At 38.6% G+C, this 288,358-nt stretch overlaps 1 protein-coding gene and 2 long non-coding RNA genes across 13 annotated transcripts in view; 2 read left to right on the plus strand and 1 right to left on the minus strand.

Moving 5' to 3' along the window:
• The first annotated feature begins 78,537 nt into the window (after positions 1-78,537).
• Positions 78,538-214,551, plus strand: CABCOCO1 (ciliary associated calcium binding coiled-coil 1). 11 transcript variants are annotated; one of them, XR_004476934.2, is made up of 9 exons: positions 78,538-78,854; positions 88,991-89,094; positions 95,274-95,443; positions 111,664-111,808; positions 116,403-116,475; positions 198,708-198,830; positions 199,243-199,383; positions 206,344-206,469; positions 212,770-214,551. XR_004476934.2 is itself a non-coding variant. In XM_004279980.3 (8 exons), exons 1-8 carry the CDS (start codon positions 78,774-78,776, stop codon positions 204,605-204,607), a joined length of 912 nt encoding a protein of 303 aa, XP_004280028.1. In that variant the 5' UTR covers positions 78,538-78,773; the 3' UTR covers positions 204,608-206,306. The 11 variants fall into 11 exon arrangements, 6 of the variants coding, with proteins under 6 accessions (XP_004280028.1, XP_049553158.1, XP_033261947.1 ...); XR_007471393.1 differs by lacking the exons at positions 206,344-206,469; positions 212,770-214,551 and adding an exon at positions 193,700-193,760 and having other exon boundaries at positions 197,828-198,830; positions 199,243-199,268; XM_004279980.3 differs by lacking the exons at positions 206,344-206,469; positions 212,770-214,551 and adding an exon at positions 204,533-206,306.
• Positions 214,552-257,336: 42,785 nt separating this feature from the next.
• LOC125961078 (uncharacterized) lies at positions 257,337-259,376 on the minus strand. The gene is made up of 3 exons (XR_007471405.1): positions 259,335-259,376; positions 258,180-258,259; positions 257,337-257,390 (listed from the first exon to the last, which is right to left on the minus strand). It is a non-coding gene; the product is annotated as an uncharacterized LOC125961078 (long non-coding RNA).
• A 26,083-nt stretch (positions 259,377-285,459) lies between these two features.
• The window catches only part of LOC125961074 (uncharacterized), a 10,449-nt gene continuing 7,550 nt past the window's right edge, over positions 285,460-288,358 (plus strand). Inside the window, exon 1 of the long non-coding RNA XR_007471401.1 lies at positions 285,460-285,620. This is a non-coding gene — a long non-coding RNA (uncharacterized LOC125961074). The remainder of the gene's footprint in view (positions 285,621-288,358) is intronic.

The raw sequence follows: 288,358 nt of genomic DNA on the forward strand, positions 1-288,358 counted from the left end.
ATTGAAATATATCTTCATAATCAAATTCCTTTGATTTTCCTTTGTACTGTTTCAACTTTATACATATAAATTAAGACCTAAAGCTTATAGGTAATTTAATAAACACTTAACGCAGAATGCTTGTCCTTAGAAGAAATGTTTGTCATTATATACCCAGCTCCTGTGTTAAGAACAGTAGCCAGAAATATTGTTTTCACTTCCTCAAATGTTGAAGTCAGAGCAGTCTGTGCATATAAGTAATGCTTAGTCTAGTTCAGCCGAAATATAGAAAGAACGAAGTAGAAAAGGAAGACAGCAAGGAAGGGAGGATGGAAAGGAGAGAAGAAAAAGATTACCCACATTGGATTCCAGTTCTAATCAGCATTTTGGTTTACATTATTTTAAAATCCCCCACTGAGGGGTTTAGCTGAGGATAATTGCAATATTTGAGTCACTAAATCAATTTAAGTCACATTAATGATCCGTAAACTTTAAAACTGTTAGTTTTAGCATTTATGTAGCATTCTTGATTTCAGTGAACACATTTGTAATCATGAGAACCACTGCCTTGATGCAGAGGCAAAGGGAGCTAGAGATCAGCAGTGGTCACACTACATTATTATCCAATTGTGCTTAATGGAGAGTTCATAGTGAATGGGAATGATAAGAATTCTTGTTTCAGCCTAAATCAATGTTTTGCTTTGCTTAAAAAGTTACTGTAATATTGAGTAAATGTTCCCCTTTAGTAGGAATTATGGAATATAATTATAATCTACTAAGTCAGTGAAGAGAAATCAGCTTGAAACAATTACATAACAGTGTTCTTAACTTTTGTTTAATGCTTAGAGATTTTTTTCAGTAATAAAAAGTATGTTTAACTTTAATAGTTAATAAACTGTCATGATTTCATCTGCCCCTCAAATTCTTCTTTCCCTTTTTTCCTTTTTTCAATTAGTGGCATGACCCGCTATCAATATGTAAACAGTCTCTGGAGACATTGACTATAATTAGTTCATAAATGTATGAATGAAAAATTATAAAAATTATGAGTAACAATATACATCCATAGGCCATGCTCTGCATTAAGTACCAAGGATTCCTCCATGAATAAGATGTGGCAACTCCCTGGTGGAGCTGAGAGTTTAGAATCCCCATTAAAGACATTCCCATTTCTACCAGTGTTCTCATTAGAGCAAGAGGATGGCAGCTCTTAATTCCTCATACAGCTATTCTGAAAGGATATTTCCCAGGTCCAGCAAACAACTAAATCAGTCTGTGGTCTCTAGTCTCCAGTAAAATGGCCACTGAATTCTGTAGCTTGGAAAGGATGGCTGCCGTGTTAATAGTGGCCAGGTCACTTTCCAGGTGTCTTGCTCTTTATCAACATCTTAAATCTTAGCCATCCAAAGTGATACTTAGAAAGAACAAGGGATATTCCTTTAATTTTCCCAATTTTATGACCATTGGAAAAAAGTCAAAGATGGGGTTTAGCTGCAGTCAACTTTTAAAAATACATTTTGGGTTGAAGTATAGAAATATGCCATACTTCCAGACATAGCTGAGGAAGAGGTAGAGTTTATGATAAGATGCTTTAGAATGATGGCCAGGTCAAGGACCCAAGAAGTCTCCACAAAAAAACTATTAGAACTAATAAATGAATTCAGCAAGGTAGCAGGATACAAGTTTAATATAGAGAAATCTGCTAGATTTCTATATGCTTATAATGAAATATAGAAAGAGAAAAGTTTAAAAAAACACACAAAAAACCTGGGAATAACTTAACCAAAGAGGTGAAAGATCTATATGCTGAAAACTCTAAAACATTAATAAAGGAAATTGAAGATGGATCCCCCAAAATGGAAAGATATCCCCTGCTCTTGGACTGGAATAAGTAATACTGTTAAAATGGCCATACTACCCAAAGCAATCTACAGACTTAATGCAATCCCTATCAAAATACCCATGACATTTTTCACAGAACTAGAACAAATAAATCCCCCAAATTATATGGAACTAAAGATATTAAAAAAATTTTTTTAATAAAATTTTCATACATCCCCCCCCAAAAAATTATATAGAACCACAAAGACCCAGAATTGCCAAAGCAATTCTGAGAAAAAAGAACAATGCTGGAGGTACAACCCTCCCAGACTTCAGACTATACTATAAAGCAACAGTAATCAAAACAGAATGGTACTGGCTCAAAAACAGACACAGAGATCTATGGAACAGAATAGAGAGCCCAGAAATAAACCCATGCACCTACAGCCAATTAATCTTCAAAATGAGGCAAGAATACACAATGGAGAAGAGATAGTCTCTTCGACAAATGGTGCTGGGAAAGCTGGACAGCTACATGTAAAACAATGAAATTAGAACATCTGCTCACTGTATACAAAAATAAACTCAAAATGGTTTAAAGATCTAGATGTGAGACATGACACCATAAAACTCCTAGAAGAGAACATAGGCAAAATGTTCTGACATAAATTATAGAAATATTTTCTTAGATCAGTATCCCAGGCAAAAGAAATAAATGCAAAAATAAACAAATGGGACCTAATCAAACTTAAAACTTTTGCACAGCAAAAGAAGTGATCAATAAAATGAAAAGACAACCTATGGAATGGGAGAAAATATTCGCAAAAGATGTGACCAACAAGGGGTTAATATCCAAATTATGTAAATAGCTCATACAGCTCAAAATCAAGAAACAAACAACCCAATCAAAACATGAGAAGACCTGAATATACATTTTTCCGAAGAAGACATGCAGTAGCTAACAGGCACATGAAAAGATGCTCATTATTGCTAATAATTAGAGAAATGCAAATCAAAACCACAATGAGATATCACCTCACACCAGTCAGAATGGCCATTTTCAAAAATCTACAAATAATAAATGCTAGAGAGGATGTGGAAAAAAGGGAAGCCTCATACACTGTTGATGGGAATGTAAATTGGTGCAACCACTATGGAAAATAGTATGGAGTTTCCTTAGAAAACTAAAAATAGAACTACGATCTGATCCAGCAATCCTACTCCTGGTATATATATATCCAGAAAATGAAAGCTCTAATTCAAAACGATACTTGCACCCCAATGTTCACAGCAGCACTATTTACAATAGCTAAGACATGGAAGAAACCCAAGTGCCGATCAACAGCTGATTGCCTTAAGAAGTTGTTTTTCCTAGAGGGGTGGGATAGGGAGGGTGGGAGGGAGGGAGATGCAAGAGGGAAGAGATATGGGGACATATGTATATGTATAACTGATTCACTTTGTTATAAAGCAGAAACTGACACACCATTGTAAAGCACTTATACTCTAATAAAGATGTTTAAAAATTAATTTAAAAAACAAACTTAATCTCAAAAAAAGAAAAAAAAGAAGCTGTGTTTTATATATACACTGGAATATTACTAAGCCATAAAACAGAATGAAATATTGCCATTTACAGCAACATGGATAGACCTAGAGAATACTATACTATATGGTATCACTTAGATGTGCAATCTAAAAAATAATACAAATAAAGCTATATATAAAACAGGAACAGACTCACAGACATAGAAAACAAACTTATGGTTACCAAAGGGGGAGAGGACAAATTAGGAATATTGGATCAACAGATACAAACTACCATACATAAAATAGATAAGCAACAAGATTTACTGCATAACACAGGGAATTATACTCAATACCCCGTAATAACCTATAATAGAATATAATCTGCAAAACAAACAAACAAATCACCATTCTGTACACCTGAAACAAACACAATATTGTAAATCAACTATAGTTCAATTTACAAACAAGAGTGATGGCCACATAGAATAAGCAATGGCCCCAAGTATGACACAAACCCAAGATTAGACCCAGATATAGAGGCAGTTTCAGTTCCGGCTCTCTTCTGTAATTCCCCATCTTTCCTCTCCTACTCCAGTAAAAGTACTGCAATGCAAGTGAAGGTAATGGCATTTATAGAGATGCCATAGGATCTGCTTTAGTTTGTAGCTAAAAGAAAATCCTGTCCACTTCAGTACAATAAATTCTTCTCATTAGCAGATTGTTTGTGATATATTTCACAGGACACATCAGAGTGTGGTGGCACCAAGGTTTCAAACCCTTTGAGTCATACTGCCCAGTGGACATCTGGGTCATCAGTGGCTTTAGGCTGTGTTCAACTTGTAGTAAGCAGCCTGGGTGCCTCACGCAGAAGGCTCTCATTAGAAATGCACCCTAGAGCATATAGCTCTGGTGACCAGAGGGGAGTGTGCTGCTGGGTCGGATAGGATGTCTCCTACAAAAGGCCAATTCCCCAAGTTGGGAAACGTAACCAACCTACCAAATACATAGAAATAAATATAGCAAATAAGGCAAAATGAGGAGACAGAGGAATATGTTCCAAAGAAAGGAACAAGATAAATTCCCCAGAAGAAGAACTAAGTACAATAGAGACAAGCAATCTACCTGATAACGAGTTCAAGGCAATGGTCATAAAGATGCTCAGAGAACTTGGGAGAAGAGTGGATGAACAGAGTGAGAAGTTGGAAGTATCTAACAGAGAGTCACAGAATACAGAGAAGAGCCAAACAGAGATGCAGAATAACTGAAATAAAAACAAATACGCCAGAAGGGATGAACAGTAGATTACATGATACAGAGGAGCTAGGGAGTATAGTCAGTATTGATGGTGTATAGTTTCTCCCATATGGTTTTACATTCAACAGATAATTCTTTGACCCTCCCATTTGATTTTATCTAAATAAACAATTTCCTTTATGAGAAAAAAAAAAAGAAATGTCTGGAAGGCGATGGGGGCAAAAGCACCCTGTTAGGAACATGTTACTCTTCTACAGCATGAGTGCTAATAAGCTCTTCTCTTCCCTCTTCATGGTTTAAAGCTGTGTTTTCCCTACGTGATCTCTTCTACTAAATTTACAAGTTTTGCTCTGTCTTTGTATGCACCAACACACAAATACCCCGGTTCACAGTATGTACATCCTCAGCAATAATATCCGTGAATCAAGGTTTGATACACCTGCTGTATACTTTCTACTACATGCTAACATGTGTTCTTATTAAAATCTAAAATGCCCACTGGTGCACCTCCCTAAAACAATGCATCCATCTTACCCCAGAAATGTGAGGATCATTCCTAGAAAAGCAGCTTTAGAGCAATATGGTATCTGTTCCAGTCGAGAAAATGGCATTATAAAAAATTTTGTGATATTTTTAAAACGCAGGTGTAACTGATTTTTTTTCACACATGGAAAAACAATCTGTAAAGTGCTAACATGACTCAGTTTGAGTGTCCCAAGAGATTATGGAAAAGCAGCATTTGTCAGATACTTTGCTCAAACTATGATGTCAGGAACATTCTGTCTGAAAAAACTGGCCTTAAGAATTCTCACAATAAGTAAACAATCATTAACTTGTGACAACTTTCTTATGAATTTATTATGAGAAGCCTGTGCTTTCTTATACTCTATTAACACTATGCTAAGTAATATTTTCAAGTAAATTCTTTGGGGGGCAGGGCTCTCTCTCAAGAAGGATCTTCTCCTACTTCCTCAATCCCAGCAAACCCACATGTGGAGATGTGGCACATCGCGCACTATCACATGTCCAGCATCATGCTTGCTTTTAGGAAGAGGCCTTCATGGGAGATGCGGTCTTTGGTCTCTCAAGCAACCTTTTAGTCTAGCTGATGAGATGAAGGCTAACATATGTCGGACAAGAGAGAGACAGAAATAGAAGACGGTCTATAACCACGGGCTAAATCATGAGTCAGTGTCAATCAGCACTAAAGGAAAGGGAGATAAAAGGGACCAGAATCCTTCAGAAAGACTTCATGGAACAAATGGAACTCAGGCTGACCCTACGATTGGTCAGAGTCAGAGAAACAAAAAGAAGGAAAGGCACGCCAGAAAAGATAAAACATGAACAAGGATACAGATGCCAGTGGGAGTGAGCTGGTGTTTCCCATCCCCACGTGGGGCAACGCAGAGACTGGACTAATTGTTGCTGGGACTGCCAGCAGCCCTGTGTTTGTTAAAATACATCATTGCCTAGATAAAAGCAAAAGAGAGTTAGCTTTCACAAAATAAAAACTTCCAGAAAAACTGAATGCATTCCCTTAGGGTAAGACAAAGCGTGGAGAATTTCAACTCCAAAAGCAGAATTTTTCCGAGTTGGAGATAATAGGGGAAACAGAATTGGAAGCCAGTCTGTAGCCCTAGGAAGGAGCTTGCCACTAAGTGCGGCAGCTACACATTTTTCCTTTTCTTTGTATTAAGCTACATCTGCAGCCACATTTATTTCCTTGGGGATGAGGATCTGTTTCTCATTAGAACCCCCTACTTTATCTTCCTTTTTGGTATCATTTCTCAATTATTAAATTTTATGCCAATTAATCTTATTAATAAAAGACCCCAGATTCAAATAACATCTTTTTCTTGGGTTTGGGATAGTTCAAGCCGACTTAGAGTGAAATCAATTGCTCCCATGGGTATTAGTGAAGAAATCAGGAAAGGGTGTTGTTGCCTGGGAACGCGGTTCATGTTACAGAGACCCTGAGACTGGGATTTTCCACAGACTTTTTTCAGATGGGCTTTTGTCCTTCAATCTCTGTTGCTGATGAACTGGCTTGCTACAGAATTTTTAACCTCACAGCCAGATACACTGCCCTGTTCACAAGATACCAAAGATCCGGTTGAGAGGAGAAAATATCAACCCCAAATGGACATTTCCAAACAATCAGGTAAAGTTTAGATACATGTAGAGAAAACATGTAGGATTTGGGGACCATGTTTATTCAAATGACAATCTTCACTGTTAAATTTGAATGGCCCTAGGAAAATGTGTATTCCTATTATTTGTCTATAATTTATCATTACTTTAGAATTACTACCTTGAAGAATGGGAGTTTAGGCTTCAAATTAATGTTAACATTGTACCACAATCCAAATTTTAAAAAGCTTTTCTCGAACAGGTTACCTAATTAGCCTTCTCCCCGCTGAGTGCAAGAGCTACTTTAATATCATTCATACATAAATAGTTCCTCATCCTGGGGGCAAAGCCCATGAACAGGCTTCACTGCCCAAGCATATACATAGGGGACACTATATTAACGCTTTCAATTCTGCTAACGTTGGCAGACATCTTGATATCGACTTGAGACACACCCTCTCTCTCCATTAAAAACAGATGCACCCCGACCACTTCAACTTCAAAATAAAAGTGCAGAATCCCTCAGTGAGCTTGTGTGAGTAATATAGTTCAAGGGGAAAAGCTCTATTTATGAAGACTTTGGACTAAACTGAGCATAGGCTTCTGGACTCAAACCAACAAGTAAGGCAAAGGAAATAAGGAAAACAGGCCCATTTATTATCACTACGTTTTAGAAAATACCCAACACTCTTTGCTTCAAGATATAAGAACACATTCGATGAGTGATCTTGTTTCATGATGCTGGCAAGGAGCGGGTCCAGCATCCCGACAGGGATTTCAGCAATAGTCTAGGGAACTGTCTTCCTCTTTGGGAAGCCATAAATCTTTTTTTTTTTTTTTTTTACATCTTTATTGGAGTATAATTGCTTTACAATGGTGTGTTAGTTTCTGCTCTATAACAAAGTAAATCAGCTATACAAATACATATATCCCCATATCTCTTCCCTCTTGTGTCTCCCTCCCTCCCACCCTCCCTATCCCACCCCCCGAGGTGGTCACAAAGCACCGAGCTGATCTCCCTGTGCTATGCGGCTGCTTCCCACTAGCTATCTATTTTACGTTTGGTAGTGTATATATGTCCATGCCACCCTCTCACTTCGTCCCAGCTTACCCTTCCCCCTCCCCGTGTCCTCAAGTCCATTCTCTAGTAGGTCTGTGTCTTTATTCCCGTCTTACCCCTAGGTTCTTCATGACATTTTTTTTCTTAGATTCCATATATATGTGTTAGCGTACGGTATTTGTCTTTCTCTTTCTGACTTACTGCACTCTGTATGACAGACTCTAGGTCCATCCACCTCATTACAAATAGCTCAATGTCGTTTCTTTTTATGGCTGAGTAATATTCCATTGTATACATGTGCCACATCTTCTTTATCCATTCATCCAATGATGGACACTTAGGTTGTTTCCATCTCCTGGCTATTGTAAATAGAGCTGCAATGAACATTTTGGTACATGACTCTTTTAGAATTATGGTTTTCTCAGGGTATATGCCCAGTAGTGGGATTGCTGGGTCGTATGGTAGTTCTATTTGTAGTTTTTTAAGGAACCTCCATACTGTTCTCCATAGTGGCTGTACCAATTCACATTCCTACCAGCAGTGCAGACGGAGGTCCTGTTAGGTCACGATAAACAGTCGCAAGATTTATGGGAAGCCATAAATCTTGCGACTGTTTATCGTGACCTAACAGGACCTCCGTCTGAAGGAATGACAGGCGCATGGTGACTCGAATCTCTGACAGCAGCCTGGGCCGGCTGGTAACGTGTGTTTACACACAGCTGTCCCAGAGCTGTGGCATGCGATGAGTGTCACGGCCCTGCCGTCCTGTCCTTGGGCAGCCTAATTGCCTCTGGCTACCTGATACAGGAGGGAAGGGGCCCCTCGCCAGGCCGGGGAAACCCAGGAGGAGGACGGGAAGGGCTTCTAAGGCGAAGTCTGAAACCAAAAGAATGCAAACAATAATTCAACCGATTTCCAATGCTTATCATCCATAAACTAGACAAAATCACAAAGCTGTAGATTCTGTTCCGGGAAGATCTTAAAGAAATAAGATGACAACAGGAGGTAGCTACGCTGACAATGACTAACAGATTGAAATAAAAACTGCATGCGGCCTGGGATGCGGGCTGCGCGAGAAGCTGTGAGGAATCAGACCAGAAGAGCTTTCCCCTCGGATGAAGAGCACCCAGCAGACAGGAAGAGAGAAGGGGCTGGGAGGTGGATGAAAGCTTCCGGAACAAACCATAAAAGTGCGTAACTGGGTCTGCCAACGGCGGCATTAAGGAAAGTAGCTGGAAAATCAATATGGAAAGCAGAAAACATTTTTAAAGAAGTCTTGAGAAAAATGAAAAACAGCCTCATTAAAACATTTGGAAGTGATTATAAAAACCACCTTGAAATAATCAGTGTTAAACACAGCTTCAGAAAAATGTACTGAGATTTAACTCAATTAACTCTTCCTGTCCTACACCTATGTCAGTTTTCACAGACACAACATTATGCTAAGTATAACCTCCTTCCCACTGTACCAGTTTTAAATAGGAACCATTAATGCAAAGGGGAAGTGACTCAAACTTGGGAGAGATATGAATTAAAGAATCCATGCAAATTAACTCTGATTTTTTCTTGAAATCTTGGTTTAGAAACCAAAAGAGAAGCCCAAACAACTCCATCATGGTTTTACATAAAGGGAGCTGCTTAAAATAAATGTTTGTAATGAGCTGATGAAGAAAGCATTATTGGATCAGGCTCCTCTGATTTATTTGTTAAATGACCCCATTTCCTTGGCCAGAAAACAGATCACAATGGAAGTGAGGCTTGAGAAAACCAGCAACAGGACATGTGGACTTTCTGGCCCTTCCTCTAGCTCCACAGTCCCCTGACCAGGGGTCACTAATGCCCCAGGTCAGACTTCAGGGAGCCCTTGAACCTCAGGAATCCTGGACTAAATTCTGTATGTACTTACTTATACACATTTTTTTCCTGGGCAAAAGGTCTGTTAACCTTTCATCAGCATCTCAAAAGGAGTTTGTGACTCAAAGGTTACGATAAAGTTCTACAATGAATAAGTGACTGCTTTCACAATGTGACACAGGAGGGCAGTTAGCCCAAGGACCACAACCTAAAAATTCTGCTACCTCTTCCATTAATGCTAAAGAGTACAAAATTAGAATTTTATTCCTGTTAGCTTACTACTAAGTCTTATTAAAATAAAAATAATATACATACACACATACATATACATATATGCATACTCATGTATGTATACAATGTGTGTGGGTAATATTATATATGTGTAATATGTACATAATATAGTATTATGTATATTATATATAGTTTTATATATATATGTAATTTCAAGCATGCCTAGCACCCGGATCTTGGTTCTTAATACCATTCTCCAATAAAAGGAATCGGGGCTCTTTGTAGAAATAGCTGATTCTAGGACTGGGGCATGATGAGCCCAGAGCATTTCGTTGTACCAGGAAATAAAGAAGTGCTTAAATAAATACACAAATGTTGGAAGTATGTCAAACTGAAAAGAGCCAGCTGAAAGAGCTCCCAATGACCAAAGCTGGAACAATCTGAGCAAAAAACTAAGAGTATCGGGCTATAACTCACAGTATAAAATAAATATCCATGAATCCATACTGACATAAATCAATGATTGAATAATTAGTTAATTAGGGAGAAGAGATGAATCTCCCGTGCAGAACTCCCATCTTCAAAAGGGGGAGCATAATTCCCCACTCCTTAAGTGTGAGCTGTGCATTAGTGACTTTTTTTCCTAAAAAGTAGAGTATGAAAAGAGGAATAAGAAGAGGAACTTTCCAGTAGAGTTCCAGTAGACAAATCTGACAAACACTTCCTCATCCAGGTGATTAAGGTCAATTTCAATAGTGATAAATCATGTATATATTACGTACCCTTGATATGATGTAAAGAAAATGGCACTTTGCCTCTGTGGTCTTCCTCCCCAAAACCTATAACCCCAGTCTAATCATGAGACAATAACAGACAAATTCCGGTAGAGGGGTAGTCTACAAGATACCTTACCCAATACTTATAACTGTCAAGGGCATCAATAACAAGGAAAGTATGATAATGTCACAGCCAAGAGGAGCCTAAGGAGACATAACTACTAAATGTAATGTGGTAGCCTGGATGGGGTCCTGCGACAGAACAAAGTACATTAGGTAAAAACAAAAGAAATAAAGTGTGGATTTGTTTTCAGGTGAACTAGAAGGATAAACACCAATATTATGAAACAGGTTGGGGAGGACAGAGTTGGACACAGAAACGGAGAAAGAGGAGAATGAGCCTGTGTGGTATTTTAAAGGAATTCTAACTGAATGTGAAATGCTTTATTTCTTTAAAATAATACTAGGCCCACATGTGATGTGTGATGTGAGGTAGGTATACTACTATTGCCATACTATTCATTTTTCTGTAAGTTTGAAATGTATCAGGAAAAATAAGTAAACTTTTTTGTCAAAAGCAGGAAGCAGGTAACCGTTTGAGTTGTGAGCTGTCATCTTTGTAGTATGGTTTTCAAGCTGAGATTTGCAGTCCTGTATTTTTCAGCATTGCCTCAAGAACCACAGCAAAGGTGTAGAAAGCTGAGCGTACAGAACTCTAGAAAACCACCTATGCTTCAAACAGAGCTATGGGCTCCTATCTGCTTTATAAAATGGGGTGACTCTGTAATAAGTTAGGGTGTTTCCCTTAGAATGGGCACTACTGGTTTTGACAGCATCCCTCAATTTTAGCAGGACATGTGACCACCTGGAATACAAGTCACATTTCCCATGTCCCCTTGCAGATAGGTGAGGTCTTTTGGCCATCTAAGTTCCAGACAGGGGGATATAAAGAAAGTAACCTTAAAAGGAGAGTCATTATTATCTTTCTTTCCTTTTGCCTTCCCTCTTGGCTGGAATATGAATTTGATGATTACAGCTTCCAGGTTTAGTGAACACCTCGGTCTACGAGTTGTCTTTGGGAAGGTAGGAACCACATGATACAGCAACAAGATAGAACATGAGAAAGAAAGAAATTTGTGTCTGGTTCATGCCATTACTATTTGGTGTTTTTGGTTGTTGTTCCTTGCAACCTAATCTAATTCTAACACCTCTAAAGATATATCACTTATTTGGATACACCAAATGAGATAGACTTTGGGACCAAGAGAGGACTTTCTCCAGTATCATGGGCTAGGATGCTAATGTTATAAGAGAAGCTGGTTCAGGATGTGAGCTGTTTCTGAGATAGGAAAACCTTCATCCACCAGCTCCCCAGACACTGGGGGAGGGTCAGCCTCGGGAAAATGGCAATTTCTTGGTAAAGCCGTAAGAACAGGAGCATGGGAGAGCATAGCTCTGCCTAACACTGTGTGAGAGGGGTTTCCGTTTACTCCTCACATCCAGAGCCCACCACCAGCCAAAGATGTTGGTGTGTGTATGTAGGTGTCTTCCCTGCTTCCTGCAGTGGACGCACACTGCTCCCGTCTCCAGCAGTGACATCTCGCGGCAACGACAGCAATGACAGCAGCGGAGATCTTAGCTCCTGGTAAACACGTTACACTATTTTGGACTTTTTCCCATTTTCCATGTTATGTCACGGACTGAATACACACTACTACTGTTCTTGGGCTTGTAATGGGAAGGAGGGTCCAAGCAGGAAAGAAAGACATTTCTATGAGAGCAAGACAGAGCTAGGAATAATTTAATTTGAATATTAAAAGAGAGATGACCTTGTTTTGAACCCCTGGATGGTGAAGTGGGACATATCGGTTACATGGGTAAGATTTCATTTAACATAAGGTTTTGCTGCTAAAGTGAGTTTGAAAAATCACTGCCTTATTGTGAATGAAAGCTGAGGATTTTATAGTACACTGCTGAAAACCCGACTTCAAGTTAGACACACAGGGTTTGAATCCCAGCTCTCCACTTTTATGTGCATGGACAACTCATTTAATTTTTCTAAATCTCTACTTTCTTCTCCAAAGAGGATAACTGCATCTAGCTTTCCTAGTTATGTGTCAGGATGACATTGTGCACAATGGGTACCTGTGTGTAAAATAGTGAAGATGAGTTAGCGATCAAATGACTAAAAGTGATTGGCTATGAGTCATGGGTAGAATACAGATTCCTCAGAGGGACTTCCCTGGTGGTCCAGTGGCTGGGACTCCGTAAGCCCAATGCAGGGGGCCCGGGTTCAGTCTTTGGTCAGGGAACTGGATCCCATATGCCACAACTAAGAGTTCACATGCTGCAACTAAAAGACCCCGCATGCCACAGCTGGGACCCGATGCAGCTAAATAAATATTTTTTTTAAAAAAAAAGATTTCCCCAGAGATATCCACATCTTAATCCTAGGAACCTGTGAATATTTCACCTTATGTGGCGAACCGGACTTTATAGATGTGATTAAATTAAGAACCTTGAGAAGGAAAGATTATCTTGGATTATCTAGGCGGGCTCACTCTAATCACAAGGATCTTTATAGGAGTGCCGGAGTCAGAGAGAAATTTGAAGACATCCCATTGCTGGCTTTGAAGATGGAAGAAGGGGTCACAAGCCAAGGAATACAGGGGACCTCAGGTAGCAAGAAAAGACAAGGAAATGGATTCTCCCCTGGAGCCTCCAGAAGGAAAGCAGCCCTGACAATACTTTGATTTTAGGACTTCTGACCTCCAGAACTCAAAGAAAATGCATTCTTTTTGTTTTAACCCACTATGTGTGTGGTCGTTCGTTATGGCAGCAACAGGAAACTATTACAGTAGTTACATATGAAGTAGAATTTTATGGGACTATTTTGTCCGTTTTCTCCTCATTTTAAAGGAAACACTTTCCTATTTTATGAGACAGGAAACTCGAATGGGATTACCAGCTCACTACCAGTACTGAGGAGACTGCATAGATTATGCATCCAGGCAGGTTCAAGACCATAACTAGACACAAATTATTTTGTGAAGCCATCTCCCAGAAGAACGTTCCTCATGCCCTTGAAAGAGAAACTCACACTTCCTGAAGACATAGGTGTATCTCTGGATACACACGGCTTTAGCCCAGTCTGTGTCCAAGGAATAGTGTACCAAGCTTCATACCTATTCAATGGCTGGCAGATGACTTTCATCTTGAGTCTCAATTCAAATATTTTTGCTGCCACCCTTGGAGAATTATGTTGAAGAAGATCTTGACGGAGCCTCATTTCAGTGGGAAAATGCCCTGAGTCCCAGGGGTGAACAACACGGGTACCTGTGTGGAAAGGGAGTCAGGGGGTCCAGTACCTGCCATGTATTTAGCATTCTTGTTCCAGACGCAGTCAATCATTTGCATGGAAATGCACGTATCTTGTAAAATCAGAAGAATACAAGAAAGAAACCAGAAAATTGGCCACGTAAAGCAGACATTTCCCAAAGAGGAAATTCAGGTAAAAGTGAAGACTCTGGCAACAGAAGCTCAAACATGGAATTTAACCACTCATTTACACAGATTCTAAAAGGAAGTATGTAAATATATATTTGTGTGTGTGTTATCTAAATGAACATGGCTGATAGCTAAATGAGTATACATAGTTGAATGCCACCTATAAATATGCAAATCCATAAACCATGTTGATTAACTTCATATCAACTCTCACCCACCTCTATCTTAGAAATTCCTTGATGGTCACCATTTTGGGGCACGTAAGCGGGGAAGGACTAGGAAACCTCGAAAAGAGTGTATCACAATTTTTCTCAAGTTCATTTTAACTATCAAGCTCACATGCGACTTCCCATGGGATTAAAAGTTAAGGCGTGGAAGGTATTTCCAAGAACAAAAATGGGGTTTGGTTCTCTTCTTCCGACATTGCTCCTCTGTGGCCGTCCCCGCAGACTGTAGTACATGAACGCGATTATGAGGTAGAGCAAGAAACACGGTGATTTGGGGATCGCGTGAAAACTGCAAGTTTAATTGCACTTCTAGTTCAAACCCGCTTCGTGATCTGCACCAGAACAAACTAAGACAGTTCAGAAACATTCTATACTGCTTTATATATCTTTGATGAGCTGGTGAGACCAAACTACAGAATCTCTGCAGTATCACTCAAGTTGTTCCTCTGCCCCAGGTGTCTTTCTAGTTTCCATTTGCCTGCAATGTCATACCCACCCTTACGAAGAAAAACAGAAAGCCTAAGGAACCTTCAGATGTCATCAGTCAGATTAATCTCTTCTTCCATATTCCTGGAGTTCTTTAGAATCACACCTATCACTAGATAGAGATTAAATATATATACTATATATTATTTACATATACGTTATATATACACATATGTGTGTGTGTCTGTATGTATGTGTATGTATGTATGTGTGTGTGTATATATATATATATATATATATATATATATCTCCCTCAGGAGAGTTAGAAACTCTTAGAAGTCTTTCTATACACCCAGTAAGATTCAGCGCTTAGCACACAGTATACACTCATATCCCTGAAGATGTGTTCAGCCACAGTGATAGAAGCAATCCCCCCAGAATAGCTTAAACAAACCAGGAGCTCTATGTTCTTTACTGAATGAGAAGCCTGGAGGCAAGGAATCCACGGCTGCTGTGACGTCTCACAATGTCACTTGGAACCGAGGCTCGATCCAGCTCTCCACGCCGCCATACTTAGGATGTAATATTCACAGAACTACCTTGTGCACTCAACGTGGATGTCCTACATCCAGCACTGCATCCACATCTCAGAAAAGGAGAAAGATGAAAAGCAAAGCGCATGCGCCATTCGGGTCAGCCTCTTCCTGAACTTTAGTGAGCTTTACGGGAGCCAGTCCTGTGACTTATCTTTCTATCTCATTGGACACGATTACGTCACATGGCTGGCTACCTCTGGTACAAGAGAAACTGCTAAATGTAATCTCTCAAAGCCATGTACACTGCCAATCCAAGTGAAACTGGAGATCATTTATTTAAAAAAGTGGTGGGGGAGTGGGCAAATAGATGACATACGTGACTAGCAGTGTTGCAGTTTCTAGAATGTTATTCAGTAGTTACATATGATCTTAGCCAATCATTCTACCTGCTCTGTTTTAATTAGTATGTGGTTTGAGGACAGTGTTAGCATAGTCCAAAAAAAAAAAGCTATATATAACACATATTTCCTTACACATAATCATTGGAATTATTTCTTTCCCACAGCCTTCACCATTAGAGTCAAATGCCAAGAATTCTTTTTTTTAATCTGAGAATTATCTCAAAGAAAACAAGAGAGAATTATTCACTGCTGTATGAGTCAACTCTTAATAGATTTGTTTAAACCATGATAAAGAGTTTAAAGATCAGAAATCCTCAATATAGGAGAATTAAGTGGTTAAATAAAAACAGGCTACCAACTGTAATTATTCTCCAAATCACTCTTTTGTCATTTAATTAAATGTGCCCTCAATCACAATTGTCTTCTCTTCAACAGCACTATAAGCTCTCCTGAGGACCCCAACCCAACTCTGTGGTTTGAGGACCAAGAGTACCTTGCACTCAGTTGGTGTTTAAGGATTGCTTGAGGATTCTGGAAAGTATTTCCCCAAATTACTGTTCTAAGCACTGAACAAATAGGTTGTTAACACACATTAAACTAAAAAGCATTCAGATTTTTGTAAGGGACTAAAGCCCAATGGGAAACCATATAAATGAGGTTACTCTTAGCTGAGAGAAGTGTTGCTATCAGGATCCCCCCAAAATGATCAGTCTATATCATTTTATCAACTCTTCCCATGCTTCAAAGATGCTGACAGTGCTGTCTATGCTTTAAAGGAGCTTGCTAGAACACAAAGGGACTTAAGCAATAACTTAATCCAAACCATTTGTTTACAGATGAAGAAACTAAGACTTGGAGAAATCAAGGGGCTTGAAGCCATTTAGCTCTTCAGCAGAACAGGTCTCCTGGCTTCTGGGGCTCTTGGTAAAATCAGTGCAGTGAACTGAATATTCCATCTTTACTCAAATGTTTGCTTTGTTCCACATGGCCTAATTGTTTTACGTCAACATGTTTCATCCGCAAGTGAGAAATGCCTTTCATAAACGCAGCACTGAGGTCTGTAGAACCATGTGCCTTTGCTAACCCTTGTCAGTGCCACTCCCCCAGCTTTGAGGAAGCACACTTCTGGGCTCAGTTACCATAATAAAGGAGCCAGATCTGCCTACAGAGGGATAAGGCTTTCAGAACCACTGTGGTGGTGAAAAGATCCTGAGCTACTATATATTATCAGCACTTATGGTTGGAATAATGACGCCACTATAATGTGTGGCAATGGCTCAGATCACTCAAAAGGGCAGAGGCACGTGCTGTACACACCAAAATTAAATTCAAAGAAAGAGACTCAAGGGCAGTGACAACTACTTGACACATAAGTGCTCCTAAGAGGAAACCAGGAGACATAATGGCATGAAAAGAAAGGAAATACCTTTTCTAAATCAACCAGTACCACTGTGACTCTTGGCATGACAAACTCTGTGTCTGACCTGTAGTCTCAACCTCTTTGAAATGGAGTTGAACAAGGCATGTGGCTCTAAGGTCCCCACCAGGTCTAACTTTAAAGTCCATAAGAGGTAAGAACTCCCTTTTACTGCCAAAGGGCTCACTCTATTAACATTTCTTTCTTTATGTGTAAACATGTAAAAAGGCTTATAATCAAGTCACTTTCCTCTTGATGGGCTTTTTTATGTGTTTTCTTACTTTCCAAGAAAAGTGCTGTATTTTACCAATCTTACAGTTGTAATTCCAAACACGAGCCATGACTGTCTAGATCCATTTGGCCTATTGGACTACTCCCTAAGGTATCGTAAAAAAAAAAAAAATCCTTGGTTCTTATTCTCGTCTGTTCTTTCATCCAACATTTTTTCTCCTCCAGCATTTTGTTTGCTACAGCCAAGCCAGTTGGGCAGAAACTGATTCACAAACCCTCTCATCTGTGAGGCATTGAGGTTTCTGACCAACATACCAAAAACATGGGACTCTGGGTTGTGTTGAAATGAAAACAAGGTAATTCCCCAAGCCTGTTTAAACTGCTGAAATGATATCCCCATCGCAAAAACCAAATATTTAAATTCTCAAATATTGAGAGATAATAGAGTCATTATTATTAAAGTGAAATTTTTAAGCCTCCTCTTCTTTTGTTTGTTGATTCATTCTTTCTAGTCCATCACTCAGCCTGTGAATCAGACCTCCCAGAATAACCTGATTGGGGCAAATTCAACACATTTTAGTTTAATTTTCTCCAATTCAAACACAACTTGCACAATGAGGTGAGTGTCTAACCATTCAAAGGGGCAAACCATTAAATTAAAATTCCTAACTTGATTGTTTGAATCACACTGAGCTAAATTTACATCCTCCATAACACTGTGGGAATTCACTCTGTGGGAGATTTTTCTAGCTACATTTTTTTAAGCAAACCTTTTGTTTTCTTTTTTAAGGGTGAATTACTTGTCTCTGTACCTTTAACGATAAGAAGAAGGAAATAAAACTGGGCTCTAGGAGAAAACAATGAGGCAATAATTTTGAAATTAAAATACAGCACATGATATATCAATATAATTGTCTTGCGTATGTGAAGATAACTCTGCTTTGATGATGTTATTTCCCGAGCGCGCAAAACCTAATAAAATCCAGAGGGCTGAAGTGATGAGAAATTCAGCGTTAGAGATTATGAAAAACACACATTAAAATAGCCAAACAAAATTACTGAAAAACAATTTTAGTGGCAAATTATTTATCTAAGTAATGTAGGAAGATTTATAGAGATCTCCCAACATTAAAATAAATTAGTTACTTAAAACACTGAACTTCTTTGACAAAGGAAAATGTGTTTATATAACTATCTGTTTGACCTTGAGCAAAGTCAGTCCATATATCTGTGCCTCAGGTTTCTCCATTCTTTATTATTCATCCTAAAGGAAACTCTTTCTAAAATTTCTATAATTATATTTTTGTGTGACAAGTTTTTTCCTTCTCCTTGATTTATCTCATTTCTTCAAAATGGAGTCATTAACTATAAAATAGAAAAGAAAGGTTTGGTAGTGACCAGCTCACTAGCTGATGTTATAAATACCGAATTGCAACAGAATCAACCACGGAAGCATCTAGAATGATGCGTCAAAGCCTCCCAGCAAGCATGAAGCATCTAAGGAACAAAATCCTTATGGTGCTAGCTTTCACTACACAAATAACAGTTTGACCACATATAGGCTTGATTTGACCTTAAGCATGTCACGTAACTGTTCTGTGTCTGTTTCCTTTTCTTCAGCTCTAAAAATGGAGATATGTAATAACAGACTCTGTGGCAGAACTGCTGAGAGACTTATATGAGATAATGCTTACATAAAGCCAACTGCCTGCCATACAATAAAAGCTCAAGAAATATTTCCCATTGTTACCATCATCATCATAATTATTACAGATAAGCTATCACCTATGGTCACCATTTGGGGAATCAATTTGAATGAACAGCATATTCGCTTCAACATAAACATTATAATTTAACATTAGTAAAAAGACATTTGATAGGAGAAATTCTTCAGCTCTTTCCTTATAAATAGTAAAATGGTCACCCAAATCAGAACTAACTGTCTTAGAAGAAAGCAATGCACCTTGATTGCATAGTCATAAAAAGGGAATTTGCAAGCTATGGCTCTGTTATGAAGAAAAAGATGAAGGTGAAGGAGGAAGCATTTTCTTTCCACCTCTTGCCATCTGTCCCTAGGTTTTGAATTATTTTCCCAGCAAGTGAGTTCCTTCTACGTATAAACCCAAAAATCACACTTTATAAAAACTCCAAAGGTTTTTTTTTAATTTTTTTTTTTTTTTTTTTACAATTTTTGTAACTTCTCTTTCCACTCACCCTCATACACACATACTAGGTTTTATCAGCTCACCTGGGAGTCAGGAAGGTACGGGTCTTCTTGCTGCTTCTGTCAGATCTTGATGTGTTAGACCAAAGAATTCCCCTAGCCTCAATATGCACTGCTGATGCCTAACCCCAAATTATTTTAGTAGATCAGATTTATTTACCTGACATTAATAAGAGAGATAGTTCCTAGGTGGTTCTAAGTAGTAAATAAAATAACTTTTCGGCAGATAGTTTAGACAAGGAAAGTGCTCAGGGTGGAGGGGAGAGAAGAAACCTAGCAAGATGGAGGTTTGTAGGCCATGGCAGAAGGAGGAACAACGGCCAACAAGAACAGCTGAGAGACTTTTAATGGACCACAGATGCTGTATGTCCATATAAAGACATTTATCATGCAAAAATGCAAATGTAAAATGCTCCCTGCGTTATGTACTGGCTCCATTCTGTACCCACACCCAATTTTTGTACAAATCTTTTACATACTGCATTTTGTGTCATTAGTCCTCTGATGAGAAGCCAAAGTGGAATCTAGTGTAGGGGGGTGACAAATCAGTAACAAAAAACTCAGATTTATTTTAATCAATGGAAGGAAATGATCAGAGTCAGAGAAACCTAGGCCCCCAACACCAAGAACTTTTGGAGAAGTTAAGAAGGGTTCTTGAGTTTCACCCCCATACATGGAATGAGAAGTCAAGTGAATTTTAGGTGGCAAGTACTTACTCAGAATGCTTAAGTGCTCAGTATCAGCTATACTATTAGTGATGGTTTTCTTTGCTCTGATTTCAGGTGATTTTAGTAATAATGACAACAATGAAGTCAGTCATAGACTAAGCATGTCACATGCCACTGCCTAAAAGTTGCTGACCTTTTTCATATCCCAAGCATGAAAGGATGAGACAATGCTCTGGTTATCTGCTCTAATATTTGCACTCTATCTTTTCCCCTCATACCACTTCCTAAAATTTGTAACCATGTATTTAATTTCACAGCCTAATTGATTGTTTTTCTTTAATCTGGTTAGATTTTGTAGAATAAATATGCCAAACGTCACACATTGCCACATACACAGTAACAAGCCTGTCTGTACTACTCAATTTTCCTCTTTGCCAGATACAAAAAAGACAACGTTTACCCACAATTGAATTAATCTACAGCTTTCTTTACCTTGTCATTTCTCCTGACTATACTCCGGTCACCTCAGGTAGATTCCAAAAATGCTCTAGTCCTAGAAAAGACAATCACAGGCTTGTACCCAAAAGGGAAACTTCAGCAAATGCTGATAGAGTGGCATGAGACAACTATATTTGATGGAGGGATAAAGGAAAGATTTCATAATCATAAATCTGCATCAACCTCTAAGTAACTGAGTTGGTTTCTGAGTTTTAGGCTTCTTTACTTGCAAGCAACAGAAACCGACTCTGGCTAACTCAGTCACGCACTAAAAAGAAAATGGGACAGGGAAATTATAATTTGCTGGTACATAAAACTGAAAGTTCGGAGTAATGTCTTTCTACTGTTTGATCTAGAGGCTTACATGTTATCATTAGTGTCTGGTTTCTCTCCACCTTCTTGTTCTGCCCTGTTCCATGGTGGTTTCGGTATCTGCTCCAAATAGCGACAAGAAGATTACCAGGAACTCTATCTATAGGGCTACATCAACTCAGGTTCAGTTCTAATAGAAAAGAGAACGTGAATCTCAAAAGCCCTAGAAAGGACTTTGATTGAACTTGATTGACTTGCTTTTGTCCTAACTTGACCAGTCACCATGACTAAGAAAAATGAACTATGCTATTATATTAAGCTTAAGTCACAAGTGCACATGAAGGCCAAAACTTAGCCTGAGAATGGAGAGGTTGTTCCCTAAAGAAAAGTTAAGAATCTGATACCTGGAAAATAGTGCCTAATGGTAACAACAATAATAATAATAAAGTTAACATTTTAATGGTCTATTTTATTGGTCCAAAGTAATTCCTATGTGCCAAGAATTATTCTATATACTTTATGTACACTAACCCATTTAATCTTCACATTACAGTGTATACGGCTATGTCTTATATCACAGATGAAGACATTTGGCTCATAGCAGTTAAAAGTAACTTGCCCAGAAATAACCAGATAGTACATGACAGATTTGAGATTTAAATGAAGGCAACGTGAAGCCAGAGTGTCTTCACAACGACTCTAATACACCAACTGTGCTATGTCTAGGTGGAAAAAAAAGTCAGTTATAATTGTAAATTTTCATAGATTCTAGCTATGTACTTCTGCTCATTGATTTACCCCCAGTCACTAAGGATAATATTTGGCATTAAGAAGCATTTGTTAAATAAACATGTTAATAAGTGAGCAAAAGAATGAATGAATGGTATATGAATCCTGTTGCAATATATCTGAGCAAACTCTAAACTTCAACTAAGTAATAAACTCTTGAGGACAGTCATGTCTTATGAGCTTTCTGTGTCCTATCCAAAGGTAAGCACAAGAGTTAAAAACATAAGAAGTTCTTAAAGATAATAATTTCTAATTATTGAAAGCCTACTTTGCACCGTATATTCTACAGATTAGTTAAGTCTTTACAACAGGTGTCCCATTTTACAGATGATAAAAACTGATGCTAAAAAAGTGTTAAGCCATTCTCAAGGTCATATAGCTAGTAATGAAAGAGCTGGTATTAAAACTCTTGTCTGTCTTACCATCATTGATGTTTTTCACAACGTCATTCTCCAATATACTTCTTCCCGAAGAGCTCCAACTTACAAGAGGTCATCTAGAGCAACCAAGCATTTCTGTATTTACAAGCTCTCATGTAGGTGGAGCTGTCTGTGCATGTATGAAAGTCAAAAAAATTCATATTCAATATTTAAATTTTTAGAACCATACACTGGTGGGAGGAAGGTGTGTTTTCTTTCATTATAGTGATAGAAAAAGAAAAGAGGAATTTTTAAACAGAGAAGAAATAGTCAAACTAATGTGATACTGTGTTGGGAAGGTGAACAAAAGGCTTTGTCAAGTGAGGAGATTCAAAGACAAGCACCCTTTATTGAGAGTGATTTGACCGGCCTTAAGTCTCCTAAATTCAAATCTGGAATCTGCCAAGGGTACTCAAATGTATTCAGCCAGTCAACTGCAATAAAGACAATGAATGGGTTCCAGAACCTTCTGTTACTTAACTCATTGTGAAAAATTTTAGAGTTTTGTTTCTGTATTAGATTACTTGTCAGCTGAATCAAAAGTTCAGAACTAACAGTAAGGAATAAATCAGTAGAGAATGAATGCCTTTCTCCTCAAAAACTCCAATAATATAAAATTACTAGAGCTAGCTAAGTTGGAATATACTGAACATACTGTATATATTTATACATTACAGATGGTGTGGAATGCTGCCAGTGATACCTTGGGGATAACTTAAACTCTGGTTTTCCTAGGGGCAGAGAGATAAAATAGCCAAAACAGAATCCCTTCAAACTTGAATCAAAGAGACGGAATGAAAATGTAAACTCATTAAAAAAACTCGAAGGACTTATCTACCCTAATACAAACCAAGGGAATAACTCAATACCTTTGGAAAAAAAATATTGTTTCTTATCAAATAATCAGAGTAAAAGGTCTTTGGAAAAATAAATAGGCCCACAATGCCACCATACAGATGAAAAATCTGAAACTGTGTGTTCAAAGGCAAAGTGGAAAGGAGAAGAGATGAATCAATTTTTTGTATAATTCACATAAACTATTCTCCATTTTAAAGGGGCTGGAGGCCCAGAATTAACCAGACTGGCAATGTTGATTTAACTCACAGAGCAATTTAGAATTTTATTTTTATTAGAACCAAAAGGAGACTTTAAAAATCTAGTCCAACCAATTCATTGTATAGCTCACACACGATCCAGGTTCAAAGGGATTAAACTGCCTGCCCAAGGTCACACCACTAGTCTAACTGTAGAAGAAGAATAAATATCTAGGATGATTAACTCCTAGTCAACTGGTTTTTTTCCAACACACTATACTTGACTTGATTTCTGTGTCTTGATTTCTGTGTCTATTTTATTTTCTCTGGGCAGCCACATTTATGAAGATATATCTAAATATAATCAGAAAACAGAATTTTAGGGAGTTGAATTTAGTTGCAAAAGAAAATGCTAAATCTGAATTTCCCTAAAATGTATTAAGGCAATATTTTATCATCATTTTCATCAAGATATCTACTGGACATCTGTGACGTTCATGGCATACTTAAATACTTTACCTTGTTTTCATTCAGGAGTAACTTGGAACTAATGTTTCCTTAATATTAATCTTACTTATCTATATAATAATATAACAAATTAATTCATTTAATAGGGCAGAAAATTCCCAAAGTGTATGAATATATATATATATATATCTCCTCTTTGCTGAGATCATGTTTATCCTGACTTTTCCATTTATGACCTCATTGTTATTACAGGGTTTCTTGACATGTTTGGAGTGTAATCATTATACATGTTTAATTTCACAAAGATTATGCTCCGGTAAGAAATGTATTTTATTCTTCTTTTCATTGGTATAAAGCTTAAATATTCTTTTCATAAGTCTGACTCCTTGTCATCAGATAATCTATTTTAAATGAATTTTCCTTCTCTTGGTTCCAAAATGCAAATTGAGGCAGGCACTCAAGAAAGATTATTCCCTTGTTTTTAGACTGCCTTTTTCAAAGAAGATGTAGATTTGTCTTGCCACCCATAAGGGCCCTTGAGAACACTAGGTCACTTGTCCCATTAATATTCTGACTAAATGCTGATACTCTGGTTAAGGGAAAGTACCCTATGGTTTGAAACAGAAAGGATAGTCTTCATTTCCTGCTCTAATTTGTAGTTACATGTTCTCTCAGGACAGTGTTGTGTATCACAGAACCCCTGTGACTGGGTCAACAGCTTCATCCAGAAGCTGGACACCCTGGGCACAATTGTTACTAGTCAAAGGTAAAGGGATTAAGGTTCAGATGCATTTTCAGTGTCAATGTGAAAAGTCTAGTTGATCCCCTAAGATGACCAGTGTTAATCTTTTAATATTATCTATTGATATATTCTACTGCCTTTAATGGTATCACATTTTGGTTTTTAGGGCTAAAAATTCCTTTCCTCCTAATGAGTCAAGAGACCAGAATTAATAAAACATGGAGTTACACAAATAACAGTCTCCAAGGAACTGCCAACCCCAGAATCTGACTCTATTCTGGGCTTCTCCAAATAACAGCTCATTAGATCACAAAATACTTTTCACTTGTAAGGGTTTATCTCTCTAAGAAGGTTAATGGAAAGTGGATGGATGGACCCAAGCTGTTTCTGGCATGCCAAACGCATCTTTTTGTGTGAATTTAAATGATCTCCAGCATTTCCTCAGATACAGAGCCACACAACTGCATCCTTAAAAGTAATTCTAAAAGCTATCATTTAAATTTTCTAATTTAGGCACTTCCACATTAGTGATGGCCTACAAGGATAGGGGACTTCCGGACGTGTTGAGTCTCATATGGGACATACAGTCTTCTCCCTACATTTATGCCTCTTACTGAACAGTTAGGGTGCTAGTGGGGTCTTCAAAGGAGCAATCAATGGAATAATCACTGTTTGGCCAAAGTCTCAAAAACTTGAGTAAAATAAGAGAAGCAGCTATTTGTTAACTTCATTCATTCATTCATTCATTCAAATATTGATCTGTGCCTGGCCTTTTAAAGTTTCTGGTCAGGTAAGAACACATGAGGGGAAAAAAACCATTATGTTCAAAGAACTTCACTGGCTCTTCTTGTCAAACTCTCAAATCACTGGTTTGTAACCTCTTAGAGGGGAAGGGTTGCAGACTTCTCAGTGAAATTGTTGAAACTATGAACCTTCAAAAACATAAAAACCTAAGTTCAGGCAAACACAAATTCTTTACATGCTACTTCAAAGGTTTCAGGTGTTCCTAAAATTTACCTAAGGACACATGCTTAAGAACCACTGCTCTAGACCAAAATCCTCCTAATTAATTAGCTGCTGACACTTCATGCCCAGTCAGTGCCATACTTCTCCCATCCTCAGCATTCACTTTAACACCGTACACATCCGTGATGTAAAATTGTGGGATGAAAACATTAATTTGAGTAACACAGATACACATCAAAACATTTGCTAAATTCGCTACAAGTTCATTGCTCTATTCCTGGACAAAATACACTCTCAAAAACCATAGCCATTCAATAGAATGAGTAGAAGAGCAGTTTCTCTCTTCATATAGGTTAAACACAAATTTCTAGGTGCCCAAGTAATTTTAAAGGCCTTTAAAAATCATTTTAAAGACAAAGTTACAATTTCAATGACAAATAGTACAATTTTTCTCCAAGGAAGTAAGAAAGAAAAAACATCAACATAAGTTGATAAAATCAATGAGTTCTAGATATTTTGCCTAAGACAGCAGATTGTATCCTATTTGGAACCTTTGTTTTCACTCATTTCCCCGATCCAAGCCAGTGGTACAGCTTCTACCCTCATGGCTATGGCCTCGGCCCAGACTATACCCTATGACCCGGAAGTATGGAAAGGATCCCTTGCTGGCAGGTCACTGTTTCTACAGCAGATCAACATCACCTTGCTCCAATCTACGGAGTCGTGGCACAACTTGTCCCTGTCAGATCTCAGCATGCTGACCTCACTGAGCTCTATGCTCATGACCTCTCAATCTGGTGAAGGGCCTTTGGGGGATCCAGGAATAACAAATGGAGGCAGATTCTGCATGTGAATGATAGCTCTCACCATGCAAAGTCTTCATGTTGAACAATTTCAAAGAAAGAGAAGCATTTTCCTCTAACATATTAAATGTTCCTATATAAAAATCAATTGGCTTTGACAATTTCAATATCCACTAAGTAAATCAAATCTAATATAGGAAGACAAACATCTTGGTGAACATTAAGACATCAGTGAATCATATATCTGATGCAATTAAGGAATTGTGGGGTTTTTATTGTTAATTTTTTAGGTGTGGTAATGGTGATTTTTTTTTTTTAAAGGAGCGCTTACCATTTACAAACATATACTGAAATACTCACGGATGAAATGATGTCTTGGATTTGTTTCAAGTAACCTAGAGGGCAAGGGAATGCTGAACTATGGATGAAAAACTAGATGGGTCAGAAGTTGATAAACTATGAGATTCTACTTGGGGGTTCATTGTACTATTCTCTAGATTTTTTTACAAAAAAGAAACCACCCAAATGAATAATATGTGGTCTATCCATACAGTGGAATGTTATTTGGCCGTAAAAACAGTTAGGTACCAATACATGTACAACATGGATGAAACATGAAAATATTAGGCTGAGTGAAAGAAACCAGGACAAAGGACTACACATTGCACGATGCTGCGTGTATGAAATGTCCAAAAACATTGTCCAGAAACAGAATTAGTGGTTGCCTAAAGCTGCAGAGGATGTGGAGATTTGGGGGTGATGGCTAAGGAGAGCAGGATTTCTTTAGGGGGTGATAAAAATGTTCTAAAATTGATTGCGGTGAATGGATGCACAACTCTATGGATAGACGAAAAGCTATTAAAGTGTACACTTAATAAAGGAGACGTGGGGAACAATTTAGAAAATCTGAATATCAATTATGTGTAAAGAAGTAGCGTTCATTTTGTTCGAGGGGATAATGGCATGATAGATATGTAAAAAAATGTCTTATTTGTTTATAATAGCATACTGAAATATAGAAGGATAAAACATTATGTGGTCTTGGATTTGCTTTAAATCACCCCTCCCCCCAAATAATATGGCAAAATCTACATAGTTGTTGTATCAAAGCAATAGGTATATGGGATTCATTATTTTGCAGAAAAAAAGTAGAAAAAAAAGAACTTAATGAGATATGGGGAAAGTAGATATTTTGTACCAGAATGATTATTCCCATATGAACCTTGCTGTTTTCCACAGAATACTAGTTCCATGTTAATGGTTACTGAAAATGGTATTATATGGTCAAATAAGCTTGAGAAACACTGTGAAGAAAGACTGTAAAACTTTTCAGCATCCTTACTGTGTGAAGGTACACGGTGAGTCTCCCAAATTGAGGATACACTATGTATCCCAGAAGTATTTTCCCGTGTACACGCTATTTACTAGATAATAAAAATGGCGAGACGGCAAGATCATTCTGTAAAATATAGCCTATCACGGTTGATAACTGACCTGTCTTTTTGCAAGCATCCTGATCTCACACTAGTAACCAGTCCTTCAATCCAGAGGCAGGAAACTAATAACAGACTAGCTCAATTTTTTCAAATTTCTCAAGTTTCCATTTATTTGAAAAATTTTTTGTATGGCCTGGAACAAGCTATAGTTCAGACCAGCGGTGCCCGGTCTGGATCATATATTGGATATTGCAGAATTTTAACCCCACCCAGTTCCTAAAGTTCTCACTCCATGTGTTCAATAGGAGGACCTGTGATGTTGGAGCACGTGGTTTTGGTTGACCAAGCCAGGGATCCAGGCTTCACAACTCCTGTGCTCCAAGCCACTCCAGTCCTTCAGAGTATAAAGCACATCCATGGCGCAAACAGGTGGACAAATTCAACGTCCATAACCCCCTAGAAATGACATCATCGCCTCACGCTAGAAACTATGCTGTCAATCATGGGGTGAGGACCTTGAAGTACTATTCTAGGAACCACACCTTTGCCTTCAGCTTCCCTGATCTTTTGGTGACCCCCTTAGCATTCAAGGCTTTTCTGAAGAAGCAGCACAGAACCTGAATTGGAAATGAGTTGTCACAGTTTTAGATGCTGCAGTTCACTCAGCTGTAATAAAATACACCTAAAACATACTGAATCTTAGGTACGTTCAAATTTGCTTCAAGGTGATTCCAAGAACAGATATAAATAATTCAACTTTCACATTAAAACCGAGAATCAACTAAACTGATCCTTCACGGGAAATAACTGTGGAGGCCCTCTAGACACACCATTGTGTTACAGGGTTAAAAGTGCTGGGTCTAAAATCAGATGGCATTCAAAGCTCAACTTCACCGTGTGTTACCTACAGGACCTGGAACACCTTAATTAACCTTCTGAATCCTCAATGACCCTCCTGAAAAAGGGACTCTAATAGTACCTACCTCTAGAGCTTTTGTGAGGACTAGATGAAACAATAGGGAATGAATAATAGTATGAAGTGTTTAGTACACTATTTGCACATGGTATGTCTCAATGTTAGCTGTCACTGTTTGTTTTTATATAGATTCCCACATTTATATTATTCAAAAATTAGTGTTCTACTAAACACACTTGAGGATAACATTTATTTAAATAAAATCAACTTCTGTCCTCAGTGTCAAGCACAGTACCCCTTATATGGTAGGTGCTCAAAAGTTTATTACTGAAGATGATAATGAATGATTAAAACAGTCTTCTAAGCCTATAGAAAAGTCTTGTAGGAGTTTTTGAGCTGTTGGCAGACAGGAAGTCTCTTCTCATCCCACTGAGGATTGGAAGTGCATCCCTCTAAACAGAATTCGAACACATTTATCTAAATAAAGGTTAGTATGGGGAACTCCCTGGCGGTGCAGTGGTTAGGACTCAGCACTTTTCACTACCCTGGGCCCGGGGTCGATCCCTGGTCAGGGAACTAAGATCCTGCAAGCCTCGCGGTGGCACGGCCAAAAAAAAAAAAAAAGGGGGGGGGGGGTTAGTATGTTACTGAAAAGAACATCATGACCAAATTCCATACTATACTGGCATCAGAATTTCTTTGAATCTGATTATTATATTAAGCCACATTCCAATGAGCCCAGAGTGTCTTAAGGGGAAAATAATTACTCAATTACTAGTAGTTGGCAGATATCCCATTAAAAAAAAAAAACTTTAAACTTGCCTTTGCGTTCCTCATTTCAATACCAGTTAAATCAAAAGTGGATTGTGATTAAAATGGAGGCATTTTATGCACTAGCATTTACAGTATCCATTTTCTAAATTACATTCTGTTTGGTCTTGTTTAACAGAAGGTTTAGTTGTTCTTGGTTTTTCCTTTCCAGATGAATTACATTTTAAACCTTTCTTTTTCCAGTGAGAAAAGTATTAAAGTTCTACACATGCCCCTAAATGACATATGATCTATGGATGACTTCACTTCTCCTCATTTACAGACTTTACATTCGGAAACTACTTAAATGGAAAAGACTGCTTAAAAACTGACCTCTTTGCTTAAAATGTTCAAAGAACACAAGTTCAAGAAGTACAAGTTTGTTTCAAATTCAGAAGCACACAAATAATGATTTGATTTAAATGTTATGTATTTCAAGAAAAGTCACAATAAAACAGCTTTAATTTGAAGTCATTCTTAGAATTTTGGAACATCTTTCTGGGTTGGACTTAGACTATAGTGTATAAAGAAGAGAGATGGTTTTTTAATAAGTTCAAAAATATTTTAGTGGTCAGCCATGTAGTATTCAAGCTTGCAGTGGCCTGGGGGAATGAGATCCATGGTTTCTTCCTAGATTTGCCAAATACTGGCTGTATTACTAGCATTGGTCACAAAGTCTCCCCAGGGTTCAGTTTCCTCATCTCTAACACAGGGGATTGGACTAAATGACCTCTGAAGTCCCCTTCAGTGCTATAACCCTGTGTTGGAACCAAATAGATTATGGGAAAATTAAATCACTGTGATCTGAAAGGAATGTGAAAGAAGTTTTGATAGTAAAATACTCTGAAATGCCCAAACCTTATTGGATGAGAATTAGGCTATAATACAAACAACATCTGGATGTGATTGTTAAAAATCAAATGCAAAAGGGGAATCCAAATTATGTTAGATGTTACCCTGACTAACATCAGAACCTTGGGAAAAGAAACAATTTAAAAGACAAAACAAGACAGAAATGGCCCATAAGAAGAGTGGTTACTATAAACTAGGGTATATTCAAAATAGGGGAAATGACACTGAATTCAAGGGAACTGACAAAGCCAGGAAGGTCCAATACTCCAGCAACATAACCCTTCATGTTGGGCCTGATTGACTTCATAATGTTTTATCCTAAATATAATACAAATTTATATCTCCATGAAAGTCTCAATGATAGGCATCACCCAGACAAGAGTTCTGTCTTAAAAATGTTAAATTAGATTTACTGCATTTGTCAGCCGGTTAAGCATTTTTATCTACCCTTTCCAGTAAAAACAGTTTTAGTGGTTATGGCTATTAAATGTTCCCAAATTAGATGGGAACATATTCACTGATGGGGTTTAAATATTTGCTGAAATTTTCTTTGTTCTAAATTGACAAAAATTGAAAAACTCCCTGGGGCCATTTTTATCCATGCATCACTCAAAGTTCCCCAAAGGCAGAATCTTTTGAGGCATACAGCAAGTCAGAACCTCAGAGCTGTGGAAAACAAAGGTAATGATAAAAATAGTGAAAACAAGGGCTTCCCTGGTGGCGCAGTGGTTGAGAGTCCGCCGGCCGATGCAGGGGACGTGGGTTCGTGCCCCGGTCCGGGAAGATCCCACATGCCGCACAGCGGCTAGGCCCATGAGCCATGGCCGCTGAGCCTGCGCGTCCGGAGCCTGTGCTCCGCAACAGGAGAGGCCACAACAGTGAGAGGCCCGCGTACCGCAAAAAAAAAAAAAAAAAATAGTGAAAACAACTACTACTCCTACCATTTATTGGGGACCTAATGTATAAGCCCACCACATACCAAGATGTATTAGGCGGGTGTTATCTCTGTATTAGAGTCGAAGAAACTTAACTGAAGTTCAAAGATGTTAAGTAACTTACCTAAACTCATGGCCCTGGTAAGTAGCAGGGCTAGAACTTTAACCCGAGTCGACCAGTCCATGCTCACTCCACTATGCTGTGTGGGCACTGACAGCGGCAGACAGGACATGAAGTCATATACGCATGTAAAATGTGTGTGTTTGTGTGTGTGCGCGCGCACGCCCATGGGCACAGGCCCGTTTCTCGGCAATGAGAGCCCACTGCTTGAATCAACTTCTTGTAAAGTCCCATGACCCCCAAAGAATTAATTACTCCAGCAGTGAATCCAGCAGCAGATCCTGGCTGGATACTTCACTTGGGGAAAAAAAAAAGAACTACATTAGAAGTTCCCGTCTAAATTACTTCATATATGTTACCATGTGCAAACTTCATATGTGCACAGTACTTGAAAATGTACACAGCTCTTTTCTCATCCTCAGAGCCTTTCCAGAATCTCCGTGTTTTCACGGGCAAGGCGTGCAGGCTCTCAGAGCCTCTGCTCTCTCCCTTGGTGGGGTCTCCCAAGTTCCCTTTAACGCTAACCTCCTGAATTACTGAGGTCCCTGCCAAATGCTCTAGAAAATATTATAGAATTCAAGCAAGAGTTTCCCAACCCTTTCTGCTGCCCACCAAGGAAAGAAAGAACTTGAAGTTCCATTGAAATAATATTTTAATGGGTGGGTTTTAAAAAAATAAAAGTAAATTCAATCCCTTTCTCCCTGATTAGAAACAGAGTGATTCTAAAGTAATTGCAAACTACTGTCCCCACCCCAAAAAATATGATTTCCCTTTCCAGGCCACTAAAGGATCCAACTATTCAAGAAAACACTCTTGTTCCAACAACTGTCCACCAAAACGGAATTGCAATATTGGCAGATGCCTAATTTATGAATCTGCTTAGTCGCACGTTTCTCTGACCCTTTCCAAGGTATTTGTTAGATATCTATATATCCTTCAGGCCCTGTTCAATTTCCAAAAATAGTCAAATATTTCACTACAAAGCTTAAACATGCCAAAGATACACAAATCTTATCACAGTTGCTAGCCCAAAAAGAGGGGGAGGGAGGCAAGGGGGAGGAATGGAAGGGAGCATACAGAACGTATACTGTAGGATTACGGAGTCCTCCTAAGTCTTCTGGAGGGAGAGAGTGAGAAAAAGAAAGAGAGAAAAGAAGAGACAGAGAGGGAAAATTATCTTGGATAACCTGGAATAGCTGGAGACCACAGCTAACAAGGAAGTAAAGCAGGCAAATGATTCCGTTGGAAAGATCTCCTTGGAGTTATTCTAGTGCCTTTCCTCCACCTGTCCTATGGTGCAGCGTGGTGGTACATGCCTTAGGGCAAACGTTCAGGTTTGTGGCCCTACAAAAGCTATGACCACCTGCCTACTTTCCTATTTGTTCTATAGCCAAATTAAACAATTAAATCTCTACACCCTACTTGTCCCTTGCACATCCCAATAAATCAAACTCCTCCAAAAGCCATTCTAGATTTCCATCTTGGGAAGACAGAGATCAGCTCTTAAGTGGCCTGTGTCAGGGCTTCCTTGCTTCTCAGCATGTCAGAAACATGAGGAGCATCTTTCGGCATAGCATCTACCAATGACCACTGAACATTTTCAATGGGAGGATTTTGACTCTCATGCCTTTTACAGGCCCTTAATTGACTCTCTTTAAGTGAAAAGCAAAGCAGACTAATTTAGATCTTAAACAAATTCTAATTATTATCTCTTAACAGCAGGACCCTCCTTTTAGGCTCTCCCTTGAGGTGATACCTCTAATCTAAGTCATGGTCCCTGCTTCAGCCCCTCACTCAAATACGTCATTCATTTTCCTATATAAACTTCCCTAGATGCTGTCGTCTCATGTTTCTGGGCTGTTTATAAAAACAGATAAAGGAAATGACTCCTCACTTTGTTCTTTTACCCATATGGCATAGATGTGTCTAAGAATGGAAGTCACAGGTCCCATGGGCAGAGAACAGAGGAAGGGAGAGAGACTGATTTATGATGGTCAAAGTGTGGGATTGTGCGGGAAGATAAGCGAATAAAGCAATCTCTTGCATGCGCCTTGTTCTCAAGGATGATTAAAAATAAACAGCTAATCTTTTCTTCTGCTTGAGTGAAAGACTTGTACTGACACGTGGGTGGAGAGGGAGGCCATTTCTTCTCATAAGCACCCTTGAAATCAAATTAGTCAAAACAAACGTTCATTGAATATTTACTGTGGACAAGACTATTATTAATTTCACCTTCTGGACTTGAACTAGTTCAGATTTACCTAATGTTTTCCTAATTTGTGTCTCTCTTCTTATCACTTCTGGATTTTCTAACCTAGAATCTTGCTCAGCTCCTATTTTCCCACGTAATTGTGTGATAATTGTAAGATTAAACATTTGCCGTAAGTCATCAAAGCTGTTTCCCCCCATATGTTCATTGGGTAGTCGCCGCAGCACATATTTACCAAGCTACACACCATGGTTCCCTGCACACCCCTTTTAACTAGCAAGCTGATCTACTGTGTGAGTCCAGAGCTCTGTGCAAGCCTCAAGGGACATGGGACTCGTCTGCTCAAAAGTTTTCTCTCAATGCCCAGGCCTCCACAACTTTAATAACTGTCATCTTAATGGTGAGCCTGGGTCTTGAATTTCACTTCTGTTCTTCACAAGCACAGGGATATTAATAAACCAGCAACCCAGTAGATGTATATTAAATAGACTTGATTCATTCCTCTTCTAGATGTTTTTCTTTCTCAGAAGCTGAGTTCATTTTCTCCCTTTTTTAGCTGGTATATAAAATTGACTTTCGTCTAGCTTCATGGCTGTTATTATCTGAGATTTGTCCAACAAGAATAGCCCAGCTTCACAAGAGAAAGGATAAATCCCTCGGGTTACGTGTGTGTGTGAGTGATATTATTATTAGATAAAAATAAACATATATAATAAACAAGCAAACAATCAAGAATAAATAAATAACAGTTCTGTGGTGGACCTGGCGAAGAAAACACATTTAAATGGCAGGCAGTGGAGCTGCAGGATGGAGAATGAAAAGAGCCAGCCACCTCCCTCTGAGCCTAATGTGAGCAGAGAGTCACGGTGAGGGTTAAATGAGATAATAAGTGTAAAGTGTTTGGAAGGGTGCCTAACCCACAGCAAGTGCTCAGTCAAGGTTAGCATTACTGTTGGATTTTGTGTGCTCACTATGTGTCTGGCACTATGGGAGATGCTGGGGTGGATGGGGAATCAGGCCTCATGGAGTTCACAGGGTAATGAGCAAAAGAAATGTGGAACAAAATGTATGTAAATGAAAAATTTCAAAATCGGACAGGTCACGTGACAGGATCAACAGAATGCGGAGAGAAAAAAGAGTGTGCAGGTACTCCTTTCCATAGAGCGGGGAAAGGAGGTCTGAGGAGGAGACACTTACACTGGTTTGCGGACCTTAGCTAGGAAAGTGCCTTCACCATGACCTCTTGTGTTCCTTGTCCGAGAAAAGAAAAATGCTGTCTTCCCCTCTCCTTTAATTATACCATCCAAGTTACACATGAGCTCTATTTCCTTAGTTACAATTCCATATAAACCAAGCACAGTCCTCAGTTATCCCTCTATTTTTTCCTAACTAGTGATTAAGTACTATGGGTTTTGGCATCAGACAGATCTGAGTTGAAATCCCACTTACGAGCTGTGTGCCTTTGGCCATTTTCTTCATCTGTAAAGATGTGGAAAATAAAATCGCCTACTTCACAAAGATGGAGTTAGATAAGTGAAATAATTTGCGTAATGCCATTATCACAGTTACTGACAGAGCAAGTGCTCAATAAATAGGGAGTATTTATAATAAAAATCAGACATTTTCGATTATTCAGAAACTTTAAGTGGGTTTATTATTGAACAACCTTGGTGATACCGCCTTTTGTGTTATTCCTGATTATACTTATTTCACCTTCATCAATCCAAGCTCCTTCAAAAAAAAAAAGAAAGCAAGCAAGCTCGAAACTCATATGCGTATATATTCTTCAAGCTGCTTAACTAGGAACCTAATTTGTGGACACCTTGAGGAGCTACATAGATCTCAATTGGTTGTTTTCTTTATGTGGCTGTCAATCTCCCCAGTATCACCAAGGAGTTGCTGATCACTAGAAAAATCCATGCCATTGTCCACATAAATGCTAACCGTTTCCAAAAACAAAGATTGCAAAAAGCAAGGGAAAGGGATCATTCTCTCTGCCAACTCGTTTCATGGGAGGACAGCTCAACTTCTTCCGGTTTCGTTAGGATGACAACATACTACTTCTTCTACATCTTTTCTTAAAAAACATGGATAACTGTTTGCATAAGAAAGTGGCAGTTCTCACTGTGAGGCATGTGGATTCAAAGCCAACATCCACTCTTGCCATATTTCCTCACGGTGTGCCCGAGGGTCTTCACTCCGCTTTTACAGCGCATACAGATTCACCCTCCAACAGTTCCAGACTGTTCTACAATGACTCTAATGAACAATATGAACTGTTGACAATACTGTCCTGTGCTATTTTATACTTAGAATCCTACTTTGCTGCATCCGCTCACCAAGCCCATGTATACACGTAGGGAGTGTGTATCATTACCTGACCCCAAACAATTTAAACAGTACCCTTACCAACAAGAGTTGTTTAGCCCTCTGAACTTACCAAGGCTTTTGGGTATCTACTTGTTTATTTACCTTTTCAGTTCCATGGAGTATGGCAGCTGTCACAGTCCCACTTCACAGTTGGAGAGAGACCAAATTCTAGAGAGTTTACAGAACTTCCGAAAGCCACTACTGATAATATTTATTATTTGCACCTCGCTCATTAACAAGCCATCTGAAAGAATTTAGACTAGAAAGGTCTCCTCGTTTTGATGAAATATAAAGCAAGTATTCTCAAGAAATGTTCAGTTGGAATATGTGCAAGCAAAGCAAAAAAAAAAATCTCATAGCACAACAGTTTAGTCCTCAGAACCACTGATTTTTGTCTGGTGTGGACACCCCTTTAGATTAAAATAGGGAGGTAAAGAAGCTTCGATCACAGGTGTGACCTTCTCCCAGGTGAGTTATATTCTCCAAGGACCAAATCTGTTTCCCTTCTGCAAATTCTCACCCCTGGAGCCCAGTGGGCTGTCCACGTTTCTGATCACAGGAACAACTAGGTGAGACAGTGTGAACACTTCAAAGCAAACTCATAACTTCTGGAAGTCTCTTCTAAGTATGTGCCCTTTTGCCTCTTGGCAGTAAGAAGGGGCAGAACTTTTTAAATACACCGGAAGAGAGAAAATAAAGTTTTTGTTCACAGAAGCCTTCCCTTAAAAATAGTAACTTGTAGTTCTTTTACATCACCATGAAGGAGAGGATATTTTTAAAAAATACAATAGAACAGCAAACCACAGCCTGCCATCTGTTTTCTGTAAATAAAGTTTTGTTGGAACCCAACCATGCCCACTGATTTATGGTTTGTCTATGACTTTCATGCTGTAATGGCAGAGACTGTATGGCCCACAAAGCCTAAAATATTTACTATCTGGCCTTTTACAGAAAAAGTTTGCTGACCTCTGGTATATAATGTGGTCCCAAAGTTTGAGGCCAAACAACATCCTGGTTTAAAGCACAGGCTCTGAAGTCAATATTCTGTGTTTAAAGCCTGGTTCTGCTGTTGAGTAACTGAAACCTTGTGCAAAATAATTTAACTTCTCTGGGCCTCAATGTCCTCATCTGTAAAACAGGAAGATTAATAGCATCAACCTCAGAGAAGTGTGGAAAAGATTAATTGAGATAATACATCTAAAAGGCTTTGAATATTGTCTGGCATAAAACATCATTGTTAGTATCACATTGGGAACAGCTGTATAAACTGAACTCAAACAGAAAAGCTTCAGCTGAGTTTCAAATGGCACTTAAACATGCTTGTAATAATTTCTAAGATTCATTGCTCTGTTATACAAAGGGGATCCTCAGCTTATTTCCAGTGACAAGCAATAGGCTGACATAAATGACAGCTTAAGAACACAGCCATTTTATATCCTTCCCTCACTCTATCCCCAAACCGTTGCTTTTGATTTCAATAGCTTGTGTCTACATATGTCATATGTTAGTCAGTTCCCAGACATTCAGACTTTAAATGATTTGATCTTCAGACTTGTCATTCTTCATGTTTTTCTTCCTCATCTCATCTCCCTTGGATGTCTTCTACTCCCAGCACTCACTCCTTAATACTGATTTCACAGCACCCACAAATTCTAGAGGCTATGGAAGATGCTGGAGAAGGGAACCCTCACACTTCCACTTAAACCAACAATACTCGAAAGATAATGAGCTAAAATCCTAGTGAGATTATTGAAAATGCAGGACCAACCCCTACAGAGTCTTCTTTCCCAGGACTGGGATGATTCTAGAAAACTGCTTTCATAGGAAACAAAACAGCTGATTCTTACATAGGATCATATTTTGAAATACACTGGCCTGCTCCTCTCTTTCCCCTTCTTCATCGAGAGAGCAGCTTTTTGAAGTCAATATACGCATCACCATGTCCTCTTTCTCTCCGAAAAACTGGCTTATGTGTTTGAGGGGTTGGAAAGGGTGGAAGTGGGGTTAATATTTTTATGGGCCTACATTGGTCCCAAATGGATAGCATGAATGGACTTACTGAAAAGAAAACAGATTTTTATGTCTGCGCGTAGGAACAGTATAGATTTTCTGAGATGCATAATGATGTGTGCCCTGTACCAGAGGGTAAAATTAAGCTCGTAAGACTTTTCAGCTGTATTTGATACTTCGGAACATGAGGCTCCTTATAGATCAATTTAAACTATCTGGTTGAACTCTCTGCTTTAGAAATCAGAAGACTTTTTTCTGACTTAGCCAGTTTCGATTTGTAACTCCAAGTTTGGGAAAAACCATCTCAAGTTCAAGGCTGGTTTTTAAAATCATTCTGTTTACCAGTACCCCTCCCCTCTCCCCCTTCTCAGCAGTGGAATGAATTACTAGTAATATGCTGAGGGCATACAGCTCTGCCACGATTTACTTCCTGTTTCTACTTGGGCTGGTTTCGTGTTATTTTCCAATGTTCTGAAATTGCATGTCAGAATTTATTTGAAAACATGATGATTTGGAAATGGATATCTTGCTAATTGGAGCATCTGCCTCAAGCTACAGCTCTTTTCTTCTCTTTGTAACATCCAGATTTATAACGATCATCTCACCTTTGCAGGTACTGCAGTATTTAGAAACAATGTTCAACCCCGTTCTGTCTCTGGAATAACATAAAGTCCTCTTGGGTTATGCTATTATTCTACTACCTAAGAATTATCTCTGTGCTTCCTTCCCTCTCGGGTTGGTTTGTTGCCAAAATGATGATTTATGTTTGCTTGCTTCTAGACTGTATTATGCAATGCTTTCATATACAGACTGATTAGACTCAGCACAGAAAGAAAGGAACACACTTCAGTTAATCAAGTATGTTACACATCATTCCCTGTTTTCTTAGGCTTCCTCGTGGCTTCCTTTCCTGAGGTGGGATACGGAATCCACATCACCAATGTCAAAACCCTGACAACTCCAGGGTTGTGGTTTTTAAGCCTCCAGAGCTTCTGTTTCTAGAATTAAAATACACCTTCTATCTGGCATAGCAAAAGAGCTGCTGATATTTTGATAATTGGAAATTTTAACCAAACAGCTGTACAAACCACAAATGATTTTGTTTCTACTCTTAGCTTTTATTCAGATGTCACTTAAGTTTCTGCATGATGTGTGCATACAACATTATCCATATAGAGTTGGGCCCTTCGGATTGCGTGGAATAAGGGAAATATGCAGAAGGAAGGGGCTTCTCACATAGTCTAACATTTCTCCCCATGCAGCCAACCCTTCTCTAGCATCCCTGACCGATAGCCATTCGGTGTCCCCTTGGTCACCTTCAATGATGGGGGGTTCAGTACTGGAAACATAACTGATCCCACTGTTGAATATTTCTAGTTGCTGATTCCTTCTTCCTTTTCAATAGGCTTCCAAGCTTCCTGTGTGGTAATCTCCACCCTGTAGCCTAGTTTTCTTTTTCTTTTATTCTAGAGCACTTGCTATCAACTGGATGTTTGTGTCCCTCAAAATTCACATGTTGAAACTTTAATCCCCAGTGTGATGCTATTTGGAGGTGGGGTCTTTGGGAGGTAATTAGGTCATGAGGGTGGAGCCTTCATGATGAAATTAGTGCCCTTATAAGAAGAGACAGGGGCAATCTTGCTTCCTTTCTCTCTACCAGATGAGGATACAAGGAGGTGGTCTTCTGTGAACCAGGAAGAGGGCCTTCACCAAGAACCCCACCATGCTTGCACTCTGGTCTCCGAATCCCAGATTCCAGAACTGTGAGAAATAAATGTCTGTTGTTTAAGCCGCACAGTCTCTGGTATTTGTTACAGCAGCCCAAACCAAGACAGCACTCATGAAGCATTTGATATGGCAACCATTCAAATAAAAAGACAGATACCAAATTTCTCTTAAGTCTTTTCTCCAACTAAGTTTCTTTTGCTATCCTTCACATCCATAGTTTTCAAATATTTCACCTTTGTGTTGAAATTTTTAGCAATCACTTCTCTTTGTCAGTTTCTCTTTCTGCCACTAAGCAGCCCATGTAATTCTGATAATATTACTTAATCATTTCCTAACTTGTGTTGTAACAAACAGGCATACCTTCCTACTCAAAAATGCTAGATTATAATAAATCCACAGAAGAAACCCACTGCAGAAAAATACTTATCAAACAAAGCGCTCTGTACAACTCTGTGGGAGAAAAAATTAAACATATATATTTACTTCCTAAAAGAATGAACGTACTATTATTTTTTAAAGTTTGAATAGAATCCAAATGATAATAATTATTCTGGCATGAAAATATTATAGATACATTTTGTTGCTTTTGCTTATTTGAAACTTCTGATTTTTTTCTACAAGGAGCCAGCATTATTTAGGCAACTCTTTTTAAGACAGTCATAAGAAAGACCCTATATTCTTCAAACAATTTGTCAGTTAATAATTATGGCATAGACAACTTCCAAGTGTTTAAACTCTGGGCATTTAAAACCTGGAAATTACATTTCAAAACCATTTAGTGTAAAACAATTACAGTTTTATAATTGATGCAGAATCGTGAGAAATTATCCATGATCCGAAAGTAAAGCCATGGATTCTGAACAAAGAATTCATTGGAAACATTTGAGCAAAAGCACTGCCTCTGGGTACATTGTTTTAAATCCATTTCTTTGAGAACCTTAATGGGGAAGATACACATACAGTGATGTTAGCCTACGGTAACACACAACAGAAAATGTATTGTTGAACTTGGAATACTTATAAGCATCCTTAGACAAGACTGCCCAAAGGAGCTGCCTAAATTGAGACACCTGGAAAATGAAGGCATTATGTGTTGACCTAGGATAATTTGCTACGATGCTGGTGATTTTCTATTCATTTTCTTCAGTACTTTTCAGAAGACTATTGTATTTAAAAACCAAATTGCTGGCACCATGCAATTTGAAAAAAGAAATACATCAAGCACACAAATTACTGAAGAAAAATGCTGCCTGTAGTTTCAAGCCAAGCTAGATCCACAGAAAATGTCATGTCAAAATCCTGCAAGGTCATCCTTTAGACATTTGTGGATGAATTTACTACCTTATTACCCAGACCATCCCCACATTACAAAGCAAAGCTGCCTGTGTAATGGAAGCTTATGCAAACATTGATTTCTTGTGGTTAACTTCCAAACGTCTTCAGATTATCCTTGTGCCCTTTGAGAGTTTATCTCTTCCCCCAGCAGCAGACAAGCAAGTTAATATAGAATGCTTGTATGTCCATTTCTGTTGATACGATGCCGAGACTACCAGTCACCATTAATTCCAAGAGAGCAGGGGCAGGGCAGAGGCCAGGCAAAGCGGAATCCCAATGAAACAGGAAAAAGGATAAGCACCGTCGGATCTCTTTTTGTCAAATAGTTCAGGGGGGCACCACTGATCCTTTAAAATCTGTGTTTGCACTACCTTCAATTACTTGCTGAAAGGAGCACAGATTGGCTCGTACGTGTCATTGTTTGTATAGCACAGAAACATGAATTAAATCTGTCAGTCTTTTGATCTGCACGCCAAGTCAACAGTGTAGTCATTGTAAGTACTTATCAAACAAAACCCAAAAAACTCCTATATTCTGCCATGAAGGAGAGAGGGAACAATTTTTGCCCTTTTGCCTAATTTTATCACTCTCCCTGTTACATTCCTTTTAAAAGTGACATTTATTTGTCAGTTAAAAAAAAAAACCCTCTTGTCAGATACAGTCTTAATTATAGATTTTGAGGTCTGTGAAGGGTTGTGTTACCTCTTTCCATTCCGTACATAACCACACGAGTAATAGAGAGAGAAAGGTAAATAGTAACACAAGGAAAATACTGTTTTGCACTGGCCTTGGTAGGACGCTGTGCAATTTCTTCCCTTAGAACTTTTTATAAAATCAAATACTGTGGTAGCAGACAGAATATAAAACAATCTTTTAGGAGGAAAATGGAGGGGATACTAAGTTCCATGCAAGCTGAAGTTCAACATTAAAAAAAAAAAATCATCTACTGGAAAAAATTAAGCTGGTATTCTCCATTTTGTTTAATCACCATATATATATATATATTCTTATTATGTAAAATGCTTCAAGATAAAGGAAGTTTCTCTCCAAATTATGTCTTTGAAAACTCAAAATTTGAAGACAAAGATTAGAAGCTCCCTAATTTTTTACTTAGCTTGTATTATGGTAATATTAATAGAAAGGAAACTGAGCAAAAATTTACATTTTAGTAGCCACAAATAATTAGGAGATGGATATCAACAGTTGAACAATCTCTAAACCTCATTAACTGTTCCTTAGATAACTAATAAGTAGAGGATTCATGTCATCCAGCCATTTGTTGTAGAAAGGGATGAGGAAAGCTACAAGGAAGACAAGAAAGGGTAGACCAAAGGATCTCAATAATAATTTATATAATGAAACACTGAATACAGAATAGGTACTTTATGATTGAAAATCATTTTGAATTCCTAACTAATCCTTATCCCCACAAAACAACTTGGAAGTAAACCAATCCGTGTTCAGTGTAGAACGTGAAGTCATTTATCTCTGGAGCTTTGGGGTTACCACCTTTAATGAAAGCTACATTTATTTTATTTGATGAGCTTGAAAGAACTCCTCCATCTGACCAACAATTAATATTCAAACCAATGATGTGTTGAAAAATCACTATGACCATAATTGGAAGTCACTGAAAGTTACCTCTTTTAGACTGAGCTGAGAACAAAGATGCTACTGAATGTGTTGTCTTGGGTCTTTTTGTCTGGCTGACCTCACTGTAGATGAAAAATCGGTGACAGCTGTAGCTGTGCATGACACAGAGATCGCTCTCAGTATTCTGTGTAACACACACACTTCAGCTCTCTTTGCTTTGTTTCCAGAGGCGTTTTATTCTCAAGTTTCAAAGCTGAGAGGCAAAAAAAGTGCCAATTGGAAGTCAAAAACAAAAGAGCGAGGAGATATACTTTAATAGATTCATCTGCATTGCTTTGTTAGCAATCTGTGATTCAGATATTTTTCTCCATTACTTGAATGAAGTACATCTGAGTCACATAGAGACGTAGTCTCTGAATAGCAAATTGTCATAGAAGGGTGAATAATTTGGGGGCCCCTCATTTTCAACAAATAAAGTTTCCAAGTAGCCACGGAAGAATTGCCGATTTTGTTTGGACTGGTTCTACTGCCAGCTTCCAGGGTTTAATTATCTATTTAAACCAAATATTTCATCCTTCAAAAGTAGGGCAGAAATGTGTGTGTGTGTGCGTGTGTGTGTAGTTGTTTCCTTTCACAAATAGCTCTGGCCAGAACTTAAAGCAATGTGAATCTGAAAAATAGTCTTTTGTGCTTTTGTCAATCAGCAATGCCTCAGTTTGAACTTACTTGCTGAACACCATGTATCTGACTTCCCTCATATAACAACAATAAGTATTAAAAATATTCAATCTGACAGATTTGGGCAATGTAAAACTTCAGGGTTCATAACATATGGACAGTTTTTTTTTTTACTGAATTAATACCAATGCGTTAAAGGTGTACTTTTACAAAAGGTACTAGTCAGCAGAAAAACAGGGAACTTTGAGTTTGAAAATAAAGGTGATCCTATTTTCTCTGCCTTGGTGGAAGGCCTAACACATAACAGATCCTTCTACATAAGTAACACAGAAAATCTGGCCATTAATGAAGACAGCAGCCGCCATATTTGTGAGACTGTTCTCTAAGCTTCTCCGTCAGCATTACAGTGGTTGATTTAGTAACCAGTCAAGATTCTGGGGAATCCTGCTGCAACATCCCATACTCAAATGTGAGATAGATTGAGGCCCCACAGCTGAGTAGTTATAAATTTGGAATGTGGAGCCAGACCTACCTGAGTTAAAGTTCCAATTCTGTCACTTACTAGCTGTGTGGCCTTAGGCAAATGACTTTATTCTCTGAACCTGTGTACTCAACCATTAGAAGTGGAAAATAAAAGAGCTTTCCAAGTTTGTACAAGAGAGCTTGCTGGAAGGATTAAGAGAGAGAACTCCTATAAAGCACTGGCAGGTAGTGTGTGCTCAGCAGAGGGCAATATTGCATTAAAGGTTGTCAGGTGACACCCTGGGGAATGTGGTTCATTGACTGATCACAGATTAGTCCTTCACACACACTGAGTGAAACTTCCAGGAGTTCCTAGAGGAAGAAACACAAGCAAGAGGAGGGAGGCAGAGAGAAGAGCCAGGAAGGAAGGAAGTGAGGGTGGAAGAGAACACTCCACTAATCAACTAATGTGATGTTGACTCAACCTTTCCACCAAAGTGATAAAATGAAGCTTCAGCTTTTGAATTCTCAACTGTGAAAAGAAGCTATAAAAGTCTCCAGGACATTTTCCCACTTGCCACTCCAGAGATCCTGAGGAAGACTACCAGAATGCTCGTTGTTTTAGAAACACAAAACAGTAATGAGGGAACCACAGCTGGGCAAAGCCTTAGCTCCACAAGGACCATACACAGTGTAGGGTGGCGCAAGAGGCAACTTCGAGACCGGCTCTGTCTTTGAATGTCACTCATGCCAGCAGGACTTGGCAGCCTCAAGAACACATTACACACGCACACACATTCACACACACAGGCACAAATGCCATTCTGATTTCAGAAATGATTCCAGCACAACCATTTAATTACCTAATAGACAGTTAAGACGTAAAGCCAAGAACTTGACCCCAAACTAGCACTTAGTACACAAACACTTTAATATCAGTAGTCACCCCAGAAACCCTTTATGCTATAACACCTAACACCTCACCAAATGGCTTCTCAGAAAAAATATTATAATTGTAACTAAATATCAGTAAATGTCAAACCAGCAAGTAACACCTAGCTGTTGAAGCCAAAAAACGATTTCTCTGTCCCGTGCCACATCCAAACTGTTGGCAGTTCTGTTTTCTCTGCTACAAAATAGATCCCACATCTGACCATGTTTCATCATCTCTAATTCCTACCATCCTAGTCCAAGCACCACTATGTCTCACCTTGTGTCCCTGTAGCTTCTCTTGCCCCTTGAGAATCCAGACTTTACACATAAGTCAGAGAAATTGTTTTAAATGTGAATCAGAACGCTTCATCCCGCACTTCATTTCCTCCACACTTTTCCCATAGGGAAGACACGTTGCCCTGCCGTTGAGCTTTCCAAGGTCACATCTTAATCATCTCCCCCAGCCTTTGGGTCCTCCGACGGAACTCCTCTTCCACTTTGGGTCCTTTGCGCATTCTGTCCTCTGTGCCTGGAACACTTGACTCCAAACCTTCCCAGGGCTATTTCCTTGACATTATCTAGGTGCCATTAAATTTTTTTATTATTATTTTTTAAGTACTTATTAATTTATTCATTTGGTTGTGCTGGGTCTTAGTTGCAGTAGGTGGGCTCCTTAGTTGTGGCCCACCAGCTCCTTAGTTGTGGGACGTGGGCTTAGTTGTGGCAGGCGGGCTCCTTAGTTGTGGCATGCTAACACTTAGTTGCGGCAATGCTAACTCTTAGTTGTGGCATGCATGTGGGATCTAGTTCCCTGACCAGGGATCGAACCCGGGCCCCCTGCATTGGGAGCATAGAATCTTAACCACTGCACCAAAGGGAAGTCCCTAGGTGTCATTTTGTTTTTTTGGTTTTTTTTGTGGTATGCGGGTCTCTCACTGCTGTGGCCTCTCCCGTTGCGGAGCACAGGCTCCAGACGCGCAGGCTCAGCGGCCATGGCTCACGGGCCCAGCCGCTCCGCGGCATGTGGGCTCTTCCCGGACCGGGGCACGAACCCGTGTCCCCTGCATCGGCAGGCAGACTCTCAGCCACTGCGCCACCAGGGAAGCCCTCCTAGGTGTCATTTTAAACAACATTTCCTCACAGCATTCTTTGTTGACCACTCAGGGAAAGGGTCACCCTTCTCAAGTCATCATCACCTAGAAGAACACTGTCTGGCACATATTTTTTTGGATAAGCGTGCGTTGAGTGCTTACTCTGGACAAGTACAATGGTAAGCTCTTTGTACAGATTATCTTATTGGAGGTGGGTACAACTAGTATCTCTACTTTCACAGAAGGAACATGAGACTGAGATCAGTTAAGTAACTTGCCCAATCAGACAGCAGGTAGATGATGGTACCTGTATTTTAAAAAGTCAAATCTATTGAGACATACTTTATCTATAGTAAAATGTTCCCCTTTTAAGTGTAGAGAGTGAGTTTTGATAAATGCATGTACCTTGTAACCAGCCCCACAATTAAGACAGAACACTGCCATCACCTCCAAGGTTCCCTTGTGCCTTTTCCAAGCTAACCCCCAACTAAGCCTGGCCCCCAGCAATCAATGATCTGCTTTCTGTCCTGATAGATTAGATACAACCTGCACTCCCTGTGACATTTATATTTAAACCCTCATTAAAAGCCATACTCGGCTCCTTTTTTGGCCCTAAAGCCATTTCTGAAATTAACATCTTCTTTGATGCATGACCAGGTGACATTCAGTAGTTTAGATCAAATTACTATGTATTCCAAAAATTCTATAACAAAAGCTAATTGTGCAAACATGAATATAGATGAGTAACAATGACTAAAAATAAATGAATAGCCATCATTTTTTAAGGTAAAAAAATACTCAAAGACTCACAAACTAGGTTTTGTCTCTTATTACTTTGGTGACTATAAATTAGTTTCTCACATAGCAAGTCTTAGTTTCCTGATGTACATGTAAAAATAGAGATAATTATACCCACATTGCATTAACAGTGAAAAGATTATGAGAGCATGTAATTAACACAAAGCACAAGTGCCTTCACCCAGTAGGGCACTGATAGCCACAGTGCTCAATACTATTTCTATTCCAGAAGCTAGGCCACACTGTCTTAAATTCTTAGTAGTGTTTGTCTTTTCAAAGTACCACAGTTGCCTTCTGAGACGCAGGCATCTCTGGGAAATAGGTAGCGGAAGAAAAGTATTACTCAGATTGTTCAGATGGAGAAACCAAAGCAAAGAACTGTCAAAGTGACTTGCACAGGCTGCAAATAGTGCTGTTGGCAGAGTCGGGTCAAGAACCCAGGTTTTTCCAAAGACTCTCAGAGTAATTCACGTGCATTATTCATCGCCATTATATTTTTGCTAAGCTGGTAGGAGGAAACTGCCTTCATTGCATTCGGTAAGTGAGGAATGGAAAGCATGAGTGTGCTAAGTGACTTAACACAAATTGTAAATGTTAAATAATGACAGAGCAAGGACAAAAACGTCAGCCTGCGGATTTGCCATTTTCTTAGTTCTGAGCTTGCCTATCCCACCAACTTTAAAAGTGGAGCTTTACAAAAACGAATTACCACTAGTCAGCACATGCAAGAAAAATGGAGAATAAAGAGACAGAAGGGAAATGGGGAAAAAAAAAAAAAACTCTGAAGAAATTTGATGGAATAAAGATAAACACTGAAAATGGTTAGAAGTTGTGAATATGGCCCATATGTTCCTTTGGAGCCAGAAATTACCCAGACAAATAGGTGGGAATATATGCCTGCTAGACAGACAATGTACCAGAAATACCCATTTAGGGATATAGTAATCACTGTGTTATCAAGAAATGTGTCTTTGGGATCATGGAGAATATGCTATTTCCAGTCATGTCTCCGAAATTTCATAATTCTTGGTCTGTGGCTGCATAAAATGAGTTATTGGCTTGAACCAGAGCAGAAGAGACAGACTTGCAATGAAGAAAAAACTTTACTCCCGTTTAGCCAGCTCCTTGCAAAAGAATGTTGTGATAGTGAAGAAGCACTTTCTAAAATGCGATTATCTGTTTTGGGTATGGAACAATTCTTAATACTCCAATGTTTTAAAGCCGTAGTTTCCAGCAGTGTTTAAAAATTAATAGGATATGCTATTCCAGAATTCTTGTGCCCCTTTTCTGAAAACACAGAGCGGGGAGGAGGGATTTGCTGATGTAAGTCCTGAGCAAAGTAAGCTACCTCTTGAATACTTGCTGGCACGGAACTAACTTCGCTCCTTACATGCTAACCTACTTTTCTTACCCTTTCAGATAGAGCAGAGTGAAGGCTATACCTTCACCTTTTTGATGGAGATACAGAACTCCGTTCTTTCAGAGATACTTTCTGAGTATTTTAAAGGAGATCTTATTTCCAGGAGAGCTTAATGAATACCACAGGTGTTCATATGACAAGAACACTTTAAGAACAGTCCTGCCTAGAGGCAGAACGACAAATCTTAGTGGGAGGTGTTTGAATTATGCTGGAATTCAGAACATGCATTGATGCACTGTAATATTTTACTTTAGTTCAATCCCATGCCCAACTCTCAAGTAATAAAAAGAGCAAAACAGTACTCCATGTTTCAGATGTGTGGAGTGTATGTGTGTATGCGGTTAGGATTGGAGAGAGAATGTCTTCACCACTTATTGGAGCAACCTCTCAGTGTTGGAGCTCCACAGTTCAATTTTAACAATTGATCTAAGAGAGAATAAATAGCTGGGAAAAGACAGACACTCAGCAAAACTTAGAAATCAGCAAGAGTTATCATCAATGGCTTTTTAGGGGACCACAGCCACCCTTCTTCTCCAATGTGTGACTGTGGTTCTCTGGATGCTCAGTTTCCCCATCCTAAGCATCACACCCTGCCACCGCATCCGCCACCGCACCCGCCACCGCACCCACACAGTGTTGTGTTCCACCCAACAGCCATATGCCTGAACTTTCCTGAGCTCTTGTCAAAATACTGAGCGAGACCCTTTCTCCTTCAAGGCAAAATGACATGTGACTGCAAATGCATCTATTGTGACTTGTATAGCGTCTTTTCAGATGTGATTTCATGCCAATCATTAAAAATAGTGTTCACATACAAACCTGAATTTTGCGGTTTTCTAGAAGAACTGGAAGATTTAAAAATACTGGGCTCACCATCCTGCAACACAACAGTCTGCAAAGCAGCTGCCCCCCTTTTAAGAGGGTGGGCACACTGCCCTTCCCCAAGCTCCCGGGGGTACCCTCCACTTTTTTTTTTTAAACTATTTACTGTGTAGGGGGGTTCAGGGAAACAGAATGGGTTGTTTCCCATCCAGAAGCACAGAGGGAGCTGAGAGGCCTTGGGGAGGGACCTGTGTGACCAGAAGATGTGTCATTGTTGGCTGTACACATATAGGTACAGCTAAGTCCATGCAGATTCAGGGAAATCCTTTTTTCATTATTTTACCTTAAAGCAAAAACTAAAAGAGCAAAAGGAAGGAATTCTAGACCAAAACTACCCACAGCCCCATCAACTAAACAAATCGGTGTTGTCTTTGAACGTGTGACCTGATGACCTTGTCCATGGACACATTCACTGATCCCATATTTTCGATGTTATAGAATGAACTGTGTTACTACCCGTGTTCCCTTCACGTTATACTAGGAATGACTTGATGTTCTGCCCTTTTTTTTTTTTTAATCTCCCTCCAGTACCCAAGGTACCTATACAAACATGTAACATCTATAAACATAGATATAAGAGCATCTTGTTAGGGAAAATTTGGGATTATGCTATGAACATTACTCTGCAATGTGCTTCTCTCATTTAACAATATACCATAGATGTAGGGAAGGTTTATGCCGCTTAAAAACCTGTGACAGTTTCAGAGCGTCCTAGGTAGCCTTTTGCCTCTACATAGAAATTCTGTCTCCTCCTAAAGGGCCTCTCCTAGCGATAAGCAGGTTCCCACTCAGAGAACACACCCCCAGGACTAGAATAAACCTCGAGCATGGCTCACTGGGAAAGCTACATTATCAAAAGCCTGGGCATTGGCGTCAGACATACCTAAATTTGAATCTGTTCTCTGCCACTTACTGGCTCTGTCACCTTGGACACAGTGCTGACCATATATTGCTAATTAAGGCACAGCAGAACAAGAGCCACTCAAATGTGGTACAAGTCCACCTTCAAGTAACTTACCCAAGATTTAGCCATAAGAAAATCTGAAGATAATCTACCTTAACTCTAGCATATATGTGAATATTGTGTGATGTTTTATTTTACTTTGAATTATATCTAGGAAGGGATGCCATAATCTTTTTGTTTAGTTGTTCTTCAGAGCTTAATCATGTCTCATGTATGTGTGTGTGTGTTATTATCTTTTCTAAATGAAGCTGATCGCATTTGGGCTCACAGAGGTAACATGAAGCTTGCAGGAGACAAATCTATGGAAAGTTTTCAGTTCCATTCAGGCACACGATAGGTGTTGTAACAGTTTTCCCTCATGCAGCCTCTATTCCTTTCCATTCTGCCCATTTTCCCTATCCCAGCCCTCAGGGTCTGCCCCCCGACAGCCTCGCTGCATTAACTTTTCTAATCTCCCTCTTTCCTTCCTCATCTCCCTTCTGTTCTCAGTCATTTTCTGCCTTTTTCGTTACCTTATATTCACTGCCAGTTGGAAAGCTCCGTGAAGGCAGGAACTGAGTCACTCCATCCCCAACACCTAACTTCTACTCACTAACTGAAATACAGCAAAGCGGAGGGTGAGCAAAGAGAGAGACCTTCCAAGTGTAAATGCTGAACGTGGCTGCCATCTTCAGCTGTTGCTGCTCTGGTTCCCACTCCCTCTTTTTTCACCTTGGCTACCTCTGGCTACTTTCTCTTTTAGTCTCCTATATTTTTTAGCTCAGGGGTTGGAGTCCAAGTGTTAAATGCCCCATGAGCACCTTTCTTCTAGTGATTTGGAAGAGTAGATGTCCTCAAGTGTCTCTTAAGGTGACCGAGGGGCCTGGCTGTGGCAATGGGGCAGGAACCCGCCTGCTGGGCTCTGAAGTGTATGGAGAAAACAAAGAGTGTTGCCACTTTTGTTTCTGTCCTAGCTCTTCCAACAGCTATCACCTGGGGCTTTTCCCAGTTACCAGTTGTACCATCTGGCGTTTTGGTTTTTGGCTTTTTTTTTTAAGGGGCCAATGTGTATTCTCTATGCAGTGTTGAAAAGAATATATGGCCTTAAACACTCAACAGGGCATCTCTATAACTTTGTGGTTGCTCAAAATAAAATTAGGTAGCTGTGCAATGATAAAAGGGATTTTAATATATAAAAAGACCCATTGTTATAATCTGCCTCCTAAATAGTAACAAATGATGAGCTCTAGCTTCTTTTATCTGAAGTTCTGGCTGTCTTCATTTATTCCATGACACAGGGCCCAAGACCTACATTATTGCATTAAGTTCACAAAGCTCTCAAGATGCCCTTGAGTAAGATTCATCATCTTGTCCTACATTCTCCACACGCTCCACTAAAAGCCTAGTGGCAGACTGAAGGGATTGTCAGAAAGCATAAAAGGCAAAATAAAAATTTTATGCTCTTTTAGGCAAGTGAAGATTTGCCCTCTAGCAATTTCTGATATTAATTCATTAATCCTCACAACCTATCTAGAGGATGATTTCGGGAATGAACAGCTCTTGTCACCTCAATCGCCTTCAAAACTTGCACCAAACAGAGCGCTGGCTATTTTCCTGGGGGTCTGAGCATCGCCTCAGAACCCAGGAAGAGCTGGGACTCGGACAGACAGGATTCAGAAGAATCTCTACAACTCCCTTCTTGTCCCATCACCAGGGCTAGCAGCTGCACAGGACCCCGTGCTTGGTTTAATGCACTGCTGTTGCCATCTTGATTGTTTTTTTTTTTTTTTTCAAATGAATATTGGTCAAGAAGTCCTGCATTTTCCTTCTGCACTGGGTCCCACCAATTATATAGCCAGTCTAGCCTGTCACACATGCTAGCAGAAAAGGCATCAGTAGTATAACATTTAGGCCAGGACACGTTTCCTTCATCTCCATACTGATGCCCATAATGAAGGAGTAAAGTCCACATTCTCTGTTTCCCCATCAGTACTCTAGTTTTGCTGTGCTTGGTCAAAATTAAATTGGACCATGTGCTTAGAATTTTACCTAAAACTTAAGACTAGATATTTTCCTTCTCAATTGTATTTATGCCACATTTACTTTATGCTTTCTCGATTTGAAATCCTGTTTAATTTACTTTATAGCGTTTTTAATTATTGCCATATAATACCATACCTTCTTTGCATGTGACATCTCAACAATGTGCAACTTCTAATAGTCAGCATGAAATCATAACTTAGAGAAACATTGCTGAGCTAATTACAGGGACTATCAAAATACATCCACATCTTTTCTGGGCCACAGTCCATATCTGAATCATAATAAGTGTGAAAATGTATATAAATCATTACAAGTTTTCCACATAGTTTTGCTCAGTGTTAGGACCAATCGTGTTTTTTCAGTGATTTGAGTCGACATGCTGGATCATCTCCAGTGAGAATGCTGATTTTAGAAAACAGCTTATTAGAGATTATAAAAATCAAAAGACAGAATTAAACAGCCCTGAAAACGCAAAATGTAAAGAACATTCTTCATGGAACGACTGGAATACACCCATCAACACAATATTATTTTGAAAAACATTTCACTGAAGTTAGAAAGGCAAGAAATGGAAGGAAAGTAGCCAGGTACTTTATTTTGTCTATATTAATGAATACACAAGTTTTTAAAAATCCTACTTAGAAGCCTAAAAATTAGATAGTAAGGAAGTAATTTATGACAAAATAAAGGAGAATTATTTTAATAAGTATTCACCTAATATTACCTTTATGACATTGGAATTGAGCCGCTACATCAGCAGAATTCTAAGACTGATTTTTCATTACTTTACACAAGATTCATTGTACCTACTATGTGCAGGGCATTGGAAGAATCCATTCATCCTCCAAATTTCTTACTCCTTCACACGTTCTTAGGCCTTAATGACTGAGCTCCTAGAAATATATTTTGAAGAATAGTGAACCCAGTTCTTTCAAATCTCTAAAGCTATGCCTCTATGAAACTAGATATTAAATTTTGAAATTCAAGGAAGTAGGGTTTAGTTTTTGTATTCTTTTAAAAATGGTGTATATATATGCTTGAGTCTAAAAATGAGCTTTAGATATAACTGATTCACTTTGCTGTATACCTGAAACTAACACAACATTGTAAATCAACTATATGTCAATAAAAAATTTTTTTAATAAAAAACTAAAAATGAGCTTTAGGGAGTCCATGAACCCCCAAAATTATACATGAAATTTTGGATGGAGGACCATTTTTCTGGTGTGAGCATTTGTAGTTTTCATCTGATTCTCAAAGAATTCATGATTCCAAGCCCTCACAGACTTCCCATAGTACTGCCTTCTTCTAAGCTACTCAGTCACTATCCTGAGACCTTGGTGCACTTAAAAACCATGAAGTTCAAAATAAGTCAAATTCCTTATTCTGAAAGTTCTCTGAGATTATCTGGTTGTAGCATTTTGTTGTACTTGGCATCATTTGGTTCTATGATTATTTTTCCTATGAGTGAGCTGTATATTCTCCATGAGGATGCAAATGACTTTGGAGCCATAATTATTTTTAGTCTCCTGCAGCTTAGATACATGGTGTATCCTCAGACACTCCTGCAGTGTGATCCACAGTGTTTAGAGGATGTCAGAAGTGAGAGCATAAAATTCCTTGATACAGAAAAGAACTTAAACCGAATTTTTTCTATAGAAGAAATTCAGTTACATTTCAGTACAAAATAATGCAAATTATTTGTCTTTGGCTTCAAAGTTTCAAACACCACCCTCCAGAGATTCTGCAATGTGCTATATTTAATATAATTAACGTAGACCTCCTGTCCAACCAGAGATAGTAAACTCTTCCATAGGTCACTGCTTTGGGAGGAGATTGAGAAAATTTGAACAGAAATAAGTGTAATTCTTTAAATATCTCCAAGCTGACGTGCTTATATCTGTAACTATTATTTATCTGTACAAAAGCAAAGAACTTGATGATATATAAAGAACTGTGGTTACATCTAACAGTCTATCTCAAACTTGGGACATACCACTACCTTGGGGAGATGTAGTAAACATGTTGGCCTTCTTCCCATTATCCACTGTCTTCTTCTCTTAGTAACTAGACTCTAATTTCCTTTCGAATATTCTCCTCTCCTCAGCCCAGCAACATTTTCTGATAAGAAGCTGACTCATCCCCAACACCAGACATGGTGCTGACTGGCTGAAACCACTCAGCATGTCTAATCTCTGACATAATAACCGGAGCCCAGCAAGTGTCAATGAAACACAAGTCTTTGCTGAGAATTTCTGAAGAATTAAATTTCCGCCCTCTTCTTTGAGAACTACCAGGGAGACCTCTCTTTTATTGCTTAATGTGAATTAGGAAGCTTTTGGTTCCCCAAAGCTGAGCCTTTCTTGGTTGAAGCAGACACTTTGGCAGGCAGAGAGGACAGTCAGAAAGAAAACGGAATCTTTGATAACACTGTTTAATTTCTGAATCAAACGTCGCTTGAACTCTAACCTACTTTTGACTCACTAGCAAGTCAGTAAGATACCTTTTGAATTGTTTTTTCCTCCATGATACAGATGAGGTCATGAAGTCTATAAACCTAGAAAGCTACAAACAAGCAACATTAGTTGAACAGGTTCACAAATTTTGTCTCTAAATACTATTGGTATCACTTTTTCAATAATATAGAGTAAGAAATATTTTTAGAGGTAGTAATATAGCCTCAGATATCTTTCCTAGATTCAACTGACCAAGAAGCATTTATTGAATGATAAATAATGGGATCAATATTTACTGACACCTCAATATGTTCAATAAATAAACAAAAGCTGTTTTTCTTATGAGGAAACAGGCTTAGGTTAAGGTACTAGTCAAATGTCACCAAGTCAGTGGCAGAGTCAGGACTTGAACACATGTCTGCTAGACAGCAAAGCTCATGCTCTGAATCCATCATGTATCCAAACTTCAGTAGCCTTCAGTAATTAACAGAATTACTGCTTACAAGTATTGGGTGGGCCAAAAAGTGCCTTAGGTTTAAGTAAAAATAAAAGACATAGTTTTCATTTTCACCAAGAACATTATTGAACAATATATTCACCCTTTTGTTCCACTATCTTCTGCCATTTTTCAGGCAACTTCATAATTCCATCTTCCCAAAACTTTTTAACTTTTTGAGCAAAAAACTGTTCCAGGTGCCTTTCACAGTCTTCCAGGGAACTGAAATTTTTTCCACTAAGAGAATTTTGTAAAGACTGAAATAAATAGAAATCCGAAGGTGCAATGTCTGGTGAATACGGAAGATAAATCAGAACTTCCCAGCTAAGCTGTAACAGTTTTTGCCTCATTATCAAAGAAACATGCGGTCTTACGTTATCCCGATGGAAGATTATACATTTTCTGTTGACTAATTCTGGACACTTCATTGAGTGCTGCTTTCAGTTGGTCTAATTGGGAGAAGTATTTGTTGGAATTGTTTTGTTTTCTGGAAGGAGCTCATAATAGAGGACTCCCTTCCAATCCCACCATATACACAACAACACTTTCTTTGGACGAAGACTGGCCCTTGGTGTGGTTGGTGGTGGTTCATTTTGCTTGCCCCATGATCTCTTCCATTCCACATTGTTGTACAGTATCCACTTTTCATCACCTGTCACAATTTGTTTTAAAAACGGAACGTTTTTCATTACATTTCAGTAGAGAATCGCACGCGGAAATACGATCAAGAAGTTTTTTTTCGCTTAACTTACACGGAACCCAAACATCAAAGCAATTAACATAACCAAGCTGGTGCAAATGATTTTCAGCGCTTGATTTGGATATTTTAAGTACGTCAGCTACCTCCTTTGTGGTATAACGTTGATTGTTCTCAATTATTGTTTCGATTTGATTGCTATCAACTTCAACTGGTCTACCCAACCGTGGAGCATCGTCCAGTGAGAAATCTCCAACACGAAACTACACAAACCACTTTTGACATGTTCGATCAGTCACAGCACCTTCTCCGTACACTGCACAAATCTTTTTTTGTGTTTCAGTTGTGTTTTTACCTTTCTTGAAATAATAAACCATGATATGCCGAAATGTTGCTTTCTTTCTTCCATCTCCAATATTAAAATGGCTACACAAAAATTCACCAACTTTGATGTCTTTTTTTAAATGCATACTGATATGACAGCTGTCACGTACAATCTAACAAAATGGTTTCGAATGAAGTTAAAGACACCTAAGTGCTACTAGAGCCATGTTACAGAAAAAACCAAATGAAACTTTTGACCCACCCAATAGTTTGCATCCCTATTAGAAATATATGCCTCACTCACAAGAAGAAAAAAAAATCAAAGAATCAAATGATACCCTAGCACAATAATGGACCTGTAGAATCTCAGAGAATTTTCAGAATCCCATACCCTGAAACAAGTGGCAGTGTGGTTCCAAGAAGAGGTACGGCCTAGTTGTAAGAAGCTGAGTAATTCAATTACCTCTGGGTTTCAGATTCCTCAACTTGCAAATGGCCTGGTAAACTGAAAAATTCTTAAATTCCCTTCCAGCTCATAAAATCTGGTAAGCCTCATCAGAGGAAGATTTCAGAGAAACTGCATTTTTACTCTTTAAATATGGAAGTAAACTCATCTATTTTGAGTTATAATTAAGTAGATATTCCTCGTATAACTTCATTATAAGGACTCTGCACCATGGTTAAACAATTTCAATCCCCAGAAAATTAGTCCATGTTATAATAGAATCAAGAAAAATAAGACGGGCTTCCATGTATATAACACTGTTTGGTCTAGCTCTGATTTTTCTTATCAACTGCTGGCTCATTCCGTTATATTACATTATGTAGATCTTTAAAATATGTTACTTATAACACTGGGCATTTTCCTGCCAATAACTTCATGATTTTGAGTTTCCAATAGGAAAATCAGGAAGAAGATGAGTATTCTATGTTAAGTCTCATTATTTTTGTCTTAATACACTGTTTTCCAAATTGGCTCAAGAGCTCTAGGTCAAATTCAGATGTTAAATGGAAATTCTACCCTGACTGACTGCTTTCAAAGGATCAGAGTTGGATAAATATGTCACAGTGTCCCTTTGATGATGATGTTTTGGATGAAACGCTAATATCAAGTCACTAAATTAAGACCTGGTCTAAGGTTTTCAATAATAAGACTCCATCTTCCTCAGACACCTACCAGTGTGCATTAAACCAGCAAACCTGTCTACATCTTCCACCCCCAGAGCTGTAGCCCCCTCCTCCATCAACTCTCAAAATTACTAATGGATGGGTATTACACAGAAGCTCTTTAGAGGAACACAGGCTTTCAGAAGGTAAAAAAAAAAATCAGGAATATTTTGCAGCATTACACAGAGTGACCCAAACTGACAAACTGACATATAGTATATCAATAAAATATTGCCATAGAGCAATAAATAAGCACAGGAAGTCAGTGGATGACTAGAAGCCACATGAACAATTTCAAGTCTCTTGGGTCCTATCTAGTGCACAGAAGAAGTCATTTATTAAATGAACCTCCAGCCATGTAAAATCTGATATGTAGCTTTGAAGAGTAAGTTACATCCTGGGAAAGTTAGGCTAATTGAACCCATTTATGGCTCTATTTTTATCAATTTAATGAACTTGGCAGAATTTGAAAATGATGCGGGACCTGTGAGACTTCTCTTGTAATTTATAAATTTGGTGTAATTCCTCCCTAAATTTGCCCCCACGGAGTACCACATAACACAGATATTTATTGAAATAGTCCATAGTAAAAATTGGGTTCACATGAATAGCATTCAAATATCAAAATAACATTCAAGAGACCCAGAATTCTGCACCGAATGTAGCACTGCATGTTCACTATTAGTACATTGAGTGGCAACTGCCAGTTAATTACTTACATAGCCACTGACAGATCATCTAAAGCCCAAAAGAATGAAGGCAATGGCCTCGTTCACACTAAGGTCAGACTGGAACTACGAGAACTTGGTCCTCCAGCATTCATGCATTGATGAGAGAGCCACCTGTCATTACTTCTAAAAGAACTAGCTACATTAGTCCTTCTTTCCTCCCACTTTCCAGGAACATATTTACTGAAGAAAGTGCACATTAACATTCTTGCATTGACTTGCACCACTCTCCCACAAGAATTTTCTTTCCTGGACAGATTGTTCATCTCTGTCTACCAAACGTATTTGATCTTTTCCCATCACTAACCATATTTACGTAGCATTTCCTCACCTGGAGCTGAATCTCCTCAACCTTCCCACGTTTGACCCACCCCTTAGAGCCAGCTCTGATCTTGCCATTACCTCCCCTCCTAACCAAGGGCTCTCCCTTTCATTCTGTTACCTTTCTACGTGTGTGGTCCTCTCCACAACTAGTTCATAAGCAGCTTGGGGAAAGAAACCACCCGTTGCATCTGTTGGCATCCCCACAGTATGTAAGACTATTTCTTACAACCTGTGCTCACAATTTAGATCCTGGGAGGCTGACTTTGATGGACAGCATCTTCTTTTTCTGATTAACACTTGATGTGCAATTGGTCCCAGATTTGCTGGACACGCCACTCTGTATTTGTTCTGGCACACCACTTGCTGCTTTTCAAATTATATAGGGAGTTGGGAGATGACATCAAGTAGATGCCTTTTTAAAGAAGTTTGGCTATGAAGGAAAGAATCAAACTAAGTCAACTGCTTAAAGAGGCGCTTAGATCAAGGAAAGTATTATGTTTTATGGACAGGATTTGGAGGGGACTTTAGAGTGTTTACAGATTGCAGAAAAGAGGACGGTGGGCAAGAGAGACCGAAGTGACACCTAATGGAGCAAAGTCTAGGAAACAGTGAGAGACGATGAGATGAAGGGAAAGAGTTTTATGCCCTTTTTTAAGGATACACATTTGTGCGTTGGAAAAAAAGAAAGGAGGGGCACAGCTAAGTTTTCAAAAACAGCCATTTAGGTGGATGCCCATTTGAAACTTCATGTGTGATGTGAACATGGTCAATAGCCAGCATCATCGCTGGATACTTAGCATGTGCAAAGTTCTCATCATCTACCAGGCACTGTACCAAAGCACTCACGTACATCATGCCATTCAATTACCACCCTGGCACCTTAGCATGATAACACCATGAAGATATTAAATGCAGCATAAACAACTTCCACTAGGAAAGCTTATCCGAAGGGTCATGGTTTTTAACTGAATTGTAACAGGAATGTCTTGGTGCCACTTACAGGAATTGAAGGGAGGTGTTCACAACACGTCTGCCTCCAGAATACTCCCTCTGACAAAGTTCCCACGAGGCAGTTACTGGAGTAACTGGCAGTACTTTTCTGGAGTCGTAATAAAGCAAATGATTCAGTCAGCTGATTCTTTCCACTGTGTGATTAACGGAGGCACAGAACATTACACAGATCACCAAATTGCAGCGTGATTAGGGCAAAGCCCAGAAACCTTAGCCTGAGAGTCTAGAGGACCGTATATATACCACTGTCCTGAGAAAAACCAGCCTTGCCAGTAAAAATACTTCATTAGAACAGAGTCTAGAAACGGGGTTGTTTTTTTTTATTGTTACTGTTTTGTTTTATTTATTATTTTTCCTTTATTGCACAGGTACACCAAGCATCATTTTAAGTCTTTTTTTTTTAAACAAGGTATACATTACTCAGGTAACCCTTTTATATTTTTAAACAATATTATTGAGAAATACTTGTCACAAAGATATCAGTTACCTGGATATCTGTCACTGATGAGTCTCAGTCATATTAAGTATTTATGTTCTGAGATCATAAATTTAAAAAATATTCCTAATCATTGGGTTAATATACAGAAATGCAGCAAAGCAGAAAGGGTTAACAATAATAATCATAGCACCAAAAATAATAAAAGCTATGGAAGCTATGGAATATTTCATAATATACAGAAAGAAGTAGAAACAAATTAAATGAAATTTTAAAAGCCTAAAACCAAGAAAGTATGTCTAAGAAGCATGGCATCTCATCAAGATCACTTTACTCAGAACAACAGTGTCCATTCAAACTGCCCTATATTATCCCAAAATGCCAGAGTTTTAAAAAACAAACCCTAAACTCAAGAGGTTAGTCTCACCTCACACCTCAGACACAACTTCACTTATCAGTGCACAGGGAATCTTAAAACAAAATCTAAACAGAGAGGGACTTCCCTGGTGGCGCAGTGGTTAAGAATCCGCCTGCCAATGCAGGGGACACGGGTTCAAGCCCTCATCTGGGAAGATCCCACATGCATCGGAGCAACCAAGCCCGTGCGCCACAACTACTGAGTCCACGCACCTGGAGCCCATGCGCCGCAACAAGAGAAGCCACCGCAATGAGAAGCCTGTGCACCACAACAAAGAGTAGCCCCTGCTCGCTGCAACTACAGAAAGCCTGCACACAGCAGCAAAGATCCAATGCAGCCAAAAAAAAAAAATCTAATGTAAACAGAGACTGAGACATGAAAACACAGAGAATGAAATGAGTCCTGACAATAACTATAGCATTCCAAAAGAAACAAAGCTAAATTGTGATGAAATTGACTATATATATATTTGTTGCTTTAACTCGTACAGTAGAAAGATTATATTACAGCCAGATTTTATTATTCTATTGAATTCGCATAGATTGAGGTATTCTATCTACCTCGTATCAATAAATAACATCAAATGAAGTAGGACTGATTCACAGTTGGCATAAATTTTCTCTGTATTACTATCAATACTTTCCATGGACATTGCTGTCTGATACCAACACACACCACAATCATAACCGTAAACTAAACGACTACATATTCGGAATAGGTGGCTGTTAGAAAATACTCACACTAATTGATAATGACATCATGCTGGTATGCACATTACAATGTAAATGAGGCTTCCAGACTCATTTATGGCTCTTTTATTCAAAGTTTAGTACTTATTACTTTTTTTCATGCTGTAGAAGTTTCTTCTTAAGGCTGTGGGATTACTTATTCCTGCTGATTTTGCCCCTTGGAATCGGACCAAGAGTACCAATTTTTAACTGTATTTTAAAACAGATGCTTACCAGCAATGAAACAGAATTGAAATGTCTAATGGAAACCACATTACTAAAAGAAAACAAGCAAAGAGAAAAACTGATTAACAGATTTACCCAGGCAGCCATTTGGCTTTATTAAAAATCTGAATGACTCTTTGCATCAAAATAGAAGAACAGTTTCCATGCTTTTTTCTGAGTATGTGTGAAGAGAAACCACCCAAATGAACCCTTTTCTTTAATGATGTATGTTGAAAGGTGGCTTAAAATCCATCTCAAACAAGTCTGTAAACTTAAGTGACTTCTCGGGGTCATATGAAAGATCTAGGAATAAGATGCAGAACTCTGAACTTCCCCTGAAGTGTTTGTAAAACTTAGCCAGATTTAGCAAAACCTGGAAAGAAAACAATGCTTGATATAATGCCCAACTTTTCTTTGGCTCCTACTAGAGATGATTCACAGCAAGACCACATGGTTTCCTAATGTCTCAACTCCTTTTTCTAAAAGCTCATGTTTCTAGAGCCTCCGTTATTCTCCATTCTTTCTCACTAGAAAGTATAGAGGAAAATTAAAGAAATAGAGTTGGGGCCCTGATGGAGATGTAGAAAAATTTTTCTTTTTCTTTAAGTTACAGAAAGCTGATCAATCATAATATATGGCAGTAAATTTTTAAGTGCAAGAAGGCTTACTTTTGCTGAGTTTTACCCATAAGAACATTCCTCTATGTTTAAAATAATCGCACATTACATATATAACTCATAGCATGTAATTCACTGCCTAAATATTGTTTACCTATTACACTGTTCCTGACGAAGGTGGGAGAAGACTTCATGTGTTTTCAATTTCAAAGAGCTGAATAGGTTTTTTTTAATTAATAGACCATCTACCAACAATTAATATAATGAAGGAGGAGAAAACACTTTACTAGCACAAATAATTTACTGAGATGTAAAATCGGGATCAGGAATGATGGAAACATTAAGAGAAGCAGGCTGTGATGATCTCACCAACTGATATCACTGTAGGCATTTTTCAGTGTACTGGTAATTTGGCAGAGGGATGGTCTGACAGTAGCTCTACATGTTACTTAGCTGAGAGCTTCCCTTGTAGCATCATACATCACGGAACTGAAAGCATTCAGCTTTGTTTTACAATTCACAATTCAGCCCAGGTGGGCCACTATTACACAATAACTGTGCAGCTGTTAGTATCATTGCCTAAATTGCCCTTCCTTTTTAAAATTTACAGTATAATCTGCTCAACCAATAGATACGAATGTCCAAAAACTCAGCTCTTATTTACCATTTACTCCCTATAAAGGTCCAAAATAACTAACAAATCATTCTCAAAGGAACTCCAATTATTCTGCTTGTTCCCTTAAAGAGTAGAAAGGAGTAGAATGTCAGCATTGTAAGAAATACAGTACTCACAACACCTGCTAACAATACATACCGTATAAAGCACTTAGCCTGTAATGCGTTTCTGGAAATCATTTCAGAAATTTACAAACATAATTTTTGGCCTATCTTCCCACCATTGTAGAGACTCTGCCAAATGCCACAATTTTTATCTGAATTGCACGACTCTCTGTTCCTGATGTTAACGGGGGGGGGGGGGGGGGGAGTGTCCTACAGACACATAGGTTATGTCAAATACATAGATTTTTGTCAGTTAATGCTCATAAAAATTAATAGCTTCTGCTGAAACTTTCTGAGCCCAATGAAATTGTTCATTTATTTAACTGATCATGTTTGTCTCCATCCAGGAGCTGTTGAGCACATCCAAAGAACTTTGTTCAGTCTGACAAAATGATAAGTAGAACATGTGTTTACTCATTTGTTTTTAAGGCTTTTAAAACATTTTTTTCTTTTTTGGATGTTCTAAGTGCCTTCAGAGAGGACAATAAATTAAACAAATTAGTGAGTGAGAACTGAAAGGTCAGACTCAAGTGTAGCCTATGACTTGTTAATAGATAGTAGCTAAAATAACAGACTACTATTCTGTATATTATACAGGTGAGACTGACTACAAGCTAAAGAAGCTGTTACAGAACCAAAACCTGGGTCCGCTCACCTGCGTGCAGTAAAGTCAAACTATTGACCCCAGGCTGTGGTGAAGGAAAGTGCAGAGTATTGCAGGGCCCCAGACTAGGAGTCCAGGACAGCTAATGCTCAAAAAGCCCGAACTCCTGATGGGGTTTCAGCAAAGCATTTTTAAAGGCAAGTTGAGGGAGGAGAGTCCCAGAGTATGTGATCAGCTCATGCACAATTCTCTGATTGGTTGATGGTGAGGTAACAGGGTGTTGTCACAGGGGTTAACAATATCAATCCTTAGATTCTAGTAGGTCTAGGGGTTACAGTCATCAAGTAGTTAATTCCTTCCATTTGGTGGGGGTTTTAGCAACTGTAAAACAACTCAGGAAAGGTACATCAGGTACTATTATCTAAGTACTTCAGAGAGAAGCTAAAGCAGAGGATATGGGGGAGGGGTCTGTCCCCGGAAGGCGCCATAGGGACCGGCTCCGGACGCGCAGGTTCAGCGGCCATGGCTCACAGGCCCAGCCGCTCAGCGGCATGTGGAATCTTCCCGGACCGGGGCACGATCCCGTGTCCCCTGCATCGGCAGGCGGACTCTCAACCACTGCGCCACCAGGGAAGCCCTTTGCTACTTCTTAATCCTGAGGGAAGAGAGGAAACGATCTCTCTAGATCCTTCCTACTGAACTGGGGCAAAGTCAATTTTTCAGGATTACAGGAGTGAAAATCATTGACTTTCATTCCAAAGAATTCTTGAGTCCCAAGCGTAGCATCAATATTTTGTATTATGAAAATATTACCTGTTTTTGATGTCTTTGTCATAGCACCCAGACAGACATTTGAGAATTAGTAGACATATGACAGTTAGGATAATGATCAAAATGCACCCTTGCAGTACTTGCCAAAGGAATCTTTCTATTCCAGATGGCAACCAGGACAATAAGTTATGATGCAGGTCTTCTCTACAAATATCTTATAACCAAGTAGCCTTTTGAATTATTCTATTTATTTGGTTTTCAATTTCTCCAGGGGTATTAGCATATATCTAAAGAATCTAGTGCCTTCTGCTGGGAGACTATAGCTTGAGCTGTCTTGTTTATCACTATTATTCCTAAAGTAAGAGAAAGGTTTCATGATTACAAAAGGAGACCTTCAGACAATAAGGTTGCAGTTGGCAGCTGCCAGCATATATTGTTTTGCGAACAGCTAGTGATGTCCTTTAATCTGATACAGTTTGGAAAATTCAAGTTCTCAGCAATACACGAATGTGTCTGAAATCGGGTGCACAATGGCCACCTAGTTTTATCTTGGATGTCTGAACCATAGTTACTTCATTTTGACTTTTAAATCCATTCCCCTCCTCAATGGCCAAAGCAGATGTACAAGGTGTATTTAATAAGCAACCAGTTTGTCGGAAATATCAAAAATATTCAAAACACTTGGTCAAATATCATAAAGTACTGAATATTTATTCATTTAACCAAAATGACAAAAGATTTCAAAAGCAAATATAGATCACTTCAAAAGTTCACCTAATCTGTTATCAAAAGCAGCATTCTAAGAACATTTCTTTTAACAGAGAGGAACCAAATCTAATCCTACACCAGCCTACTTCTAATAACAAAATCCATTTACCTCATTAAATTTAATCTAATCCCAGCCCGACCATGCACAAAACTCCTTTTTCAGGGCTCTGTTTCTACAAACCTTCCATAACTTCCTGTATCCATATTAGTTGGTCCCTTATTTTTTTATCCAGAAACAAACAACTGTAGCATAAAATTACCTTTTTTTTCCCTTTGACAAAAATGTGTTTTCACACCTGGCATACTGAAATGTTTCCCTTATTATTTTAGCTGCTTTAATTATATATAATTTTAACCCCCAAAAACCTTAATCTCTAGCAAATACCAAGAAGCAAGCAATTGTGAACTCATACCTGTACTTTCCAGTGGGAATGTATGAACATATTTCATAACCTCTATTTGAAATGACCTAGATGTTCAATAAATTTTCATCATTTAACTTAGTAAAACAGAAGTTGCCAAAAATCTAGAGAAAGTATTTTAGACAGACATACCCAAAACATAATTATTTCTAAGAGTTCACCTGCAAACTCTTATTTACCTTTATTTTATACCTTATGAAAATCATACTTTTCTTTTTTCTTCTGCTGACAAACTCTGTAAAAGACACACTATGAACTTAATGACTTTCAGTAAACCTAGGTACAATAAAAATAAGACATATCTGAGATAGATTTGATACTACACGTACAAAGTCCTAAAGATGCCACCAGAAAACTACTAGAACTCATCAATGAATTCAGTAGTTGTAGGATACAAAATTAACATACAGAAATTTGTTGCATTTCTATACATTAACAACAAAGTATAAGAAAGAGAAATTAAGGAAAAAAATCCCATTTACCACTGCCTCAGAAAGAACAAAATACCTAGGAAATAAACTTACCTTAAGAGGCAAAAGACCTGTACTCTGAAAACTATAAGACACTGGTAAAATTAAAGACACAAACAGATGGGAACATATACTGTGTTTTTGGATTACAAGAATCAATGTTGAAATGACCATACTACCCAAGGCAATCTGTAGATTCAATGCAATCCCTATCAAAATATCAATGGCATTTTCCACAGAACTAGAATAATATTAAAATTTGTATGGAAACACAAAAGACCCTGAATAGCCAAAAGAATCTTAAGAACAGAGCTGAAAGAATCACACTCCCTGACTTCAGACTATACTACAAAGCTGCAGTCATCAAAAAACAGACACACATACCAATGGAACAAGATACAGAACCCAGAAATAAACCCATACACACACTTATGGTCAATTAATCTATGAAAAGGAGGCAAGACTATACAGTGGAGGAAAGATAGTCTCTTCAATAAATGGTGCTGGGAAAACTGGACAGCTACATATAAAAAAAATGAAATTAGAACATTCTGTAACACCACATACAAAATAAATTCCAAATAGATTAAAGACTAAATGTAAGACTGGATACTATAAAACTCCTAGAGGAAAACATAGGCAGAACACTCTTTGACATAAATCACAGCAGTATTTTTTGGGTCCATTTCCTAAAAGAAATAAAAGCAAAATAGACAAATAGGACCTAATTAAACTTAAAAGCTTTTGCACAGCAAAGGAAACCACTGACAAAATGAAAAGACAACCTACTGAATGGGAGAAAATATTTGCTAATGATATGACCAATAAGGGATTCATATCCAACATATATAAATAGCTCATACAAGTCAACATCAAAAGAAACTAACCACCTGATTAAAAAATGGGCAGAAGAACTGAATAGACATTTTTCCAAAGAGAAAATGCAGATGGGCAACAGGCACATGAAAAGATGCTGAGCATCACTAATCATCAGGGAAATGCAAATTAAAACCACAATGAGGTATCACCTCACACCTGTCAGAGTGGCCATCACTAACAAGTCTACAAACAATAAATGCTGGAGAAGGTGTGGAGAAAAGGGAACCCTCCTACACTGTTGGTGGGAATGTAAATTGGTGCAATCACTGTGGAGAACAGTATGGAGATTTCTCAAAAACTAAAAATAGAACTACCAGATGACCCAGCAGTATGTATCCAAAAAAACCAAAAACATTAATTCGAAAAGATACATGCACCTATATTCACAGCAGTATTTACAATAGCCAAGATATGGAAGCAATCTAAGCGTCCATCAACAGATGAATGGATAAAGATGTGGTGTATATATATATACAATGGAGTATTAGCCATAAAAAAATGAAATTTTGCCATTTGCAGCAACATAGATGGACTTGGAGGGCATTATGCTAGGTGAAATGTCAGACAGAGAAAGACAAATACTATATCACTTATATGTGGAATCTGAAAAATACAACAAACTAGTGAATATAACAAAAAAGAAGCAGACTCACAGATATAGAGAACAAACTAGTGGTTACCAGTGTAGGGGAGGGGGGAGGTACAACCAATGCTCCGGCAGTCGGAGATGCAGCCGTGTGACCATGCTTTATCTAAAAGGGAGAACCCCAACTAATGTCCCATCGGAGATGAAGCCAAAATGACTGTCCAAAAGGGAAAATCCCAACCAATGCTCTGCCGTCGGCGAGGGCAATGCAATAGGGAAGGATACCGTGGTGTCATCACACGCGAGAACCATTACTCACCAAAGACGTCTCAAGCGTCCAATGCGAGTGCCTTGTTTTCTTCACCACAGAAGCTCTGTGGGCCAAGGACGCCAATGTGGCAGCAAGAGCTGGGGACCATTCCTGAGGAAAAGATGCTTAGATAGCTGCTGGACAGGTCCTGGGAGCCACCACTAGTCAGGGTCAATGTGCCAAGGGGAGACATCCACTCGGGACCGTGGCCCACTTTGGGTACCAAAATTATTACCAAACCAAACTTGGGTCCGCTCGCCTGTGCGCAGTAAAACCAATCTACTGTCCCCGGGTTGTACTGAAGCAAAGTGCAGCGCTTCTTGCAGGACTAAGAGCCCGAGACAGCTAATGCTCGAAAAGCCCGAATTCTTCCAGCAAGTCACTTTTAAAGGCAAGCTGGGGGCGGAACGAGCCAGGGTTACGTGATCAGCTCGTGCGCAACTCTCTGATTGGTTGATGGAGAGGTAACAGGGCGGTGTCACAGGTGTTAACGTTATCAGTCCTCGGGATCCCAGTAGATCTGGGGCTATGGAGCTGGTGGTCATTAAGTAGTTAATTCCCTCCATTTGGTAGGGGTTTTAGTACCTGTAAAACAACTCAGGAGATGTGCATCAGATACTATTATCTAGGTACTTCAGAGAGGAGCTAAAGCAGAGGATATGGGGGAGGGATCTACCCCAGGAAAGTCCCATAGGGTCCTGCTCAGTTACAAAGACTTCAGCCAATATATTCTCTCTTAACTAGTCTTTTTTGGCAACTTTTGTGGGATTTATCAGAAGGGGCACATGTTTCTCATGAAATTTCTGCAATATCATGTTTAAAATCAGTTCAGAAACAGATTTACTCAGCCTTGTGCCTTATATGCATCTTCCTTTATTGCTCACACTGGCCAGGTGGGCTCAATATCTTGTTTTCTTACTGAAGTAATGTTTCCCTCTGATATAAGTATTTCTACTCTAAAGTATTTTACTAAAAAGCCTATGAACATACCTGACACAGTTTGTGACTATAATCTCAATGAGCAGTCTCTCAGTTTGTGTTATTAAAAAGTTATCTGATCCTGATTCTGTTGTTTTCTGCTTCTCCAAAACAACTTTTCTTCATTAATTATTTATTTTATATATATGAAATGTGTTCACTGCCCAAGGACTTCTGGGCTTGTGCATAAAATTTAAACTAATTCAGCAGCTAAAATCCCTCAAACTAAAATGAAATTACCAAGTTAATGGAGCAGTGTAATCAACCCAGAGTTAATAAATATGGTGTGGCCTTAATAGATGCCATAAGAACAAATGTCAATACATATTGACAATTTGCCACGTGAAAGCATGACATTTATTATGTTTATATTCATGTTGTCACACATTTATTATTTTTATGGTCCAGCTCTACTGAGTGCATTGGAAGCATAGTATTGGGCCTTATGGAAATAAAAGAAATAAACAATTTTCCACTTTCCAAAAGTAAGTTATCTAGGATTTAAAAAATAGCACACATTGAAAGTTCATCAGAGGGGTTAGACCATCAAAATGCACACACTCCCACTAACATACAGTGTGAAAATGTGCCTTTAAAGCTGATACAAAAACAGGAGTCTGGAAGAGAGGTTTTTAGCTATAAACATACTAGATGGTGTTTTTTGCACCTCTTTGGGTCGTTCATTCTTCAGTGGGGAAAATATTTAAACTCGTGGGAATCTGTTTTTTGCATGGAAGCACATAATCCTTTGGAGCAGACATGGCTGGCTCTTAACTTCTCCTAAAATCTGCTTATCAACATCTGCTTGCACAGCACGTTCTGTATTTCAGATTCTGAATTCAAGAATGAAAGTGCTCCCCAAAACTGATCGCAGAGTGTATGGACCCTTTAACTTAAATATGCTTTACCAAATTCTGCCTAATCCCTAAACTAAATGAAGAAAGAGATGCAAGGACCTCACACAACCAGCCACGTCGCCTTTTGGATCTCATTTTTCATAAGCTTCTTGTTTATATATTCAGAGAAACAGTGATAAACTGCCAGAAAGAGAGATTTGGCTTTTACTTGGGTAAAAAAATTAAAAATCACATTATCGATTATTTTCATTAACAACACTGAAATGCTTTGAGCTTTCTCTAACAAAGATTTTTGGTGACAAAGCCAATGTTTTAGAAACAGGGTTTGGGCAGTGGAAACAAAATATTTTTCGAGGGAAGATATGAGAAATCCTCCATGAAGAATCACAGTAAGTAGCTCCAGGAGCTTTGGGTACAATGGTTTGTGGGTAATTGAACTTCAAAAAAAAATTTTTTTTTTAAACTTTGGTTGATAGTTGTTGAAATGGAGTTATAGATACACGGAGGTTCATTATACTGTACTCTGTATTGTTGTGTAAGTCTGAAATTTTCCATTAAAAAGTAAAAAATAATGCTGCCTGTTTATTATGGAAAATTTGCAAAGTACAAATAAGCAAAAAAAAGACAAATCACACAAAGACACCACATATTTTAGTGAACATTCCTCCAGTTATTTACTAAATATGTATATAATACATACTATATGTATTATACATATATATTAGTATATGTATACAGACAGATACATAAATGAGTATCATGCTGTGTATATCTTTGTGCTGTGCTTTTTATCAATCATGAACAATTTCTCAAACATGATACTTCATAACCATATAGAATTTCATTTTATGGATCTAACAATTTAGCTTTGCCCCATTATTTGACATTATTTTATTTCTCTCCCCAACCCCACGCTTATAAACAATGTTATACCAAAAATTACAGATGAGTTTTTCAGATATTTATGATTATGTCCATAGGACACATTTCTAAAAATGTAATTTCCAGGTCAAGGAGTATGCGAATCTTTATGCATATTGTCATATGAACTTCCAGAAACTCTATTAATTCACAGGCCCACAAGAAGTACCTGAGAATTTTGATTGGCAAGAGATACTATGATTGTTTTAACTTGCATTTCTTTTCTCTTTATTGAGGTTGAACCTTTTTCATGCGTTTCTTTTCATTAATGTCTCTTCTTTTAAGATGTGCCAGTACACACCCTTGTCTATTTTTCTAGTTGGGGCATTTTTGTTTTTCTTATTACCTCAATCCATTTCAATAATTCCACTAATTCAATACAAATTTTGGGTTAATATTTTTTCTCAGTCTTTCCACATGAAGACATGGCTTCCATATAAAGGTAGCTAGTTTCAACATATTAATCAACCACTGAAGATAATTTTCTCTAGTGGCTAAAGTAATACTCATGGAAATAAATATTATGAATGCCCACCTCTCATATTCCTCGCAGAAAACAACTTACATTCTGCCTTCATAAGAAGGTGAACTTTAGGTGTAAGTCCCCAAGTGAGTTGAGGGGTAAGGGGTAAAGTTTGGAGACCTGTAGGCACAGCAGTGGCAATCTCAAACTCAAGTGAATTGTCCCTTTACCACCAACACCCCAGCAATCACCTCCTTCCAAGTTCAGTCACCTAAAGCCAACGACTGAGTAATGAAATCATGAAGGTTTTTATACTATTCTGTTTCCTTGATGTCACGATTATATAGATTAAAATAAATGAGAGAAAACACATTGTTTATTGGACTATTTATATTTAAAAATGGAGCAGTATTTCCTAGTTTCATTTAGGGCAACTACGGGCACAGTCTACGTTATTTCCTAATTCCCTAGGTAATTGTCATTATAGAAACTACTTCCATGTTTATATCAATAGATTTCAACCTATACCCCCTCCTACTGAATTTTTAAAAATTAAGCTTCAATATGTAAATAGATGAAAGTATTATATTATTTATATAAATGTATGGTATATAGTCTATTTTAACATGCATTTATTATAACTATAAACATACTTAGTATAACATATATTTGTTTCTAACTATAAAAACTAACATAATGAGACTATTCCAGCCATGTCAGTCTCAATATTGAATTTATTCCAATATTCTGACTTGACTTCATAATATTAATTTAAAAACTTGACCTACATTAAGTAATTGCAGATGGTAGATTAAAATAAAGAAAAAGCTTCCCTGTAGTCTCAGGATATTCTTTGATTAAGTAATTCAGAGCTTAAAATAAAAGCAATTATATATATATCTCAATTATAAGTCAGGCAAAAAAGCATCTGAACCTAACCAATGGTGCTAGAATTACCATTCATATGACATTATATAAACATGTTATTTGTTCTTTTTTTCAATGAGTTGTCAATGATTCCACTATGATAAGAGCACACAATCAGCAGACATTCCCGATCCTACCTTGTGCTACACGAACTGTTGTACAATTTTATGTTGAACAGGCCTGCTAACACCTGAATTTTCTTAGTCATGCAAAATTTAAACATTCCTAGACAATGAAACATTTGTACAATCTTCAAATATATGCACAGAAGTGGGAAAACATTTGCACATGTGCAAAAAGTACCTAACCCTTCATTTAATAGGTTGAGACCCTCCAATATGTCAACATGTGAATTATTATATATTTGAGTACATGGTTTTAAACCCAGTTTTAAAGATATGGCTAACAATAGATGCTTTGAAAAACTAATGTGAAATCAAATGTCACTGCAACCTCCAAATATAGTTAGGAAACCACTGCTTTGAGACACAGTACAGGATGTACAACGTGGCCCTTGATCAGATAGTCCTGAATTTAAATTCCATAGCCTCCACTAAATAGCACGTTACACGGGGTAAATAATTAACTTCTTGAAGCTTCAGTGACTATATCTGTTATGAAAGTTAAATAAGAAATGCACAGAAAGCAGTTAGCCAGAATGCTAGATATGATAATGGTGATGATAAGCTTGCTCAGTTGTCATCTCTTTCCAAGGCCTATCCTGACCATTCTACTTGAAATTTCAATATGCACAGATTCTCCCAACCCCACACTTTTGATCCCCCTTCAGGCTGCTCTGTTCTTCCCCATAGCACTTATCACTTTCTAATAAACTATTAACCATCAACCAGTAGGATATGATTTCCAGTCAAAGAAACATCACATATGATATCAGGCTCTTTGCAGATCTTAAGTTCCCAAATTTGCATAGACAAAAAGCCTTCCAATATACTAATTAGTGGGTTCTTATGTCTTGAAATGGAATCTAGGTTTAGTACCTCATTAAAATGGAATTTTTGAGCAGACAGAGAGTTTTTGTCTTTTTGTTTTTTCTGTTTAGTCTTCTTGATATCCTGTAACTTGAAAACTGTGATGTAAAATTAATAATACATAAATACTGTGATATAAAGTCAATACACCTTATATTACATTAGGGAATAAGAGAGGAAAGAAAACACACACACACACACAAACACATTCATAATAAAGTAAGTAGAAAATACTCACGACAATTATAATCTTTGTTTCTGTTAACTCATCAGTGGTGGTAGTATTTATAACTACCTTCTTCCACCACCTGTTACATATTCTTTTTGCCTTCAGCAAGCACTTCAGCTGGTCATGGTTTCTTATCTGGTGGGGTGACCTAAACCTTCATTCCTGAAGGGTCTGGGCCATTAGTAGTCCTGCCTGGATTGGGTTTTGGTAGTTTTCTATTGACCTTAATCACAGGGCCTGGTAATACTAACAGAGGCCCTAAGGGGTCTCCTATATACGAGATATACTCTTCTTTACCTCCGTGGTGGAGTAGTAGCCCAATTTCCCCTTGGTAGTCAGGGCCAATCACTCCAGCCAACACTGTAAGTCCCATCTTTGCCTGTTGATTCAGAAGTATGGGGTTCAAAGTGGCTCGGTGGCCGTCTTAACATCCAGTTCAATGGAATCATTGTTGTGTCTCCTCCTAGACGCATTCCTCCCTCTGGAACTAAGACCTCTAGGCTAACAGAGCATAAGGACATGGGAACAGGAAGCAAAATTTTGCCAGTGGGTCATTAAGGTAATAGTTGTGCCACTCCCATTTCCACTCCTTGATTCCTGGACCCATGAATCCTGACTGTGGGAGAAACAATACTATATATTGGATGCTGATTCAGAGCATGTACAACCATCTGGATAACCTTGCCCCAGGCCTGTAAAGTAACTGAGTCTTCAAAAGGCCATTCCACTGTTCCTCGATCAAAAGCAATGCTATGTGGAATACCATGACAGTGGATTCTGATGATTAAATGAGATAATGAATGTTATTTTCCTTCCCTAGAACCATAAACACGCATATACATCAGAAATGTTTAATAACAGTAATACTGTGTGTTTGCCAAAGTGATCATTTCAGCCTATGAATGCTTTGGGAAATTATATTGTACTAGAATTTTCAGAGATGAAGTTTCCTTAGAGATTACCTAATGGCTTTCAAACTTTTTAAAGCTCAAAATCCTAAATTCACAAGAAAGCTATTATGTAAAACAGGTAAAATTAGACTTGCTATATTTAAAAGTAGAGTGGGGCGGGAGGCAGCGCAGAGAAGGGGGCAATACTTGCTCAGCCAAGGCCCTTCCCAGAACCCCCAGGATAAATTTTCGCAAAAATATCTTCAAAGTGCAATGGAGCCCCTGCCATTAATTAAATGGCACCCGGTCACTTTTAGGCAGTCTTAGGAGGAAAAAAAAATCAGTGAAACTGTCTTGATCATACATATTTCACAAATGTAAAACGTTGGATAAATTTTGAGTTTCACAAAAATTGTTTATGACTAACTCAAATCATGTGTTTAAAGATTCTGCTTGCACTTCAGGAATTTGCATCCGTTTGCCTGGATGAACGTTCTGGAAACGGTGCAGTTTTTTTCAGGGGAAGCATTTTCACTTAAGGTGTGTATCGTTGCTTAGGTTTGTTAACTTGTTTTGCGTTAAACTACTAGTCCATAAATATGGATCAAGGACTCAAAAGTAGTTCCCTGAGGTGTAAAAGGAGTGGTAAAAATACTAATGTAAATGCTACAATAAAGAACAATTTTTAAATGAAAATAATTAATGTGCAAATTATAAATCTACACATGCAGGGAGAAGTGAATCTGTGAATGACATGCATTGTCACAAGCATGCTCCCCTGCCAGGCATGTCCCTCCCGGTTTCCAGGTGAATTCCCCAACACCACAGGGCACAGGGGAGGTTTTACTGGGAAAGGTCAAACCTTGAAGGATCAACAAGAAGCGAAGAGGAAGGCACGGCTCCTCCCCCACACTCCCTCATCATCCATGGAGAGGGATGGCGGGGCCCAGGTGATCTGTTATTTTGCCTTTTTTTATAGGGCAAGTTTTAAAGAAGTCTTGTCAAGCCTGGGACAGACAGCTGTCCAGGACATGGATAGCACAGGACCCATGGGGAGTTCTAATCCCCCCTGTTGGCTGTGAGTCCTGAGGCAAACCATCAGTTCCTCCACATGCAGAATGGATGGCAGTGAGATACAGTCTTACCTGGGTAATTGCTCAAGGTCACTTACAGACAGTACTGCTCATTGCACAACAACTAAGTGGAGGACAGCAATGGTGTTGATCAAGCCAGGCTTAGTCTTCCACATTAAATGTTTTGGAGTTAATTTTTGCTGATGTCAGGCAAGGTACCAACAGGAAACAGATGGCACAAAGGTGGGAACTGAGGGAATTTTGGTAACGGAGCTATGTATAAACACGACGGCAGACATCAGGGAAACCAACAAGGGATGGGGAAGCAGGCCGGGGCTCAGCAGCAGGGGGCAGCCATCACTACCCCTAGGCCTGAAGAGGGGATGGAGGGGCTGAGGGGCCAGCAGCAGCCGTCAAGTCCTTTGGTGTAGGAACCCGGCCACTCCCAACTTGTAATCCTGCAGGAAGGAAACAGGGTGAATAAATGACCCTGACCTCACTTTCCTACCATTAATCTGATGGTGTTCCCACTGGCCAAACCCAATCACAAGTCTGAGGGTGAGGAACTTGGCAAATCCAGCTGATGGGTCAGCCTTCCAGGGTACAAGGTCAAGTGGAGAAGGCAGGAAGTGGACATTAGGGACAAACAGAGAATGTCCACACAGCAGGGAAGACAGGACCCAGGGGCAGCCCTTGAGACGAGAGCTTTAGGAGAGCAAAGGAGGTGAGAGACCAATTGCAGGGCATGGAGTGGTTAAGGAGAGGTGATGAGTAAGAGACCCTTTCTTTTTCTTTTAAAGATTACCAGGAAGAAAAGGAACAAGTTACAAAAGTGACTTAAAGAGGGCTCTGGGGGGCTTCCCTGGTGGCGCAGTGGCTGGGGATCCGCCTGCCGATGCAGGGGACGCGGGTTCGTGCCCCGGTCCGGGAGGGTCCCGCGTGCCGCGTGCCGCGGGTCGGCTGGGCCCGTGAGCCATGGCCGCTGAGCCTGCGTGTCCGGAGCCTGTGCTCTGCGGCGGGAGAGGCCACAGCGGTGAGAGGCCCGCATACCGCCAAAAAAAAAAAAAAAAAAGAGGGCTCTGGGTTAGGAAAAGAGTATTTTCTGATTTGGGAAAAAGACAGAATTTTCATCTGAAGGGCTTAAGGATCCACTGTAAAGGGAATAACTGGAGAGAGAAAGAATAACAGATATGCCCACCATGGGAGAGTATAGAGTTTTGAAGACAGGACACAGTATTACATGAACAAGGTCAAAATCATACCAACTGTTAATTGAAAATCATTACACTCCCCTCCCCGCCACCAGTAATAGTCAGTCATAGAATGCATTCTACTGCAGTAGGTTTACTATGCCATCTCCTAAAAGTGCTTTATTAAGCTGAGACTTTAAAATGTTCTCAAATATATCTTAAACAGATTAAGGCACTTGATTGAAATGAGAAGACCAGATTTGAGAATTATGTAAAGGTTAAGAAAATGAAATATATTTCAAAATTGATTAGCAATTGGAATACTTTCTTGGCTAAAAATTAAATATGTAACAAAGAGTGAAGGCGATTATTCACAAATTAAAATGCTTCTTATAGTTTTTCTTTCTACAACTAACAAATGTATCTGAAGGCTTGAATACAGAGTGTTATCTAAATTCCACCTCCACAGTTTTGTGGTCTCTCAGTACTATTTCAAATTGGAATTTTTCCAGCCTGATCCTCTTAGACTATCACGGGTGTCACCTAATAGATTGAAGACCTCAGGAATCACAGTGTTAGAACTACTACTATGTCATTAATCTCATTAGTGACATTATTTCATTTATCGTTAAAGAACTTCACTTATACTTAAAATGAGCCAGTAACACATAAATCATGAGTGAAGTAGAAACGTTTCCCTACCCTAAGAAGACAGCTGAAATCTCACCATCGGTTTTCATTGTCTTATGTTGCCACACCAGACCATCAATACCCATTATAAAATTATCTAGCCCTTTCCTAAATGTTTCTCTGGTATGGTTTATTTTAAACATCCAATACCTCAATTGGTAAAATTATGAAAATATCCCTCTTCAAGAAAATCTGATTCCATTTGTAAAATCTGCTACTCATAGGTTTATAGGTGTGTAGATTGGAGTACTTTCATTAGAACAAGGGCCAATCCAATTGAGCAAATAATCGTATCAAGCTACCCCATATTTCACTGTGATGTGCTGAAAGTCAGAGGTCTTTTAAAAGAAAATAATTGTAAACTACCAGACCCATATGTTTCCTTTTCTCTGCTAGCCTTAAAACAATAAACCAAGATAAGGAATGGAATTTTCAGGCTTCGGTGAGAAGCCTTTATCTTCAAAAGAGACTTGAGAAGGAAGACTTAGCTGACCTTTCCATGTAAGAAAGCATATCACCTACTGAGATGTGTCTTTCTTGTTGGCACCTCCGTACAAAAGAAGTGAGAAGCTAAAATCAGCTTCAACTTGTGCAAATTAAAAGTAACCTTAAGGCTAATGGGTTTTCAACACCACTCCTTACTGGGCAAAAAAATTGTGCCCCGTAAAATTAAATTACCTCCTCAAAACTGACTTCTCCAATAAATTATGATATTAAATACAGTAAAATTGAAATTCCAACAAAACAATTCCCCCCTCCCTGGGGTAACCCTCCTGTCACTGTTAGAATTGATTCCATCTTTAATGGAGTCCTCCATCTAGCTCCAGGGTCCAAAACCAAAAAGGGGTGAAGAAAACATAAAAACTGTCAAAGAAATGGCAGAACAATTAAAAGCCAGGAAAATAAATCAGACACTCGAGAAAACTAGAACTACAGTTTAGAGCAATAAATGCTTTAGCAATGTACCAAAGGCTAAATTTAAAGAATGTGAAGGGTTCTTACTTAGCAGAAGATGACCCATTGTTTTCCATTTCTTTGAAGTAGTGATCAGAAGGAAAAAAATCAAATAATTAAGCATTGTAATGAGTTTGTAAGGTGGTAGCACTTAAGTATTAACTCTGGCAATCACTAAAAATTGACTATATTTTCACTAACTGAGGAAGTCTAACATAGTCCTTTTTAAACAGTGTTAGAAATCATAAACTCATTGCTGAGTGAATATTCTGTACTAGGAGCTAAACCAGTTTCTTTACGCATGAAAATATCAAGGGAAGGAGGACTCCACAGTCCACTTAAAAGACTAATCAAACATATACAAAAGTAGAGACAATTCATAAACACCAGTTAGTACAAATTGTGTGCAAAATCTTAACAGTAAGACAAGGAAAGGCACAATTATCATGAGCTTATATAAAGCTAAAGTGTTCAATTTGGTTTGAAAGGCAGTGGGCAAATGTAAGAAGTCTATGATGGAAATATTATTTTGGCAGGTGTTGTACAGGATGGACTAAAGTCAAGAGAAACGTACAAACTAATCCTAATCCTAATAATATCTGACTACAGGTACCAGATACTATTCTAAACATTCCCATATATTAATATGTTAAATCCTCACAATGCAATGAGGCGGACACTGTCATTATCTCATTTTACAGAAGGCGAAAGTGAAGCATTTAAATAATGTCTGATTTTTTGCAGTAAGCTTCCTGCGTAGCAACTCCCACACAGGTTAATATAAGCAAAGCACATTTCATTATCAAAGAAGGTACTATCATCCAGAGAAGACTACTGATACTATTACTAAATGTATTGTTTTTCAATGTTTTTATTACGGAAAAATTCAAATATACGTAAAGTAGAAATAATAGTATAATGACCACACCCCCTCCATGTACCCAGTATTGATTCTTCCACTATACCTCCACTCATTATCCACCTACCCCTCATGATTTTGCAGTAAATCGCTGGCATTTTACCATTTCATCATCACTAAATCTTTCAGCATGTTGCCTCTAGAAGATAAAGACGGTTTTTCCTTGTAAACATGACAATAACCTCCTAACACTTTAAAATAACAATTCCTTAATATCAAATATCAATCAAGTGTCAATTCCAATAATATATCTCACTTTAATACTTATTGAGAACTTCCTATGTGTTCGCAGTGGTCACTTCCACGTACACTAGTTCGTTTAAATTGCCTTCTTTTTTTTTTCTTTTTTTTCTCTCTTACTAAAAGGAACGAGTCTGTCTCTACTCGGTGATTCAAGGCACCGCCGCGGGCCTTCCCGGCAGAGCGCCCCGCAGCGGCCGGACCCGTGTCTCCCGCTCCCAACGCCACCGGGTCCCAGCCCTCTCCCAGCTGGGGACGCGGTTCCGGACCGGAAACCGCTGTGCGTGGTGCTCACTTCCCCAGCCCAGCGACCCCGGCCCCGCCCTGGTTGCCCCGGCGACGAGGGGCCGCCGTGCGGCGGCTGGATCATGGCGGCGTCTGTGGGGACGACTCCCGGGGGGACGACCCCCGCGGGGATGACTCCGGCGGGAACCACGCCCGAGTCGGAGGTACGCCGTCCCTGCCCGGTACCCGCGACCCCCGAGCGCCCGCCCCCTGCCCGCGGCCGAGGCTGGTCCCGGGGAGGCGCCTCCCGCCGGGGGTTGGGTGCGCGGACCCGAGTGTCGGAGGGTTTGGGAGCGGGTCCCGGGCGGCGCGGGCTCCGGGGGAGTGAGAGGGGGTCCCGGAGCCACCGCCCCGCGCTCCCCGAGCCCTGCCGCTCGACGCGCCTCGTGCTCTCGAGTGTAAACTAGAAATCCTTCCGTTGGACGGTTCATTCGTTGCCCCAAAGGCCTCACAAGTACGCCCTTTTCCCCGGATTCTCAGCACTTGAAAGGGAATTCTGGCAATCTTGAATGGGCCCGACTCTTTTGGAAATTACTACTAATTCACTTCAGATGATCATAGTTCCTGTTGCTCAAAAGCTGTCGTGGAATAATTACTCTTCATTGGTAGTGGATAGATTAATATTTGAAGGGCAGTGTTTCCCTTATTATTTTTCTGTTTCTCTAAATAATAAATACATGATAGGAGATGGGACAAAGGAGGAACGCCTGGAAAATCGACCTTCCGGTTATGGCTTAGTTGCTCATCAGCCCCTTGTTTTTAGGAAAAGTATTTAACGTCCTTGGGCCTCCAGTGGTTTCCTGTGTAAGATAAAGATTTTTCCTCAGGCCCCTCCGAACACCAGTTCTCAGTAATAAATGGGTTCTAGGTAACTTGAGTTACTCACAAGCTTTGTATCCTGAGATTTTAATTAAGAATATATGCCAGATATTACTAAAAAATGTTTAAATCTTCACATACTTGAGTGAGTCATGTTGTCCTAAGAAGTTTTTTCTTCTGTTTTTTTAAAACTCTGAAGGTGAATAATGTTATAATTAACATTGCTAGCCTCAACTTCCTTATTTGTGTAAATAACATTTTTTTTGTACAGAAGGTATGTATTAGCTGCAGTTTTATAAATGAGGAAACGCAGAGCCAGTGAATTCAGTGCCTTGCCCAGAGATGTGCAAGTCATTCCCAAGCCATTCTTCCCAATACTGTGTGCAGACCACTAAAGCATGCGGATTCTCCTATGGGCCTTTTGAAATTAGCATACATTAAAAATACATTTTAATGGGATAAACTGGTTACTAACCCAGTTACTCCCTTGTGATCTCTAATGTAAGTAATATAGTTTCAAAAGTGGCATAGGAAATTTCCTAATTAAATTGTGTTATTTAAATATATACAAAAACTTACTTATGAGAATGTACAGTTGTCAGTGTACACCCACATATATAGTTTCTCATGTAGATAATGTCCTTTGTAAGAAAGACTGATAATTTGGGGTTAGCCTGCACTTCGAAAAAAATACCCCATAAGTTTTCTTTTATTAAAAAATGCGAAGGAGTGCCATGTTCCAGGAAAAAAATAATCACTTTTTATAATGGACGAGTCAAACGAATACATATAGACGTTAGGTGATTATCTGCCATCTTAACCCTGTCAGTGGGCACTTTTGTAAACTTCTTGGAGAAGCAAGTATTCCCCATGACAATCAATAGTCTTTTAGTAACAAACCGAACAAATCAAGTTGGAATTTGGACTCACTTAACTGTGCTCATTTACTAAGATTAACACACTGCATGGTCAAAACTCCATTTTCCATTCTAATGAAAGCAGAGTTCCTGTAATTCATGGAGTAGACAGTTGATCCCTAGTGTTATGTCATTCATTAGAATAAGTCCTGCCTGCCACCCATTTGTGCCCGCTGTGGGTTTCAGGGGTTAGATAGAAAAGACAGCAAAAATCTCTCTCGGTGTGTCTGTTCCCAAGGCTACATCTTTTCAGTTAGGTACTGAAAGGTTCTTCTCAGGTCAGATTGTTTACTGAATTGATCCCCCAAGACCTAGTCCCTTATAGTATTATTTCTTAATAATTCTTTATCCAAATTGACTTAACCAGTGCACCATCCAGTCATCGGAGCCAAGCAGTAGTGAAATATTTCTTTTCTTGCCAAGTCTATTGGAAATAAAGCATAAGCTTCCAATAGTCTGAGGTTTCCTGTTTGTTGTTTGTTCTCAGTATCTAAAATAAAAACAGCAAATTATCCCAGTCATATAGTAGGCACTCAGTAAAAATATAGCTTAACTAATTGAAATTATAGAGGGTCTGACATATGCCAGGAATGTAGTTATCATAGCTCAAAATCTGTTCTATAAGATACCTTGAACAAGCAGACATGAGATGCAGGTCCAGGAAAATATTTCTTATGTAATATTGCTTAAACTTTTTTTTGCCAACTATCTGAATTCAACAATCCAGTTTCTTTAGTAACATGGGAGTAAATGCCTCCTTCTAAAAGGTAAGACTAAACATTTGGGAGATATCTATTTAAATGCACAAGACCAGAGAAATGACGACAGTCTGAAAATAAGTATTTCCTACGTATATATCTGTAACTGAAAGGAGTTTATAAATTCTCCGAAGTTAATTTATAAGTGAGTTTGTAAATGAATACTTAGAATTCAATCATCAGTCTTTTATCGATAGTTTGTTCATAAGCTGACTTTCTTAATATCTTCAAAAATACTATTTGGGACATGTAATCATTTAAGTATTATATGTAAAAGGACTATACTTCAACTCATATCAGAGACCTAAAAGAAAATGTAAATGATTATTTCCCAATTGCTTCTTTTGAATAATTTCCCTTAGTGTTAACAAATCCCCTAACAGATGACATTTATTCAATGCCTTTGGGACTTCCTCAGGACAAGGGGACACTTACATAATCCTGAGTGGAAAGATGATATCACCTGTGGTAAAAGCCTCAGTGTGTTTGGGGGAGGCCATAGACAATTCTCTCGACATTAGGCGGTCCCTACGGACCTTGAAAATAGCCCCCGCCCCGTCATTGGCAGGTTAGAGAGAAACACTTGGGGCTCAACTTGGGCACCAAGATGACCAGTTTCCTGCAGTTGCAATGTCATTCATGAGGTATTTATTGAAGCCATTTACAGCACATGGTGTAGATCAACCTGTGCAGGGCTATGGGAGGTTGCCAAAAAGTTGCTCAAAATATTGTTGAAAAAACAGTGCTAATATTCCTTAAAATGTGAATATACAGTATCATTATTTATCAGACACTTAGAACCTCTGGAAATATTGGCCTTGGGCGTGGAGGTATTGACAGACATTTGGGTTTGTCTTTCATCTTACCATTAGTCTTTGGGTTTCCTATCTTATTCTTATTTCCTGCTTCTTCTCCCCACTCCATCCTCCCTTTCAGGTTGCACAAATCATCTTCAATTTTTTTCTAATATTTAAAGTTTTATTTTACTAAAGTTAGGTCTTTAACACAGCTAAAATTAATTTTTGATGGATGTACTGTGTATTTGAAATGAGGATCTAATTTTGTTTTCTTCTAGACATGAACCATCAATTATGCCAGTTTCATTTACTATAAATAAGCCATACTCTCTTCCCATGGAGAATGGACTGACTGCCGCTATCACATTACATATGTACATGAATGGGCACAAGAATGGCTGAAGAGTCAGTGGAATAGAATAGCGAATCCAACATTTATATATGTATATGTATAAATTTATACATGTAGGTATATTTTTGAATTTCCATTCTCTATTTTTTTACACTGACTAGTTTGTCCATTCTTGTGTTACTGCCAAACTACTTTATATTTAACTTTAATGTCTGATTTGGAAAGGTCCCTCTCACTATTTTTCTTTTTCAAAATGTATGTATTCTTCCATAAGAACTTGAAAAAATGATTTCGATAGTTACAAAATGATACAGAATGATACAGTTGAGATTTGAGATTGTCATTGCATTATACTCGTAATGTGGGAAGGATTTAATTTTTTTAAATTTTATTTATTTTATTGTTGGCTACATTGGGTCTTCGTTGCTGTGCGCAGGCTTCTCATTGTGGTGGCTTCTCTTGTTGCGGAGCACCGGCTCTAGGCGCACGGGCTTCAGTAATTGTGGCTCGCGGGCTCTAGAGCGCAGGCTCAATAATTGTGGCGCACGGGCTTAGTTGCTCTGTGGCATGTGGGATATTCCTGGACCAGGGCTCGAACCCGTGTTCCTTGCATTGGCAGGTGGATTCCTAACCACTGCGCCCCCAGGGAGGCATAATTTTTTTTAATTTGAAGGTTTCTAATAAATCTCTTTTATCAAATCTTGTTATTAAACTTTGATAAAGTTTATAATTTCTTTAGGTACTATACCTTTCTTATTATATTTTTAATCCAGTTTAATCAATTTTAATGCCATTTACATTTATAATTAGTTTCTAATACAGAGGAGAGCAGTTAGCCTTTGTATGTTTATGTTATATGTAACCATCTTAGAAGTTTCTTATTAGCTCAAACCATGTTAGTACAATGTCATGTTTCTTAGGTGTGCAGCCATGTAATCTTCACGTAAAGATTTTTTAATGTCCTCATTTCTAATATTTAAGCCACATATTTCATTTTCTTATTATATTATTAGACCCGCTATAGTGAGTTTAATTACAATAATGTTACTAGCCAGAATCCCTTTTTCGTTCCTGGTTTTCATAAGAATACATCAGTGTTTCTTCATTCAATATAATGTTTTGGCGTATAATCTTTTTTATGTTTAGCTATTCTTTTTTTTTTAATATTATTTTTATTTTTTGGCTGTGTCGGGTCTTAGTTGTGGGCACGGGATCTTTTGTTGTGGCACGCGGGCTTAGTTGCCCCGTGGCATGTGGGATCTTAGTTCCCCAACTAGAGATTGAACCAGCATCCCCTGCCTTGTAAAGAGGATTATTTTCTTTTTTTTTCTTTTTTTTTTTTTTCTTGCGGTACGCGGGCCTCTCACTGCTGTGGCCTCTCCCGTTGCGGAGCACAGGCTCCGGACGCGCAGGCTCAGCAGCCATGGCTCACGGGCCCAGCCGCTCCGCGGCATGTGGGATCTTCCCGGACCCGGGCACAAACCCGTGTCCCCTGCATCGGCAGGCGGACTCTTAACCACTGCGCCACCAGGGAAGCCCTAAAGAGGATTCTTAACCACTGGACCACCAGGAAAGTCCCTAACTTTTCTTTTTTTAATTCATATTTTACTGAGAGTTTTGCTGCTGAATTCTTACAAATGCCTGTTTATTATTTATTTTTATAATCATATTATTTTATCATTTAATTTGTCTTAAGTATATGAGACTTATTAATGATAATCTGTCTTGCATTTCTGAAATTAACCTTATTTGCTCATAATGATAGCTTATTATTCTTTTAGTACAATGCTGGATTCAGTGTTCTAAGGTATTATTTTAACTAGAATTTTTGCATCTGAATTCATTAATGATTTTGACTTATAATTTCCTTTCTGTGCTAATTCAGGTTTTTGTGTATAGCCTGTGCTGGCTTCTAAAAAATGAACTATCTATGGTCTATAATTATTAGACTAACAGAATTTATGTGTTCGTGATTGTTCAGTAGAACTTCAAGTGTAAACTATCTGGACATGGTGACCTTTTAAAAAGTAGACTTCCAGTTTAGTTCATGTTTGGTCAGGTCCATTTCTTCCCTTACCCTTGGTCAAATTTGATAACGTATATATTCCTAGGAAATCACCCATTTCCTTGTAATTTTCAAATATATTTCCATTTAATGTGGCATGTATTTATTTTTTCTTTAATCGCATTTGCCCAAGGTTTGCCAGTTTTATTCATTATTTTAAAGAACTAGCTCTTGCTTTTATTTATCCTTCTTTCATCTACTTTTTGTCTTAAATTGGCTCCTTATGGTGTCCAGGACTATAGTGAGGTGAGTGAGGGGTGCCAAAAACTTCAGTAGTCAAGAGAAACTATATTTTAATGCAATATTTTAAAAACCAAAATTAATGCAAAAAATCCATAATAGATCTAAATTTTAAATAAAGACAGCATCACTATTACTGATTTTTCCTTTTTGCCTCAGGCTCCAACATGGCTCAACACAGCGCTGCTTCTTAGTTCATTTATTTTCAGGCTTGAAGAAAGCCTTTCAAAGTGTGGAAATTGTAGACCATTCTCTGTTCTCTATGACTGTGAAACACCTCTTAGGCATCTGTGCTATCTTTTTTTAGTGGACATTTATTAAGAGTCTTGTAAGACATACCACTGATGGATACAAAGGTGCCCCCAAAGGCTTAAATTCTAGAAGAAAGACATATGTACAAATGTGGAAAGTTGAGGTGACATTAGAGAAAAAAATTCAGAGAAGAAGTTATCTGAAAATATCAGGCTTACAATTTTAATGCTTCTGGAATAACAGCTAAAATCCAGCAGGTGGTGGAATAAAATGAGTTACAGTGCAGTTTAGCTTACGTATTTTCCTAGTCAGAGATGTAATTTTACAGAGAAAGTGATAATTACATATTTACATTTTTATTAACCTATTCATGAATTTTCCATTGTATCTTTAATTTTTACAAATCAGAATGTATGTATCAAAAGATTAAAGATTTTTAACCACCTTATATCCTTTCTAGGTACATGGCAGTATATAAACAAACAAAAGAAAAGCTCTCGTTTAAAATAGGTCCAGGAATTCAATTTAAGACAAAAGAAAACAAAAAGCCAGAGGCAAACCCTCCTACAAGATGATTATCTTAAGCTATCAAGTTTTAGTAAAAAATGAGGCACTAATATTAGGCACCTTAGCTAGAATTATTATTGTACAAAAGATTAAGATTATTGTATTCTCTTTCAGTGCTTGTGTGACCTATTTTCTCCTGTTCAGAAAATTTTCAAATCTAATACAATTGATCTGAATGTCTGTATAATGTACCTTTCATATATATCTTTATTCATTATGAATAATGATAGCAATCTTGTATGTAGTAAAACATATCAGAATGATTTTTTAACATGAATCCAAATTTAGGTTCAAATGCCTTGCTGTAAGTCACAGAATTCATCAATATTCAAACCATCATGAGATCTCCAAATCCAGGTCCTGCTTTTTATCATGCTCTGTCATCTAACAGTGTCATCACAGGATGGAGATGAATTCAGACAGTTGATAAACAACCTATGTTGACCTAACTAGGACCTGCAGAATTCTAAAAAGAAGTAAAAGATTGAATGACTGTCCCTGAGGAATTTACAATCTAATGGGATTAACAGTAGTAATAATTATACTTTACTGCTAATAATTAAAAAAAAATACATGTAACTAACAAATATTTAAACAAATATATAGCCATACATTATGGACTAAAATACTATTCTGTCTAAAAACTGAGTGCATTTAATTTGATTTACAAGTGTCTGAGTGCCTACTAGGTGCGAGGTATTATATTAGATACTCAAATATTTTTTCATACTAAATTTATAATCTAATAGTATGACCTACTTTAGGTTAATTTGCCAACTCTAAGATTATGAAAAGATAGCTAATAAAATAGCATACGTTATTTCTAAGTTGGATTTTTAAAAATAACCTAATATTAAATTACAAACGTTAAACTGATTTTCATTACCAATGAGTATTAGCTTTGGGATTTTTCAGTTCTTGAAATAAGGCAAGTTTGGGATGTGATCTTGTTAACTATAGCAAAATGTTTCCTACTCTTACTTATTGGAGCTTATTCACATGGAAAACTAAATAACTGTTGAATTAAAAACATTTGCCCCGTCTCTCCCCCAAATCTCACAATCCTTTTTAAAATGTATTTATTTATTTATTTAAATTTTGTTGAAGTATAGTTGATTTACAATGTTGTGTTAATTCTGTACAGAAAAGTGACTCAGTTATACATATATATATTCTTTTTCATATTCTTTTCCATTATGGTTTGTCACAAGATATTGAATATAGTTCCCTGTGCTATACAATAGGACCTTGCTGTTTATCCATCCTGTGTATAATAGTTTGCCTCTACTAATCCCAAACTCCCAGTTCTTTTCTCCCTACCCCTCTTCCCCCTTGGCAACCACAAGTCTGTTCTGTATATCTGTGAGTCTCTTTTTGTTTCATAGATATGTTGATTTGTGTCATATTTTAGATTCCACATATAAGTGTTATCATATGGTATTTGTCTTTCTCTTTCTGACTTTACTTAGTATGATAATCTTTAGGTCTATCCATGTTGCTGCAAATGGTATTATTTCATTCTTTTTTATGGCTGAGTAATAGTCAGCACGCGTGCGCGCGCGCGCACACACACACACACACACACACACACACACACACACCCCACATCTTCTTTATCCATTCATCTGTCAATGGACATTAGGTTGTTTCCATGTCTTGGCTATTGTGAATAGTGCTGCTGTGAACATAGGGGTGTATGTATCTTTTTGAATTATATTTTTTTCTGAGTATATGCCCAGGAGTGGGGTTGCTGGGTCATATGGCAACTCTGTTTTTAGTTTTTTGAGGACCCTCCATACTGTTTTCCATAGTGGCTGCACCAATTTACATTCCCACCAACAGTGGAGGAGGTTTCCCTTTTCTCCACACCCTCTCCAGCACTTGTTATTTGTAGACTTTTTAATCATGGCCATTCTGGCTGGCGTAAATCTCACAATCCTTTATTTTCATGGAGCTACTGGTGTCTTATCTCTTTTTCAGTCTTCTTTTCCATCCCCCATTCACAGCTCTTCTCTTCACGCTCTAGCTTTGGGCAGTTTGATCCATTCTCATACTTGTAGTGACTCCTAAACCAACATCCGTAAACTTGACCTTTCTTGACTCTAGCATTTCTAATTAACCTCTAAACATTTCTTTCTTCTATGTATATTCCACCTAAAATTCAACCACTGAAACCAAATTCATCATCTTGCCTTCTTAAAACTAGCATCATCTTCCAAAACTCTTATTTGTGTTGGTGTGATACGAGTGTCACATATGCTTTTACAGATTGTACTCTGAACAAAAGGACTCAGCTGAGGGTTGAGCAGGAGCTGAAACTACACTCTGTTCACAAGTGGTGCACTTGGGTGCAGGGCTGCATCAGCCTTAAGCCTTTAGTACTTCCTCCACCCAGAGAGGATGCCTTCATCTAGTTCACACAAAGGTGGCATATGTGATGTTGGAGGCCCTGAGTATCAACACCTTTTTCTTCTAGTCACCTATTTCAGAAACTCAGACTCTCCATTCATTCTTCCCTCCTTTAGTCCCCCAAATGTAATATGTTGTATTTATCCCTTTCTGTTCTGCACACTGCTGGGAGCCCAGTGCAGCCCAATGCCTCATTCCTGAACTGTTCTAACAACCTTTTCATTTAACTCTTCCTTTTTGTCCTTCACCCTGCTACAGAGTACCCTTCATTAAAGCATAGTTTTGTCATTTCATTGCTCAAAAACTTCACGGTCCCTTATTGCCTGTAAAGAACAAACTCTTCAGCCTGTCATTCTTCAACCAGCCATGGTCTAAAATATGTATGGTGCCTTGTGCAGTATCTTGTGTATTGTAATCACTCAGTAAATCTTTATTAAATTATTTAAGATCTCCTGTGATATATTTCCAATGCCCACCTTCCACTTAGGTCCAACTAGTCCCCTGTGTGTGCCCTAGGCACCACTGTGAACTACTTTATATTTACAGAACCGGTACCCAACTGTCCTGTCTTTATCACCTTGGTGTTGCTGAGTTGTTCACCTGGGACATTATCCATGCTCAGTCTCGCAAAGGCTATTTCTCTCTGTAGACTTTCCTTGTCCTGTTGCTGTCCTTGTTGTCCCTTCCTTCCTTTAGACTGAATGACATCTTTATTATGGCTCACTTATTCTGTTTTCTTGTTTTAAAGTCACTTTTAGTTTGTTCCTTCCACAAGATGTTAAGCTTCTTGAGGATAACAAGTCTTTCTTACTTGTCTTTGCCTCCTCTTGTGCCCCAAGTTCAATGAGGAATATATAGATATTCAAAAATGTTTGTTGATTGAAAACCATCACCTCACCCAGTTTTAAATATGCACAAAAGACAGGTTGACTAACGATTCAGCTTTTCAGAAGAGAGGTACCATTGCTTAAAGACAGAAAGGAAAAGAGATTATCTAGGAGACTGTTGTTTTTAAATTTTTTCCTGATAGCAGTGAGACAAAAGTAAGAACAAATTTTGATATCATTGGGATTAATATGTGAAACGTGATTGAAATAACTTATTCCACATTTTTTTTTTCGTAGAAAGATACTGAATTCCAGGAGCAGGAAAGGATTCTGTGTCCAGATTTTCTTTCAGTTGCCCAGATCACTGAAATGCTAGCAGAGGATGTAGATGGAGTTCAACAGTAAGTACTTCAGTATTACAACCAAATATGGAACAGTTCTAGTTCTGCATCTATAAATGGTCATGATATGTTATTACACATTTTAAACCTATTTCCAAAATATTTGTTATTATATTTTGCACAGATATATATATCCGGACTGTGGAACACAAAAATTCTAAAACAACTGACTTGTTTCCACTGCTCAGCAGTCTTCTTTATGGGAGAAATGGATTTCAACCAACTTGCTAATCTTAACAGAGAATAGGGATTTATTGTTAAAAGCAGCCATTAGCATATGCCATCTTCTTTTCTCTTTCATTTGTAAAACTGTCAGTATGCACAAGAACCTTTAGGTCTTCTGTCTCATCATGACAAGAGTAAGATGTATTTTCTGTAATATTAATAGTGAATACATTTTATAATTTTGGAAATCCTGAATATTAGCCATCCACCTGTGATTTTTATTGGATATGAAGCTATGCTAAGTATTCTAATCTCATACGTTTTGCTTAAATATGTGAATATAACTGAATTTATAGGTATCAGTTCTAATATACGTACATCCTATTCTTAAGGCCACTGATTTCTACAGTAGATCATTTACTTAGAACTCTAATATATACTCAGATATATCCACCACACAAATTCTGAAAAGATGTTTTTAGTAATCATTCATTTTAAAAATTATCTCACTCTAATAATGGAAGCCTGATCGGTTATAATGTGTGGAGTGTGGGGACAATGTGATGATGTTCTGGACTGTAATGTTCCAGGGTAAGATTTCTGTAGTCCAGTCATCTGGATGTAAGCCGGGCATTGTCGACCATAATGGGCAAATGGAAAATGACTTTGTCAGTGGTTATCATTTGCAAATCTTACAAATATTATGGAATAGAGGTGATTTACTGCTGAGAAGGAAATATATGACAGATGTACTTGCTGGAAGAGAGATTTGAGAAGGGAAGGCATATTAAGAGCAGGCAAATGACACTGACAGGCCTTTTCCTGAAATGCTCTTCACCTCCACTGCCTTCAAATCCTGCTAGAAATCCTGGTGATCTGTGATTTGGTCATACTACATACTATCTGCATTTTTAGAAGTATTACTCAATTAAAAATTTCACAGGTTTAAGAATTTTATGGTCATGTTACCATATTTATAGAAATGAATGCTCATTGGGAATTCTTATTTTTTAGTGTCAGAATTGATTAGAAAAATGCATTTATTGTATTAATATCACTGATTAAGCTTCAAGTAACTATTATCTTCGATTTCTAGGTAACCCCAAATGTTTGTCATTGAAATGCAAAAAATAGGTATTTAAAACTAGGCAGGGGGCTTCCCTGGTGGCGCAGCGTTTGATAGTCCGTCTGTCGATGCAGGGGACACGGGTTCGTGCCCCGGTCTGGGAAGATCCCACATGCCGCGGAGCAGTTGGGCCCGTGAGCCATGGCCGCTGAGCCTGCGCGTCCGGAGCCTGTGCTCCGCAACGGGAGAGGCCACAACAGTGAGAGGCCCACGTACTGCAAAAAAAAACAAAACAAAAACAAACTAGGCAGATAGTAAATTAATACAATGTAAATGACATATATTTAATATATTAAATATAATTTATTTGTATTAAATAATAAATACAAGATGTTATATTAAATGCAGTTAATATTAAATAAAATTTATTGCAAACACTTTTTAGACTTGTGTATTTCTCATCACATCTTAAGTTGTACTGTGTATGACCATCTTTTGTGACAATCTTTTTCTCTTTTTCAATTACTGGCTCTCTTTTTTGTTAAATATCTAAATTCTAAAAGTATTTTTAATCTGTAAGAGGTGAGGTCTAGAAGAAAGTAAATGATACAGAGGGTAATACAGAAGTTAGCTGCTGTATAGAAACAACCAGGTTTAACAGCAGGTTGACCTAAAAGGTCATTCTTTTAGGATGTGCCTATGACCATCTCATTAATAGAATTCATCTGAAGTAATCTCAATTTTAGGGCATCGATTTTGGATAAATGACAACAGTTTTATGTCAGGAGCCATTTCTTTGAAAAGTAATTTTCTTGAGGTTTTTTACATGATTTTTGTAACAGTAATCCTGAATTATTTGTAGCCAGTCATTCATTTTCCATATAAAATAGCATTATTATAAATGGGGATTATACACCTTTCAAAATGACAGAAATATAATTGAGGTATCACGTCACCAAGTGGCAAAAGTATGCCAAAATCATACAGTCTACGAAGTTATAAACCTACTAAAATAAATTATGGGACATTAGCACATTTCCCTACCTTTAAAAATTTTGTTGCATAAAAGCAACCAACCAAATGAAACATTAAAGTATCATTAAAATATATTTCTGGAATACACTTCAAGCAAAGTTAAATGTCTGGGTACATTTCTCATCATTTCCTAACTACTATCTATGATTCATGTTTTAATGTAACCCTGATTTTATTTACAGATCCACCCAAATCCCTTTTGAAAAAAGGATAGGGACTAAATTGAAAATAACTATTTAAACACAGAAGTAAGGTGGAGAGATCTTTTAATAACCTCTCTATAATTGGTTTCCATGAGCTGTTCAGCTCTTGCCTTAAGGCTTATTTCTGCATGTCATATTTAAAAAATAAAAGGCACTCCAATTTCAAGAGCAGGCAAGAATAATGTAATATTTTTACTGAAATTCTTGGTGAGACAAAGTAGGTAGTTACATCACCTATCACTATAGCAAAACTTCCTAAATCACTATTAAGCATCTTTCTCTTTCCTTACATTCTCTCATGCTACATCTGTGGCCATCTCTCCCCTCTCCCCTTTTCCATCTCCCTTTATTCCCAGAGGAAAAGCTTACAGATTTACCAGTAAAATGCATGGAAACTTTGCATTCAAACCACAGCAGTGTCTTGCTCCTAATGCCTCCCTGCTTAGTTTCCTTTGGAGTGAAATAACTGAATGAAGAACAGAAATGTTAAATATTTAGCCTGCAGTTCAGGTTGAAGGTTAAGATTCAAATGGTACTATGGAAAGTGATGGAGGGGACATTAGGGAAAGAGAGCGAAGGTGGAGGAAACTTAAAGAGACTTCACCATATTATTCTTAGGCAATTGTCTATTAGTATATAGTTAAACACTGAAAAAATAAAAATGTAAAGCAAAGAACACATGCCACTATTCAGGTCAGATATTTAATTAAAACAATAACATGCAGATGAAGAATACACTTAGAAGGAAGACTAACTTCTGTAAACAGAAGAAAATGTTAGGCAAAAGCTGATGATTAAAGAGGGCATTGATTTCATAAAACGAGATAGAAGAGATTATAAAATATGTAAATTAAGAAGCTTTTAACACTAAGGCAAGAAACTAAGGTAAAGAATAAATCCAATATAGAACTTATCTTGCTGAAAATCAAGGCAGTAATGGAAAACAAATTTAAGAAAACATTCAAAATGCATATTAAAGCAATTGGAAGATGCTAGAATATACATCTAACTTAGTGTATAAGAAAAAAATACTTTAAACTTCATAAAATAAAAGTTTGATAGAAGATAAAATAAGAAAAGTTGCTGTTCAAAACTATGTATGAAACAAATATACACTTATTGTAAATTGCCCCAAAAAAGCTTTGATTTAAATATTTTAATAGAATAAAACTTCATGTATTACCTCATCTCTGGGATAAAGAAAGTCACCTAGAGAGGAAAATTATCAGGCAGGCCTCAGACTTTTCCTTAGCAACATTAGGTAGCAGAAATCAGTAGAGTGAAAAGTAAGTAAATTTAGGGAGTCAAAAGAATGTAATTCAGAATAAAATACTAATGGGGTTGTTTTAGTTAATCCATGTATTGGGTGAGGTAGTATTTTATTTTCTATGTGGATAGTCAATGCTGCCAGCATCATTTTTGAAGAATTCATACTTCCCTCACTGATTTGAAATACTACCTCTGTCATATACCAATTCCCATATATATTGGGTCTGTTTCTGGGCTTTCTGTTCCATTGGCCTATTTGTTGATTCCATTAAAATATCACAAGTTTTTATTACTATAGACATTTTCCTACTGACTTTTACTTAAGAATAAATGGTATTATACATTAAACATTGGAAAATAAATCTTGCTGACTGATATCCAGTGCAAATGGAAGATGCCTGGCTAGTGAGGTAACCTTCTTCCCCAGATTGCCTCCCCATTCATTTCTGCATCAACCATTTGATTTGTGTGCTTGACAAAATGTATCAGTTGGGATGCTTTTAATTGCATGTAACATAAAAAACTGATCATATTGACCTAAAAATAAAGTATACACACATTTACACACACACACGTGTATGTAAAATATCACATAACGGGACATTCAGAGATAGATTGGCTCCAGGGTTGGTTGACTCAAGTCCTCAATAGTATCAAGAAGTAAGGCTTAGTCTTAGGACTGATTTTTCTTATGGTTATAAAATAACTGCCAGCAGCAGGCAAAGCTACTTACTTAACTCTTCTGATTTTTGTTCCACAGAAGAAAATGACCCTTACCGTTAGTTATGAGTTAACTAGAACAATTTAGGAGAGTGTTCACTGTAGATCAATAATTATTATAGAGAATGCCATATACTGAAAGGCATTATATGGCATTATGAGAAGGGAGATGAGAAGCATGACTGGCTGAAAAGACTCAGATCTCACTTTGGGTGTTGGGGTCTACGCAGATACTACTGTAAATGAAATGTATGTTAGAGAGTGAGTTAAACGCAACATCAGCTTTATTTATTCCCGAACTTATTTAATCTTGCTGTATTCATTATTCTGATTGTGTAATTTATTTCAGTATTGTAAATAATAAGGACTCTTTTTTTGTAAATGGCAGTATAAAGTTGTCACACACACACACACACAAACACACATACACACATACAGACATTCCCTCAGAAATCACATATAAGCACCTAGGCAATACCAATTCCATTTCTACTAACAAGGAGATGCTGAAAGCACAGACCACAAACTGTGAGGATGCCCACCAGAAACACTGTAGATCAAGCAGAAGTGCAGGAGACATTACAAGGAGGATGTACATAGTGGAAGATCTGAGAATAAGCTTAAAAATATACTTATTCTCCCAGGTGAGGAGAAAACCCTGAAGTGCCATTTCAAGAACCCTTGTTGGCAATAGCAAGACCAGAATACACAGGCTTAGAGCAGATACTTTCCATGTTTACAAGAAATAGATTGTTTATGTGATAGTGAAGAGAACCTATTCTACTTTTTCCCTTTTCCCCACTAACTGAAAAAAGAATAAAAACTAGAATAATTGACAAAATTATATCATATAGAAAACATCTTGTAATATGGCCTGGTTTGAGCATTAAGCAAGGAGGTTACATACAAAGACACTGCAAGAAAAAAATTGAATAGAAAAAAGAAATGGCAGGCAAAGAAAATACACCAGAAGAATATGGCCACGAACAAACAAAAAATGATGAAATATTTACCATGAGTTAAGAACACTTACGAAGCAATCACAAGAGCATAAGACAGATACAGAAATTCAAGGTAGAGATAAGGAAAGGTGATGAAACATTTTTTAAAGAAGTAGAAAAGGAGAGATCTTGCAGAGGTGAAAGTTATAAGCAGCCCAAGGGAGAATTAACACTGCTGAAAACACAAGAGACATAGAAGACAGTAACAAGAAAAGCATATAGAATGAAAAGGAAATTGACTTAAAATTTTTTTGAAGTTCAAAGAGAAAATTACAGTTATAGAAAAAAATGAGTAAAATATACATAATTGGAATTCTTTAAAAAAGCAGAATGAATATTTAACAATCTAGTTCCAGAACATTGTCAGAAATAAAAGAAACTTGATTGTATACATGGAAAAACACATTGAATTTGAGGGAAAAGGAAAACGAAAAGTTACTATACTTCAAAGATGAAGAGAGAGGGGAGGAGAAAAAGATTTAGAAGAAGTAGAGAAAGAAGACCAATAAGAGTTTGCACGCATGCTCGCTCTCTCGCTCTCTCTCTGTTTCTCTTTTGAATGCCATTTTTGACTTCAGCTTTTGATATAACCATGGATATTTTCAGATTATGAGCATTATAGAATTTTCATTCAAGAAAAATACCTGTTTTCAAAACTTAGAAAAGGAACTGTTCATTATTTAATCAATTTTAATATCTGGATTTTTCTTTTTGTTACAGGAAACTGGAAAAGTTTCTGAATTTCAGAAATCTTCAAACCTGTTTAAAGGAAGCCAGTCTACTAGATTATTATGTATCTGGATTTTTGTGGGCAAGAGGAATGGACTTTTCTATTATTCAGTATTCAAAATTTATGACTTTACTGGATATGTTACTTCATAATCTTAAAAGTGAGTACATTATTTTTTCTTTTTTTAAGAAACGAAAATTTAGTCCACTGTCTAAATTAATCTTCTTCTGTCTAAATTAATGTTCTTCAGCAAAAGTTCCTAATTTTATTGTTTTTTAGCAAAAACATAGTTCATATCTTCATTAAGTTATAAAACTTCAAATAATACTTAACAAGGCTAAAGTTCTCATAGTAATTAATTTGCCAAATATGTTACTTTCATTTTGAAATCTTATTAGTGCCATCCATCCCCAAAATGTCAAGTAGCTCAGATTTATCTAGATATTTTTTCATTTTTTGAGCTGTTTTCATCTCATCTTACCTGTAATTATTATTGGGGTATCTCAGGATTACTGTTAAGAGGAGGTACTTTGGTCAATATCAAAACCCCATGAAATAGACATTATTCACATACACTTATATTTTGTGACTTTTTTTCTTACATAAAATTGAAATGAGTTACTACAGGAAATTTGGAAATTCTTCCTTGGAGCAATTTAAAATGTGATGACTTTTGTTTGAGAATAAACAGAATTGCTACTTGGAAGGAGGAAAAGAAAGAAATCTATCGTTTATTTATTGCCGAGTCTGCACTAGGCAGTATGTTTGGTTCTAATCTTTAACATACATTATGGAATGCAGAGCAACTCCTGCAGGGGAGGTATTGTAATCACTATTTCAGAGTTGAGCAAGCAGTCCAGAGAACAAAGTTGCATAGCCGGGAAGTAGAAGAACTAGAACTTCAATCTTAGAGTATATAATCAAAAGACCTTGAGCACAATAAACGTAAAGGTGTTTCTGACTCAGTTGAAAGACATGCTTGTGTCTATGGGAGACAGCTTCCTTCCCTCCCTTCCTCCCTTCCTCCCTTCCTCCCTTCCTTCCTTCCTTCCTTCCTTCCTTCCTTTCTTCCTTCCTCCTTCCCTCCTTTCTTTTTGTCTCTTCTTTTCTTTTTGGTTGTTTGCTTGTTTTTAGTTTCTTTTTTTTAAATTTGGGCAGGTAGAAGACCTTGTCACCCCTGAAGAATTGTCACCATCATCCTAGTAAAATTTATGCATGGCTTTTGGTCACAAAAAGCTTATTCTGTTCTATGTATCAATTTCTAACTATACAGATGCAGGGGAAATATTAAGTGAGCTAGCAAAATTAGTAGAGAAGCCACTTCTGCCCCACGTGTTCTTCCTGCTCCTCATCACCCATAACAAGGGAAGAATTGGTAGTTCTTGTATGTGAGGAGAAGAAATCACTATTTTCCTTCTCTACAAATAGGAGAATTTCATCTTTGCTTTTACTTAGGTATGGGTGCCATGTTAAACATAAATAACAGTACCAATAGAAGAAAAAAATAATTATAATTGATAATGAAAAAAATTGTATGATATTAACTGACTGATTTCAAATTATCCTGCACATAAGAACATAGCATAAAACTAACACAAGGGCTTCCCTGGTGGCGCAGTGGTTGAGAGTCCGCCTGCTGATGCAGGGGACACAGGTTCGTGCCCCTGTCCAGGAAGATCCCACATACCGCGGAGCGGCTAGGCCCGTGAGCCATGGCCGCTGAGCCTGCACGTCCGGAGCCTGTGCTCCACAACGGAAGAGGCCACAACAGTGAGAGGCCCGCGTACCACAAAAAAAAAAAAAAAAAACACAAAAACTGAAGTCTCAGGTAGTTAGTCCTGAGAATTCAGTCTTTTCCAGTATTACAATTAAAAATACATATTTTATTAAGAGATCTGATAAATAATATAACATTGTTTCAGTTTCAGTTGTTGAACTACAACCTTCCAAAAAAGAATTCTTAGTATATCATCAAAAAGACAGACTTTGGCTGTTTTTTTCCTCATACACAAATATTTGTAGAATCTTTGAGTACTATATGTCTCGAAACATATTCTTTTAACACTGTTGCCGAAATTACTGGGCAGAGAACAATGTCAATATCAACTTGCATGGAAAATAATAATATTATTATTGCCAACAATAAGATGAAGTAGATATGGAGATTATACGGCAAAGACTTCAAAATAGCTATTATAAAAGAACTTAAATGAAAAGTTATGCATATTGTTGAAACAAATGTTAAAATATAAAGAATCATGAAAGAAATGGAAGGTATAAAGAAGAAACATTAAAATTTTAGAACCAAATTATACAGTGACCAAAATTTAAATCTCGCTGGATGGAATCAATAGCAGAATGGAGAAATCAGTGAACTTGAAGATAGAGCAATAGAAATTATCCAATCTGCACAATACAGAGAAAAAAAGACTGGCAAGCAAATGAACAAAACCTCAGGGACCTGTGGGACAATGGAAGTTCTAATATACATATCATCAGAGTCCCAAAAGGAGAAAGACTACAGTGCTAAACAAACATTTGAAGAAGCAGTGGATGAAAACTTCCCAAATTTAGCAAAAGACATAAGCCTATATAAATTCACGATGCTGACTAGGCCACAAACAGGGTAAACCAAAAGAAAAACAACATCAACTGACTGGATCTAATTGACATTCAGAGAACAGTACACCCCCAAACAATAGAATAGTTATTCTTTTCAAGTGTGTATGGAACATTCACCAAGGTAGACTGTATCCTGGGTCATAAAACAACCTTAAATTTAAAATAATTGACTTACTTCACTCTGTATGACAGACTCTAGGTCCCTCCACCTCACTACAAATAACTCAATTTCGTTTCTTTTTATGGCTGAGTAATACTCCATTGTATATATGTGCCACATCTTCTTTATCCATTCATCTGTTGATGGACACTTAAGTTGCTTCCATGTCCTGGCTATTGTAAATAGCGCTGCAATGAACATTTTGGTACATGACTCTTTTTCAATTATGGTTTTCTCAGGGTATATGCCCAGTAGTGGGATTGCTGGGTCATATGGTGGTTCTATTTTTAGTTTTTTAAGGAACCTCCATACTATTCTCCATAGTGGCTGTATGAATTTACATTCCCACCAACAGTGCAAGAGGGTTCCCTTTTCTCTACACCCTCTCCAGCATTTATTGTTTGTAGGTTTTTTGATGATGGCCATTCTGATTGGTGTGAGGTGATACATCACTGTAGTTTTGATTTGCATTTCTCTAATGATTAATGATGTTGAGCATTCTTTCATGTGTTTGTTGACAATCTGTATATCTTCTTTGGAGAAATGTCTATTTAGGTCTTCTGCCCATTTTTGGATTGGGTTGTTTGCTTTTTTGATATTGAGCTGCATGAGCTGCTTGTAAATTTTGGAGATTAATCCTTTGTCAGTTGCTTCATTTGCAAATATTTTCTCCCATTCTGAGGGTTGTCTTTTGGTCTTGTTTATGGTTTCCTTTGCTGTGCAAAAGCTTTTAAGTTTCATTATGTCCCATCTGTTTATTTTTGTTTTTATTTCCATTTCTCTAGGAGGTGGGTCAAAAAGGATCTCGCTGTGATTTATGTCATAGAGTGTTCTGCCTATGTTTTCCTCTAAGAGTTTTATAGTGTCTGGCCTTACATTTAGGTCTTTCATCCATTTTGAGTTTATTTTTGTGTATGGTGTTAGGGAGTGTTCTAATTTCATTCTTTTACATGTAGCTGTCCAGTTTTCCCAGCACCACTTATTGAAGAGGCTGTCTTTTCTCCACTGTATATTCTTGCCTCCTTTATCAAAGATAATGTGACCATATGTGTGTGGGTTTATCTCTGGGCTTTCTATCCTGTTTCATTTACCTCTATTTCTGTTTTTGTGCCAGTACCATGCTGTCTTGATTACTGTAGCTTTGTAGTATAGTCTGAAGTCAGGGAGCCTGATTCCTCCAGCTCCGTTTTTCTTTCTCAAGATTGCTTTGGCTATTTGGGGTCTTCTGTGTTTCCATACAAACTGTGAAATTTTTTGTTCTAGTTCTGTGAAAAAATGCCAGTGGTAGTTTGATAGGGATTGCATTGAATCTGTAGATTGCTTTGGGTAGTAGAGTCATTTTCACAATGTTGATTCTTCCAATCCAAGAACATGGTATATCTCTCCATCTATTTGTATCATCTTTAATTTCTTTCATCAGTGTCTTATAATTTTCTGCATACAGGTCTTTTGTCTCCTTAGGTAGGAGTGAAGCAAGTCAGAAAGAGGAAAACAAATACTGTATGCTAACACATATATATATGGAATCTTATAAAAAAAAATGTTCACGAAGAACCTAGGGGCAAGACGGGAATAAAGACAGACCTACAAGAGAATGGACTTGAGGATATGGGGAGAGGGAAGGGCAAGCTGGGACAAAGTGAGAGAGTGGCATGGACATATATACACTACCAAACGTAAAATAGATAGCTAGTGGGAAGCAGCCACATAGCACAGGGAGATCAGCTCAGTGCTTTGTGACCATCTAGAGGGGTGGGATAGGGAGGGTGGGAGGGAGGGAGATGCAAGAGGAAAGAGATATGGGGACATATGTATATGTATAACTGATTCATTTTGTTATAAAGCAGAAACTAACACACCATTGTAAAGCAGTTATAATACTGCAATAAAGATGTTTAAAAATAAATAAGTAAATAAAATAAAGTAATTGAAATTATACAAATATATTTTCTGACCATAATGGAATTAAGCAAGAAATTAACAATAGAAATATGTCAGGAAAATCTCTGAACACTTGGATATTCAACAGCACAGTTCTTAACAGTCCATGAGTCAAAGAGAAAGTCTCAACAGATATTAGAAAAGATTTTTAAGTGAATGATAATAAAACATGAAAATTTGTGTGATGCAGTTGAGCCGATGATAAGAGGGAAGTTTCTATCAGTAAATGCTTATATTAGAAAAGAATACAGTCTAAAATGAATAAGCTTAAACTTTAGGAAGCCAGAAAAAAAGAACATGGATCAAGCAGAAAAGAAAGAAATAACAAACAGAAATCAATGAAATTGAAAACGGAAAACCAATGGAGAAAAATCAATGAAACAAAAATCAGGATCTTTGAAACGATCAATAAAATTGATAAGAAGCAAAACTAAGAAAAAAGATAGAAGGCACAGGTTATCATTATCAGATATAAAAAAAGGGTATCACTAAAGATCCTGCAGACATTTACAGAATATTAAGAGAATGTTAATTATATACATACATTAGAAAACAAAAAGGAACTGACCAATTCTCAAAAACCACAAACTAACAAAACTCACCCAAGATGAAATAGACAACCTGATATTCCCATAATGATTTAAGAAATTGAGTTAGTTGCTAAAAACTTTTGGAAAAACTTCTTCAGTCCCAGATGTTTTCAATGGAAAATTCTATTAAACATTTAATGAAGAAATACCACCAATTATACATAACCTCTTCCAGAAATAGTGGAGGAAAGAACTCTTCCTAACTCATTTTATGAGGCTAAAATTATCTTCATACCAAAACCTGACAAAGAGAAAGAGAGAAGAAGGAGAGGTGAGGGAGAGGGAGAAGAAAGAGAAGGAAAAGAAAAAGTAGAGGAAAGGTGGCGTAGTAGGGATAGGAGAAGGAGAAGAAATTACAGAGCAATATCCCTAATGAACATAAAAAACATTCCCAACAAAATGTCATCAAAATGAATCAGGCAATTTATAAAAAGAATAATATGCATGACCAGTTGGGCTTTATCCCAGAAATTCAATGCTGGTTCAGTATTGAAAATCTGATCAATGTAAATAGTTGAAAGAAGAAAAAAACACATGATCATGTAAATACATGCAGAGAAAGCATTTGACTAAATACAACATCCATTCAGTATGTTTTTAAAGTCAGAAAATTAAGAAAAGAAGTGATATTTGTCAACCTCATAAAAGACATCTACAAAAAAGCCACCATCATACTTAGTGGTAGAAAAACCAGATTCTTTCCCCATAAGATCAGGGTCAAGGTAAGAATGTCTTCTCTTACCACTCCTATTCAACATAAGAATAGGAGTCTTGGCAATAAGTGCAGTATGGTGAGAAAAAGAAATAAGATACATGCAGATTGGAAAGGAAGGAATCAAGCAGTCTCTGTTCTTAGATGAAATGTTGCTCTATATACAAAATTACACAGAATCAAAACAATTCCTAGAACTAATGAGTTTAGCAAATTTGCAGGAATAAGGTCAAAACACACAAGTCAGTTGTATTTCAGTATGCTAGCAATGTACATTGGTTACCAAAATTTTAACAGATAATATCATTTACAATAACTCAAAAAATAATAGAAGTACTTGAGTATAAATCTAACAAAATGTACGCAATCTGTATGCTAAAATGATGATAAAATAAATAAAACCTAAACAAATGAAAAAACATACTGTGTCCTTGGATTAGAAGTCTCCACATGGTGAAGATGTCTTCTAGGGCTTCCCTGTTGGCACAGTGGTTGAGAGTCTGCCTGCTGATTCAGGGGACACGGGTTCGTGCCCCGGTTCGGGAAGATCCCACATGCTGTGGAGCGGCTGGGCCTGTGAGCCATGGCTGCTGAGCCTGCGCGTCCGGAGCCTGTGCTCCACAACGGGAGAGATCACAACAGTGAGAGGCCCGCGTACCGCAAAAAAAAAAAAAAAAAAGATGTCTTCTAAATTGATCTGTAGATTTAATGCAGTATCAATCCAAATCCCAGCAGGATTATTTCTAGACATACTCATTGATGTTTTAAATTTATATGGAAAGGCTAAGGACCTAAAACAGCTAAAAATTTTTTGAAAAATAAGAGTAAAGCTGCATCCGTCTTACCACTCAATTTAAGAATTACTATAAAGTTACAGTAATGAAGTCAGTGTGGAATTAGTGAAGAGATGAACACATAAATTGATGGAACAGAAGACAGAATTCAGAAATAGACTCACACAAAAATGGTCATCTGATTTTTTTTATAAATATGCAAAAGCAATTCAGTGGAACCAGGTAGCCTTTTCAATAAATGTTGTTGGAACAACTGCTCATCTATTTTGAAAAAAATACACTTCAACCTGAACTTTCACTTGATACAATTAAATCTAAATGGCTCAGATATACATTTAAAATATAAAACTATAAATCTTTTAGAAGAAAACATAGGAGAAAATCTTCATGACCTTGGGTTATCAAGAAGTTGTTAGAAGTGAACCCCAAAACATGACCCATAAAAAAAATTGGATTTCATCAAATTTTAAAATTTTTGTTTTATGAACGTCATTGTTAAAAGAATGAAAAGACAAACTACAGACAGGGAAAAATATATTTGCAAATCACATATCTGAAAAAGGACTTGTAGTTGTAATATATAAAGAACTCTCAAAACTCAACAATAAGAAAACAAACAACCCTATTAAAAATGGACAAAGCCATGAAAACCCATAACTTATGTTTAACCATCAGACAAACCCAAATTGAGGAACGTTGTACAAAATATTTGACCAGTCCTTTTCAAACTGATAAGGTTATCAAAAACAAGAAAAGTCAGAGAAACTATCAATCTAGGGGAACCTCAGGAGACATGACTACCAAGTGTAATGTGGTATCCTGGATGTGATCCTGGAACAGAAAAAGGACACTTAGTAAAAATTAAGGAAATTGAATAAAATATGGGCTTTAGTTAATTGTAATATATAAAATTGGTTTATTAGTCGTAAATAAAGGTACCATGATAATGTTAGATGTTAAAAATAAGAGAAACTGTGTGGAGTGTGCAGGAATTCTCAATACTATTTTTGTAATTTTTCTATAAATATAAATCTTTTCCAAAATAAAGTTTATCTTATTTTAAAAATGGGCAAAGAATTTGAACAAACCCTTCACCAAAGAAGATATAAGGATAGCAAATAAACTCCTTAAAAGTTGTTCAACATCATTTGTCATTAGGGAAATATAAAATAAAACCACTATGACTAATATGTATAAAATAGATAACTAATAAGAAGCTTCTGTATAAAAAATAAAAAAAGAAAGATGTTCAAAGAAAAGAAAAACACCACTATGAAACCACTACACAACTATTAGAATGGCTAAACTAAAAAATACTGGCAATACCAAATGCTGACAAAGACACAGAGCACCTAGAACTCTTATGCTTTGCTTGTGGAAATGCAAAGTGGCACAGCCACTCTGGACAATAGTTGGCAGCATCTTATAAAATTATATCCCATCCATCCCACTCCTAGGCATTACTCTAAAGAAAGAAACACATACATTCACCCAAAAGCCTGTGCACAAATGTTGTCTAGCAGCTCTATTCATAAGTGCTCAAAACTGAATGTCTATCAATAGATGAACAGGTAAACAAACTATGGTATATCCATATGATGGAGCACTACTCAGCAATAAAAGAGATTGAACCATGATACGACAATTTGGATCCGTCTCAGTAGCATCATACTGAGTTGAAGTCAGTCTCAAAAGATTGTATACTGTATCATTACATTTATGGGAAATCCTCAACAAGACACAACTATAGCAGTGGAGAACAAATCAGTGTTTGCCAGAGGCTGGGGTGAGAAGAGTACATAAAAGGATAGCATGAGGGAGTTTTTTGAGGTGATGTAACTGTTCTGTATCACAATTGTAGTGGTGGTTACATGATCTTTACAAGGGTTTAAGTTCATAGAACTGTACACCAAAAGGAAAAGTCAATTTCACTGTATAATTTTTAATAATATTTATGTATGAAAACAAAGATAAAAGATTTAGTGAAAGAAAATATATATGCTCTAACAAGAAATAGAAACTATGCAGAATAAACTTTTAAAAAAGTAATGTGCAAGCCCTATATGAAGAAGACTTCAAAGAATTTTAAAGCCACAAAGGAAGTTTTTTTGTTTTGTTTTGGTTTGGTTTTTTTGCGGTACGCGGGCCTCTCACTGTTGTGGCCTCTCCCATTGCGGAGCACAGGCTCCGGACGCGCAGGCTCAGCGGCCATGGCTCACGGGCCCAGCCGCTCCATGGCACGTGGGATCCTCCCAGACCAGGGCACAAACCCGCGTCCCCTGCATCGGCAGGCGGACTCTCAAGCACTGCGCCACCAGGGAAGCCCGGAAGTTTTTAACATTTGGAAAAAACTTACAATGTTCTTTGAAAGCCCTAACATCATAAAAATGCTAAATCTCACCAAGTTAATTTATAATATGAATATGCCAATAAAAATGCCAACAGTTTTTTGTTAATGTTTTAGCCTAGAGGTGGGTTCCTAGGCAAGGTGATTCTAACCAAAAAAATGTGGAAAATAAAAAAATAGAAATAGCCAGAAAAACTGTCTTTTAAAAGTGTAACAAGCTTTAGCGTATCTTAGTAGTAGTAGTACTAGTAGTAGTGTTACAAAATCTCAAGTATTTGGACACAGTGGTGAATCACTAAATAGACCAAAGGAACACAACAGAAAGCTAAGCAGTTGACCCAGTCACTGGAATTCAGTATTTGGTAAAATGGCATTTCAAATCTGTGGTGAAAAGATAATTATTCAATAAATAATACTGGGACAACTGGGTATCCACCAAGAAAAAAATAAAATGAAATTGGATTCAAACCTGTCTTTGTTTATAAACCAGAATACATCCAAATGGATCAAACCCTTAAATGTAAAATAAGTGGAGCCATGAAAATGTTAGAGAAAAACATGGGTTAATTTATTTATAGCCTTGGATGGGGAAGACCTTTATAATTAGGCTTCAAAATTCTGAAGCCGTAAAGACAAAGATAGTTAAATTTGATATATGAAAGCCAGAAGTCTGCAATGAAAAAATACCAGAATCAAAATAAAATAAGAATTAGAAACTGGGAAAAACATTGCATCTCAGACATCAACAAACAATTACGTTCTGTAATATAAAAAGAGCATGCAGAAGCAAGAAGAAAAAGACCAATAGTGCAATAGAAGAGTATGCCAAGGATATGACTAAAGAAATACAAATGATTCTTAAACAAATGAACAGTTCATCCTTAAGGATAATAAGAAAAATGTTAATTAAAACTATACAGAAATGTCATTTGTCATATATCAAATTGACAAAACTGTGAAATGTTGGTAGCATTCTCAGCTGTTAAAGCTGTAAGAAAACAAGTATTCTCTATATGTTTAATGGAAGTAAAAACCCCTTGTGGAATGTGGGTTAGCAGCTGTCTATCAAATTTACAAATGTATTGTCTCTTTGACAAATGTATTGTCTCTTCCTAGCAATCCAACTTTTGGGAATTTATCCTATATATCCACTGGCACACGTGTAACCTGACATGTATGTAAAGTCATTACTTGCAGTAATGTTTGAAAAAGCAAAAGATTAGACACATAAACTGAAAACATCAGTGTGAATTCTTGTTTAACTTAATAGATATACAGATGAATAGTTGTATAGTTAAGTGTAAACACATATATACACATACTTCTTAGATCTGTTCACAAAGAGGGCCAAAAAGCAATGACATCCAGTGGCAGTGAGCATACCACCCAGGACCCAGTTCTTGGATTATAATTTCATTCTCCAAGAAAAGGAACCAGGACTCTTTAGAAAAATGGCTGATTGTAGACCTAGAGCAGGGAACATAAAAGGTGAGCCTGGGAGTTTCTTGTAGTGGCCAAAAGAAAGTGCCAAAAAACACTGATGGGGGTTTGTCAAGAATGATGGGGGTATGTCAAAGAATTAGAGAAGCCAACTGAAAAAGCTCCCAGTGCCCAGTTAAAATAATTTGAATGAAATAACATAGTATTGAATTATAATCCAAAGTATAAAATTAACATCCATGAATCCATACTGATGGAAATTAATGACTGAATAAATAATTAACTGGGGTAAAAGAGACAAATCTCCCATGTAAAATTCCCAATAATTTATGCAGATACTTCACCCACAACAAGTTGAACACCATTCGCCACCCCTTAAGTGAGGGCTGCAAACCTCCTTCCAAAGCGGACAGTATGGAAAGGGGGAAAAATAGTAACTTTATAGTAGAGAAGCCTGACAGATACAACCTCAGCCAGGTGACTAAGGCTAACACCACTAGTGATGAGCCAGGTTAAATAGCAATACCCTAGATATAATGTGATGAGAATGGCACTGTAGTCTTCCTGTCCAAAACATTTAACCCCTGTCTAATCATGACAGAAGTATCAGATAAACCCAAATTTAAGAACATACGACAAAATATCTGACCAGTACTTCTCAAAACTGTCAAAGCCTTTAAAAACAAGGAAAGTGCTTCCCTGGTGGCGCAGTGGTTGAGAGTCCGCCTGCCAATGCAGGGGACACGGGTTCGTGCCCCGGTCCAGGAAGATCCCACATGCCGCGGAGCGGCTGGGCCTGTGAGCCATGGCCGCTGAGCCTGCGTGTCCGGAGCCTGTGCTCCGCAGCGGGAGAGGCCACAGCGGTGAGAGGCCCGAGTACTGTAAAAAAAAAAAAAAAAAAAAAACAAGGAAAATCTGAGAAACTGTGCTGTCTAAGGAGACGTGACGAATAAATGTGTCCTGGAGGGGATCCTGGGACAGAAAAAAAGGCTTTAATCAAAACTAAAGGGGGACTTCCCTGGTGGCACAGTGGTTGAGATTCTGCCTGCCGATGCAGGGGACACGGGTTCGTGCCCCGCTCCGGGAAGATCCCACATGCCGCGGAGCGGCTGGGCCCGTGAGCCATGGCTGCTGAGCCTGCGCGTCCGGAGCCTGTGCTCTGCAACGGGAGAGGCCACAGCAGTGAGAGGCCCGCGTACCACAAAAAAAAAAAAAACAAAAAAACTAAAGAAGTCCAAAGGGTGAACTTAAATAATAATATATCACTATTTGCTCATTAGGTGTGTCAAATGTACCATAGCTATATTAACAATGGGGGAAACTGTGTATGAGGTATATGGGGAGTCTCTGTGATATTCTTGCAACTTTTCTGTAAATCTAAAACTACTCCAAAATTAAAACTTTACCTGTAGGGAGTAGCCTATCCCTAAATTGGAATACTGTGCAGCAGTAAAAAAGGAAAGAATGAGGAAGGTTTTCTAGGTATCATATGTTGTTACTGAGTAGAGTAAGGTGCAGAATTGTATTCTTTTGTTTATAAAACAGACAGGATTAGTATTTATCTATGTCTTTATTTGTTATATATACAAAGAAATGCTGGAAGAATACAGAAAAAGCTAATAAAATTTTCTGTGCAAAGGGTGTAGGAACTGGGCACATGGACAACAGGACTGGAGGAAGGCTTCTCACAATACATCTTCACATATATTTTTTGAACCATGTGAATATGTCATCTATGAATTAAATTGTAAAAAGAAATACATGACATGAACAGTCTTAAGCTTTGCAACCTCTGAGGTGAGAATTCACAAACTAGAAACAGAATAAAGGAAAGTAGAAAAATTTCATGGATCTCACATTACAAGTTTGACAAGAGATTTCCATTTTAAACGTTTTCCATAACATAACTTATGAATATTTCTTTTATGTGAAACTTTATATTGTTGATATCAGTTCAAAAATGAATTTTTAAAACTTGAGCACGATCCATCCAAGTACTCATAAACTATGAGAGAGCGAAAGTACGTATGTAAAACCTAACCGGAAAAAAACAAGGGATCTAGTTTTCTTCTGGCAGGAAAAAAAAAAAAATCCTCTCAAACCTTTCAAGCTAACAAGGTTATAGTTACCATCAGGAAAGAATGTAATCTTAGCCAAGTGTGCCAGGGAAGGAGATGAAGTATGTTTATACTTAAACTAAGAGGTGGTGGAGTCCTGAGCACATAGTGAGCACTCCCATCCCATCCGGCAACATCTTCAGAGAAAAAGCACCGAAGAGCACAGTTTGTGCTGTGAGCTGTAGTGTGGCCGACGGTTACTAATAAAATTCTAGTGTGGGGACTGTTACTTTATACTGACTCGGTTTGTGATCTATCCCTTGTCTCAGATTGTGCTACATTATCCACAAGATATTCTGCAGACAACCACCTGGAATCAAAGTAGATCAAACTAAAAGATTATGGAACGTAGAATTTGTACAGTTATCTTAACAGTATATGTGTATTTTTTTTAAGATTTTTTTTTGATGTGGACCATTTTTAAAGTCTTTATTGAGTTTGTTACAATATTGCTTTCTGTTTTATGTTTTGATTTTTTGGCCTCCAGGCGTGTGGGATCTTAGCTCCCTGATCAGGGATCGAACCTGCACCCCCTGCATTGGAAGGCGAAGTCTTAACCACTGGACCGCCAGGGAAGTCCCTTAATAATATACGTTTTGAGTTTCAGTTTTTCCAGGGCCTGACCAAGGACAGGATGTAGAGTATTAGACTGGGTATTTGGCCTCTATCTAGGTCGATGGGCCAAGATTGATTGTCCTCTATATAACATGAATGTGGTAAATAACCATAGAATGCTTTTTAGTTCTATGAAGTTGAATTGTTTTTCCTCCACACAGGAATGATGATGATGATAATGATAATAATAATTAACATTTATACAGGATTAACTTGTGTCACTCACAGTGCCATTTGCTTTCCAAATACTTTTGCACTTAATTCATGCACAGTCTTATAAGATAGTTCCATTATTCTCCTCATTTTAAAAATGAGAAGAATATATGAGATTCAGAGAGGTTAAATCTGAACCCAGAGAGCGAGAGCCCATCCTCCTGACCACGTGAGATGTGCCTGGCTTTGGGCTAAATTCTAGAAAGCACTATATACATGTAATGTATATGTATCTTTTCAGTTTACCAGGAGTTTCCCATGCATTCCTTATTTGATCTTCACAATAGCACTATTATTTTGAGAATTGGTATTATTCTCATTCACAGATAAGGAAAATGAAACTCAGATTACCTAGGTAGTAAATGGCAGTTATGAGGTACCAATCTAAATCTTCCAGCTAATTATAAGTATAGTATGTTCTTTCATTACCCTAAATTTTCAAGGATAAATTTTATTTCTAACAGCCCTTAGTATTTAATTGGTTTAGTCTTTCATATTTTAATCATATCACTAAATGTGATTTTTAAAAGGGCAAACATTTCAGTTAGATAAGTGAAATGATAACTTTCCTAATTTTTAAAGCCATTATCTGTAGACAGACATTAGACATAGAAAAACAGTTTTAAAGAGTCAGTTATATTTTAACATAAGGAAATAGTAATATAAATTTATTTTTGTGCTTGATAAGTATAATCACATCTAGAATTAGAATCATCTAAATTTTTTCTCTGCATTTCTAATTAATACCGTTTTATTAATAAAATGATTCAGATTTTAATTCATTCATTTCTTAATTGCTTTTATCCAACAGATTTTTCATTTCTGAAATTACTCTTACTATTTTCAAAAGAAGTTTATCATAGAAAAAGAAATAGGGACTTCCCTGGTGGCGCAGTGGTTAAGAATCCACCTGCCAATTCAGGGGACACAGGTTCAGTCCCTGGTCCGGGAAGCTCCCTCATGCCACAGAGCAACTAAGTCCGTGCGCCACAACTACTGAGCCTGAGCTCTAGAGCCTGAGAGCCACAATTGCTGAAGCCGGTGTGCCTAGAGCCCGTGCTCTGCAACAAGAGAAGCCACCACAATGAGAAGCACGTGCACCGCAACTGAGTAGCCCCTGCTCGCCGCAAATAGAGAAAGCCTGCGCACAGCAACGAAGACCCAACGCAGCCAAAAATAAATAAATTAAAAAAGAAATTTTAAAAAAAGAAAAAGAAATGTTCAGTAATAATTGAACTCCACTTAGAATGATACAGGAAAGCCTAGTTATCCAGTAATAATTCTATGTATCTGACAGACATAAAACAGGATCTGGAAGGAGGCCATGAGAATTGGACTAATTGTCATTCATTAAACCAGATTTTAATTGTTATATAGTTTTATGCTTTTCTAATTCCTACACATAGAAAAGAATCTAGACTAAACAAATTACAAGTTGGTGTTTATAGTGTCTTCCAAAATTTTAAATTACTTTACTGTCATTTTATTGGTAATTTGGGGACCTAGCACTTATATCCCAGAAAGAGAAGCTATGTAACCCAGAAATAATTGGTTCTGACAATCAGCCTGTGTTCTCATAACTCCTCTGCACTCTCGCCTTCTACTTCCCTGAAAAAGCCACCCCATTAACAAGACTTGGAAAGTTTACTAATGGTCTCCTAAGAGAGAGAGAAGTTTGGTTGGGATTGGGAAGGTGGGATTCACATTGTTCATCACAGTTCTCCCCCAGGCCCTCATCCTGGCCACCAGCTGACAATCACCGCCTCCAAGCAACCAATCCAACCTTGTTTTTGCTAGAGCCTTTCAACTCTCCACCTCCATGCTGTTCGGTCTCGTGTCCATACACCCCTCACTTGTCAGCAAAGGACAGTTTGGACACTCCAGTTACCTGGATTCTCCTCAGGATGCAGGAAGCTGTGTGTGTATTGTAAATAATATTTGTCTGCCACAAGTAAAAGTATGAAAAGAAGATGGAGGTTAATGTTTGTATTATACACATTATAAAATTTAAGTCCAAGGCTTTTGACACTTATCTACTTCTTTTTCGACTAGACAGATGCCTTAGAAGATAGTTTTGCTTTGTTGTTTGTTTGCTTTTAATTGCGAGAGAATAGACCACAATCATTGACTTGTTTATTTTTGGTAATGGTGGCAAAGTGGTGTCAGTGTCACTCTTTTTGCACTGTCATCTGGCTCTCACCACCACCATCAGGCATACATTTGAGAAACAGCTTACATAAGTTATGTCTGTAGCTTGGAAAAGAAAAAAAAATCTTGATTTTTACATAAAAATCCATATTTCTGGCATCCACTGAAAATCTTCAGGCCCAGATTCCCACATGGTAACAATCAACTAAAGCCGAGCGTTAGTTGACTCTGTTCATTTGCATTTTCAGCTCTGGGTTTGGTTCTGCTGTCTGCAGTGGCTGAGTCCACTTTGTAGGCCTTCCTTACCAGCTAACCCAACCAACCTTGTGTCGTTTCTATCTATACTCTTAATCTAAGATTATAAAAAATTTTTCCTTTCCATTCTAAAGTAATCTTTAGATAGATTGAGGGTTCTTTTTTTTTTTTTTTGCATCTTAAAATGGAAACAAACTCTTTAGACAATTGTATAGCATTAAGGTAATTTACAATTGTTGGGTGTGTAAGCTCCTGTTCTTTCACATAAAATGTAATTATTAGCATAAACAAACAGCAATAGTTTTACCATTTGTCCTCACAAATACTGAAAAATGGAATTGTTACACATTAAGGACGTCTTGGGTTATTTTGTTGCCAAAACATCTATGAAAATAATGCTTTAGACTTCTTTGGATTTTATTTCAGCACTGCATATGTCCATAGAAGACAGCATAAAATGGCTCAGAGAAGTTATGGCTGAAATAGGACCATCCCATTCACAAAAAAATGAGGAATGGAATATCTTTGATGTAAAACAAGCCAATGCTATTGTTGATTACTTGAAAGTCAGGTATGGACTTTTTTCAGTAGCATTTAGTTTTCACTTTATGTATTCTAGAAAATGTCTATTAAATAGAAGCTAATTCAATTTTTAATGAAGTTAGACATTTACAAAATTTTTGCAGTAATTAACCCAACCGATAATTAGGTAATATTCAAATCATCCATCCAATAAATAAAAACCAGGACATTGAACATTTTGGCTTTCCTTGCATTCTTAAAAAGAAGTTTATGTTTGATAAGCATAATTTCATTTAGATCTATAATTCTTGTCTAAGAATTTTTTTCTCTGAATCTCTAAATAATACTGTTCTTATTAATCAAATGACTCTTTCAGATTATTCAGATTTGATTACAATAGACTATACTACAGGTAGTTGACCTTGACCTTAAAATTTTACATTTTAAAGAGTAACATTTCCATTTAAACATTTATTTTAAATGCTTTATATTAGAAATTGAAGAGATTTATATACATACTTCCTCAAATTTATTATATACCCTGAAATATTTGTAGTATTGACCAATTAAATTAAGTCTTTCTTTGTGCTTCGAAAATGATGGTGGATGGAGGGAAAGTATTTTTCTTACAGTGATTCTTCATTGTTGAACTAAGAAATCTGTCTTTTTATATGATCTGTCACAAGGTCTGCATTAGAGTTTTGCATCTCTCCCAAGGGACATTTTTTAAGTTAGCAAATATTTAAACAAGAGTTGGTAAAAAATCTTTCTTTTGCCTAACTAAAAGTTTCTGCAGAATTTCTTTGTTCCTCTGTTACTATATACTGCAGTACTTTCCAACTTTAAGTTTTACAATTCTAAAATAAATGGTGCTGTATGATGGTCTAGACATGCTCATGATTTGCTTGGCAAGGATCCTGGTTGTAGCCTGGAAGTTTTTAAAAAACTAATGTGTTTAATATGATAAGGTTTATATACTGGTTTCTGGCATGAATTAATAATGGTGTATGATATATTTTTATGTAATAGCATTTGATATAATATGACTTCTTAATGTTACAGTATACCTCCTAATGTGTGTCTCTCACTAAAAGCCACAGTAGTCTTCATATCAATTAAAGGGAGATCCTTGTGTGGCAGGGAGGGAAGGGAGTGGAAACCCAGAGCTGGAGGAGAACTTGTTCCCCAAGGTATTTCTGCCCATCAGAGTTTGGAAATCACTGGGCAGGGGGAATTCTCTGCACATTTGTAGAGCATCCTTCTTTCCCTTCTCTCTCCATTTGAGCCTTCCAGGTCTCTCTAGCAGAATACATTTTTCAGCTGAGCTCTCAACCCAAGAGTTTTATAATGGGCACCAGGACTGATAGTTAACCACAACACCAAAACCCATGCACTTTCTAGATGGTGAAAGATGGCAGCTCTTTTCTCTTTCATATCATCTTTCTGGACAAATGTTCATCAGCGTATTTCTTGACATTTTATTGACATTCAGAAAATGGTTAAGTGAAGAGGGGATGTCAGTGTTAGTCACCTTTTGACCCTAACCAGGGTAACTTCACACACCAAAAATACCTAGTCTTACTTCTCCAAAAAAAAAAAAGTAATATTTGAAAGTTTAGTCAAATAAAGTAAATCAGAACTAGCTTTTATGCTGTTTAATCTTTATATTGTGATTTCAAAGAAATTACATGTTTTAAGTGTCTCTGTCACAGAAATTAAAATATCAGTTGGTAAGTAGGATATCTGGAATTGATTCTGAAGTTGTGTCAAGAGAAATGTGCTTTTCTGCAACACCTGTTCAGAATGTCTCATGTGTCCACAAATGCAAGTTTAATGTCAATTAAATCATATAATACTTTTCATTTTAATGACTGCAAAGAAGTTTCTAAATATGAAGCTAGCTCAGTTATCAAAAAAAAGTATAACCATTTTTCAGTTTAACCTAATAATTAAGTTTAATCAACCAGTGAAAGCCCTAGTCAGTTTTGGGAGTGCGTGTTTTGGAATGTGACCTATAGCACATGAAACTTAACTGACAATAAAATTGAAATTTCGGGGACTTCCCTGGCAGTCCAGTGGTTAAGACTCCATGCTTCCAATGCAGGGGGCATGGGTTAGATCCCTGGTCAGGGAACTAAGATCCCACATGCTGCGTGGCCAAAAATTTAAAAAATAAATAAATAAAGCTTAAAAAAATTGAAATTTCATTTGATGCTCTTAATAGAGTCTACACTGTATATTCCATGATGTGTCTGTGAATTGAGAAAATGAATACCAAAATTCCTCCCCAGCATTGCTACTGAGTAATCTACTTACGCAACATATACATAGCTTTTTAATATAAGACGTCATTTAGACATGTATCTGGTTCAAGGACATTTCTGTCATTGTATATTCTATGTATTCCCTGGAAATCAGGTGAAGGTAAAGTGCACAGACATATACTCAATATAAGAAAACACTTCTAAAACACTTCTTCAGGGGCTTCCCTGGTGGCGCAGTGGTTGAGAGTCCGCCTGCCGATGCAGGGGACACGGGTTCGTGCCCCGGTCCGAGAAGATCCCACATGCCGCGGAGTGGCTGGGCCCGTGAGCCATGGCCGCTGAGCCTGCCTGTCCGGAGCCTGTGCTCCGCAACGGGAGAGGCCACAACAGTGAGAGGCCCGCGTACCGGAAAAAGAAAAAAAAACACCTCTTCACACAAATGTCCTTCCTGGCCTGGAGCCAGATGTCTTGACCATTTTCATTCTGAGTAGTCTCCCTTTGATTTAGGACCAAGACAAGATGTTTGACAAAAATAGTCTAGGGGCTTGAGTCAGCTGGGAGTCCAAAGGAAGAGGGAAAAAATACACTCCCATAACAGAAGTGTCACTTTGTTCCCATGTGAGGCCATTTAATAGCTCCCTGGTAATGTGAGAGAACCCCAGCTGTTGGTGGGGACCAGAGCAAAGCAATGGTGGTATGACTTGACATGCCCCTGAGTAAGTGCCTCCCTTTGGTGGCCCCCCCTCCCCTTGTATGTCTCACTGTAGTCCTGGCCTTGCCCAACCCTGTATCTTTGGCCACTGCATCCAAGTCATGCATTTTATTTTCATTGTAAGAAGTGAATTTCTTTTTTGGTATGGGATAATCTAATAACTGTATGCAATAAGGAGAATAACGTGGAAAGATTATGAAATTGCAGGAAGGAAGATTTATGAATTGACTTCATTGTGTGACACAAGATGGGGAAAGGAAAGTTTTAGACTAGTTAACTGAGAAGAAGCCAAGCTATTTCCAAAATATTCTACACTCTTTAATTTTTCTACTCAAAGTCAGTTACTGATAATGTAATAGTTTTAACCTTGAAGCTTTCTCTAGGTAACCAATGTAAGGGAAGGAGAGTTTGAATTTATTTTGCTTCATTGAATCATCAAACTTCACTAATCTTGTTGTATTTTCTAGCCAACAGATCAAAGTAATGTCAAAACCTAAGCTAGTTTTCTGTATGTTGATGACTAATTTGAATGTAGTCAAAAACAAAACAAAACAAAACAAACCATGACTGAGTCTGTACACCCATCAGTTTAATGGATTGTGTTAGTAGTGAGATCAACTGCTAATATAACTCAGAGAGACCCAGCTGCCTGAGGATTTCTTCGTTGATTTCAAATGAATTGAAACTTTGATCCATTACAGCATTCAGGAGAAGCCATTATTATACATGCTCTGTAGCTACATTTTGCAAATGTTAATTTCTCAGTTATATTAAAATCAATTTTCTTAAATAGCAAAAGGCACCAGAGTGAAAGAGAAACCACTAAGACAATTTTTGTTCTTCGGCATTTTGCTGTATTATGAGTCTATTAATTTTCCCAACCAGCAGGAAGAGAATTAGAAAAATTCAAATATTATCACAAACAGGATATTAGAAGTCAACCCTTCAGTAAATTTTTAACTCTCAGTAACACATTGCTGAGATCTTTAATCTTACTTGAACTATATATTTTTAAGCTCTTTTAGCTCTTTATAGTTTTTATACACTGACCATTTAGTCTTTTGGGTAGGAACTAAAGAAATTATCTTTCTCAAATTAATTCTTCTCTTTGATGTGTAATGGAATATTCTTCAAGAAAATCATTCATCTAAAAAGTATTTCAGTTAATGTTGCATCATTCTTCAGGTGTTATCAGAAATTACCTTAATCTTGAAACAGTTTGAGAATGTGAGAAGTAATTGATATGGAAGTAGCCTATAGAATTCAGTGCTATTCATATGAGAGGAAATTGACTCCAGTTTGGAACAAAACATGAAAAAGAATGTGAAGTTTGGTGTTATTTAGAGGCAGTGCAATATTTGGTTGTGAGCCAGGAAAAGTCAAGATGAAATCTACCCCAAACCTATCCACTCATCACAGATTAGTTTACTGATATTAATTTAGGTACTATGTTATATTGTCAGTGTCTCAAAAAAAATAAACCTTTAATTGCTTAGCATTTCTGGGCAACTTATTTTGGAGTAAAGGAGGTGGTTAACTTCATATTAGTGTTTAATATCTTTAGCTTGGTCAATTCAAACAACTTTCCTGTAATAAATATTCTTACATATTTGCTCTTTTTTCCTGAAATAAACTTATCAGCTTTCCACATTTATTTTGTATTTCAGCTTATTTCAACACTACAAGCTGTATGAGTTTCTGTTCTTCTCTGCCAGGGAAGAAATTGTGATAGGAACTGAGGTAAGTAATTTATCTAGATGGAACCAATTAAGCTGAATCACTTAATGCATGCTGATCAGCATCTGGGTCTTTAACAGCTGAAAGCAGCTTCTTGTCAAGATTACTCAAGTGTTAATATAACCAACTAGTAGTTAGCAAAAAGAATAATTACATAGAGTGAGCTTTGGATTAAGAAAGTAAGCTGTCTTTTGGCATTAAAGGTATTGTTAATCATGTATACTTTATGTATTTATGGATTATTTGGCAAAGCTCAGTTGGATAGAGTATGTACGTCTTCATACAAATAAACTCAGGAAAAGTGAGATAAATTAATTCTGTTAAATCTCTTCTAATTTCATATTTATTTTCAGTATACTCATTGTTTAAGGCCTAATTCAAATCCCACTTCCTCAATGAAGCAGACCTTCCTTAATTGCATCACATCTCAAAGGAAGGGCTTAGACAAACTCTTTAATCATGTTCTATTATTTTATTCCAATTGATCTCTTTCTGCTGAATACTGGCTACTCTGAGCACACCAATAAGCATGTAAATCTGTACCATGTTTATGGTTTCCTAATTGTTTCCTGTGGATTGATATAGTTTACATAATCCAACTGTAATTTCCTTGAAGGCAAGGATCGTGTGCTATTTTTCTACACAGCATATAGTATAATGCAGGACATAGTAACCCCTCGTAATATGACATAAGTGATTCAGTGACAGTGCATATAATAGCAGTTCTACAAGAAATGGTCTACTTAAAGATACTTTTGCACAGCCTTACATATAATCACATATATGTATTTACTAGAAATGAATCCTGGGTAAGAGAACATCTTAAGGAGGCTAAAGATGCCATCAGAAGTACTCCTTAGATTCTCAACTGCTTGAGGAGGCTGTACTGCCTAGAAATATAGGAGATGGGAATGGCCATGGTCAGACATAAAGTGAATAAGGGATGGGACTTCCATGGTGGTGCAGTGGTTAAGAATCTGCCTGCCAATGCAGGGGACACGGGTTCAAGTCCTGGTCCGGGAAGATCCCTCATGCCACGGAGCAACTAAGCCTGTGCGCCACAACTACTGAGCCTGCACTCTAGAGCCCGCAAAGCACAACTACTGAAGCACGTGGGCCACAACTACTGAAATCCACACACCTAGAGCCCATGCTGCACAACAAGAGAAGCCACCGCAATGAGAAGCCCGCACACTGCAACAAAGAGTAGCCCCCGCTTGCCGCAATGAGAGAAAGCCCATGTGCAGCAACAAAGACCCAACGCAGCCAAAAATAAATAAATAATAAAATAAATTTATTAAAAAATAAATAAAGTGAATAAGGGGATATTTACATTATCTTTATAATTTCCCTGATATTAAGAACCAGATGGAATGTGCCAAATGTTCTGTCTTCCCTAGTATTGTTATTCTGCACTTTATAAATTGCTTACTTCATTAAACACCTCAGGCACTGTGTCTCAGTCTCCACTTGGTTACTTGTTCTAATGCTGGCCTTTTAAATGAGCTGAAGGAAAACAAGGAACCCTTTTTGCTTTTGACTTTCCTTAAAGTTTCTCCTTTGCAGTCTCCTCATACTGTAGCTTAAATTAGGTGTCACTTGATGAAGTTTCACTGACAAAGTTTCCATGTCAGAATTACATCATACAGTGTGACAGCATTGCAGTAATTATCTGTTAGGAATACAATCCTATCTCATCTATTCAGCAAAACTTTGGGAAAATGATAGTGGCTTCAATAGCAGCATATGCAGACATTTAGAATCATCAAGAAAAAAAGTTTCATAAAGAACTCCCTTTTCCCTTTGTTAATTACACAATCGTGCCTTTCTTCTCCATTGTAAGGTTATATTTAGGTGACATTTATGCTTATGGAAAGATAAAATGGAGAAAGCAGACAAAGATTGGCTCATTTATTTTCTGTTGTCTTTTGTATTTTTCCCAAGCTGACCAGAGCTATTAAAAAAAAGTCCTTAAGGAAGGGATATTGGGTCTTAAGGAATTAACCCGTTCATAGAATTTTAAAGGATTAACCAAAGCAAGTGTTATACTACAATATTTTATGACATTTTAGAAGTGTCTGATAACCTTTGGTGCAAATACCATTTTTTAAATTAACAACCTTTCATAGAGGAAGCAGAGGCTTGCCCCACTAATGTAGTTATTCATACTGACCTCAGGGCTCTGGAACCAAACAAGGGCCATACAACAGCCATATAAATGTTCCAAATTTAAATCTCAGGCAAGCATTCAAGGTAGATAACACTGACGAAATTTAGTTTCTTTCTTAGTTGTGGATAGATGATTTTAAGAAAACGTGTAAATTGCTTCTAAGAATAATGGCTAAATATTAATTCTAAGTACTAATAGAGAACATAAATCATATTCATACTTTTCTTGGGTTTTAGTTTATAGAAAATTGAATTTGTATTTTTGAATTTAACAATTGTTTCTAGCAATTTCTACTCACCTTTTACAAGATATTTCATGTTACACCTTAGAGGCATATTTTTGGTAAGTCATTATTCTTGACCTGAGATTTTTCATAATCTAGAAATCTAATAGGTATAGTTCTGTAAGCAGCATGTGTTGTAGTTCATTCAACCGTTCGCATATAATAGTGTTGTTCACAATATACATTGAAAAAGGCAGTAAACAACTAGAATGAACTAGAATAATGACAGAATGGAGCAGAAAACGAAGGCAGCAGATACCTGTAGTTATAGCCATCTTAGTGGATGAAGTACTGTGTGACACTTATTTTATTTATAGAGATGAGGATTCCCTTTTAAGCACCCAAGCCAGGAGCTCTCCAAATCTATTGTTTTGACAATGCAATTAGACCACAGATCCACAGACTTAAGAACTGTAAGGGAACCAGAATCTCCTTAAGGAATATATTTTTTCTTTGGCCTTAAGGACCCACCCAGAAACCTGGAAACTGCTATGTCCTTTGCTTTTATTACCTGAAAACTAGAAGAAGCAGTGAATACTTGCACACAAAGAACGCTATTGGACATTAGCAATGATGATGGTCAAAAAACTCATAGCAGATACCCTAAGTCATGGTTCTAACCATGTATCTACTGCCAGGCATCTACTAAAATGAGATGATGCAGCTTTAACAATTACATATTCATTATTCCACATATGTTATCCAGTTCCTGTTGTGCTCTAGGCCTGTGCTAAGTTCTAGGGGTACACAGTGACGAGCAATGATTCTTGTCCTCAAGGAGTTTATTGTCAAATGAGAGGAGAGAGATGATTACATAAGTAATTACAAAATAGGGTGGTTTCCAGTAACAAGTGAAATCTAAGAGGAAATCTAAAGGTTGTGAATGAGTTAGCCAGAAGTGCATTTTATATTTTTGGTGCAAGTGAAAGGAATTCCTCTCAAAATAATTAATTAAAAAGTGGGGGGTATATTATTAGATCACTAATTGGTAAATGCAGGGGATGAAAGCTGGACTAAAGCCAACTGGATCTAAGTAGTCAACAGTGTTATTGAGTGTGTATGTAAATACATGTGGGTGTGTGTATGCATGCAAGTGGTTCAGTCTCTCATCTCTCCTAGACTTTTTTCATTTCTTTTTTCTGAAGGGCCTTGTTCCCTTCTACTGCAGACAGGCTTCCTTCAGCTGGTGGTAGACATGAAAGAGGCAGCTCCAGTTTAGCAACTCCAAAAGACAGAGACATTCTTTCTCCCAGTATTATTGTCTGTGCTTGTGTCATGCATCCACTCTCAATTAGTCACTATGGCCAGAGGAGTAATGTTATTAGAAGACCCAAGTTGACTGTATTGAATGGGTGACAGAGGATGAATAGGTCCCCAAAAGCAGCAGGAAGAACTTTTGCAAAAGGGAATAGTGATTTTATCAAAAGAGTGAACTAAGCACACATGTACAACTCCTCTTCCATCTAAAATCCCATAAAAGACCAAAATTTTCAAAATTCATAATGCTGTAGATAAGAGCTTTTATGACATCTAAAATTATAGATTACTGATTAGATGAAACTACAGCCCCATATGTACTGAGAAGATGCTACAGAGTTAATGCTGCATTTATTTAGGCATCCTCAATTGATACAGAAATGGGAGAAGCTTTAGGGGGAAAATAATGAAAGCAAGTAGAGCAACTGCACCATTTAGTCCGTTTACCTTCTGCTGCTTACATAGAGCACTGGGACTCCATGACATTTGCTCCAGAGCTAAAGAAACTATTGTGGACATTGATGCCAAAGAGAAGGGCAGATCTAGAGTGGCCGCTGATGTTCAGAAGGGACAGTGAATACACCCTGAATATAAGCTACTGGCACACCTAACTACCATCATTCTTTACGGCTCCCCTACAGTCTCTAGAGGCAAGCTATGGCAAACAAACATCCACAGACAAATGAACCAGGATCATCTAATGTAAAGATAAATCAACAAGCAGTTGAGGAAAATAAAATCATAAGAGAGGGATTCCCTGGTGGCGCAGTGGTTGAAAATCCGCCTGCCAATGCAGGGGACACAGATTCGATCCCTGGTCTGGGAAGATCCCACATGCCGCAGAGCAACTAAGCCCATGTGCCACAACTACTGAGCCTGCACTCTAGAACCTGTGTGCTGCAACTACTGAGCCCGCATGCCAACTACTGAAGCCGCATGCCTAGAGCCTGTGCTCCACAACAAGAGAAGCCACCACAATGAGAAGCCTGCACACCCCAACAAAGAGTAGCCCCTGCTCACTGCAGCTAGAGAAAAGCTCATGAGCAGCAATGAAGAGCCAATGCAGCCAAAAATAAATAAAATAAATAAATTTATTAAAAAATAAATAATTTTTAGGGGGATTGGAACCAAGATGGCAGAGTAGAAGGATGTGCTCTCACTCCCTCTTGCAAGAGCACCAGGATCACAACTAGCTGCTGGACAATCATCGACAGGAAGACATTGGAACTCACCAAAAAAGATACCCCACGTCCAAGGACAAAGGAGAAGCCACAGTGAGACGGTAGGAGGGGCACAATCACAGTAAAATCAAGTCCCATAACTGCTGGGTGGGTGACTCACAAACTGGCGAACACTTATACCACAGAAGGTCACCCACTGGAGTGAAGGTTCTGAGCCCCACATCAGGCTTCCCAACCTGGGAGTCCAGCAATGGGAGGAGGAATTCCTAGAGAATCAGACTTTGAAGGCTACTGGGATTTGATTGCAGGATTTCAACAGAACTGGGGAAAACAGAGACTCCACTCTTGGAGGGCACACACAAAGTAATGTGCGCATTGGGACCCAGGGGAAGGAGCAGTGACCCCAGGGGAGACTGAAGCAGACCTACCTGCTAGTGTTGGAGGGTCTCCTGCAGAGGCGGGGTGGGCGGGTGGCTGTGGCTCACCATGGGGACAAGGACACTGGCAGCAGAAGTTCTGGGAAGTACTCCTTGGCATGAGCCCTCCCAGAGTCCACCATTAGCCCCACCAAAGAGCCCAGGTAGGCTCCGGTGTTGGGTTGCCTCAGGCCAAACAACCAACAGGGAGGGAACCCAACCACCCATCAGCAGTCAAGCAGATTAAAGTTTTACTGAGCTCTGCCCACCAGAGCAACAGTCAGCTCTACACACCACCAGTCGCTCCCATCAGGAAACTTGCATAAGCCTCTTAGATAACCTCATCCACCAGAGGGCAGACAGCAGGAGCAAGAAGAACTACAGTCCTGCAGCCTGTGGAACAAAAACCACATTCAAAGAAAGATAGACAAGAGGAAAAGGCAGAGGGCTATGTACCAGATGAAGGAACAAGATAAAACCCCAGAAAAACAGCTAAATGAAGTGGAGATAGGCAACCTTCCAGAAAAAGAATTGAGAATAATAATAGTGAAGATGATCCAGGACCTTGGGAAAAGAATGGAGGCAAAGATCGAGAAGATGGAAGAAATGTTTAACAAAGACCTAGAAGAATTAAAGAACAAACAAACAGAGATGAACAATACAATAACTGAAATGAAAACTATACTAGAAGGAATCAGTAGCAGAATAACTGAGGCAGAAGAACGGATAAGTGACATGGAAGACAGAATGGTGGAATTCACTGCTGCAGAACAGAATAAAGAAAAAAGAATGAAAAGAAATGAAGACAGCCTAAGAGACCTCTGGGACAATATTAAATGCTACAACATTCACATTATAGGGGTCCCAGAAGGCGAAGAGAGAGAGAAAGGACCAGAGAAAATATTTGAAGAGATTATAGTCGAAAATTTCCCTAACATGGGAAGAGAAAAAGCAACCCAACTCCAGGAAGCGCAGAGAGTCCCATACAGGAGAAACCCAAGGAGAAACACGCCAAGACACATAGTAATCAATTTGGCAAAAATTAAAGACAAAAAACTTATTAAAAGCAGCAAGGGAAAAATGAGAAATAACATACAAGGGAACTCCTATAAGGTTAACAGCTGATTTCTCAGCAGAAACTCTACAAGCCAGAAGGGAGTGGCATGATATATTTAAAGTGATGAAAGAGAAGAACCAAGATTACTCCACCTGGCAAGGATCTCATTCAGATTCGATGGAGAAATCAAAAGCTTTACCAACAAGCAACAGCTAAGAGAATTCAGCACCATCAAACCAGCTCTACAACAAATGATAAAGGAACTTCTCTAAGTGGGAAACACAAGGGAAGAAAAGGACCTAGAAAAACAAACCCAAAACAATTAAGAAAATGGTAATAGGAACATACATATCGATAATTACCTTAAACGTGAATGGATTAAATGCTCTAACCAAAAGACATAGGCTTGCTGAATGGATACAAAAACAAGACCCATATATATGCTGTCTACAAGAGACCCACTTCAGACCTAGGGACACATTCAGACTGAAAGTGAGGGGATGGAAAAAGATATTCCATGCAAATGGAAATCAAAAGAAAGCTGGAGTAGCAATATTCATATCAGATAAAATAGACTTTAAAGAATGTTACAAGAGACAAGGAAGGACACTATGTAATGATCAGGGGATCAATCCAAGAAGAAGATATAACAATTATAAATGTATATGCACCCAACATAGGAGCACCTCAATACATAAGGCAACGGCTAACAGCTCTAAAAGAGGAAATCGACAGTAACACAATAATACTGGGGAACGTTAACACCTCACTTACACCAATGGACAGATCATCCAAAATGAAAATAAATAAGGAAACAGAAGCTTTAAATGACACAATAGACCAGATAGATTTAATTGATATTTATAGGACATTCCATACAAAAACAGCAGATTACACTTTCTTCTCAAGTGCACACAGAACATTCTCCAGGATAGATCACATCTTGGGTCACAAATCAAGACTCAATAAATTTAAGAAAATTGAAATCATTTGAAGCATCTTTTCTGATCACAATGCTATGAGATTAGAAATGAATTACAGGGAAAAAAACGTAAAACACACAAACACGTGGAAGCTAAACAATACGTTACTAAATAACCAAGAGATCACTGAAGAAATCAAAGAGGAAATCAATACCTAGAGACAAATGACAATGAAAACAATATGATCCAAAACCTATGGGATGCAGCAAAAGCAGTTCTAAGAGGGAAGTTTATAGCTATACAAGCCTACCTCAAGAAACAAGAAAAATCTCAAATAAACAATCTAACCTTACACCTAAAGGAACTAGAGAAAGGACAATCAAAAACCAAAGTTAGCAGCAGGAAAGAAATCATAAAGATCAGAGCAGAAATAAATGAAATAGAAACAAAAAAAAAACAATAGCAAAGATCAATAAAACTAAAAGCTGGTTCTTTGAGGATATAAAGAAAATTGATAAACCATTAGCCAGACTCATCAAGAAAAAGAGGGAGAGGACTCAAATCAATAAAATTAGAAATGAAAAAGGAGAAGTTACAACAGACACCACAGAAATACATAGCATCCTAAGAGACTACTAGAGGCAACTGTGTGCCAATAAAATGGACAACCTGGAAGAAATGGACAAATTCTTAGAAAGGTATAACCTCCCAAGACTGAACCAGGAAGAAATAGAAAATATGAACAGAACAATCACAAGCAATGAAATTGAAACTGTGATTTAAAATCTTCCAACAGGGCTTCCCTGGTGGTGCAGTGGTTGAGAGTCCACCTCCTGATGCAGGGGACACGGGTTCGTGCCCCGGTCTGGGGGGATCCAACATGCCATGGAGCAGCTGGGCCCGTGAGCCATGGCCACTGGGCCTGAGCGTCTGGAGCCTGTGCTCTGCAGCAGGAGAGGCCAAAGCAGTGAGAGGCCCGCGCACCACAAAAAAAAAAAAAAAAAAAAAATCTTCCAACATCAAAAGTCCAGGACTAGATGGATTCACAGGTGAATTCTATCAAACAGAGAAGAGCTAACAGTGATCCTTCTCAAATTCTTCCAAAAAATTGCAGAGGAAGTAACACTCCCAAACTCATTCTATGAGGCCACCATCACCCTGATACCAAAACCAGACAAAGATACTACAAAAAAAGAAAATTACAAACCAATATCAGTGATGAATATAGATGCAAAAATCCTCAACAAAATACTAGCAAACAGAGTCCAACAACACATTAAAAGGATCATACACCATGACTAAGTGGGATTTATCCCAGGAATGCAAGGATTCTTAATATACGCAAATCAATCAATGTGATATACCATGTTAACAATTGAAGAATAAAAACCATATGATCATCTCAATAGATGCAGAAAAAGCTTTTGACAAAATTCAACACCCATGTATGATAAAAACTCTCCAGAAAGTGGGCATAGAGGGAACCTACCTCAACATAATAAAGGCCATGTACAACAAACCCACAGCAAACATCATTCTAATGGTGAAAAATTGAAAGCATTTCCTCTAAGATTGGGAACAAGACAAGGATGTCCACTCTTGCCACTATTATTCAACATACTTTTGTAAGTCCAGCCACAGCAATCAGAGAAGAAAAAGAAATAAAAGTAGCACAAATTGGAAAAGAAGAAGTAAAACTGTAACAGTTTGCAGATGACATGATACTATACATAGAGAATCCTAAATATGCCACCAGAAAACCACTAGAGCTCATCAATGAATTTGGTAAAGTTGCCGGATACAAAATTAATGCACAGAAATCTCTTGCATTCCTATACACTAATGATGAAAAATCTGAAAGAGAAATTAAGGAAACACTCCCATTTACCACTGCAACATAAAGAATAAAATACCTAGGAATAAACCTACCTAGGGTGACAAAAGAACTGTATGCAGAAAATTATAAGACACTGATGAAAGAAATTAAAGATGATACCAACAGATGGAGAGATATACCATGTTCTTGGACTGGAAGAATCAATATTGTGAAAATGACTATACTACCCAAAGCAATCTACAGATTAAATGCAATCCCTATCAAATTACCAATGGCCTTTTTTACAGAACTAGAACAAAAAATCTTCAAATTTGTATGGAGACACAAAAGACCCAGAATAGCCAAAGCAGTCTTGAGGGAAAAAAATGGAGCAGGAGGAATCAGACTCCCTGACTTCAGACTATACTACAAAGCTACAGTAATCAAGACAGTATGGTACTGGCACAAAAACAGAAACATAGATCAATGGAACAAAATAGAAAGCCCAGAAATAAACCCACGCACCTATGGTCAACTAACCTATGAAAAAGGAGGCAAGGATATACAATGGAGAAAAGACAGTCTCTTCAATAAGTGGTGCTGGGAAAACTGGACAGCTACATGTAAAAGAATGAAATTAGAGCACTCCCTAACACCATACACAAAAATAAACTCAAAATGGATTAGAGACCTAAATGTAAGACCAGACACTATAAAACTCTTAGAGGGAAACATAGGAAGAACACTTTTTGACATAAATCACAGCAAGGTCTTTTTTGATCCACCTCCTAGAGTAATGGAAATAAAAACAAAAATAAACAAATGGGACCTAATGAAATTTCAAAGCTTTTGCACAGCAAAGGAAACAAGACAAAAAGACAACCCTCAGAATGGGAGAAAATAGTTGCAAACAAATCAATGGACAAAGGATTAATCTCCCAAATGTATAAACAGCTCATGCAGCTCAATATTAAAAAAACAAACAACCCAATCCAGAAATGGCAGAAGACCTAAATAGACATTTCTCCAAAGGAGACATACAGATGGCCAGGAAGCACATGAAAAGCCACTCAACATCACTAATTATTAGAGAAATGCAAATGAATACTACAATGAGGTATCACCTCACACCAGTCAGAATGGGCATCATCAGAAAATCTACAAACAACAAATGCTTGAGAGGGGCTGGAGAAAAGGGAACCCTCTTGCACTGTTGGTGGGAATGTATATTGATACGTCCACTATGGAGAACAGTATGGAGGTTCCTTAAAAATCTAAAAATAGAATTACCATATGATCCAGCAATCCCACTACTGGGCATATACCCAGAGAAAACCATAATTCAAAAAAACACATGCACCCCAATGTTCATTGCAGCACTATTTACAATAGCCAAATCATGGAAGCAACCTAAATGTCCATCGACAGACGAATGCATAAAGAAGAGGTGGTACCTATATACAATGAAATATTACTCAGCCATAAAAGGGAACGAAATTGGGTCATTTGTAGAGACGTGGATCAATCTAGAGACTGACATACAGAGTGAAGTAAGTCAGAAAGAGAAAAACAAATATCATATATTAACGCACATATGTGGCACCTAGAAATATGGTACAGATGAACTCGTTTGCAGGACAGAAATTGAGACACAGATGTAGAGAACAAATGTATGGACACCAAGGAGGGAAAGCGGTGGGGTGGTGGGGGTCATGGTGTGATGAATTGGGCGATTGGGATTGACATGTATACACTGATGTGTATAAAAGTAATGACTAATAAGAACCTGCTGTATAAAATAATAAATATTATTCAAGTCATCCAATGAAAAATAAATAAATAATTTTTAAAACTTTGAAAAACAATCATAAGGTGTGAAACTCTATGGACAGATCAAACAATGGCTAAGGAACAGAGTTGACAGAGCAAATGGTAGAAAGCCTAAACTCTAATATTCTCAGAAAAGTTTGAAAGTTTATTGTTTTCTTGATAAATGAACTGATAGAGATCTTGTTTATTAAAAATGAGATTTGAAAACTTTTACTAAAATATCAATTTTATGTTGATAGGCTTGAAAATCTAGAAAAAAACAGTATTCAGGGAAGTGTAAATTTTACTTGAGAAACTATAAATTTACTTGAGAGAGTGTAGAAAACCTTAATAGAATCATAACCATGTAAGATATTGAAAAATCTACATGTAAAAATGGCATCAGATGTGGAAGGTTTTACAGGCTAGTTCTACCAAAATTTCGAGGAGTAGATAATTCCCTTTTATATAAATTATTATAAAGCATAGAGTTGGAAAGCTTTCAACTCCTCCTCTGAAGTTAGTATAATCCTGAGAAAGTTTTGAATCTACTCTGTAAATTGATAATTATAAGCAAAAATGGAAAACAATAATACAATTCATAGGCAACCTCAGTTATGAAAATAGATGCAATAATCTTAAATAAAATATTAGGAAGTGAAATATAGCAAAGGATCAGATGTTCAAATAGTGTTTATTCCAGATATGGAAGGATGGTTTAACACTGGGTTATCTATTAATATAATTCAGTACATTATCAGATTAGGGGAAGAAAAAACCAAGTGATCATCTCAATAAATATGGTCAAGCATTTGATAAACATCCATTTCTCATTTTAAAAAAACTCTAGTTAGTCAGTAATATAGAATTATACTCTTAACTCATAGAATATACCAAAAATTAAAATCTCACTAAAATATCTTAATGAAAACATTAAAATACCCACAAGGAACAAGACAAGCCTGATTACTTTTACCCAACATTGGATTTTTAGTTCCTAGCCAATGTGATAAAACAAAAAAGAAGTCAAAAGTAGAAGAAAAAGAAAGGTATTGAAAAACAAGATACAAAGCTGCCATTGTTTGCAGGTGGTATGATAAGAAACCAACATGAAGAAAATATTGCCCTGTATTTTAGTATTAACCTGTTAGAAAAGGATTACATTGGTAATAATGAAAATCATAAAATGTTTAGGAATGAATCTAACAAAATGTGCAAGAATGATGCAAAGAAAATTAAGCAGTTTTAGTAAAAAGAAAAAAATTTAAATCATTAATAAATGGAGAGCAAATTTGTTCCCAGTTGAGGAGACTCAATTTTATGAAGATGTCATGTCACTCTAATTGGTAAACTCAGTATAATCACAATCAAAATGCCATGATTTTTGTAGCATTTTACCAAGTAGTTCTTTAAAACAAATTTTTTTATTGCAGAACGTTTCAATCATATACAAAGTAGAAGGAATAATATTAACTCTCATATATCCATTATCTAGCTTCAACAGTTATGAACTTATGTCCATAATTGTTAAGTATTGTAATGTATGACTCTAAAATGTATTGAATTGAAGTAACTCTATAAGATCATCAAATACACAGTCAGTGTTCAAAAGCCCCTGATTATAACTGGTTTGTGTCTGTGTTTTGGTTTATTTACATACTTGTTTGTTTGTATGTTTTAGTAGCATCCAAATAAGATACGTACATTGCAATTAGATTAAGTTATTTTTAATTTATAGGTTCATTATTTGTATTTTTTTTCTATTTCCTTGCACTTTATTTGTTGAAGACGCCAAATCTTCTATGCTATAGAATTTCCCACAGTCTTGTTTGCTAATTGCATTTCTGTGGTATCCTAAAGATGTCCCTGTATCTTCCATATTTCCAGTACATGGGTAGTTAATGTTGGAAGACTGACTAGATTTCAGTTCAAATGTTTAGCAAGAATGATTTGTAGGTGGTTTTGTACAATTTTATTAAGAGGTAATGTCTGGTTTTCTCTCTTTTTCTCTCTCTCTCTTTTTATATTTTGTCATTCATTTTTCATTCATGAGCTGGATATTTCTATAAGCAGAAACTTACACTCTTCAATTATTTGATTAAAGTGAGATACATGTTATATAGAAAAGACAGGATAAGTTCTTGATTCTCCTCCTTTCTCTAATAGTTTTCAAAATAATAAGTTGGGTTTTCAGTATCCTCCAAAAGTGATTGTGGTAGACTGAATAATGTTCCTTCTAAGAGGAGAAGGGAGAAGGGAGAGTCAGAGTCAGTTAAAAGGAGAGAGATTTGAAGATGGAGGAAGAGGCAAGGAGCCAAGGAATTCAGATGCCCTCTAGGAGCTGGATAAGACAAGGAAACAGATTCTCTACAGATTCTTCAGTACAGCCTCTAGAATGAATGCATCCCTGTCAACACATTAAGTTGAGGACTTCTGACTCCCAGAACTATAAAATAAATATGTACTGATTTAAGCCACTGTTTGTGGTAATTTGCTATAGCAGGAATAGGAAACTAAAATAGATTTTATTGTGTTTTGTTTTGTTGTGTTTTGATTCATTTTAATCACTATTCTTAATGCTCAAGTTGACTCATTTTGACCAGTGATCCCATTGATTTATTTGCCAATTCCTGTCAGAATATCACCCTGCTTTAATTACTATACTATTATAGAATTTCTTGGTATCTGCTATGGCAATGCCTTCTTACTGATCTCCTTCTTCAATGTTTGGCTGATTATATAGTTCATGCTAAAATGCTGTAAAAGAAATGAAGAATATCTTTGATGGGCTTATTAGTAGACTGGAAACAGCTGAGGAAAGAATCTCTGAGCTAGAGGATATTATCAAAAGAATACTCAAACCAAAAACCAAAGAGAACAAACACTGAAAAAGAAAAAAAACAGAACAGACTATCCAAGGTCTGTGGGACAACTACAAAAGGTATAATATACATACAGTGGGAATACCAGAGTAGAAGGAGAGAAAGGATCAGAGGAAATATTTGAAATGATAATGAATTAAAAATTTCCCAAATTAATTTTCTTACATCCTGGGAGCCCAGAGAACACCAAAGATGATAAATGCAAAAAAAAAAAATTACAACTAGGCATATCATTTTTTAATTATATAAAATCAAAGATAAAGAAAAATCCTGAAAGAAGTTAGGAGGGCAAAACAAACTCAACGCAAAGAGGAAACAATATAAGAATTATTCCAACTTCTTCTGTAAAACCATACAAGCAAGAAATGTGTGGAGGGAAATGTTAAGTGTTGAGAGAAAAAAAACTACCAACCTAGAATTCCGTACCCTGTGAAATTTTCCTTCAAAGGTGAAAGAGAAATAAAGACTTTCTCAAACAAACAAAACTTGAGGGAATTTATTGCCAGTAGACCTCCCTTGCAAGAAATGTTAAAAGAAGTTGTTTAGAGAGAGGTAAAATAATACAGGTCAGAAACTTGGGTGTGCATAAAGTAAGGAAGTGCATCAAAGAGGGAATAAGTGAAGGTAAAATAAAAACTTTTATTTTTCTTATTATTAATTTATCTAACAGAAGTTAGTTTAAATAATAATAGCAATAATGTATTTGATTATATATATATATATATGCTTATCGACAAGTGACATAAATTTCATCACTGATACAAGGGACAACAGGGAGAAAATAGGTTTATTTTGTTATTATAAGGTCCTCACACTACCCATGAAACAGTATAGTGTTATTTGAAATTGGACTTGGATTAGCTATAAATGGATATTGCTCTAGAGAAGGCACTGAAAGAGTAACTATATATGTGATATGGTAAGAAATGGAAAGAAAAATTACAACCAGAAAGGCAGGAAAAGAGTGGAAGACAAAAATAGGAACAAAGAACAAAGGCAACAAATGGAAAACAGAAACAAATATGGTACATATTAATCCAACTCTATCAATAATCACTTTTAATGTCAGTGGTCTAAATGATCAATAAAAGAGATTGTCTTAAAAACCATATGATCATCTCAATAGATGCAGAAAAAACCTTTTGACAAAATTCAACACGCATTTATGATGTTGAATATAATTTTATGTTATAAAAACTCTCCAGAAAGTGGGCATAGAGGGAACCTACCTCAACATAATAAAGGCCATATACGACAAACCCACAACAAACATCATTCTGAATGGTGAAAAATTGAAAGCATTTCCTCTAGGATCGGGAACAAGACAAGGATGTCCACTCTCGCCACTATTATTCAACATAGTTTTGGAAGTCCTAGCCACAGCAATCAGAGAAGAAAAAGAAATAAAAGTAGCACAAATTGGAAAAGAAGAAGTAAAACTGTCACTGTTTGCAGATGACATGATACTATACATAGAGAATCCTAAAGATGCCACCAGAAAACTACTAGAGCTCATCAATGAATTCAGTAAAGTTTCAGGATACAAAATTAACACACAGAAATCTGTTGCATTTCTATACACTAACAACAAAATATCAGAAAGAGAAATTAAAGAAAGAATCCCATTTACCATCACATCAAAAAGAATAAAATACCTAGGAATAAACCTGTGTAAGGAGACAAAAGACCTGTACTCTGAAAACTATAAGACGTTGATGAAAGAAATCGAAGATAACACAAACAGATGGAAAGATATACCATGTTCTTGGACTGGAAGAATCAATATTGTCCAGATGACTATACTACCCAAGGCAATCTACAGATTCAGTCCAATCCCTATCAAGTTACCTATGGCATTTTTCACAGAACTAGAACAAAAAATACTAAAATTTATATAGAAACACAAATGATCACAAGTAGCCAAAGCAATCCTGAGAAAGAAAAATGGAGGTGGAGGAATCAGACTCCCTGACTTCAGACTATACTACAAAGCTACAGACATCAAAACAGTATGGTACTGGCACAAAGACAGAAATATAGATCAATGGAACAGGATAGAAAGTGCAGAAATAAACTCATGTACCTATGGTCAATTAGTCTATGACAAAGGAGGCAAGATTATCCAATGGAGGAAAGACAGTCTCTTCAATAAATGGTGCTGGGAAAACTGAACAGCTACATGTAAAAACGGAAATTAGAACATTCTTTAACACCGTACACAAAAATAAACTCAAAATGGATTAAAGATCGAAATGTAAGCCCAGATAGTATAAAACTCTTAGAGGAAAACATAGGCAGAACATCTTTGACATAAATCACAGCAATATCTTTTTCAATCCATCTCCTAGAGTAATGGAAATGAAAAGAAAAATAAACAAATGGGACCTAATTAAGCTCAAAAGGTTTTGCACAGCAAAGGAAACCATAAACAAAACGAAAAGACAACCTGCAGAATGGGAGAAAATATTTGCAAACAACGCAACCGACAAGGAATTAGTCTCCAAAATTTACCAACAGCTCATGTGGCTCAATATCAGAAAAACCAACAATGCAATCAAAAAATGGGCAGAAGACCTAAAAAGACATTTCTCCAAAGAAGACATACAGATGGCCAAGAGGCAAATGAAAAGATGCTCAACATTGCTATTATTAGAGAAATGCAAATCTAAACTACAGTGAGATATCATCCCACACCAGTGAGAATGGTCATCATCAAAAATCTACAAACAGTAAGTGCTGGATAGGGTGTGGAGAAAAGGGAATCCGTATACACTATTGGTGGGAATGTAAATTGGTATAGCCACCAAGGAGAACAGTATGGAGGTTCCTTAAGAAACTAAAAAATAGAGCTACCATATGATCCAGCAATCCCACTCCTGGGCATATATCCAGAGAAAAACATGGTTCAAAAGGATAGATGCACCTCAGTGTTCATTGCGGCACTGTTTACTATAGCCAAGACATGGAAGCATCCTACGTGTCCATTGACAGGTGAATGGATAAAGATGTGGTACACATATACAGTGGCCTAATACTTAGCCATTAAAAAGAATGAAATAATGCCATTTGCAGCAACATGGATGGACCTGGAGATTATCATGCTAAGAGAAGTAAGTCAGAAAGAGAAAGACAAATAACATATGATATCACATGTGGAATCTAAAATATGACACAAATGAACTTATCTACAGAACAGAAACACACAGACATAAAGAATAGACTTGTGGTTGGTTGCCAAGGGGGAATGGGATGTGGGAGGGAAGGATTGGGAGTTTGGGATTAGCAGATCCAAACTATTGGGTTGGCCAAAAAGTTCACTCAGGTTTTTCTTTAAAAGGTTACAGAAGAACCCAAACGAACTTTTTGGCCAACCCAATATTATAGAGAAAATGGATAAATGACAGGTTCCTACTGTATATCACAGGGAACTATATTCAATATCCTGTGATAAACCATAATGGAAAAGAATATGACAAAGAATGTATATATATTTATAACTAAATCACTTCACTGTACAGTAGAAATTAGCACATTGTAAATCATCTATACTTCAGTAAAATGAATTTAAAATTTTTTATGTGGTTTAAAATACACAGAGAATTAAAATAAACAATGATAATACCTTATAAATTGAAAGGAAGGTAAGGTAAATGGGTTAATGTATTTTGTTTCTGTCATTTTTTTGAGAAAAGTAAAAGTACTGGTTTATAAACATTTAATAAGTTAAGGATGTATATTGTAATCTCTAGGGTAAGCATTGCATAAATAATAAATGCTAAGCTAGTAGAGGAGGAAAATGGAATAATAAAATCCATTGGTTTAAAGTGCTAAATTTAAAACTTCTCATGTAAAAACATGAGAAAATATGGAGGAAATTTTTTTTAATTTTGAGATTAAATTTAGTCGTATGATTGGCTGCCTAAATTTTTCTAACGGCTTAATAAAGATACTATGAAGAAAAATGTTTTTAAAAAGGAACTTGGAGGGACTTCCCTGGTGGTCCAGTGGTTAACAATCTGCTTCCCAACGCAGGGGACTCAGGTTCGATCCCTGGTCGGGGAACTAAGGTCCCACATGCTGTGGGGAAACTAAGCCCACGCACCACAACTAGAGAGAAGCCCACGTGCCTCAATGAAGAGCCCGCGCGTTGCAATGAAAGATCCCACATGCCTCAGGTAAGACCCAACACAGCCAAATAAATAAATATTAAAAAAAAAATTAAAAGGATCTTGGGGGACACCCTGGTGGTGCAGTGGTTAAGAATCCACCTTCCAATGCTGGGGACACGGGTTCAAGCCCTGGTCTGGGAAGATCCCACGTGCCGCGGACCAACTAAGCCTGTGGGCCACAACTACTGAGCCTGTGCTCTAGAGCCCATGAGCCACAACTACTGAGCCTGCGTGCCACAACTACTGAAGCCTGTGAGCCTAGAGCCCGTACTTCGCAACAAGGGAAGGACCCGCAATGAGAAGCCGATGCACCACAGCGAAGAGTATCCCATACTCACTGCAACTAGAGAAAGCCCGCACACAGCAACAAAGACCCAGTGCAGCCATAAATAAATAAATAAATTCACTTTTAAAAAGCAGAACTTGGAGAAGATTTTTGCAAACTAATGTATAAAGGTCAAAATTATTTTACATACAAATAGTTCTTAGAGAATAAGTAAGAGACAAACAAGACAACAGAAACATGGCAAAGAATTTGAACAGACCGTAAATATTACAGATGAACAGAAATAAAGATAATTAACCTTACTATTTATCAAGGAACTACAGAAAAGAAAAGCTATTTTTCAACTATAATATTGGCTCATAACAAAAAGATTGATTAACTGCCAGTATTAATGAAGATGCGAGAAAACACAACTCTATGGTGAGAGGTTGATGAGAAGTTAAATTTATAAAGCCATTTTGGAGAGCAGATTAGCAAAATCAAATGGGAATATCCTTTGTCTCCCCAAATCTACTTATATGAATCATCTGTTTGGACATACTCATATAAAGCTTTTTATTCATGGATATTCATCAAAGCATGGTTTATAACAGCTAATAATTTCAGAAAGTGAATAAGAAGGGGAATGGTTAAATAAAATGAAGTATAATCACACCATAGAAAACTATCCAGTCTTTAGAAGGAATCCAATAGATCCTGATGTATGGTTATCTTAAGATCTCAAACATATGTTTAGTGAAAAAAGTATAGAAGTAGAACAATATGAATAGTGTTTCCATTTATTTTTAAATGCAGATAAACATGAAAATAAATAGACATGCCTATGCATTTAAATGATAGGAAAAGGGCTTCCCTGGTGGCACAGTGGTTGAGAATCTGCCTGCCAATTCAGGGGACACGGGTTTGAGCCCTGGTCTGGGAAGATCCCACATGCCGCAGAGCACCTAAGCTCGTGTGCCACAACTACTGAGCCTGCACTATAGAGCCCGCTAGCCACAACTACTGAGCCCACATGCTGCAACTACTGAAGCCTGCATGTCTAGACCCTGTGCTCCACAACAAGAGAAGCCACCACAATGAGAAGCCCACACACCGCACCGAATAGTAGCCCCTGCTAACCACAACTAGAGAAAGCCCATGTGCAGCAACAAAAGACCCAATGCAGCCAAAAATAAATAAATTAAATAAATAATTTTTTAAAAAAAAGTAAATGATAGTAAAGACTCAAAGGGCTAGAAGGATTTGAATTAATCTTTAACATGACATACCTTTGGGCAAGTGACTGAAAAAGTAGGAGTTGGATAGGACATGAAGATGGACATTTTATTCTGTATTATTTCAGATTTATGTTAATCTTCTACAGTGTGGATGTCTTCATCCACATTGCATTACTTGTACAATAATAAGATTGTTCCCTAGTTAATTCCTGAGAAGTCGTGAGGCACATTTTGTAAATTAAGTGCAGGCATATAAACATGCTTCCATACTAATATATTGACAGATAGAGAGTTATCATCTGGGTGTTTACAAAATTAAAGACTGAATAGAAAAAAAGTAGGTGAACTCTCGATCCATAAAATTACTTCACGAATGTGTTGCTGCCATATTTTAATTTTAAGTATAAACTTGGTTTAGCTGAAAAGTCATTTATAGATTAAAAATCTGGTATTGTGCTATAACATCCCAAATTTTCCCTAAGAAAATAAAATTGATATCATGAATTATGTATAAATAGCACATTTAAAAAATATTTATTCAGTTTAATTTCACCGAAGTGACAACACATCAAATCTTGGATCCCTTGTACTTTCAAAGGTTATATTATATATAGGTATTTAAACAGACACACGCACACATATACATATTTGTGTTTGAATATAAAAAACTTCATAAGAGTAAGCCTGCTTTAATAGTTTTCCTAATTTAAAAATGTAATAGATGTAATTTTGTCTCTAACTGTTTAGGCCAAAATACTTAATGTTTTAGACTTTTACCTTATAACATGGACATTTTCATACAATCTCCCTTTGCACAACTCCAGGGGGCACCATTCACATCGTGGTCTGTGTGATTAATGGAGTTGTGCATTACACAGCTGGCACAGCCATTGGTGGAGTCCCTGTTTTCAGAAGTGGTACTGTAGCAGAATCTGATTATTATAGATATGGCATACTTAGAAAGATATTTAAAGAGAATGATAAATATACCTAAGTGGTTACCTTGCCTAGAGTCATATTTTGGCAGCCTTTCATAACCCAAAATAATACCACTTAACCTCAGCAAATATAGAAAATTCAAACGTCTCTAAAAATCAGTGAATGTCAATTGTATATAATTTTATGTTCTGAGCACTTATTCCTAAAGCAAAAACAAAATAAAGAAAACACTTTTTTCTTCATTATTTCAAAACCCACAGAGTTTATGGGTGTTAATGATACTGTACTTTAAAAATGTTAGCTTTTGGGGGGAAAGATAACCAGATAGAAATATAAATGTTATTTTCTTTCTTTAAACTATAAAGTTATGGTGTCCTGAATAAACAAAATATGAGGCTTATGTAAACACTCACCCTCTGAAGGAAAAAAAAAAGCAAAAACAACATTTGCGTGTCTGATCGTATTTTGGAACGGAGTAAGTCAACTGAAGCATAGCTATAAAGATATTTTTCTCTTTAGTTTACCCTTGAGATGTACCTATCAAAATAATCTAAACTTATCCAGATGATGTTTTTAATCTTGAGAAAGGCTTTTTTTGTTGTTGTTGGATGATCCTATTAGCAAACTGCTAGAAGGGAAAATCATACAGGACGTAATTTGTAGTTTGACCTGCTCACATTGGGTGTTGCTAAAGAAAATCAATCAGAAATTGTTGTGTTAAAATAACTCTATCTGCTCTGCCTGGCATGTGTGCCTGACTTTAGAATCTATCATTTAAAGCAAATGGTTGTTGCATGAGTATACAATTTATCAGACTTCTAGTCCTCTTTCTCCAAAGCACAGAAAAATAATCATCCCTCCCTAAATATAAATCTTTTAAGAGAAATTCAAGGAATCTGTCTCTAGTAAAATAATTGATAAATGGCAGGAGCATAATTTAAAGATGGTTTCCATCACAGATCACATGGCACCTAAACTCTTAAACCTGTCACTCAAGTCTTTCCATCTGTTGGCCCACTAACATTAATCTCAGTTCCTCTGTGACCAGTTCTCTGATTGAGCTAGGTTGGTCTTTTCATACAGGTTTTCTACTTACTTTTGCCTTGAAGTAAGCTTTTCCTGCTGCCTAAAATGCTCTTCAACATTTTTTCTGCCAACCCAAATCTATTATTCCTTCATAGCTGTTTGAGGGACACGTCTTTTAAAGAATGAAGAGAAAAGAAGGAAGGGAGGGGAACACCATAGACAAAAATCAAACACACTCTAAAAATGAAATTTACAGCATGAGTGGAGGAAAGGCATAAGAGTGTTAATATTGTATGTAATGATTTCTTACAAAGCAATGAGAAAAAGGTAACCATACTAATGGAAAAAATAACAAAGCATATTTAGAAGAGAAAAAATATATATAGCCAATAAACTTATACAGATTTCACCCTTTGTAGAACTCAAAGAAATGCAAATTAAACAAAAATTATCGGATTCTCAAAAATTAAAATGATAACACCTTGTCTTAAGAGTGTGGTAAACTGGCACTCACATATGCTGATGGTAGGAGTGTAAATTTGTAAACTTTCCAGAGAGCACTTTGGCAAGGTATATCAAATTTTAAAATATGTTTACATTTTGAGCCAACAGTTATACTTCTTTGAGTTTATTCCAAGAAGATAACCAGACGATGGACAGCACTATCAGTGCAGGGTTTTTTTTATGATAGAAAAAAAAAACCCCTCAAACTGTGAAATACCTAAAGGTCTATTAGAAGGAAGTGTTCAAAATTTGTGGTGTCTCTATATATTATAACTGTGTAATCATTAAAAGTACTCATACAGTATTATACTCATGATGGAAAGTTATTCACACTATGTTAAGGAAGTGAAAAAAACAGGATACTAAATGTGTCTATTGTGATTGCAATTTATAATTTTATATCCATATCTATGTAGGTATATATAGACAACAGATCCTGAAGGACATACATCAAATTGTTAGCAGTAGTCATCTGATGTTGATAGTGTACCAGATAATCTTTGTTTGCCCTTTACACTTGTCTATATGTCCTGAATTTATTGTTTACAATCAGCATGTATTATAACACGCAGCTGTTGTCTAACGGTAAAGACTTAAATTAGCAAAGTTTTATTCCATTTCCCTTTATTTTCCTTATTCAGCATTATTTCTTTTTTCTTGCTTATTTAACTTTAAAAGATTGCATAACATTATGAAAATGTCTGTTCTGTTTGGAAGAGATGCATTTCATGTTTATGTAATTAGGCAGTGTTCTTTTTCCCTAAAGCAAAAGGTTCTACTGCAAATGAAGATTTAATTGTTACATAGGATGAGCATCTTATTATTCGTGAGTTATATAAATCACCAAAATGTCCAAGGTCATCACAATAAGACCTAGAAAACAAAGACTCTAGCTATAGGGATTTACTCTATAATTTAAGATACTTACCTAGCCAATAGATGGCAAGAAGTGAGGAGATGAATGGAGTCTAAGAAAAATCAATATGTCTCTATTCTGTGATTACATACTTAGCAGAACCCATTAAAAATCCAAGCTTCTGGTTTAAAGAAAAAGTCATCTTTTCAATCTTCTCTAAGATGTGCAGACATGTCTAAAATAGACTATATAAGGTTCAGTAATACACATTTGAAAAGGGACATATTCAAATCAAAATGCGTTCAGCGGAAAATAACCTGGATTTTCTAGGACCAGAGGTCTCTGAAGAAGAAAACACTCAGAGAAGATATAATAGCTGTCTTCAAATCTAGCAGTCTGACAGGATAAAAAAAAAAAAAAAGATGTGTCTTGTCTGCGTAACTTCCAGATGCAGACAAAAGACCATTGGCTGGCTCTTCTGGGGGAAGGTCTTGTGTAGGTATATGCAGTCACTTTCTCAATAATGAATGCCATACCCAGAAATGGAAGGGATAAGGTGTGGGAGCACAGGGCCCATGTCTTCCTCACTATTTTTTTTTTTTTTTTTTTTTTTTTGCGGTACGCGGGTCTCTCCCGTTGCAGAGCACAGGCTCCGGACGCGCAGGCTCAGCGGCCATGGCTCACGGGCCCAGCCGCTCTGCAGCATGTGGGATCTTCCCAGACCGGGGCACGAACCCGTGTCCCCTGCATCGGCAGGCGGACTCCCAACCATTGTGCCACCAGGGAAGCCCTTCCTCACTTTTATACTACCAACTTTAGCGCAGGTCCTGGCAAACAAAAGGCGCTTAATAAATATTATTGAATGAATTGAGAGGTAATAAATTATATCTTCATTAAATATATTCTAAATTTAACTATATGATTTTTGAAAGATATTTTGTAAAGTTGTTTAAAGTATTAAATGTGAGATTGAGCCAGATCATCTATGGGTATGTGACCATCTATCCTAGATTTTTCTAGGACAATTCGAATTTAAACTATTTTGTCCTATTCTTCCCTTAAGTATACTTCTAAATATTCTTCTTGATGGTAAAGTCCCAAATTTATGATAAGCCTGTCTTATTCTGGGTAGCATATCTAATAGAATGACAAAATAGATTCCATTCTACAGACTGAAAATCATGTTGCACTGCTACAGTTGGTGTGGATAGAAAACTGCAGTTGTTTATAACTAGGAAGTCATTTACTATAAATATAGAGCTAGCCCTATCTTGGTGAATGCAGACTTAACTGTTAATAAATGTATGTAATCAAATGTAAGTCAACCAAGACTGTAAGATGATATATTTTTATTGATTATTTTCTTAAAAAGAAGATTTTGGTCACAGTTCTATAATATTGGGCCACATGGCAACATTTTCTGAGTGTTCAAGTTTGATTACAAGGCCAGCCTTAAGGCTTGATGAGTGTTTGACAGATGGCTGAGAATATGCAAGTAAGTATGCATTGTGCAGAAAAGCATGCAAGTGAAGAGTCAATCAAGAGAGAATAAACATGCTTAGAAAGAGGCCACCTTATTGGTATTCTGACTACAGAATCAAGCAACTTTCTATGCAAATTATGCAGCTGCATCAGCACCACTGACACTATAGGAGTGAAGAGGGAAAAAAACCCGAAGTTTTCTGTGGCAAACTGGCTCTGTGCTTGATCAAGGAAATAATATAAGGGTAGATGAGGTAGAGTGGGCTTTTTGTTTTCTGTGATTTTTTAGTTGCTTATTTCTTCTCTTTGCTTGAAGCACTAATGACCACAGCAAACATGGCAAGTTTAAGTGATGAATATGGAGTTTCATACCTCCCAGAGCTTGGCTTTTGGACTAATAAGAATTATTTTGGGGCAGCAACCTACTTTCCTTTACTTCAGGATTTGCATGCCCAGTACACACAGGATCATATAAATGTGCCAGTGCTTGTGGGCAGATACACACACACACACACACACACACACACACACACACACACACACACTCTTAAAAGGAGGAAGAACCAACAGTAGACTCTCCATTATTCAGAGAATGTTTTTCTGCCCTATTCAATACACAGTAGCTTAAATAATTAGGCTTTCAGCTAAAGAGATCAAGTATTTTAAATGGGAAAAAAATGACACATGCAGCTAGCAAGTGAATACAGATAATTGTGCTCCACTTAAACAATGGAAATCTGACTTAAATTATCTTTTCCTTAACAAAAAGCAAAAAATATATTAAATAAATATCACATATTAATATTTATAATCTGGAACAACTCCCGTTTCTTCTGTGAAGCCATCCCTGACTTCCATAGGCCATGCTGAATTCTCCCTCCTGTAAACCACTGTTGGGATTTGACACTGAGGCGTTGTGCCTTGAAATGTTAGTATACATGTCATCTGACTATAGCTGGGTTGCCTTGAGGCCTGCCCGTGCCTTTTGACACACACTCATACCCACGCATACATACACATAAACTCGCAGTTGATTCCTAGGAGCTTGAGGGAAATGGTGACTCTATATCTTTAGCTTTCTTTAAAAGGTCAGCTCCGACATTATCCGTAAGGCGTCACAAAGAGATCAGTATATTCCTGTATCCCTCCAAGTTTCCGCTGTTGCTTTTAAAACTACGTGCACAGGGAATTCACTGGCGGTCCAGTGGTTAGGACTCCGCGCTTCCAGTACAGAGGGCATGGGTTCGATCCCTGGTCGGGGAACTAAGATCCCGCATGCCGCACGGTGAGGGCACAGATTCTTTAAATCTTTTCCTCTCAAGAGATGGAGCTTAATTCCCCTCCCCCTGAATGTTGGCTGGACTTAGTGACTCACTTACAGAGAATGGAATATGGCAGAAGTGATGGGATGTCACTTCCAAGATGTGGCTGTTAGAGAACTGTGGCTTCTGTCTTGTCTCCATGAGGCTTGTTTGGGGGAAGCCAGCTGCTGTGTCATGAGGACACTCGAGTGGCTCATGGGCAAAGACCCAGGGCCTGCCACCAGCCACAGAATGAGCCAGGAAGAGGATCCTCCCCCAGGTGGCCTTGATACGACTGCAGCCGGACTGCAGCGTGGAGAGCAACCCTGAGCCAGAACCGCTCAGCCAAGCCACTCCAAGGCTCCTGACTCACAGAATGATGTTATTCTGTTTGTTTTCTTGAGCCCCCAAATTTGGGATAATTTGTTACCTAGCAACAGATAACTTACACATTTCCCACTCACCACAGTAGCTGAACACTCTCTCTTTGGCCCCTTATTTCAGTCACCCTCCAAGTGCTCACTTCTTCATCTTTCATTTTTCCTCCCCTGTGTCAGGCTGCTCCTGTTCATAATAGGTGCTTAATCAATATCTGTTCATAGTGTAACCAAATTTTAATTTGTTTTGATGTGTGCAAACAAAAATTATTTGAGAAACAGTATTTTTTTAACAGTTCAGACTAGCATTATAGAGAGACGTGTTTAAGTGTGTGAAGCTAAGCCTTTTATAAGCAAAGCTTACTACTGATAACTATATAACTTCACCAGGAGATATTGGACTCAATGTGCTCTTTGGCTTCAGCAACAGGACTAGTTATGCATTTCAGCTCCAGTGGGCAAAGCTGCTATGCAGTTTAAGCTTATCAAGTACTTTGCCCTAAGGAACAAATTATAGGCTCAAGATCACTGCCTTCTAAATGCATTTCCAGTTGTAGATGTTGCCTGTAATCTTCAGGTTGTTGTCTATTGTCACCTTTAATAATCAAGATATTTATTAAACAAGTGCAGTGCACCTACCACATTAAGTACTCTGGGAACTTACTGTTTGTTTGTTTGTTTACAAATATTACTTTTACTACCAATATGTGGCATTGGTTAGCAAAATAAACACAATTGCTCATAATGCTAAACAGTCTAGCAAGAAAAATGGACATTAATTTAATAAACTCACAGGCATATAATTACAAGCCAAGTACTATAAAGGAAAAATACAGATTATTGTAAAAAAGGAGATTAGAGAGTGCTCTCTAATCTGAGGATTAGTGGATCACAGAAGGCTCCTCTAAGCTAGTTATCTTTTGGGTTGGAGACCTGGGGATAGCAGGAGTTAACTAGGCAAAAGGGTAGAGGGAAGGGAAGTTAAGTTAGTCGAGCATTTACTATATGCCAGGAACTGTCTGAGAACTTTAAGTCAACAATCTTCACAACAACTATAGGATGGAGGCAACATTTTAACCATGTCTTAGAGATATGAAACCTGAGGACTAAGGTCCACATGCTTAAAGAGTGTCCCAAACTTCTGCAAAGGCTTTGATTTAATCGCTAGGGGCACCAAAGAAAGCCTTGAATGAAAGAGACACTTTAGACCACTTTTAAGTTATGCAGCATGTCATAATATTGATTACCCACAAAAGTTCAAGCAATAAAAACACAAACAAAATAGGACACAGTTTAACTTTATTACCTTCCAAACACACACACACACACACACAAAAGATAATAGAAATAATATTACAACAAAGTTATTTTAAATTAGTCATCACTTTTACAATCCTTTCGAATTCTTTATGCTTTCTATCCAGGAACGCCATGATGTTCTTTTTTATATGATAAATACTGCTAACCAAATATGTATCTTCAGCTTATATAGTTTATGAAAATGGATGCTGTACTGTATATTAAGTTACAACCAATACTGAGAAAAGTGAAAGTACTTCATTATTCTTTGTTAAATAATGAATGTTTTGAAGTAATGTGATCACTAAGTGAACATAACTCGGATATAAATGTAAATTTTTCAAAACTTGAAATGTTCCTTGAGGTAAACTCTGGCTGAAGTTCTGAATATTTAATGGTTCTGTTTTCACAAAATGAGTGCAGTCACCTATTCAACATAATCAGTTATCTAGTTATCTAAATAATCCTGCATTAAATATTTGGCCTAGTGCTTAGATGTTTTCTGTTTGCCCCCCCAGATACATTTTCTGCCCTTTTCTGCCCCACTCTGTGCCTCAGAAAACCAACATTTTTGGAAATCATCAACAGGCTCCTTACCCTCTGACTTCTAGCTGGGCCAGTACAGGGACATGGGTGGGAGGAGAGAGGCTGAGGTGGTCTGACTCCCAGCTCCCTCCCTGTTGGGTCACTGCATGTTGGGTGTGGCCTTTACAGAAGGTTAGAGTTCCTGTCCTGTCTATACAGCTCTTCCCTCTGTACTCTGGGAACTGCTCCCTGCCTTCCCCACTTGGCCCCAGGATGAGAACAGTTAGAGCGCCAAACCATCCTTGTCACTTTCCCCCAAGCCAGCCTGCTTTTTTGTAAATAGCCCCCTTTTTAAGCCCTCCTCAGTTACCAAGCATGCCATTTTCTCATAGAACCCTGACTGTATAGTAATCGATAACAAGAGTGGCCTCAGGAAACAGACCCTCAAAATGGGATTCTGAACTGACTGTCCACATATGTGTGTGATAACTTACTGTCCAGATAACTTATTGGGCAGGAGTTGGAGGAAATAGGGATGCAACACGGAGGAACATGGTTGAGTTGACTTTGAGAGAATGGAACAAAGGATGAAGCAGTAGAGGCTGAGCAGGATGAATGTATTGATATATTCACTCAGGATTCAGGACTCGAAAGCATGACTTGAATGCCGAGGAGTGGCTTTATTAGTCTGCTGGGCTGGCTAACCGATGGGTGAATTCAGTGGTGGCCCACAGTCAGTTAGAATGATGTGCTGGAACTTCCATGCTATAATGTAGGGGAAGAATTCAGATAGTTCAGGGTGATGAAATAATGTACAACCTGTTTAGCCACTTGCTATTCATTACCCCTGGGAGTGTCCAGAGGACATACACTCTTCATCAAGGCATTAAGAAATGCATAGGTGAGGGGTCACTACCATCACTGGTCACCCGATGGTGGTGGTTCTCTGTAGGCTGACTTCTGAGCAGGGGCGTAAGAGGCTGGGAACCATGTTTGGTATGTAGATCGCACTTGCTGTTCCTATGACACGTTTATACTTTCTTAACCACTAAATGAATTTTTAATAATATTAGGGAGAAAAGAGTGCTGCAACGGAACCCCCTTTTTAAAGAAATCTCTAGTAAAATCTATACTGGTTACTAATGCTTTAATGAATGTTCTCTGTTTAATTGATACAAAAAAAGTACTGGGTCTTATTTCAAGTTTGGCACAAGGTAGAAACAGAAGCTGATACATAAGCTTGGTTCAAAGGTAAGCCCTCCCCACTTTCAGGTTGGGTTATCATTGACAATTCTCTTAATCTCTATGCAGCTCAATTTCTTCATCTACAAAATGAGGGAAATAATATCTGCCTCCTTTAGTTGTGAGGATTAGCAAAATAGAGGACAGTGCCTCAACTAGCAAGCTAACTAAGTTTACCTTCTCCTGGGTTAAAGCACTTTGGACTTTCCTCTCTCATAGCTCTTATAACTTCATATCTCATACTGTATTGCAGACCACTTAAGTTTAGGATGCATGTCTACTTGTCTCATTATATAAATCCCCAGTGCTCAACATATAGACAGACACACACCAGACACTAGCCATGTGAGCAGTTGAATGAATAAGTGTGTTCTTTTGAAAATGAAATGGAAGTGGTCAGTTTATTATTTATCTTCCTTTCCATTTCTCTACCTATGTTTAAATTCAGTCTCCATCTGCTGCCTTTAGAACCATGGACAAACTACTTAGCTCTACTGAGCTGTGGGTTCCTCATCTGTAAAATTAGATAACACCTCTTATTCTCGTAGGAGTACTGTAAGAAAAAACTTAGATAACAAAATATCTGGAAAATAGGAGGTACTACATACATTTTATTTCCCTCTTTGTATCTCAAGTGTCTGGCACATTATAAGCACTGAAATAATGTTTTCTATGGTGGATCACACATGAAGTTCTAATTTTGAAAGCTTATACCCCATTCATTCCTTAAAAAAACCTGAATATCAGATTACTGCCCATGAGTTTGCAAAATATTTTTAAGCCTTTTATGGTTAAAATGCTCTAAGAATTTGGAAGAGGCCATACTTCTGAACCTTATTTTAATAAATCCAAAATGGATAGATGTGGAAAATATTTAACATTCAACTGTTAATTTTGAATAGAAGAGATAGCTAATTTTATCCCTTTTATTTCTACAAATCATAAGGAGAGACAGTTTAGATAGGTTATTCAAAAGAGACTCCCCAAATCATTTCTAATGGGATACATCAACTCAAGTGTGGCCCAAAGATTATTCTTAACAAATGCACATATTGTTTGACTTTACTTGGAATAAACAAAAAGCTTAAAATTAGATTATTGCTTAGACATAGAGCCATTAAGTTAAAATAAGGCCAGACATTTGGAATTAATTCAGTTTAAGATAGTCACCTTTAATTAAAACATGGCTAAAATATATGGATTGCTTTATTAGCTTTATGCCATAACCATAAAAACTTACTTAAATTTTCACAGTAAATGCATAGTGCCTTTACACACATTCACAAATACACTAATCAATGCCTTTCAACAAATTCATTTTACATACCTAGAGGGACTCTGACAACTAATAAACCACTAAAAACAAAAGACAAAAAAAGGAAAAATTTGTTTTAAAGTCATTTAAATCACTATTGGCCTGACTTCCTTTCTTCCCTTCAAAAAGAGAAAAAAATATATATAATTAACAAAACTCAATGCTATTTCTCTCATTTTTCTTAGGGCTCCAGCACTGTATCACTATCTAAAATATAGCTAATGTAAACTGATTTAGAAAAAGAAGCTTTACTTAGAGCCTTATTTGCGTCGAGTGGCTTTTCAAAAAACACATTTTTCAGATTAGAGGAAATGTTTGTGGTAACATAAGCTCCACTTGCCATTTCAAAATGATAAAATGAATTAAAGGGTGAAGGACGTGAATTAAAGCATGAGTGACTTCATAAAATAAGCATTTTACATAATTTGTACATTTAAATTTTTGTTACCTCAAAATGAAGACAGAATGATTTAAGAATGTAATGCATTTATTCACCAAAAACAGGAAGAAACTCACTTAATTACTATTTTAAATAAATTTTCCACTGAGTTTTTTGTGTATATAGTCAATGGAAACCTTTTGTTTTGTGCCACAGATTTCCAGTTCCTAATACAGCATTGTGCCTGGAGGCTTGAGATGCTGAATTTGTGTGTGTGTGTGAGTGTGTGTGTGTAGACATAGATATAGAGAAAGAGATGATAGAGACTTTATTACAATAGCTTCTTTAAGGAGCTCTTATAGTTAACTAGAGAAACCCTAAGTTTCTGTTGAACACAGTTTGGATCCTAAAAGCAGTTGTGATGCTTTTGATATTCCCTGAATATAAAGTAAACTCAAAAATATTCTCACTTTTCAAAACAGTGGAAATATGTTCTTTGGGGGCATTAAACAATAAAGCATAAATTTTACAAATAATTATGTATCTTTCCAATGTAAAAAATACTTCATCAAAAAATAATCATTTTGGCATATCTGCTTCTAGCTCTGATGGAGTATCTTGTAACAGATCATGCTGTAATCAGGAACAAATAAAAAAGTGGATAAATTTTTAAAAATCCATTTGAAGGCTTTGGAGATCTTCCAAGGCAGTCAAGACTTAAGAGGCCATGATCCCAGAGAGAAGTGAACCCAGTATTTTTGAAGTAAGCCCAAGTATGTGTGCTGCTTGTCTCCTGGGGCATTTGTTTTAGGAAGCACAAGGCAAGAAGTTGAGAAGCAGGCAGAGAGCAGTCCCTAAGAAGCAAAGAAGCCAGTAGAACTTTTGGCAAGTTCATAAGACTAAGAAAACAAAAATTAGAGTATGGGCATGCCACGGGTGCCAGGATTAGGAGATAAAGATCAAAGGAAGAAGGTAGGTGTATAGAAATGAGCCTAACATTCTATGACAGCCATCCACTCCAGGTATATGCTAATTCTTGAGCTGTGGCAGGAAAAATGACTCAAGTGCTGTGCAGAGAGCATCCATAGAACATAGCAGAACTTTTAGAGTCTTATGTTGCTGAGAGCATAACAAATTAAAGTTCAGAAACCAAGAGAGGGAAGGGTCCTGGTCAGTTGGGATCCTGGAGTGGAGTGTGAATTAAAGGTACACCTAGCCTTATATCCTAGGAGTGAGGATGAATTAAAGGTACACTTAGCCTCACAATGTTTGAAAACCAGACCCATGATTTTCTAGTCCATAATTGGATTGAGGTGTTCTGCTCCTACTCTGTACTTGTCTGGAGGAAGATAAAGCAAGTCAGTGAGCTGTGGGATAACTTCAGGAGGCCCAGTATATGTGTAATTGGATTCCTAGAAAGAGAAAGGGAGGAGGAGGGAAAGTATTTGAAGAAATAGTTGCAAATTTTTATCCAAATTTCCTGAAAACTATAAACTCACAGATCCAAGAAACTCAGCAAACTTCAAACACAAGGCACATAAAGAAAATTAATCTATGATACATCAAATTGCTAAAAATTAGTGATAAAGAGAAATCTTTTTAAAAGCAGTCAGAGAATAAAAACATATTATCTTTGTTTCTCACAGAGGAACAAAAGTAAGAATGAGAACAGAGTTCTCCTTGGAAACATTGCAAACCAGAAGGCAGTGAAGCACTAAAAGAAAATAAACTATCAACCTAAACTTCTATATCCAGTGAAGATATCTTTCAAAACTGCTGGTGAAATAAATATTTTCCAGATATACAAAAGCTTAAAAATCCATCATGAGCAGACCTTCATTACAAGAAATGTTAAGGGGAGTCTTTCAGGCAGAGGGAAATGATACCAAATGGAAATCCGGATTTATGCAAAGGAATGAAAGCACTGGAAGGGTAAATATGTGAGTCAATATACAATAATTTTAAAAAATTTTAAACATTTGACTGTTTTGAGAAAAAATAAAAACAATGTATTCTTGGATTTATAGCATATAAAGAAACTAGAATATATGACAACAATAGCACAAAGGCCAAGAAGGGAGAGATGGAAGTATATATTGCTCTAAGTTTCTGTACATGAAGTGGTACAGTATCACTTAGGGTAGACTGGATTAAGGGTGTGTACTGTTAAACACTAAATCAACTGCCAAAAACACACCAAAAAATTATAGCTAATAAGCAAGCAGAGGAGATGAAATGAAATAAAAATATACTCAATTAATCCAAAAGAAGATAGAAAAAGGAGAAAAAGAGAACAAAGGAATTACAGGACAAATAGAAACAAATAGCAAGATGGTAGATCTAAACAATATCAGTTTTCACATTAAATGGAAATGTAAACCTAACTATATGAATTATCACACTAAATGTAACAACCCAAATAAAAGGCAAAGATCATAAAATTGCCAACTATATGATGCCTACAAGAAACACACCTTGAATATAAAGACACGTATAGGTTAAAAGTAAAAAGATGGAAAGTATATATACCATGCTAAAAATAATGAAAAGCAAGGAGGAATGGCTTTGTAAATATCCGATAAAACAGAGGTCAGAGCAAGGAATTGACCAGTGAGAAAGAAGATCATTTCATAATGATACAGAAGTCAATTCAAGAGGACAGACAATCCTAAATATTTATGTGCCTAATAGGGATTCAAAATACATGAAACAGGGACTTCCCTGGTGGCGCAGTTGGTTAAGAATCCACCTGCCAATGCAGGGGACTCGGGTTCGATCCCTGGTCCAGGAAGATCCCGGAAGATCCCACGTGCCGCGGAGCAACTAAGCCCATGCGCCACAACTACTGAGCCTGCGAGCCACAACTACTAAAACCTGCACACCTAGAGCCCGTGCTCCACAACAAGAGAAGCCACTGCAATTAGAAGCACACTCACTGCGTGTAACCCCCATTCTCCTCAACTAGAGAAAACCTACACACAGCAACAAAGACCCAACACAGCCAAAAATAAATAAATTAAAAAATTTTTTAATTTAAAATTTATTAACAAAAGATACATGAAACAAAAACGAATGGACCTATAAGGAGAAACATAAATTCACAATTATAGTGAGAGATTTCAACACCAAGAAAACTAAGTTGGTAAAAATATAGAAGACTTGAACAATATTATGAAATAGCTTGACATAATTGAACACAGAAAACATTTCTTTTAAAAGTACACGAAGAGGGCTTCCCTGGTGGCACAGTGGTTGAGAGTCTGCCTGCCGATGCAGGGGACACGGGTTCGTGCCCCGGTCTGGGAAGATCCCACATTCCACAGAGCGGCTGGGCCCATGAGCCATGGCCACTGAGCCTGCGCATCCGGAGCCTGTGCTCTGCAACGAGAGAGGCCACAACAGGGAGAGGCCCACGTACCGCAAAAAAAAAAAAAAAACTACAAAGAATATTTACAAGGTAGTCCATTTCTGGACTATAAACAAGTCTTACTAATTTCAAAGGATTCAAATTATACAAAATATGTCTTCTGATTATAATTGAATTAAATTAGAAATCAGTAAGAGAAATATCCAAATATGTATAAACTCAGTAACACAGTTCTCAGTATAACCCATGGATCAAGGAAAAATCAAAAAGGAATTTTAAAAGTATTTTGAATGAAATGAAAATGAAAACAAAATCAAAATTTGTAGGATAGAGCTAAAGCAGTATTTACAGGGAGATTTACAGCATTAAACAAAAAGTCCTACATCTCTGACCTCAACTTCCACCTTAAGGAACTAGCAAAGAAGAGAAGATTAAGCATAAAAGAAACAGAAGAAAACCAGTAATCAGGAACAGAAACCAATAAAACAAAACAAAACAAAAAAGGCTGAGCTGTTATTTAAAAGGTCAATAAAAATTGATAAATCTGTATCAAGACTGAGCAGAGAAAAAAGAGAAGACAAAACTACCAATATCAACAATAATAGAGGTTACATCACTAAAATTTCTACAAATATTGAAAGCATAATAAGGGAATAGTATTGTCAAGATCTGTTAAAGGACTGAAATTTTACATACTTTACAAGTTAGCTGTCACTGTTTTATGGATGCTTGCAGAAGGCTCCCAGACGGCTGAGCCAGAGACCAAGTTAAAGAAATAAAAATTTTAAATACCAAATTACACTCAAAGGAAGGATAAGCAAGAAAATAAAAAAACTAAGAGCAGAAATTAATGAAATAGAAAATATACAACCAGTAGAGAAAATTAAGAAATCTATGAGGTAATTCTTTAGAAAAACTAATAAAATTGATAATCTCCTAGCAATACTAAGAAAAATAAAAGAGAGAGAGATGGCACAAAATACAATGTCAGTAATAAATTGAGCATCTCTGAAGATCATATAGACATTAAAAAGATAATAAGACAATATAAGCAACATTAAACCTAAATTTTTATACTAGATAAAATGACAAAATTTGGAAAATTCTAATAGCTCTATATCAAAGAAATTGAATTTAATTAAAATATTTTTGTAATTAACTTAAAATAGTTTCCACAGGGACATTTCCAAGGCCAGGTATCTTCATGTTTAAGAAAGAAATAAAACTAATCTTATATGAACTTTCTGAGTTCAGAAAAAGATCAACATACTTAAACCTAACAAGGACATTACAAGAAAGGAAAATTCTTGATGTATCTCCCTTATGAACATACACACAAAAATTCTAAGTAAGTTGTTAACAAATCAAATCCAATGATATATGAAAAGATAGTACACAATGAGCAAGTTGTTTATTTCAAGAATGCAAGGTTTGTTTAATATTTGAGAATCAGTGAAATTTACCACATTAAACTAGAGGAGGGCAATCATGATCTTCTCATTAGAAGCAGAACAATCATTTCATAAATCTGACACCCAGTCATTATAAAATCTGTTAACAAATCTGGAATAGAAGAATTAATGGTCATAATCATCATAATTAATGGTCAAATATTGAAACCTTTCCTCCTGAGAATGGGAATAAGGATGTCTCCTCTCATTACTTCTATTCAGGATATGCTGCCAATCCTAGCCAGTGCAATAAGGCAGGAAAAAGTTGAGGGTATAGAAATAGGAAAGTAAGATTTAAAACTCTTATTTTCACATTTGATGACCCAGTTGTATATGTAGAATCTACAGAAGAATTATTGCAACTTATAAAATAATTTTGTAAATCAATGGACATGTGACCAATATACAAAATATGTTTTTCTGTATATCATCAAGAAATAATTAGGAAATAAAACTTAGTAAAATGACAACATTTATAATAGCATCAAAAAGCATGAGATATCAAACTGGAAGTTTGTAAAGCATATATACATAGAAGACTGCAAAACATTATTGAATGAAATTAAAAGAATATATAAACAAATGGAGGAATATACAATGGCCATGGACTGGATATAATAAAGATATCAGTTCTCTCCAAATTTATCTACATATTCAAGGTGATCTCATTAAGGGTTCCAGCAGGTTTTGTACATATAATTGATAATCTGATTCTAAAATGTATAAAGAATCTCAAAAGGAAAAAAGAACTGAAACAATCTTGAAGAACAAAATTGAAGGGTTTATACTACCATGTTTCAATGTTTCAAGATTTATAAATCTACAGTAATTAAAACAACTTGTGTTTGACTTAATGATGGACAAATAGACCACTAGAAGAGAATTAAAAAGTACAAGAAGGGAACCATACTTACAAGGTCATTTGCTTTTTGACAAAGATGGCAATACAGTGCAGAGGGGGAAACTTGGTCTTTTCAATAAGTGATGCTGGGTGAAGTGTATATTCCATAAGAAAAATAGGACTTCCCTGGTGGCGCAGTGGTTAAGAGTATGCCTGCCAATGCAGGAGACATGGGTTTGAGCCCTGGTCCGGGAAGATCCCACATGCCACGGAGCAATTACTGAGCGCAAGCTTACAACTTAGCTCAACAGCTGAGCAGTTGCTCACAACTACTGAGTGCGCCACAACTACTGAGCCTGTGCTCTAGAGCCCACACACCACAACTACTGAGCCTGCACACCGCAATTACTGAAGCCTGTGTTCCTAGAGCCCATGCTCCACAACAAGAGAAGCCACCGCAATGAAAAGCATGCACACCGCAACAAAGAGTAGCCCCCGTTCACCACAACTAGAGAAAGCCTGTACACAGCAACGAAGACCCAACACAGCCAAAAATAATTTTTAAAAAAAGAAAAATAATGAATCTGGACCCTTAGCTCACAATATAAACAAAGGTCAACTCCAAGTGAATTGTAGATCTGAACATGAAGGTAAAACATTTAAGCTTATAGAAGAAAACAAAAATATATCATCATGGCCTTAAACAGGTCACAAAAAATAATAACATAAAAGAAAATGTTGATAAACTGTACTACATTAATATTAAGGAATTGTATTCAACAAAAGACACAATTTAAAGGATAAAACTTTAGATTGGGAGAGAATATTTGTCATAAAATGTATGTGATAAAGGACATATTCACAAATAGATAAAGAACTACAAATCAGTAAGATATGAGGAAATAGGAAAAAATGGGCAAAATTTTGAACATACACTTCACAAAACAAGATATCCAAATGAAAAGGTATGTCCATCTTTATTAGTCATCAGGAAAATGCAAACTGCTGGAAGATGACCTCTCTCCACATGGTCTCTACACATAGTCTCTCATGTAGCTAGCTGGGCTCACTGAAGGGTCCTTGGATCCCAAAAGTGAGGGTTGCAAGAAGAAGGAAGCGGAAGCGCCCAGTCCTCTTGGAGGTTAGGCTCAGAACTGGCAGTGTCACTTCGACCATGTCGCATTCAGGAAAGCAATCACAGGACCAGCTAGGATTCCAAAGGGAGGGGAAGTAAACTCCACCTCTCAATGCAGCGAGTGACAGAGGATTTGCAGCCATCCATAACCCATCACATCTTCCCACCTCCCTCAAATGTATGCTTGTCCAAAACTAGCTCTGTCATCAAAGTTCATTTCAAATCCTCTCTCTTTTATGAATTATTAACCCCCTAAACTGAAAATAGTTCTTCCATTTCCCCCAGATAAAACAGATGAACTCTCATTTTATCTGTACCTTTCTTGGGGCACTTTTAACTTTAAACCTTGAATTATTTATGTAAGTCTTATCTCCTCTACATTTTAAATAACATTATTTCTAGTTGCTTAAAGAAGAAATTCATATTGTAGAAAATAACCAGCATCTATTGCTGAATAATATGTGCCTCCCCCACATTGCTTTACACATGTGACATAATTAGTAATCATTTATTGAGGAAGATTAGAATAAAATTTAAACTTTCTAATAGGCCGATATTAGGTACTTCTGAGGGCATTTGGCTTGCCTCTTTCTTCCTTATCCTTAATTATATTTTTAAAATACAAATAGGCAAAATGACACTAAGTAATGTTTGTATATATTTTACCAGGCTCATGTTGGTGACAGGCTGGGGGGCAGGGGATGTCATAATAAAAGAAACAAAAGAAAATAACACATAACGCAATGGCTAAAGCTTACGCAGCTCTTAACTATATGCCAGGCACAGCTCTGAGAACTTTATCCTCCTAACTGCCCTACAGTGTTTTGAAGAAAAGGAAGAAATAACCAAGGAATGAAGAACAAAGGAAACCAAAGAGGCAGAAAAAGAAAATGTAACCTGTATAACCCCGAACAGTTCCAAGACTTCTGAAATTCTGACATAAGTTGGCTACATGATTAGGAAAGCCAGACTCTAAGAACATACTCAGGAAATGACTTTAGAAAAAAAAAAAGGGCATCTTTCCTCCCAGATTAGAATCTACATTTCCCATTTTTATATGGAGTATGGTCTATCTCATTAATTCTAATTTTTGAAAACAAAATCATCCATTTTCTGACTTATTGGAACTTCCAGGGTTTCAAATTACCTTAGAATAGTTTTTAATATAATGTTAAACCCTTTAACCACCCATACAGGAGAAGCAAAGCCTGACAATAATTTGGGTTTTTTTTTAAATAAATTTATTTATTTATTGTTGGCTGCGTTGGGTCTTTGTTGCTGTGCACGGGCTTTCTCTAGTTGCAGCGAGTGGGGGCTACTGTTCGTTGTGGTATGTGGGCTTCTCATTGTGGTGGCTTCTCTTGTTGCGGAGCATGGGCTCTAGGCGCACAGGCTTCAGTAGTTGTGGCATGTGGACCCAGTAATTGTGGCTCGCAGGCTCTAGAGCACAGGCTCAGTAGTTGTGGCATACGGGCTTAGTTGCTCCATGGCATGTGGGATCTTCCTGGACCAGGGCTCAAACCCATGTCCCCTGCATTGGCAGGCAGATTCTTACCCACTGCACCACCAGGGAAGTCCCAATAATTTAGTTTTAAAAAATTGTGTTCTACCTAGAGGTAATAGTCTACTATTATAATTAGAAAAAAGTAAACCCATTACTGATACCTTTGTTTGACAGCCAAAAAGTATTATGTGTTCAGTGCTATGCTCTTTATGACTGCTGAAACATAAAAAAAAGTGTAATACGGTACATGACATCAGAGAATATACAGTCTATTTGAAAAGATAAAACTAAATATTTAGGAAATTAAAAGGAAGGCTTTAGTTTAAAAATAAATTAAAATGTCAGGAAAGAGAGGAATCACTGTGAAATATAACAGCAAAATAAAATTTTGTTTGAGGAGTTGGGAATTGAGGTGAACCTACAAGAAGGGCAGAATTTAGACAGGTTAGCAAAGAACATTCCAGATTTGAGAAAGTGGAAATTAGTAACAGTATGAACAAGGTCATGGAAGCAAGATAATTGTTACATTTTTAACCAGATAACAGGGAAGAGACTATTCATCTTGAGCAAAGCTACATATTGGAGAGTGTTGGAAAATACAATTTAATGGGTAAGGTAGACTAGATTATGACAATCTCTAAATGGATGCTAGTCTGTGTGGTTCAAGCTTGGTGCAGTAAGCAACTTGAAGCCATTTTCAAACTTGACTGTGAGAGTATTTAATGAACTGAAAGGAACTTTACTGAGTTTTAACATAGGAAAATTCTTCCCGAAGCACAGTTGGAATGAAATCTTCTTACTTGTTTGCCATAAATTCAGCATGATTTTTCCATAAAGAGATTATTATTTTTGACATAAAGCAAACGTCAGAGTTTGGGTGTGTATTTGTGTCCATGAACACGATGATGTGTGTAGGTGTTTTAGTTTCCAAAGTCAGGGTCATGAGGCAGATTAGGGCTACACAGTGTCACAGCAACTAAGCCTGCTGTTCATTTCAGTCCAAAAAGTAGTCAATTCACTGGAAAACAATCAACAAAGTTTAAATTAAAACAGTTACAAATTATTTGTGAAAGTAACCTCGGTTTGTTTAAAGAAAGTTATAAAAATAGCATGGTGTTCCGTAAAGAGATTATTATTTAAACATGAAGCAAAGGTCAGAATTTGCGTGTGTATATGTGTGCATATATGTGTATGTGTGTGCATGTGTTTTAATTTCCAAAGTGGGGAATCAAGTTGGTCATGTCAGTTCATGAAGTAGACAGTTTACTGGAAAAAGTTCAAAAAAGTAAGTTTAAAGCAAAATATTTACCAGTTCATTGTGAAAAGCTCCTGTAAGTTTATCTAATGAAAAGTATTAAATACAGGTGTTATTTCATGAGACCTAACAGCTTGTCACTCTGTCATGGAAATAAATTTGATTACTCTGATACATTTCTCACAAAACATGTTAATTTCTACCCAATGCCTATATCTTTTGGGTGCTGAGAAATTGATTTCCAATTCATAATAAAAAGTCCAGCAAAACTGCCAATGAAAAACTTTCATCAGTTACTTTTCATTTCATAAATATGCTTTGAAAACACTTTGTTAATTTTACAGAAAGTCATTAGGTTAAATAAATTACCTTTTGGATACACTTACTAATGGAGCAAAATAATTCCAATATATAATTTACTTCTAAGTGCCTCAGAGTTTCAGGAAGTATTAATAAAGCCCTGACTTCCTGTATCTTAAACCAAACATTAAGTCTGATCTTTGCTTTCCTGGGTCTTAATAAAACAAATTACAAAAGTTATAATGGACTTCTTGGAAAGGTAATGACATATAGGCATGTTTACGGAATTCCTTTCTTTGATTTCCAACTTAAATTTAAAAAGGTTACGCCTAAACAGAAAACTATAATGCCACCAAACAACTATTAGGTACAATTCTATTTAGACCACATTGAGAAAGGATACTGAGAGCCTAGCCTAAAATCTCTAGTTTATGAACACAGAACAGAGTTGTAGGTGACATATGACAGAAAATCTAAAGATTCCTACTTTTTTTGTTGTTGTTAGCTTTGAAAAGCCGGAAAATACTTAGCATAGGTTCTATGATAAGCAAGATTGGCAGTAGCTGGGAAATGGCTTCTTCAAGCAGCAGGCTGTTATCTCTGACTTGTCCTTTTAATCAAAAGCGTTGCTATCTTAGGGCAAACATTAAGCTGTAGGGTATGAGACCCTTCCTCCCATGTTTTTCTCTAGCTTTTTCTTAAACTCCTGAACTGGAGGATGCTTCTCCGTGTTAGGAGTTTATCCTGTTTTGTGATTTGCTCCTTAGTTTCCAGTTACTGATTTGAGGGGACATTAATGGGCATCAGACAGAAATTCCCTCAATCAAAAATAAGTAAGCAGTTTTAAAAAAATGGATCTATAATTAACAATAACAACCAAAAAAAATCAGAATAAAGGAAGAGAAGGAGGAGGTGGAGGGAAGGAGGAGAGGTAGATAAGAAAGAAAGAAGACAGGGAAGAGAGGGAGGGAAAAAGGAATGAAAAAAAATAGACCCAGTAAAGATAGATGAAGAAGATTTACCCTAAAGAAAAAAGTTTAAACTTAATGCTTTGTTCTCCCTTCCCCCCAGATTAAGGAAACACGTGTCATTTAAAGACATAAAACAGAATGAAAAGGAAACATATTCTAAAGAGGGAAAAAAATGATGACACTGAAAAACTGGAAAATATTTAGAAATAGTGAAGAGTAGAAATGACACTGTAGAAAAACCAATCCATGACATCAAAAGCCAGCCCTAGAAAATCACACTAGAAATGTGAGGGAAAGGACACAGAGACAAGAATTACAAGAGATGCAATGGAGATCTGAGGTACATAGGACTGCTACATCTGAAGAAAATATCAGAATGAATGGAATAAAAAAATTATTTAAAGATAAGTTGAAATAACATTTCTGGAGTGAAGGAAGACAGGAAATTAGTCCAGATCATTTGGCATGGACCAAATATGCTCATGGATGTTTGGATAAGATCAAATTTCAAGGACCTTTAGGCATGGACCAAATGTCTTATGGATGTTCTAGACAGGACCAAATGTCCTGCAAGGTGAAGAACAAAAGTTGTCAATGTCCTAGAAGGAAAAGGTAAAGAATGACAAACCCCAAGACGTCTCCATGTAAAGTTATTGAACTTCAAGTTTAAAGCATTCAAGCAGTAAAAATAAGTCACCAATAAAGGAAGAGGTAGAAACCAACAAACGCAGACTTAATAATTCTCCTTAGCAGTTTTAGATGCCAAGGAATGTAGAATAATGTCAATGGAGTTTTGGGAGAAAAGAGATTTGACTCTAGAATTGCACACTCAGTCAAACTGGTATTCAAACATCCAGACAATACGAAATCAGCTCAAACATACAAAGTTTGAGGAAGCGTATGTCCCAGGTGTCCAGGTAACATTTTTGAAAAATCCATTTGTCAACAAAATCCAGCTGATATAGAGGATCATCCAAATAAAAACTACGGAAATGGCAAATGGCAAAGTCACAGGATGAAAGATGGTTGGTGAGTATTGAATTCAGTTGAGCATAAAATTAAGGCCAAATTACTAATTAATAAAGTATAAAACAATGTAATTTTTATTATTCCTGAAAGGAAAACTACCTTATGTTGAAGTTTCAGAAATAGTGGTAAAAGACTCAGTGAACACCACAGTATTTATCAGAATTCTGGGCATGAAACAGACAACACCTGCAAAAAACTTAAAGATCTATTTACATAGGGATGAGAATCTCCACAGCCTGGTGAGCACCTATTAACAATCAACAGCAGGGAAGGCATTATTAATACCTTTGGCAGATTGTAATACTGTTCACCCATTTCTGTTTCTACCTGGGGAGGCTTATACTTCCCTGTTTCATTGAAATTAGACTTGGCCATTACCTGTCTGAGCCAATAAAATATGAGCTGAAATGTCATGAAACAGATGGGAAGAAGCTCTTAAAGCCAGTTTGTGCTTCTCCATCACCTGAATCCCAGAGTGAACATCAGGAAGCAGCACCACAACCAATAATTAACAATAATTAACCATTGTAGTTGTAAGTCACTGAGGTTTGGGAGTAAGTTTTTGACGGCAGCAAATTCATCCTTTCTCACTAGTATACTAGCCCTAAGGCTGACAAGGAAAGGTAAGGGCAAGGTGTCACTAGAAATGAGAAGTGAAATCATGGAAGGGCAGCCACAAAGTTGGAGCTGAAGTCTTAAGGAAGCACAGTGCAGTCCAGAGCCATAACAAAGCAATAGGGAATGGGGCAGTAAATACCCTGACTTCTCTTTCCTCCTTGCCCTCTCTCTTACATCCTGCTTGTGGCTCCATTTGCCCAAATCCAACTGGATGCAGAAAATTAAGGAATTAAGAGTTCATGGTCACAATATGGGTATCCCCATAATTGTTCTGAGATAGAGTTTGAGTGCAAAATCTTTACTAGGGAATCAACACCTGTGAAGGGAAAGAAGATGAAGCAGGATTGGACCGAGAAAGGCACTGAACAACAAGGCAGACAGTGAGCTCCAAAACTTCAGACAACCCATCAGAGAGCTCTAGAGTGAGAATTATCCATCAGATCCTGACACATAAGGTCAAAATGGCCAGCCATGTGCCCATCATGCCGGCACTGAGAAGATTGATGGTAAAAGCTAGTTGATGTCAACTGGCTGGGTCATTCTGTCTACTTGGTTGTTTAGTTCTTAAATGGCGGAGAGCCTCTGGTGGGCATTAACATGTGGTACATACACACAGACACAAATTATATTTATATTTAATCTTCATTTCTTTATATTTCTTGTCTACAGAAAAGACATTAATTTAAGAAATCACCAAAAATTTTAAAGGTAATATTTTAGTCCCAAAGAAAACCTCAACAAATTTCTATATTCGAAATAGTGCATAATACACTGTCTGACAATAATGCATTAAAATTAGGAATGAAAAACAAATGTACAAAGAAACAATACAGTAGCTGTTTGCAAATGTTGAAATTCTCTGGAATGATTCTAGCCAAAGATTAAATCTAAACCAAAATTGCTAGAAAAATAACAATCCAAATACTAATTGCCAAACCTGTGGGACACAACCAAAGCTCTACACAGGATCTTAAAGTTGTTATAATATGAAACAATTAAAAAATCAAAAGAGATTAATAAAGCATTCTACTCAAGGGTTTAGGAAATAAACAACAGTAACAGCAAAACAATCAGAAGAAAATCATTAATTAAGATAAAAGCAGGGCTTCCCCGGTGGAGCAGTGGTTAAGAATCTGCCTGGTAATGCAGGGGGCAAGGGTTCAAGCCCAGGTCCAGGAAGATCCCACATGCCGCAGAGCAGCAAAGCCCGTGAGCCACAACTATTTAGCCCACGTGCCACAACTAGTGAAGCCCACGCGCCTAGAGCCCACGCTCCACGAGAAGAGAAGCACTGCAATGAGAAGCCTGCACACTGCAACAAAGAGTTGCCCCCGCTCGATGCAACTTAGAGAAAGCCCGTGTGCAGCAATGAAGACCCAACACAGCCAAAAATAAATAAATAAAATAAATAAATTTATTTATTTAAAATAAAATAAAAGCAGAAATTAATGAATCTTCAAAAGAAAAGCAGTAGAATTAATAATTGCTCTTTACTAGGTAAAATACTAGGTAGCCTAAATTTTAAAAACATAAAGGACTAAAGCACCAATACAAAAGTAAATATGAATTCGAAAGCAGGAATAACCATAGATCACTACAGAGAAATGTGGTTGAAAGGGAAGAAAAAATTATCATATTAGACAAAAGATAATATTGAAAGCCTAAACCAACTAATAACTATAAGGTGAAAACTAAAAACAGAAGTCTTCAGAGATGAAAAATTTTTAATCTTCAAGGGATAGAGGTTGACATGTATTTAAACTCTTCTAGGGGTAGAGAAAGAAGAAAGTCTGCTCATATTTTTTATGAAGGCAAATAATGATTCCAAATCTTGTCAAAAGTAATCTAAAAGAGAAAACTACAAATCAATTCACTCATGAATATTGGTGCAAGTTACCTAAGTAAAATTTGATCAAGTAGAATTCAGTGATACTTTAAAAGAATAACACACTGTGATCAAATAGAGTTATTACAGGAATGCAAGGATGGTCCTTTGACACGTCATCACTTAATAGACAAGAAGAAAAAATGTTATCTTCTTGGTAAATATTAAAAAGCATTTGATAAAATTTAATATTCACACATATTATTAATAGGACCTGTTATTAAAATAGGAGTAGAAGGATACCTAATATTTTTAAAGCACGCATTTCCCAAACCAAAAGCTAAGATAAAAAATACTGCAAGCGTTCCCATTAAAAATAGTGACAAGATGAGGGTTCCTGGGTGGTGGTGGTGGGGAATAAATTAGGAGTATGAAATTAAAGTATACGTACTACTATATATAAAATAGATAACCAGCAAGGACTTACTATATAGCACAGGGAACTATACTCAATATCTTATAATAACCTATAATGGAAAAGAATCTCAAAAAGAATGTATATATGAATCACTTTGCTGTACACTGGAAACTAACACAACACTGTTAATCAACTATATTTCAATAAAAAAAAATTTTTAAATGAGGGATCCTGCTATTATTTACCATTTTATGGCTTATAGCCAATCTAATAAGGGAATGAAATAAGTATATTATTCTGCTTGGGCTGCAATAACAAAATTCCACATGGCTTAAACAATAGAAGTTTATTTTCTCTCAGTTCTGGAGGCTAGAAGTCCAAAATCAGAGTGCCAGGATGCTCACTTTCTGTTAAGAGCTCTCTTCCTGGCCTGCAGACAGCCACCTTCTCTCTGTGTCCTCACATGGCAGAGAAGGAGAGGGAGTGCTCTAGTGTCTCTTCTGATATGGACACTAATGCTATAGGAAGAGGGCCCCATGCTTATTACCTCATTTAACCTTAATTTCTTACTCCAAGCTCAGTCACATTGGGGTTTAGACCTTCAACATATGAATTTGGCAGGGGGAGGCATAATTCAGTCCAAGAAGTATTAATATTGGAAATCAGAAGGCAAAAGTATGATTGGCTGCAAATTGTATAACTATTTATCTGAAAAATCCAAGAGAATCAATTGAAAACAAGAAAAAAGTAGCATTCTGTATGGTGACAAGTAAAAATTAAAATATAAAAGTCAATAGCATTTTTATGTTTAAACAATATAATTAGGAAATGTATTGGAATAAAAACTCCATCACAAAAATAAGACAAGTTTTAGATAGCCATGAAAAAAGTCAAAAGAATATGATAAATCCAAATGCATAAACTATAAATTATTGAAGAACATAAAGGAAGCCTTGAACAAAAGAAGAAACATACTTTCTTCTTTCATAGAAATACTCAATATTGTGAAAATTCAAGCTCTTAATGTTTAAATGCAATGCAATGCCACTCAAAACCCTATTAAAATTTGTGGCTGGGTGCCCTTATGGTGAGCTATGTAGACTGACAAGAGAGAATATAACAAAATTATCCTTCCAGTTGGAAGAATAAAATTATGATGTTAATGAGGAGAAACGTATCCTACCAGAACAATGATGGAGGATCTGAGAAAGGCCAGCAGATCAGTGTAACACAATCAAGAGTTTAGAAAGAGCTGTGAGCAGATATAGGATTTTAATATATGATAAAGATGGCATTCAAGTGAATGATTGAAATATAGAAAATGGAAAAATACGCATCACCAGCTTATTCCTTCCATCAAAGAAAATGCCAGATAAATAAAATATATAAAGTTAAAAACTTAAACCATACTAGAACTAGATGCAAATATGAACAGACTCGTTTCTAATTTTGTTTACAGTTTTGGATGGGGAGGCCCTTCTGAGCATGTCACATAAATCATGAAGAAAAATATTGATAATTATAAAACATCAAAATTACATTTTAACAGAAAGGTAACACCAAAAACAAGTTTGAAATTTTTTTCAAAAAAAAATGTTATTTTTAAAAAATGTTAAACAAAGGATCCCATAAATCAATAAGAAAAACATCCCAACAGTAAAATAAATGACACAAACAGCATTTTATAAAAGAGGAAACAAAATGGCCACTAAATATATGAAAAATATATTGAGGTTCACTAATAATGAAAGAAATGCAGACAAGATAATGTGATACCATCCTCTCTTTGTTGGATTGGCAATGCTGAGAGTTAGCCTATCTATGTGTGAGAAACTGTGGAAATCTAAACTGCTACTCTGCGAGAGTGCAATTTGTTAAAATGTATCAGAATTTTAGAATACATACCCTTTGACCCGGTAATTCTAATTTTATGGCTTTATCCCAAGAAGATAATTCAGTGTGGGCAGAGATATATCTATGAGGATTTGCCTCCTAGTGTTGCTTTTTATAATCATGAAAATTGGAAAATCGTGTCCCTGAATAAGAATTGATTAAGCACATACTGGTACATCCATCCAATTTTTTGTAAATAAATTTATTTATTTATTTATTTTTGGCTGCATTTGGTCTTCATTGCTGCATGCAGGCTTTCTCTAGTTGTGGCGAGTGGGGGCCACTCTTTGTTGTGGTGCGCAGGCTTCTCACTGCGGTGGCTTCTCTTGTTGCGGTGTGCGGGTTCTAGGCACGCGGGCTTCAGTAGTTGTGACAGGCAAGGTCAGTAGTTGTGGCTCGCGGGCTGTAGAGCGCAGGCTCAGTAGTTGTGGCGCATGGGCTTAGTTGCTCCGCGGCATGTGGGATCTTCCCAGACCAGGGCTCGAACCCATGTCCCCTGCATTGGCAGGCGGAATCTCAACCACTGCACCACCAGGGAAGCCACATCCATCCAATTTAAGACTACATACCCATTAAAAAAGGTGAGCTCATGAATTTTCACATGAGATTGACAAGGAAAGATTACCAAAAATCTATATCATATCATCCTATTTCTTAAAATAAATAGAATACACATGTATAATATTAAATGTAGCAATATAAAAGATATGGCTTTATTTTATGTACGTATTTGATTACATAGAAAAGTATCTGGGAAAATGTTTATCTAAATATTAATAGTTTGTGGGATTTTGGTGATTTTAGTTTTTTAAAAATGTTTTTACTATTTCATATTGCTTGATCTCTTTTAAGATGATTCTGTTTATTTTTATGATCAAAAAGCAGTAAAATCATTTTCATTGGTGAGGAAATTACTATGACAGGGACCATGTTACTTACAATATTTAGAAAATACTATTATTCACGAAATCATGTATGATTGCCCAGAATTGGATGACTTCCTTTAAACTCTCACATCACATTATGACACTTGTATAAATTAAAATTAGATTTTTAAGTTATTACCTTCTGTTAGATTATACACTCCATGAAGTTAGGACATTTACTTATTTAACTGACTTTCCTACAGTTCTTAACATAGGGAAGTACTCAGCAAACATTTATTCAGTTGAACCCGTTGGACTTATGCAACTGTTTTTTTAAAACCATAATATTTATACCAATACTAATAAAACTGGAATTTTCAAAGATCCTAAATTTTCAAATCATTCTGGTTTCAAAAACCAAACTCTGCATGCTGAATAAAACAAAGCAGAAAGATGAGTTTATTGCAGGGTTTTCAACCTGCAAGCCAGGAAACTCAAGGCCACAGGAACAGTGAGTTCTGAGTTGCTCACAGACTAAGGAATTTTTATGGGAAAAATACATAAGTTATTTGGCTTTTTCAGCTGATTTGTTGCCTAGTGGTCTTCTTATTTGGATCAGGGTAGCTGAGTTAGGAAACAAGAAAATCCAGAGATGGCATGAACAGACTTGGTATTTGGGTACAGGCTTGTGTCCTTTGCTAATTTCTAAGAAGAGCTGTGAGGTTAGGTTAAGATTCATTTTTGCGCCTGTGTTGACTGACTCCATTTTGTCCTTGACATAAGTGACTCCGTTTTGGTTTGTTTCTACACTAGTTAAAAAGGGAAAGATGTATAAATTGGCCATTGCATAAATCTCAAGAATAATTTTTACAATAGTTATGATTTTCATTGGTGTTCTCAGAATATTGAAGAAAGAGATTTAAACTGTTTCAAGTTAATTAAAATGCACCTAAAAGAGCTCTAGAGTTCAAAGAATGTACAATCAAACCCCTTACACACAGCATTTCTCTCCACCAAAAAAAAAAAACTAGAAAAAAAAAAAAAAAAAACTAGAGATGTCTGTTTTCATCCATAACTCTCTTCAAATAGCACAAGCTCAGTTTTTTAAAAAAATGATTTTTGAGTATATCTGGGATGAAAGAAAAGCAGAAATGTTTTCCTGATAATTGTGTGTCATTCTGTTCCTTTCCTGTATTTTCTCTAATGTGCATCTATGATGATCAAGAACATTTTCTAATTTTGTAAATGATCAGCATGACTCAATAAAAAATAAACCAAAATAATTTTAAACACCTAACTGGTAATATTTTTAAATATTCCTTGAGCTGGAACAATTAGATGTTTGAATTACTTACTCTGAATGCTAATGTATGAATACTTTTCTCCTGTTCCACATTCATCTCTCTATATATAAACTATTTAAATCACAGTATAATTATGGAATATGTTAGTGGAAGGAAGGCAGAGTGTTTTATCAATGCCTGTAAGCATCATTTACATTAGCATCTGTTACAGAATTGGTCTTAAATTTTATTTCTAGAGCCTTAAAATCTGTGGGTCACACACACTCAATGTTTTTAGACTGTAATGTCATAGGACTAAAACCATTTTTCAACCTTCCTTTGTTTCAACATGCTTTTGAATGCATCTGAAGATATGGGTATTGTGTTTTTCTGATTTCTTTAGATCCTTTCAGCTCTGGAAGCCTTGTAATGTGTTGTTGAAATTTTTCTATTTTTGTTGTTTTAAACACACAAACTTAGCTCTTATTCATGTTTATATTACAAGACCTTTAACAATTGGCATATCAGTTCTCAAATGTTTGGTAATAAAAATATCTTTCTTGAAATACGGAAGTAGGAGATGGATCTGCCAGTGTATCAATTGGCCTGTCAGTATTTACAAAGCAGCACTTAATGTCACCAGGTGATTGCAGATTTCTGGGCAAAAAAAAAAGGCTACCCTCATAAGTGAATTTATTAGATATCCCCTTGTCAATTAAAAAGAAAGAATAATCTATAATATTTTTATTCATTTTATAAAATATAAAGGGAATACAACAATATTACTTTCTTCTATATGCTTATATAGCTAACCTGATCATTTCAATTAATATAGAAGAGACTCCAAAAGATTACTTCAGAATTTGGATTTTCAGAAGTTTTTGACAAAGCTAACCTTCGGCCAGCGCACCCAGCAGGGGACTGGAGAGATAGTGTGTCTCTCCAGGGTCTAGGTTTCAGTTCAGTATAGAGGACTGTGATGGCCAGAGCCAAGATTGTTAACCTCCTCCTTCCTTCTTCTTCGTCTACTTCCCATTCCCCTCCTTAGGGCCTGGCTGGGAGCAAGAGGAGAGAGGGAGGGCAGCATATATCTAGGGTTGAATTTTTTGACTGACACAGCTTTGAAAATTGGTTACATGTGGGGGAAGACATGGAGAATATAAGTAAATATATCAAGAACAATGGGCTTTGTCACTATAGGAGAGGAAGGTATATAAGTAGAAAGGGGGAAGACTACAGTAAGCCACATGGTGTTGGAGTTATCAGTGTGAACTAATGGGTTTTAAGATAGGTGGATGGATGGATAGCTAGCTAGCTAGAGAGATAGACAGATATAGAATAATATAGTGTAATGTAATGTAATTTTTTTTTCTAATGTTGTCTGCTGAGAGGACCCAGAGCAGTGATACCTTAGTGACAATGAGCACAGTAAGCAATCAGCTCTTGGTTTCTAAATCCCATTTTGCCCAACAAAAGAAACTAGGCTCCACAGAGAAACGTCTGACTTGGGTATGGGGAAGGAAAAAATTCGGTGGTTCTGGGACGTGTTATTGTGCTAGAGAGCAAAGAAGTATACAATGAGTGATGGGACCTTGTCCAAAGGACACAGGATCAAGCTTGAAGGGTCACCTGCTAGCCAAATGGAACATAAAAATAAATTATGATAGTAATGAATGGTCTGCTAGCTAATTTGAACATCAAAATAACCATGATAGTTATGGACTGTAACTATTTGAGTAAAATACATATCCATGAAGCATTACTGTCATAAATGCATGAATTTTTAAAATAAACGTATGAGGGGAAATAGGACACATCAGTGGAATGACAACTCATAAATCAAAAGGAATAATGAAATTAGAATATTACTATTTGGTAGCTATCATCACAATAATAATAATTGATTTAGGTGTGAGTGAACAAAGAATGCTCAAACTGAAGGTGTAAGTTTGATAAGGAACTGAATATATAGTCTCAGTGTATCTTCCCATAAAAGTTATTACTAATTGTTTATTAAATAAGCACAACATGCTGAATAATTAACTTCAAAGCAGAGAAATTTAACTGATACTATCTCATCCAAATAATAAACATTAATGTTAAAAGAATGCAAATTAACATTGTTGCCTCCTGATATGCTGTAATGAGAAGAATATAACATCAGTTCTGGTGCACTCCTGTCAAAAATGCATAAATCATGAGGAACATCAGAAAAATATTCTTGGGGCTTCTCCGGTAGCGCAGTGGTTAAGAATCCACCTGCCTATGCAGGAGACACGGGTTTGAGCCCTGGTCCGGGAAGATCCCACATGCCTCAGAGCAACTAAGCGCATGCGCCACAACTACTGAGCCTGCGCTCTAGAGCCCGCGAACCACAACTACTGAGCCCACATGCTACAACTACTGAAGCCCGTGTGCCTAGAGCCCGTGCTCCCCAACAAGAGAAGCTACCACAATGAGAAGACCGCACCCCGCAACGAAAAGCAGCCCCCGCTCGCCGCAACTAGAGAAAACCCACGCGCAGCACCGGAGACTCAACACAGCCAAATTAAATAAATAAGATTTAAAAAGAAAAAGAAAAATATTCTTAAAAGTTACTGTTCTAGGCTCTTCAAAAATGTCCAAGTTCAAGAAAAATAAGAAAAGACTGAGGAACTCTATTATAAACTGCAAGAGACTAAAGAAACACTTAAATACAAAACATGCTTCTGGATTGGATCCTGGACCTACAAATGACATTATTAGGATAACTGGCAAAACTCTATTGCAGTCTGGGGATTATATGGCAATATTAGATCAAAGTTAATTTTAATAGCTTTTCTTTGGCTATATAGGAAAGTGTCATTGTGCCTAAAAGGATATTGAAGTCTGATGAGAAATGCAGCATTGGTCTGCAGCTTAATCAGATGGTTTTATCAGTGGTTCTACAGGAACTCTATGGATTATTTTTATAACTTATGTGAAAATTGGAAGTTACTTCAAAAATAAAGTAAAACAGCAATTTTGATCAAAGTTCTATGTAATATTTTAAAAATCTTAATGTCTGAATCATGGAAACACTGAGAATGTTGATGTGGGCCATTAGGAGAATCTGCTTCCACATGTTCTGGCTCCCTTTTCTTTGGGTTTTGTTACATAATTCTGCCCAAGGAAGCACAGTGTGTCATTTCATTCACTTAAGGATGAAACCCATATAAAATCCAGGGTTATAAATTTCTCATTATCTTCCTCTTTTCCCTGTTGTATTGTAGAGGTTTCTAGTACTCACTTAATGTCTTATTTCCCCTTCTGATTATTCTTGTTTTAAGATAGAAACATCAGTCACCCTCAAAATACTGATTTTCGTTGGAGTCAAAGTTGGAAATTAAATTGATTTTCACAGGAAAATTTTGATTAGTACTTAAGAAATGAAGCATTCTGGTTAACCAAAATTTGCTTCTTTTTTTTTTTTTTTTGACGTTAGATTTTGTGAAAAAATCTTATTAGTACCTCTTCCTGACTTTGGTAAAAATAAAAAATGAAAAAGAAAGTGAGGAAAGATGAAGAGGAGGGAGGGAGGAGAAAGAGAAAGAAATGGAAAAGTCAATAGAAACTTGGCCCACCCCTAACATAGATCCCAGAAGTTGCATTTTTTCAAGTTACTAACGTAAAGTCATTTGACTACAACTGAAACAATCCCACACATTTATGGGCAACCGATCTTCAACAAGGGTGCCAAGAATAGACAACTGAGAATGGATAGTCTCAACAAATGGTGTTGGGAAAACTGGATATTTACAAGCAAATGGGTGAAATTGGACCCCTATCTTATACCATACACAAAAATCAACTCAAAGTGGATTAAAGACTAAATGTAATACCTGAAACTGTAAAAGTCTTACAAGAAAACATAGGGGAAATGATACTGATCCTGGCAGTGACTTCATGGCTATGATGCCAAAAGCACAGACAAAAAAGCAAAAATAGACAAGTGGGACTACATCAAACTGAAAAGCTTCTGCACAGCAAAGGAAACAAAACAGAGTGAAAAGGCAACCTATGGAATGGGAGGAAATATTTGCAAATCATATAGCTGATAAAGGGTTAATTACAATATAAGAAACTCCTATAAATAGAAAAAAAAAAACAACCTGATTTAAAAGTGGGCAAGGAACCTGAACAGATATTTCTCCAAAGAAGACATACAGATGGACAGCAGGTATATGAAAGATGCTCAACATCACTAATCATCAGAGAAATGCAAACCAAAACCACGTTGAGCTGTCACCTCACACCTGTTAGGAAGGTTATTATTAAAAATTTAATAACAAGATTTATTTATGTGAAGAAATTGAAACTTTTATATACTGCTGGTGGGAATGTTAAACGGCACAGCCACTTTAGCAGATAATAAGGACGTTCCTACAAAAATTTTTAAATAGAACTACCATATGACCCAGGAATCCCACTTCTGATTATATAGCCAAAAGAATTGAAATCAGGATTTCAACAAGATATCTGCACTCCCATATTTATTGTAGCATTATTCACAATAGCCAATGTATGGAAACCACCCAAATGTACATCAACAAATGAATGGGTAAAGGGAATGTGGTATAGACATATAATGGAATATTATTCAGCCTTTAAAAAGAAGGAAATCTTACCATTTGCAACAACATATGGATGGACCTGGAGGACATTATGCTAAGTGAAATAAGCCAGTCACAGAAGGACAAATACTGAATGATTCCACTTATATAAGGTATATAAAATAGACTCAGAGAGAGAACAGAATGGTAGTTGCCAGGGATGAAGGGAGAGGTAGGTGGGGAGTTGTTCAATGGATATGTTTCAGGTGTGCAAGATGAGTAAATTCTGGAGATCTGCTGTGCAACGTAGTGCCTATAGTTAGCAGTATGGTATTGTACACTTAAAACTTGTTAAGAGGATAGAGCTCATGCTAAATCTTGCTACCACAAAAATAAATAAATAAATAAAAGAAGCAAGGGAGACACAAGAAATCTTTTGGAGGTGATGGATATGTTTATTACCTCGATTGTAGTGATGGTATAACAGGTGTTTGCATATGTCAAAATTCATCAGAATGTATTCATTAAATATATGCAATTTTTGGTATTTAAAAGTATACCTCAGTAAAGCTGGAAATAAATTTTAAATGGAAGTTTCAAAAAATCCAGTAAGTTGTGTTCTGGTTAGCTAGATTCCAGATTTAAAAAGCGAAGGAGGGGCTTCCCTGGTGGCGCAGTGGTTGAGAGTCCGCCTGCCGATGCAGGGGACACGGGTTCGTGCCCCGGTCCAGGAGGATCCCACATGCCGCGGAGCGGCTGGGCCCGTGAGCCATGGCCGCTGAGCCTGCGCATTCGGAGCCTGTGCTCCACGACGGGAGAGGCCACAACAGTGAGAGGCCCGCATACCGCAAAAAAAAAAAAAAAAAAAAAAGCAAAGGAAAACCTTGATCTTATATGATTCTATTATTTAAGTATCTGACTATATAATTTGCCAATTTTACTTAAGAGTAATATATAAAAGTAATTTTTATTATGTGCAAACCGATTATCCAAGCCTTACTTTCTGATTTTTTTATTACTTTTAAATCTACTGTCTGAATTCTTTATTGGCTAAAGAATCTGTAAGTATGAGCTAGAAGAAAAGATATTTAAATTAAAACAGTCTGCCTTGAGTCCCCAGGGGAGTGATGAACTAGCATTTTAATTACCAACAAATTTAATTATTCAACCCAGGTGTGAACCATAAAAAGTTTGGCAAACTCCTCTGTTTTAAGTAAGTGCTTTGCATTTGTATGAAAATATGATGCCATCCATCCATTTCTAATATAGAATGCAGATTCAGAAAACTGTCAAGACTCGTACTGTGGTTACATCACTTCAACAATTTATAAATTCCCAGAACACTGCAGCTCTCAGTATTAGACTATAAAGAGGGACATGTACCACCCAAAAGTTAAGCCCATCGATACGGGGATTTTCATCACTGCAGCTTTCTACCAGTCTTTCCCTTCATTATTAGGATTTATCTAAATGCCATTTTTTGGCAGAACTGTAATGAAACAAGTAATTTCTTTAAAGGAAACAGATTTGTTATGTAAAGTTATAGAACTACATCTATAACCACTGCTCTTGTTGCTCTTTAAATTTAATGAAACTTTCCATTCAATAAAGCTTTCTTGGACTTGCACAGCATTCTGTTAGTCCTCAGAATAATAAGGCAAGGCCCACAAAGACACTTGGCAATTGTCAAGATTACAATTACTTTTATATTGATTTAACTCTAGTAAAATATCAGGGTATTGTCATCTCCTGGAGAACAACTTGAAAATACACTTGTGAAATTGAAATTTAGGACCAGAGGCATTCTAAAAATCTTAATTTGGACCAAATCTCCATCTTTATCATTACAGCGAACGTTTGCAGATCCTTACTGGGATGAGGTGAACCAGTTTGGAAATGCTTTGGTATTTATGTTTTGATTCTATTTCTACATTTGCTAAGATTTACCTATCTCCTGTCTAGTTAGCTAGACATACCATTATAAGCAATGTATACCATTTTTAAGTAACACCAATTTTATATATCATTTACATATACTATTTATAAATACATACCACTAATAGTAAATGCATTTATCTATTGTAGTGTCTTTTGGTTTTGATTGCTTAGCCTGAGAGTTCTAAAATATTCCAGTTGTTACAATATAATATAATTTTAACCTCTCTAGATTTAGGTTCGTCCAGACCATGCATCTTACCAATTTTGCTGTATTTTATGATAAGATTTTATGTTGAATGTATGCCACAAAAGAAAGATTAAATTACCTATACTTTTTTTTTCTTTAACCAAGAAAAAAATTTGCCACATGTGAAATCTACCTATCTTGAGTTTTGAAAAGTAGAATTTTCTAATTCAGGAGAAGGACTCACTCACTATTTTAGGTGTTTAATCAAGGGTCAGATAATGATAGAATGGGTTGCTGTAGTTACAATTTATACCAGAGTCACACTATAGTGCCCTCCTGTGGAGGTTTCATTAAAACTTTATTTTTGTGCTGATGAGAATGATTTTCAAAATAAGTGACAAAATCGTTGCATTCAAATTACTGAAGTTTGATATCGTTTGGTCATTTTTTTTCATTTGTAACTAGATGTTAAATTACTTTTAAAATATAAAAGCATTCACAGTTCAGAAGATTTGCAGTTCAAAATACAAATTGAGGAATGGCAGCTTTTTAATCTATATTTCTTCATTATTTTATTGAAATGGATTTCTTTCCTTGACTTTTTCTTAAATAATTAAATAATAAAGGGGAAAGAGAATAATCATATCCTTAACTAGAAAGATAATTTTTTCAGCTAAGACATTCTCAGATTTATGTCATGAAAACGTTTTCATTGTTAGAAGCATAAAGACTATAATATTTTAAAATTACAACAGAAAAATTGACAATAAAAGTTTAGAATGTACACTCATTTATATATACCAAAAAACTGTGCAAGAGGTGACTTTTTTCCCCGTTTAAGATTTAAACTTTTTTCTGAGGGTAAATTAATGTCACATATTAGGTATTTATTTCAAAATAATTTGGTTTGTTTTTCCTCTCAGCTCTAAACTTTCTTTTACTGTTAATTTCAGGAGTACAGTAACATAATTTAATTACCATATGTGGCATGCACATGCATATATATGTGTGTGTGTGTGTAAATAAAATAAAATAGAATATATATATATCCCAAGACCTTTTTACTCTTGGTCCACATTTATAATCAAGTTCAAGTACAAAAGTCTCAGATCAGTGGATTTAGGTGTCCCGTAGTCCCTGTTGTATTGATATTTAGTCTTTCCCTCTGGTGGCCTACTGCTTTACTACCCAACCTTTTTCATTTGCTAATGCCTGCTCACTACTCAAAACACACCTTACTTCTTTAATGGGAAATTAAACAACCTAATTAAAACTTTTCTGAAGAAGTAGGAGAGAAAAAAAAAAAAAAACACTAAAAAGAGTTGAGACAAAAGCCAGAAAGCTATCTGCAGCATTTTATGTCAGCAACAAATGCAATGGATTTTTGTCTCCTTACATAAGTCTCTTTAAATCTGTTTCCTGCAAATGGAAAGGGAAAAACACTGGTTTTTCAAAGTTTAAACATCTGTAATTACAGACTATCAGGCAACTGGCAACATTCATAACTAGAGAAGTAAAGGGAGCTCTTTCTGAAGCAATAGCCATGATCAAAGAGATTATGAGTAAGCTCATCCAAACTAGAAGTGTTGGACAAAATCTTAAAATAAAAACAAAAATAAGATGAGATAACGTGGATCAGAGTGGAGGATGGCATTTGTTTCCTTTAGTAAAAATAGTTTCATTAGTGAGACCAGGTGAGATTCGAACCATACTTAAGAAACTCAACCTAACCCTAAAAGTAACCTTAAATTTTTAGTTGAAGCATGTTAGTACTGAGCGTCCTTCTGTGGTGAGCATTCTTCTATGTCCTAAAGAGAATCCAGGAGAAGAATGTGATTTTCCAAGGTCAGAAATATAGGGAGTTCCACTAACAAGCAACAACATTTCTGGAGCTTCCATCATGGCGCAGGCCCTGGAGGTCCTCCTGAAAAAGATGAAGGCCTTGCCTTCAAGTAATTCATTTCATAGCTATGAATGTTGTCATTGTCTGTCACCTAAGTTCCTTGCAGGAAACTTTTTTTTTAAGTCATAAATTCCTGTTCCCCTCTCTACCATGTGAGCTGTGGCAAAACTGCTCTGAAGGCTTGGTGAAAGTCAAGGAAGACAAGAATAGGTAACGAAGTCAGATAAATGATGGATGAAAGGAATATGTGAGGAGATGCCAACAGTTCTGAGTCAATCTTTCCTATAGTCCCTTCTCTTAGTTCTGAAATAATGTGGTTCAGATATCCCACCAAGGGAACCCTATCCAAACCTGACCGTGTACCTGAATTACCTATAGTGCTTTTAAAAATTAACTTTTGATCCACCACCTACCCCCCGCCATAATTCTAGTTCAAGTAAGTCTAGATAGGACTTGGCATCTCTAGTTCTTAAAAGTTCCATGGTGATTTTGATGTACACGCATGGTTGAAAACCAGCTGATTAAACTTTGTCTGCCCAGCTGGGTGTCATTTGCTGGCATAGATTCTACCCTCTCCTCCCCCAGAGAGGTAAGAATTTAGTATATATGGTAAAGTCTCTGAATTGTCTCCCAACATCCATTCTTCCCTTTTTCCCTTAACAGAAGATTTTTAGCTGGGCACATAGTTGACTAGGATAGACTTCATTTCCCAGCCTCCTTTCCAGTAAATGCGTAAGTAAACTTGGCCACAAGAGTTTTGGCTGATGAGATGTAAGAAGTAAAGTGTGGATCTTAACGGAATTGTCCTTAAAAGGAAGGAGTGTACCCTTCTTTTTTGCCCTACTCCTATTTTTCTGGGTAGAATATGAAAGGGATGGCTTCACATGGAGCAACCATTTTGGACCATGAGGTAATCTCGGGAATGGAGGCCAGCGTAGAGGAGCAACAAGCTAGAAAGAGCCCAGACCCCAAAAGACTTCATACAAAGCAGAGTCAAAGTAGCAGCTTTCTTTTGCTTACTTCTGGACTTTTATGAGAAGACGAGATAAAATACTATCTTGTTAAAGCTGCTGAATTTTGGGTTTTCTGTCACGTTAACAGCTAAATGCTATCCCAGTACACCAATGTCACTACTTTACAGTGTCAACAAACAAATATTATCCACTTTTCATTTTGAAAATTAAATTAACTTAAATTAGATTTAAAACATTTTTAATGATAGCTCCAGAATCAAAATGTTTTTTATAGTTTCTCTTTTCAAAATATTTGTATTTTTCATATAATTCTAACGTGCAGATTTTTGGAGTATACATTATATTACCTAACAATTATACTGGACAGTATATGTTGTAGCAGTTTGAAACTTCTTGCAGATTATATTCAGTTAAAAGCCTCATTAATTCAAACCCAAATAATTTAGAATTTCAGACACATCAACCTGGTCTGCACTAATAGTAAAACTTTAGTCTATAAAAGAACAAAGACACATAATGTAGACAATATTACATGGAGGCTGTTTATAAACAGCCTCTGTTCTCTTAAGTAGGACAGGGTTTGAATTTGGCAGCTTTTACTGTTTATATGCAAATGGACATTGCTAATTATAAATGAAGTGGTTTTTTCCCTAAGTTATTAAGGTAGATCCAGAATCTCTACTTGTAACATTTTATTAACAGTTTATTTCAGTTAATGCAGCAGTCTTTTTAACAGGGGTTCTGCAAGAGAACAAAGTCCTACAGAAAATTATTTAAATGATTATTAATTTTCTCAAGGATGGTACATAGTAAGAGTCTAGATGCACAGGAGAGAAGTTAATTCATTATAAACAGTAGATGCCTTGGGCATGAGGGCTAAATTCTCTGGAAATCCTGGTTGAGAGGCTGAGAACTGCTATGACTTGGAAGTAAAGTTCTATTTAGAAAATATGCTATAAATCAGACAGCTGTCAAATTCAGAATGGCTTTCCAATCAATTCATCCAAATTAATATTTGATAGATATAAAAGTAACTTTAATTTTTCAGAAATTTGAACTCTTTTTTTATTCCATCTTTGGTAAGAACTATGATCTAAATGTTATAAAAAGCAATTGATAAAAGCAGTATTTTGAGCAAAGTAACTTGGCAATGTTATACACAACATCGCGAAATGAAAAGTGATTGGGGAACAGAAAGCTAAAGTAGGAAATTGAGAAATGTTAAAAAAAAAAATAGGACTAGGATATAGCAATGGAAGTGGAAAGGAATGGACATATGTAAGAAATACTATAAAGAAAATTTAACATAGAAGTTGATGAAAATTTGGATATGAAAAACTAAGAAGTTAAGATGAATCAAAACTTGTACAAAACTTTGAACAAAAGAATATAAAAGTAATTGTGCCAATATGGAGGGCCAACTGTAAATTATATGTGAATTTTTGACTGCATGAAGTGTCAGTGCCCATTACCCCTGTCTTGTTCAAAGGTCAACTGTACATTCCTACCAGCATTGCATGAGGGTTCCATTTTCTCCACATCCTAACCAACACTTGTTATTGTCTGTATTTTTTATTATAGCCATCCTAGTAGGTATGAAGTGTATCTCATTGTGGTTTTGATTTGCATTTGCTTGATGGCTAATGATGTTGAGCATCTTTTCTTTATGTGCTTTTTAGCCAGTTGTATATTCTTTTTGGAAGAGAGCTTTTCTACTTTATTACAAAGAGAAGAAGCCTTTATGTGGTCAGAAAAATACAAGGTTGATCTTTTTTCCCTTCCTGTGAAACACTACTGTTCAAACTGCAAAGTGAATCATTTCAGTTCACCTCTTTATGTTCTATCACATTCACTTTGGAATGGCTGCCTTCGGCTGCTGAAAATCTAACCCTTTAGTGAAAGGGGTGACAAAGTCCCCTGACCAGCAGTTCTAGAATATCCCAGTTTTACTTGGTGCTTCGATGTATACCTCCTATATATATCTCTTCTTTGGAGAAATTATTCACATCTTTTGCCCATTAGAAAAATTGGGCTATTTGTCTTTTTATTGTTGAATTGTAAAAGTTCTTTACATAGTCTAGATACAGGGTGGTTTTTTTTTAATCTATTTATTTATTTATTTGGCTGCACCGTATCTTAGTTGTGGCACGCGAGATTTTCATTGCCTCGTTCAGGATCTTTAGTTGCGGCGTGCAGGCTCTTAGTGGCAGCATGCGGGATCTAGTTCCCTGACCAGGGATCGAACCCAGGCCCCCTGCATTGGGAGCGCGGAGTCTTAACCACTGGACCACCAAGGAGGTCCCTAGATACAGGATTTTTATCAGATATATGATTTGCAAATCATTTCTCCCATTCTGTGGGTTGTCTTTTCACTTCATTGATGGTACCCTTTGAGGCACAAGAGTTTTTAATTTTGATGAAGTTCAGTTTATCTATTTTTTTTCTTTTGGTTGCTTGTCCTTTTAGTGTCATATCTAAGAAATCATTGCCTAAATCAAGATCATGAAGTTTTATACCTCTGTTTCCTTCTAAGAATGCTGTAGTTTTATAAAACTCTTACATTTGGGTCTTTGATCCATTTGGGTTAATTTTTGTGTATGGCATGAGGTGTTAGAGGTCTAACTTAATCCTTTTGCATGTGGATGTCCCTGTGTCCCAGCTCCATTTGTTGAGCAGCTTCCTTTTTGAAAGCAATGGACACTATATCCCAACCTTACCCACCTTGGTTCCACCAGGCTGCTATGAAAGAAAACATAGTTCTTGAATCACCAAGAAATCCCAGCTCCATCTTTTTAAATCCCCTTTCACAAATCTACCAAGGTGACTTTTCAAAAGTTTTTCCTACTTTGAACTGAGATGCTAATTTCTCTATTTTATGCTTCACTCTGTCCAAATATGTTACCTTTTCCCAGTATATGGGAAAATACCATATATGTTCCTTTTTTATTGTAAAAATTTTACAACTTTTTATGTCAGTGTTTCTTTTTTATGTCTTTGTTGGGTTTTTTTTCACAGATTACAAATTTTGTAGAAGTTAAGGAGGTGCCTGATAAAAGTTTGATTATTTACACTATTGAGAGAATACTTAGATAGTTTTTGAAATTAAAAGATGTAGCTTTATTCTCAAAAGCCACAAATAAAAGTATTTTCTTCTGACATAACTGCCAAATCTAAACAAATGTAAATGTTTCATAACAAACCCTTTAATGATTGCTTTTAGATTTAAAACTAATATCTTTAATGATTGTGTATTACCTTCATATAAAAATAAATGTTCACTAATAATTATTCAGTTGTAAAAATTTTTCCTGCCTTCCAAATTTAAAAAATTGTCAGTGTGCATTAAAAGCATGATGAAATTCAAAAAAAGAAAACCACAGTAATTGTGCCATTGACATAATTAGAAAAGACAATTTTCATAATGATACTAAGGGTTGTGGTGACGAGTTTAGTGTTAAATACATTAAATTTAATGTGATACTAGAATGACAAAATATAAACTTCCTACAGACAGTTGGAGATTTATGGCTAGACAAGTACATTAGAAAGTAGATTGAATTGGGAGAGAGAACTCTTATATAATAGTCTTTATCTAGCCATCTTAGTGCAAGTGTGGCTTCTACCACCCAGTGTGACATCATGATACAAGGTTGCGTCATGCCACAAGGTCATATTGTGATGTGAGTGTGTCCTTTAGGGCCAGGTCCTGGACATGTGTGAGTAGTGGTGGAGAAACCAGGTTTGAAATGTATGGAGGAAGAAGCTAGTCTATGGAAAATTCTAATAGTCATCAGCTATGTAAAAAGTTATTTAAGTCTTGTAATAGGAGTTAAATGACATTTTAAGAACGCAAATATATTTTTGAAGACTTGGAATAAAAACCCAAGTGCAAATGAAATGCAAACATTTTATTCAACAAATTTTGAATATATCATTTTAACTGTAATTTGGGCAGACTTTTGGAATGTTTTAGTTCAACAATTGAGAAATTACAACTTCTGATTCGGACTTATATTCAGAGAACCTTCTTTTGTCATTTTTAAATTGATTTATTAAAGAACTGAGAAAAATTCAAAATATAGTAGAATATGAAATAAGAGCAATGAAGAGGAGAAATTAAATCAATAGAAATTATTCTGACACCAGTGAGTAAATTGTAACCCCCCCAAATTCAGATCATAGCAAAAGTAGTAATTCAATAAGAAGCACAAAAGTTTTTAATTTTGATGTTCAGTTTATCTACTTCTCTTTTAAATAGAAGCAATGAATAGGCTAGATTGCTTGATAGTCCAGTTAGTGAAGAGGAATGAATCACTTGAACACGTTGTAAAAAGATTTTAATTTCTTGCCTTTTTACAAAAAATACTAATATCATTGAAGATAACATCAAGTGTATAATATTACTCTACAGTGGAGACATTGACACAAATTGGTTAATGAGTGCCATCTTTCTAAGGAATAAGATTATTTTAAATTGTTTGCTGCCTAAGAGAACCTGAAAAGAACCTTAAGTCTTACAGTTCATATATGGAGGAAACTTGCCACGGGTCTTTTGAAATTTGACATGAATCCTAAAATGCACATGATATTACCAATAATGAGTTGTGAAGCTGAAATTTTTCTAAACTATATCAATAATAATAACAATTTCTATTAACCAAGCTAGAGGAAAGACTAAATAATCTTTCTAGTGGAAAATAATATGACAAAATGTTTGTTATATGAAGAGCTGGTTGGAGTATGAAGCCCAAGAAATAAAGTGAAATGTATTATAGATATAGGTCAAGCAGTTGACAATTTTTAACTTATTTTAAAATTCTGTGATACTTGTGGAATTGGTCAGCTTTTTAATATATCTAATTTGTTGTTAGTTCCTTAATCATTCTATGTATTCACTTGTGTGATTTCTATACATTCACTTGTATACACGATTTTTTTCATAATTTAACTTCAGGCTCCACAAAGCCTGCTCTGGCTTCTCCTTGTACCTGGTTCTGACTGGGTAGGCAGAGAAGGGAGACGAATGAGAAGATGATGGCTCTCGTCTGGGTGGCTTGGAAAGGGTGGTGGCAGGAAGGGTAGGGAGAAGTAGATTCCAAATATATTTCAGAGCAGATCTGGCAGGAGTGGCTGAAGCGTTGGATGTAAAGGTGAGGGAAAGGGAGGAACCAAGGATGCTGTGCACCCGGCCCCCCGCCCCCCACCCCGATTCTGATTTGAACAGTTGGGTGGATATTAGCACCATTACCTGGAAGCCTGGAGAAGGAACAGGTTTAAGGGAAGAAATATAGAGCTCTTTCAGACATGCTGAGTCTGTCCTGATTTCCTCACTGTACTACACTGCCTTTCCATTGCTGTTCATACCTTATATTGTAGTCATGCCCACATTAGACTATAAATTCAAAGAGGGCAACAACTGACTCTTCTTTGCCCTCCTGAGCATAAAATTTTCACTCAACTGAATTTAACATGTGTTGCACCAACTATATGCAAGATGCTTTACCAGAGCTATTTTTAAATCCTTTAAATCAAGCTCTACCTACAAAAAAAAATGCAAATCCATAAGAACCCAGGTTTAGAATGAAATAGACCAGGGTTAGCACCTTAGTTCTGTCACCTGCTAATTGTGGGCTCTTTGAACAATAGCATAACCTCTCAGAGCCTCTTGTTCCTCATCTGAAAATGAGAATGATTATCCTTACCTCATAGGATTATCACAAGTAAAAATAGAGCAATGTATGCAAAATGCTTATCACAGTGCCTAGCATACATGTGCACTCAGTAAATGCTAGGATGCACTTGCATTTGGTTTTCTTGCCAATACAGATCATATCTACAGCACAGCCATCACAAAATCAGTGTACTAGAAAACGTTAATAGAGAGAAGTTACATTTTCAGCCTAAGAACACATCTTAAATAATTTCAGGAGGAGATAATAGGTTTCTGAACTCTTCCAGTCCCAAATAGGGGGAGGGGGACGAAAAGGCACTGTGAGCAAAAATAGAATGAATTTACCCAATTCTTTGCTGCACTATTTAACCTCTGCTTTCTTAATCATATGCACAGCAGGGGAAAGGATGTGCTAAAACAATTCATGTGTCATGAACAAGCAGCCACAGATTTTAGCTCAAAACTCACACTAGGAAAACCACCAGTTGGAAGTAAAGTAATAAGGCCAAATTTATTTTTTTAATTGAGTCTTGAGTTACAAGCAACCCTTTAATTACATTAATCAAGCAGCCTTCCTCTCAGCAAATGATGAGGGAAATACATTGTTCTAACTTTTGCTAAGCTTGTTTTAAGAATTGCTGGATATTATTTGGACATATGGAAAATAAATCCCTTGATTTCTTTTTTATTTTTTTCTGCATCATTTCAGTGTAGCTATAGCAAAAGACAAATATACACTTGCGTCTAGACATGATTTACTCTAAAAGACTATAAATCACATTTTAAATTTAAAACCTTTACAACATTTAAATATTTAAAACATTAGCACCCCTCAAAATTTCATTTTGTCATTGTTAGACTTTAACGTGATAACTCTTATTTCCATTGTTCTCGTTTTCGACTCTGATATATGTTCCCACAAAATCCCCAAGAAAATGGGCTCTACCAATTGGATGATTGTCAGTCAGAAGGTTACTTGCCCCATGTGACAGATGGAAAACCTAAGGCTTATAGGAAATTAAATGACTTAAACGTGCGAGCTGGAACTAAACCTAGGCCTACTTGACCCCAACTTTCTCCAACACCACGTGCATCTCCTGTCCTGTAATGCTCTCCTACTCTCTTTGCTTTTGAACATGCACTTTCCCTGTCTGTATGTCTGTGTGTCTTTCTGTATGGGATTCTCTCTCTGTGTCAACCGCATCTGCATGCTGACTCCTATTTATCGTTCAAAACTTAATACAGGTACCATCTCCCCTTTACAGTTTTCCCTGAATCTCTTCCTCTCTTGCCTCCAACCAGAATGAAGTAGCTGTCTTTCCTCTCTATTTCTAGAACACCCTACATATACTTCTAGCAATTTTCTTGTGTGTCATCCCTACCAAGACCCCCCACACACACTCTAGATTGTGACCTCCTTGAAAGTAGAGGAATATTTGATGATCATCCCTGAATACCCAGGGCTTAGACAGTGCTGGTTTATAGTGCATACTCAGTAAAGGCACACTGAAAATGATTGTATAATTAAGAGTTTTAAAAACATAGAGTGCCTTACTTGCTGAAAAAATTATGAAAGTTTTAAGGAGGACCTGGGAGTTTAGCTGAACTTTTGAAGATATATAGGATTTATAGAGGAGAAAGGAATGTTAAAGTTTAAAGCAAGTGATTTGTAATAATCCCTGAATCGAAAATTTCCAAAATATAACATCGTTAAAGGAAACATCAAGAAATTTAAATTATATTTCTGTCATTGCCAGAATGCAATCAAATTGAGGATGCAATAAAATAATATTTTACGGTAAGAGCCCTAAGAGTGTACATTAAACGTTTTCTTTTCTGGTCTTTAAAAATGATTATTGCTGTGTAATTTACACTTTGTTCAAGTAATTAACAACAAACATGGCATCTTTTAAATCAGTGTCACCAAGCAGCCCAGCACCAGTTCATTTAATCTAATGTTTCATAAATGAAACTTGTTTGAGCCAGGTAGTTCTTCTCAGATAACTAATAACAATCTTGGTTCGTGGTGAAACAAAACTCGCCCTTCCGTAGGAGGCACTCCTGTGTTGCACTGGCCTATCAGCCCTCCTCACGCTAGGAGGCACTGAGGAGTCAGAACTGATGTCCTCAGAAAGGAGGCGCCATTAGCCCTGGTATTCACTGCCGTACAACAATCATAAACCAGCATCTAAGAATAAATACAAAACCTTAGTGTCTTACTAAGAGAATGGAGCTTGAAAAGCCCAGTAATTCAATAAAGTTGAAATAAAATATGGTAAACATTTTGGAAGGGAGGTGCTGTGGTCTGAGTTTTTATTTCTAAATGCACACCTATATTCTGCAGACCTATATTTAAGTAGATCAGCCATTTGCTACTTTTGTCTTGGATTAGTATCTAGGCACTTGCAAGAGTAGCAGTATTTCAGTGCTATTCTTGTGTATGTATATAGTCAGTAATGTTTGTCCAGGGCTTTGGGAGGAAAGGGCTACATAAATGTCAGTAGTTATTAATGTTTGGATTTTTTTATATTTAGCTATCAAATGTGTTTTTCATAATCTGTGACCAGAGGTCTATTTGTGTCCCTCCAACTGTAAACATTTTAAGCAAAAATAACCATCAACCAACAACAGTATTTGTCCTGTTCTTCTTTATTATTAAAGTAGTCTTTATCAGTAATTAGCAATTATGCTCAATTTCTTCAAGAGCCAAGTTTATTTTCACATGTTTTCATACAAAGGTGGTTTAATGCCACTTACTCCTCTGCCTCTGGGTGATTATTACGAAGAGTAGCTAGCTGACATGGTGTCCACCTACATACTCCACCATGCCCTTCCCTTCTCTGCTCTTGTCTCTCTGGCTTATTCCCTAACCGGCACATCATTCAGTCATTCTGTCGTCAGGTAAATAAAGTGTGACTAACCCAATAGTCTTCTCTTCTAACCTAACTGTAGCCATTTTCACATATCATTATAATGGATTGTACAGGTGTTTGTATCCCCTGCCTTCCAACTCCACCTTCAGACTGACTCCTGTGAGAGCAGAAACCCTGCCTGTGATGGGGCTGCCTGGATGGAATGCACCCAGATCAAGTGAATTGAACTGAAATCTAAATCTTACACAAGAAGCAAAGCTTCTTTTAAATGTGATCTGGTACAGCATGAAGCTTACTAGCGGAAAATCAGAGCAAAGCCAGCAAAATGGCTTTTTACTTTTCTCTTAAATGGTATTTCCACTCTATTTCTTTGAAAGATCCAATGTATTTTTTTTTTTAAAGGGGTCGGGAGTATGAAATAGTTGGGTTGACCTACAACTAGTTCTCGAGACTAGAGTTCAACTTCCAGTTTAGGTTAAAAAAATAGATTTGGGGCCCTCTTACCACATGCCTATCCGCTAATACATTTTTTTAAGAATCATACAAATTCCCATGTTTGGCATTGACTCATAAGAACAAGAATGGTCGAAATTTACTGGCAGGGCTACATAAAGCAGTCTACAAATACAGGCCTATACTCTTTCTGGCTCAAGCTAGCAGCATTAGCCCTTCACTTTTATGAGCACTAAATTCCACTCGAGTTTTAATAATAATAATGATAAATATAATAATAAAATCTTGCTTATATAAGAGGTTCATCTTGTTAAAAATACGTTGAGACTCATGGTACTTTATAGGACCCAATTTATACTCTGATGATTTAAAGGTGATAACTTCATGTGATTCATTGCCAACTAGTTCTGAATTTTAATAATATAATGACTCATCATGATTTTTTCTTTTCTTAGAGAACCAGCTTGGTTAAAACCATTATAGCTGTTTTTACTGGGGTCATCTGAACTACGATTCCCAGAATGCTCATTAAAGGGACATGCTTGTGCGTTCTGAGCAGCCGTAATCTATCATAGCTGGTGCCAGGTCGACACATTATGAGTTTACAGTGTCAGCCCAGTGAATTAAAGCTTTGTTGTAGACCAGCTTGCTATGCAGTTATTTCCAGTTCATATCCTATAAATCATCACTCTTCACATGACAATCGGCAGTTTCCATTTAGCATTCGAAGCATCCATGTTTTGTCTTAATTGTGCTGCCTGATTCTGCACCTAGAACAGTGTGACATGACTGGTACCGATAGCTTAGAAAATAAATTTCACTGTCACCAGAACCTATTTAAGGAATATTCTATGTTCTCACTTTTTTTGTTGTTGAGCTGTTTGGTATTTATGTTAAAATAATAGGAAATGAATTTAAATAGAAACACTTCTCATGTCTTATCTCTGCAAACAAAAAAACATAATTTACAATAAATTAGCACAGCAGTTGTTAGTGTAGCTCAGCTTTATTTTGCAATTCTCACACCTAAGCTCACAAGATGACACTTTTTCTGATAAGGTAATCTTTATAAGGTAGTCCTGTAGTTGATTAAATCTGACAGATGCTAGTGAGATGGTGAAGTTCAGAGATATAACAGCAAACACTTCTTTTAAATTCTCGTTAAAATAATAAAATGTCTTATGATATACCAATAGGAAAATTGATCTGACAAAGGAATAAGTTAGTTACAATCCTATATTTCTGTATCCAATTATTTACCAATAAGCAAGTAAACAAACCAATAAATTGTAAGGAAAATGGTGTTTTTTGGAATAAAGAATTACTGTAAAAGATTATCTTCCCAGTCATTTCTTAGTATTTACCATCACTGCTGAGCCGAACGAGAATAAAATTTTCAAATACAAACAGAAGCTACAGGGACTTCTCTGGTGGCACAGTGGTTAAGAATCTGCCTGCCAATGCACAGAACACGGGTTCAAGCCCTGGTCTGGGAAGATCTCACATGCCGTGGAGCAACTAGGCCCATGTGCCACAACTACTGAGCCTGCACTCTAGAGCCCGCAAGCCACAACTACTGAGCCCACATGCCACAACTACTGAGCTCGCGTGCCACAACTACTGAAGCCCGTGCGCCTAGAGCCCGTGCTCCACAACAAGAGAAGCCACCTAGATGAGAAGCCCGCTCACCGCAACTAGAGAAAGCCCGCACGCAGCAACAAAGACCCAACGCAGCCCAAAAATAAATAAATAAAATTTAAAAGAAAAAACAAAACAGAAGCTACAGAAATAGAATATGTCTTTTCATAACATTTTGATACTCTATGTGTTCTTCAGAACATGCCTTGAACTCCAAATCCTTCAGAGGTCAAACCTTCATCTTCTCCCAGGGCAATGATGATAATCAATGGGCTGATGTTTCCAATGATACTCCAATCCTGAATCTGTTAAGGCCTAGTTGTAGATTGAATAATTTAATTAGACTAACCTAATTAATACTATGACTTAGTTTTGCAATGTACCTTTATTATTTGAAAGGGGTTAGTTCTGGTTTCTTAGCAGAATTTTGAAACAGTAGCTCATTGTCCTTGCTTGTTTTTGATTACTTAAATGATGTTAGCTTTGTTAAAGTCGATTTATATCACAACCTATTGAAGCACTATATTACAGCACGTGCTGTTTTCTGATTTTCTCATCTAAATATCAGTTGCCTAGTGTACAGAGTTCATTTATAAATACCCAGAAGTTCCCTGGATTGAGTAAATTAACATGCTGGGCCAGATTCTCCGGCTTCATTAGCAACCCCTCGTACCAAGGCTGTGTTCATACAAGTGTGAAAACCAGAACGATCCTTCAAGGGTTTTCCTGGCCTGAATAATTGCCTCGTCAGGGAACATGCTACACTCATCCTAGTATTCTGGTCTTACTGCCACAATCTATTCATTTTGCATAATTCCATGGACACCCCCTGGAAGGATCTAACCATTAGCACTGCAGGGAAATGTAAAGTCAAGGAGCCAGGCTGGACACCCAGGTGAGGAACAGCCTGAGTTATAGGTCATAGTGGGAGGGCAGGGGAGAGATACAGAAAACGTTTCATAAACTTTGGCACCCTCTATGTCAATAGACTACATAACAGGGGGAAATAGTAATAGAATGATTTACTGACCATATGAGACCACAGTGATTTCCTACCTTCAATTATTCAATAAATATTTATTACTTTCCCACTGTTTATCAGTCACCTGCCAGGCAGTCTAGTAGGGAACAAAACAGACCAAGTCCCTACCCTCAAAGAGCTTTGTTTAGGCTTTGTTTATTGTAGACTTAAGTATGTGACATGAAAATCTAAAACTAAAAACAAGCTTCACACTTTTAAGCTCTTCCGACATGCCAGGCACTGTGCAGGTGCTTTACACACATTGATTTAATCCTCACTAAAACCCATGCAGTGGGTAACTATTGTTACCCCCATGTTCTAGATGAGGACAGCGGCCCTTGCTGGGGGACCATGGATGAATAAGCATCCTCAGAGAGCTGCAGTTATGCCTTTTGCTTGTGACAATGACAGTGTTTCAGTGTAGCAGACGACATAGGTTTTTTTGGTGCAAAGAATTTTAAAATAATATTTTTGCATTCTCTGTTTCTCACTCAAAGAAATGAAAGATTCAAACTATGGAAATAGGGGCCTAAAATCCGCAGGACAGAAGCAGCACTATATAGTCCCTATAGGACAGCTGTTGAGATAAAGCCAAAGCACCATGGCCTTGTGCTAGAAAAGTAACTCGGCACAGCTGTCTAATTCTTTTTATGAAATGGTTGGAACTGATCAGAAACTAGAGCCGCAGGACGGACAATGAAAGTCGTCCACAACAGACCTAATATCTTATTCACCCAGGTTGACTTTAAAATTATATCAGTCATGAAAATTATTTCACTGTCTTCTGTCGTGAGTCACTGGGCTATATTTAATTTTAATCATTAAAATGTAAAAATAATAAAAGCCACCAAAATAGTCTATAGTCAATTTTCTGATAAAGCAAATTTGTTTTTTCCCCCATTTGTCATGTAAATGGCCTCCAGAAAGTTTTTCGGAGCTAAGTGTTAATTAGAAATATGGAAATGGATTTAAAGTACATTACAGCACACAGTGGAAGAATAATCACAAGAGATTTGTTCACACAGCCATACCCATTTCTCAATGTGTTTTTTAACTATCTAGGTTATTGGTTGTTTTTCTGCGTGCCTGTTCCTAGAAGAAAAAAAACAACTGTGATTCCAATGAAAACAGTAATTACAACAAATAGGACAAATCGCTATTTGATCAGGAACATGCAGTTTTAGTCACCAAAAGCAAACTGATGCTCCTAGACTTTCCTATTTACTCAGATGAATTAAGCATGTTCTCAGATTTCTTTATAAACCAAATGCTTTTTATATCTTGCCATCTTTAAAAAAAAAAGTTCAATCCTCCATGCCTTACTTTTGTTAGCTTATTTTGGAACAATGTGCTGTGGTGCTGTGAGGAGCCAGTGAACAAATTCTCTTTCTGAAATTCCCTGAGAACTTATGCTTTCAGATGCTTATGCTTTCTAGTATGCATATATCATTTTACTTTTCTGAACTTCTATTTCCTCACTTATAAACTGGAGAGAAACATTTTGGGGGAATCCATAAAGAACCCTAAGTGGGGTTTCACTTGCCCCTAAGGATTGGGTACATGGACTTTGGAGTCAAATAGATCTGGGTTCAAGTTCTGAGGGAATTCCACATTCTCTAACTATGTGACCTTGACCAAGTTACTTAACCTCTTTGAACTTTAGGTTCTTCACCAAAACATGAGATCAATAAAACCTCTCCTCACAGCGTACTGTGAATTGAAGGACCTAATATTTGTGATGTGCTTTCTAATTAGCCCAATGCCAAGCTCAGAGCAAGTTCCCTATGAACGAGAGCTGCTTTTTTTCTTCATCAATGTGCATCTTCCTGGTGGCCAGCACGGCCACAAGTCCAATGGGTATCATTCACATTGTTTTGGGGGTCGAGGGTGCTGGCAGGCAACCCATGGAGAGCAATGTGAATCATGGCCCCTGGAGTCAAGCAACTCAGAAAGTCTAACAATTGTCTGGTGTTACTGCCATCAGGAACTACACGGGGGGAGCGGTAGCTCTGAGGAATTCTTCAGAATTTTAAACTGCTCTTTGTCTATAAGGCAACTATTAGTCAGTTTAAGCAATACAGTCAAGTCTGTGAAAAGCCATTTAGGTGTTTGGCATTGTGCTAATCAAACAAATACCCTAGGGCTCCATTCATCAACTGAGAAATACAGGCATTGCCCTGATGCAACAATAAACCATCAGGTTTGCTTCTCCAAGTGGTATCATTTTTCAGGACAAACTTCTTAAACTGAATCAGAGCTGATCAGACTGGCAGCCCTGAACATTTTTAAATGAATGGTTACCCTAACAAAAGACTCAACACCTAATGAATGCTTCCTGCCTACAAAGACCTGATCTGGGGTCTCATGATCAGTAAGACATGGTCCGTGCCCTCAGGATGTTTCTACGAAGTGATGGGAGATCACTCATCCACGGCTGTAATTCAGGGCACAATGTAACAAGTACCATAAGAAGAACAAGCAAATACTCTGAAGCGCAAGAAAAAGGTCACTGAGGTGAATGAGCTGGACTGGAAACCCAGATGGAATATCAGCTGACAGGGACGAGGGAGAAATGCCCTCCCAGCAGAGGAGGTAACACAGGCAAGACCCTGGCTGGGAAAGCACCTCCATCTATGCTTTTTATTTTTTTCTTATAATAAATATTTATTGAGCACCCACTGTATGCCAGGCACAAGCCAAGTAGCCCAGTGTGGCTGGAGCTCAAGATCTCTCAGGCAAGAACTTGGACCCAAAGCCTACCCAATGGGCATTGTCATGAAAAAGAAGGGAGCAGGTCTGGCAGACATCACGGAGGTGCCCCCAACACGTTTTGTGACTGATTTAATGTTAGGGACAAGGGAGAGTTAACAACTGAAGACAACCTCAAGATTTTGAGTCTGGTAACCAAGAAGCTGAGAGATAAAGCAAATGGAGGAGGAACGGGTTTGGAGAAGATAATTAAGTAGAAATAAATGGACAAGCTTCAGCCTGTCTAAGATTCCAGTAAGTACTGAGTGTGTAATCCAAATATTCTTCTACATCATGACATAAAAATACTGAATCTGAGGTTCTGTATAGGCTGGCGACTGTGAGTCTTGTATAAATAGAGAAAAAACCACTTGAAATATAGTAACATAGGATAGAACATCTGTAACTAGACTAGAGATGACCTAGTCCAACCCCCTAATTTTACAAATAAAGAAACCACATCTCAGACATACTCTCTACAGAGCCAGTCTAGGACTCTGACTACACATTTAAGCAGAAAAAAAAAAATCCAGATTTCTAAAACATTCAAATCTGGAATACAGATACCACCTAAAATTTTCAGAGTTGCTGTTATTTCAGTTTGTTTGTTTTTAACTAAACTAGCATGATTTACAGCTTATAGGTGAAAGATCTTTTTTGATAAAATTCTATTGCCATATACGCCATTGTCCACAAAGTCAGTTTCGTAGTTAATTTCCAAGAATTCAGATTCCATGAAAAGCCTCAGAACTTTAGGGTACCTAGAGCTGTTCTTTGCAGGGGAAGACATGCCTCTTCTTAGGTCACTGAAACAATGACACCCCTGTGTACACAACAAGGGCTGCCCTGCATGGAAGGAAGGGCTTAGGTGCTTCCTGAAAAGAGCCCTGTTTGTAGAATGCCGAGCACATAAGTGTAATCAACAGCAGTTTCCTCTGAAGCAAGAAAATCCTGCCCTGCTGACCAAAGTTGCAGAATCAGTTAGTGTAGATTTTAAAAAGGAGGGGGGAGGGAGGTGGCGGAAGCTAAGCAGAGAGGGAAATATTTATAGCTGTGACAACATGTTTCCTTGTAATAATTTATGAGCCCACTGGAGAAAAAGGAAACATACAAACTATGAATAAAATATCCAAAATATAAACATTATGCCTTCTGCAAATTTTCTTTAGTTAAAAATTAAGGTTGAGGTTGGCTAAAGTAAATGAGTATATTTTCGTGGTCTCCTATTTCCTTGATGCTAAGGCTTACCAACTGATTTACAACTTCCTGTGTTGTTTTTTAATCTATATTTGTCAGCACATTTTTAATGTCAGATTACTTAAAATAGACATCTTGGGTCTAAGAGGTCAGGAATAATAATATTATGTTGACTTCTCTAAATATTTCATAGCACTTACAAACATTCTAGTTTAGGCCAAAAAAGCTTTATATTTCTAAATGAAATAAATTTCAATATAGTTTTAAGATTTCTTTTTCTTTCAACTGATGTCTTCAGGGCTGAAGTGCAGTTCAATCCATATCCTTTGAAGTTAAGTAAATTACATGTATACCTTTATCCAAATAGTTTCAACTTCATTTTACTCAGATAACTTAAATTGGGAAAATAACAGGAAGTCCATGAAAAGAGAAGGACAAGAACCAAGGACTTAGGGTTCTTCCACTGGAGTTTCTCTTCTAACCATTATGATTTGTAGTCTCTTATAATTTCTGCAAATTACAGGTACTTGTTCAAAAAGAGTATTATCAAGTATAAAAGCCATGAAATAGCTTAATCTTCATATAAGCTACCATAAGATGTATTTAAAATGCAACATTTATAAAATCAGAATTTTAAATTTATATTTCAAAATAGGCTCTCCACAAAGATAATTGCATAACTCATTATTCTAACTGATACCTAATTTCCCAATTCTTAAAACAAGAGATAATTTAGAGTATTTCCTCAATTTTAAATACTAAAAACCTCAAATTTAAATAGAACACCCTAGATGAAACCAAACAAAAATTCACCCATGATCAGAACTGTTTGAAATACTTTATTCTGAGTTCAAGGATATGCCTTTTAGAGTATAACTTAGTAAGCTAAACAAATATACCCTGAGTGGCTTCTAGAAGATATTTTTGAAAAGAATTAGTTATTTTCTAACTGTTTTTAGTGGAACCAACTGTATTTTCAGTCTCTCACCCTGAGGAAGTTGCAAGATAAGGTCAATTCAAGAATCAAAACTAAGTACAATGTTGAACTTAGTAGTTGTAAGAGCTCTGGTATTTCAATTTTCACAAGAAAGACATGTTGAATGTTTGCCCTAACTTTGCTTTTGACGAAATTTGTTAAAGGAAATCATATTTGAATTGAACTCAATCTGGGAAACCACAGGCCACATTGGATGCTGAAAAACAAAAGATAAAAAGAGTGATAAATTGTGGGGGAGGGGAGAAGCAGGTTTTCTAATTTTGGAAGTTGGGCATAAACACTCTCCTTTTCTAAATGAGGTGGTTTGCAGGAGTCCTGACCAGGCCACCTAACTACCTAATTATGTCATGCTAGTCCCAAAGGAGAAGTTGTTTGGATCCGAGGAATTGGTTATAAAGGGCATTGGATATATGTTTGAGAGTTTAAAAATTGAGACTATATGGAAACAGGGTGATGATGTGTCCTCATTGACAAATTCTTCTGAGTTAATTGGATTGCTTGGGCGATGTTAACAATTAAATATAGAAATAGCATGAACCAGTATCCCCAGCATGGCTACTCTAATCTGTCTTCCAGTGCTGGCATTAGAAAGATGATCCTTTCAATAATAACAGTAATTATAAATGATAATAATAATACACCTTTGGGTTTAATAATACTTTCCCTTTGAAGAACTCCCAACATTTTTACCCACATTATCTAATTTGTACCCTGAAACAATTCGATGAAGTACCCAGGTAACGATTATCATTACCTTCCTTTTACAGATAAATAAACTGAGGCCTAGGGATTTCTTAGCATCACACAATTAGGAATAGAGCCAAGTCTAAAGCCTATCATTCAGTGGTCTATCTTCCACATTATTGCCGTCTTTAGAAAATCTGGGCATTTGAAGTACTGTTCTAGCTCTCACGAAGTGTTTGCACCAGAGCCAGATCAAAGCATCTTTTCCCGTTAAATTGTATTTACATTACAAGAAGGTACCCTTTTTCAAATTCATTAGAGAGGATTTTGTTGTCTGAGGTCATTAAGATAGGAGTACTCGATTTCTTTTCAAATTATAGTGTTTCTTTTCAAATTATAGTGTTTTCTTATGCAGAAGTACACTTAGAAATACTAAAGATGTCTTAAATACTCTGGAATCAGTTTAACTATCTAACTTTTTTAGAAAAAATATCAAGCCCATGTTAAACAAGATCAAATCAAGAGATACAAATAAAATGGGCACAAGGTGTTAACTGGAGTGCCCTAGCCAGATTGCAAATTGGTTTACTGGGGCCCGCCAACTTAAATTCGTCTTTGCAGCTTCAGCTGGACGGGGTAGTCTTCATTTCCTGTCCTCACTTGTTGTACTGTGTTACGGTTCACTGTCTAGGTGATTAGCTTGTGAATCTGATGGTCTCAGAGCTCTACTAAGTTATAAATGTTCAAACTACCAGTATGCTGTGAAAAAAAATAGAAGTTGCTATTAGATGTCTATTCATACCCTGCAGAAGCCTGGCAACATTTTGAACCTTTCAAAACGTAAATACTGCATATTAAGCATAGGAAAGAAAATTAATGTGCTGCATTTGCGAATTTATTTCCAGGTCGAAAAGGCAAAGGGGGACGAGGACTCTTGTAGCAGAATTGATCTTCTACATTTATAGGGTATGTTAAGAAGTTTGAAATGGCCTGAACACAAAAGAAAAACACTTTAGAAATGGATTAATTTTAGTTTATCTGATAATCTCAGCTTTTGAATTTCCTCTTTTGATTTTAAATTTATGGCTTCAGTATGACATTACCAGAGTTGATTGCATTTTGCAGGTGACATTCATGTGTTGTTACTTTATGTGTAGTATATTGTGGGCAGTGGGTTACAATTTGTGTTAAAATGTTCCAAAATGACACAGTACTTCTTAATTAGACTTGCAAATGAGTAGTGCCTTTTTTTCAAGGAGAGAAAATAGTTAAAACATTACAGGAAGTTTTGTGCTTTTTTTTCCTTAGTTAGTATTGGGAGAAGTTTGCCATAAAGTTTTCTTCCTGAAACTTTGACAGTTTGTAGTAAGTTTTGATTTATATATGAAGTCATCATCTGACAATTCCAAATAAGTGTCTTTTTGAAGCATACCAGTTTTTTATGTGTCTATAGCCCAAAAAGAGTTTAACAGATTTATCTTTTTTTTTTACCATTCAAAACAGTAAAAAGTTGTCATCTCAATGGCATTTTTAATATTTTGAATAACCTAATAACTAAATTTAATAAGTTGATAATTGCCATCTTAATCATAGGTTTCAGTGATACAAACAGTACCCACAAATCACCTACACTTTTTTCAAAGAAAAACAATCATAAATAACAATAAAAAGAATAAGAAAACAACAAACAAAAACAATAAACTACAGTTAATGCTACCAATGTTAACACATAAAGTAGAAAAAGAAAACATGCAGTAACACAATTTTCAGATAAAATCTTTATACTTCTTCTCAGATACAATAAGATCTAGAAGCAGACTCTAATTCTTATAAGTATTTTTCAGACCTAAACTGACCCTGTCCTTAGTTCCAGGAGGTTCAAAATTCCTATCATTTATTCCCATGGTGAATGTCCATTTCATACTGAATATATAAATTCTTAAAAGAGCTCTAGTGATTTCATTTGGTTTGTAAGTAAAGATCTTGGATGTTTTTAAAGCTACATAATGTTTGGTGATGAAATTTTGTACTTATGAGTATTAAATTATGCCAAAAAGCCATTTACTTGATATTCTTTAAATACCATGGCACAATGCAACTAAACTCAGATTATAAACCATCTTAAATAACACTAATGCAATGTGCACTTAATGAACACTATAACTAACTTAATTTTCATGTAACAGATAACATCTGGGGGAAATGTATATTGGTAAGTTATGCAAAACTAATTTCTAGCGACCACATCTGTAGATGTTATTTATTGTACGTTCACTTAACAGTTCATTATTCTGTTTAGAAATCTATTCTCTTCTTTATTAGAGCTTTTAATGTACTCACCTTAGTTCAAATGGTCTGCTCATTATCAGAAAAAATATAAATGGCATTCACATGGAACAACATGATTGTTTTTATTATATCCATTTGTGTGCAAGCGCTCAAAAATGGCAAGAGAAACACATTTATTGCTTTACATTCAAAGTAATATTTAGGAGGTATTTGAAAGTCAAGCAAAACCAATCATTTGGCCAAATGATGTACGTGTATAATCAGAAACTCCTGATTTTTAATCTCAGCATTAGGCCTCAGGCAAGTCACTTAAAGTCTTTCTCTTTGTTTTCTGATCTGAAGATTATGGGTGCTATTCTCTTATAGACTAAAAGAGGGGGTTGCTAAATCAGAGTCCCAAATAGGAGTGTTTTTTTAATAAACATACTTGATCCTTTTTCTGTTTTTATTTTAAAGATTTAAGAGGTAACATATTATACTTTTGAGGAAAAAATATGAGACAATTACAGTTCTACAGGAATGTATAAAATAGTTATAAAACTAGCTTTATTTAATTTGCTTCAACTATTCATAGACTTGAGGAAATTATAACGTTCTTTCAGAAAATCTAACTTAATAAAGCTGACCATGTCTTTCTGTTTTAAATAGATCTTATTACAGAACCAGTGATGTTGTAAAACATGAGGTTTTGTTAAAAAAAATACAAAGGCCTAATTGTATTTTTTAAAGAAAGTATTGCATCAGACGGTTTCATTTAAACATATTTGCTGGCTCTGTGCTCTCACCACAATTATTGATTCTAATTTTCCTTCAACTTGTTTTTTAAAAAGGCTACTTAATGGGGGAAAAAATCACTATGATGCTTCTGGGCACTATGTTTATTTCAAACTATGTGTTTGACAGTGTACCTTCTTACTGCTAATGAAATGACTTTATATTTACCCTTATCTGAAATTGGGACATTCCTTTCCCTTATGGTATCTTACTAACGTAGCCAAATGTAACTCTTTGTGAAAGAGAAAAATGTAGCTGTGGTTTGGTTCATTGATATTATGCAAAACACCCTGAAGTAAAGAAATTCTCACTGCCAGTTTTTGTACATGAATTAAATCAAATGAATAGCTGTATGAGCTATACTCGTAAAATTCAAGGAAAAGAAAAGCCCAACTCTCAGTCAGAGCTTCAGGTTCTTGGGATAAATAGGAGCTTCACTCCACCAAAGAAGGGGTGATGTGGAGCTGAGGAGTACACACACACACACACACCACACACACAGACACACACAGACACACACACACAGAGACACACCGACACACACCGACACACACACACACACACACACAGACACACACACCCCGACACACAGAGACACACACACACAGACACACACACACACCGACACACACCCCGACACACAGAGACACACACACAGACACAGACACACACAGACACAGAGACACACACACATACATACACACACACACAGACACACACACACACACACACAGAGACACAGACACACAGAGACACCGAGACACACATACACACAGACACAGACACCGACACACACACACACACCGACACACACACACAGACACACACACCGACACACAGAGACACAGAGACACACACACACATACACACAGACACACACACAGACACACACACACAGAGACACAGACACAAAGAGACACAGAGACACACACACACATACACACACACACACGCAGACACACATACACACACATGCAGACACACACAGACACACAGACACACACACACACACACCTTATTTATTTTACCTATAATATTTCAGAGGATTTAAAATATATTTAGCCGTTTCATTTTTCTAGCTTGGTAAAATGAAGAGCAATATAAGATGCAGGAGGGTAAAAAAGAAGTGTGGTGAAAAAATGGTACAAATAATTTTGTGGGAAGATGAAAATGCTTGTATGTCCCATTTCGGAAAAAAAACAGCATCTTATGAAAGTGAAGAGAGAAAAGGATTGTTCTCATATTGTTTTTGATCTTCTATTTCGATTAACATTTAGTCAACTTAAGATAGACAATCTGGAATGATGTCACCTAATAGAGTAAAGATTAAGTGCTTAATAATATCAGTTAGTATTGGGAAACTAACGAATGTTAGTTAGTTGCCACAAATGTGACAACATGATAACATATTACAGTTTACCGAAAACTGCATCGGCCACAAAGTCAGCACACCAGGGTTTAACTTCCATCCCTGTCACCAAGTAATTATTTGACCTTAAGACAATCATTAAATCTCTTGATTTCCAAATTGCCTTGACTGTAAAGTTATGACACTTCAGTCCTTCTATATATTTATACTAAGTGCAACTTCCTATAAAATCAAATTAAAATTAGTAGTATGAATTCAAGGCAAAATACATTGCTATGACCAAGCAATAACTTAGCCTCCAGTTCATTCTAAAACCTATCTAAAGCAAAAATATTAATATGTAAAAGATGAAGTATTATAACATGTAAGTTTATTTGAAATATTGTAGAGAAGTTAGAAATGAATGTGATGATTTCAGGGTGTTTCCAGGCCCCATGGGATGCTAATTATTTGGTGAGTTTACACATATCTAGATTTTTGTCTTAAAACTTGTAGGCTTAAAGACTGTCAGCATACAGTGGGTAGCTTCATCTTAGGGCCACAAAAACAAGCTCTGGAGACCTCACTAAATAAACTAGAACATGGATTTATTGATTTCCAGTGAGGAATGTAACAGGCATGAAGATCAGAGCACTCAACTGGGTGTGTCTATAGATCATCTGAGATGGGAAGGCACAGATTACGATTGGAATGTTGCCTTTAAACATGAAATCAGAGCAAGAGGAACCGTTTAGATGCATCAGATGTTTAATGCCATCAGTACCCTTATCTCCGCTCTCTCCCCCAAGTCATGGTGAGATGGACACCGTATAAGGTGACTTCTTTAACTCGTTTCATTTCCACTGTTGACCACCTGTCACTCTTCCTCTGGTTGGCACTCTTGCCACAGAATTATTAAAATGCTCACAGTGGCGTCTTGCCTTGCCCTAGGTGTTTCTGCTTGACTTTGCAAATCTCCTCTCTGATTTACTGTATGCTGGCTATGTACCTTAACCTTGAGAGCCTTTATTGTCCTCGTCACCAGGTTCTCTTGGCCACTTCACCATTGTCTCCAAGAACAGCTGTGCTCTACTGAGTAATATCAATCACCATTAGGCTGTTATTGAGTGTTTTAAGCACGAAACCCTCTGCCAGAACTGGAGAAGATGCACAGAGGATCTAAAACATGGTCTCGACCTCCGGAGAGCTGGTAGACAGGAGGAAGGGGACACTGACCCATGAAACAACTCAAGATCAAGGCAGTACAAAATGAAGTTCTAAACTCCATGGTACAGAAAAATTAGACAGTGGGGGAAAGTAAAACACAAGTTATCAGGTACAGAGCACAAAAAGCACTAGAGAGCTAAGAGGTCGGCGGCGTCAAGAATTCAGAGGCAACGGCACTTAAAAAACAATAGACTTGGAACTTTATAAATATTGCCTGAAATTGTGGTTACTCACCAAAGACTTTGACATAATACAGCTCTTCTCTTCCCCACTAGCAAGTGATAGAGGTTGTGAAGCCTGCAGGTCACGCTTTCCCTGATCCTCTAGAAGAAGGAATCTCATTTGATATTTACTCAACATTCATAGAGCCACCTCCAATACTGGATATGGAAATGAAGGTACATTTCCTTGTGCCTCTTAATTCACCCTATCTGAGCATTATATTCTCTAGAGGATAGGAGAGAGAGAACAAAATGCTCTTCTATCTTCTTTCCCTCTGATTTTTCCTAGGTAAATATAAATATTTCTTCTGGCGTTGATTCACAAGTGGGCCAGCTGAGGGTGGCTCAGCAATTTTAATTACTTCTACTCCATCTTCCCCGATCTCCACCTTCATTTTCCCCAGAGTAGGTAAAAGCAGCAGTACTTGATTTGTCATGATGCTCATGAATAATGAAAATGCAGGAAAACGTCAAATCAAAATCCTTCCAGATTGACATCATTTCTGATAGAAAACTACCCGAGCGAAGCCTTTACTATCAGTAAAGGCTCCAGAAATCACTTGAGTGTTGTTTACTTTTAATATTCTAGGGGTTGAATCAAGAACAAGGCCCTGAAGAGTCCCAGCCAGAAGCTGACACTTCAGAGACTGATCCATTAGCTGGTTTCACCATTGAAGATATAAAATTGGTGCTGGGTCAAGTCACAGATGACATTTTAATCAGCATTCAGGTACTCAGCCTTGATGGTGTGCTCACTTACTTTATTACTGGTTAATTAGCCAACCTCAACCTTAACGTCTATAAACACTACCCACGTTCTGCCAGCGAGAGTGACGCTGATGATGGAGGAGTTCAATATAACATCTCCACGTAACTCTCAGTTGAGTCATCTGAGACTCAGTAAGATCACAAAATAAATTCACCAACAGCACCTAGCGTGGTGCATTGTCAGTTTACAGATCATTCAGCATTGAGACCCAAAAAATAACATGATAAAGACTTCATGCCCAGTCACACTGTAAGCAGTTGCTCATGCAAGAGTAATGGGAGAACATTTCTAAATAGTAAACACGAAAGCTCAGACCATAATTCTTAGCTAAGACCTTTCACCGAATACCTCCAGAGAGGCTTTCATATCTTTGAACTCCTTCTCAGATGGTTTGCTCCTTTTCACATACCACTAAGAGCTAATGGCTATGTATATTAATGGTGTTATCACTGACACCAATGGCTGCATGAAAATGGTGATGGCAACAGCCATCTCAGTAGCAACTGCCAATGATGAATCAGTTGGCTAAGTTTTACGCTTAATGTATTTTCCCCATCCGGAAACAAACAAACAAACAAAACATTTTTGCCTCAACACAAAGGCGTGCATCATTTCCTAGGCAAAATGATTAAATGAGTGATTTCCATATTTTGAGAGGATTTATAATTTCTTGTGGCAATAACAATGAATCAGTAGGACGATATACTGCATGTTTAAAATATGAATGCATCTCAGGGAAAGATTTAGTTGTTTTCTGGACATGAGACTATATATAAAAGCACACTGTATTAACAACTAATTTAGAAGGAGCAAAAGATTAGCTTGGCAATAGCATACCTTGTTAGTTGTTTGATCGTCAAAGGTTAATGTGCTATTTACATGAATATTTAATGATTCGGTGCCAACAGAACCAGCCAAAGTCCTTGGCTTAATAAGGGGTGTTTAGTGTTTACCAGAAATAGTGAAAGGACACATTTTACACAAAGCTTTATTGTTAACAACCCTATGAATGTAATAACTGGTTACTGTGTAGAAGGGCAGAATGCAGTTGAACTAAGCTAAGTTCAGAACATATCTCCTTTTGAGATTTGATAACATTTCATCTAAATATAGTTTATGTATAATCATGGCCCTGGGCTCCTTTGTGATCCTGCGGCTCTGAAATTATCACCGAAGGACTACTAGACAGTAATAGAATTGTTTGCAGGCCCCCAAAATTGAAAACATCTTTACCAAGGCCATGTTCCATGTAGTGAGCAGTATGTTTTTAACTATTCATTGAAAAAAATTTTTTTAATTAAAGCCTGCAGCATTTATATCACTACTCTCTATAGCAGAAAGAATATGATTGCTATATGTGTGTGTTATTGTCCCACTGGCCTGCAGCCATCTTTACTGAGCTTGGAAGTCCATTAGCTGGCTCATCTAAATGTAATTAGGCATAGAAAGAACTTGGACCAGAGGTGAGGGATACAGATCTTTCAGGTGCCTTGATCATTTCCATGTTAAGTAGATTCATGGACATTAGCCTGGGCCAAATTATTGCCAATTTTTCAATAAAATTGCATGGTGATGTGGATTGATTCAGTGTTTCAAAACAGCAAACCCCTTTATATATTTTCTCTCAAAAATCCTAGTAAACTCCATGCGAATTAGGCAGGCACTTACCTGATAAATAAATTGAAAACTTAGAGACACAGAAAGATTGTCATTTGTCCAGGGTTTCCAGGGTCAGAAACTGATGAAAGGCCCTGATTGGGAGCTGTGAACTGGGTTCTAGTTCTAATTCCAGTGTTATCCACAGAAACCACATAACGTCTAATATCATGACCAGACTACTTTGGTTTTTAATACTCCAGTGGTGTGGCACTTTTTCAGTGTTTACTCTTGTGTCTTGGTCAAATTCCAAGTCGGGTAATTGCGCTCTGCTTACCTAAATTTCTCCCCCTGTTTTAGATGGGTAAGTTATTTTCCACTTCTAAAACCTCCTTCCAGTGTTCCTGGCTCTTAAAACTGTCTCTTCGCTGTTCAAAGGTAGCCACTTGTCAGTGGTCAGTGTGTATAAACCTTTTGAAGACACTGACTTGCTGTAGGAACATTTAATGAATTATTATTTGTAAAATGTTTTAAATTTTCCAATAGTTTTTTCTCCTTCTTTATTTAAAAATCATACTCTTATTATAATTTTTGTAGGAAAAGGCAGTAGAGAATTCATGTTTTAAGTACAGTTTTTTCAGAGCTTCTCCTCCAGCATGGTTACAGGCATATTTCACTTTCTGTAGTTCAGAAATTTCTGACAATAGTGTGAATCCTTAAATTTTTTATGTTAATCTACTTACTTTCCCATTGACTCACTTTATAATTTTAGAAATTTATTAAGAATGAAGTTATCTTGGCCCTGAGATGTTAATTAAAATTATACTGAATAGAGCAAACATTTTAAGCTCATATAGTTTAGGTATTTTAATTTTAAAGATACATTCAAAATGAAATTAGTTTGGCCCTGAGTTGTGTAATAAAAATTATACCCAATGGAGCAAACCTTAATATATTTAAAGAATTATATTTCAGAGAAATATGAATGCTAGCACTAATTTCTTTCATTAAATGTTGGCTGTTGGCCCTGTCTAAGCAAAATAATGTGAAAACCTTGAGGGAAGTTTGCCATCTTGGGACCGTAGGTATTTTTAGGTCAACTTGAATTTCCAGGTTAGAAAAGCTGAGTGGGAAATCACCTCAAGGAGTGATCACTGAAAGGGTATTGAACTCAGGTCATGGATTTTCCATTCTTTCCTAAAAGGAAGTAGAACCTTACCCTATCCTGGGGGTTGTAGGATAGCATGTCTGGTCAGCAGTGTTCTGAGGATTAACACGGAGACACCATAGACCAATGACAACCTGTTCTTGACCAGACGGGGAGTCTTGTCATCTAGCGCCCTATCACCATGGTCTAGAGATCTGAGACATGTCCCTCTGTCAGCTCTAGCAGGTGTGCACCTGACCTTCAGGAGCCTTTTCCCCAGAGCACACACTTGTGTCAGTGAATTCTGTCTCAGTGAAATACCAGAAAGACCTCCAGGTTAATGTGAAAACCTTGATGAGACAGTGAAACAGAAGCTGGAAGATGATAATACATCTGTTCTTAGTTGAAAAGAAATGAGATTATTGGTGGATATAGAATACATTAATTGAAAGAGGGGAGAGTCAATTGTCTAGTTAGAGCAGTGCTTCCCGATCCTTTGGAATTGTAACAAGATCATTTCTTCAAACCATTTCATTCCCTGTATGGTCTAATATATGCATGCCTTAAAGAAGCAGAAGTAATCTATTTTTAAAACATATCACAACATCCTATTAATGAAGTAGTATAACGTCGGTGAATATATCACAAAATTAGGAGTTGGAATTATGAATTTAAAAGCTAACATACATGAAATTTAACATACTTAATTTTAAACTACTTAACTTTTCAGATAAGAACTAAAGGTGGTTGAGTGGCTTTCCCAAGGCCACAGAGCTAAACTAATCCCTAGGTCTCCACACTTCTAGACCCTGGCTCCTTTCAGCTCTTCCAATTTTATGCCTGCGGGGATTAGTGGCCCCTGAAATATGACAGTTCTTTTGTAACCCGGAGGACCATGTTCATCCCTCATTGCCTCCTTCACCCAGCCACCAAGAAAGGAAAAGATGAGAAGCTAGAGGCCAGACTTGACCCCAGGGCTTGATAATCAAACTTGAGCCAAAAAAGATCGATATTCACACGAGAACCCAGAATTATTGACACCAGTGTGATCTTTTCAGAAATAGCAACTCTGGGCTTCCCTGGTGGTGCAGTGGTTGAGAGTCCGCTTGCCGATGCAGGGGACACGGGTTCGTGCCCCGGTCCGGGAAGATCCCACATGCCGCGGAGCGGCTGGGCCCGTGAGCCATGGCCGCTGAGCCTGCGCATCCGGAGCCTGTGCTCCGCAACGGAAGAGGCCACAACAGTGAGAGGCCCATGTACCGCAAAAAAAGAAATAGCAACTCTGAACTGAAAATCTCATCAGATAAGGCAATCAGGTGGACCTTTGAAAACTACCTAATTACATTTATAAATAAAGAAATAAGAATGAAGTTACATCTGGACCAAAAACAGTATTTGATTTTTTAAATTTCTTCTATATAAATTAAAATAGTACATTTCTCAAAATAGTAGATTTCTCAAAATACAGTTACCCTGATGTCCTCAAATTAGGTTATAGATATTAATATTTTAAACTTCAGATTACTTACTAACATTTATGTGTATGAACTACTCCTCACACACTTGTCAACTATTTTAAATCACCTCAACAAAAACACCAGTTTTACCATGCCCCACCACTGGTTTCTCTATACATAGTTTTATAGTCCATCATGAAAAAAGGAAGACATTTCCAGGGCTACACATGTTCAGATACTGTGAAAATATTTTTGGAATTATGCAGGTAGCAATGTTAGTCCACAGAATATCTCTGCCAGAAGCTAAATGCTATCACAGCCACTGCAAACACTAAAACCTGTCAGCAACTGCTTACTTTTTTCTACCAAAACTGTACCACAAAGTGGCATAATTCCAGGAGTTATATGTGTGAAGAATACTCTTTAATTATGAGAATCATTCTAATTGTGAAATTATTTGTGTTGTTATTTCACAACAGAAGGTTTCTGGGATCTCATTTAGAATGTATTACGCAGGAAACAAAAACATCCATTGCAAAGGGGTGGCAGTACCAACAACACTGCAATAACTGAGCCTAGAGCAGTTATTCTGATTCGGTGCTTATTGGTAAAGTCTGTCTGAAAATGCAGATAAATTAGCCTATCTTCTAACACAAGGCTATGTGAAAAATGGCTGTCCAAATACCACTTCCTGTTCATAGCAGACATGCTATACATTGGGAATGTGCAGAGAAATATGATAAAGTGTTATCACATCACTACAGGCTGAAACACGGCTATGTCTGCAAAACAGGAAGGTGTGTGAGGGATAATGTCTGTCTTTAGGCACTATAGTATGTCAAAACCACAAAGACAATGTGCAGCGAAAGATAGCTCCATCCTAACCACTTTTTTATGACTGTCTTCACAGACCAAGATAAACGAAAAGCTGCAAATACAGGAAGAGGCCTTTAATGCACGAACAGAAAAATTGAAAAAGGCCTGAGGGCTCCAAACAAGGAGAGTGATGCTAAACTTCACAGAAACAAACAAAACCAGCCAGAATAATAGACTCTCTAGAGCACCAGATCGCCTTCGTTTAGCTGGGAGAGGAAAAGCAAGCCCCAATTTTTATTATCCTAACTAATTAGAAAAGTATTGGCCCCAATCTTGCTACCTCCTGTCCCATAACAGCCTCTGAATTTATTACACTGTGTGCAATAAGAACATTTTGTATATAAGAGTTTGGAGAATTATATATAAAAATACAATGACTTTTACAATACTCCTTTGACATTTTGACTAGTAAATGTTAATCATCTTCACAACTTTTTTAAAATAAAGAAAAAACATAATTTTATCCACACTGACCCAAATGAACTGCCACGTTGCTGAAGCTTTGTGAACATAGACCACCACCACACTGCTGAGGATAAAACTTGCTAAACAATAGCAATTCAAATGCATATACTAGGGTTTTTTTTCCTCCTTAAATCAGTTGGTTTTCTTATTTAAATGTTTCAGTGTGAAACCAATTTTATGAAATTATATAATGCAGTTTGAAGCACTTTATTCTGTACTGTATTTGTTATTTCTAATCTTGTTACTCTCCCAGGAGAATACATGACCTATATAAAAAGAAGCAATGTATAAATGGTTATTAAAGACCAACCTATATATAGATTGTAAAAATCTTAAATACAAATCAAACTCACAGAGCTCTTAAAATTAACCATTATATTGCAGTAGAATGATTGAAAACATCTCAAGCCTTTAAATCCCTTTATTAAAATATAATTTCAAAAGAAAATATCCATTTGCTGACTGATTGTCCCTAGTTGGACAAACTAAATTAACTACTACCTCGGCCCTTTCCCAATTTCTGAGACTTCTGAGTATTGTAGAGTGTAGAGCCTTGCTAGGAGGGGACCATTCTTCCAAGAAGTTTCCAGTTTATACTGGAACCAGATGTATTTGCATCTGGGTGGCACTTGGTCAAATATGTTCTGTCTGTGCTCTGGCCTTGTCCTATAACCTTACCCACTCACTCTGTCTGTACCGAAGGGATTTGCCCAAAATGTATTCATCTGGGGCCGAGACAGAGCTGGCAGCATGTGATATTTTTTTAACTACACTGATCATCAAAGTAAGAGAAGTTCTTCAGATGAAACCGTGTTTACTGTTCATGAAGTTCCAAGTCTGGAAAGCCGGGAGATGCGCCGATATGTTTCTTCCTTGAGCTGTCCTTCCTAACTGAAAATGCTGACGGCCATAGGAGATCACTAGGAGGGCTCACAAGTCTTGATTTCGCCAAGCAGTCTTGTTCCAGAGAAAATAGAGGCGAAACTAGAGAACCCACAAATAGGGAATAAAGGAGCTTCTCGAAATCACCAAACACAGCTTCAAATGCAATCGTTGGCACAGAGTGGACCTCCATTTCCAATAAAGAGTTCTTATTTTGAGCAAGGGTACCAAGAGTTTAAAACTGAATAACAAATAGCAGTAAGATCCCTAAAAGCTACACAAAGACAATATCCTATAAGCGTGCCGAAAGCCTGCCTCTGGAGTAAGACTTCCAGGTAGCGTCACCTGACTTGTGTGTGACTTTGGACAGGCTGCTCACCCTCTACTTGCTCATCTATTAAATGAGGATAATACTTATTTTTGAGGTAGTCATGAGAACTCAATAAATTCGTTTTAAAGGATGTTTGTTCTAAGGTTTGGTTTCTGTTTACCTCCTAGGATAACCCAAAAACCACTGCCCATCCCTAATACCCACTGTCCAGTTATTGGATCAGCCTCTTTGCCAGAATTCCCAGCCATCTCTGTCTCTCCACTGGAACCTGTGGATTGATACATCCTCCCATGGTAACTACTTTGCCACCCTGTTTTCTTACATCTTTCATGTTGGAGCAGCCCAGGGATCCCTGAGGCAGCCTGGCTGTAACATCTAATAATGATAGGAGAAAGAGCAATTGTAGTGGCAGTAGCTAATTCACAGTCTCTGCTCTTTAAATTAATTTTGTTGATAAAGGAATATGTGCACTCGTTACCAAAAAAAGAAAAAAGTGTAGACGATGAAAAATACATTTCAGGGCTTCCCTGGTGGTGCAGTGCTTAAGAATCCACCTGCCGATGCAGGGGGACACGGGTTCAAGCCCTGGGCCGGGAAGATCCCACATTGCCGCAGAGCAACTAAGCCCGTGTGCCACAACTACTGAGCCTGTGCTCTAGAGCCCGTGAGCCACAACTACTGAGTCCACGTGCCACAACTACTGAAGCCCGCACGCCTAGAGCCCGTGTTCCGCAACAGGAGAAGCCACCGCAATGAGAAGCCCGTGCACCGCAAGGAGGAGTAGCCCCAGCTCGCCGCAACTAGAGCAGCAACAAAGACCCAACGCAGCCAAAAAATAAAAAAATAAAAATAAATTTCACCCTAGCTAGGTACCTTCATTTCTCTTCCCATGAGGCAACCACAGCTTCCAGTAAGACCGTAAGACCGTAGGAAAGTGTTTGCCCATGTAAACAATTTTTTGCCCATTTAAACAATTGGATGCTTGTATAGAGGGGTCTTTTTTTAAAAAACACAATTTGAATTATTCTTTACATTGCTTTTTTCATCAAACAACATATCTTAAGATAATTCTCTATCAGTACTTTTTACGACCATACAGTATTTTATTTTAGCAATTCCATAACTTTTTAACTAGTTCTATCTATGAACTTTTTATTGTTTTCAGTACCTTGCTATCACAATCTGTGTGAACATGTATGATTATACCTAAAGGATGAATTCCTAGAGAGGGAAATTTCTAGGTCAGATTTAGTTGTGTTTCCAGTTTTGATAGATTGTCGGAGTGCTTTCCAAGGGTATTTTACCAACAGCATATGATAACTCTTTCTCTACATCATTACTAACAGATGCATCGGCCAATTTTTTAGTATTCTGATAGAAAATACTGTCAAACTATTGTTTTAATTTGCTTTTATTGTTTTACTCCACAAGGACTGAGCACCTTCCATATGTTTATAAGCAGATTTAAATATATACATATATATGTGTGTGTGTGTATTAATCCCCCTAATAACCCTAAGAGATAAACAGATAGATATTATTGGCCTCATTTTATAGTTAAGGAGCCTGAAGCTTAGAGAGGTGTTTTTTTTTTTTTTTTTTGGCTGCATTGGGTCTTCATTGCTGCGCACGTGCTTTTCTCTAGTTGCGGTGAGCGGGGGTTACTCTTCGTTGCAGTGCACGGGCTTCTCATTGCAGTGGCTTCTCTTTTTGCGGAGCACAGGCTCTCGGCACGTGGGCTTCAGTAGTTGTGGCATGAAGACTCAGTAGTTGTGGCTCGCGGACTCCAGAGCGCAGGCTCAGTAGTTGTGGCTCACGGGCTTGGTTGCTCCGCAGCATGTGGGATATTCCCCGACCAAGGGTCGAACCCGTGTCCCCTGCATTGGCAGGCGGATTGTTAACCACTGCACCACCAGGGAAGTCACTTTTTTTAAAAATCTATTTATTGAGAGATTATTAACTTGAACCAAATTGCACAATTGATAATTGATAGATGGATCAGGGCTTGAAATCCAGGTCTGACCTATTTTACAGATGAGGAAACTGGAACATAGGAAAAAATTAAGTAACTTTCCCATGATTACACAGCAAGTAAAGTGGTAGAACCAGGTTTTGAACTTAGGCCTGTGTGATGACAAAACCCATATACTTTACCTTTACCTTCATCTAGCTATCTCACAGTCAATATGAAACAAAGTGAAAACTGACCTTTCTTTTTGTTTTTAGTTTTAATAAGGTAACAAACTTGTTTGTATTGTAAGCATATTAAATATTTAGAAAATTTGTGCAGGGATGGAATGTATAACCCAGATCCATTCATTCGTTCATTTGTGTGCTGTATATTCATTGAGTACCTACCACGTGCCAGGGCATTTTAGTAGTGAGCCAAACAGACATGGTCTCTGCCCTAATAATCTAGGAGAGGGAGACAGCTAATACTAACTGTGATAAAGACAAGCTTCAGGGAATTATAAGAGTATTGAACAAAGGAGCTTGATCTAGTCTGGGAAGTCAGGTAAGCTTCCTATGAGTTTTGCCACTTGGGCTGTGATCTCAGGGATAGGTAGAATTTAACTAGACAGAAGAAGGTGGAGGAAGATGGATTTCAGGCAGAGAAGGAAGCATGTGCAAAGTCCCTGGGACACAGAGTGAGGCTGAACGATTGGTCACAGCCAGAGCTCTCTTGGGGACCTGTAGCCCACATTACAGATTTTTACTTTTAACCTAAAAGCAGTGGGAACTTGTTGATAAGTTTTAAGTAGCAAGTGACGTCAGATTAGTATTTTTAAAAAGGTCATCTCCCTGGTGCCAGGACTTCTATACATTGGAGACATGGAAGAGAGAGTATTCTCATAAAAGCTATAGCTCCGCTTTTTAGCAATTTCTAAGAGTGGGAGAAATAAAGAAAATTTTGGGCTTTTTTAAAGTCACAGGGTCCGCCTACCCTAAGCACTCTTTGGCACAAAGGCAGCCCTCTGAGGAGCCAGCTGAAAAACCATCCCCAACCTCTCACTTAGACAAGTAGCAACCTTTCTCTTATCATCCACAGTGAGATCGCTTCTTTCCATTTGCAGGAATAATTTGGGGTGATTTTTTACTCACCCCCATGAAAAGTTTCAAAGAGAAAATATATTCACTGTGTTACAGACAAGCCACAGACTGCCACTATTTCAGGTACCTGCAGGCACCGTTGTACCTAAATATAGCTGCGGAGTCATTTTTCCAAAATCCAAATATAAAGCCCCTATTTCTCTCCTCCATTTGATTGGAACCATTCAACCATCCTGCTAGATAATAAGTTTGCATGTTCTTAGATTGCATTTCATTATGCTTCAGTTCCCCTAGAGAAGAAACGTGCTCCTTTTCCCAACAGTTGTAGAGGAGAAATACTTGTGACATCTCAAGTTTCAGAGTCTCAGGAAGCCGGCCCTCTTCTGGACATCAAAGTCTTATTTTTTCCTGGAGATTGATTTGTTAAATAAGAGAAGTCAGGACCTCTTTGCAGCAGCCAAAACACCTATGAATTTAGGTTTCCTAAGCAAAAAGGAATCTAAATCAAAATAATACCATCTTGTTGGAATTCAAATTTCAAAACTAAGAGAGAATACTAAAAATTTATTTTGCGTTTAGGGTCCCTCTCTCGATCGTGGAAGTACCCTCAGTGGAGATCAGTTCATCACTTTTTTGTCAGAGCTGCCAGAGTTTTGTGTGTTTTAATTTTTAGCTTCAGGGAATGTTGAGTGCCGATGTCTCCAATGGTCATTTTGGTGTTTGTTTCTTTTTTTTTTTTTTTTTTAATTTAACCTGTTATTTATTCAGGGCACCTTCTAGGTACTGGGATGAAATAAGACAGATAAGGTCCTTGACTTCATGGAGTTCATGGAATTGAGGCTATCCAGCAACTTGAAATCAAGCTTGGTAACGGTCACCTGTCATCCTATCATCTAGAAAGGGTTAAATAGCCTAGATATTAATATTTTCATTGAATACCAATCTCAAAATCAAAAGGAGGAAAAACCAGCCCTTGTTCTTATACCAGTGTACATTTATGTTCAGTCACCGTCAAAACATGACCTTCATAAAACCAAGGCCCAAATTCAAACAGAATAAAAGTAATATAGTACTCATCTTCCAGTCCCATACGGGACTTAATCCCACAATGACTAACAAAATATTTATGGATTTTATTTCATTATCTTTTTCTGTATAACCATTGATTCTCTTATTTTTTATTAACGTTATCCAATCCCCTTTCAGCTGTGATTGGACTTCAAGGATTAGGATAAAGTTAAAGTTTGCACTGAATTTGTAATAATTAAGAATTCAGGACGAAAGAATAAAATATGTTTCTACTCTACTTGCCAGATCCAGAACTTGTAACATCTGCTTAGGAAACATAGCTGAGTGATTGAACACCCATAAAGACCCACAGGATTCAATTTTAAAATAGTCGGACCATAGGACCATGGTGACGAAAGTCTTAAACATCATCTAGTTCAGTCCTTTCCAGATGAAGAAACTAAGGCCCCAAATAGTAAAAACCTCTGTGATGACATGGCTAATTTTTGGCAGGGCCCAAGATATCAGTTCTTCATTCATTCATTCATTCATTCATTCAAGTATGCTTATATTCAACACATATTCACTGAGTATCTTTTGTGGGTAAGAAACTAAGTATGCTTATATTCAACACATATTTACTGAGTATCTTTTGTGGGTAAGAAACAGACATAACCGCTGACCTCATGGAGTTTATAATCTAGTGGAAGAGGTGGATTTTAATCAATCACACAAACAACTTTAAAAGAATAACTGTAATGGGTGCTGTCGGGCAGGGAGTTATACTCCACAATGAGAGCTGATTTAGAGGCATTTGAACAAATCAAGGAAATTTCCCCTGGGAGAGTCACATTTAAAGGGTGAGTAGGCACTAATTAGGCAAAGAAGGGAAGAAAGAGTTTTTAGGCAAAGGGAACAGCAAGTGCAAAATCCCTATGAAAAGAGAACATGGGATGATACCTCATTGTAGTTTTGATTTGCATTTCTCTAATGATTAATGATGTTGAGCATTCTTTCATGTGTTTGTTGGCAATCTGTATATCTTCTTTGGAGAAATGTCTATTTAGGTCTTCTGCCCATTTTCACACCGGTCAGAATGGCCATCATCAAAAAATCTAGAAACAATAAATGCTGGAGAGGGTGTGGAGAAAAGGGAACACTCTTGCACTGTTGGTGGGAATGTAAATAGATACAGCCACTATGGGGAACAATATGGAGGTTCCTTAAAAAACTAAAAATAGAACTACCATACGACCCAGCAATCCCACTACTGGGCATATACCCTGAGAAAACCATAATTCAAAAAGAGTCATGTAGGGCTTCCCTGGTGGCGCAGTGATTGAGAGTCCGCCTGCCGATGCCGGGACACGGGTTCGTGCCCGGTCTGGGAAGATCCCACATGCAGCGGAGCAGCTGGGCCCGTGAGCCATGGCCGCTGAGCCTGTGCGTCCGGAGCCTGTGCTCTGCAACGGGAGAGACCACAACAGTGAGAGGCCCACGTACCACACACACAAAAAAAAGAGTCATGTACCAAAATGCTCATTGCAGCTCTATTTACAATAGCCAGGACATGGAAGCAACCTAAGTGTCTATCATCGGATGAATGGATAAAGAAGATGTGGCATATATATACAATGGAATATTACTCAGCCATAAAAAGAAACAAAATTGAGATATTTGTAGTGAGGTGGATGGACCTAGAGTCTGTCATACAGAGTGAAGTAAGTCAGAAAGAGAAAGACAAATACCGTATGCTAACACATATATATGGAATCTAAGAAAAAAAAAGAAAAAGGTCATGAAGAACCTAGGGGTAAGACGGGAATAAAGACAGAGACCTACTAGAGAATGGACTTGAGGATATGGGGAGGGGGGAGGGTAAGCTGGGACGAAGTGAGAGAGTGGCATGGACATATATACACTACCAAACGTAAAATAGATAGCTAGTGGGAAGCAGCCGCATAGCACGGGGAGATCAGCTCGGTGCTTTGTGACCACCTAGAGGGGTGGGTTGGGAAGGTGGGAGGGAGGGAGACGCAAGAGGGAGGAGATATGGGGATATATGTATATGTATAACTGGTTCACTTTGTTATACAGCAGAAACTAACACACCATTGTAAAGCAATTATACTGCAGTAAAGATGTTAAGAAAAAAGACAACATGGGAAACAGAGGATGTGAAAGGGGGCCTGTGTGGCTAGAGCCTTGAAAGGGAGAAGGAGCATTTTCCAAAGTTGAAAATGAATAGGTTAAGGGTATTAGATTATGCAGAGCCTGTATGTCAGGATAAAGAGTTTTGTCTTTATCCTGAATACAGTAAGTTATTGAAGAGTTTTCAGCAGAGACTTGCAGGTGGCTGGTGACGGACAAGCACCTTTGAACTATGCAAAGAGGACTCTAACTTCAGTGGGGAGAAGGGACCAGGGAGGACGAGGTCCCTGGTCCTCTTTCCGTGACACCGCACATGTCAGAAGCGGTCCAGCAAACCCATTCTCCTATTATTGCTAAGCAAAAGGCTGATCTCCATTTTCTAGATCCCTTTGCAGTGAGGTGTGACTATGGGACCAAGTTCCAGCCAGCGGAATGTGAGTACAAGTGAAAGGTGCTGCTTGAAGGGTATGGCTCAGGACCAGACCATACCTCTTCCACGTTGTCTCCCCTCCCTCTCTGCTGGCTGGATGGCAGCAAGGAGAGCGATGACTCAAAGGTGATAGAGCAGCTGTCTGCCTGGGTTCCTGAAGGGCCACATGACAGGTGACCCTTACCAACTCATATCACATGCCCAGACTGTCATATGAGGGGGCAAGAAACTTCCATTTCTGAGAGTGACTTCACTCTTGGGTCTGTCTGTTGCTGCAATTACGCCTGCCCTCATTAACTCAATGAATATGTCTCTCTGTGTTTATGCGTATGTAGCATGTCTCATGTGGGTCAATGTCTGTAAACTGGGAGAACAACCAGCAAATTCATTAACTAGGGACCTGCTTATAGTTTTATTGCATAAAGTAATTACTTCTTAGCTTATATAAGCCCACAGTCCCTCCTAAACTGACATTCTATGAAATAATTGACTGGGCCTCATAAGTATGATGAACTACGCGCTCAGGAAACTCCCACGAGAGGCCACACCTTCAGTACTTCCTACTTTAATTTTTTAAATGTCTGTGGATGGCTTGGGATTTCTCTAATATAATAAGTATAAACAAGACTTTGGACTGTTAATTTGCTAATAGTTTTTCCCTTAGGCCAAGGTTATTTCCTCAGCTGAAATACTCCTTGATTCACTAAAAATTATTTACTAGATGCCTACTCTAGAACCTGGCTAAGGCCCCTACTAGAGCAAATATTGATATGTTGGCTACTTGATATTAACTATATCCAGTTCTAAAGACTAATATTTATTTCAGAAGTATTATTTCTGATTTGGGTAGTTTGCAGTCCATAGGTTAAAATAAACAGCACAGTCAGATCATAGATTTGGAAATAGAGCTTATTTTTTCCCTCCCTTAAACATGTTCAGTCACCAGTTGTTTACTTGCTGTTGGTGACCACCTGCGTCAGTTAGGATGCTTTTGGCTACAAGTCAATAAAATCCTAAACTCAAAATGGCTCAAAAAATTATAAAGATACACTACATAATCTTACAAAAAAGAAGTTCAGAGGCAGGGAGCCTCAGTGACATCATCGAGGACCCAGATCATTTCTGTCTGTGGTGTCCCCTTCAGCACCTTGGCTTTTGTCCTGAGTTGTCCCCTCCTAATCCCAGGATGACAATTACATCCTCACAAATTTTTTCTTCTCTTACATTTCATTTTAACAAGAAGAAAAACTTTTCCCAAAGCCTGCCAGTAGAGTTTCCCCTGTGTCCATTTGGCCAGAGTTGTATCACATGATCAATCCTAAACCAAACACTGGTAAGGGAAGTAGAATGATCAGGATTGACTTAGGGGAGTCAGGATGCACCAACTGGGGCGGGGGGAGTGGCCCTGAAACACACGGGCAGCCAACAGCTGAACAAAATGGGAATTCCCGGGCTTCCCTGGTGGCGCAGTGGTTGAGAATCTGCCTGAATGCAGGGGATACGGGCTCGAGTCCTGGTCTGGGAGGATCCCACATGCCGCGTAGCAAATAGGCCCGTGAGCCCCAACTACTGAGCCTGCGCGTCTGGAGCCTGTGCTCCGCAGCAAGAGAGGCCGCGATAGTGAGAGGCCCGCGCACCGCGATGAAGAGTGGCCCCCGCTTGCCACAACTAGAGAAAGCCCTCTCACAGAAATGAAGACCCAACACAGCAAAAATAAATAAATTAATTAATAAAAACTCCTACCCCCAACATCTTAAACAAAACAAAACAAAACAATTGGGATTCCCTTCAAGAGGGAAAAAAACAAAGAATGGTTTTTGGGCAGGTCACTGCCATTTCTACTCCACCAAATAATCTTCCCTCTGTAACTTTTTTTGGGGGGGGGGGGTTAAATATTTTTTTCAATTTATTTATTTTTATTTTTATTTATTTTGGGCTGTGTTGGGTCTTTGTTGCTGTGCGTGGACTTTCCCTAGTTGCAGCTAGTGGGGGCTACTCTTCGCTGCGGTGCGCAGGCTTCTCATTGCGGGGGCTTCTCCCGTTGCAGAGCACGGGCTCTGGGCGCGCGGGCCCAGTAGTTGTGGCTTGCGGGCTCTAGAGCACAGGCTTCACGGCATGTGGGATCTTCCCAGACCGGGGCTCGAACCCATGTCCCCAGCATTGGCAGGCGGATTCTCAACCACTGCACCACCAGGGAAGCCCCCATAACGTTTTATACCTTGGGATGTCCTAGCATTCTCAGCATTCTTCAATTCCAAATTTAGGTGGATAGATAGGAAGGTAGATAGACAAAAGGTATTTTTTTCTTCTTTTTCAAAGACTGTGCTACTGGTGCAGATTATTGTCTCTATGTGTGGGTGTGGTTTTTTAAATGTTTGCCACAGAAGGAGCTACTGCATTCCAACATGTCTATGAAAATTAGCTGGAAATTTTTGAAAGCAAATCTATTCATCTCTTAAGGTGCTAGACTCATATTGAATTATTAGTACCATTTCCTTTCTGCTGAAATTTTGATGACAAGGTCATCATTCATTCAAGCAAGTGTGACCATTTTAGATTCAGTTAAGTGTCTTTATTCAAGGTGTCCTCATAGGTTCCTTTATTTGTTAGAACCATTTCAAAATGAATAGACAGATGAATCCCCAGAGCACTGCAAAGCAAAACTCAAGGGCCAGGGCTAAACTGCGGAGACAAAACAAACAAAAAGATGATGCAATTACAGGCGTGGGAAATTGTTCATGATTTAGAGGGAAAATCTATCATTAAATATGGTATGTGTTTTATGGGAAAAAAATGATATGCAAAGATAAAGCATTTGAATAAAATGGGAGTTATCTGTTGATGGTAAGTTTGCAGGTGATTTTTAAAATTTTTTCTGTATTTTCCATAAATTCTCGATTAACTTTTTTTTTTTTTTTTTTTTTTTGCTGTACGCGGGCCTCTCACTGCTGTGGCCTCTCCCGTCACGGAGCACAGGCTCCAGACGCGCAGGCTCAGCGGCCATGGCTCACGGGCTCAGCCACTCCGGGGCATGTGGGATCTTCCCAGAACGAGGCACGAACCCGTGTCCCCTGCATCGGCAGGTGGACTCTCAACCACTGCGCCACCAGGGAAGCCCTCGATTAACTTTTTTAACTAACAAGAAGTACACATCACTTCTGAGAGGTTGATGCTGCACCCTAGCCTTTCAGTGTCATTGCCCTTTTGCCAGCTTCTGGACCAACCCACTGGAAGCCTGGTTACCCATTTTCCCTGCCCTCTCTGGTAGGGAGTCTTTACAGCAGCAACCATTAGAAGGCATCGGGTACCGTTTGGACCCAGGGAAGCCCAGAACGCTTCCCAGAAAGGGCTCCTACTCTGAAAAAGCTCCCAATCTGAGTTGGAGACACTGGTGCCTAGCTTTGGGTGAATAGACCCATCGCCCTGATGGCACTGAGATGACTTCTAGAAGGTGGATTCCATGGAAGATTCTGTCACAAAAACTGCAGGATGTTGGGCGTGCTGCATTACCCATCTGAGCCTTGGGTTTATTGCTTATAAAATGGATGGATTGACAATAGGTTAAAAAAAAAAAAAGGCAACGTTGAGAAGCCTTTTCTTAAAATTCCAGGGACATCCCTGACTTTAGAAAACTACAAACTAGCCTTAGAAGAACACAGCAGGTTAAAGAAGATCTCAAACTGGCTTAGATTGAAATGCCAGATGCATTTCCATTAGAGTCAAAAGTGAGATAAGGGTTGGAATTAATGAATTAGTCCTATAATTTACCTGTTGAATGTTTGTCTCCCTGCCCAGGCTGTGCCTCGAGGAGGGCAGGAGCTGTTTTTATCTTGTTCTGTGCTCTATCTGCAAGATCTAGCACAGTGCCTGGCACAGAGGAGGAGCTTCATGAATGTTTTGTAGAAGGAAGAGGAGAAGGCAAGTAGACAACACAGGCTGGCTGTTTTCACCACTGGTATTTTGCTTTTCCTACCCCTGCAATAAGACAACATAAGGAAGTTAAAAGCATAATTAATGGGCGTCCCTGGTGGCGCAGTGGTTGAGAGTCCGCCTGCCGATGCAGGGGACACAGGTTCGTGCCCCGGTCCGGGAAGATCCCACATGCAGCGGAGCGGCTGGGCCCGTGAGCCATGGCCGCTGAGCCTGCGCGTCCGGAGCCTGTGCTCCGCAACGGGAGAGGCCACGGCAGTGAGAGGCCCGCGTACCGCAAAAAAAAAAAAAAGTATAATTAACACAAAGCTAAAATAATTATTATTTGTAGATTATAAGATTATATACATTGAAAACTCACGAGAAAATCTATTCTAAAAAAATAAGAAGTCCGATTAAAAAATAAAGACTAAAAATAGATTTTTTACAAATTAATAATGGTTAGAAAATATAATAGGGAAAAAATCTCTTACAGTAGTAACAAACATACAAAATATTTAAGGTGAAAATAGGAAATGTAAAGGACCCACGTGAAGAAAATATAAAACTGTCCTAATGGGCATTTTGCTTGATACAAAATTTAAATACTGTAAAGATGTCGTTTTAAGTGTAGTTCCATTGAAAATTCTTAGGATTTGTATTTACTAATGCTAGTCTGCGGTCAACATGAATACTGAAACAGTAACAAGGGGAGATGGCTTTCTGATTTAAAAACATTACAAAGCTAAAATACTTTAAAGTATGATATTAGTGCAAAAATAGCAGCCAAATTAGTAAAACAGAATAAAGAACCCCCAAAGAGCCATAATACTCAGAATCTGTCTTGTGGCGAAATTTACTTGGGCGGCTGAGTCTATGAATTTGGAGGCACTTAAATCCTGAGATTCCCCTCTCAGATCTGCCTTTTGTAGACAAGCATTATTAGCTATCTAAGCCTCAGTTCACTCATCTGTAAAATGTAAATAAAAATAACTATACAAGAATTTTATTGTAAGGATCAAATGAAATCTACATTCATTAAAATTTAAAATTCATTAAAAATACTTAGCACAGTATCTCAGTGTACAATAAAGGGTACTTATGATACACTTGGTAAACCAATGGGAAAGTAAAGGAATCTATAAGAAATGATGCTGGGACAATTAATTATTTAAGGAAAAATGTTTATATGTTATATGTTTGTGTTTTATATGTTACATTTCACAGAGTATACCAACAAGTTAAAGCATTAAATGCAAATATTGGGCTTCCCTGGTGGCACAGTGGTTGAGAGTCCGCCTGCCGATGCAGGAGACACAGGTTCGTGCCCCGGTCTGGGAAGATCCCACGTGCCGCGGAGCGGCTGGGCCCGTGAGCCATGGCCGCTGAGCCTGCGCGTCCGGAGCGTGTGCTCTGCAACGGGAGAGGCCACAGCAGTGAGAGGCCCGCGTACTGCCAAAAAAAAAAAAAAAAAAAAAAAAAAGCAAATATTAAAACTACAAAATAACTAGAGGAAAGTATGAGTGACTCTTTTCCCGATCTCGTGATACAGAGGGCTTAACAAATGAATGAAATAACATTACAAAGACAAGAACAGGCAAGAAGAATAATTTTAACTACAGAAGAATTCTGAACTTCATGTAAAAGAAAATTTACTGTAAATAACAATAAAACAAAAAACTGAGAAAAATACTTTCAGCAAGATGTGGGACAGATATGAAGTTAATAACTTTAATATATAAACAGCTCTTAAAAATCAATACAAAAAATGCTAACAATGCAATAGGAAGTTAGAAGGAATCTGAAAAAATAATTCACAAATTTAAAAAATTAAAGAATAAGTACAAATGAAAAACTTTTTAATTTCATCAATTCTGGAATTTCCAAATGCTATATATTTATAGGGTATTTGAATCCAAAGAAATCCATAAAGAGAAATGCAGAAATGAAAGTATTTTATACATGACTATGTCAGGAACTGCCTAAAATTGATTCAAATACATGAAGAAGCATTGCGCAGCTCCCATTTAACACCTCAGGAGTACCTTAAATTTTTAGATATCAAAATTCATTTTTGGTAAATGGCAAGCAATATGCCACTCACTCATTCACTCACTCTCTCTCTGCCACTTCATATTTTTCTCTACTTTTTCTAACATGGTACATGTGGCTTTCAAACTTGACAATTTCCACGTCATAAATATCGATCTTGATGAATGTGAACTAAGTAGCTGATAAAAGATCCCTGAAGAAAATGTAAAGAGATCTAGTTCTGGGTCTTGCTCTCTTACCAATAGCTGCGGTCCAGGCCATAGGTGAGCCACATCACTTCTCCAGATGTAAGGGAATTAAGTCAGTTTCTCCCAAGGAGGTCCATAATTCCTGCACCCCACTCCAGCCCTTCACAATCAGAAGGCAGGACTTGGAAATTGGGATTCTTAACAAGCACCCCAGTTAATGCTTAGGTACTTTAAAGTTTGAAAAACACCCTAATGGCAGACCACCAAGTCCCTTCTAATGTCAAAAAGCGAGTATTCTGAAGGAAAAAATATCCATGCTGAATAGCGCTCCACTCTGCAATATCTGAGAGTGAGTCTGAGAGTGAGCGTCCACCTCTACTCTCAAATTTGGGTGGTTAAATCCTTGTTATATCTGAGCTGATATCTTTTCAGGTTTTGTTCTCCTAATCCCATGCATCAGATTACACTCATTGAAGGTGCCAATCTTGTAAAGTGCTTTCAGAAGGCACATAAGTTCAACCCAGAGTCCGTATGATTCAGACATTTAATCACACCATAAAGTTAATGGAATCCGATTTGAATGTAGACACCTCAACAGCTACATTGCATTGAATTCACAGCATTCATAAAATGTAGGTCTCAAAATGAATCACCAGTCTGACAGAAAGTTCAGAGGAGAACTCCACGCTCTCATTGGTCACTGTCCTAATCTTCAGCTGTCAGGAAAAGGACCAGAGCTGTCAACACAACACTGTAGCCCAGGCAACCAGCCATGCCACTAGAAACTTTTCAGCACTTAAAAAAATAAAAGTTCCCATAGAAACTCTCAGATACTCTTTAGATTGTTTGCACAGCCCACGGTTTGGACAGCCCAAGGTAATGATGCCTTGGGGTCAGACACTGCCTGTCAACCTAGGACCTCCCATCTTTCACAGCCCAGAAATGGGTTGCTTTTTGGATGCTCCAGACTTTTCCTCCATTAAAGTATGTTCCTCCGGTGACACATGTACTCTGGGGTAAGAGAAAATAGATACTATGTTTCCAAGATCCCAATGATCGATTACTTAACAAAATAATAATTGCAGTAGCCCTCCAAACATCCAGATGTGGTGTCAATGATGTTTGACTTCCACTAGGTGAAGACATCTGGATGATGGATTCTGAGCTTTCCATCCAGTTGTTCAACCATAGTGGCAAGTCCGTCTTGTACAGAAGCTGGGAGCATTTTCAGTCATTGCAGAGGTACCTGTATGAGCTCCTTTTATTGGGAACGTCGCTTCACGTTAGCCTGAAAGAACCTCAGGAACTGCAGAACTGCTTACATCAACCTTCTCAATTATGCTTTATGTTCTTCAAGATTCTGTAGCCATTGCTAAGCTAAGTGGAAGGAAGACCCAATCCTTTCTTAATTTTTTTTTTCAAGACAGCTGCTGGAATCCACCCGTTCTTAAAAAGTTACTTACCTGAAGTAGGAACTTTGCACATAAGGAAAGAGGCAGGGCTCAAAAATGTCTTGTATACTTTTCGAGTCTAATATGCTGAACTACAAATTTAATCCACTGAAGTGGTTTCATGCAAATGCTCCTCTCAAATTCCTTTTGTACAGAATCTTGATGCATAATGTATAGAGTCTGAAAATGGATTAAGCTACATTTGGAGGATGGTTTAAGTTGTTGTTTTTTTTAAGCAGCAAAATCAAGCAGATTTTTTGTTGTTGCCTTTTTTAACCCTTCCTGCTCAAGCAACCACATGGATTGTGTCTTCTCAAAGCTGCCTTCTACACAATGTTTCTTGTCTTTTTTTTCCTGTCAAAAAGCTTGAAATGTAACAAGTTTTAATTAGAAATGTAAAGAGTGAATTGGACTCATTTCCCTCAGATTTCCCAACTAAAGTAAGCAAATAGAATGGTAAAACCTTCTGATTTACTCCTGGAAGATAATTCAGCAATCGAATAAGCAAATGAGTGAAATCTTACTGAATAAACGTTTGCTGGTACTCCACGATCGTAATTACCCATAGGACCGAGGCTGTAGATAGAATGCCAGTCTGTATGTTGAGGGGAGCAGACGTAGTGGATGCTCAGTGACACATTTCCTCCAGTGCCAATCAAGTCCAGAAAGATGAAAAAGGAGACGGCGGCCAGGGGGATTGCCAAAGTCTCCAAAGGAATCACGGAGACCTGGCTTAACAGCCGCAGGCTTCAGGGAGTCAATACGTTTATAATGCTGTGCTTCATTATTGCTTATTTTTACATAGCATTTGAATACTATGTAAATTGCACTGGAAAGAGAATTGCAGCTAAAATGAGGAGCTCTGGACTCAAGCTCTCAGTCTGACCCTACACAGTCATGTGACGTTAAACTCACTTGCTCTCGCTGGTTTCAGTTTCATCATCCGTCAAGTGAGAAGAACCGTCCTCCCTCCAGCCACCTGTCTGCATCCGGGGCCGCCGGGAGGAACAGGTGAGATGGGTGGGAAAGTACTGCGTAAAGTCTCAGCTTTAGGGACACTGCTGAACTCCTTGTTTTCGGTTAACCACTGTTTTCTCCTGAGAAGGTGGTGGCATCCTTGGCTCTTCTCCCACATCCTTCTTCATCCAGCTTTCCCCCAAGCCACGGGAGAAGTGAACAGGCTGTTCTGAGGCCAGCCTTCCTGCTGCTGCACAGCTCACCACTTCTGGTGAGCTCTGTGTGCGTGGCCCCAACAAGGGCTTTTAAGCTGACAAGGCCTTACCCGTGACACTTGACAACATGGCTTCACATAAATAGAAAAACAATATCCTGCAGCCCAACATGTCTCACAGCCTCCATTCCGAGCCCTCACCTTGACCTACTTGTTCCTGACCTTGTGACTAGCACTTATTGCCGTTGTTTGCCTCACCTTTCCAGATAGTTCCAGTTACCTAGTTCTTGCCTTTTGAGTCTCTTCTCCATCATGATTTAAATGATTCACTTAATCACAGTCCCTTTACCCACTCCCCCTCGGTCCCAGCGCCTTGCACCCCAGCCCTGATAACGGGACACAGAGATTTTATATACACTGTAGTAGCGAAGATGTGTCTCCCCAAACAGGCAGTGAAAGGATTTCTGCCAGCACATTTTCTCTTTTGGAGGTACAGACTTAGAACAGTTGGACAATTTCAAATTCTATGGAACAGGTACCTTGAGAGAAGGTGACAAGAAGAAAAGTAGTAGTTCCCCCCCCCCCACTCACCTCATCTTCCAACTTTAAATGTTACCACACACCAACAGAACACAGAGGAACCATAACCTGTTTGTGTCTCTCCATTTGCCCTTGATTTTTATTGAATGGGAAAGGAAGACTAATTCAAATTCAAATTCATTCCTCCTGATTTCACAACAATATAGACTTTACCAAACTTTTTATTTAAATTTCTACACTGTAGTGAGAGCAAGACCTCGCCAGTCTTGTTCACTGGAGTATTTCTAGAACTTAGCACACAGAAGGTGTTTAAAAAATACTTGTTGCCTGAATGAATGCACAAGAAGAAAAAAAAAAGTGACATTTGAAAGATTTCTTATTATCTGAGGCTGATAGTGAACTTAATGATTTAGAGAACAAGTATCCAGCAGCAGAGCCCACTAATACCTTTTAAAATGTGTTGATGCTCATAAACCCAAAATAAGCAACCTGTAAAACCACTTAAGAAGAAATAATATGCATTTAATCAGGCTTCCAGAGGAATGTCTGAGGGAAAAGCTGAGAATTTCAAGAAGAATTATTAAATCCCTTCAAATGCAATCACGTGTGGCCGATCACAGACACGCCACATGTTCTTCTGCCCACAGGGCTGTCACTTTAGGAAGTCTCGCTCAGCGCTTCGTTATGAAACTCCTAAATTACAGCCACCTCCTGCAGCCAGAGGGAAAAGCTTTGGATCAGCTGAAAAGGGTAAGTCCTCTTACAGGTCTACCCAGCACGTGGTGCCACATTCCACAGAAAGATCTTAAGTACAGAGGGAGAATTGAACACATCACCCACATCCTAAAGCCAGCATCTTCAAAGTCTTACGCACGGCTTTAGCTTCAAGTCAAAGGGCTCTTCCTCTGGCCAATAAAATTCAAAACACTGTGAAATGCCAGTCTGTGCCTCTGCTTTATAATCCTGTTGAAGTTTTTGGGCTCTTACTGTGTTCTGGAACCTTCTATCCCATCCTGGATTTTAGCTCTTAGTCTGCTAATGAGAGTCACTTTACCTTTCCCGGAGTGTGATTAAGGTCCTGAGGGTGGTAGTAAAATGGCTCCATCTTTTCTGTTACAAACTCAGTTAGCAGAAGTTGGAATTGCTCTCTTCAACAAAGTTACATAAATTGTTAACGAGAAATTTACGTTCACTTGATGCGCTAGTTGCCTTATTAGCTTGGAGTCAATGCTATTAAAAGAGAAGATGTTTATTAAAGCTTAAGGTGTTTGCTGGATTGAATGTTCAAAAGAAGATGGCAGGATAGCGCCACTGACTGCCTGCTTCCAAAACCCAGAGGGGTTTCCGTGATCCATCCAAAAGTGAACAACTTTGAGACCTCATTTGGAGTCTCCTCATCAGAGAAATAGCGATTTACCTGGAAGGTAGAAGTGCCACCTATTCCTGGGGTGCATCTAAAGCTTCTCTTTTCAACAACTGTAGTGAAAGTGTTTTCTCAGTCCAGTGGACACCAGCCTGAAGAAAGGCCACCCAGTTGCAAATGAGTCTGAACACCTTTCCTCTTCTGGGAAGGAAGGAACTAAAACACCCCCCATAAATGTCAGGGGCATAGAAGAAGGAGGCTATTTATGTACTCAAGAAAATAAATAGGTCAACATGCAGACCTCAGAACCACCACCCAAAGAAAACTCCAATGTGTCCCTGATGTGGCATACCTAAAATGCCTCCTCTGAATAACCAGGACCAGCTCTAAGCAAAGCGTCAAGGTCAGTCGAGGTTGTTTTGGGCCCCTTTTCCCTTTCTCTCAGAAATGCTCTCCTGCACCCCCACCATGTAGCCTGTAGGCTGGCTCACCCTCATCCATTCCAACCCCTTGAGAGCCACTGTTTGGCCCTGCAGAAGCTGACAAGCTAAATGGTCCCATTTCCCAGGGTGCTCTGCAGCTTAGGTTTGACATGAAACCTGACTTCAGCCAAGCAGACACTCCCCCAGGACATTCTGAAGCTGAAAGTAAGTGTCGAGGTAGAGGCTGCACCTACCCTTTCTGCTAGCCAGCACAGGGAGGAGACATGTGGGTCCACACCCTAGCACTGTGACTACTGAGAGGCAAGTCAAGGGTTGCTTTGTTGGTACAGGTTGGGGTAGATGCGGTGAGGTGCAAGAGCCAGCAGTTATCGAGGTGACTTCCTTCTTCACCAGCTTGATCACGGCAGAGGCAGCAGCTGCCTCAGTGGGTCAGTTCTGAGGTGTTGTTCTAGGGTGTGACTCCTGGAAATTCTGCTGAAAGCCTCCTCCTCCAGCCTTTCTAGGGATTTTTGTAAGCTCCTCATTTCTTGCATGAAATCCATTTTTGCTTTAAAAAGAATAGCTAGACTGAATTCTATTATCTACAACTAAACTCTGGAAGAGACACTTCCTGCCTACATAAGCAACCAAGTCCCTTAATGCTTGCTCCCCCACCACCATCCTCACAGATGAAATGAGTTGATAAACTAATTTACCATAAGTAGTTAATAACTAATAAAATAACTTCTTATGGGTATTTGCCTTAACCCAAGGAAAAAGATCCTAATGGTGAATTTCCAACCATAAATGGCTTATAGTGTTGACGGGAATTTTTTTTTTTTTTCCTGCAGAGGGAGGCAACAGTTTTTTTATACTGTAGAGAAAGTTTTAGCTCTTAATGGTGATGGAGATGATAACGGTGGTGGTGATGTTTAAAAGTTAAAAGCTTTTAAACATATATATATATATATATATATATGATATAACTTGTAAGCCTCACTGGGCTGATTTCTCCAGCTCCTCCCAACCCCCACTCAACACTTTACCCAGTGCTGGACACACCTGGGTCATCGCCCAGTTTCTTGCCTCTCACTGCAGACCTCTCCTAGGGAGCTCTCTGTGAAATCAGAAGAATCATCCCAGGAAAGAGAAAACCTGCATCATAAGGAGATGAACAAGGGTTCCAATAACATGCTCTCAGAGAGAAGACAAAGAAACAGGCAGGTGAAGTACTCAGTTGGCTGGAGAGATGATCGATGATGTCCGTCTGCACATCCACAGACGTTCCCGGATCAGCTGCTCTGTCAAGGCTCCACCTCAACACTGTGGAGAGGCAAGGCTCACCCTGGCCCCCAGGAGCTCACAGTACAGGGGAATAGTAGGAATTGCCATTTCTTGATCACGTTATCTCCATTAATTTCATTCACTCAACAAACGTTTTGTTTGTGTTTCTGTTTTAGTTGTAGACATGGGTGAATAAGCTAGGTTCCCTACCCCTTATAGAGGGAGCCAGATATATGACACCAGTACTCACACAGAATGTTCTCCATTACAGTTAAGGCAACTGCACCAAAGGAAAACCATAGCACACTGTCTGATAGGAGAAAAAGAGGTGGTATAACTTGGTCTGGGAGTTCATGGAATGCTTCCCAGAAGAAAAGCCATTCCTGCTGAATCCTGGAGGCTGAGCACAAGTTAGGTTGAAGAAATAGCATGAGCAAAGGCCCCGAGGTAGGAAGGAGCTTAAGTCAATGAAGTGCATATTATTATCCCCACTTAACACATGAAGCAATAGAGACGTGGGGAGATTACACAACTTCCTAAGGTTTTGCAGAACTGAGGGTAGTGTGAACCCAAAGATAACCTCCTGATATATAATCCAATATAATCCAGGCTCTCTGAGAAACAGAGACAAAGATACTCACAGGCTTTAAAAACAATTATCAAGAGACACTCTCATGTCCTTCAAGGCTACCCCTCCTCCTGAAGGAACTGAGGACGGATTTTCATTTTCTCTCTCTACTGGGCTCGAGACTAAATTAAATGAAAAACCTGCTATTCCAGACACAAACGTCCTGGGTGCTTTTGGGGGATTGAAACCATCTTCCCACCTCCCCAGGGCTTCTCATACCAATATGGTGCCGTCCCAAGCTATCAATGATAGTGAAAAAACGGGGCTTTGCAGTGGAGGAAAGAGGCTATTCAAACCACTCCTGATTTCTATAAAAGAGAGATCTTTTGATCTTTGAAACAGCCAAAAGGGCATTTTGATCTTCCTCAAGCTCATTTATTTTAGATTCTTGCAAATTTCTTTTCTGTAGGTTTACTTCCTTAGAAAACTCAATAGTCAATTGAACAGTGACTTTCATACATTGAAATGCAATATTGAATAGCTGAAGCCTAATAAATGCCATCCCGGCTATATAGGATATTTTAAAAATCATAAAAGGGCCGATTGAGCCCAATCCAGGCAAATATGACAAAGCGAATTCAATGCTTCTTTTGAAAATGAGTCATGGTCAGAGATACTCTCTTTGACCAAAAGCATTTCTTTGAATGCCAGAGGTAAATTTGCTCACTTTCATTTTCTGCCTGGGTTTCAAGTGAGAGCTGCCGAACTGAACAAAATCAACTCCGAGAGGCCCTGGCAGCTGTTCCAGATGTATATGTGAGCAAGACAGTGAGGTTGGTCCTATTCCCTTCAGTGTGTTCTTTTCAAATTATGCAGATGATATTCAGATAGGGATTGATCAGGCTTTGTATATTTTTTCAGGCAGGAGTCAATCATTGCTCTTCTCTGCTGCCTTAACATTCCCCAGGACCACCCTTTCCTTTGCATAGAAAAAGGATGTTTTATTATCATAAGCCTCCAAATTACTGGCAAAGGGAGAATCTGACATATGTTCCCAGTCTTGGGGGGCTCGGGGGAGGACAGGCACAGCATACTTAATCGATTAGCCAAAAGGAGCAGCCTTTGATGTCAGGGAACCTTTCCAAATTTCATTTAAGACTCAAACAATCTGTGGGAAATCACAGTTCTCAATCAGAACCTCTGCCCCACTCCTCTAGGTGCAGTCGTGGCTGGAGGAACTTTTGTTTTAACTATTTGTAGGTGATTACTCAGTTTGAGAATGTGTTCCTCTTGTGGCCTTTTCAACATGAGGCCCTTTAAGAAGATGGATAATTTTGTTCTGCATCTTCTTCTTGTCACATGCACTTTTTCCCCCTTGCATACATGTCTTAAGAAAATGCAGATTAGCACTGCCAAAGAGCCAGTTGTTTTTTTTTTTTTTTTTTAAAGGGATTTTGCTTTTTTTTTTTTAAATTTTTATTTATCTATTTATGGCTGTGTTGGCTCTTCGTTTCTGTGTGAGGGCTCTCTCTAGTTGTGGTGTGCAGGCCTCTCACTATTGCGGCCTCTCCTGTTGCAGAGCACAGGCTCCAGACACGCAGGCTCAGTAATTGTGGCTCACGGGGCAGGCTGCTCCGCGGCATGTGGGATCTTCCCAGACCAGGGCTCGAACCCGTGTCCCCTGCATTGGCAGGCAGACTCTCAACCACTGAGCCACCAGGGAAGCCCCGAGCCAGTTGTTTTGTCGCAACCTGAAGAAGGTCTGATGGCATAGACTAGTACAGGAATGCCCTATGTTTTGCTGGAAGGTGGATTGCACTTGGGAAAGGAACTGGGGCCCGGAAGAACAGGATGCGCTATGGGGAAGAAGTAACTATTTGGAGGAAGATGGTGGAGAAAAGGAAGTCAGAGATGCATGGAAGAGTTTGGCTCCCACTCAGAAACAGCAAAGTCAAGAGGATGGTATCAGTTTAGAAATCACGGTTTGGATTTTGAATAAATTTGACTTTACATGGTTCTTTGTATATCCCAGCAAATATCAAATCTTAGGTACTGCCTGTGAGCCGGGATTACTTTGGCATTTAGAGGCAGATGTTTCTCCTATAAACAAGAACGTGAAAAGCTTCCAGAAGGGGATTCCTTAGCCCCAGCCCGCTCTGCACTGGTTAGACCACATCTAGGTTACCATATCCCTGTCAGCGTGGATACGCAATTCCATCACCTGAACACCCTCAGTTCTTCACGTTGTTTTCTAGTATAGACCCTGACTAGTTGGAGTTTCTACAGACAAGAGTGGTCAAGATGATAAAATGTCTGGACAACAGTTAACACCATAGAGATGTTTAGCCCCCCAAAGAATGACTCAAAGAAGATAGGACAGCCCCCCAAAGAATGACTCAGAGAAGATAGGACAGCACTGAAGAACTGTAATGTGAAGAGAGATTTGATGGGTCCCTGCTGCTCCGAAGAGAGGCTCCATGGAAGTTCCAGGGAGTGGGGAGATAACCTTCACAATTACAGAAACCCCAAAGAATGCTTTGCTCAGGGAGTGAGCTCTCTATCGTGGAAGACACTCAGGCAAAAGCTAGATGTCTTCCACCTGGAAGGGAGGTTGTAGAAAAAGGAACTCTCACATTCCTGGATAATATCAGAACTGGAAGAGACCCTCTGTGTCACATAGTTCAAGTGTCTTTGGTGTGTAAGGAAACCCTGACAATCTCCCTTAAGGCTTGTTCCCCTACCAGCAAAGTACACACTTTCCCTATGGGGTTAGCATTTCAAGAACATTCTCTGGGAGCCAGTTCCAAAAGTGGCTTCAGTATCCCAGAGCCTTTTGACTTGAGTAGTTTTCCATCCTGAGACCATCAAAAACAATTCCTAGAATAAAGTCTTCTTAATCAAGCAATCCCATTCTGGGTATATATCAAAAAGAAATAAAATCAGTATCTCAGAGAGATATCTGCACTCCCATGTTCATTGAAACAATATTCACAATAGCTGAGATATGGAAACAGCCTCAGTGTCCATCAATGGACAAGTGGATAAAGAAAATGTGACATAGATAGATAGATAGATAATGAAATATTATTCAACCATAAAAAGGAAGGAAATTCTGCCGTTTGTGACAACATGGATAAAACTGGAGAACATTATGTTAAGTGAAATCAGACACAAAGACAAATATGATCTCACATATGTGGAATCCAAAAAAGTCGAACTTATAGAATCAATAGAATGGTGGTTACCAGGGATCAGGGAAATGGGGAAATGTTGGTCAGTTATGAGTAAGTTGTGGGGATCTAAGACACAGCATGGTGACTATAGTTAACAATACTGTATTGATACTTGAAATTTGCTAAGAGAGTAGATCTTAAATGTTCTCACAACACACACACACACACACACACACACACGGTAACTTATGTGTGATGATGGATGTGCTAATTAACTTGACTTTGGTAATCATTTCAGAATGTATACACATTCAAACCATCACATTGTACATCTTATATATTTACAATTTTATCTGTCAGTTATATCTCAATAAAGCTGAGGAAAAAAAAGGAAGCGTCTCTTAGGGTTGGGTAAACTATCTACAGCTTAAAAAATAATGGTTGATAATTAATGTCCAAGAAAGAGCTCGAAATAGAGGATATCGAACAACTCAAAGACAAAATTCTGAGCTGAAATAACTGAATATCCATAGAGTACCCACACCGGTTTCTAGGGCTATTAGTTCTCCAACAGGCATTTGGGAAAATGGGCTATTTTCTTCTTCTTAGAAGCAGATGGAAGGTTCTATTCCTTTCTTTCAAGGACATTTTAAAACAAACAAAATACAATACCTGGATTTCCAGACACTCGCAAGTAGGTTTCTTACACTCCAAGGCCTAGAACATAGGTTAACATGTTCCAAGAGGAGCACAAGATATCCAACTGGTAACTGCACGCAAGACATGGTAATAAAAATCAAAGACAAAACAGCACCAGGCACATCTCAGCACAGGCACGTGCTCTGCACCCAGGCTCACAGCGGTCAGGATAACACCACTGTGACAAGATTGCCTTGGTCACTAAGTTAGCACCTCTTCTCTCCTTTTATTCACTTTGCTGTTTTTCCGTTTGTAATTTTATCAGGAGATTGAATCAAGCTGTAGGCTTCTTATGGAATAGCACCCCCAGACACTCACCCAAGAGTAGTTTGGGCAAAGTTTTCAGTGCCAAGAAATAAAAATGTTGGAATTGAAAGAGAAAGTGGAACCAGGTGGAAAGATATACATGGCAAAGAGAGGCTGCCCACCTAATTTAGAGTGGAGAAAAACATTAGGAAGCAAGACGCTAAATTCGAGGAGAAAAATGGAGGAGCCTGGCTTCAAATATGTAGGACCCACTCTCCTAACAGCATTTTTCCCTTTCCGCTGCAATCCTCTGCAAGACAGACCATCTGCCAGTTGCTCTGGCAAGAGTGTGTCACCAAGCAGAATGGGTTTATCGGCACAGCTGTTTGTTGTCCTCATTAATTCTGGGATAAAGTTATAGAAAATCCCTCAAATGCAGAAATCAACACTCATCTCAGTGGCTGCAACCCTTAAATATCCTAAGTGCTTCTAGGTAAGCAAGAGAGAAAGCAGCGATGAAGTTCCAAAGCAAAAATATATTACGGTTTGTAAATAAAGCAACAAGGTAAGAATTGGGGAAAATAATGTTCACTGATAATAAACCAAAAACTAGGTATTTGTTTGCCCCCTTAAACCCTTCTCCCCAAACGTCCTATCAGTAAAATGGTATCAAACAACCAAGTAAAAATACATTCCTATTTCAGTTTCTATTTCAATGCAAAATACTCTTCTCCAAATGTCAGCTTCCTCTAGTTTGGCCTTTCCAAGAGCGTGCATAGTTAGACTTCAATGAACTGTACTGTTTGGAAGAGGCCATTTAATTGAATTTTCAGGTTAACTGGGTGTATGGTCAGGCCACTCAAGATGACTCTTCTCTTGCTCTCTGTACATCCTCTGCTCCACCAGTGCCTGCTTCACCTACACCTGCTCCCATGACTGACCTTCCTATGTACTTGCCTCACCCCCAGCTAGAGACTGTTCTCATCTACAGAGCAAAACATCTCCACCTGTAACTTATCAAAGGTGTGACGAGGGGCGTGCACGCCGCCCCCCGCCAGTTTCCCTGGTAACCAATGAGCCAATCTGATGTCAGTTCCCCCTGTAACCGGTGTTCCCCCCTCCCACCCCGCACCGGGAGCAAAGATGGCGGTCACGTCCTCTCTGCCCTCTGCCCCACACGGGGTGTCGTCGCTCCGGGACCTTGCTTCAGACGGGTGAGCTCCCCCCACGCACCCATGAAACCACGACTGTTTGTGTCGCTGACTCCGGGCTCTCTCTTCGGTCTCAAGGCTGGGCGCGTACAGGGCTTGCAGGCCTGCGGCCCGGAGACGGAGGAAACTCCCGCGAGCGCCGAGATGCCGGGAAGTGAGGGCGGGAGTGGGAAGGTGCAGGGCCTCCGCTAACACGTGGGGCCTGAACGTTGCAGGGCAGATCCTGGGGTGGCCGCCCCTAGTATGTGGTGCCCCGTGGTGTCTGTCCTTGAGGAGTGGGGACCACCAGGAGAGTGCGGAGAACTCACGGACGGCCCTGAGGCTGTGGTGGAGATGTTGGCCGCCATTACAGTGGGAAAATGAGGTGAGACCTTGAGGCGGTGGCCGCAGCTGTGGGCTGGCCGTTGCTTTTCGTATTAAGAAAGGCCACAGACGCTGAGCTAACAGCTGAGGCGGAGGTTAACTTGAATGCTGATTCTTGTTCCTCTGAAAGTGAGGCATGTGAATGTGAGTGAATGATTTGTATTATTACCTATTACTGTTATTCGTTTAAACTGAACAACAACAAAAAATCCCTGAAAATGGCCAAGATGGGAATCCTTTAACATTCTAAAACTGGATTTTGCGCATGCAGTTAGAGGAAGCTAGCTTCCAGAAGGAATTGGTATTTCTCTTCTTGTGCGTTTGAGATGTACCTGGGCTCTCAGGAACTTTAATCATCTGATCCCTGAGAGTGAAGAAAAAAAGAGAGAGGCATTTTTAAACTCTATAGGAATAATAATGTTTGGGGAATGTCTATCTGTAATAGTCTCTCCAGATTTTGGTAACTTGAAACTAAACTAAATTAAATGAAGAGAATTCATTGACGATCTGGGTCATTTCAAATAGGGTGAAATATTGGAACATTAATTGCTGGGTGGGTCTAAGTTTACTTGCCTTTGCCTTCTTAGAAGAAGAAGAAGAAGAAAGCGTAAGTTTTCCAGTCAGGAAATGCTGATATGACAGTTCGCAATTACTTGCTTCTTGGTTTTTACCAGAGATTTAAGGTTTTTAAGGATGACGATTATAATCGGTCATAATTCTAGTTATTGTAACCAAGTTTCTTTATCAGTTACATTGTAATTAGGTGTTTAACTGTGCCTTTTTAAGTCGTTTATCATTTACAGACAGTTGTTGTACTCTGATGCTTTTGCAAAAGTGCTTCATCTTCAAAAAGATTCATAGGAAGGACCTTCTGACAAGGACAGATCTCTGATAAATTTCATATCGTATCACTGAACTGGGTACAAAATGAAAGAATCTTCGGGGAGAACCTGATGGCTTCCTAAAAAGTTAACAAAAGGATTGATTACTGAGTAAACTGATGAATATGGTTATAATGTTTATGGTTTTTGGCTAGAATATTACTGGTTTTGATCTGTGTTTTCCAGATATAGAAAAGCCCTTTCCCTCAAGTTAGTTATGACTTATAGGATTGAAACATTTTTCTTTTCTCTCTGCCTGATCCCTCCAGAAATTGGAAACTCTTGGGTTCTGAGCAGCCTTATCAGGTGAATGGGAAAGACTGTTTCCCGCAAGTGCAGGAATCTCGATATTTGGGGGATCTCTAGAAGAGAGAAGTCCACCTAGGCAGAATCTGATGGCAGGCCTTTGGCATGGCTGTCCTGGCCTTGAGAGGCTTTTTGGGAATTCAGTCTGAGACTCCTTTTGAGGAATGCGACCACAGCCGGTTTGGAGGAGCCTATGTGGTCACTTGACCAGACTTATTTTGCAAACAAATTAGTCTTGATTTGGCTATGTTTGATGGAGGTGAGGGTAATTTAGAGGGAAAAAATATTATGCTTCAACAGATGTTAAATTCTAGTCCTATTAATTGAGAGGTCTACATTTATAAAAAGTTAATGTGTTAGCCAAACTTTTGCCCTGAATGTTCAAGAGGAAGAGAACATTTTCTAGTGAAGTTGTCACGGAGGGTAACTACTCATGATGTATCACTGCTTGCTTTAAGTCTGCTGCCACAAGCACATGTACAATGCTTGTGTAACAATTCAGTACAACTGATAAAATGTATAGCCTCTAAAGTGTTTCCCCATCAGCATACCTCTGAACTTGTTCACAGTATCTGATCAGTTTTCCCCAAACATGGATAACTAGGCAAATATAAAGGAGGCCTGGCACCGAGGGACATGATCTGGATGAGGACAGGCAGGCAGTGTTCACCCTGGCTTTGAAGGACATATACTTTTGTCTGTTGAAAGATTTGCAATCCAAAGGGGAAAAGATGGAAAAATCTTCACATATGGAGGTATGGGAAAGTCATTATGGCTTGTACAAGGTTTAACTTAAACTGACCAGAGTGGCCTGTTGTTTGACCTGTTGAACATGCATTGTACATCTGCTTTGGCCATTGTGGAGGGGAATGCATTTGAAAGTCAAAATGGAGTAGCTGTGGTTCAGACATTCAAGGTAAAACTAGGTGGCCATTGTAGATGTGATTTTGGATACGTTTGTATATTACTGAAAACTTGAGTTTTCTGAAATGTATTGTAGACCAGGACAAAAACCACAGGCAAGTGTGGTATTATCTCAGAATGCAGGTACTGCTTGCATTTTGCTTAATTGTCATTACCTCCCCTGTGTTGTGCTTGTTAGATGTGTTACATTGCATCCCTAGTCTGAGTGGAGAAAACCTCTTCAAGGACTGGGAAGCAACCATGGCCTCATTGCAAAATGAGTCTTAATTGCTGGGTCTACAGTGAGCTGCCATTGTCATCCTTCTCTGGACTTCCATGAAAAATAGAACCAGCTAATGTGACTATGTGGGGATGACTGAGAAAGGCGGGAAAAGACTCTCACCATCTTTTTGTCCCACATGCCAGTACGTCAGAAGGGCTCCTGTCGGTAAATGTTACTGTACAACTGACTGACCATGAGGCCCCCTGGGTATGCTCTGTGGAATAGAATAGGCTGGTTTCTGGACACGCAAGTCTGACTAGTGGGATTAACTGTTTTCTGTTTGAAAAGACCTAATGGGTCCACCCCTGATGTTACTCAACATAACATGGGGAGGCAGACCTGTACTCTGACTGCTGACTCCTGGCTAGGCCATCAGAATGTTTCTTTTAGAGCCAGGGCCTTCCCCTCCCCATAGGGGTGGCTCTGGGTTTGTGAAAACTAGGGGTGGCCTTACTTTCCTAATAACTGGACAGGACGCTTCTGCCATTGACTCCCTCTCCATTGACCCCGTAAGTGCTTAGCTCCAAAATTTGCCCACATTCTGGCGAATGACTGTTCTTAGCATACCAGGTATCTTACTCTTGGTACACTTTAGCTGCTGGTGTCTGTATTGTATCGTGGTATCTGGTTACAGTGCCCCTTTACATACCTGACCCCAGGGATACTGAGGAAGAGGGGAGGGACAAGATTGTAAGGGTCGTGCAGGGTACGTAGGGGTGGAGTATATGATCAGGCCACCCATGATGGCTGTTCTCTTGCTCTCTGTACATCCCCTGCTAGACCAGTGCCTGCTTCACCTACACCTTCTCACATCACTGACCGTCGTACATCCTTACCCGTACCACAGCTAGTGCTTGTTCTAACCTTTAGATCAGAACATCTCCACCTGATAACTTAACAAAGGGGTGGTAAGGGGCGTGCCTCTCTGCTAGTTTCCCTGGTAACCCATGAGCCAACCTGATGTCAATTCCTCCTATAACTGGTATCCTCCCCCCTGGAAGTGAAGACTGGCACCGTGTCCTGCCCACTCGCTGCTGCAAATAGTGGGAAGTCACTCCAGGACCTTGCTTCAGACGGGTTAGATCCCCCATCCAGTGAACCACTGATGTCTCTGCTGCTGATTCCGGGCTCTCTCTTCAGTCTTGCAGGCCTGCGGGGTGCGGCCCAACACTGGGGGCCAGGCAGAAGACTGTTTTTCTCTTTTAAAGAGTGAAGTGAAAGCGTAAGGCCAAGCCACAAAGGAACAAAAAGCACTAATGTCAGTAATTAAAATACCTTGGTGTTTTGTTTTCCGTTGAATTAGTCAGAACTCTGTCAGTTGTTCATGACTGACCAAAATGTAACTCAAGCTAGTTGCAGCCAAAAGGGAGATCTGTAGTTCATCAATTTGGAAATTCACAGGATCGGATACTGCTGAATCCAGGTATTCATTGATGTCTTCATCAGCCTTCACTGTCTGTCACCACCTCTTGACTCTGGTGGTTCTGTGATGGCTTCTTTGATCTCTCCACAAACTCCCAAAGAATCAGAAGTTCTATGCTTGTTTCTATTGCTTGCAACCGTCAGAGGAAAACAAGACCCTCTCTTAATTAAGAGTTTCAGCAAAAGTCACAGTTACCGGGCTTCCCTGGTGGCGCAGTGGTTGAGAGTCCACCTGCCGATGCAGGGGACGCGGGTTCGTGCCCCGGTCCGGGAAGATCCCACATGCTGTGGAGCGGTTGGGCCCGTGAGCCATGGCCGCTGAGCCTGCGCGTCCGGAGCCTGTGCTCCACAACGGGAGAGGCCACAGCAGTGAGAGACCCGCGTACCGCAAAAAAAAAGAAAAAGTCACAGTTACCAACCTGGGTTGAGTCATTGGACCCTGGGATAGACTGTGTTTATTAGGCCTACTCCTGATCCCAAGATTGGGCAGCCCCACCTGAATAACACTAACCAAAACTGGGAAAAGGGACACTTCCCAAAAGGAAAAGGTAAAGACAAAGTAAGGGAAAAGGGCGTCTTGTAGGACAAACAACAGATAGCCACATTAGCTATCAACATTCAGATGGTGTTACAAGGAATGAACTTGGAAATACCTCAAATTCCCTGGACCTTCTTGGAGCCCTTTCTGTTCTTGAACTCAAGGATCCAAAGCTATACCAACCAGAAAACACAATAGGCATCATTCGTTTATTTAACCACTGTTTATAGAGCACCATCCCAGAGCTAGGCAGTGGGGATACAGTGGCAAGCAGGAGAGGCGAAGGGGAGTGACAGTAACAAGTGAATGCTGGTCAAGTGTTCATTAGGTGCAGACAGTGTGATAAACTTATTTATGTGTATTTATGTATTTTTAAGTATGATAAACTTATTTATGTATTTTTAAGGGTGTTGCGGGCACACAAAGGAAGAAATCCTAGCCCAGACTTGGGGGACCAGGGAATGCTTCTAGAGGAAGTAAAACTTGAAGCTGACATTTGAAAAAGGGGTAGGAGTTTAGCTGGTCAAAGGGAGAAGTTGCGTAGTTCAAGCAAAAGAAACAGCACGTGCAATGTCCCCAAATCAAGAAAAAGTACAGTGTTCCACAGGAACAGAAAGACTTACATAAAAGCAAATCATTTATTAATATAAATATCCTCGAAGGCAAAAACTGTGGTTTACTCAAATCACTTTGTGATCTCAGGAAGGTCTCTTCTGGGTCTTTCTCACAAAATTGTTAGGAGGATCAGATGTAATAATGAATGTGAAATACTGTGTAAATTTTAAATCCTCTATGACTGTAAGCCACATGTAGAGTACTGAAGGAAACACAATCACAAAATGCTGAGCAATTAAGGAAAGAGGACTGGCTCTATATAAGTGGGTTTCTCAAGAAAAATGTGCTGTAGCTTTATGGTGTCATATTGACCACTGGGGCCTCCTTTTAGTAATTGAGGGGTTTAAATGAAAGTCTTTAGACAACAAAGATGGGGTCACATGTTCTCTGTATCAGCAACCAGAAATTCAACAAGCGGAAGAGTGTGGCTTTTGGGGAAACAATGGGCGTGTTCAAGGAAGGTGGGTACAATGCCATGTTCTAAAAGCATCCTTGGCAGGATGGAGGGATCTGGGGACCGTAAAAGGAAGGGAAGAAAAAGTTCACTCGCTCATGTTCCAAGAGTATACTCAACAAAACAGAAGTGCTTGGAAGATCCCCGAAAGGAAAAGAAAATATGGGGCGTGAAGTGAGTATGGAAGGTTACAAGTTCTGAATCTATGAGAAGTAGAGGAAATAGTTTGGGGGACTCAAGCTCTTAAAACTTCAGCAGAAGGTATGTTTAAATTGTAAAGCAAGCCAGAGGGTCATGAATAATCAGTTTGTCTTGGAGAATTCTGGAATTATAAACAAAAGGATACAAAGCATTGTCCAAGGTAAATATTGACATGACTGAAGAGGAACTAGAAAAACTTTTAATGAAGCCAAAAATACTGCATCTGGGGAAGATGTTTCACATTCTTATAACAAACACTCGGTACAAGAAGCTGAAGGACGACGGGTAAGAATGATTGTCCAGTAGGTTGGAAAATTGAGTTAGAACAAAGGCTTTCTCCAATTTAGAACAGTAATACTATAAAAACATAAATATTAATTTTTAAGACCATGTTATTTCTTAAAGACAGTTCTCTCTGCTAACAACGATTTGCCCACAAATATGAGGGGTTTAGTGCTCTTATCCCGAAGCATCTGTCCAGTTTATATATATATAATATATATATTGTAATATATATTATATTATATTCTTATCCCGAAGCATCTGTCCAGTTTATATTGTACGAGGTTTCTTTCCCCAACTCCCAGGTGCCCACGGCAGAGGGGTCAGAGAAGTCCCTCCCGGCCAGCTGGGTCTCTCCTAGGCCCTCCCACCCCTGCAATGACAAATCTCCTTGTCCGCTGAGATGCACCCCCATCAAGGAGAACGAGGGAAGGACTTCACTAATTCCTTCCAGTTCCTACCTTGCTTCCTTGGAGATGTTCAGGTGGGGTCACCTGAAACTTGGAATAAACAGAAGCCCATTACTGTTGCTTAGTGAGAGCGAGTGAAGGATCTTGTCAGCAGAACAGCACCATGGCAACCAGTTCTTCAAAGCATTTTTTAAAAAATACAAGTCGAATTTCATCTGGAAACATCCCAATTACACAATTAGCCTAAGCTGCAAAGTCTTTTTAGAATAATCTCAGATCATAAGTGAGCGAATAGCTCAAACCCCTACCAGTGCTTTCCGATACTCAGAAGATGCAAGTTTGTTGGTACTGTCTTCTGGTAGGAAGACAGTTTTTTATTAGCAGGAGGAGTGAAACAAGTCTGCATTTCCACAGGATTCTCGATGGTAACGTAACATGTGATTGTATCCCATTGGGAGCCATGAGATTCTGGCTTTATTTTTCCCACTTAACAGATGGGAAAACTAAGGAACTCTAAGTAGACTCATCCCTTGAGGACACAGAAAGAGGCCGGGATGGGTGAATATGGATTTCTCTTGTGTGTAGCTCCAAGGAGTTCGTGAAATCAGGCTTGGAGCCCTGTAGATTCCACCTCTGCTCTGTCTCTATCCCTCACCTCCCCTGTCCACCCTTTCCTGTGCTGGGTCATCCGGACCATAGTATTCTTCTCGTGTGGCTGCTGGGCACGTCTGTGAAAGCACAGGTCAGATCACAGGCTCCCAGCGCTCAAAGGATCAAAGCTTCCCAGGGCCTCTTTAAAAAAAAAGCAGTTCCCTGTGCTTAGGATGGCCGTCAAGGTCTCCTCAATGTCACAGGTTAACAGAATTAAAAGAACTGTCCACTACACTCTCACCCACCATCCATCCAGCCATACCATGAGCTTTCAACACTGTTTAATTCCCTGAGAGGTTCTCTGTCAACCTAAAATTAACGTATCTACCTTTGCTTCCTGCCACTCTGCCCTCAAGGCCCAGGGCCAGGACGGCCAGTTCATGACACATTTTCCTAACCTCTGTGGGTGTATCACTAAGACTTGAGAGATTTGTCAAGTGCCAGGCTCTGTGCAAAAGCATTTCCCAGACACTGTTATCCTCAGGACTATCCTATGGGAGGGATGCCCCTCCTGACCCCATTTCAGGGATGAGGAAACGGAAGCACAAGGAGCAGAGGCAGTGGCCGCCGTCACAGAGAGTAGGTGGCAGCGTCCCTCCAGAGCGAATCCCATGGCTGCGTTCTCCTTGTTGCGTGCCCTCTGCACTTTGAACCTCAAAGGGAGCACATTTATTTCATTCTCCTTTTTTTCAGAGCTGAGAGGTGGTAAGCTGTGCCCCCAGCTTCCTCATCTGCAAAATGGGGATTATAACTGATTATACACTTTTGTAAGGATTACATGAGCTACTGCATTAAAAGAAAACACTTGTAAATATGCCTGGCACATAGCAAGTACATGATGAATATTAGGTATTAATTAGACTTCTGTTTCTCTAACAAGAATTTGAACCCATCTGTGCAGCTTATCTTTAAGGTATTGCCAAAACCTGGGAGGCTAATGTAGTGCTGGACACATGTTACTAGGTAACATGGACTCGTAACTAGGTAACCAGATTTACTAGGTCAGTCAGTATTCAAATATTAATTGAACTGGTCATTATGAATATATACAATGTACTGATCACTCCTCATCCTGTCACAGTTAAAATAAAACCCAAGGTGTTTACTGTACCCTACTAGGCACTCTCTACCCCAGCATCTGACTTCCTGTTCCAATCATTTCCTCCTTTTTCCCTCTCCCTCCATCCACTTCCACCACACAGTGACCGCCTTGCTTTTCCTCAGACACACCTGACACATTCGTGTCTCAGAAGTTTTGCTCTAACCTCCCCCTTATCGGCTGTATTTTTCTTAGCATTTGAGTTTCTTCCATATAGATCTATGCATTTGGTGCCTGGGTCCACCCCGCAGTAGAATGGGAGCTCCATGAAGTCAGAGACCTTGGTTCACTGCTGTATTCCCTGTGCGCAGACAGTGAGAGGCACTTAGCCAACACTTAATAGATACTTAATGACTGAATAAAGACATGAATGAACAAATGAATCTCTAAATCCCACAACAATGCTGAAAGGTGGTTTTATATGCCCATTTCACAGATAAAAAAACAGGTGCAGAGATATTAAGTAATTTTCCCACTGGCACACGTTTACAAAGAGTTAGAGCTTGAATTTTATCCATGTCGCTCTGATCCCAAAATTCATTCCAGTGTCTCCTAATATTAAGGCGTTCAGGCGCCACCTTCAAGAGATTTGCCAACTTCCACATAACAGCTGAACCAATATTTACCTAACATTCTTATTTAAGTCACTTATATATTATGCAAATAATTTTATTTTAAAAGAAAGGCGATCATTTCCATGAAATAAATCACACTGAAATAGACGTGTGTCCATTAAAATTCAAAATATTCATCAATGTGTTTTGGAGCAGAAATACACCTCCTGCTTTTGAAACACTGATTCTAAAAACCCTTGGGGCTGGTCCTAAATCCAGGAATCAGAAACCCCTACAACCATCCGTACATCTTCTCGGTTCTTCCTGTCCAGTCAGCTTTCTGCTCTTTCGTGGGACATTCCTCATTGAGAGAAGGCCAGAAAGAGGCTTCAGATGCCTTTAAAACACACACACAACTGCACGGGAAGTTCATGCGAGCCTATGAACACTACAGTTCCCCAGCTGAAAGCAAAAGCATGATGCAGAAAGTGGGGAGAGAGAAATTAATTGAAAAGCTGAGGCTGTCAAGCCATACTGAAGAAAATCTCTCCCTGAGTTAAAGATCGCGGACATAATCAAGCAAGTGGCTTCTATAAAAGCTTGATTGATTGATCGAAATCTCCAGTCATCCTGAAAATAATTGCCTGGAAGAAAGCACTGAGTGACCTGTCTGCTTGGCAAGGAGCAGCCAATGCTGACGATGGAAGGAGCCCCCCAACAGGCCCCCCCTTCTGCTGGGGCCCCAGCAGTGATGGGCTGAATCCATTTAAGGACGTACACTGCCTCATTATTTTCTGCTCTGACGTACGTGCATATTTCTTGTGGATGTTAACTCTCAACAGCATAGAGGAAGTGTTTGTGCTCTTTGTTTCTGCAGCTTTTTCATTTCCATGTCAGTGTTTATGTTCGCTCTGTCCTCCTGTTGGCAAGGCATGAAGAACGACAGATAGGGCCACGGTCCCCCCTGTGGGCAAAGCTACTGGAATCAAGACTGTGTTGGGGTCCCCAAACATCCTCCCAAGCAGGTCTTCCCCTGCCCTTACCCGCTTCCGTCCCACCTACTGCCTGGCACCACAGTGCTATCAAAAAGGAAAACGTGACCACATCTCTTTTTAAGCTCAAACTCTTCAACAAGTCTGTTGCCTACATAAGAAAAGCAGTCTTCCTTAGTGTGATGTACGAGGCCTCTTTCATGATCTAGGCCCTGCCTACCTCTTCTCAGCTCATCTCCCACATCTTTCCTGCATCAACTAAAGGCCCTTCATGTTCTCTCACATCTCTGGACCTGCCTATATTCTTCCCACTGCCTAAAAGACCCACTTACTTCCTCTCCTCACAGCCCTTGTCTGCCCTTGGGAATTCCTTTCATCCTTTAAGACCCTGCTCTGTGAAACCTTCTCTCACCTTGACCCTGCCCAAGACTTCCAGAAGGTCGATGCCCAGAGCCTTAGAGATGCTCTGCCTGCTCAGGCTCCGGCCTCTCATTGTCCGCGGCTGGCTCGGGCTCCGCCCACCTCCTTAAGGAAGTCTTCCCTGATTGTTTTTGGTTTTGCTCAGCCCACACAGATCTCTACCTTTCCTGAGTTTTTGTTATTTAAATATGTGCCACACATCTGAACACCTTCTTTAATAACCACCATAGGTTTGAAGAAATGCCAAAAATTCTGACCAAGTCATTCTCTTTCAGGAATCTGTCCTGAGGAAATAATCAGAAAGCAGATTAAAGGTTTATGTATACAGACATTCACTGCGTCATTTTTTTATAATTACAAAAAAGATGGAAACAAGTGTGTAACAGTGGGAGGTGGTTATATAAAATATATCCATACGGCCGTTAAAAATATTTTGAAGAACATGTAAGGATGTGGAAAAATGCCCATGAAATAATGTTCACTTAAAAAGCAGAATCTAAAATTGTATGTAAAATGTGATCCCAGGTTTATAAAAGAATATATGCATCTCTTTTTATAGCGAGAGGGAATAGCAGGATGATGGGTAGTGTGGTCTCCAGAGCCAGGCTGCCTGGGTGGGTTTGATTTTGTGGTCTTAAGAATGTTACTTAACCATTTTTTGCCTCACTTTCCTTGTCTATAATATAGTGATAATAATAGTACCTTCCATGTAGGGTTACTGTGATGATTAAATCAGTTAACACAATGTAAGTTATGTGGAAATACACCTGGCACATCATAAGTGCTATGAAAGTGTCAGTTACCTTTGTTATTATATATTGAAAAAATACTGTACTTTCTGGGTGATAGAACTATAAGTGATTTTTATTCTTGTCTTTATGTTTCTCTATCCTTTCTTTTTCCCAAATTGCCTATAATGAGCACAGATCACTTTTTAAATCTGAAAGACATGTGATATTTTTAAAGAAGTAAAACACCATTCAAAATCCCTGTTATTCTTGACTCCCAGGGTCCAGTCATGGATGTTTTATCCTCCTCCTTCTCCTACTTCTTTTTCAGAGATAGAGAAAGACAGAATGTCCCATCAGCCCATCCACATTACCTAAGCCTCTGTTCCCAAGGAGAGCACAACCCCTCAGGCTCTGGGAAGAAAGATCAGCTATAAAATCTCGCTGCTAGGGACATGCACACTGGGGGCTGAAGAGAAACTGTACTGTGTCACCTGGGGCAAGTCTCAAACTTCTCTTGTGTCTCAGGTTCCTCATCTGCAAAATGGGGGGAAAACGACTCCTACTTCATGAGGTAGCTAAAGAAACACATAAAATTGAATAGGGCCTGGCACGTAGTAGGGACTCAGGAAATGTTAGCCATCATAGTCATGATGAAAACTCAGAAGGGAGTTGCCCAGTTGATACAGATGTAATGGAAGGAACAGCTTTGGGGCCAGACTAACTTGGGTTTGAATCAAGGCTCTGGTCCCTACTTGCATTGCGCCATCCAAGGTCAAGGAAGTTCCACCCGCCCTGCACCACCAGTTCTTCTCTCTCTCTTAACCCCCTATTTATTGCCTTTGGAGCACTTACCACTATTTATTTCTCATTGATTTATTTCTTTGGTTATATTTTTTCTGTCCTCCTAATTATATGGCAAGCCCCACAAAGGCAGGGATCACCTGTTTCACATTCAGCGTGCTATCCTAAGTGCCTGGCACAATGCGTACAAAAAAACAGTGCTCATTAAATAATTTTTTGGTAAAAGAATGCATGGTCAAATGAATGAATGAACTTGGGCAAATTACTTTAGTTGCCTTGTCTACTAAGGAAACTAAATGATACAAGGCAAACATGGCGCCTGACACACAGTAGGTGCTCTTTCATTATTTCTTCTTTCTGGGTATTCATCAAATTGACTTTTATCAGAACCACACATTTTCTAAAATTACTTTGTCTGGACAAATGCTGTTAGTGATGCATCTTAAACTATTATCCCTTGTGCCTGAGCAATTTCTTGTTAAAGGGAATTTTTTTCCACAGAATAGAGCAAAAGAAGCTTTGAAGCTAGAATTTTTATAGTTCACACTCCATGCATGCCAGACGCAAAAATCACTTTGAGGCGCTAATTGGTGACGTAAAAAAAAAAAAGAGAGAGAGAAAGAGAAATGTAAAAATACAACAGTGGGTTTTGGCAGTAAGGAGAAGAGGTTCTTTTCAATCTAAAATTGGTTGTCATCTCAATTTTTCCTGCCTTAATTCATTTCTTAAGCAGAGGGCAAAAAAAAAATTGATGATTAAGATATGTAATGGAAAATTTTTAGAGCAGAGTGAGGAGGTGACTAGAGACCATATGTTGCCCAAGAACGGAGCCTTCAGCAAAAGCTGAAGAAGAACGAATGTGCTGATTTGCATACTACTGGCAATTATGTCCCGATGAAAGACTACATCCCATTAGTACTAATGGGCATTATGTACACATACGATTGAAACAACATATAACCTTTCCTGAAACCAAGAGCAAAGGAGAAGCCAATAATATATTGCCAGAGGAAAAAGGAGGAGCAAAATAAACTGCTGGATAAGAATATTTCATACACATCCACATTAGGAAAGGCCAAATTCCTAATATTAGCCAAGCAGTGACTCTCCTAGCATCCTATGTGGGATCAACCCCCTCCGTCAGAAATGCAGAATGCATGTGGTTATAGCAGTGGACGAACCTACAAAAGAAGGCCTAATGGACCTTGTTATTTACTTTGATTCTTGGAGTTCAACCCAACCAGTAAAACCTAGTTAAATCATGCAGTAAATAGAAGCCCAGCACTTGCTCAAGTATTCAGCAAACACTCTGGCACAAACTACCGGGCGAAGTGCAACACGATTCACCTAAGAGGAGTTTGGGTCGTTTTCAGTGTTGGGAATGAAAATGTGGCCATGTACTTCCATCAGCCAGTGGTATAAACTTAGGCAGCGCTGGCCTGTGAACTCCACCTGAGCCAGTGCTCGAGGTCCGCGGCAGTAGGAGTCCGGAAGTCAAGCCTTCTATAGTCAAGGTCCAGGGAAATGACCACTGGGTAGAGCCACTGGACCCGCTATGAACCAGACAGAAATAGGATTCCATTTATTACTTGCCTCCCAAACTCTCTCACTCTAATAAGGAGACCAAGATGACGTTTTGTGACCCTGACCATCAGCATCAATTCCAACCCTTAGGTCCAACATTCCTCAAAATGCCTGGGCCATCCCCTTACCTCAGTGTACCCTCAAAGAACTGAAAGAATTAGTACTGCATAATCTTGCTGTGATGTCATAGGCTTCTTCCTCAAGGAGACCAGACCTCTCCTTTAGTCAGTGGGCTTCAGGTCTAAGAACCAGATCAAGTCAAGAAAGTAGGTAAAGAATCATGACCTTTTTTCTCCCCTGTGGTGGCTGCCTTCCGCTTCCTCTCCATCTATCCTTTATTTCTTTTATTGTATAAATTAAGTAATACCCTGTTGGTTCCCTGTCTATCTTGTCCCTAAAGAACACCATATTCTTTTTTTTTAACTGAAGTGTAGTTGACTTACAAGAACACCATATTCTTTTTTTTAAATTAACTTTTATTAAAGTGTAGTTGCTTTATAATGTTGTATTAGTTTCTGCTGTACAGCAGAGTGAATCAGTTACACGTATACATATATCCCCTCTTTTTAAAATTTCCTTCCCATTAGGTCACCACAGAGCATTGAGTAGAGTTCCCTGTGCTGTACAGTTGGTTCTCATTAGTTATCCATTTCATACATAGTAGTGTATATATGTCAATCCCAATCTCCCAGTTCATCTCACCCCCCCTTCACCCCCTCATATCCATACGTCCAAAGAACACCATATTCTATTTAATGTCTCCAAAGCTCTCTGCAAGCCAGATCCCCCAGTGGCCGCTCTGATCTTTCTACTCTTTACAGTAACTGCACCTGCCTCGCTCCTGGTGTTAAGCATCACCACGTGGCCTCCTTGTTACTACTAGGGAGCCCAGTTCTGTAACAGCATCTCTTACTGTCAGTCCTGGCTACAGAGGGCTAACACCACTGAACTTCTCAGTGATGCCTGTGCTTACCTCATGAGCACATTCCTTACTGCTTGGGTAAAAGAGTGTTCGCCTGACCCTTCCATGGAAAATCATCAGCTAATTGGGTTTTCTGGCCTTATGTAGTATATCCATTCCAGCAGACTCATTTCTCTGAGCCCTCCCATCACTTCCTCTACCATCTGCCTGGGCAGTTCTGACATTTCTACTTCATTTGGTGTGGGCATTCTCCAAGGTTCCAAACGCCATCCTAGCACTGTCCCCAGGAGTCCTTGCCAGTGTGTTAAATCCTGTGTCTGGGGAAAGTGTTCTCATTTCAGTAAACTCTCCCTTATTCAGCTTTTTATTCCATCCGGTGGTTCAGCACCCTCAAAATCCAGTCTGTCTTGGGTGGTATTCGCTGTAACATAAGCTCTGAGACAGAGATTTGCACCCAGGAGGTTTGTTGGGGTTTGCTCTCAGGAGCAATGCCTCTAAGAAGGTGGGGAATGTAGAATTGAGCTTAGGGAGATGTTGCACGGATGCAGTTGCAATAGAGGCCTCCACTGATCCCATGGGAAGAACTAGAGCTGGCGTAGCCCTTCAGGATTTCTCTTGCACCCCTGTACAGACAGTCCCTGAGTACAGACTGTCCTTGGAGTGGGGACATACCATGGGCAAGACAGCTCCCTTCCACCAAAGGCAATTCCTGAAGAGCAGCCTATACTGCCAGCATCCAGGGGGCAGGAACCAGGGATCCCTAGCCCCTGTAGAGCCCATTAGACACAAACCCTCATAATAAAATGAAAACCTTCAGTAAGGCTAGGTTAGCAACTTCACCTTTGGGAGGAAAGCAGATACTGAGAATTCCAAAGGATAAAAGGTCCAAATCCTAAGTTATGAGGGGAAATATTTGAAAGAAATATGAATACTTGATGTGTCTCTGTAGAATAATGAACTTTCCTTTAAAAAGGTTCATAGCTCCAAGAAGAGTGTTTCCATGGCCTCTGTCGTAGTGCAGCTTTCACAGACAATTAAAGCAGATAGGTGTTATTTCCATCCCTGCTGAAACAAAAGCAAAAGAAAGTTTATGATGTGACTCAAAGTGGGGTGTTTGTGTGTCGTCACATGCCAGTCATTCCCAGCTTCAGGTTTGTCTACACACTTTGTGAATATCCTCTGGAACAGAGGCCCTTTGAAAGTAGCTCCCAGCGTGGCAAGGTGTCATTACTTTAGGAATCAGAGAAAGGAGACCTGGGTTTCTTCCCAGCTGCCTAGCGAGCTGTGTGACATCGGGCAGGTCACTTCCTCTTGTAACCTCAACTTTCTCTCTAAAATCAGGCGAATACATAGCTTGCACACCCTTGACCCTTCTCACTCATTGGAGACATTGCTAATCCGTGAAGGTACTCTCTTCTCCTGAGCCTAGATAAGAAACTTAGAGTCCTTCTCAACAAAGTGTTCCAGGAAATCACTACTAGTGAATCAATGTTGATAGTCAACATGAAACCTGCAGGCCCCCTCTGGACTAAAAGGTCCCTTCTTGCATCCCCAGGATATGATTGCACGCTCAGAGCCGTGTACAGAGAATCACAAGACAATGTAGCCCCAGTGACTCTTACGTACAGATGTCCTAGGAGCACATAGCATCAGCAGACTCTGAGGACACTCCGCTACTGAGGCAGAAGTTTCAGACTGTGTCACTAGTTTTTCCAATGCCCTTCATCCTTTCTGCCTCTTACCAGGCTAGGGGCAGGGATCTCATCCATGAGTTTAGGCTCCAGCCCCATCCATCCCTAACCTGGTCCTCTAAGGAACTCCTCTGTAGAGGTGGCCCTAGGGCATGTCAATCAATCACACAGGGTGAGGCTATCACAGGAAAAGCCAGTTTTAGAATGTGTCATCACACTAGTGCAAATTAGCTCTCATCCTTACTTGTTCTTAATAGGTCTTTTGTTTTACAGGAGTGAAATCTTTTATTTCTACAAGCAACATAGAGACCAACCACCCCCAACCTTTCCTACCCTCACAATTTCATGAACATCACTCTCCTCCCCTCCCAACAGACACATGCGAATAAGAAATCAACTAACCTATTAAGAGCAAGAGTAACAGGCCCCCTGCCTCGCCCACCTGAGCCCTGTCCCTCCCACAGTCTCCCCTCCTAACCCTTTTCCCCTCATACCACCTCCCTCTCTGTCTTTAAGCAGCTCATGCTACATAATGAGAGTTTTGCAAGGCAAACCCTGTGGTTCTTAAAAGAAGCTACTGTCCTCATTAGGGTCAATCTTTTAAAGCCCTTCAACTATTTTGAAATTCTTAACTCTGTCCTTGTTCCCTGCTTCATCAGTAATGCTGCCAGATGCAATGTATCATTCAATAAATCCAACGGCTTGTCAAAAATAGTAACTGAATTCCCCATATTGCCAACTCAAAGCTTGATCTCCTGAAACCCAGATACAAAAATACATTAAGCTCCACTGGGTTCAGATTGCATTTGGAGATCTTTTGCTGATAGCTGCCAGTTCCCAGGACCTCAAGGCCTAAAACCAAGCCAGAGTTAGTATCTCATTAGGTGAAAAGAATGACAGAATATAGAATGTCAGAGCTAGAGGGGACATCAAAGATCATGTAGTCCAACCCCCCTTGTTTTACAAATAGGGAAAATATACCCAGGAAGGTTAAGTGATTTACCCAGAGTCACACAGCAACTTAGTGACAGGGCTTATGGGTACCCCACACATACATATGCACGCACATGTCTTTCATCTTCTGTTATTCCAGATAGCAACAAGGCACCATCTTTGGGGCCACAGGAAATAAATGGAGCCAAATCCCTAATGCTGACTGTCCTCTGGCAGTGTTATAGGTTATATGTTAACGGCCTACCCAATAGCCGCTTGCACTCCACCTCATGTTCCTTTATCCTGAAAGAACAAAAAAATTCATAGCAAAAAAAAAAAAAAAAAAACCCACATTAAAAAAAATTTTAAGGGGAATTCCCTGGAGGTCCAGTGGTTAGGACTCTGTGCTCTCACTGCTGAGGGCCCGGTTTCAATCCCTGGTCAGGGAACTACAGTCCCACAAGCTGCACAGCACAACCAAAAAAGGTAAAGTTTTTTAAAAAAGAGATGTGAGACCTAAAATTTAAAAACAAAATTTTTTTTAAGTAGCAAGTCTGTCAGGGCCCTAGGTGGTGTAGACCTTATCAGGAGGTATAGACTGCTGAATTCATGTGGCTTGGGGTACCTACTTAAAGGTCTCCCTCCCCCAGTACTTGCATTTGCTGGCTGTGGTGTGTAAGGGAGAGGTGCGAGGGAGGGATCTGAGTTAATGGTGCTCAGGGAAGACCTCACTGACAAGGTGGCAATTGAACAGAGACCCAGAGCAGGTGAGGGAACAAGCCAGGTGGGTATCTGAAGGAAACACGCTCTAGGCAGAGGGAACAGTAACTACAAAGGCTATGTGGCCAAAATGAGCAGAAAGAGAAAAAGGCAAAGAGGCAGGTAAAAGAGTTGGGCTGGGAAGGGTGGGGAGCAAATCAGGGCCTTATACTAGGACCTTAAAAGCCATTGTAAGGACTTTGGATTTTATTGATACTATGAGTGATGTGCCATCGGGGCACTTAGAAAAGGGGAGTGACATAATTTTACTTACATTTTGAAAGGAACAGTTTATATAATGAGAAATCACTTCACACTCACTAGGATGGCTATAAACAAAATGTCAGATAATAACAAGTGTTGGCAAAGATGTGGAAAAATTGGAACCTCATACATTGCTGGTAGGAATGTAAAATGATGCAGTCGCTTTGGAAAACACTCTGGCAGTTCCTCAAAAGGTTAAACATAGAGTTGCCATATGACTCAGCAATTCTGCTCCTCCTTATATACCCAAGAGAAATGAAAGTGTTATGTCCATTATGAGCATTGTGCACAAATGTTCATCGCAGCATTACTCATAATCAAAAGTGGGAACAACACAAGTGCCCATTAACTGATGAATAAATGAACAAAATGTAATATATCTACATAACAGAACATTATTTGGTAATTAAAAAAGCAATGAAATATTGATACATGCTATAACATGGATGAACCCTGAACACATTAAGTGAAAGAACCCAGTTACAAAGGGTCACGTATTGTATGATTCTGTTTATATGAAATGTCCAAAATAGGCAAATCTATAGAAACAGAAACTAGATTAGCATTTGCTTAAGGATGGGGGGTTGGCAGGGGAAGTTAGGATGAAATCAGAAGTGATTATTAATGGGCATGGGGTTTCTTTTGGGGGCAGTGAAAATGTTCCAAAGTTTATTGTGCTGACAGGTGCACAACTCTGTAAATATACTAAAAAACATTAGATTATACACTTTAAATTCAGTATGTGAATAATATCTCAAGTAGACTCTTATAAAAGTAAGTTCAGTCTATCATCAGGGCTGCTTGGGTAGAACTGTATAGTGACAAGGGCAGAAACATCGAAATCAATTTGAAGGTTATTGCAAAAACCAAGTATGAGATGATGGTGGCTTGAACCAAAGAGTGAATGGTAAACGTGGGAGAAGTCATTGACATTTCCTAAAGGAAGAGGCAGTATCCTTTATTTCTGATAGATTAAATATGAAATATGAGTTTGGTTGAATGTCAGTTTTGGGGAATGAGCAACTGATAGGGGGAGTTGCCATGTACTGTGAAGGGGAAGTTGCTGGAAGAAGAAATTACAAGTTAGTTTTGGTTATGTTAAACTTGAGACCCTATTAGACATCTAGGTGGAAGTGTTGAGTGGGCGGCATCTCAGTCTGGCATTCAGGGGAGAAAGAGAAACTGAAAATTAAGTCAGGATGATCAACATTTAGATTTTTTTTTTTTTTTTTTTTTTTTTTTGCGGTACGCGGGCTTCTCACTTTTGTGGCCTCTCCCGTTGTGGAGCACAGGCTCCGGACGCGCAGACTCAGCGGCCATGGCTCACGGGCCTAGCCGCTCCGTGGCATGTGGGATCTTCCCGGACCGGGGCACGAACCCGTGTCCCCTGCATCAGCAGGCAGACTCTCAACCACCGCGCCACCAGGGAAGCCCCAACATTTAGATATTTGAACCATGAGATGGAATGGTATCACCTAGAGAATGAGAGCAGATGTAGAAGATAAGAATTCCAAGGACTGAGTCCTGGGATGTGCCAATATTTAGACGTTTGGGAAATGAGGAGAAAGCATCAGAGGACATGGAGAAGGAATGGCTATGGAGATAGGGGAAAAAACAGGTGATTAAGGAGTCTGGGAGCCAAAGAAAGATAATATTTCAACGAGAAGGAAGTAATCATTGTAACAGGTACTTCTGATAACTCACGTATGATGAGGACTGAGAACTGACCGATGGACTTACCAGCTTGGAGGTCTTTGGACCTTCACAGGATTAGTCTTGGTGGAGTGCTGGGGCAAAAAGACTGATTGGAGTGACTTCAAGAGAGAATGAAAGGACAGAAATTGGAGAAAAACCTAAAGACAATTTGTTCAGCTGGCTTTTCTGTAAATAAGATCTGAGAAATGGAGAGGCAGCTGGAAGAAGTATGTGTCAGGAGAGGTTCTTTTTTAAAAAATGTGAAAACTCACAGTATGTTTGTATGCTGATGGGAAATATCTGGTAGATGAGTAAACAGGGAACACTGAGGATGCAGGGAGAGAAGAAGGCAATGGCAGGGAGAAGAGCTGAGGTCTGGCGCCCAGGAGGAGGGGCCGGCCTTAGACAGGTGTGTGGACGGCCCATCCACAGTTCAAGGAGGCTAGTCAGGGCACTAGCACAGGTTCAGGTAGACATGGAAATTGGAGTGTTTAGACGTCTTCTTTTCATTGCTTCACTGTGAAACAAGCAGCAGGGTCATTTGCTGAGAGTGAAGAGTGGAAGAGGAGAGGAGGGGATACCAGAATTTTGAGGAGGGAGAAGAAGTTAAATAATCCTTTGTAGAGGGAGGGAAGGACTAGACCAGGTAGTTCAGGTTAGTGGCTATTAATTAAAGTGTTATTGTTCGGGCTTCCCTGGTGGCACAGTGGTTAAGAATCTGCCTGCCAATGCAGGGGACACGAGTTCAACCCCTGGTCTGGGAAGATCCCACATGCTGCGGAGCAACTAAGCCCGTGCGCCACAACTACTGAGCCTGCACTCTAGAGCCCGCGAGCCACAACTACTGAAGCCCGCACGCCTAGAGCCCGTGCTCCGCAACAAGAGAAGCCACTGCAATGAGAAGCCCGTGCACCACAATGAAGAGTAGCCCCTGCTCGCCGCAGCTAGAGAAAGCCCATGCACAGCAGTGAAGACCCAACACAGCCAAAGCTAAGTAAAATAAAATAAATTAATTTTTTTAAAAAAGCTTTTTTAAAAAAGTGTTATTGTTCAACATGTGTGTTTTTCCTGGCTACATTTAATTGTATGGGTAGAGGCAGAGTGGGATTTAATCAAGGTTGAGGTTTTCCTGAAGAATAATGAGGGGAGAGAGGGTCAGGTAGCTGATGGAATGCAAGAAAATGCTTCTAATGATGGCCAGGGATTCTAAGCTGGTAGAGTGAACTGAGGACACGGAGGGGATTTAGGGACAGTGAGAGGATGGGAGAATAAATGGAGTGTAGGTCCCAGAGGGGAAGAGGAGACTTGGAGAGCTTGAGGAGGGAGAAACACATTAAGCCATTATCAGATATCACCACCTCTGCCTGAATTCATTTACAAGCACTTGTTGAATTGAATTAAATTTTATTGAATTAATACCACTGCCAGAGTTACGTGGTGTATTAGTTTCCTGGGGCTGCTGTAACTGGGTGGCTTAACCAACAGAAATGTATTGTCTCACAGTTCTGGAGGCTAAAAGTTCCAAATCAAGGTACTGTCAGGGTCAATTCCTTCCTAGGGGTATGAGGGGGAATCTGCTCCTTGCCTGTCCCCTGGCGTCCAGTGGCCTCAGGCATTCCTTGACTTGTAGGTGGCGCCCTCCCTGTGTCTTCAGTAGTCTTCCCTCTGTGCATGTCTGTCTCCAGGTGCAAACTTCCTCCTTGTATAAGTACATCAGTTGTATTGGACTAGAGCCTATCCCAGTGACCTCATTTAACATGATCACCTCTGTAAAGACCCTATCTCCAAATAAGATCACAACCTGAGGTCCTGGGGAGTTAGGGCTTCAATATATTTGTTCTGGGGGACACGATTCAACACAACACAGAGTATCCTAAGTAGTAATATATATGATGAGAAAATACACAGGCAGCTGTACCAGCAGGATTCAGACTGAGAATGATCAAACTAGAACCTTAGAAAATGAGATCTTCAGTTGTTTAGTGTTCGTTGGAACACGAACCAGGTCACCCATTACCCTCACCTCTGCTTGGGGTCAAGGAGGTGCAAGACTGGGGGTGAGGGAATAGAGAGGGAGGCCAGCAAAATTACCTGGATAGTGGTCCAGACAGGGGCCCTGGGGAAAAGTCACACAAAGGCTTTTAGCCAGGCTGTCCCAGCTAAGGATCCAAAAAGCATTTCTCCACCAGGTTCTGAAGCGCCCTTTCCTCTGTTGGCCCTGTATCTATGAAGCAGGTTGGTCGTGCTGTTCCATTGGTCCACGAATGGGCTGGCATCGTCCCAGCCTTAGGAAACGTGATGCTAACCACTGGGTCAGGGTGAACCATGCAAGCCCTCAATACAAGGCACTTCTCTCGGGCTTCCCTGGTGGCGCAATGGTTGGGAGTCCGCCTGCCGATGCAGGGGACGCGGGTTCGTGCCCCAGTCTGGGAAGATCCCACATGCTGCGGAGCGGCTGGGCCCGTGAGCCATGGCCGCTGAGCCTGCGCGGCCGGAGCCTGTGGTACGCAACGGGAGAGGCCACAACAGCGAGAAGCCTGCGTACCGCAAAAAAAAAAAAAAAAAAACAAAAAAAAAAAAAACAGGACAAGGCACTTCTCTCTCTGTACTAAGGCACCTGGCAAAACAAATGCCTTCTCAGAGGTGAGCAGTAGGTCCCCAAAGACCTTTTTGAAAATGTGTAGGAAGCAGATGCCTAGTGCCTGGGATCTCAAGTACAGAGGTATTTGCCAGAAGATCTGTCCAAAGAGAGGGTCTCAGTAGGAAAAGTTGGGCACTCTGGTTCACCAGACATTTTAGAACAGTGATTATCAAACTACAACCAGTGAGACCCATGGATTGGCTGCCATTTCAGTGGATGAAAACTGATCCTGATTTAATTCACAGACATTAAGGGTCACTAAATTTTAGTCTTCATAAATTCACGTTAGCACATTATAAGTTAATTGAGGCCGCTAATTCATTGCTCTGCTAACAATTCTGGCTCCCACACAATGCTTGCCAGCATTGCAAGCTCCAGCACAAGCTCACGTTCACTCAGCTGGAATTCCCACAAGTGTCGGGAAGGATCCTTTGTTGTCAGTGTATTATCCATGTTGTCGTGGGTGGGTTGGTTGTGGTTTTGAAATTGCTACTATTCTTGTTATTTAATTACAATGACTGTGTTTTTGTTGTATCATTATTAATTTAGTTTGTTGTCAGTTCTTTGTTGAACCCTACTGTGTGTAATGGTGCATACTTGTACCAAGAGTATTTTTGGCCTATAATTATCTAATAACAAGGCTTTAAGGCATATGCATGTTGTGGTTCAAATATGAATCATCCAGACCATTATTTCTAAAGGAGATTAGATATAGATACAGGTATATACACATATATGTATGTTTATAAATATATATTATACATCAATATATAATTTAAAATTTTTGTAAACATACATATGTAATATGTTTATGTATTAAATATTCCCCCCACGTTTGCTTATACAGTGGCATTTTCTTTTGGCGATAAATATTTGTGCTCTTTGTATAACTTCCAACATACTATCAAGTTAGTGTAATACAATTATTGGGTTATTTCTATAGGTGTAGGTCATTGTTTTATAATGAGAAATCATTGTATATATGACTCTTGACTTCTCTTATATTATAAATAATGTTTTTATAAATGATAATAGATCAGCTACATTTTCATATTTTGTCCCCCAGATTATGGGAGACCATGCCTTGCTTTTGTAAGTTTTTTGCCTACAGGGACCCATATCCAAGGGATCTGAGAATCTGAAGCCTTGGCCCTTACATGGGACGACAGCCTAACAACAGTTACTGGGATCTGTTTGTACAGTAAAGTGAAGCAGCTAAGAGCAAGGGTCAGATCAAATCCTGATCACACACTCGTGGTGCACCCATAAGAAACCTCTTCAACCTGCTTGAATTTGAACTTCCTCATATGTAAATTGAGGAAATATGTCTCCCTTACAAGGTTGTTACCAACTTAAAAGAGATAGAGTCTGTAAAATGCTTAGCATGGGGTTTGACTCTTAGTATGTTCTCAAATAGGGCAATTTTCTTATTGCTGAGGTTATTATCATTACTAATTCATCAGCCAGGACGGGCTAGAATGTACTGCCATTAACAAACAACACCAAAAAATCTCAGTGATTTACAGTAACAAAGATTTATTTCTTGAATTCACTATCTATTGAAGGTCTGCTGTGTCTTTTCTCCAAGTCATTTTTTCTCTGGGACCCAAGCTGGAACATTGCTGACTACTGGGGCAGAGGAAAAAGAAAAAACACTGCTGGCTCTTAAAGCGTTTGCCTAGGAGTTGTACATCATTTTGGCCCATGTTTCATTGGCTAAAGCATCATACGGCCCCTCGCATATTTCCAAGTAGAAATGTATGACTGCCCTGCAGAAAAGGTACCACGAGGAAAATGGAATATTTGGTTAGCAGTAATACCATCAACCATACAATTATTACTAACTTACTAAGGGTATAATCTTTAGCCCCACTTTCTTTAAGAGTTGACCCAGCTTAACTAGTAGGGTCAAAAGCCAGTGCAATCCAAATGTAGTATCTAAATAGATCCTACATTTAAGGCAACTATCCAGATTTCTCTTATATACAGATACAAGTATGAGAAAACTTCAGCTACCATATTTCACAAATGCTCAGCACAGTGAGTCTAGGCCATCCTCACTGCTATGACTTCGTTTTCAGCCAGTCTCCCCCCTCTGAAGCTACCCCAGCATTTTAACCAATGCCAAGTGCTCTGCAGTACCCATCCACATTGTTCTTCCTGTCTACATTTCTTTCTTCCTTTGCTTCCTGAAGTAGCAGGTCTTACTGAAACATAAAAATCCCAAAGAATAAATTACTAAATGATTTGTAGGAGGAGACATATAAAAAATTAATGCAATTTCCTGAGAGCTGAACTTCCATAAGCAGACTTATGTCCACTCTCAGGGTCTTTGTTTCTACCTCCACCATGGACCTATGGTGAGCTAGACTGACAGCTGAACTCTGGGCCTGTGCACAAGTCAGTCAGCTCACAGCCTGAACGTGAGTGGCCAGGAACTCAAGGGAAGGATTTATGGATGGGAAAGCTGGAGGATGCCACACTGAGCCAGGGAGCAGACCCATAGCTAGAGCAAATCAAAATTCGAGTTTAAATCATTTATCAAATGCAAAAATACACCCACCCATGAAGATCCCTCCCCCAAAGGCCACTCAGACGCAGATCCACATTTAAAGATGGATAACTTGGGGGTCCGACATTTCCCAGACATGGCTGACTAGGGAAGATGAATAGATTAGATTCTCCAAAATTCACAAGCCATCTTGGCAAGCATGGCAAACCAATTGAAGACACCACAAGTAGTCTCGTCTTGGCCCTGGTTTCAGGGGTTTTCATACCCCTTTAAAGTATGAGGTTGAGGCCCATTGAGATAAAGACAGGTAGGCATTGAGTGAAGCCCTGTTCTCCTACCTCTGTGTAGGAGCTTTCCCAGACTCCAGCAGTTCCTCTGCTGCCTTCAGAAATCACGCCACAGCTCTATGCCACTTACTGTATTCTTTCCTAATGCTTTTAATGTTGAATTGTTCCTTTTAAACTGAACCTAACTTAACCATTTTTTCTAAGCAATAACATCTGTGAACTCACAGCTTTGAAGTGCTAATTATTTTGTCTGATATACATTACAATAAATAACTATTTAAAAATTTTTAAGGGCATTCATAAACCCGTAAAATCACTTGTGTCCCACCAGTGATGCACACACAGAGCTCGGGAGGTAAACTCTGCAATCTGCTGCCCCCATCAGTTCCACTCACCTGGGTCTTGATGAGGATGGTCATTCTTCTGTCCTTTCTCCCATTCTTTCTTTATCCATAACTCATACCCAAACCAGGGTTAATTTTTTTAATTCAAAGGTGTTTCAGGGAATGGTTTAACAACTTTGCCTTCTCTGGTAGACTTCTGTATTTCTTTTTGAATGTTTAGCTCATCTGAACACCACACGTATGTTGGGAGATTCTCCACCTTCTTGGTCCATCTCACCACAAAATTGATGCCAGAAGCTCACTTTACCAGCCTCCCTTGCAGCTAGGACACAGCCATTTATTTTAGACTCTGCTCACCTGATGATGAATTCAAAATTTGGTTACACAAAGAAGTGCCACCTGGAGCTTGTCTATACACGGTGGCAGATATTGATACATCCAGGCCCTCTCCTCATCAAGTTCTTGATCTCCTGTGTTTTCATTAGATGTCATTGGACAGTTGCAATACAGTGAGATAACTACTATAATTCAGGTATCTACAGAGCACTCTGCAGAGGTTTGCAGGTAAAATTATCAGGGAAGTGATGCTTGGCCTGACTTATCAAAGATGGGGTTTCCCAAAAGGGTAAGGAAGAAGATAGCTCATTAAATGTTACCTATTATGATTATCATTTACCAGATTTAAGTCAGAAAGACATTCAAGTCACAGCTCTACTGAGAACATCAGTTTCCTCAGCTTTAATCTTATCCTATTTGGTTCTGCAAAGAATAAATAAGATGATTTAAGTAAAGCACATATTAAATACTTGATGCACAGTTTGATTCTTCATAAATGCTCTCTCTCTTCTCAGCTCTAATTTTTACTTTTTTGGAATGCCCTTCTCTCCATTTCCATTCTAGAAAAAAATCCCACCCATTATTCAAGTTCTACTTGAAACATTGCCTGTTCTGTGAAGCTATTATTTACCTAAAAGACATAATCTTCCTTCCTTTGAAACACTGTTGAAGTTCATCTTGACCTCCATAATACTTGGCTCATGGTTGGCACATATTTGAATTCAGTTGCCCCCCATTCTGATCCCTGTTCCTAGTCTTAATGTCTGCTTGTTTTCTTTTTTTTCTTAATTCTTGCTCTCTGCCTAGCCAGCATTATGACCATGCCAAAGCAAGGCTCTGACTTTTTAAAAAGGCTTGTCTGGTGGTCTGGACAACTGAATTACTACATGTCTTTGATCCCAAGGTTCTGCATATGCCTCCACTCTGGGCCAGTCCCATTACAAACTTGCCTTCCTCTCTATCTGGGACACATATCTACTGAGCCCCTTCTAATTATCATACAGGGTCAAAGGCACTAAAGATGTGTCAGTGAATAAAACAGACCTCGTTCCTGGCCCCTGCTTTCAAGGAGGTTGCACTCCAGTTGGGGGAGACAGTCAGCAAATAATAACACGATGACGGCTATAATGATGCTACAGTAGAAAGGTACAGACAGGCTTGTCCTAGGCCCAGTGTGTTCCTTATCTTGCCTCACCTAACCCCTCCCCCTACCTTTTCATTCGCTCCACTCTCATCCCAACGTCTATATGTTCAAATTATTCTCCTTTAAGTCCTAGATCCAATGCCATCTTCTTTGTGAATGTAAGACAAGATAGAGAAAGAAGTGTGTACCGTGTAAGCATACAAAGAGATTTTTATGCACATCTTCTCACCCATGCCTCGAGCTCCTGAGGGCAAGGCTTAACATACTTTATCTTAATAGTGCCAAGGGGTAAGCCAGAAAAGGAAGTACTTAGTAACTCCTTATGAAATGGACAGAGGGTCCTCTCCCTTGTCCTAATAGACTGTACTAAGAGAACCATCCTCCACGCTCCTTACAGGAAATCCTGTTCTGTTTCTGCCTCCATTCAGGAACATAACCTCACACAAAAGGTAAATAAACACTCTCAATCCAGAGATGACAGGAACTCAGAATCTACATCACGATTCCCATGGTAACTAAGGTTGTGCACCAAGAGCTCTGCCATGATAGTATCTTAATCTGGAAAAGCCGAGCATTTTCTCATATTGTTAATTCTGTTACTCTGGTCATAATAAATGGTTACCTGGATTGCAAGCTGCTGAATGATATTCTGCATTTCTAAACCCACCACTCCCCTGCAGAGTTAACATGAATATAAAGTGCTCTTTACCAACAGAAGTTCTGAGCTGGCTGGGAGCCCTGGATCAGGTCAGCACTTGGTGCTGTCAGTAGTAAGCAGAAACTTCCAGTACATTGGGCTGGGGTGCGTACACATTTATTCCTCCATTCGCACAGCTTGCTACTTTCCAGCATACACTTGGTTTTTATCTTAGGTGCCATGTGCGGTGCTATGAGGGTTGCTGAATGTGCACGCCTGTGTTTATTTGGCGAATGTAAGAGCTGTGGGGTTTTAATTACCCTGAGCTGGTAGAGATCAATTTGAAAAACAAACATATTAGTAAAAAAAAAACAAGTACTCTTTTGCTGCCAGAGGATTACAGCTTGAAATCATAGCATCCTCGAGCTTTAGAGCTAGAAGAAACAGCAGAGATTAGGGAGGCCAAGCCCCTCATTTTGCACATTGGAAAACTGAACCCCAAAAGGCAAAGTAGCATGAAGAGCAGATAAGAGCTTGGGTTCTGCTATAAGACAGACCTTGCTCAAATCCCAGGTCCACAACTTACCAAATGACCTTGACAAGCCACTTGACCTTTCTGGGTCTCTGTCCTCATCTGGAAAATGGTGACAGCGATAGAGATGTGGGGATTAAATGGGATAAAGGATGTTAGGTGCTCAGCACAATACCTGACATAGTGAATAATCAGTCATGCTAACTTTTATCATTGTCATCATCACCACCACCACTGTGTGAGGTCACACAGGTTGTTAGTAACATTGCTCTTGTCTAAACTAATTCTCCCTTACACATACCTGGGTTTGTTATCATGCATAGTAAGAAATAAATATTTTTATAAGTCTTGTCCCAAGAAGCACATGGTCCAAATTAGCTTCCAAATTAAGTTTTACAGTAGTTCAGTGTTCTCCAGTGCTCACTGAATCTTCCAGTAATTGTACATTCTACATAGTCGCAGTTCTGGAAATGTAGTTCACTCAGCAGGAATATATTCTTGTCCTAAATGTGTAGTCACTCAAGAACTATTAATGATTTACCAAGATGTTTTACTTTGAAGAGTACAGCATGTCTTAAGATATTTAACTAGAATTCTTTTACCCTTCCCTAAGGCCCCAAATGAACAAAACACGGTGCTTTTCGTGGCTTGATCTAAATAGATAATCCGTGACTCAGAAAAAGGTGATTTCAGAGCGTGACATGCAAATGCTGAATTCATGGATGTTTGTTTAAAATCTGGGCCCTTTTCCTTGACTACATTTACTATAATTAGAAGACTGGCCCTTGTTCTCACAAGGAGTTCCACACACACCATTGGCAATGTCATATGTGAGATGCTAGAGAAAAGATTAATACTTTTTATTGAGTGGCTGGAAGCTGTCGGCACCCAACACAACTTGATGTCTAAAAAAATGAGATTTCAGAAAAAGAAAACACTGGGTATTGGATGATGAATAATACCCAAAAGAAGATAAGGCTCTACTAGATTTTCTGTGGGCTGGTGGGAGATAAGAATGGAAGGATGATGTGATGATCTAGTCTAGAATGATATGGTGCTTTCCATGCAGATTCAGGTTTTGTGGGGCCCAAAGCTTATGTATTTGAGGGCAGCCTCTTTAAGTAAGTGAATATAAAATTATGAATTAAAAACTCCTGGGGCCTTTCCCAGGGTCTTAGAAAGGACCCCTGAAGCTTAAGCTTCATTAGCTTCATGGTAAATTTGGGGTTTGGTGCTTGATGGTTTAAACCATTTTCATGTAGGTCAGATGTACTAAATTAAGAGCCTTAGGGGTTAAGAAACCATGGTTTGGCTCCTGGGTTGACCATTTATAGCTGTGGCATCTTAGGCAAGTGTCTTAAGTTCTCTGATCCTCACTTTCCCCCACTATAAAAGAGAAAAAAATAATATCAACCTTATAGGTTATACAAAGTTTTTAACCCATGAAAAGCACTTAAAGTATCTACCACATAGTAAGAGCTCAATAAATAGTATTATTGTTTTATTTCCTATTCTTCTCATTCAATCTGCACCTTAGTTCTGTGAATATTTGCTCAGAAAATGAGGTTTTTCCCTTAAGAGTCAACTCCTGATTTGGGGGGAATTATGATACTCTAAGTCCATGTCTCTTGCTTCTCTTTTCTAGTGCCTACCTTGTCCTTTTGTCTGTTTTACCAAAAAAATGAGTACAGGGCAGGATGAGAAATGGAATTCAAATCAGCTAATTAACATCCCTGGAAAAAGAAAAAGATATTAGTGTTCCAAGCACTTAATCCCTTTCCTCCAGGCCAGCTATTCTATATCATGCCTCCGTGTCATGGTCACAGACATTGGAGGTTGGGTTGGGGGGTGGATGCAGGTACAGACACCTGGACTGCCACATCTTGTTTCTTCCTCTGTCTGATTACGAAGATGGAATGTGAGCTTGAGGAGTCATCCAAATCTATCCTTTCTCTTGGAAATACAGATGATGCCTTCAGGTTTAGATATAAGAGAGGGAAGTTTCCATTGAGAAGAACAGCCCTACTTCCTGGGAGTATTTGAATCCAGTTTCCACTACTTACTACTGGTGGGACCTCAGGCAAGTTAGATTCAGGAGACAATAATAGCACCTACCTAACTGGATTACTGTGAGGATTAAATAAAATATGTATGTAAGCACATAGTATAGTGTGTGGGTGTGTGAGAGAGAGAGAGAGAGAGAGAGAGAGAGAGAGAGAGAGGGAGGGAGGGAGGGAGGGAGGGGGAGGGAGAGAGGGAGGGAGGGGGTGAGAGAGGGAGGGGGGAGAGAGAGGGAGGGAGGGGGGGAGAGAGGGAGGGAGGGGGGAGAGACAGGGAGGGAGGGGGGAGAGAGAGGGAGGGAGGGGGGAGAGAGAGGGAGGGAGGGGGGAGAGAGAGGGAGGGAGGGGGGAGAGAGAGGGAGGGAGGGGGAGAGAGAGGGAGGGAGGGGGGAGAGAGAGAGAGAGCAAGAGAGCGAGCAAAAGAAAGTCGAAGTATTCAGTTGTTTCTCATAGTGTGAAGGGTTGGGGCAGATCCCAAGGGCCAAGGGCATTCAGAGGGCAAAAAAACTTCATCCTTATGTGCCAAGACGACCCCTGATCACCTGGCATAGCCGGAAAAAGTGCTGTGATCTATTAGTAATGTCTGCCTTGGACATGGGACAGAAGGTTTGGCAACATACTCTATATATCTTCTATCTCTAGATTCTCTTCTCCTGGAGATTCATATCATTCATCCAGGCTCTGCCAATAGATAAGGTGTGAGATCACTATTTTAGGTAGCCAACAATCTCAGTCTTCAGAACTAAGAAAACCTTATCCTTTATGGAAAATTGAATAGTTATTCGTAATAAGTATACCAAGAAATAGCTCAAGAAAGAAAACAAATCTCTAAGTTCTGGCCTGTTTCTCTTCCTATTGCTTTATTACATATTTACTTGGACCCTGTCTAATTCCATTTAAACTCTTCGGTTCTCTGTGGTCTTTGTGTTAATCCTCTGTTGAGACAAAACAACAACAAAAAAACCTTCTGAGTTACAGATTTCTAATTTAATGTTTCACAACAGATTGTGTTCATTTTAGTTCATTGCACTGTATACCTCACCTGGCACTAGACTTGGAACATAGTAAGTGCTCAATAAATACCTTTAATGCATTAATAAGATTTCTTTTATGCCAGCTCCCCCATTAGGACGTACGCTTCTGAAAGATAAGATGAATTACTCATTATTTTCTCCCTTGCCCCCATTCCCTCAAGTGATTGGCATAGTATCTAGTACATGGTAATGACTCTATAAATATTTGTTAAATGAATGAAGTATTAATGGCAGGACTGCCAACCTTCATAGTTTCAAATTTCTTCTGCTATCTGTTCTGGCTTCTCGCAACATAAATCTTTCATATCAGTGCTTTACAGTATTTGAGAATTTTCCATTTGAAGAGCTCACCGGAGAATATTTCCCATAAAGAGGAATGGGTCCTCTGTTGTCTTATTACTCACTAATTTCATAAGAAGTGCTGTTTGCGGAATTCCCTCAATCTGCTTCATTTTTTTTTTTAACATCTTTACTGGAGTATAATTGCTTTACAATGTTGTGTTAGTTTCTGCTGTATAACAAAGTAAATCAGCTGTATGCATACGTATATCCCCATATCTCTTCCCTCTTGTGTCTCCCTCCCACCCTCCCTATCCCACCCCTCTAGGTGGTCACAAAGCACCAAGCTGATCTCCCTGTGCTATGTGGCTGCTTCCCACTAGCTATTTTACATTTGGTAGTGTATATATGTCAGTGCTACTCTCTCACTTCGTCCCAGCTTACCCTTCCCCCTCCCTGTGTCCTCAAGTCCATTCTCTACATCTGTGTCTTTATTCCTGTCCTGCCCCTAGGTTCTTCAGGACCTTTTTTTTTTTTTTTTTTTTTAGATTCCATATATATGTGTTAGCATACGGTATTTGTTTTTCTCTTTCTGACTTACTTCACTCTGTATGACAGACTCTAGGTCCATCCATCTCACTAAAAATAACTCAATTTCATTTCTTTTTATGGCTAATATTCCATTGTATATTTGTGCCACGTCTTCTTTATCCATTCATCTGTCGATAGACACTTAGGTTGCTTCCATGACCTGGCTATTGTTAAGTTGAGCTGTAATGAACATTGTGGTACATGACTCTTTCTGATTATGGTTTTCCCACGGTATATGCCCAGTAGTGGGATTGCTGCATCCTATGGTAGTTCTATTTTTAGTTTTTTAAGGAACCTCCATACTGTTCTCCCTAGTGGCTGTATCAATTTACATTCCCACCAACAGTGTCAACCTGCTTCGTTCTTGTTTTTTACTTTCCGTGCTACTCTCTGCTTTGCTGTCCGAGAGGCTCCCCATTCTGTGGGAGCCACGGTCAGCCATCAGGAGCCAAAACTTTTTCCCAGTGAAACACGATCCTTCTGAAAGGAGATCTCTCTTCTTCTTGTTCCATTGTGGCAAATCTGCTGAACTTCCATACTGCCCTTTTGGACTGGAGGAATTTCCATTTACCACATCCAGTAAGCACCTTTATAGATCAGTGACTCAGCAACTGACTTTTAACACCCAATCAGTACGTGCTTTGTTTCCATTATGCATGGGTTGAATTTAAGACAAAGAGATTTCTTCACACTGTTATTCCATTTGCTTCAGTTTCCAAGGCAATCTGTGTTTGTGCAAAAACCAAATGTGCTGCCTGCAGGCCGATGGATGCTGGGGCTTTATTAAACAGGTGCCTGCCTTCCACCTACCTACCTGCCTATCTGTGCACCTTCTCATGTTTCCAGTCTTAATTATTTTTTCCCCTCTGTGTACAACGGTTTTTTATTTAGTCTAAATTTATTTCATCTTTTTCTTGTATTCATCTTTGTAAACTACCTTAAATACATTTGAAATGATGTAGTTTGTATAACTCAATGAATATATCTATGCATAGATATTGATATGCTCGGCACAGACACAGGACCAAGCCTGCATATAGCTCCTGACACCCAGATGCTTAGAGTCTTGCTAGAAGAGTGAGACTTATTGACGAGCAGTAAGTCACTTAGCAGACGTGCAGTCACTGGTCATCATAGAGCAAACACATGCATCCTCTAAGAGTTACCAAAGCAAATATCTGTCCTTAATCATAAAGTCTTTTTCAACATTTTTTCCTGAGTCTAATGGAACTTAGGTTATTATTTTGAGTGGCTGAAAGACTCTACTTTGATTCTGAATCAATTCAATTAAAAAAAATTTTTTTAACACTTATCTCACTCCAAGGAGTATTTGAAACAGCTTATGGGAGGAAAAATAAAGTTAATAAAATAGTAGCAAAAGGAGATACAGCCTTGAAAACGTTTGGTAGTAAGTGACAATAGTTGTTGTCTTTAAACGCACTCTGAGCTTCCTGGAAACCCAATCATAAAGGGAAGCACAGTTAGTTGCAGGGTTCTCTTTAGCTGAGGAGCAGAATCATATTTTCTCAGAAGACGATTTTTCTTATGTCAGATTCTGAGGTAATTTTCTCGTAGGAAGCAATAGATGGAGGAATGTAATAAACAATATTTTCAATAACAACTCTCAGCTAAGTCAGGAGCAAAATTTACGCAATTTTTTTGTAGCACATCTAGCAAAGAGATCCAGATGATGTCTGGAATTATACGAGGTAGATTCTGTAAGTGACTCAGCAGTCAACTTGATCAAAGGAAAAAAAGTAGGTAATCTAGAGAAAAAGGCAAATTACACCAGCCTTAAATTATCTTCCCTCAGTCTTTTTCCCTTCCATGATCTTGACAGGTTGTAGATAACACTCAATTTCCAGACCTTCCTCTGTAGCAAGAACACGGAGTCCAAGTATCCTGAAGACTGTTAATTGAAAGCAAATTTAAAACTTTGACAACATGTAAGCAAATGTTAAATTTGTCATTGTCTCGTGCAAACTCGCAGGCCTAGGCAATATTCTTGCCTTGAGTAGAAGGCCTCCACCCAGAGATTGATTAAACTTCCTTGTAAGAAAGAAAAGTTTAACAGCTCCAAATTGCCCTATGAGGGGTTCCTCAGTTTCCTCATTTGTAAAATGGGAATAAGAGTCGCCCAACTCACAAAGTTGCCAGTGGAGAGTGATTGTCATAATAATATGTGAACATACTTTGCACCTCGCTGGTTCTCGATAAAATGTTGCATGCGTGAATAAATAAATAGGTTTCAGTTGATAGCATAAATTTCCACTGAATATTGAACATTCATCATTCCGAAAGACAAAACAAAATCAGCCTTTAAAGGGCATATATGCTCTCTCTCCTTTTAACAAATGGTTGTATCACATATCCAATTATCTAGAGCAGAAGTTGGCAAACTACAGCTCTTAAACCAAATCCAGCTTGCTGCTCGTTCTTTTTGTAAAGGTTTATTGGAGTAAAGCCACACCCATCATTTACATATTGCCTACGGCTGCTCTCCTGATAAAACAGCAGACTTGAGTAGTTACAACAGAGCAGTTGGCCCACAAAGACTAAAATATTTACTTCTGGCCCTTTACAGGAAAAGTTTGCTGACCTCTGAATAGAGCACATGTCCTCTCAGATACTAAACATCATTTCAAATGCAAGACATCCCAAGCTAAGATTTTCATCTAAGCATTTGCTTTCATGCAGGGGTCCCCAACCCCTGGTCCACAGACCAGTACCCGTCCATGGCCTGTTAGGAACCGAGCCGCACAGCAGGAGGTGAGCCAGCGAAGCTTCATCTTTGGCTCCCCATCGCTCACATTACTGCCTGAACAATCCCCCAACCCTGGCTGTGGAAAAATTGTCTTCCACGAAACCGGTCCCTGGTGCCAGAAAGGTTGGGGACCGCTGCTTTCATGCACACCTGTGTGCACACCTTTCCCTTCTCAACTTCACCATCCGTTCAGGTCCCTATCATCAACGCTCCCAGTTAATTAATCAAAGCCTACCATCTTCTTTTCCTTTAAAAACTCTCACAGCCTTTCCACTCCTCTCCCACTGTTATCCTTGACGCCAGTTAGTCCCCCTGCCTCTGACGTACTCTGCAGTCCATCCTCTACACCACTGCCTGAGCCATTGTCCTAAAATGCCATTTTAACAGTATTACAGCCCAGCTCAAAGAGTCTAAGGTGACTCCCACTTGCCATCTACACCGAGTCTCAATTTACTCTGCCTGGCTTTTAAAACAGCCCACAGTCTGGCTCCACAGTACCTGTGAAACTTCAAGCCCCACCTTTTCCCCTTCTCCACTGAGCACTCTGGTCTGGCCCATCTCTGCTAGCATCACCTTGCTAAATCCCACCTCTGTTCTACACTCCCACCAAGCCTCTGCTCTGGATTGAATTGAGTCCCCCAAAATTCATACATTGAAGTCTGGACCCCCAATACCTTATATGACCTTATTTAGAAACAGGGTCATTGCAGATGTAATTAGTTAGGAGGAGATCACACTGGAGAAGGGTGGGCCTTATAAGTACTTTTATAAAAAGGGGCAAATTTGGAACCAGAGACACAGGGAAAAAAACACCATGTGAAGATGAAGGCATAGATGCATCTACAAGCCAAGGGACACCAGAAGTGGCCAGAAAACCACTAGAAGCAAAGAGAGAGGCGTGGAACAGGTTCTCGCTCAAAGCCCTCAGCAGGAATCACATCCGCCAACAACCTGATCTTGGACTTCCGGACTCCAGGACTGTGGAACAATAAATTTCTATTGCTTAAGCCACCCAGTCTCTGCCACTTTGTTAGGGCAGCCCTAGCAAACTAATACAGGCTCCTCCCTGCCTGAGGCTCAGAAGGTTTTCTGGAAGAAAATGATTCTGAAGGCCCTGTGATGTGTGGCCGCACAGCGAGAGAAGCGAAGACAGCTGCGGACGGCAGGTCGCGATCAGTGAGCCCGGCTCACCTGGCTGGGTCCCCCCCTCCAGAAGGAAGCCCAGCCCCCTTCCTCACCAGCCTGCAAGGAGGCTCTCCGGACTTCACCTCACTCCCGCTGGGTCAGTGGGAGAGCAGGGGTGAGGAAAGCCCAGATGAAGTTTTGCAGCCCAGGGATCTGCCTGCGCTGAGTTGCTTTGGAATGTCTACTCGCCCTGTCCCTTTCTTTCCTCACTGAAGACTTAAGCCACAGCTTTTGTAAAGAGCAAGCTCGGAGCCAAGCAAATCCACTTCAGGAGTGCAGCGGCCACCCTCCCCCTGCTTCTGTCCTGGAAGTCTGGACATCTAACTGGAGAGTCCGCAGTCCTTGAACGGAGGCTGCCTGAGAGAGGCTGCCAAGACCCAAGCAATGTCCAGGAACCTCAGGCAGGCTAAACTGGGACGTATCAACTCATTAAGGAGACTTCTTGCAGGGAACGTGGCCCAGGGGATGGGTGAGAGGCCAGGTGGAGCCCTGCAGCTCTGTTATGCTCTGACACGCAAGCCCACGTGGCTCTGGCTGGTTGTCGGTGAGAAAATGAAATCCCCTCCAAGTCCCTTGACTCCAGGAGGCCAAAGCCCAAGCCAGCCCTTCAGCCATCAAGTCATCACAGACTGTGTGTCTCAGAGACTATTACCCTCTTCCCTGCAGACATTTGGTAAGCGCAAATGGCTTGGTAAACTTATCTCAAGTGATGTAGGGTGAACAGTGATCAGATTTTTTTTGTCCCAGAGAAAAAAGAAACACACATGGAAGTGAGGATTAGGTGGAGGGAGAAGGAGGGCCACCCTCGCAGATGTGCAGTGTGTGCTCAGACCCCAGCAGTTGGTTCAGTGCTCTGTTCCTGCCGCTTTCAGTTCTTCATAATGATTGAACAAGAGACCTTGCATTTTCGTATTGCTCTGAATTCTAAAAGTGATGTAAGCAGCTCTGGGGAGAAGCCTGTGTGTGTTTGTGTGTGTGTGTGTGTGTGTGTGTGTTCACGCACACATGTGAGTGTGTTGCTGTGTGTGTGCACATGCCTGCCTACATGCACACCTGTGTATGTGTGTGTTTTTAGCCAGGGGGAGGCAGTTGATGGTGAGTGATGAGTAGAGCAGGAATGGTCCAATTTGAAACCTGGGAATAGACAATAATAAGTACCATCAGTTCTCGTTTTTTGCAGTCTTGTGTTCAATAAAGTTGCCGCCAACACTGAATTAGTGAATACTGAGCCATTGCTCTTAGGGGTTAGGTTTCTGTGCGCCTCTGATCACAACATTTTCTTCTACTTATCAATATACAACCTACTTTTTTTTTAATTTTTTTAAAATTAAAGTTTATTTTTTCATGGACCATTTTTAAAGCCTTTATTGAATTTGTTACAATACTGCTTCTGTTTTATGTTTTGGGTTTTGGCCCCGAGGCATGTGGGATCTTAGCTCCATGACCAGGGATCGAACCCACACCCCCTGCATTGGAAGGCGAAGTCTTAACCATTGGACCGCCAGGGAAGTCCCTACAACCTACTTTTATAGGTTTGTTTGAAGACACCTTATTTAATATATGTTGTTGATTCATTAACATCAAACTCACAGCCAACAGCACTGAAACTCAAGGCTGAACAAAGCTTATAGGCACATAAAGGCACATGACAGCTTTTTTGCACTTAGGAACACTTGTCTAGTGAGCACCTTAGCACGATGCTTGGGGACATTTTTACACAGTGAAATCATCCACCAAAAAGCACCAAAATGTGAAAACATGGCACTTAACACACTGTGAAAAGGACACTTGTTTACAGCATGAGAGGAAACAGGAAGGCAGAGCACCACCTTGTTTGACCTCAGCTGGGCACGTGCCTGTCCAGTGACTCGAATTTTTCACCACCCTGCACAGGTCCACGAAAGCCTGCGAAAATGCCCCAACTTTTGGTCTGGAGTTACAAATAAATTTTAATGAGTAGGAAAATTTGCAAATTCACAATCCACAAATAAGGAAGACCGAATGTACAGTATATTCAACTAGGGTGAGGAGCCTATGATGCAGTTTTTGCTCCATCACTGCTGTGTGACATCCAGCAAGTTACTTATCCTCTCCGTTGGCTTCCTCCTCTCCATCTGCTGAATTGCTGTTCAACCTTCAAGACACATGAACCACCACTTCCTCCATGAGGATTTTCCAGTGACCTCAGTTGAAAATGAATTGTTTCTTTTTTTCCCTCCCCGAGTCACCTCTCTTTCATGGACACCTGCCACCTGTCAGTCACTGTGCCTCAGATGGTGGCCGTGTTGCTGGAGCACAGGGAAGCGTTATCCTGCTCTCACTGTGTTGCTTGTTTCTTGCTCTTCACCTTCTTTGGTTCCATTGCCTGCTACTTCTTGGCCATCGTGGCCTATGACAGCTGTGTGGCTGTGTGCCAACCACTGTTTTATGTCACCATTGTGACACAGAAGGTTCTTTTGGTTTTGTGACGGGCTTACGTTGATGGTGTCTTCGGTGCCTTGGTGATGAATTGTTTCCTTCTCCCAAGTATTCGTCATCATTTTGCCTGTTCTGCCACTGTGATGCTGATGTAATTGTGCCTCATTACAATTCATTGTTGATCTTCTGTCATTCCAATAAGTAGGTCCTAAAATCTGTCAGGACATGGACTACATCTTATTTGCCTTTACATCCACAACGGTGCTGAGCCCATTTTGTCTTAGCGCAGGTGATGAATAGGAATTTATTAACTTGAAATGGGAACAATAAGTCTGGCCTTATCTATCATCACTATTTTTTTATTGTGGTAAAATGCACATAGCATAAAATTTACCATTAGTGACGTTTATTACATTTACACTGCTGTGCAACATCACGGAATATTTCATCACTACAAAAAGAAACTCTGTCCCCATCAAGTAGTTACTCCCCATTCTCCCCTTCCTTTAGGTGCTGGCAAGCCCTTAATCTGTTTTCTCTCTCTATGGGTTTGCCTCTTCTGGGCATTTTGTATAAATTGAATCATAGAATATGTGGCCTTGGTATCTGGCTTCTTTCATGTAACATGATGTTTTGGGGTTCATCCATGTTGTAGCATATATCAATTTTTCATTTCTTTTTATGGCTGCATATTATTCCATTGTGTGAATATACCACATTTTGTTTATTTCATTCATCAGTTGATGGGCATTTGGGTTGCTTCTACCTTTTGTCTTTTTTGAACAGTCTGCCATAATATTTTAATAATAAGACTCAATATAGAAGCATTAGTGATAATTAATATTTTTGTTACATAGATGGACTGCCTATTTACTTGTGCCCACCCCCATCCCCACTAGACTGTAAGGTCCTGAGGGCAGGGACTTTGCCTTGTTCCCTGTGGGTTCCCCAGGCCCTTGGCTAATTCTGGCACAGAGTATATACTCAATAAATCTGTTGACAGATGAATGATTTTCACTTAGAGGATTGACTGCCCAGTCACAATAGATACAAGACAAAGCAAAAATTACTCTTGTAAAATCAGAATATTAGATCTTGAAGAAGGGACCATCTGCTCCAAGACTGTCATTTAATATTCCTGGCACCATCACCTTCTAGCTGCGTGACCTTGGATGAGTTTCTTAAAGTATCTGTTAATCAGATTCCTTACCTATAAAATAGAGGCAGTAACATGACCTACCTCATAAAGTTGTTTTGATGTTTAAATGACTTAATACAGCTTCAGGGCTGATTATTAGGAATGAGAAATTAAGATCAAAAAGGGTGGGCAAAATACTCAAGATTACACAGCAGCTTAGAGGCAGAGCTGGGACCAGAACCCACAGCTTAGCTTCCCCTTCTTCCCATGTCATTTGAAGGCTACTCAGAACCAGATGGGGAACAGATCTTTCCTCTGCAATGAGATCAGTACTTCTTCTACAGTCACATTCTCTGGGGCAGAGCTCTCCTTCCTCAGACAGGTGGCCTTCAAGTTCTGGGTTTTGTGCCTCCTTCCACATTCCAGTCTAACCTCATGTCTGCCTCAGGAAGGAGAAAGATTCTGAGTGTCCACCACTCAAAACAATTTTCCCTGAAGTATGTTCCTCAGAATATTCACTTCTATCTAGGGTAATATCTAGGTTGGAAAAAAAAGAAGATTCCTTAGCCAAATACATTTGAGAAATAGGACATCTCTTGGAAAGAAACAATGCAGGGCTTCCCTGGTGGCACAGTGCTTAAGAATCCGCCTGCCAGTGCAGGGCACACGGGTTCAATCCCTGGTCCGGGAAGATCCCACAAGCCGTGAAGCAACTAAGCCCGTGTGCCACAACTACTGAGCTTGCGCTCTAGAGCCTGTGAGCCACAACTGCTGAGCCCGTGCGCCTAGAGCTTGTGCTCCACAACAAGAGAAGCCACCTCAATGAGAAGCCCATGCACCGCAAAGAGTAGGCCCTGCTCGCCGCAACTAGAGAAAGCCTGCACACAGCAACAGACCCAACGCAGCCAAAAATAAAAATAAATTCTAAAGAGACGATGCAAATTAGTATATAAAGGCTACTAAGAAGTTTTCATCTAGATACCTGCTTGCCCAGCAGTTCCAGAGCGTAATGAGATACGAAATCTTTTCTCAGCACAGTAACCGTATTTGGAATGTCATGAAACACATTTTGGAAAACACTGGCCTCAATTGTTACCCTTGGCATCAAATGGAAGGGTCATATCTTCATTCAAGCTCTATGAGAGAGCAGGTTTTGTCTAGTTTTTTCACTGCTCGGACAGTACCTGGCACACACTAGAGATTAAACGGTTATTTGTTGAAGAAATGAATATATGTTTATGGAAATAACAACTTGGAAGTTGTGATCGAAGCACCATCCATTGGTAGAAGAAGCCAACACATCAGCTGCTGGGTCTTCAGTCTAGTTGTCTCCAAAGAAAAAGTCCCCATGGAGCAGGCCCTGCCACAAGAAGAAGGCTCCCATCCACCTAGTACTGGTCTCTTGCCTTCCAAGGTGGCGAGTCCCTGTCAAAGTAGACCAAGAATGCGCCCTGGGCCACTGCCACCTGGTTCACTAGACTCCCTGACCCTCGTACCAGGGGTGCTGGTCTTCGTGACTTCCACACAGAATTCTGGCTCCCTTACAGACGTGACCTGAGTAAGTAGGCTCTACCTGCACCCTCAGCCAAAAACGTACTCCCCCCACCCCCCAACCCCTAGCCAGCCCTTCTGGGCTCATCGGGCAGCAGCTGAGAGCACTAGGGAAAGGAAGGCTGCTTCAACTTTTCCTGGCAAAGCGGCCTCCCTTTGCAGAACATTTAGCTCAGCTAAGTGGAGACACCTGGTGTTTGTTGTTGCAACTTCAAGAACAATACATCAAAGATTCCAGGCAGAAAGTCAGGCTCCTCATAAAAATTGCATAGTCACAAAGACACTTTGAGGAGAGGAAATGCAGATGGTAGCCCATCTCACCCCTGTGAGACTTTCTTCCCTCTCAAATTTTCTACCGTGTGGGTAGTTTTTCTCCACATTCTTGCCTTTAAAACTTGGAGCAAAACACAATGGCAAGGCACCCACAATTTGTGAGGAGCCCGGAAGGAGAAGTACTCTTTCCCGATTGCTTCATTTTGTCAGGTTTTAAATCGGAGTGCTAACTTTTGTGCAGTAACTGTTTGGTAATACTTAATAAGTAGCTGGTGTAGCACAGTTCCAAAAAGAGATTTTTTTAAGCCTATAACAAGGCCAAAGGAATATTAAAGTTCCTCTACGGAAGAAATATGGCCGCTGCCAAGAGCTGATTAGTCATAAAATCCACAGCATTATCATCATCCATCATTGCCTTTCTTTTCATGACTGAACTAAAAAGAGAGACATCAAAGTTTTCAAAATAAGGTTATAAAAATGCTGTATGCAAGATGAGGCCTCCAAATATTTTGATAGAACCTGAACAAAAAAATATATATATATAGAAAAATCATTGAAACAAATCACAAAACATATGTTATGTTTTGCTCTAAAAACCATGAAGTTTATCCAGAACCCTATTATGGTAACTGCTTAGCTTTTCATGCATTCCTAAATTACCATGTAATCTAAAACCTTGTTTTCAGCTGCCCTATATTGGAAAGTCCCTTAAAATAATCAGGATGATTACAGGCTGGTATTCAGAAAGAAACTTGCTTGTATTATAGTAAATGAAAGTGTTATTTATCAGGCAGTCTCCTTTAAAAAAAAAAAAAAATCTACCTCAGAAACACAATGTATTCAGGAAATACCTAAACCAAGGATTGCATTTTGGGCTCTCTACATTTTCAAACACATGGATAGTTGGTGTAAAAATATGTTCTTTTCCTGCAGGGACTTGACTGTAATTAGTGTATGCCAAAACTCTCTCACAGAGATTTCATTGTCTTATCTACTTACATCATCTTAATGCGATTTTATTTTACTTTGTCAAAGTCATATTAATGTAAATGTGTTCTTGATAGCAAACAGAGTTCTTCTTTATGCAAAACAGGATTCAGCTGACTCTAATAAAACAGCTTGCAGTCTATTAGGCTATAACAGTAATGTGCTTATTTTGTTTCTCAAATCAAGACTGTGTCAGAAAGCTATAGACAGAGATTTGTCTTGTTTTTCACAATAATTGCTAGGGTGGGGTTACATTATGATCTTTAAATGAATAGTATCGCTTAGAACAAACACTTCATATATCTTTTATCTTCCCTTGCATACAGTTCTGAGTTTTCTTTGAAAATGCTGTGCTACTTTTCCACATAAGTCATCAGAATGTTTCCAAAGAATTTTAACTGCCAGATTAATTATATCTTGCAAACAAAGATAGATTGCTTACATTCTTTATTCAGAATTCCTGCCAGTATGGAGCAACTGGCAACAAATTAATTTCTTTTGCAACCATGCAAAATGTTTTGCTATGAAAAGCTCTGGAAGGTAAATGGATCCTTCAAAAAAAAAAATCAGATTGCTCCTTCTGAAAGGCTAATCTGTAAGCAAGAACAGAGGATTAAATGAACTTGACTGCTCCCCCACCCCTTTTTTTTTTATCATCTATGTTATAGCCTTCCCTTAATGTCTTCAGTTAATTAAGTATTGCCGTGACCTGGTGGCAATTTTTGAAATCCAGGGAATTTTTCCCCCTTTAAATTCCGCCTCCCCCACAGAGCAGAATATAATCTGTTTCCAGTCAGTCTGTTTATGTCAGCTGTGTCTCTACTACAAGCCTCTAAAATGTTTTAATAAATTTATCAACCAAAAAATATTACAAACATTTCATTTCCTTTGATTCAGGCACACATACACACCAAAAAAAAAAAAAAAGTCTCTGCCTTCATTGCAAATTCTTGCTGGTATGAATCATTCTAAGTAATATTTGCTTTAACTTTCGTGTGGTTCTACAAACAACCTTTATATGGCTGGACTTCAAAGCTAGGAGAAATAAAGGTTAGAAATGTGATAGGAGTAATCTATTATTAGGCATGAAACATTAAACCGCTTTTAGCTATAAGTCTTAAAACCTGAATAATCTAGGTTTTTAATGTAGTGCATATTTATTGTGCTTTCACTTACACAGGCATTTATCACAGAGGAGTGTTTGGAAGAGAAATATTTTCCATTGCACTTTGTGCCACAATTTGGTTTAATTTTTCCTAATATTTAATTTAGAAAAACGGTAATATTATAACAGGGTTCTCATGTTTCCTGGCCAAAATGCTTGGTGCCCCTCACAGAGTAAAATTAATCTGTTACCAGCCTGCTGACCTGCAAGTCAGGTTTCAGTAAAGTAGGCACTGAGCAGGGAGGGCAGAGGAAGGGGGTGAGTTAGGGTGCGTAGGGAGATAAGATCTCTTTCTCTGACTTGGAGGAAAAAAAAAAAAAAAAGCTTAGAGGAATGTCTCAACCCACCCATGCCATCAAATGACAGAAAATAAGCTGAACGTGTATTTGAGCCGAGGAGTGTTTGAAAACATTTATTAGCTCCATCCATAACGACATCCACTGCAGGAATGTTAATTGTTAAAATCTGTACTGCAGTGATTTCTTTAAGCAGGGGGGCTGCATGAGTGGAAATTCAGCTCCTTGTTTCTCTTTTTTCTCCACATATATTTGCACTTAAAAAAAAAAAACAACTAATGTTATGAAATAAGTCAGATGTCAGATGGAGAGCTTGTAGCACAAGGGAATGCAAAACAGTGTTAAGGATATATGCAAAAGCAGGAACAAAAAACCAACATTGGTAACATTTTGTTCTTGATTAAATTTGTGCTCCTAATACAGTAGATTAAAAATAAGTCCCACTGTTAAACACATTAGTGTTCAGTCACTGCTGACGCGCCAGGAAAGCAGCTATCACTCTGGACCTGGCCTGACTCTCTCTGTAGCCTTGAGGGGACAGAGGAAATCTGACCCCCTGGGAAACCTGAGCCCCCAAGTCCATCAATGACCCTGCATTTTGGAGATTCCTCATTTTCATCTACTGATTATATCCCAGAACTGTCTTAACATCTTCTCACACTGTGTCAAAACTGGCGTCTCTCAGCAAAGCTGAAAGACAATATTGGCTTAACAAGATGGAGAAAAAAATTGCTAATAGCCAGCCACCATCCAGGCACTCTTTGAAGAAAATTAAAGTTGTTGTCTATTGGACAGTTATTTGTGAAACTTGTGTCCTTTAAGAAGATTGGTGTAAGCCCCTGGTCCCACTCCCCAGGCATTTTCTGAGCCAAAATGGGACTAAAGATGGGATCATATCCCAAAATACCTGAACTGGAAGACACTCCAGCCGTCATAACCAACTCTGTTCTGGTGTGGACGATGCCAGCAAGGTTAAAGACAACATCACAACAGGAGACCTGAGCTAGCTGGATGCAGAACCCAAGCTTTGGTTTCCCCAACCCTGTCCATTGTGCGATACCACACTGCTCATTCAGTTTGTTCAAAAAAGAGACTGAAATTAAACCCATGGGTAAGAGAAATAATAACATTTCTTCAGGTGATTTTAGTAATGGGTCTTCACCTAATCTGTGTGTTATTACACTTGTATGACTTCTTTGAATACGTGTGTTTTTGTTTTAACAAAAATACCAACTCTTCAATTCTAACTCCCTCCACCCCCTCCCCGCCCCCGCCATGAATCCTCCCCTCCCAGCTTGCCCTGCTCCCTGTCATGTGCACGTTTTTAGGGTCTTTGGTCAACCTGGTTTAATAGGTTACCTGTTGCTGACGCTCTCACTTCACATGGAAGTGGAGCTGTCTGCTGTGACTTGCTTTCTGGAAGTAGAAGGGTATGAGGCTGTGACATTTGTAAATCTAGGAAGTAATAGCTCCCCCAAAGCAATGCGGAGAACTGCAGATATTGCCAGGAAAGGAGAATGGTTAATTGAAACTATTTGGGGCATGCAGTATTGAACAAGGGGGGATGGCTTCTGAGCAACACATACCTCAACGCGGCTTGCCAACGACCCGCACACTTTTAATTTGCTGTACAAATTTAGTTTACAATAAAGTGTAAACATCAAACACCGGTCGTGGAGCGCATTAAACATTAACTAACTGAGACCTTAAAGACTTGAGTAGAACATTAAAATTAAAGGAGAAAGATAGGCCAGGCAACTCTGGGAAATTAGGTTAAGACTCTAAAAGAGAATGTTTGTTGGCTGGGTAAAAATAAAGGAAAAACTATTTTAAGATTGGTAACCATTTGTCTCCGTAGACAGGCTGTTTCCCCCCCTGAGATTATATTTTTTAAATCAAGCAAATTTACCAAGGCAATTTGATTTTCTGATTGTTCTCCAGGATGCAATGTATTACCACCCAAATGAGCCCTGAAGGGTGGGGGTGGGGCATTTCCATTGCTGTTCCCAGACCTATGATCCTTAGATGGAACTGTGCCTTTTATCCATTTTGTGTGTTTGTGTATATTCCATTTTGCTTAGCCTGAGGCTCAACCCCATAAAGGTTCAATAAATTTTTGTTGGGCCACAAAATGAAAATGCCCTCTAAGGAGATAAGGATGGCTCCCAGGTTTACCCATTCAGATTTGTCAGGTAAAGCTTACTAAAACCCAGCATGAGTGTGGACGTACTCCCTTCTCAACAAGAGCAATAAGCCCTTCCTTTGAAACAGTAAGATTCAGGGAAAGGAAAATAATACCGTATTCAAGTACTTGTTCTCTAAGTATCCTTTGCCCCAGGGGGGTTCACAAAGTAAATTCCTGCAAGGTAAGAATGTTTTCTCTCAGGAGAAAGTTTGGTACGTTGCTTTTCTTTTTAATATCTGCTAAGTGTCTAGGATATCGTAGGTGACAGCTCTCAATAATCCCATGTAAGTAATGGGGAGGCTGAGTGGTAAAAATGAGTTAAACCACTACTAGACCAAGAGTTAACTCCTAAGACAATTGAAATGTGGCTGCCTATCTTTAAAACATCCAGTCATGAAAGAACGAACACAAGAACCCTTAGAAGCCCTGTCTTCTTTTGGGTTGCCTCAGAAGTAGACCCTGAGACAAGGATTTGAATGCAAGAAGCTGATTTGGGAGGCAAAAGAAACACCAAATAGGGAGAAGGAAAACAAGACAGAATGGGGAGGGCAGCTGATGCGAGATGTATTAACACGGCAGCTACAAGTCGGCACCTGGAGTTTAATCTCCATGGAAAAAACTCTGGGAGTTCTGCCAGTGTAGAACACCCATCTCAGAATTATCCCACCAGAGAGATGGAGCTGGGGTATTTATACACCAGCTGCCATCAGTCTTTGGATGAGGTTGTTCCTGAGAGGCATTAATTCCAGGGCACTTGCAGCTGACTACGTAGGCAGGCAAAGCAGGTTTTGGTGGCCAAAGGAAGCTCTCAAGCAAAAAAAAAAATGCAGAAGCTGGGAATTGGAAAGCAGGCCGACATGCTCTAATGTCATCAGAGTGAGGGACTATGGACAGGACCCTAAGAGGCCCCTTTGGTGGAGTGTCTAAATATTCAGCAATAACGTCTGAGAAGTTTAACTGCAGTTCTTTGTTGTGTCCAGTATAGTGGCTAACATCATAGGGGCTTAATCAGTATTTGTGGAATGAAGAAAGGAAGGACAGAGTAAGACATCAGTTAGTGAATTTTTTTTAAAGCTCCACATATATGGTTTTTGCACTATTTAACACTGAAGAGTTTAAACTTTTCTTTGGAAGCTATACAATATGGGCTCAGGCTTGGTATCAGACAGACAAAAGTTTAAATATCACTTCTGTCACTTTCTAATTGTAAAAGCTTGAGCAAATTACTTCTCTGAGTCTCCATTGCTCCATTTATAAAATGCCTATTTCATAGTATTAAATGATATAAAACTGGAGAAGTAAGTGATAGAAAGCTGGGTACAGTAATGGACACATGGTAAGTACTCAGTGCTACTATAATGAGTCAGTTCTCTGACTTCAAATCCCACTTGTGCCACCAACTATTCATAGACCTTCAAGCAAGTCATTTAGCCTCCCTGGTGCAGCACTTCCCCATCTTGAAAGTGGAGACAAAAATTTCCTGCTGCTCATTCCCCAGAGAGTGAGGTCCTAAGAGGATATCATAAGAGGACTGTCTTACTTACTGAGCCCTTTACTGTTTACACAGCCTTTTTATGTATGTCATCTCATTTCTGAGCAGGAACGGATTTTGAAATTACAAATCATCCTTCTAGTTCAGGGGAGTGCCTCTCCATTTTTCGAAATGCCCCCACATCTGATTTATGTTTGGATTAGGTTGTAGATTATGAAATGGTCTGGAGACTTACAGGAGCTACACGTAGAGGAAATTGGGTTTGACTCATCAGTGCTTGGCCGAGCAGTCAGGGTGGGCATGAGAGTGTCCAGCAGAGACATGCCCAAGTGCATCTTGTAGACTCATGTTCAGGGTGGCGTGTTTATAAAGATTCTAGATGAACCAAGAGTAGAATTTATCCTGGAACCGTTGAACCAATGAAGTCATGTAGCCAGGGATCAGAGTGGGCCTGTCTAGAAAGAGCAGGCAAGGTGAGTCTCAGGCACACCACACCAGGAGACAGGTGCCTAAAACTTAGCCTGGGGATGACTCCGTCAGCATGTCTGAGCACTAATTACGTTCCAGGGATGATAGCAGATACAACGATGAGTGCCCTTTTATTATCCCTGCTTCACAGTTGATGAAACTGAGACTTTGATATTTGCCCATGTTATGGAAAACTGTAGCCCGGGTCTCCTGGTGCCAAAGAGAGGGTTTTAAACCACCGTATAAAACTGACTTTCTGTGACATCATAATATTTTGATACCATTCAAAATATAACTGTAATAGAGAAAAGCAAAATAAAATCCAATTGGTAATATGTATTTTTTAACTTTTAGTATCCTGAGGAGAAATATTTTACAACAAAGCATTGACAGTCACTGGACTGAGCATCTGAATCATGAACATACTTTACAAGAGAAGACCAAGTCATGACTACCACTCTCCACTGCTCTCTTATCTTGTGGTATTGCTAAGCCTTCCACAAGAATTCGACCAAATCAACAAGAATAAATTTAAGTAGTTAGTCCTATTTGTGACTAGTTCCCTTCATTGCATCTCAGTGAGCTCACCTGAAGAGAATCTAAGAATAAAATAATAATTGCTAGCATACTGTTCATTTACTGAGCACTTACTCTGTGCCAGGCACTGGGCTAAACGCCTCATCTAGGTCATATCCTCTGTTCCTCAGCATCCTTCTAGGTTATGTGCCATTAGCTTCCCCTTTTACAGATGTGAAAACTGAAGCTCAGAGAGGTTGAAGAGCTTTTCCAAGGTCAAGTGAAACCTAGTAAGTGGAAGAACGATTCAAATCCTGACTGCCTGAGTCTAGGACTGATACATTCATCCCCAGTGCTGTGCTATCTCTGGAGTCTTGGATCCTGGTGATGAAAAAGTATCCATTTTCATTTAGACATTCTCTATTACATAGGACAGATATGGGCTTTTAAGTATTGTAAACAACTTTTTTTCTCAATGTACTTGAGCAAACTTAGTTCCTGGGAATTCTTGAGAACAGAGTTTAAGTTCCAAAACAAGACATATCTTCCCCAAATGAGCCTGTCATGATGTAATTGTATTTAAAAAGTAGGATATACAATTGCATACAATATATGATCCCAATTTCATAAATATTTTTTAAAACTTTTAGTAAATACATGTTTATAATACTTTCAAAAAACATTGTATTTTATATACAAGGTTATAATCCTGAACTGTTACTTAACCTTACTTTAGGAGTATACAATCTCTATGATATTCAACATGGGAAAAAATTCTAAGAAGGAATACATTAAAAGCCAAAATGTGGTCTCTATTTTTTCTTATCTAAAAACAAATGTTACATGTATTATCAGGAAAAAATGAACATTAATATTTGCTCATTTCACCATGTATCAGGGACGAGACTGGGTTTTTTACATCTATTATGTCTCAACTAATACCTACCACAAGCTTGTGTGTACCTTTCGTTTTGTCCATTTTGTTAATAAGGAAGCAAGTTTCAGAGAAATTAAGTGGCTGTTCCACAGTTATTCAGCTGAAAAGTGGCAGAAGTATGATTTCAACACTTTCTTGCTCCAGGCTGAGAGCTCTTTGTGACACAGCGCAACCCATCGTACAAATTATTTATTTGGCATCCATACATGTCTCTGTGACACAGTCGTTTCCCGAGATATTAATTTATGGTATGTTCCTGATTTTCCAGGGGACTAGAAGAAGAAAGGTATTTTCCCCTCCCTAAATCAAAACTGTGGAGCCTTCACACAATGGGCGACATTCCTAGGGCAGAGGTATCTATAAGTGGGGAAGACCTGGGCTTGCAGGAGGAGGAAAGAGGTGCTGGGATCCAGAGAGGCTGTCCACCAGGTCCCCAACCCAGATGTTATGCCCAAAGGTCTTGCTGCCTCAGCTTAGCACATGGTAAGTGAGGTTGCCCGTCTTTGAAATAAGGAATCCTAGGATGACTCAGAGTATAACTTGAAAACCTCCAACCTAAAGAATTAAATTATTGAACTTTCTCCTTATTTGTGAGGTCAGGGCTCAGACTTAGCAGTAAGCAGTTTACTCAAACATGGCACAAATCCCGCTTCACCAAGGTCTCTGAGGCATTAAACTCATTGACACCGTGCCAGGGAATTCACCCTGTTGTCAGGGACAGGACAAGATGCAAAATGCCGTAAGTGTTCCAACAGTCCACTCCTTGCATTTCTTTCAAAAACTTCTCCTGGGGCGATAGGGCTGCCAGGGGAATGGCAGGAGTTGACTACAGACCAAAAAGGTTCCATTTCATGGAACCTGTGGGCATGTAGGGCCCCTACCCCATTTTAACAGAAGCCATCTTTCAGTTCTCTCAGCTACCCTTCTCGCTGTGTCCTTTAGCACAGGTTCCACTTCAATCACCAGCAGTAAATAGAAAAGGCATGAAAGCCCCCCCCCCACCAAAAAAAGTCGTCTTTTCATTTTAAGCGTCGAGATTTCATTGCTTTGTGCTGTGGCTAATATCAGACCACAAAGTGGCAGGGCAGTTCCCCAAGCCCATTCTGCTTCCAAGCTCATTAAACTTTGGAATGGAGTTTGTCCTTTGTGTGTGCATGTGTTTTAAAGCTGTTTTATGACACATTGTCAGGAACTCAGGTATCGGGCCTCTTTAACTCCAGCTTTCAGCAGCTGCCTTTGCACTTCCCTTTCACATAATTAAACACCCTATGGTACTTAACAGAGTAATAAGTAGCACATCAATAAAGCAATAAATAATTGTATTCAGAAAAACTTCAGAGCCATCATCCATTAAGAGCAGCTGTGAGCAATAGTTTTGATTAATCAATAAGGTTATAGAATAGGAAAGCAAAAGTCGGTTGAGGCCGGGAAAGCATCAGCCAGACTTCGCAGCCAGGGAGGACTCTTTATCTCCGCGGCAACTTGCAGGGAGAGTATCAGTTGGAAGCACTAGGCCAGAGAGGAACTGCAGCCGCGGGGAGCCCCACTTCCAGAAACTAGTTTAAAATGCTAGTTAAAAACAAAGAAGCGGGACAATTCGGCTCTAGGGCCGGAGGGCTGCCTACTGAGAATATGGAGTGACGGCCCCATAAAAGCAAAATGTTTCAACTTCAGAAAACAAATACTGAGCTGAGCTGAGAAGCCAGGAGGAGGATGGTGAGGGGCCTGCGACGCCATCCGTGTGTGCACAGTACACTTCTCAGTGTCCAGGGGACGAGGCCACTCAGCCTCCTGCCAAGAGGGAGACCCTGTAGGAGTGTTGTTATTGGACCATGGCTCCGAGGTCCGCGGCCGAGACGGGGCGGAGGAGATTATGTGGATGACGGTACTTATAGTCCTGAGAATCACCTGCGGAGTCTTGTTTTGTAATCGCCTGCCTGCGTCCTATGCCTGCACAGAGGAATCTGAATTTCTGAAGGTGAGGCTCAGGTACCTGTATTTTTAACGTACCCCCCAGGTGGCTGCCGATGTGGAGACCCCTGTGGACCTGGTGGGCTAGGCTAGCCTTGCCACGTGGGCCACGGGGCTGTTGAGGCCCTGAGCTCGCGACGTGAAACAGCTCTCTGGCATTCTAGTTTTGTAGCTAAGCCACGAGCTTATTCCTTTGCAACCATAGTCTCTAGACGGCAAATGGGCCCGAGGTGCACAACGTCTCGGAGGCTTCTGGCCAGGCCTCTGGGATGTAACATGTGCCCCCAGAGAGTCTGATGAAACTAGCCTAGTATCCGTCACATGAGAAGTGTTCTTCCATGCCACAAAATGCAGAGGACCTACTGTGTGCCAGGCACTGTTGTAAACACTGAGGATTCTTCAGGGATGAAAAGAAACAAAATTCCCTGCTCTCGGGGAGCTTTGTCCTAGTGGCGCCTCAGAGATTTTCCAGGTGTCTCAGTGCGTGCGAGGGTGAGGACTGAGACAGGGGAGCCTTGCACACCCCAGCTCTCTTTTAACAGCACAGCCATGCTATTATTATAGAAATGTTAAAGCACATGTGAAAGTGGAGACAGTAGTATAATGAACCCCCATATACCTCTCACCTTGCTTCAACAATTGTCAATTCATGGCCAGTTTTCTTTCATACTCACTTTCACCCTCATCGCCCAGATAATTTTGAAGCAAATCCCAGACAACATATCATTTCATGGGTAAATATTGTCAGTGGGTATCTCTAAGATGCAGATAGTCTTTTTAAAAAATAACAATATACCATGATCCTACCTAAAAAGCTACCATTAATTTTGTAATATCATTAAATTTACAGTCAGGGTTGGCATTCCCCCAACTGTCTCATATTTTTAAGTGTATTCATTCAAATCAGGATCAAAATAAGGTCCATATATTGAAATTAGTTGATATGTTGCTTCAGTGTCTTTTGCTCTAAAGCATCATATCCTTTCTCCCTCTCCCTCTTCATCTCCTTTTGGTCTTGAAATTTGCTGCAGTGACCATGGCTTTTATTCTATACAGTCTGGATTTTGCTGATTGCATTCCCCACGGTATCATTTTACATGTTCCGCCTCTGTCCCCTGTGTTTCCTGTAATGTGGTCATTATAGTGAGAGTTTTGTTCAGAGTTGGTTTTGATTTTTTTGGCAAGAGTATTTCAGAGGTTTATCGGGAGGTGTTTAATATCTGGTTGATATTGAGCTCTTTGTGATGTTAGCGGCCATGCATGGTCATTGCCTCGATCACTATTTCATTAGGGGTTCATGAAAGATTTGTGAACCGCTAAGAGAATTCATCAGAATCATTGCGTTAGATTCCTTATTCAGTTGGTAATATTCTAATCTTGATAACTTTGTCAGCTGAACCCTTCTCATCAGTTTTCTGGTTATCCTGAGGTACAGGAGAGGCAGGATGAATGATTGATTTCTTTATCAGTTTTCAAAATTAGTTGGTTTCTTTGCACCAATCAAAACTTTTTTTTTAACAAAAACTAGATCCTTACTCTATCTACAATTTCCCCTTCTTTGCCTTTAATATTTATTTATTTATTTATTTATTTATTTTTGGCTGTGTTGGGTCTTCGTTTCTGTGCGAGGGCTTTCTCTAGTTGTGGCGAGCGGGGGCTGCTCTTCATCGCGGTGCGCGGGCCTCTCACTGTTGCGGCCTCTCGTTGTGGAGCACGGGCTGCAGACGCGCAGGCTCAGTAGTTGTGGCGAGCGGGCCTAGTTGCTCCACGTCATGTGGGAGCTTCCCAGACCAGGGCTTGAACCCGTGTCCCCTGCATTGACAGGCAGATTCTCAACCACTGCGCCACTAGGGAAGCCCCCCAATCAAAACTTTTTTTTTTTTTTTGCGGTACACGGGCCTCTCACTGTTGTGGGCTCTCCCGTTGCAGAGCACAGGCTCCGGACGCGCCGGCCCAGCGGCCACGGCTCACGGGCCCAGCCGCTCCACGGCACGCGGGATCCTCCCGGACCAGGGCACAAACCCGCATCCCCTGCACCAGCAGGCGGACTCTCAACCACTGCGCCACCAGGGAAGCCCCAATCAAAACTTTTTAAAGTATATTTATAAACGCGTGGATTCGAACAATTTGATGCGTTTTAATTCATTGCAGTTAATGTCCTTCTTGATTCTCACATTTTCACATCTTTGTCCAGTGGGAGCTGACTCAGATTGGCTCCTGGACATTTGTAGTCTTTGATAAATTTTCTCTAGTATGTCAAGATGTCCTAGGTGCTTCTTTTCTGCCCCAGATCTGGAACTAACCGGTTTTCCAGAGAACTCTCGTTTATTTTTGGTGAGCAATAGTATTCAAAGACCACATTCTGCAGCCCCACTTCATTGCTTTTATTGAGCTTTGGCATGAGAGTTCCTTTGAATAAGAGGTTTTGCTACTTAAACATTTCTTTGAAAGTCACTTGTCTTTGGAAGAAAAAATTCATAAAGGGTTAATATGGAACATAGAATGAGTTCCTAAAAAGTAATTCAAAATACAAATACTAGAAATATGAGCAAAATATTTGAATAGGCAATTAGAAGAAAAGAAAATACAGATGTACAATAAACACAGAAAAGTGTTCAACCTTCTAGCTGTCAGAGAATTACAAACTGAATCGCTAACGAGGTACTGGTTTTCAGCCTTCAATTCAGCAAAAATGGAAAAATTTGAGAGTTACTGTTTAAGTGGTGCCAGAGGTAGCAAAAATAGATGCTCTCACATACTGGTATTGAGCATTTAACTGACCCAGCTCCTTTTGGAAAGTAAAGTTTTTAATGTGCATAGCCTTTGACTTCATAATTCCTTTTTTAGGAACCGGCCTACAGAAATGAAAGCATACATATCATACACATGGATTTTTGTTGCAGCAATGTTTACAACAGAATTTTTATAAATAAACACATGTCCACTAGTAAGGCACTGGTTGAAATGAGAGAGAGAGAAGAGGGACAGCTCAGAAAAGATGCACTGCAAAATGTGGAGACGTTATTTTTGGTAAGTGGAATGGAAACATCATTTTTAATTTCATATTATTGTTAATAGAAAGTGGTGACAATAGAAAGTGGTGACAATATGAGTAGTTTTAACTCTTTTTTGGTTTTCAATATAACACCCCCCGCAAAAAAAAACCCTACGTTATTAGCACCAGTTGAGACAATATCGTTTATCAAAGAGCTTGACATGAATCAAATTCCTTCTTCATAAACTCATTACAGGTACTTATGGGAAAGCGTCACGCTCGAGGGTAATTGTTACTCACTTTCACCTTGGTATTTGCACCCTTATTTAACTTCTATGCCCTCAAAGCCTCTGTGATGATAGTAAGATGAGCAGTTCCTCAAGGCACCCCTTACCTTGCACTGAGGTACCTTTCTGTACCACGGCTTCTTTCTGCTCAGGTCTCTGGGAACCCATTCCTGACAAAATTGTTGCCTCTCAAAACTGCGGGAGCTTCCGAGGATGGGGTGCTGCGTGGTGTTGCGAAACTGTAAATCCGTAAATCGTTGCTGGTTTCCTGGGACTCTCCCCGTGACACACTGCCGCCGATCCCCATGGACCAGTCAAATGAGGTTCTTACCAAGGTGTTGCAGAAATTGTTAAGAAGAATGTAAAACATAATCAGAAGCGTAGGAAGGGCTAGTGGCTGGCGTTAAGTTTAATGCTCTCCATTAGGCGCATGATAGCCTGCCTCCCGCTTCCCCTCTAAGTCCTGTAAATTTTCTGCAGGACAAGGTGGATATGTGGTTCCTCATCCTCCTTGAATGTGTACAGAGCCCTTGATCGTCCCATATGAGGCCAATCTAGCCCGACCCCCCAAGGACATGGATGAGGACCACAGTGTCAGTACAGAGAATTAAACACTGTACTGCAGGTTAAGCCGCTTCCTTAAGTCCCCTTACGTTCGCAAATGTTGACATTCCTACCGATATTTGATCTCTTCCTTCTTGCCATTCCTAGGTCAGTAAATCCTCAGATATTTCCCTTTTGCCTTATCATTAGTGTCATCATCTCATTGCCAGTCACCTCTGAGTTCCAAACCCCAGTCCGTTTATAGAATACCAGCCACTCGCAAAATCAGACATTTGTCTAATGCCATTCCAATTCTTTTCACAAGACTGCACAAGTTGCCTCCAACTCTTAAAGGCCGTGTAAGTCATTCCTTTGAATTTACTGGAGCACCTGCTGTGTTCCAGGTGCTGTCTCTGTCCAAGCTCTCGAGTCTTATAGGGCATTGGGGCGTTTGGGATGTGGAAGGAACTCAATTGCAAGCTGGTTCAGCCCCTTATGAAAAGCCTGAAGAAGCAGTTAGGTGGCCCTGACTTGCAGCATATTGTAAAGCTCATATCCAAGATCAGAGCGTAGTGGTCAGGGCTAGAACCACACTAAAATGTGGTTCTCCTGACTTGGTCTACACACATACTTTACTCCACCATGTAAATTCAGCTTCCTCTCTAGCCTTTTCTTGTATTTAAACATTTTTAGGTTTTCTCTGTCCTTTTGGTTCAGACTCACTTCCAGTATTTCCTTCCTTCCTATAAGCATTCCCCAATACCATTTTTTTCCCAGCAAAACTCTTCAGGGTCTTTATTCCTTTTATGATGATATGGCTGAGGGTGATGCTAAACAACAGAAAAAACTGTGATTTCTGGGGATGCCTTCCCCTTTGCACATCTGGAAAATAGCAAATTCCTGCTTATCCTTCAATACGCTACTCAAGTATTATGTCTCCTTTTAGCTTTCCCTGCCATACCTGTCATCCTTTGCTGGGCAGAGTTATTTTCCTTCATTTGTGCTACAGTTATTTTTAACATGTTGGTCTCTCCTGCTAGACTAAGAACTCTCTGAGCAAGTGACCACATCTCATTCCATTAGCACCCCTGGGACCCAGTACAGCGTTTGGCTTATGAAAAGCACTTGGTAAATGCTTGTAGAAAGAAAATAAAATCAATATCTACTATCTCTCCTAATGAACTTTTTATTTCCCCCAATATTTATTTCCTGTCTAATTTATAATATCTCTACAGCACTGAATAGTTTCTGCTTTTAAATGCTACATGCCATCTAAATGTGGTTGGTGTTAAAACACGTATAATTATGCAGTATCTTCAGAGAATGGGGTGTTTGACATAATAAAATTTTCAGAAGCTTCTTTTCAGCAATAGTATTTCCTTATTTTAATTAATTGTTGATAACCTTTGTAAAGAGCATTGTAGACTTCCCTGCTTCCTCAAACAGAGTACAATGATTATAATGTATTGTTTTCCTGATGACTTAGGCAACCTTCTGTGTGTCAGTTATTGTTCTCTGATATCACATAATGAAGCCCTTGAGGGCCATTGAAGCAAGTAGAGCTGTTGGCCTCCACACCAGAAGGCCTGCAGGTTTCTGTGTTTCAGTGCTTGAGTCTTGTTCTAGAGCTTTATGTTCCCTTATTCAAAGTTTAATTGTCACTCTGTTACATCGGAAAGTGAGACCAGGCCTCTCCTTATTCATATTGTGCTTTCAGTAAGTCATTGTTGACTTTGATGCACTGGCTAAAAAGCAAGGGCTTTCTGACAGCTTCTTGGCACTTGTTTCTGCTCTCTAAGTAAGAAGGGCATCACTTATGTGAGAACAGCCGGTCAGCAACAGAACAGGAAAAATGTAAGTATTGGGTGCAGGGCTCATGGGATGAGAAGAGTTGGGACATGAGAGAACAGAAACATTCTGTAGGATTCCAAGGGGGAAGAAAG

Source organism: Orcinus orca, chromosome 14, assembly GCF_937001465.1.
Source record: "Orcinus orca chromosome 14, mOrcOrc1.1, whole genome shotgun sequence".
Taxonomy (NCBI): Eukaryota; Metazoa; Chordata; class Mammalia; order Artiodactyla; family Delphinidae; genus Orcinus; species Orcinus orca.

Coding starts and splice junctions, on each gene's coding strand:
- CABCOCO1 (XM_004279980.3), top strand. CDS start 78,774: ATGGCGGCGTCTGTGGGGACGACTCCCGGGGGGACGACCCCCGCGGGG. Junction 78,855..88,990: donor GAACCACGCCCGAGTCGGAG/GTACGCCGTCCC, acceptor TTTTTTTCGTAG/AAAGATACTGAATTCCAGGA. Junction 198,831..199,242: donor TACTGGATATGGAAATGAAG/GTACATTTCCTT, acceptor TTAATATTCTAG/GGGTTGAATCAAGAACAAGG.